Source organism: Oncorhynchus mykiss, chromosome 30, assembly GCF_013265735.2.
Source record: "Oncorhynchus mykiss isolate Arlee chromosome 30, USDA_OmykA_1.1, whole genome shotgun sequence".
Taxonomy (NCBI): Eukaryota; Metazoa; Chordata; class Actinopteri; order Salmoniformes; family Salmonidae; genus Oncorhynchus; species Oncorhynchus mykiss.
This window is the reverse complement of record NC_050570.1, coordinates 41,042,235-41,330,592: the sequence shown is the minus strand read 5'-3', so window position 1 is coordinate 41,330,592 and position 288,358 is coordinate 41,042,235. Positions and strand designations below refer to the sequence as shown.

The 288,358-nt window shown below is 42.4% G+C and overlaps 3 protein-coding genes across 3 annotated transcripts; 2 read left to right on the top strand and 1 right to left on the bottom strand.

The window, feature by feature from the left end:
- The first annotated feature begins 38,483 nt into the window (after nt 1–38,483).
- Nucleotides 38,484–69,296, top strand: LOC110521830 (influenza virus NS1A-binding protein homolog A). The gene is made up of 14 exons (XM_036968753.1): nt 38,484–38,931; nt 49,244–49,541; nt 49,789–49,926; nt 53,047–53,216; nt 54,524–54,599; nt 54,693–54,866; nt 59,250–59,375; nt 60,900–61,013; nt 61,539–61,683; nt 61,861–62,085; nt 62,210–62,331; nt 62,453–62,711; nt 67,755–67,928; nt 68,176–69,296. The coding sequence occupies exons 3-14, from the start codon at nt 49,816–49,818 to the stop codon at nt 68,433–68,435; spliced, it is 1,956 nt and encodes a 651-aa protein (XP_036824648.1). The 5' UTR covers nt 38,484–38,931; nt 49,244–49,541; nt 49,789–49,815; the 3' UTR covers nt 68,436–69,296.
- A 52,531-nt stretch (nt 69,297–121,827) lies between these two features.
- Nucleotides 121,828–172,115, top strand: LOC110521829 (protein Niban 1-like). Its single transcript, XM_021599735.2, has 15 exons — nt 121,828–122,379; nt 138,936–139,066; nt 139,162–139,290; nt 139,473–139,593; nt 144,616–144,780; nt 145,340–145,455; nt 145,938–146,042; nt 146,133–146,295; nt 148,656–148,843; nt 149,105–149,251; nt 156,906–157,016; nt 157,148–157,255; nt 167,146–167,257; nt 167,411–167,567; nt 170,284–172,115. The coding sequence occupies exons 1-14, from the start codon at nt 122,325–122,327 to the stop codon at nt 167,527–167,529; spliced, it is 1,770 nt and encodes a 589-aa protein (XP_021455410.2). The 5' UTR covers nt 121,828–122,324; the 3' UTR covers nt 167,530–167,567; nt 170,284–172,115.
- A 476-nt stretch (nt 172,116–172,591) lies between these two features.
- Nucleotides 172,592–229,576, bottom strand: LOC110521828 (kinesin-associated protein 3). The gene is made up of 20 exons (XM_036968942.1): nt 229,379–229,576; nt 228,679–228,810; nt 227,599–227,741; nt 217,723–217,775; nt 217,423–217,564; nt 216,541–216,640; nt 215,934–216,058; nt 215,563–215,661; nt 215,188–215,366; nt 209,485–209,584; nt 196,238–196,431; nt 192,362–192,470; nt 192,169–192,281; nt 186,958–187,123; nt 186,191–186,316; nt 185,812–185,910; nt 181,744–181,829; nt 177,929–178,118; nt 176,726–176,819; nt 172,592–173,390 (listed from the first exon to the last, which is right to left on the bottom strand). Exons 1-20 carry the CDS (start codon nt 229,417–229,419, stop codon nt 173,291–173,293), a joined length of 2,391 nt encoding a protein of 796 aa, XP_036824837.1. The 5' UTR covers nt 229,420–229,576; the 3' UTR covers nt 172,592–173,290.
- Nucleotides 229,577–288,358: the final 58,782 nt, after the last annotated feature.

The following is a 288,358-nucleotide window of genomic DNA, read 5'->3' as shown; positions in this document are numbered from 1 at the left end:
AGCCGGCTACTCGTACTCTACCTTACACCATAGAGACTGCTGCCACTATGTACATAGAGTCATTGAACACTGGTCACTTTAACAATTTCTCATCCTACTGCTGTATGCACTTTTTCTATTCATATACTGTCCATACACACCCCTCACGTTAATAACGGCTCATCCTACATAACTACTGTGCAAAGCTTTCATCAAGGCAAAGGGTGGTTACTTTGAAGAATCTAAAATCTAAAATATGTTATTTGTTTAACACTTTTTTGGTTACTGTCACATTGTATAAGTGATTGGAGGACAGGCGCAGGAAAACATAGGGGGTTAATACTCCACCCAAATTACACAACATGCCATGAAAGGCACGGGGACGAAGCCCAAAACAAACATATATAAAACACACAGGGATGTAACCCAAACAAAATAGCGAGGTTAAATTTCTAATAAATACACGGGACGAGACCCATAACAACAATGCATGGAAGGAGACCCGTAATAACAATGCATGGGACCCATAATAACAATTGCACAAAACACGCAGCGCGAAAGCCGAACCACAGGTACTCACAGGCCCAACGGACATGGTAACAAAAACCCACAAGACAATGGTGAACAGAGGGCACATATATACATTTACTAATCTGGGGGAAACAGGAACCAGGTGTGCATAATTAGACAAGACAGTCTGGGGTTGATGGTAATAAACCAGTTCAGTGACACCTAGAAGCCGGTGAACATAGAACACCGGAACTGGTGCACAGAATGAGCAGCAGTACTGGAGGGATCCGTGACAGATACTACATGATTCCATATGTGTTATTTCATAGTTTTGATGTCTTCACTACTATTCTACAATGTTGAAAATCGTACAAATAAAGAAAAACCTTTAAATGAGTAGCTGTGTCCAAACTTTTGACTGGTACTGTATATATGAGATTATATCTATTGGCTTTTTTGGGTACTTCAGATTACGTGGAATAAGTCAAGGGATATGAATACTTTCTGAAGGCACCACTGCTGTAACTTTATAATAAGAGATGCCATGAACTGCAATGTCATAAATAGTCAAACAAATCTGAAAGACATCACCAACCGGTGACAAAGTTACCCCTGTCTAGTGTTCTACAGATGGCGTATCTTAATTTGATCATCCTGAATTCTCCTGCACCACAGGAAATGCAAACTTGTAGTGTATTCGAGGTTAAAAAAGTATTCTAAACTTTGTAATGTCCACTTTAAAATGTCAGATATGATTTGCCCTAACGGAAAATGTAGTAACACCTAAAAATTAAAAATCCGCATAACAATTGACATTCATGTTGCTGCAGGATTATTGTCCTGCTGTGTGAAACTGGCTCATGGGTATTTTCTAGTTTAAGTGGGGTGGCGCTGCTCTCTTCCCCCTCACACTTCAACAGGCCTGTGACCTCATGATCATCATGACCTCATAACAACTGGTTGATCTCCCTAGAGGGCGATGACAGCCTGGTCAGGACCACAAAGACTCGACCGCAGTCCACTCACAACCACTCAGACCTCTCAGAGGGCTTACTGAGTTACACAAAGCACAGTTGCATTCCCCTAAAGGGACTTTTGATTATGTTCACATCCAATGTATCTCCATCTCTTCTATACTGTATTCCCGCATGCACACACACACACACACACACATACACACACACACACACACACACACACACACACACACACACACACACACACACACACACACACACACACACACACACACACACACACACACACACACACACCCACACCCACACCCACACACACACACACACACACACACACACACACACACACACACAATATTTAATACTTAGTAGGATCCCCTTACTCTTCCTCAAATCAAATGTTATTTTATTTGTCACATGCGCCAAGTACAACCTTTCTGTAAAATGGTTGTAAACAGCAATACAGAGTTTTTAAAAAGTACAAGAAATTTGCTAAATATATTAAGTAAAAATAACAAGGCTATATACAAGGGGTACTGGTACAGAGTCAATGTGCAGGGGTACGGGTTAGTCGAGGTAATTGAGGTAATATGTACAGTATATAGGGGTAAAGTGACTATGCATAGATAACAAACAGAGTAGCAGCAGCGTATATGAAGAGTGTCAAGGAATGTGAATGTGTGTTTTGTGTGTGTATGTCCGTGTGTGTGTTGGAGTGTCAGTGTACTATGTATGTGTGAGTGAATGGTTAGAGTCCAGTGAGTGTACTTCGAGTACTTCGAGCCTGTGCCAGAGAGGCATTGCAAAAAATATGAATAAAACAGGGAGGGGTCAATGCAAATACTCCAGGTAGCCATTTGATTAACTGTTCAGCAGTCTTATGGCTTGGGGGCAGAAGCTGTTTAGGAGCCTTTTGGTCCCAGACTTGGCGCTCCGGTACCGTTTGCTGCGTGATAGCAAAGAGAACAGTCTTTAACTTGGGTGGTTGAAGTCTTCGACCATTTTTGTGGCCTTCCTCTGACACCACCTGGTACAGATGTCCTGGATGGCAGGAAGCTTGGCCCATGTGATGTCCTGGGCCATTTGCACCACCCTCTGTAGCGTCTTGCAGTCAAGCAGTTGCCATACCAAGTGGTGATACAACCAGTATGCTGTCAATGTTGCAGCTGTAGACATTTTTGATGATCTGAGGACCCAAGCTAAATCTTTTCAGCCTCATCAGGGGGAATAGGCATTGTTGTGCCCTCTACACCACTGTCTGGTGTGTTTGGACCATGGTGGGTCCTTAGTGATGTGAACACTAACGAATTTGAAGCTCTTGACCCGCACCACTACAGGGGTATGCATGAGCTGTGTGTTACCTGTTTGAACAGACAGTTCGGTCAAGGATGCATGGGTATGAAGGTTCAGAGTTTGTTGTTGGCATGTCATGCCTAAGTTTGCTAATCTTGCCAATTAAAAAGTAATTCAAGTAGTTAGCAATATCAGAGGGTTTTGAGAAGAATGAGCCATCTGATTCAATGAAGGGTGGAGCTGAGTTCACTGTGATATTGGCTATTCTGTATACATTCAGAGAAAATAAAAGACAACACTAGACAGACACAGTCAGTGAAACAAAAGGCATGTGTTATTGTGACCACAGCAGATTCATCATTGTGTTACATGTTGGTTAGATAAAACACAGGGGGGGCTATATTGCTGCTCTCGCTGCCTCTGTATTCTGTAGCTGTGCTGCTGAGAGAGAACACATGTCATGTGATGCACCACTGAAAGACCAGACAATGACACAAAGGCCAGTCTACTGAATTCGATTTTGCTTTTGCTTAAAAATATTGTTCGAAACAATATATTTTTCAAACATGTCAAATGTCCAGAGTGGGCTCTCTGCTACACTGTCAGAAAAAAAAGTGTTCCCATAGGAAAACCATTTTCGGTTCCAGGTCGAACCCTTTTTGGTTCAAGATAGAACTATTTTGGGTTCAGTGTAGAACCCTGTGGGGAGAGGGTTCTACATAGAACCCAACAGGGTTCTACCTGGAACCAAAAAGGGTTCTTCAAAGGGCTCTCCTATGGGGACAACCGAATAACCCCTTTAGGTTCGAGACAGCACCTTTTTATCGAAGAGTGCACTTTTGAAGAAATTATACATTTTATACATAGACATTGACATTGTAGGTCATCATAAAATGGGTTGTTTGGATCCTGAATGCTGATTGGTTGATATACATATATATATATATATATATATATATATATATATATATATATATATATATATATATATCCCCACATAACTCCACTGTCCTGCAGCCCAGACAGGAAATTCATAAACTTCCTCGGGAAAAGGCATCTACACATTATGTTTCCATGCTATCATTTGGTTTGCAACAGTTGGGGGTTGTATAAACCTACCTGTTTACCTCTACAACCTGTGCAACAATGCATAATTTTACAAATGCGATCTCTCCCGTGACAGTAGGCTAGCTAGCCCAAGAATGAATGTGAAACTAACAATTCACTATGGAAACTGTAACATTCAGAGTTCCATTCATTCATTAACCAGCACATTCCGGCCTATTGGATATTTATTACATCATTATTTATTGAAGTTCTTTTCTCTCATCATCATTGAATTTCTGCTAGCTAGCTACATGCCAATGATCTGTTTAGCATAGCAACGCTGAATGATTCGAATTAATGACTGGGTCAAAACATGAGAAAATAACGAAGGACCACTTTTGTAGCAACTTCAGAATAGAAAGGTTATCCGATGCTGGCCTGGATGCAAGGGAAATCATGGCGGTGAGTGGCCATCGGTGTGACAGCTTATTCAATAATTATTGTCAGCACTTAACATGGAGAACAGAAAGCTCTGGAGTGCCATTTTAGCTGGCAATGATGTGAGTAGCACGTCCCATTCTCCGCCAAAGAAGAGGTTAACACTTGCTGTCACCAACCAGTACCAGGACCAGGGGCAGTTGTTCCACATGTGTGCCATCAACGGAACCATTCATATTATCACCAACTAGCTTGGTTAGTTCAGACTCACCAACCATAATAGCTGTTGCATATATAGGCCTATTAGATATTTAATAAGTAATTATTTATTGAAGTTCTTGTCTCTCATCATTATTGATTTCTGCTAGCTAGCTACATGCCAATGATTTGTTCAGCATAGCAACGTCGAATGAATAGAATTATGAAAATGAATGACTGGGTCAAAACATGAAAATAGAACTAATGACCAGACCGCTTGGTTAGCAACTTCAGAAAGCAAAACACATTTTTGCATTAAGGACAGGTATATCTATAATTCCATGTGTATAACTTGTATTATCATCTACATTTATGATGAGTATTTCTGTTGAATCGATGTGGCTACGCAAAATCACTGGATGTTTTTGGAACTAGTGAATGTAACACGAAAATGTTAATGTTTTGATATAAATATGAACTTTATCAAACAAAACATACATGTATTGTGTAACATGAAGTCCTATGAGTGTCATCTGATGAAGATCATCAAAGGTTAGTGATTCATTTTATCTCTATTTGTGCTTTTTGTGACTCCTCTCTTTGGCTGGGAAAATGGCTGTCTATCCCTCTTCCTTTCTCGCTCTCCCACTTCTCTATCTTTCTATCTGATGAAGCACGAGGACCAGGAATATCTGTTGTGGGTTTTGTGGCCTAACCATTCATGCAAGGAGTAATCCTTGTGTATTCAAACACACACACACACACACACACACACACACACACACACACACACACACACGTTGGTCAGCACAATAGCTGCAGGGCCTGAGGCTTACAGCCAATGTAGGACATGAGGGGAGGATGTGGGAAGGACAATGGAGCTGAACCCACCTGTAGACTAGAGAATACAATGGCATCGTACTTCATTATTGCAGCTTCATTATTACATTTTTTTATTGTCTATAAGTCTATGTGCATACTACACACTGAGTTTTCTTAGATCCCCCAGAGACAGTGTCATTTCCTCAACTTTATTGTGCTGACTTCTCTGTGTTTGAGATAGTAATAGTGTGGAATATTTTTCAAAAGGTCCAAAAATGACTAAGGTAAAGTGGTTATTTTAACCACAATAAACAATGGTGGTAAGACCATGAACTTCAGAGTGGGGATGTGAGAAAGAGGGGAATATACAGACAGACTCAACCATAACACCTCAGAAACCCTCAGACTTATTTTGTATATTTCCACTCTATTTAGAGCACCCGAGATGATGGTTCCATTAGCTGAATATTTTCATAAATATTATGGTCTGCCAATGCCTAATAAGACTGGTGTCCATCACTGCTGATGCCAAAACAAGAATACGACCAAAACCACAACACAACTAGACAGAGGGCCTAAATATGACAAACCAAAGACCGGCCATCTGGCATTTTGGGCAAATCAATCAATCAAATGTATTTATAAAGCCCTTCTTACATCAGCTGATGTCACAAAGTGCTGTACAGAAACCCAGCCTAAAACCCCAAACAGCAAGCAATGGAAGTGTAGAAGCAAGGTGGCTAGGAAAAACTCCCTAGAAAGGCCAGAACCTAGGAAGAAACCTAGAGAGAAACCAGGCTATGAGGGGTGGCCTGTCCTCTTCTGGCTGTGCCGGGTGGAGATTATAACAGATCATGGACAAGTTGTTCAAATATACATAGATGACCAGCAGGGTCAAATAATAATAATCACAGTGGTTGTCGAGGGTGCAACTGTCACGCCCTGGTCTTAGTATTTTGTGTTTTCTTTATTATTTTGGTCAGGCCAGGGTGTGACATGGGTTAATTATGTGGTGTGTTTTGTCTTGGGGCTTTTGTAGGTATTGGGATTGTGGTATAGTGGGGTTATCTGGAAAAGTCTATGGTTGCCTGAAGTGGTTCTCAATCAGAGGCAGGTGTTTATCGTTGTCTCCGATTGGGAACCATATTTATGCAGCCATATTCTTTGAGTGTTTCGTGGGTGATTGTTCCTGTCTCTGTGTTTGTTTGCACCAGATAGACTGTATAGGTTTTCGCGGCATATTACGTTTGTTGTTTTGTATTGTTCGTGGTTTCATCTTTATTAAAGATGTATACAAATAACCACGCTGCATTTTGGTCCTCCTCTCCTTCGACGGAAGAAAACCGTAACAGAATCACCCACCACAAAAGGACCATGCGGCGTGGTGACAAGCAGCGGCAGCAGGAGCAACGAAGTCTGGATTATACGGAAATAGACAGGTGGGTGGTCGACCCAGGGAGAGTGCCGGAGCCCGCCTGGGATTCGCTGGAGCAGTGCGAAGAGGGTTATAGGAGAATGGAGTTGGAGAGACGAGCACGGCGGCGTGGATGGAAGCCCGAGAGTCAGCCCCAAAAATGTCTTGGGGGGGGGCACAGGGAGAGAGTGGCAGAGTCAGGAGTCAGACCTGAGCCAACTCCCCCTGGTTATCGTAAGGAGCCAAGTAGGAAACCAGAGCCGGTGTTGGAGGTGAGCGAAGCAGAGACTGTGAAGGAGTTAATGGGGAAATTGGAGGAGAGAGTTATGAGGGAGTTGCTGTGTTGGTGCATGAGGCACGGAATTCGTCTGACGGAGCGTGTCGGGGATTTGATGGCACCAGGGTCAGCGCTCCATACTCGTCCTGAGGTGCGTGTTAGTCGGCTGGTGAAGATTGTGCCAGCCTCACGCACCAGGCCTCCTGTGCACCTCCCTAGCCTTGCACGTCCTGTGCCAGCCCTGCTCTCAAGATCTCCAGTACGCCTCCACACACCAGCCCTCCGGTGGCAGCTCCCCGCACCAGGCTTCCTGTGTGTGTCCTCGGCCCAGTACCACCAGTGCCAGCACCACGCATCAGGCCTACAGTGCGCCTCACCTGTCCAGCGCTGCCAGAGCCTTCCTCCTCTCTAGCGCTGTCAGAGCCTTCCTCCTCTACAGCGCTGTCGGAGTCTCCTGCCTGTCCAGCGCTGCCGGAACCTTCCTCCTCTACAGCGCTGCCGGAGTCTCACGCCTGTTCTGCGCTGCCGGAGTCTCCCGCTTGTTTAGCGCTGCCAGAGCCTTCCTCCTCTACTGCGCTGCCGGAGTCTCCCGCTGTTCAGCGATGCCAGAGCCGCCAGTCTGCATGGAGCAGCCAGAGCCGCCAGTCTGCATGGAGCAGCCAGAGCCGCCAGTCTGCATGGAGCAGCCAGAGCCGCCAGTCTGCATGGAGCAGCCAGAGCCGCCAGTCTGCATGGAGCAGCCAGAGCAGCCAGTCTGCATGGAGCAGCCAGAGTCACCAGTCTGCATGGAGCAGCCAGAGCAGCCAGATCCGCCATTCAGCCAGGATCCGCCAGTCAGCCAGGATCTGCCAGAACCGCCAGTCAGCCAGGATCTGCCAGAACCACCAGCCAGCCAGGATCTGCCAGAGCCAACTACCTGCCCGAGCTTCCCCTCAGTCCCGAGCTGCCTCTCAGTCCCGAGCTGCCCCTCAGTCCAGTGGGGCCCTTGGTGAGGGTTACTAGGCCAAGGTCGGCGGCGAGGGTCGCAATCAAAGGACGCGATGCAAGAGGACTAAGACTTTGTTGGAGTGGGGTCCATGTCCCGCGCTGGAGCCACCACCGTGGACAGACGCCCACCCGGACCCTCCCCTATGGGTTTAGGTGTGCGGCCAGGAGTCCGCACCTTGGGGGGGGGGGGGTTTCTGTCACACCCTGGTCTTAGTATTTTGTGTTTTCTTTATTATTTTGGTCAGGCCAGGGTGTGACATGGGTTAATTATGTGGTGTGTTTTGTCTTGGGGTTTTTGTAGGTATTGGGATTGTGGTATATTGGGGTTATCTAGAAAAGTCTATGGTTGCCTGAAGTGGTTCTCAATCAGAGGCAGGTGTTTATCGTTGTCTCTGATTGGGAACCATATTTAGGCAGCCATATTCTTTGAGTGTTTCGTGGGTGATTGTTCCTGTCTCTGTGTTTTGTTTGCACCAGATAGGCTGTTTAGGTTTTCACGGTACGTTTGTTGTTTTGTATTGTTCGTGTTTTCATCTTTATTAAAGATGTATACAAATAACCACGCTGCATTTTGGTCCTCCTCTCCTTCGACGGAACAGCAACAGGTCAGCACCTCAAGAGTAAATGTCAGTTGGCTTTTCATAGCCGATCATTCAGAGTATCTCTACTGCTCCTGCTGTCTCTAGAAAGTTGAAAACAGCAGGTCTGAGACAGGTAGCATGTCCGGTGAACAGGTAAGGGTTCAATAGCCGCAGGCAAAACAGTTGAAAGTAGGGCAGCAGCATGGCCAGGTTGACTGGGGACAGCAAGGAGTCATCAGGCCAGGTATTCCTGAGGCATGGTACAGATGAGTGCCAGAAGAGTTGGTCCAGTTTTAGCCCAGTGGACCTGTCTAACTAGTTTTTTTGGCACAAATATAATTAAGCCAATAATGGGGCCTCTGGGCCTATGTGGGTGCCTCAAGAAAAAATATGGGCCGGTGTGTTAGAAATGCCAGGGACAATTTGTGGTCCCAGTACGCCCCTGTATCCTTTAATTAATTCTGACACAGAAGACTCTTTGCTAATCCTCGCTTTATCATGTCAGGGAGAGTGGAAGAAGCTCAGAGACAAATACTGCCATAGGGTCTCTATTTTTGTTATTGTTGCTGTCAAAAAATGGTGACCATCTAGTCAATCTGTGCCTTCTGTTGTTTTCAGGTCAGCACACTTCACTTTGGTCCATTCTGTTCCCTTGCCTGTGTAATATTAAACTAAAAGGTAGAGAGCTCCAAGTCATTCGCTCATCAGTCTATAACCTTATAAACCTAACCTGGCCTGAACCCGCTGGCTTGTTAGACTTTGTTCCATGGCAGTTTTAAAAAAAGGATCAATGATTTATCATCTGCACATTCTGCTGTTATACCCCCTCCATTACCATGCACACACATACAGAAACACTAAACGCATGTACACACACACACACACACACATGAATATAGACACACAGACTCAAAAATACCACACAACAATATTTACTTCAAATGACCATAAACTTTACACCCTTCCAGGCTCACCACTATTCTAGAATCCGAACCAATAGTCCTACCACAGCAAGCACACATCAAGGAGAGGCCATGTACAAGGGCAGGTGTCTTGAACACTGACCAGCAATCGTATGTAAATTTCCCCAGGCACTGCATACGCGTGTCCTATCACCCCTCACACATACTGTATACTGTAGGCTTACATTATAAAGCAGTCTACTACCTGGATTGCTCTGTGAATCAGTCAGTTTAGGACTACAAATCCAATTGTATTGGTAGCGTACAAATATTTTTCAGATCTTATGTGCAGTGAAATGTGTATGTTTCTAGCTCCAACAGTGCAGTAATACAAAACAATACACACAAATCCAAAATAAATAAAGAAAGGAATTAAGAAATATCAGAATGAATACGATTACTCAACACTGGCAAACGCTGCTTTCAGGAGAACTGGGAACTCTACAAAAAACAAACTGGTCTAATAGCGACGTCACCGATCTTTATGTCGGAGAAATCAGAGCTCTAAGATGATGCCTGAGTTTCCGAGTTGGAATTCTGAGTTGGATGACCGTTCAAAACGATTTTTCACAGTCGGAGCTCGTTTTTTTCCAAGAGTTCGTAAAATGCCTCGAACACACTGAAGTCAGATGTTGGAGATTTTGGAGTTCGGAGTTTCAAGAGGTCTTGTACGCGGCAAAAGATACTAATCCATCTTTGAAAAGGGAAATGTCTAAACGGTATTGTTAAGTATGATACGACGTGTTGTTCGTCGTACTGTACGTTGTTGTTTACGACAGTTTGCTGCTTTATGGATGAATGGGTTGTCAGAATGAGTGACACATGTCATTAAATGAGAGAGTGATGTACAATGTGAAACTGTGTAGATGTGCATTCTTTGACAGCTAAGCTAGATATAACAGGTAGCCTTGGGACGTCCCAACACTGACGTCACCCCGTTGAATTTGACATTTAAAACTGTTAAGGTAAGGGTTAGGGTAGGGGTTAAGGTTGCCCACTGCCCACTCGCTGGGGATTGTGGGCAAAACCAGTGCTTCAACAGGTAGGGGTGAATATAACTAATTAACAGGTTCAAATAAAAAATGTAATGTTGGCCTACCCAGTTTACGGCATGTATAAAAAGTGCAAGCCTCATTTGCAAGCTGCAAGGCTATGCACACGACTAGTATATAACATCACATAATGTTCACTGTCTCAATCAAACCTGTATAAATGTTCAATATGAGAGATCTTATTCAACAACAAATTACAATGACAAAATGACAGAACCCGTAGGGAAAAAAAGATGCTTGCCTTTCGAGCAACCTTGAGAGTACACACACAAGTCCATGGGTACACCTTGTATAGAACGCGAACGTTCACAAAGCAGCAGCGATAAACAAGAAGAAAAACACAAAAAAGGCACTAAAAAAAATGCACAAACTGAAGGAAATTAAACTGATAACTGGGTCATTTGTAAGCCATATGGGTGGTATGTAACAGTCATAACACGTTTAAATTGGTATTAAAATCGGGGAACTTCATAATTTAGTGGAGAGTATAGCAGCACACAAGGTTGTGCGTGGGCCAATGTATAATTTGGGCCAATGTATGGCCTTGGGCCAATTGGCCTCGGGCCAATGTATAATTTGTGAACCAACTGTTTTAAACATAATCTCAGCCATAGCGTCAAAACCAGAGGAGTGCTGCTATTGCACCATCACCACTTAGCTACAGTTTCAGTTGGTTGTCCACTGACTGTACCGAGGGAATTAATTTAACCTTTTTTTCTGGAAAATTCTATAAGTAGAATCTGCTGAACATGAGCAGAATATAATCTTTAAGGGTCTATTGTAATACTACCATTCCCATCATTTGATATTCAAAACTTTTCATAGAAACACACTTTGAGACGTCAGACACATACTGTAGTCGTAAACCACTACATTTAAAATGGCAAATAACACTGGTTCTTCACTATGCAAGGCCTAAGTATGAATGTGTAATGTTGCCTATGTGTAATGAATGTTTTAGAAAGTCTAACAATACAGAGATCCCTCAGAGATCGCAGGATTCATTTCTACTTCTAAGTTCCTTTGATGTACAACTTAGCTGTAATTTCTTTCAGCTCGATGTGTCCCCTCAACCTGTTCCCTATTCAGCCAGTTAACACACAGCTCAAAAACCCATACATACCCCATAAGACACACAATTAGGGGTCTCTTCACAGTCCCCAACTCCAGAACAGAGGCTGGGAGATGCACAGTACTGTATTGAGCAATGACTACATAGATTTCTCTTCCACCTCAGGTAACTCAGGCAAGCAATAACATCTGTTTAAAAAAACTGATAAAACAACACCTCAAGGAACGTGGAATGAGAAGAGACACACACGCACTGTAACACACACACACACACACACACCCACACATTATTCTTCTAAATTTTCTCTGTCATATTTTGTATTATCAGTTAGTCGCAGTGTTCTTACTTGAAATGTGTGTTGCTGTTCCTGTCCATTAGGGTTCTGTATTTTGTCATGTTCTATGTTTTGTGTGGACCCCAGGAAGAATAGCTACTGCTTCTTCCACAGCTAATGGGGATCTGAATAGAATCATAAACCTAGTTTTACTGTTCATGTGGTGGCAAACTGGTCCCATTGGGCTGTGGTATCTTAAACTACATGTGGAACCACAGAGAGAGTTACAGAGTAGCCATACTGCTTTTGATGTAGTGTGAGGTATGAATTATTTAAATGGTTCATGCACTATTAGTAAAAATAGTTTCAAAAGGTTTTGTAGGCTTTCCGCATAGGGTTCTACATGTAACCCAAAAGAGTTTTACCTGGAACCAAAAAGGGTTTGACAAAGGGTTCTCCTATGGGGACAGCCGAAGAACAATTTTATCGGATAGCTTCTATCTCAAGGCCATTAGACTGATAAACAGCCATCACTAACATTGAGTGGCTGCTGCCAACATACTGACTCAATTCCAGCCACTTTTATAATGGAAAAATTGATGTAAGAAATGTATCACTAGCCACTTTATACAATGCCACTTAACATAATGTTTACATACCCTACATTACTCATCTCATATCTATATACTGTACTCTATACCATCTACTGCATCTTGCCTATGCCGTTCTATACCATCACTCATTCACATATTTTTTATGTACATATTCTTATTCATTCCTTTATACAGTGCCTTGCGAAAGTATTCGGCCCCGTTGAACTTTGCAACCTTTTGCCACATTTCAGGCTTCAAACATAAAGATATAAAACTGTATTTTTTTGTGAAGAATCAACAACCAGTGGGACACAATCATGAAGTGGAACGACATTTATTGGATATTTCAAACTTTTTTAACAAATCAAAAACTGAAACATTGGGCGCACCCTCATCCACGTGCGCCACAAGGCTACAGTCCAAAATGAGAGCCACCTTGAAAAACTACAATTACTAAGTAATTTAAAAAAAAACAAGCCTGAAAGCTTTTCTAATGACTGTTGACATCTAGTGGAACCTATAGGAACTGCAATCTGGGAGGTATTCCTTTGAATCTCCCATAAACAAGCATTTGAATGGGCTGTGACCTCAAAAGAAAATTCTGGATTAATTCTCCTCAGGTTTTCACCTGCCATATCAGTTCTGTTATGCTCACAGACATCATTTTAACAGTTGTAGAAACTTCATAGTGTTTTCTATCCAATACTAGCAATCATATGCATATCCTAGCCTCTGGGCCTGAGAAACAGGCAGTTTACTTTGGGCATGTCATTCATCCAAATTTCCAAATACTGCCCCCTAGCCCTAAAAACTTATTAATAAGTGCATCTACGACGTCGTCCCCACAGTAACTGGCCACGTGCACAGTGTATATCCCAACCAGAAGCCATGGATTACAGGCAACATCCGCACTGAGCTAGAGCTGCCGCTTTCAAGGAGCAGGACACTAATCCGAATGCTTATAAGAAATCCTGGTACTCCCTCAGATGAACCATCAAACAGGGAAATCGTCAATAGACGACCAAGATCTAATCCCACCACACCGGCTCTGGCGCTCATCAGTTGTGGCAGGGCTAGCAACCTATCATGGATTACAAAGGGAAACCCAGCCGCAAGCTGTCCACTGATATGAGCTTACCAGATGAGCTAAATACCTTCTATGCTGGCTTTGAGGCTAGCAACACTGAACCATGCATGAGAGCACCAGCTGTTCCAGACAACTGTGTGATCACGCTCTCTTTAGCTGATATGAGTAAACAGGTAAACATTCACAAGGCTGAACTCAGAGCATGGCGTCCCTGTGACCAAGAACGCCAAGGTAACCAGTCCAAATTACCTCTGCCCCATAGCACTGTTTTGAAAGGCTGGTCATGGTTCACATCAACACCATAATCCCAGACACACTGGACCCACTCCAATTCGCATACCGCCCCAACAGATCCACAGATGACACAATCTCTATTTTACTTGACACTACCCTTACCCACCTCGACAAAAGGAAGACCTATGTCAGAATGCTGTTCACTGACTACAGCTCAGCGTTCAACATTATAGTGCCCTCCTAACTCATCACTAAGCTAACACATGGGGCCCTCAGGGGTGCGTGCTTAGTCCCTTCTTAAACTCCCTGTTCACCCACGACTGCATGGCCAATCATGACTCCAACACCATCATTAAGTTTGTTGACGACACAAAAGTGGTAGGCCTGATCACCGACGACGATGAGACAGCTTACAGGGAGGAGGTCAGAGACCTGGCAGTGTGGTGCCAGAACAACAACCTCTACCTCAATGTCAGCAAGACACAGGAGCTGATAATGGACTACAGGAAATGTAGAGCCGAGCACACCCCCATCCACATCAACAGGGCTGTGGTGGAGCACATCAAGGGCTTCAAGTTCCTTGGTGTCCATATCACTAAGGAATTCTCATTGTCCACACACACCAGCACAGTCGTAAAGAGGGCACAACAACGTCTCTTCCCCCTCAGGAGGATGAAAAGATTTGGCCCTCATATCCTCAAAAGGTTCAAAAGCTGAACCAGCTGGCTGAGCTCCCTGCCATCTAGGGCCTCTATTCCAGGCAGTGTCGGAGGAAGGCCCTAAAAATTGTCAAAGACTCCAGCCACCCAAGTCATAGGCTGTTCTCTCTGCTACCGCACTGCAAGCGGTACTGATGCACCAAGTCTGGAACCAACAGGACCCTGAACAGCTTCTACCCCCAAGCCATAAGACTGCTTCTAACCCCAAGCCAATATACTGAACAAAAATATAGAATGCAACATGCAACAATTACAAAGATTTTAGTGAGTTACAGTTCATATAAGGAAATCATTCAATTGAAATAAAGTCACTATCAATTTCACTTGACTAGGAATACTGTTGGTCACATATACCTTAAAACAAAGTTGTGGTGTGGATCAGAAAACCAGTCAGTATCTGGTGTGACCACCATTTACTTCATGCAGCGCAACACATCTCCTTCGCATAGAGGGCGTTGATTATGGCCTGGGGAAGGTTATCCTACTCCTCTTCAATGACTGTGCGCAGTTGCTGAATATTGGCTAGTTCTGGAACACGCTGTCATACACGTGGATCCAGAGCATCCCAAACATGCTCAATGGGTTGCATGTCTGGTAAGTACACAGGTCATTGAAGAACTGGGCCATTTTCAGATTCCTGGAAATGTGTATAGATTCTTGCGACATATGGCTGTGCATTATCATGCTGAAACATGAGGTGATGTTTGGAGATGAATGGCATGACAATGGGCCTCAGGATCTCTTTACGGGATCTCTGTGCATTCAAATTGCCAACGATAAAATGCAATTGTGTTCGTTGTCCATAGCTTATGCCTGACCACCGCCACCATGGGGCACTCTGTTCACAACATTGACATCAGCAAACCGCTCACCCACAAACCAATCACCCACTCGCTATACATGTGGTCTGCGGTTGTGAGGCCGGTTGGAAATTCTCTAAAACGATGTTGGAGGCCTGCTTATGGTATAGAAATTAACATTCAATTCTCGTACAACAGCTCTGGCGCACATTCCTGCAGTCAGCAAGCCAATTGCAAGCTCCCTCCAAACTTGAGCCATCTGTGGCATTGTGTTGCGTGACAAAACTGCACATTTTAGAGTGGTCTTTTATTTACCCCAGCACAAGGTGCATCTTTGTCATGCTCATGCTGTTTAATCAGCTTATTGATAGGATACACCTGTCAGGTTGATGAATTATATTGGCAATGGAGAAACACTCACTAACAGGGATGTAAACAAATCTGTGCACAAAATCTGAAAGAAATAAGCTTTTTGTGAAATTGGAACATTTCTGTGATCGTTTATTTCAACTCATGAAACATGGGACCAACACATTACATGTTGTGTTTTTTCCCCTCTGTATTGTTGGGAAGGGATCATAAGTAAGCATTTCACTCTTAGTTTACAGATGTTGTTTACGAAGCATGTGACAAATACTATTTTATTGTATCAAATTATTTTATTTTAATTTGAGCGAAAGCGCCTAAGAAAGAGACATAGAAAAGGGGCAAAGTAGAGAGAGACAAGGGGAAGGGGCCAAGAGGCTGATGATGATTAGTATTATCGGAGACTAAAGAAGTGGTTGATACGGTCTCTTAATGATCAGTACGAACAAATATGAAAATGTACAGTATGCACTGACTACTGTAAGTCACTCTGAATAAGAGTGTCCGCTAAATGACCAAAATGTAAATGCTCTCTGAGACTCTGGGGTCGTTCTATGTCATCAGCTGGACTGGTCACATGTTGGTGAAGGAGTCAATCCGTCTGTCACTCACCATTTTACCACGTCATTGAGGAGAATGGCAGTGTCATCTAGGTCTAGTAGGGTGTATTAGAGTTGGAGTGATATTTAATGTTGACAATAGTGTGCAAATATATCCTGAATTACAGTGTGAGCTTTGGTGCTGTGGTACTCCCAGTGTATTGAAGTGTTACCAGAGACAGATGTAAGGGGGTGGGCTGGGCTGGGCTGGGCTGGGGGATGATCATTCATGATGTGTTATCTGCACATGGTTCTGACCTTAGGGATGACCAATTCCAAGTATCATAAAAGGGAAACATACCACTATTGTGTGTAAAAAAAGAGACTTGGGTAGACCGTAGGTCGGCTGTTGGGTAAACGTTTTAACAGTTTTCACATCTGAACTCAAGGGGACACGGCACGTCTAAAGCATGGGAAGCCCTTGAGAAGACAGATAGTTCAATGCATATGTTCATATACAGTGACGACGTATCGCACCTTCCACATGACAAAACACAGGGGCATATAGTGTAGATTTGCATGCCCCCCCGCAAGGTCCAAGCAAGCCCCCCCCCCCCCCCCCCCCCCAGAGAGAATCATGTGCAGTTTTAAAGCAAATTTGGGGTAATTCTAAACATTTATTTTATTGCTTATGTCCCCCCCCCCCCCCCCCCCTCCCCCCCAGAGGTCGTGGGTCCCCCGCCTATCGGCTACTTGAATTAAAAGTTGTCTACTTCTAATTCAACTAATGACAACACATCTGTTATTTTGTTAATGAGAGCATCTAGAGTTGAGGGAGGCATTACAATGTCTGGACACCATGGAAATTACTGAGAGAGACAAATTACTGGTGCAGAGTAGAATTAAGCATCGTTCCCAAAATTAATATATGTGCACCAAAATTAAAGAACATGGATTTGGCTTAACTTTGAGCCAAATAGAACATCAAAGTTCAGTGTGTGTATTATATATCTTTTCCTACAAATCACCAGAATTTCAAGGTAGGATAACAAGAAACCTTTTGAAAAGTCCTGAATTTGTTAAAATGCTATTTTAGGCATAAGGGTTACGTTTAGGTTTTGGAGTTGGGTTAGGGGTTTGGGGATTGGGTTTAAGATTAGGGTTAGGGTTATGTTGAGGGTAGGGTTAGAGTTAGGGTTAATGGTTAGGGAAAATAGGATTTTGAATGGGAATACATTTTCACAAAAACAAAGCTGTGTGTGTGCCCTTTTGGCTGACCCACATTACAGAAAGGGAGAGAGAAGACAAACAGAGAGGGAGGCCCAAACGTAAAGGGACCTGTGTACCTCAACAGAGGCCAAACACTCTCGTGACATGTCTTGCACCTGGCTGGGTGCATTGGGGGTAACTGGGGCCTTGCATCAGTCTTAGTACAGAGACAACAGAGTCCAGGCAGACTTTGTCACGGTAGTTATCAACACACAGCAAGCAGGGTTTGTTTAGCTTTAGCCATGGTCTCCATGCTACTCACATGACTACATTGCACTGGACTTCTTGTGCTGCTAACAACAACCCTTCCCCTGAGCCAAGGGGGTGTATCAAATCCTGCTGTAGGACTTATTGCAACCAGCAGGTGAAACAAAGGACTAACATGAACGAGTCACTCACAAAAACCAATCATGACTCGAGTCAGTAAAAAGAGTAGTTCAAAAAGAACAAATTGTTCGCAAACTGCATATCACTACCTTGAACATCATTGTTGCCAGTTTTAAAGGTTTTGAAAAGGGTAACATAAGTGCACGTGACAGATGGGAGCAATATGTTGCAATCATCAGTTGGCTCCTCTTTCATATATCAAATTAATTGGAAAGTTTGGTATTTTGATGTCACTTTGCTTACTGGGAGGTGACTGAGTTTTACAGTGGAACTAAAAGTGGAACTGTGATGCAATGCCAACTAGCCCAGTTTGGTTATGATGCTACAGTGTGACCTGAGATACTATGTAGACTGTTAGTTGTTATATAGATAGTCCATTATGACTTGTTGCAGGTGTATTAAATATTGCTGTCCGTCTCTCCGACATTTGCAACATTGTTTCAATATTCAAATTCAATCTCCAGCTGTCCCATAGCAATGGAGTCAGGAGTCAGGACAAGACAGGCAGGCAGGCAGCGTTTTTTTAGCCAGTCGAAATCATGAATTAGCTGGCGTAATTTTTATGGATATATACAAATAAATGTCATTTGAAAAAAGGTCAAACCAAATGAAGTGCAGCTAGTCTGCAGTCTTTCCAGCTTCAGTTTGAAGTGATTGTGTTAGCTGTGTTGTTGGCTAGCTCCTCTGAATAACAGTGTCCTGACGAGTGAGCACATTTTTTTTGCCAGGCGAAATCGTTCCTCATTAGCTCATTGTTATGGATGTATACAAAATGTCACTAGAAACAGCTTAAACGAATACAAATGCAGCTACTTTGCTGTTATTCTGGCTGCACTTTTTGACGTGAATGTAAGTTAGCCGTAGTTAGCTAGCTAGCAAGCAAGGGATAACAACGTTGCAAGCCAGTATGGCAATGGAACATTTAGAACGAACGACCATAGGTACAGAACAAAACGACTGGGTTGCGTCTCTGGCAATAGAACCAAAGACCAGCCGGGTGGGGTAGCAATCATAGATTTGTATCGGAACTATATCTTGTGGAAGGATGAAATATGAATAAATTCATCAAAAGAACATTTTTTTTATGAAAATATGTCTATCGTTATTTGAATATTTTGGTAACCCTTTGTATAAAAGTAATAATGCTTTCGACGCTGGTGTTTGGAGGATATATTGACAGGGTTCGGCAGCCCTCGACTTCATCTCAGGCCTAACAACACCCATGCCAATATATCCTCCAAACATTGGTTTCTTGGGCATTATCACTTAATCGTACTGTCATCAAGGCTCTCAGTCATACTGGCTTTTGACTCAACTTTTAGAACTATAGAAGATCAGGCTTTACTTATTTCAGAGTTAGCACTTTTAAAAAAGATATATAAAATATTTCACAAAATATAAAAGTGGATGGATGAAGAGTCAGAGACTTCTGTGACGGTCACAAAAGTTCAAAACATCCAATAGCTACACCATTAATATTGACACTGTTAAATTAATGAACACGTTGCTGGGGCAACAGACACCCTTTCGCCATGGTCACATCATAATGAGCCAGTTAACAGTCACACTTTGCGTTCCATGTGGCTGCTGATTTTAACACCAGTGTGGAGAATAGGATAGGATTAACTTTAAGTTGACATAAGGTACTATTCAATGGGGAAAACCCATACAACCTGGCAGCACCTCTTAAAAGGTCTAAATGTTGTCACTCTGACCCTCTGGACCATAACATTTCAGCACATCATTTGTACATCCAACTACTTTTACTTTGAAAGTAAGTCATTCCAACTTTGGAGCAATGACCAGAGAAAGATACACAAACCCACCGCCTCATATTTATTAAGGTTATATGGTGCTATAATAATGTGTGAGAGAGTTTGTCACAGCTTATCAGATGTGACATCGCTCTTGTGACACACTTCTCATATTCCATTCCATTTCTCCAGACACAAAAATAAAAAACTTGGCCAGTTCTAGAACAATTTTTTTCCTGATACTTAAAAATGAATCTTTACCACTTCTTCCTTCAGCAGACGTTCCCCCCAAAAATCCAACATTATAAAGTATGTAAGGGTTGGGATAAAGTACAGCATAATTTTTCCTTGCATATGTGCCCCATAATATCCATCATTTAGTTTATTTGATTTTACCTGTAAAAAAAAGGCAGAATGTATTGATTAAATGTCCAGACACATGTTACCCCCCGGGCGAGGCGCTCCAGCACTCTGCTCAGCGTTCGGATCTGAGTTTGTCTTCCGCTGCACTGTGTCTTAACTTCTTGATCAGCTCATACCAGTAGCACAGTCATCAGCACTTGCCACCTGTCAGAGACAGAACACGACATAGCTGAAATATTTATAGGGGAGAGTTGGGTAAATTGAGCCATTTTTTACATTCAGCATCACTCTGTCAGGGAATGTAGTATTATTATAGTATTATTTCTGACAAAAATATCTACATATTCAGTACCAGTCAAACATTTGGAATCATGTAGTAACCAAAAAAAGTGTTTTGTATTTGAGATTCTTCAAAGTAGCCACTCTTTTCCTTGATGACAGCTTTGCACACTCTTGGCATTCTCTCAACCAGCTTCACCTGGAATGCTTTTCCAAGAGTCTTTAAGGAGTTGCCACATATGCGTAGCAATTGTTGGCTGCTTTTCCATCACTCTGCGATCCAACACATCCCAAACTATCTCAATTGGGCTGAGGTCAGGTGAATGTGGAGGCCAGGTCATCTGATCTAGCACTCCATCACTCTCCTTCTTGGTCAAAAAGCTGGAGGTCTGTTGGGTCATTGTTCTGTTGAAAAACAGGCTGGCAAACTGTAATGAACCTATCCTCTGCAGCAGAGGTAACTTTGAGTCTTCCTTTCCTGTGGCGGTCCTCATGAGAGCCAGTTTCATCATAGTGCTTGATGGTTTTTACAGCTGCACTTGAAGAAACTTTCAAAGTTCTTGAAATGTTCCAGAATGACTGACCTTCATGTCTTAAAGTAATTATGGGCTGTTGTTTCTCTTTGCTTATTTGAGCTGTTCTTGCTATAATATGGACTTTGTCTTTTTCCAAATAGGGCTATATTATGTATACCACCCCTACCTTGTCACAACACAACTGATTGGCTCAAACACATTAAGAAGGAAAGAAATTCCACAAATTAACTTTTATCAAGGCACACCTGTTAATTGAAATGCATTCCAGGTGACTATTTCATGAAACTGGTTGAGAGAATGCCAAAAGCTGTCATCAAGGCAAAGGGTGGCTACTTTGAAAAATATCAAATATCAAACACTTTTTTGGTTACTACATGATTCCATATGTGTTATTTCATAGTTTTGATGTCTTCACTATTATTCTAGAAAATAGTCAAACAAAGAAAAACCCTTGAATGAGTAGGTGCATCAAACTTTTGACTGGTACCGTATTATCAGGATGTTGTGTATCAATGGAAATAATTAGTATTCATGTAAACATTACAGTTTTAAAAACATATCTTGTCCAAAAAATGTGGGCCCGTTGGCACACATAACCTGGGTATGAGTATGTTAAACCGCCTATACATTTCTGTACTGAATGAAATATTACCACTACATTTATTAAACTATGTCTATCTTTATTTCCCAAACACAATTCAACACATTCACAATCAATTTTCTTCTTTGAATCATTTTAAGCATCTTTTAACACAGGCTTAACACCTAACATGCCCTTTGTACTTCTTTAAACATTCATTTTCTTACCACTTTTTCCATATGACCTCTTCCTAAATATGTAATAAAATTATTGATTTGGTGTATGGTTTCCTTAAAACAAGGGTGGCTCAACTTAGACCACTCCCCCCTACTGCTCTTGTCAGGGCTAATCTTTGAAGCCCCCCTGGACATTTTGGGGGCTGCGGAGAGCTGAGACCTGGCTTGGCTGACAGAGGGAGGGAGAGGAGGGGAACTGTGGTGCTACAGGCAGTCTAAAACCACATTCCAATTCTCCACAAAAGTGCATGTTCACGTACCCTACATGATTTTAAAAGCATTGGGTTTATGGTAGACAAGACTTTATGCACATCAATGCAACCCTTTTTTAATCATCAAGGGGGTGAATGAGTGTACACTTCAAGGGCGGGGGGAGTTTTTAAAAATGTATGCCTGAAAGACAGGAGGAGCTATCTGTGTGTGTGGTTATGTGTGTGTGTGTGTTTATTCAGGAGATAGTGAATAGTGCTTGTTGTGGATCTGAGACTGATTCAGGCTGAGGATGCTGGCTGGGAACATCTCTCTGACTGAGCCCAAGTCACCACTGGCTCTTAGCTTCTCTCTGAGGAGACAGAGTACTGCCTAGGGAACTTCATTCACCTCTATGACAACCTGACATGTGTCCTCTGCTGTAGCAATGCTCTTGTTCTGTTATGAGGGGAATCTCACAGGAATGAAGAAGGAACAAGTTATTTGCAAATAATGACACACTCACCTCAAGAGTAGAGTTGATACATATCAATGGCTGTTAATTTCAAACCACATTCAAAGTCTTAAAAGAGGTTCAACTAACTGTGGACTATGTTCTCAATTATAGTTCTGTCTTTCCCTACCAAGGTTCAGGCCATTATGCATACACACAAAAGGGGGAGGAATCAGGTGAAATCTGATGCAGGCACCTGTTGTTTTTCAGTGATACACAGAGACCATTGACCAGACTGCCTAGCTAGCAACAGGTCCTCTGAGGGCTAGGCAGAATACTGCCCCCTTTGGAGGAATTGCGTGCCCATGAAAAAAAATCTGTCCAAAATTGCTAATATATGCATATAATAATTATTATTGGATAGAAAACACTCTAAAGCTTCTAAAACCGTTGGAATTATGTCTGTAAGTATAGCAGAACTCACAGGGCAGGCATTCTTCCAAACTAGTTTTGGGATCATGAAAGTTGGGGCAACTTTGACGTGATCGCGCCCACCCTTCCCAACCAGCTATGGATCTGGGGACACTTTATATGTCTTCCACTAGATGTCCTCATTTAGTAGAGTGTTTAATCGTTCAAATCCCGCGAGTTTTGGCCCTATGGGAGTGAATTGAGTGCGTGTCGCGAGAAAATACCTGTGCGTTAGGGCGCGAATTGGTCCCATTCATTCCTTTGTTCCAGCACTCCGGAACGTACAACATCCTAAAGCTTGATTCTGCACTTAGTTTGACCTGTTTAGTCGACATATAATATGTCATTTTGAAGTTTTGATGCGCAACTTTTCGGGACCAGAGGACATTTTGGGTGCATTTCAGCTGATATTGTTAGCAGATGCTAATACAAAGACACAAGACTTGAAACCAAACAATGTTTTGGGTAAGTATGAACCCTTCCAGTACATTCTGAACGAAGACCATCAAAGGTAAGGGAATATTTACGCTGAAATTGTGTGTTTCTGTTGACTCCAACATAGCGGAGAAATATTGCTTATGTCTGAGCGCCGTCTCAGAATATTGAATAGTGAACGATTTCGGTAACGTTAAAAATAAATGTAACAAAGCGATTGCATTAAGAAGCAGTGTATCTTTCTAACTATATGTAGAACATGTATATTTAGTCAAAGTTTATGATGTCTATTTACGTTATCTTGCGGCGCTATCTATATTTTCTGCGGACATTTTTCAGTATTTTCTGAACATGAATTCAATGTAAATGGACATTTATGGATATAAATGGCATATTATTGAAAAAAAAATGTACTGTGTAACATGTCCTATTACTGTCATCTGATGAAGATTTTCAAAAGGTTAGTGAATTATTTATTTTTTAATCGTGCTTTTATAATTTTATATTTTCTGGGACAAAATGGCTGCCTCTTGTCTTCGTTTTGGTGGTGGTCTAATATAAATATGTGGTGTGTTTTCGCCGTAAAACACTTTAAAAATCTGACATGCTGGGTAGATGAACAAGGTGTTTATCTTTCATTTGAGGTATTGGACTTGTTAATGTGTGGAGGTTAAATATTTCTAAGAATATTTTTGCGTTCCATGCGCCACGTTCCAGCTGAACATGGGAGGGGTCGTTCCCAAAAGGGAACCCTCACCTGTCAACAGGTTTTAAAGAGCATGTCCAACACAAACACATTGTCTGAGACCCAAATGGTACCCAGTTGAGTGCACTATGGGCCCTGGACAAAAGTAGTGCACTAATTGGGAACATGGTGCCTTTTAGGATATACACATTCACTCAACCAGGAATGTGAGGTCTCCCCCACGTTGGTAACAGATAGAATGACAATGACAATGTCTCCATGCATAAATACTAGCCAGCACAAGTAGTGTTCTGTTCTGCCGTGCTTCCTTGCTTCATCCCAGCCAGAAACTATACAATACTGTGTTGACAAATCTGATCCGTATGTTGATTGTCCCACTGGGCTTGATTGTTAGGTTAGCTACATACAAAGGACAGACAGAGCTCTCCTACAGTAGGGCTTTGACTCAACACTATTGTCCTGTCACTGTCACTGAATAAGTAGGCGGGAGGAGCCATATTACAGACACTGTTGGTATGACACTGACTAACACTGACTAACGCACATCAAATCAAATCAAATGTATTTTATTTTTCAAATCAAATTTATTTATATAGCCCTTTGTACATCAGCTGATATCTCAAAGTACTGTACAGAAACCCAGCATAAAACCCCAAACAGCAAGCAATGCAGGTGTTGAAGCACGTTGGCTAGGAAAAACTCCCTAGAAAGGCCAAAACCTAGGAAGAAACCTAGAGAGGAACCAGGCTATGAGAGGTGGCTAGTCCTCTTCTGGCAGTGCCGGGTGGAGATTATAACAGAACATGGCCAAGATGTTCAAATGTTCATAAATGACCAGCATGGTGAAATAATAGGTCTGGGACAGATAGCACGTCCGGTGAACAGGTCAGGATTCCATAGCCGCAGGCAGAACAGTTGAAATTGGAGCAGCAGCACGGCCAGGTGGACTGGGGACAGCAAGGAGTCATCGTGCCAGGTAGTCCTGAGGCATGGTCCTACGGCTCAGGTCCTCCGAGAGAGAGAAAGATAGAGAGAAAGAATTAGAGAGAGCATACTTAAATTCACACAGGACACCGGATAAGACAGGAGAAGTAATCCAGATATAACAAACTGACCCTAGCCCCCCCACACATAAACTACTGCACTATAAATACTGGAGGCTGAGACAGGAGTGGTCAGGAGACACTGTGGCCCCATCCGATGATACCCCCGGACAGGGCCAAACAGGAAGGATATAACACCCCACCCACTTTGCCAAAGCACAGCCCCCACACCACTAGAGGGACATCTTCAACCACCAACTTACCATCCTGAGACAAGGCCGAGTATAGCCCACAAAGATCTCTGCCACGGCACAACCCATTGGGGGGCACCAACTCAGACAGGAAGATCACATCAGTGACTCAACCCACTCATGTGACGCACCCCTCCTAGGGACGGCATGAAAGAGCACCTGTAAGCCATTGACTCAGCCCCTGTAATAGGGTTAGAGGCAGAGAATCCCAGTGGAAAGAGGGGAACCGGCAGAGACAGCAAGGGCGGTTCGTTGCTCCAGAGCCTTTCCGTTCACCTTCACACTCCTGGGCCAGACTACACTCAATCATATGACCCACTGAAGAGATGAGTCTTCAGTAAAGACTTAAAGGTTGAGACCGAGTTTGCGTCTCTCACCTGGGTAGGCAGACCATTCCATAAAAATGGAGCTCTATAGGAGAAAGCCCTGCCTCCAGCTGTTTGCTTAGACATTTTAGGGACAATTAGGAGGAGGCTCATGAGGCTCATGTGGGGGCCCTAAACAAGATTTGGTTGGGGAGCCCAACCATTTCATGTAATTGTACACATTGTGCCAAGGAGCAGATACATTTTTGCCATTTTAAAGCGAGTTTTCTGGAGTTCTACATATTTTGCCCTTGGGCGGAGACAAAATGTGAAATACATTTTTGCTGTTTTAAAGGCAGTTTTCTGCAGTTCTACTCATTTTGCCATGGGGCAGAGATACATTTTTGCAGTTTTAAAGCTACTTTCCTGCAATTCTACACGTTTGTTCCATGACTTATGCCACGTTTATAATAACTGAGTAAGAGTGGCTAACAAAAAAAATGGGGGCCCCCTGGGGATCAGGGCCCTAGAGTTGTTATTCGGCCAGGATTACTACTAAGTTTAGATAACTGGCTAAACTAATTTACATATCTACAAATTGTTAGCTTGCATGGCTAATTGAGTGACAGTCACTGATAAAACAAGAGAAAAACTGCAAAACAAAATTTCAAACTTGCACCTTATGTATTCTACTACTCTAACTCTCAACAGTAAATTTAGATCACGACTACGTTCCTAGTCTAAATGTTTCTTCTTTTTTTTTAAATCACTGAGTTAATAACACGCATACAAATATGGTCTCTTTTTTGCTATCTTGATTAAGGCAACTCCAAAGAAGTGTTTCAGACTAGTTCAATGCTTTTTGTGGGGCAACCAGCAGAAAATACAGAGCATAGCGGTTGGTAATGACTCAGTGTAACTCAGTGTTCTCAGTGTTCTAGTAACCGGAAGGTTGTGAGTTCAAACCCCCGAGCTGACAAGGTACAAATCTGTCGTTCTGCCCCTGAACAGGCAGTTAACCCACTGTTCCCAGGCCGTCATTGAAAATAAAAATTTGTTCTTAACTGACTTGCCTGGTTAAATAAAGATAAAAAAAAAAATAAAAAAAAATTGGCCACAGATAAAATTATGTCAAATCACATTATATCTACCGTAGCTGTGACTGGACTGATCATGTCAACATCATACTTTCAATATCTTAGCTAGCAAGCTAAGCAAGCAGTCATCAAGAATCAAGTCGACAATCTACTGGCAAATCCTTATCAATCCTTGTCATATGAGCAGAAACTATAGATAAAAACGTATTGGTGGTCATCGGCCATTGGACATAAACATTACACAACAATTTGGAAATCGAAAATTCAGCAATGAGTGGTTTAGAAGGAATCAGTGGCTAACTGCAAGTGGAGAGGGTGTGTGGTCTTAGTATGTGTTTAAGGGTCTCTTTTCCAAGCTTAAAAAGGATAAACATTCACATGCAACTCCATGGACCAGAAAAGGTTGAATACACTAGACATTCTGTCAATCCAGCATGACTTTTGCCACGTTCAAAACTGTCAGCTTCATTAAATTGTACCTGCAAAACACCAGACTCAGCGTCAACAGTGAAGAGGCAACTCCAGGATGCTGTCCATCTAGACTGAGTTGCAAAGAAAAAGCCATATCTCAGACTGGGGCTAATAGAATGAAAAGATTAAGATGGGCAAAATAACACAGACACTGAACAGATGAACTCTGCCTAGAAGGCCAGCATCCCGGAGTCGCCTCTTCACTGTTGACACAGACTGGTGTTTTGCAGGTACTATTTAATGAAGCTGCCAGTTGAGGACTTGTGAGGTGCCTGTTTCTCAAACCTGACACTCTAATGTATTTGTACTCTTGCTCAGTTGTGCTCTGGGGCCTCCCACTCCTCTTTCTATTCTGGTTAGAGCCAGTTTGCGCTGTTCCGTGAAGGAAGTAGTATACAGTGTTGTACGAGATCTTCAGTTTCTTGGCAAATTCTCGCATTGGAATAGCCTTCATTTCTAAGATCAAGAAAAGACTGACAAGATTCAGAGGAAAGTTATTTGTTTCTGGCCATTTTGAGCCTGTAATCAAACCTACAAATGCAGATGCTCCAGATACGCAACTCATCTTAAGAAGACCCATTTTCTTGCTTCTTTAATTAGCACAACAGCTTTCAGCTGTGCTAACATAATTGCAAAAGGGGTTTCTAATGCTTAATTAGCCTTTTAAAATTATAAACTTGGATTAGCCAACCTAACATACCATTGGAACACAGGAGTGATGGTTGCTGATAATGGGCCTCTGTATGCCTATATAGATATTCAATTAAAAAAATCTGCCATTTCCAGCTACAATAGTCATTTACAACATTAACAATGTCTACACTGTATTTCTGATCAGTTTTATCAGGCAAAAGCAAACCAATTGCTTTTCTTTCAAAAACAAGGACTACATAGGGGCAATACCAGAATAAATGATCTATTGATTCTGTCTCTTCGCAGCAAATCTACAGAACTGTGAATGTTGTATGCCCCATAGATATAGTATTCTGTTGGTGGCAAGGATTTTATATAATAATTAAAAAACTCTAAGTGTTGAATCAGGTGTAGTTTTTTTGTGCCAGTTCAAAAACCATATGCCATGGAATTGGTACATCGCAAATCTCTTCCCATTTATTTTGCAACCTGTTTGGCGCAGCTGTCAACGTTTTTGTCCTCAGAAGAAACGGGTATATTTTCTAATTATGCTTCAGAAGAAACTGGTATATTTTCTATTTATGCCAGTTCCTTTCAGCCAATTTGTAGCTTTAATATATGGCAGGCAAACAAGTTTCCTATCTTCTACCTTTTCCACTTGCCTCCTCCATTTGTGATAGTGCTGCAATCAGTTGGTTGTAAACTTGGATTGAGCAGATATTCCCATATATTTTCGATAACTGCATATGTGACATAACTCCTCCGTGTCTATTGATAATATCTATTTTATATCATATTAATGTTTTTTTTTATTAATCAGTATATTTGAATATAACCATAACATTTGTTCTATCTTATCTGGAGGATAAAACTGAAATTGTAATTAGCTTTGTATGGCTTGTTTCAGAAAGGGTGATACCTTACAAAAAAAAATGGAAATGAGAAGTTGTAATCTGTATAAAGGCAAAAATGCAATTTTTGAACAAAGGCTGGGCCTTTCTTAATAATCTACTGGAAAAGCCTTTTGGGTTTAAGTATAATTTATGTATGAGTGAAGATTTTAGTGAGAGGTTAAAAGCTTTAATATTTAATAATTTTAGCCCCCTAATCTCATATTCATTATATAAATAGGCACGTTTAATTTTGTCTCGCTTAGCATTCCAAAATTATATATTTTTTTAATTAAAAAGTATTTACCTCTCCATGATTGCAGAATCTTATCTATTTGTGCTAACTTTCTATTGAAATTAATTGTGGTAAGTTCGTTTATATTTTTTGAGATGTGAATTCCAAGTATGCCTGCCTGACCATTCAGCCTGCCCTGACCTCCAGCCTACCTGCCGCCATGTACCTTCTGGACTCTGACCTGGTTTATGAACTTCTGCCTGTCCTCGACCAGCCTCTTCCTGCACCTTGTTGTTCAATAAATATCAGAGACTTGGACCATCTGCCTCTGGTTTCTGCATCTGGGTCTTGCCCCGTGTCATTATTCCAACGGTTGTAGACCTTACAGTGAAATTTTTACTTACAAGCCCTTAACCAACAATGCAGTTTTAAGAAAATACGTGTTAAGTATAAAATTCAAATAACATCATTAAAGAGCAGTAGTAAAATAACAGTAGTGAGGCTATATACAGGGGTACCAGTACAAAGTAAATGTGCAGGGGCACAGGTTAGTCAAGATAATTGAAGTAATAGAGTTAAAGTGACTATGCATAGATAATAAACAGAGAGTAGCAGCAACGCTTTTATTTACCCATGTAAGTTGACTGAGAACACATTCTTATTTACAGCAACAACCTGGGGAATAGTTACAGGGGAGAGGAGGGGGATGAATGAGCCAATTGTAAACTGGGGATTATTAGGTGACCGTGATGGTTTGAGGGCCAGATTGGGAATTTAGCCAGGACACCAGGGTTAACACCCCTACTCTTACGATAAGTGCCATGGGATCTTTAATGACCTCAGAAAGTCAGGACACCCGTTAAACATCGCATCCAAAAGACTACACCCTACACAGGGCAGTGTCCCCAATCACTGCCCTGGGTATTGGGATATATTTTAGACCAGAGGAAAGAGTGCTTCCTACTGGCCCTCCAATACCACCTGGTCTCCCATCCAGGGACTGACCAGGACCAACCCTGCTTAGCTTCAGAAGCAAGCCAGCAGTGGTATGCAGGGGGTGGGGGAACAATACCATCAGTTTGGGTAGCCATTTGATTAGCTGTTCAGGAGTCGTATGGCTTGGGGCTAGAAGCTGTTAAGAAGCCTTTTGGAACTACACTTGGCGATGCAGTACCGCTTGCAGTGTGGTAGGAGAGAGAACAGTCTATGACTAGGGTGGCGGGAGTCATTGACAAGTTTTAGCGCCTTCCTCTGACACCGCCTGGTATAGAGGTCCTGAATGGTAGGAAGCTTGGCCCCAGTGATGTACTGGGCCGTACGCACTACCCTTTATAGTGCCTTGCGGTCGGAGGCCATGCAGTTTATTTTTTTATTTATTTTTTATTTCACCTTTATTTAACCAGGTAGGCTAGTTGAGAACAAGTTCTCATTTGCAACTGCGACCTGGCCAAGATAAGGCATAGCAGTGTGAACAGACAACACAGAGTTACACATGGAGTAAACAATTAACAAGTCAATAACACAGTAGAAAAAAAGGGGAGTCTATATATACATTGTGTGCAAAAGGCATGAGGTAGGCAAATAATTACAATTATGCAGATTAACACTGGAGTGATAAATGATCAGATGGTTATGTACAGGTAGAGATATTGGTGTGAAAAAGAGCAGAAAAATAAAAATAAATAAATAAAAACAGTATGGGGATGAGGTAGGTGAAAATGGGTGGGCTATTTACCAATAGACTATGTACAGCTGCAGCGATCGGTTAGCTGCTCAGATAGCAGATGTTTGAAGTTGGTGAGGGAGATAAAAGTCTCCAACTTCAGCGATTTTTGCAATTCGTTCCAGTCACAGGCAGCAGAGAACTGGAACGAAAGGCGGCCAAATGAGGTGTTGGCTTTAGGGATGATCAGTGAGATACACCTGCTGGAGCGCGTGCTACGGATGGGTGTTGCCATCGTAACCAGTGAACTGAGATAAGGCGGAGCTTTACCTAGCATGGACTTGTAGATGACCTGGAGCCAGTGGGTCTGGCGACGAATATGTAGCGAGGGCCAGCCGACTAGAGCATACAAGTCGCAGTGGTGGGTGGTATAAGGTGCTTTAGTGACAAAACGGATGGCACTGTGATAAACTGCATCCAGTTTGCTGAGTAGAGTGTTGGAAGCAATTTTGTAGATGACGTCGCCGAAGTCGAGGATCGGTAGGATAGTCAGTTTTACTAGGGTAAGTTTGGCGGCGTGAGTGAAGGAGGCTTTGTTGCGGAATAGAAAGCCGACTCTTGATTTGATTTTCGATTGGAGATGTTTGATATGGGTCTGGAAGGAGAGTTTAGAGTCTAGCCAGACACCTAGGTACTTATAGATGTCCACATATTCAAGGTCGGAACCATCCAGGGTGGTGATGCTGGTCAGGCGTGCGGGTGCAGGCAGCGAACGGTTGAAAAGCATGCATTTGGTTTTACTAGCGTTTAAGAGCAGTTGGAGGCCACGGAAGGAGTGCTGTATGGCATTGAAGCTCGTTTGGAGGTTAGATAGCACAGTGTCCAAGGACGGGCCGGAAGTATATAGAATGGTGTCGTCTGCGTAGAGGTCGATCAGGGAATCGCCCGCAGCATGAGAAACATCATTGATATATACAGAGAAAAGAGTCGGCCCGAGAATTGAACCCTGTGGCACCCCCATAGAGACTGCCAGAGGACCGGACAGCATGCCCTCCGATTTGACACACTGAACTCTGTCTGCAAAGTAATTGGTGAACCAGGCAAGTTGCCATACCAGGCAGTGATGCAACCAGTTGGTGCTCTCGATGGTGCAGCTGTAGAACTTTTTGAGGATCTGAGGATCCATGCCAAATCCTTTCTGTCTTGTGAGGGGGAATAGGCTTTGGTGTGCCCTATTCCAGGAACTGGAAGCTCTCAACCTGCTCCACTACAGCCCCGTCGATGAGAATGGGGGTGTGCTCGGTCTTCCTTTTCCTGTAGCCGGCAATCATCTCCTTTGTCTTGATCACATTGAGGGAGAGGTTGTTATTCTGGCACCACACGGCCAGGTCTCTGACCTCCTCCCTATACGCTGTCTCATCGTTGTCGGTGATCAGGCCTACCATTGTCGTGTCGTCAGCAAACTTAATGATGGTGTTGGAGTCGTGCCTTGCCATGTAGTCATGGGTGAACAGGGATTACAGGAATGGACTGAGCACGCCCCCCTAAGGGGCCCATGTGTTGAGGATCAGAGTGGAAGATGTGTTGTTTGCCTACCTGGCCTGTCAGGAATTCCAGGATCCAGTTGCAGAGGGAGGTGTTTGTCCCAGGGTCCCTAGTTTAGTGATGAGCTTTGAGGGCACTTTTCAATCTTAGTCCTATAATGACGCTTTACCTGTTTGATGTTTCGTCAGAGGCCATAGAGGGATTTCTTATGAGTGTCCGGGATAGAGTCACGCTCCTTGAAAGCGGCAGCTCTGCCCTTTAGCTCAGTGCGGATGTTGCCTGTAATCCATATGTTCTGGTTGGGGTATATACAGTGCCTTGCGAAAGTATTCGGCCCCCTTGAACTTTGCGACCTTTTGCCACATTTCAGGCTTCAAACATAAAGATATAAAACTGTATTTTTTTGTGAAGAATCAACAACAAGTGGGACACAATCATGAAGTGGAACGACATTTATTGGAGATTTCAAACTTTTTTAACAAATCAAAAACTGAAAAATTGGTCGTGCAAAATTATTCAGCCCCTTTACTTTCAGTGCAGCAAACTCTCTCCAGAAGTTCAGTGAGGATCTCTGAATGATCCAATGTTTACCTAAATGACTAATGATGATAAATACAATCCACCTGTGTTTAATCAAGTCTCCGTATAAATGCACCTGCACTGTGATAGTCTCAGAGGTCCGTTAAAAGCGCAGAGAGCATCATGAAGAACAAGGAACACACCAGGCAGGTCCGAGATACTGTTGTGAAGAAGTTTAAAGCCGGATTTGGATACAAAAAGATTTCCCAAGCTTTAAACATCCCAAGGAGCACTGTGCAAGCGATAATATTGAAATGGAAGGAGTATCAGACCACTGCAAATCTACCAAGACCTGGCCGTCCCTCTAAACTTTCAGCTCATACAAGGAGAAGACTGATCAGAGATGCAGCCAAGAGGCCCATGATCACTCTGGATGAACTGCAGAGATCTACAGCTGAGGTGGGAGACTCTGTTCACAGGACAACAATCAGTCGTATATTGCACAAATCTGGCCTTTATGGAAGAGTGGCAAGAAGAAAGCCATTTCTTAAAGATATCCATAAAAAGTGTCGTTTAAAGTTTGCCACAAGCCACCTGGGAGACACACCAAACATGTGGAAGAAGGTGCTCTGGTCAGATGAAACCAAAATTGAACTTTTTGGCAACAATGCAAAACGTTATGTTTGGTGTAAAAGCAACACAGCTCATCACAATGAACACACCATCCCCACTGTCAAACATGGTGGTGGCAGCATCATGGTTTGGGCCTGCTTTTCTTCCGCAGGGACAGGGAAGATGGTTAAAATTGATGGGAAGATGGATGGAGCCAAATACAGGACCATTCTGGAAGAAAACCATGATGGAGTCTGCAAAAGACCTGAGACTGGGACGGAGATTTGTCTTCCAACAAGACAATGATCCAAAACATAAAGCAAAATCTACAATGGAATGGTTCAAAAATAAACATATCCAGGTGTTAGAATGGCCAAGTCAAAGTCCAGACCTGAATCCAATCGAGAATCTGTGGAAAGAACTGAAAACTGCTGTTCACAAATGCTCTCCATCCAACCTCACTGAGCTCGAGCTGTTTTGCAAGGAGGAATGGCAAAAAATGTCAGTCTCTCGATGTGCAAAACTGATAGAGACATACCCCAAGCGACTTACAGCTGTAATCGCAGCAAAAGGTGGCGCTACAAAGTATTAACTTAAGGGGGCTGAATAATTTTGCACGCCCAATTTTTCAGTTTTTGATTTGTTAAAAAAGTTTTAAATATCCAATAAATGTCGTTCCACTTCATGATTGTGTCCCACTTGTTGTTGATTCTTCACAAAAAAATACAGTTTTATATCTTTATGTTTGAAGCCTGAAATGTGGCAAAAGGTCGCAGAGTTCAAGGGGGCCGAATACTTTCGCAAGGCACTGTACGTACCGTCAGTGTGGGGACTATGTCATCGATGCACTGATGAAATGATGATGCCAGTGACTGATGTGGTGTACTCCTCAATTTCATTGGAAGAATCCCGGAACATATTCCAGTCGGTGCTAGCAAAACAGTCCTGTAGCTTAGCATCTGCGTCATCTGACCACTTCTTTATTGAACGAGTCTCTGGTGCGTGCTACTTTAGTTTTTGCTTGTAACCTGGAATCAGGAGGATAGTATTATGGTCATATTTGCCAAATGGAGGGCGAGGGAGAACTTTGTATGCGTCTCTGTGTGTGGAGTAAAGGTGGTCTGGAGTGTTTTTTCCTCCGGTTGCACATTTAACATGCTGGTAGAAATGAGGTGAAACGGATTTAAGTTTCCCTGCATTATAGTTCCCGGCCACTAGGAGCCCCACCTCTGGATGAGCGGTTTCCTGTTTGCTTATGGCCTTATACAGTTCATTGAGAGCGGTCTTAGTGCCAGCATCGGTTTGTGGTGGTAAATAGACAGCTCTGAAAAATATAGATGAAAACTCTCGTGGTAAATAGTGTGGTCTACAGCTTATCATGAGATACTCTACCTCAGAGAAAAACCACGAGACTTCCTTAATATTAGATTTTGTGCAGCAGCTGTTGTTTACAAATATACACAGACTGCCACACCTTGTCTTACCGGAGGCAGCTGTTCTATCTTGCCGATGCAGCGTAAACCCCGCAAGGTGTATGTTATCCGTGTTGTGGTCCAGGCACGACTCACTGAAATATAAGCTATTACAGTTTTTATTTCCCGTTGGTAGGATTTTCATGATCGTAGCTTGTCTTTTTTTGTTATTCTATGATTGTACGTTGGCTAATAGGACTGATGGTAGAGGCAGATTATCCACTTGAAGTTGGATCCTTACAAGGCACCCCGACCTATGTCCTCGATATCTCCATCCCTGTCATTCGCATGAGAAAGAGATTTTGGCCTTGTCGAGTGTCTGAAGTAAATAATTTGCGTCCGACTCATTAAAGAAAAAATCTTTGTCCAGTACGAGGTGAGTAATCGCTGTCCTGACATCCAGAAGCTCTTTTCGGTCATAAGAGAAAGTGGCAGAAACATTATGAACAAAATAAGTTACAAATAACACAAAAAGACACACACAATAGCACAATTGGTTAGAAGACGGTAAAAAGGCAGGGATCTCCTCCGGCGCCATTCTCATGTTACCTTTTTAGTTACATGGCTTTTCTAGCACAGATAGAAACTGCAACCATGTTTCTACTAAGGCAGATATCCTACCTGATGATCTTCCCTGATGTTTTCGTGAACTTTCCAAATCCTTTTGAATGCATATAAAAAAATGGAATCAAATAATTTCATATATTTTCTTCTTAGCCTATGAATAAACGTGATTGCAATTTCTATCTTTGCTAGAAAAGTTGCTAAAAATGAAATAGGATATTGGTATTGGCCCTCAATATTCAAATTGGTGCATCCCTTATTGAATGTATAAAACTTGATAGAAAGTATGCAGACATTGGCCTCCCCGGTGGCGCAGTGGTCTAAGGGAGGGTTTGGCTGGCAGGGATATCCTTGTCTCATCGCGTACTAGCGACTCCTGTGGTATGCCGGGCGCAGTGCACGCTGACCAGGTCGTGTGGGAGTTGTAGCGTTGAGACAAGACAGTAACTACTAACAATTGGATACCATGAAAAAGGGGATAAAAAAGTATGCAGAAATTACAATGGCCTATACATTTTTAAATAACTGCCTTGACCTTGTGGTTAAAAGTACACCCTGAGATTCAATGCCTAGTTGAGAATTGGATATGATGCCATTCTGCTTGACACTCAGCATTAAAGAAAATTCAACCCAAAAACTATATATTTGGTATGTGTTTCATTATTGCATTGTTGATATAGTCCTAAAATGTTTTGCATGTCAGCAATCAAGTTTTGAAGATATATACAGTGCCTTGCGAAAGTATTCGGCCCCCTTGAACTTTGCAACCTTTTGCCACATTTCAGGCTTCAAACATAAAGATATAAAACTGTATTTTTTTGTGAAGAATCAACAACAAGTGGGACACAATCATGAAGTGGAACGACATTTATTGGATATTTCAAACTTTTTTAACAAATAAAAAACTGAAAAATTGGGCGTGCAAAATTATTCAGCCCCCTTAAGTTAATACTTTGTAGCGCCACCTTTTGCTGCGATTACAGCTGTAAGTCGCTTGGGGTATGTCTCTATCAGTTTTGCACATCGAGAGACTGAATTTTTTCCCCATTCCTCCTTGCAAAACAGCTCGAGCTCAGTGAGGTTGGATGGAGAGCATTTGTGAACAGCAGTTTTCAGTTCTTTCCACAGATTCTCGATTGGATTCAGGTCTGGACTTTGACTTGGCCATTCTAACACCTGGATATGTTTATTTTTGAACCATTCCATTGTAGATTTTGCTTTATGTTTTGGATCATTGTCTTGTTGGAAGACAAATCTCCGTCCCAGTCTCAGGTCTTTTGCAGACTCCATCAGGTTTTCTTCCAGAATGGTCCTGTATTTGGCTCCATCCATCTTCCCATCAATTTTAACCATATTCCCTGTCCCTGCTGAAGAAAAGCAGGCCCAAACCATGATGCTGCCACCACCATGTTTGACAGTGGGGATGGTGTGTTCAGTTGTGTTGCTTTTACGCCAAACATAACGTTTTGCATTGTTGCCAAAAAGTTCAATTTTGGTTTCATCTGACCAGAGCACCTCCTTCCACATGTTTGGTGTGTCTCCCAGGTGGCTTGTGGCAAACTTTAAACGACACATTTTATGGATATCTTTAAGAAATGGCTTTCTTCTTGCCACTCTTCCATAAAGGCCAGATTTGTGCAATATACGACTGACTGATTGTTGTCCTATGGACAGAGTCTCCCACCTCAGCTGTAGATCTTTGCAGTTCATCCAGAGTGATCATGGGCCTCTTGGCTGCATCTCTGATCAGTCTTCTCCTTGTATGAGCTGAAAGTTTATAGGGACGGCCAGGTCTTGGTAGATTTGCAGTGGTCTGATACTCCTTCCATTTCAATATTATCGCTTGCACAGTGCTCTTTGGGATGTTTAAAGCTTGGGAAATCTTTTTGTATCCAAATCCGGCTTTATCTTCTTCACAACAGTATCTCGGACCTGCCTGGTGTGTTCCTTGTTCTTCATGATGCTCTCTGCGCTTTTAACGGACCTCTGAGACTATCACAGTGCAGGTGCATTTATACGGAGACTTGATTAACACAGGTGGATTGTACTTATCATCATTAGTCATTTAGGTCAACATTGGATCATTCAGAGATCCTCACTGAACTTCTGGAGAGAGTTTGCTGCACTGAAAGTAAAGGGGGCTGAATAATTTTGCACGCCCAATTTTTCAGTTTTTGATTTGTTAAAAAAGTTTGAAATATTCAATAAATGTCGTTCCACTTCATGATTGTGTTCCACTTGTTGTTGATTCTTCACAAAAAAATACAGTTTTATATCTTTATGTTTGAAGCCTGAAATGTTGCAAAAGGTCGCAAAGTTCAAGGGGGCCGAATACTTTCGCAAGGCACTGTAAATACAGAAATACGGTCGGTATGATGCATAATAGATCAGTTCAAAACCTCTCTGCCAATAAAAGCTTGTTTTCAGGTTAGGCTACATTTCCCTCTCATTAGGCCCTTCTGCTCTGGTGGATTTTCCCACACTGTGGTTAATGTACCACTTTGGTGCCCTTCCCACTCAGATCATACATACAGTCCTAGAGACATTCTTACTTGAAATTATTATTTTTTTGCTTAACAAACATGATTATTTTATTTTTGACCACAACTACTATAGTAAGGTACTACTATCGTTGCTACCCAGAAATGATTTGATAGAGATTTATTTTATTTTATTACAGTTGCATTGGGCCTTTAAAATGCAGAAAGTCGTTTTCAATTTTCTAAATGGGAAACCTTTTGTTTGATGTATTTGATGTCATACCACACATTCCGCTCCAGCCATTACCATAAGTATTTCCTCCCCAAATGAAGGTGCCACCAACCTCCTGTGTCTGGAACGCAACCCATCTCTTACCCAACTGATTGCGCAATCTTGTAGTTGTAATTGTCTTTAGGCAGGCTAGGCTATATTAACCAAAGACTTTAATAACTAACCCAAGATAGACCACCACCTGTCATTTTCAATCGGAACAAAGTAATCATGGTGGGCAGAACAAGCAACGAGCACAAACTACTGAGATCTTACAAACTAGTTCAAACTGTTTGTAACAGATTTTTTGGGGGGAACAGAAAACTGTACTGATATCAAATGTTTCATCATTAAATAAAAGAGCACAGGGCGGCGCACAATTGGACCAGCGTCATCAGGGTTTGACCGGTGTGGGCCTTCATTGTAAATAAGAATTTGTTCTTAACTGACTTGCCTAGTTAAATAAAGGTGAAATAAAAAAGTTTAAAAAATACATCCCACTGCCGGCCGCTGGGCTTCCTCTCATCATCATATTTGGTAGTGTGGAAACGCCAACCGAATGCTTCACAATTAGACATCCGGTGGAATATCTGGCTCCTTACTCCATCTTGGGTATTTGCTACGTGTGGTAGATGTGGGGGAGAGAGACACCCTACTCGCAGTTCTGATTCAATTAACTAAGTTGACCAGACCTATCTGCTATTGCACTGGGTTTTATGGGAGACACACCCAGTTAGGCAGACCAGAACTAACCTTTTATTTTTTTCCCCAAATGGTAAACGGTCTGAGTGAACTATCGTCAGTTTTCCACCTCCTTTGTTGGCACTTCGCCCTTGCGAACGTGCTCGAGCCGCCCCTGTTGTCGCGCCTTGTTCGGACTTGTCTGCACTTCAGTCGCATTGGAGAGAGAAAAGGGACCTGTCCAAAAACTGAACCGTATCCACACAACTCTGAATTTACATTAAATATGTCTACCACCTCCAGCTGTCAAAAGCCCCAGGTAAGGTTTTATTTCTTTCTAATTTTGCGTATTGTCATTGTTGGTAGATGTACTGTAACGTTCCGTCGTAGGCCAATGCTAGCCCACCGGGAAATGTGTAACGTTACATTTAACACGAGGTTGCTTGCTTGGCTGTTTTTTAAAACCATTTTTATATGCTGACCTCTGTCGGGTAGTTTTTCTAAATGTAGACGGGTTTTACTGCACTGTAGCCTACATGTTTTACGTTGAAGTTTGTTAAATAGCATATTCCCGCATTGTAGTGAGTGGCCAACCGCAGAATGAATATCTACAATTTGTCGTTGGCTGCAGTGACAGATGTAGGAGCATCATTACATGTCCGAGTTCTTTCGCGAAACCACTGTTAAAGTTGCAATTGAAAACGTTTGAAATTTACCCACTGCCCCAGACCATATGAGGAACGGCTAAGTGCGCCGTTAGAATTTTTTTCCCCCTTTAAACCTTTCATATGCAGATCTCCGCTAAACGTGTAATAAAGATCTGTCTCTGACTGCTGATAACTTCACAAACACAAGGAATCTGACAAATACAAAGTTGCCAATGTATTTGCAACTGCTACAAATAAGCAAAGGATATCAATATGCTTCAAATGAAAACTGAGATGACTGCATTAAAATATGAATAGGTTACATAGGCCTATATAATTAAATAATATTGAAGTACATTTCATATCCATTTGAGTTCAGCTACTCGCTGTAAATTTTGCTTCACTATATTTTGATATGTAACAAAATGTCCACAATGTTTTGCAAATTTAGTGCATTGTTATAGGGTAAGCATTAGTTTTAGACCCCCCCCCCCCCCCCCCCCCCAATATTTGCATCCATATGTGATATCTCTCTAGGAGCTGATCCGTCATCAGTATTGTGAAATAATTCTAATGTTATGTTAAGATTTTAATGGGGGAAACTGATCCGAGAGAAGCTCTGCTTTTCTTTCGATCCTATCATTTGTCTCAAACTCCCAATGATGCACTTAGCGAACTTTCTCTCTGTGAAACGTATGACTTTTTCGGCTGTTGCGGGAAAGATGCATCGTTAAAACGCTAAGTTCCATCGCTATCGGGAAACCAGGCCCTGGCAAGTATAGCAGGCAGGCGACCAAACAAAAATAGCCCTTTGTGATGTTTTCCTGGTGCGGCCTCTTTCTTAATACACTGTAATTGCCATGTCCTTCGTGTTTTGTTTTTGTGTGTGCATAGTTGGTAGTGTGTAGTCATGCCATCTATTGAGGCGTTGGCTCCGCTGACCTACATGCTTGTGTTATGGGACTGGGGTAGACAGACCACAGCGCTGTGACTAGTTTGTCAGTCTCGTGCAAGCATGCTCCACTGTACGCTATGTGCACGCCCAGACACCAGTCTCAGCAACAGACAAGTTGAGCCAGCCAATAGAACTGCTTCAGATTGGGTGTTGGACCCATCATCTGCGAGGGGCGGTGGTTACACTTTGACACTGCCCACCAACTGGGTCGGCAGCATGGCAACACTGGTCTGAACCTTTGACAAATGTAACGCAATCCAGGGATGGAACATATCATTGCATTCCTAATCATCCCGAAATGATGAAAGGTGAATTGAGGAGATTAGTAGTATTTCAGTTTTTAATTAAACTTCTGTTTTTGTCAGCATGCTAGAGGGTGGCATGTAGCATAGCGATTAGTATTCTGCCAGTAACCAAAAGGTTCCTGGTTCGAATACCAGAGCCAACAAGGTGAAAACTCTGTCCTTTAGCAAGGCACCAAATTTACTCGAGGCACCATACTACAATGTCCGACCCTGTAAAACAGCACATTTCAATGCACCTATCTGGTGTATGTGACACCTTTTAAAATGCTAATGGTGAAGCAACCCGTTGGTTTCAACACTACTTCCGGTAGCTACTCACACCAATGCTAGGTGTCGCATCCAATGGGCTGTTATAACGTTAGTTAGCATTCTGGCGAATACTGAACCATTGCCATTTTTCTTCAAATCTGTAGAGATATACAACAAAGGATCATCAAACCCACCAGCTCAATCTTAGTATTTCCAACCATTGAGATTTTCTGTGGTAGCAGTGACATTAGTCTTGTCATCTGAGTGAGTGACATTTATGTTGTACGATGTGGCAGTAGCTAGTTGTCCTGTCCCTGGCATAGGTTAGGTTTTTAGGCCTAGGCTTCTTCTTGGCATCCCCTGGTCAGATGTTCCTCACTCCCCCAAAATTGCTCTTTGGAGGTCTGGGGTGTACATGTAGGTCTTTATTTTCTATGCCTAGATCCTTTGTCTCCTGGACTAAAATAAGATGAGAAAAATACATATTTGGTGAAATATTAAATTTAATCATGAGAAGTAAATAACTTCCTTACAAACACTATCTCTTTACGGTATGGTTTATTAGCTACTGTTTATGGAGTCCACATAAAATGTTCAAGTTCATGACGAAGTACAAAACGGTTATAGAAATGAACAATGTAAGATATTACATTTAAATTCTAAATACAATTTGAGATGCATTTTGCAATAAAGGTTTCACATCCCTTTACTTTTCCCACATTTTGTTACGAAGTTGGATTAAAATAGATTTGTCTTCTTTGTCAACGTTCTATACAAAATACTCTCAAAGTGGAAGAAAATGTAGAACCTTTTTTAATTCTTGAAAAATAAAGCAATAATATATTTGGATAAGTATTCAACCCCCTGGGTCAAAACATGTTAAAATACACTGCTCAAAAAATAAAGGGAACACTAAAATAACACATCCTAGATCTGAATGAATGAAATATTCTTATTAAATACTTTTTTCTTTACATAGTTGAATGTGCTGACAACAACCATACATTATCAATGGAAATCAAATTTATCAACCCATGGAGGTCTAGATTTGGAGTCACTCTCAAAATTAAAGTGGAAAACCACACTACAGGCTGATCCAACTTTGATGTAATGTCCTTAAAACAAGTCAAAATGGGGGTCAGTAGTGTGTGGCCTCCACGTGCCTGTATGACCTCCCTACAACGCCTGGGCATGCTCCTGATGAGGTGGCGGATGGTCTCCTGAGGGATCTCCTCCCAGACCTGGACTAAAGCATCCGCCAACTCCTGGACAGTCTGTGGTGGATGGAGCGAGACATGATGTCCCAGATGTGCTCAATTGGATTCAGGTCTGGGGAACGAACGGGCCAGTCCATAGCATTAATGCCTTCATCTTGCAGGAACTGCTGACACACTCCAGCCACATGAGGTTGTCTTGCATTAGGAGGAACCCAGGGCCAACCGTACCAGCATATGGTCTCACAAGGGGTCTGAGGATCTCATCTCGGTACCTAATGGCAGTCAGGCTACCTCTGGCGAGCACATCACACCATGACTGACACACTGCCAAACCGGTCATGCTGGAGGATGTTGCATACAGCAGAACGTTCTCCACGGCGTCTCCAGACTGTCACGTCTGTCACATGTGCTCAGTGTGAACCTCCCTTTCGTCTGTGAAGAGCACAGGGCGCCAGTGGCGAATTTGCCAATCTTGGTGTTCTCTGGCAAATGCCAATCGTCCTGCACGGTGTTGGGCTGTAAGCACAACCCCCACCTGTGGACGTCGGGCACTCATACCACCCTCATGGAGTCTGTTTCTGACCGTTTGAGCAGACAGGTGCACATTTGTGGCCTGCTGGAGGTCATTTTTCAGGGCTATGGCAGTGCTCCTCCTGCTCCTCCTTGCACAAAGACGGAGGTAGCGGTCCTGCTGCTGGGTTGTTGCCCTCCTACGGCCTCCTCCACGTCTCCTGATGTACTGGCCTGTCTCCTGGTAGCGCCTCCATGCTCTGGACACTACGCTGACACACAGCAAACCTTCTTGCCACATCTCGCATTGATGTGCCATCCTGGATGAGCTGCACTACCTGAGCCACTTGTGTGGGTTGTAGACTCCGTCTCATGCTACCACTAGAGTGAAAGCACCGCCATGCCAGCATTCAAAAGTGACAAAGAAACATCAGCCAGGAACCATAGGAACTGAGAAGTGGTCTGTGGTCCCCACCTGCAGAACCACTCCTTTATTGGGGGTGTCTTGCTAATTGCCTATAATTTCCACCTGTTGTCTATTCCATTTGCACAACAGCATGTGAAATTTGTCAATCAGTGTTGCTTCCTAAGTGGACAGTTTGATTTCACAGAAGTGTGATTGACTTGGAGTTACGTTGTGTTGTTTAAGTGTTCCCTTTATTTTTTTGAGCAGTGTATTTTGGCAGTGATTTAAATCTTCTCTAAGAGCTTTGGAAACCCGGGTTGTACAATATTTACCCATTATTATTTTAAAAACGAGCTCTGTTGGGGCTTCCAGAGTGGCACAGCGGTCGAAGGCCCTGCATCGCTGTGCTTGAGGCATCACTACAGACCCGGGTTCGATCCCAGGCTGTGCCGCGACCGGGAGACCCATGAGGCGGCGCACAATTGGCCCTGCGCCGTCCGGGTTAGGGGAGGGTTTGGCCGGCCGGGATTTACGTATCTCATCGCACTCTTGTGACTCCTTGTGGCAGGCCGGGCGCATGCACTCAGACTTTGGTCACCAGTGTTTTCTCCGACACATTTGTGCAACTGGCTTCTGGGCTAGACGAGCAGAGGCTTGGCACGGTCATTTTTCGTAGGACGCATGGCTCTCGACCTTTGGCTCTCCCGAGTCTGTACGGGAGTTGCAGCAATTGGACAATGAACTACTACCCAAGAGCATACTATCTATCTATCTATATATATATATATATATATCTCTCTCTCTCTCTCTAACCAGTCCTGTCGAGGTGGTTGTTGAAAGAAATGGGTTTTGATTGTTTTACTGGTATTGGGGACATATGTAAATGCCTACAAAAAACATTATTTTGGATGTGTAACCTTTTATTTAACTAGGCAAGTCAGCTAGGAACCAATTCTTATTTACAATGACGGCCAAACCTGGATGACGCTGGGCCAATTGTGTGCCGCCCTATGCGTCTCCCAACCACTGCCGGATGTGATACAGCCTGGATTCGAACCAGGGACTGTAGTGACATCACTTGCACTGAGAATTAAGCATGTGAAGACCAGCGGGAGGAGAACCATCTGGACATTTATTTTTCTGGTTAGGCTAGATCAATCTGACTCCCTCTTTAGTAATTTGTCTTTATTTTTTAATCGCAGTGCTGAAACCATCAGACAAGCTCTAGCCTACATATGGTTTTATTTTATTCAAACGTCTGGAAAATATGTGTGGGGGAAATACGCAAACCGACCTTGTCGACCTAATTTTTTTGTCGGAAATAGCCCTAAATCGATTACTGAAATATAGGCAGACTAACTGGTCTCTTCCTCACTGTGGTTTATGAAGACTTTAAATGTGCCTCTCCTCAATCACCTTTCCATTGGCCTTTGTAGAGCAGCCCTGATAGCATCAGTCAAAATGCTTATCAGAATCAGGAAGAGTGTCTCTGATTGGGAAAGAAAGATATGGAGAGGCATAGGAGAGGGGGATATAGAGGAGAGAGATATGTAGGAGAGAAGAGTGTGGGGGGACCTAAAGGAGCAGAGAGCCAGTGGAGCATTCAGAAGGATCTTCTGCCAGATGTTATGTTGTATAACCGCTAGTAAAGTGGGCCAACTGACCCACATATGTACAGTACATACAGGGGCTATGGCTGCTGCTCTAACACACACACTGGCCTACAAACATCCTTGATTCAACTCTTGCTTACATACTTATGCAAGGACACATACGCAGTTGGGCACACATTCAATTTTATAACCCGCCTGGCCAACTCTGTCACTTCATTCTGCCATGCAAGCTATAGCACATCCGCCACACACACACACACGGAGTAGGCTGGAGACACACCCAGATTCAAAAACACGTTCCAGATTTCAGTAGTGTAGCGTTAGTCATGTGACATTCTGTTCTGTTTCACAGCAATGCAATACATTTTTCATAGTTCCCTTTGTACTTCCCCTTTCTCTCCCCTCCTTGCCTGTACAGTTTGTCCTTACTCCCCCTCTCTCCAGTCACCATGCTGTTGTGTAAGACTTGTGTAAGGCATGTGATCAACAATAGTGAGGGAATCATTCATTTTATTAGGAAGGAAGGCAGGCAGAGAGGAATCTGATCTGTGTGTTCTTTCGTCTTATGTCTCTGTGGGGTCTGGCTGCTGAACAGAACTGCACTTGGATGCTTCTGGCTGGAGTGTCATTGATCCCTAAACACACCTCATAATAATTATTCAAGTCGTTTTCTGTTGTGATGCGTCTGTTTAAAAGACTTGGTGGAGAAATCTGCTTTGCATGTTTGTCCTCAGGTGCATCCTATTTCCATTAATCATCCTTGATTGCAGTCCACCTGTGGTAAATTCAATTGATTGGACATAATTTGTAAACTTATACACCTGTCTATATGAGGTCCCACAGTTGATAGTGTATGTCAGAGCAAAAACCAAGCCAGGAGGTTGAAGGAATTGTCCGTGGCGCTCCAATCCGAGACAGGATTGTGTCGCGGCTCAGATCTGGAGAAGGGTACCAACAATTTCTGCAGCATTGAAGGTCCCCAAGAACAGTGGCCTCCATCATTCTTAAATGGAAGAAGTTTGGAAATACCAATACTTTTTTCTTCCCCCAGAGTTGGCCGCCTGGCCAAACTGAGCAGTCAGGGATGGGCATTGGTCAGGCCAAGAACCCGATAGTCACTCTGACAGAGTTCCTCTGTGGAGAAAGGAGAACCTTCCAGAAGGACAACCATCTCTGCAGCACTCCACCGATCAGACCTTAATGGCTGTGGCCAGATGGAAGCCACTCCTCAGTAAAATGCACATGACAGCCGGCTTAAAGTTTACCTAAAGGAGTCTCGGACCATGAGAAACAAGATTCTATGGTCTGATGAAACCAAGATTGAAATCTTTGGCCTGAACGCTTAAAACCTCTTTGGGGTATGTGGGACGCTAGCGTCCCACCTGGCCAAAAGCCAGGGAAACTGCAGAGCGCCAAATTCAAATAAATGACTATAAAAATCAAACTTTCATTATCTTCTTGACGCTATCTATCCCATTAGCGGGATAATTGTCATCAACAACCGCAGAATTTCAGAGCGTCAGAGCGTGTTTTCTATCCTAATCTGTCAATTATATGCATATGGGCCTGAGAAATAGGCTGTTTACATTGGTTTACAAACTGTCCTTTTGTTAGATTAATTCCGTCGACTATATATCGAAAATGTCCATTTATTTGGAGTGGTTGATCCAGAAAATCACCGGTTCCAACTTGCTCAACGTGACTACAAAATATCTCAAAAGTTACCTGTACACGTTGCCAAAACATTTCAAACTACTTTTTGTAATACAACTTTAGGTATTTTTTTACGTAAATAATCGATAAAATATAAGATGGAATGATCTGTGTTCAATACAGGAAGAAAACAAACTGAAGCATGCTTTCTGGTCACGCGCCTCTTTCTAGCAGTACACTTCAAGTGACCCTCGTTCAAGATGGCCGTACTTCTTCATTACACAAAGGAATAACCTCAACCAATTTCTAAAGACTGTTGACATCCAGTGGAAGCGATAGGAACTGCAAGAAGGTCCCTTAGAAATATGGATTCCCAATGAAAACCCATTGAAAAGAATGACCTAAAAAAAAATCTGGTTTGTCGTCGGGGTTTTGCCTGCTACATAAGTTCTGTTATACTCCATGATTCAAACAGTTTTAGAAACGTCAGTGTTTTCTATCCAAATCTACTAATAATGTGTATATCTTCTCTTCTGGGGATGAGTAGCAGGCAGTTGAATTTGGGCATGCATTTCATCCGTACGTGAAAATACTGCCCCCTGTCACCAAGAAGTTAAGCGTCACGCCTGGAGGAAACCTGGAACCATCCCCTACGGTGAAGCATGGTGGTAGCAGCGTTACACAGTGGGAATGTTTTTCAGCTGTGGGGATTGGGAGACTAATCAGAGTTGATGGTAAGCTGAACGGAGCAAAGTACAGAGATCCTTGATGAAAACCTGCTCGACCTCAGACTGGGGCAACGGTTCACCTTCCAACAGGACAATGACTCTAAGCACACAACCAAGACAACGTAGGAATATGTTTGTGTGTTAGGTAGAAGATAGCGGTCTGTCCTGTGGGTAATATTAGTATTGAGATCCCAGACACACACATTTTTCTTCAATGAAAGTTGGGTGGTTTTGAAGTCCGCCAGGTATATTAACTAAAGTGCTTTCAAAGAACTACCGGGTGGTGGCTTGGCTGCAATTGTGCTATCATGATACGCCAAGGATAACAGTTTAATTTGGTAAATGGCACCTAATTTAATTAGTTGGTTATTTGATTAAATGGTGGAAAAGCAATGCCTAAAGTGTTGTTTGCTAAACTAAAATGCTACTTTGCCCTACACCAGGGGCAGGCAACTAGATTTCACCACTACCAAGCCCAAAAATAGTTACTTTCAAATGCAATATCACTTAATTTCTTGACTATAATGAGACAAGATCAGGTCTTTTTTGTTGGAATGCCGCGGCCCGATTTGTCAGGTGGATGGTTGTGTAGCCGGAACATAATTATAATTTATACACTACAAATTCACCGCTACCAAGCCCAAAAAGAGTTACTTGCAATATCACTTAATTCCTTAATTATGAGACAAGATCAGGTCTTTTTTTCTATTTGTTGGAATGCTTGGGATCAGATTTCCTAAATGCTAAAATGTTTTGGGGGCAATATTCCTGGCGATGTTAGTATTTTTGGACCAATAACTAAAATCTAAAATACTTTAGGGGGATATTTTTTGGCCTGTTGCTGACCCCCACCCCTACATACAAACTATACATTCACACTCCTACAGTTTCCAAACCAGCTGAGCACAAGATGCCCGAAACAGGAAAAAGTTTGACAAACGTCTCTTTCACACATGGCCTTCTTGGCGGTTTTAAGAATGTGAACGTGTGTATTGTTTCTTCTGTCTGAACCGTCTTGGACTGGAGGAAGACATGGTCGTCATTATTTCCAGCAGCACACAAAGAGCAGTTTGTCTGTCGGTTTGTCTGTGTACAATTTTGAAGAATGTGTCTCAATAGGAAAATAGTGCGTTTTCACACAATGTAGAAGCCTAATGTTCCACAAATGACTTGGTAATTTCAATGACTGTTATTCGGTCAACATCTTAGCTTTTATAATAAACTGAAGTGCTTTAGTTTCATATGTGCTTCAAAAGTAGCTTGAATTCATGTAGTCTGTATCTCAATCAAATAAAAAAGATATGTATTTTCTGGTGCGCCTAACTTTAAGTTGAGACTACAAGTGCTACCAATGAAAAATTATCCCTGTCTGTGTTTACAGGAGAATGTCAGGTCATCAAGTCTGTAAACTGAAGCACAGCTGGGTCATGCAGCAAGACAATAATCCAAAACACACACGCAAGTCTACACCAGAAGGAACAGATGGAAAGTTTTGAAATGGCCTAGTCAAACGTCCAGGCCTGTTATGTTAGGAGCTGAAATGAACAATTTCCCACACCCACATTTTATTAAATAAGTATCCAATTTGTATTAATTCACTCAGGTTCCCTTTATCTAATATTAGGTTTTGGTTGATGATCTGGTATTCAGTGACAAATATGCACAAATAGAGAATCAGATATGGGGCAAATACTTTTTCACGGCACTGTAGCTGTCAGCTCCAGTGACAGCAGTTAGGTTGGCTGTAACATTGTATGTACACTAGTAAAATAGCAAGGGTAGTTCCATGTTGCCTTGTGAGAATCTCACACATCCCCCACACAATGGCAGATTTCCTGGAATGGTGACAGTTTCTTCCTTCTCTTGTTATGTATTAAGACAGAGGGATAGTCCTAGTGGATGAGGGATAGTCCTAGTGGATGAGGGATAGTCCTAGTGGATGAGGGATAGTCCTAGTGGATGAGGGATAGTCCTAGTGGATGAGGGATAGCTTTGCCGAGGACGAGTTTGAGCCGGATTCAGCGGTAGTGTCTGGGCTGGGTAGCCGGTGTGGAGGGGGCAGGGATCAGAGGGCCTGTTCTTAAGACTTTAGAGAGGGACACTGAAGGAGTGGAAAATGGGAGGGTGGGGGTTAATGCTACTGAGAGACTATTTTAGTGACTGGACTGTCAGTGTGCTACTTGACTGCAGCAGTCACTCTGCTTGCCTGCTGGAGATGCCATGAAGTAGCTTAGTTTAAACACATGGGTTAAATTCAGACCTTGTTCTGAGCATGTGCTTCTATCAATTGATCTCACTGCAGTTTGGTGTAATTTAGTTGTGACAAACTTTCTCCTCTCTCCTCCCAGGTTATAATGCACGACCAACACAGAAAAAGTTTGACTCTATAGCCAACGGGATCCTGAGGACTTGATTACAGTCGCTTCAAGCCTGACAGTTTGCACCGGTGCGGCTGCCCCCCTACCCCCGGCTCACATCCCTTTGGTCAACTGGCATTACTTCTGACAGCCCCCTTCCTCCTCCACTGGTTAATAAGACTTGGGTTCCCTTGTGGTCTCTGTCTACTTTGCCTGCCTTCTCTTCCATTGGTCCCTGCCCTCTACGGACACCAGTAGCAGTCCCTGGAGTTACATAATCCTGTATTAGGTATGTTTTATTATTATTATTTAATAATGCAAGGGGCGGATTACACACGCACAATGCACATGTGCCTAATCCAAGTCATTGTGATCATGAATTAATCAAACAAGCTTTTATGAACGATGCCAGCATCATGCCACTCTACTCTGTGTGGGACTGATGGTTGACATGTAGTCATATGGGGATAGAAATTTAGATACTTTTTTCTCTTTTTCATGTTCCCCCTTTCTCCCCTCCATCCCTCGCTGGCCAGGCTCAGCCCCCAACATTAAACAGTGAGATGATTCCCAATGGTTATCTGCTCTTTGAAGATGAGAGTCTCTTGGATTCCACCGTAGCCAAGATGAATGCCCTGAGAAAGAGTGGACAGTTCTGTGACGTGAGACTGCAGGTACGTGTTTTTTATTTATTTTTCTCTTTCGCTCTCGACCCCCCCCGGGTCCATCTTTTGGGAAATGACACCATTACTGAGTCTTGAACTATGAGAATAGAAAGGTTCAGAACATTTGTGAAAGAGCACTGTTGAAAAATATATGGCAAATAGAAATCAACTGGATGGTGTTCAGAGATGGATGGGAGGGGTTGAATGGAGCTGAAGGATGGGACTAAAAATAACAAAAACACATGTTCTGATGTGTCCAAATTTGAGATTTTTGGTTCCAACTGCTGTCTTTGAGATGCAAAGTAGGTGAATGGATGATATCTGCATGTGTGGTTCCCACGGTGAAGCATGGGGGAGGAGGTGTGGTTCTGCTTTTTTGGTGACACTGCCAGTGATATTATTTAGAATTTAAGGCACACTTAACCAGCATGGCTACCCCTGCATTCTGCAGCGATACGCCATCCCATCTGGTTTGTGCTTAGTGGGACTATCATTTGTTTTTCAACAGGACGACCCAAAACACACCTCCAGGCTGTGTAAGTGCTATTTGACCAAGGAAAATTATTGAGTGCTGCATCAGATGACCTGGCCTCCACATTCACCTGACCTCAACCCAATTGAGATGGTTTGGGATGAGTTTGACTGCAGTGAAGGAAAAGCAGCCAACAAGAGCTCAGTATATGTGGGAACTCCTTCGAGACTGTTGGAAAGGCATCCCAGGTGAAGCTGGTTCAGAGAATGCCAAGAGTGTGCAAAGCTGTCATCAAGGCAAAGGGTGGTTACATTGAAGAATCTAAAATATATTTTGATTTAACACTTTTAGGCTAAGTTTTGATGACTTATTCTACAATGTAGGAAATAGTACCAAAAAAAACCTTAAATTAGTAGGTGTCAACTTTTGATTGGTACTGAAACTATTCAGTCCCTTTTCCATATTTTGTTACAGTACAGCCTTATTCTAAAATGGATAAAAACATTGAAGAAAATAATCTACACATAATGCAAAAACGGATTTTTAGAAATTTTTGCAAAATAGTTTTTTTTAAACAACCTTTATTTATATAAGTATTCAGACCCTTTGCTATGAGACTCAATTGAGTTTAGGTGCGTCCTGTTTCCATTGATCATCCTTGATGTTTCTACAACTTGATTTAGAGTCCACCTGTGGTAAATTCATTTGATTGGACATGAGTGGGAAAGGCACACCTTTTCTATATAAGGTCCCACAGTTGACACCATGTCAGAGCAAAAACCAAGCCATGAGGTGAATTGTCCGTAGCGCTCCGATGAAGGGTACCAAAAAATGTCTACAGCATTGAAGGTCCCCAAGAACACAATGGCCGCCATCATTCTTAAATGGAAGAAGTTTGGATCCACTAAGACTCTTTGTAGAACTGGCCGCCCGGCCAACCTGAGCAATTTGGGGAGAAGGGCCTTCATCAGGGAGTTGACCAAGAACCTGATGGTCACTCTGACAGAGCTCTAGAATTCCTCAGTGGAGATGGGAGGACCTTCTAGAAAGACAACCATCTCTGCAGCACTCAACCAATCAGGCCTTTATGGCAGTGGCCAGATGGAAAATCACATTTTATTGGTCACATACACATGGTTAGAATATGTTATTGCGAGCGTAGCGAAATGCTTGTGCTTCTTGTTCCGACAGTACAGCAATATCTAACGTAATCTAGTTGTAATATTTGATTTCACCTATTCACCCTCTAGTAACCTTTGTAATAAAAATGCATATCCTTCAGTACAACACAGAACATACTTTTAATGTTATTGTTTTATAAAAAGCTATATTAAATAAGAAAATTAAGTATTAGCTTTATAGGTCAAGGTCATTGCTTTTTATGTGGCCAAGAAACATTTAACAGGCAGTTCATGTATGAAATCTATCCTTTAGTATCACGCTTTTGTCCTACGGCACAGCAAAAGTTTCATGTCACCCATTATGCTGAATGACAGTAGCTTTGTTATCCCATGTAAGTATGCAATTCATATTTACTTGTTATATGAATACTGAATATTATCATTTTAAACTATATTATGGCCTTTTAAGTGTTATCCACCCAGCTTTATTTCCTATTCTGTTGCTGACAGTAGCATGAAACCATGAAAACAATACCTTGCTTTTCTTCTGGCTAATCTTTCATCCCTAGCAACTGAATCTGCGTTAATCTTTTGTCTGTGCCATGCAGCTCTCTCCAACGGCATATAAAGTTAATGTGCCTTGAAATACCTTAACCTTTTTTGGCGTTGCGCTCGCGACCCACCTCGACAACATCTGGTGAAATTGCAGTGCGCCAAATTCAAAATACAGAAATGTTCATAATAAACATTCATAAAAATACAAGTTTTATACATCGGCTTAAAGATGAACTTGTTAACTTCTTATGGTATAGGGGATGGTTGCGTCCCACTTGGGAAAAAAATCTGGGAAAATGCAGCGTGGCAAATTTAAAAGAATATAAAAATCAAACTTTCATTAAATCACACGTAAGATACTCAATTTAAAGCTACACTCGTTGTGAATTCAGCCAACATGTCAGATTTTAAAAAGCTTTTCGGCGAAAGCATAAGAAGCTATTATCTGATGATAGCACAACAGTAAACAAAGAGGGTAGCATATTTCAACCCTGCAGGCGGTGAAATAAAATGTAAAACATGCATTACCTTTGACGAGCTTCTTTTGTTGGCACTCCAATATGTCCCATAAACATCATTGGTCCTTTTGTTCGATTTAATTCCGTCCATATATATCCAAATGTCCATTTATTTATTTGATCCAGAAAAAAACAGCTGCCAAAAAATGCAACTACAAAACATTTCAGAAATTGCCTATAAACTTTGCCAAAATATTTCAAACTACTGTTGTAATACAACTTCAGGTATTTTTAAATGTTAATAATCGATCAAATTGTAGATGGGGCTATCTGTGTTTAATACAGGAAGTAAACAAACCATGCTCCTTTTTTTTTTTTTCTTGCGCAACTCTCAATAGTGTAACGTTGTTCCAGGATGTGCTGCTTCTTCGTTGCACAAATGAATAACCTCAACCAAATTGCACCTCTGAAGAATGGTCTCTCTGGTTTTAGCCCTGACCTCTGCTCTATCTCCTCTGTGTAGGTGTGTGGTCATGAGTTGATGGCTCACCGTGCCGTGCTGGCCTGCTGTAGCCCCTACCTGTTTGAGATCTTCAACAGCGACATCGAACCTCACGGCGTGTCCCACGTTACCTTCGATGACCTTGACCCAGAGGCTGTGGAGATCCTGCTTAACTACGCCTACACTGCCCAGTAAGTGCCATGACCTCTACCCTCTGACCCCTAAACTATGCCTACGCTGCCCAGTGAGTACATCTTTTAAGACATGCATTGTGCAATGAGTCCTAGGCTTTGTTAGATGTCCTTCAACTTTCACCACTACGTGGTGGGCAAGTAAGTGTTTTTTTTTTTTTTTTTTACCTCCTGCTTTGGCCTGGATGTCCTTATTTTGGTAAGGATCAGAATATAAATAATTTTGACTGAATGAGTTGTAACTTCCAGAGCTTTTAGTTGTAAAACAATAACTTGAAAAGATACTTACATGCCATAATTTTGACTTTCATTATAACCTTGTTTACAAGGTGTATGTGTGTAAATAAAATAACTTGTCCATATCACAATGGCGCACTTGACAATTGAGAACTGTTGACAATAAAGAACTGAATATCTGAATCTGTTTATTTGATGTAAATAACTGAGGAGAATGCATGAAGAATAACTTCATTGCAGTCTGGTTTCTTTATTTACCTTTAACAGCAGAATTCCAGTGTTTAACATTTGAAATGTTATAGACACTGATATTTTCTCAAAATGATGAAATTGACTTTGTGGTTATACTGTAGATTATACCATGGGCCATTGCCTCTGAAGCGTAACACAGCAAGTAAAAATAAGTATTACTTACTGTGTTTGGCCTCTGCGACTCAGCCTACAGTCGGCCCTGTATATAATTGTGGTATTCTGCAATAAATAGACGGCAAACAAGGTATAGGCCAAGATGGGCCACCATGCAAACAGGCTGTTCTGGTCCTGAATCTTCTGTTTCCCTATTGAAAACAGTACAACAACAATAAAGCAAATTTAGATGCATTATGTATGCCTTTTTGTTTTTAAGAAAGTAGCCTACAGATGTGTGAAAGTTTGCTACTTTCAGGGTGCAACTCTAGCTCCAACGGACAGGTCGAATGCCTTTGTTTTTTGTTTTTTAAAGCAGTAAGGGGGTGGGCTCTAGACCATCCTATTAGCCATTCCAGCTGTTTAATTTCATATTAAATTTTGTTTCCTAACACCCACACCATCAGACTGAGCGTTTCAGTGGCCCTAGGAGGCACAGGAAAATATATTATGAAAGCATGTATATATTAGAGTTATATAAATAATAATAAATAAGGGATTTAGAAATACAATTAAAAAAACATATTTAAAAAAAAATATTTCCTGGACCCTTCACCGCTCTCTCTGCTCGGCTTTCTTTTTGACTATGCTCATCACCTGTCAGGCATGCGTACAACTCCTGTCTGTGTTTGTCTGTCTGACGAATTAATGGTTCTGTCTTGCAGGTTGAAGGCAGACAAGGAGTTGGTTAAGGATGTCTACACTGCAGCCAAAAGGCTAAAGATGGAACGAGTAAAGCAGGTAGTTTTTTCAACTACTGATATGCAATACTGTATGTTTAAATGCAGTCCCAATGTTAAGATGTTTAAACTTCTCTCCTCTCTGATTGGTCAGATCTGTGGCAACTACCTGCTGTCGAAGATAGAATCCTATAGTGCCATCTCCTTTCGTAACTTTTCCAGCAGCATGGGAGACGGTCGCATGCTCTCCAAGATCGACATCTACATCCAAGAACACCTGCTGGAGGTCTCTGAGCAGGAGGACTTCTTCAAACTCCCCCGCCTCAAAGTAAGCCTTCCCTGAGCAATGTTCTACTGCAACCTTAATGGGGCAGTGCAGTTAAACACGATTTTTCAGGTTGTCATTATGACATTTTTGGCCGATATCCGATATTTTCCTTGTAAAAAATTATTTAAACGACACCGATATAAAAACATGTTATGGCCTCTCTGGGATAATCGGGACTGTAGCGTCCCAACAGCCAGTGAAAGTGCAGGGCGCCAAATTCAAAACAACAAATCTCATAATTAAAATTCCTCAAGCATACAAGTATTTTACACCATTTTAAAGATAATTCTCGTTAATCCAGCCACAGTGTGATTTCAAAAAGGCTTTACAGCGAAAGCACCACAAACGATTGTTAGGTCACCACCAAGTCACAGAAAAACACAGCCATTTTTCCAGCCTAAGAGTGGCGTCACAAAAAGCAGAAATATAGGTAAAATGTATCACTAACCTTTGATCTTCATCAGATGAGTCATAGGACTTCATGTTACACAATACATGTATGTTTTGTTCGCTGAAGTGCATATTTATATCCAAAAATCTCATTTTACATTGGCGTGTTATGTTCAGTAGTTCCAAAACATGCGGTGATTTTGCAGAGAGCCACATCAATTCACAGAAATTCTCATAAACATTGATAAAAGATACAACTATTATACATGGAACTTTAGATAAACTTCTCCATAACTTGGCACACCCATCCCGTTAGCGGTATCATTTTCTCAACATCCACTGAATTGCAGAGCACCAAATTCAAATTACTAAAAATATTACATTTTCATAAAATCACAAGTGCAATATAGCAAAACACAGCTTGTTGTTAATCCACATGGTGCTTCAGATTTCAAAAAAGCTTTTCGGCGAAAGCTATCCAAGCGTTTATGTTAAGACAGACAAAACATTACAAAGAGCTAGCAGCAAAGTAGATATGTCACGGAAGTCAGAAAAGCAATTTAATGAATCGCTTACCTTTGATCTTCGGATGTTTGAACTCACGAGACTCTCAGTTACACAATAAATGTTCCTTTTGTTCCATTAAGTTTATTTTTAAATCCAAAATAACGCGCCAACCAAATGGAGGTATATGTTCAGAAATCCACAGGCTCGAGCGGTCACGACGGGGCAGACAAATTCCAAATACTATCTGTAAAGTTCGTAGAAACATGTCAAAGTTTTTTTTATAATCAATCCCCAGGTTGTTTTTACAATAAATAATCGATAATATTTCAACCGGACCGTAGCTTTTTCAATAGGAGTGAGAATGTCTGCTCCAAGCTGCTCGTGCATGCAAAACTGCTGGCACCCAGCCATCCACTGACGCGATGTGATCTTTCTTGCTCAGTTTCAGGCTTTTATTCTGAAAAATGTCTAAAGACTGAAGCCATAGGAAAAGGAATCTGGTTGATATCTCTTTAAATGGAGGGAAGGCATGCAATGGAACAGAGGTTTCAGGAAAAACAGCACTTCCTGGTTGGATTTTCCTCAGGTTTTCGCCTGCAGTATCAGTTATGTTATACTCACAGACAATATTTTAACAGTTTTGGGAACTTTAGTGTTTTCTATCCTAATCTGATAATTATATGCATATTCTGGGTCTGAGAAATAGGCAGTTTAATTTGGGTACATTTTTCATCAAAATACTGCCCCCTACACCCTACAGGTTAATGCAACCGTGGTGTCAGATTTCAAAAACACTTTACGGAAAAAGCACACCATGCAATAATCTGTATGGCGCTCAGAGACCAAAACAGCCAAAGAGATATCCGCCATGTTGTGGAGTCAACATTATTCAGAGATAGCATTATAAATATTCACTTACCTTTGATCATCTTCATCAGAATGCACTCCCAGGAATCCCGGTTCCACGATAAATTATTAACTTTATGTCCAAATACCTTCCTTAGAGCGTTTGGTAAACAAATCGAAACACGCGTGCAAGGTCAGACAAAGTCCAAAAAGTTATATTACAGGTCGTAGAACCATGTCAAACTAAGTATAGAATCAATCTTTAGGATGTTTTTAACATAAATCTTCAATAATGTTCCAACCGGAGAATTCCGTCACGAGCTCATAGCAATCTGCCAGACACCTGGCTCAATCCCCTCTCATTCGGCCCCACTTCACAGCAGAAGTATCAAACAATGTTCTAAAGACTGTTGACATCTAGTGGAAGCCTTAGGAATAGCGTTAGGAATATCTTCAATAGGAAATTAGTTGAAAAACTACCAACCTTAGATTTCCCACTTCCTGGTTGGATTTTTTTCTAAGGTTTTCTCCTGCCATATGAGTTCTGTTATACTTAGACACAATTCAAACAGTTTTAGAAAACACTGAAGTTTCTATCAAAATATACTAATTATATGCTTATTCTAGCTTTTATGGCTGAGTATCTTATTCATCCAAGCTACTCAATACTGCACCCCAGTCACCAAGAAGTTAAAGCGTTCGAGTACAGTTAAATAGTTAACACGAACACAGACGTAGTGGTCAAAGGCACTGTATCGTAGTGCAAGAGGCGTCACTACAGTCCCTGGTTCAAATCAAGGCTGTATCACATCCGGCCGTGATTGGGAGTCCCATAGGGCGGTGCACAATTGGCACAACATCGCCCAGGCCGTCATTGTAAATAATTGTTCTTAAATTTAACTAGGCAAGTAAGTTAAGGTTACACACACAAAGGGTTATTTTGTTGCCATTTACTCCCCCTGAACAAGGCAGTTAACCCACTGTTCCTAGGCCGACATTGAAAATAAGAATTTGTTCTTGCGCCTAGTTAAATAAAGGTAAAATAAATTACCAGTAAAACATAATCAAAACCTATTTATTTCACTTACTTGCTGTTTCATTCTTCAGATGTTTCATTCTCAACCAGGATTTCTATGGAATGCCGTTTGGGTCTTTGCGTGTCAAAAAAAGATGCATTTGACCAATCAGGACCTGAATATGACTGCATGTCAAAAAATTTAACGCTTTCATTCATTTTTTACGTAGTTTTTACACTCACTCATATTTCATATGTCACAACGATTCATCGATACATATGCTATGATGCTGGTAAAGTTGACTTGTGCACCTACAGTGCAAACAATGTAATTCTTGTAGTTCTTCCCCTAAAAGCAAAATAACATCTGTTTCAGTAGCTATAGTTAGTTAGCTAGCTAACTATATAGCTAGGTGTCATCTAAAATAACCCTAATTTACAAGACCGTTCTTATTTTATTAATGGTGGTTGGACCCATCTATGTGAAGCTAACCACAATAAGGATTAACCACAATAGGGACTTTGTGGTTAGCCTTCAAAATAAATGAATGGAATGATTCTACAATTTGTATTCATTTGCATCACTGTCAATGACATTATTTTGATGGCAAACTGCAAATTCCACTATTGTGGCTAATCCTTAATGTGGCGATCTTCACAACCCGGTCCGGTTAAGCCTCATTAGCCAGATGAAGCTAGCTAGCTGCTTATAAAGTTAGCTTTGGGCAACAGAGTTAAGTTGCTGACTAGCTATTCATTTTCATGAACTGAAGTTCAATTTCAGTAGGCAAACATCAAGTGGCAACCTAGTTAATACTTACTAGGATTCCTAAATCATTGCTAAGAATAATGAAAATGATTGAAGTTTCTACTGGTCATTGTTTTCAGGCTGGTTATATTGGTGCTAACTAGGTACCAAGCTAAAGCTAGCTACCCCTGAAGTTGCGGTCGAACAAATTATGCTTTATTACTAATGCGGTATTGTAAACACATCGTTCGTGGCCAGTGTTTGCTTGTTTGCAGACTGTTTTGAAATACTTTGACAGTGCTACTGTATCTTTGACACGCAAAGACCCAAATTGCATTCCATAGCATGTATCTCGTGACTCTATTACTGTGTAACTCCGGTAGGGCAACATCTGGGAAATATGGCGCACTTGGTATTGTGTACCAGTGCTCGACCAGTCGGCGAAAGCCAACATCACCCACGACAGAGAACGGTGGAATGTCAAGGACAATGAATTCCATTATCTTGGCTTTAATGGATTTCGCCTTTTGAGTTGTCCCACTGAAATGTTCTTACTCTTTCAAATGACTGCTCGATCTACACAGCAGATATTGTGGGCTAGTTTAGAAATTCTGTGTTGCAAAATGTGACCCAACTGGTTATTTATGGCCTTCAAATACACTTAGTTGCATTATTACTTTTGTACTACAGAATTCACCAGTTACTGGTTTTGATTGAATAGTCTTCTTTGTCTCCAGTTAAGGTAGAACGCATCATAACCCTAGCTAGGCTATGATGGTTCAATAAGGAATCAGTGTCTTGTGATTTATGATTTGACCCTAGCCATGGTTGATCCGAGCACCTCTTCTGACTGGTCTCCTCTTATCTGTCTCTACAGTTAGAAGTAATGCTGGAAGACAGCTTGAGCCTGCCCAGCAATGGCAAGCTCTACTCCAAGGTGCTTAACTGGGTCCAGCGCAGACTGTGGGAGAATGGAGACCAACTGGATAAACTGATGGAGGAGGTCAGTACCGTAGCTGGAGACTAGCTTGCACTCATCCTCCCCATATGCATCCCTCCCCTCCTTTCTGCGCTTTCCTCTAACAAGTTAAGGCACTGTTCACAACTCAATGTGGCATGATGTCATTTCACACACTGTTAGGACTGTTTGTTTTTTCGTTCTTTTTTTAAGTGTTAAGTTATGCAGTACAGTGTACCTGGCCATACTGCAAACTAGAGGTGAGCAGAGACACAGCCGTGTGGCTGTTCGCTCTTTGATATTTATGTTTTAGTGATCAGTTGGTTCCACCCACAGTATTGACTTTTGGTCTCTTTCGCATTGAAACAAAGTGAGTGAGCAGGTCTTTGACTCTGTTCTGTCTCACCGATGCCCTTCTCTTTCTGAGCAGGAGTGTGTGTGCGCATTAATTGTGCGTGTGTCAGTGAGCGCTCCAGTTCTAATGACTGTTCCTCCCCGTTGATTTCTCTGTCCTCCAGGTTTATTAACAGCAGCAGGAGACGACTGAAGAGCCAAGACTGAGCCACCAGGGTAATGAGTCAGAGAGCGAGAAACAGGGAGAGAAAAAGAGGGAGGAGAGAAGCACCTCCCTCTCTCTACAGCCGGATATACAGCCGGATTGATCATCCGGATATACAAAATTACATGCAGTAGAGTACTCAAAGAAACCCATATCCACTGAACAGTACATCTGCTTAGCACATAACCATGATTACCCCAACCACCCCACCCCCCTGAGACTCGATACACCCCTCATAATTCACTGATCTAACCCCTTATTTTGGAACCGCATTTAATATGAACTATATTTATCCAAATCAGTGATTGCACAGTACATTTTAAGAGCTTTGTCCTTCAACGTGGGCAAGAGCAGAATGACGGCCATTTAAACCAACTTTTGAAATGCTTCTCTGCTCAAGCATATTCCACACACCATCTCAATGCCCACATCATAATCCAATCACTTATTTGAACAGATTTTTGTTATACTAACTTTGATTAAAAACAACTTTTTGTTTTTTATTTTATGACTACTTGTATGAAACGTCAATGTATGTTGAAGCTTTGCCTTCACCTGCTGTATGAAAGCATACCTCATGCTTTTACATCAGGAAACTGCAGTGCCTTTTTCGTTTTCCTATTATAATTATAATGACCGACTTCAGCCAGCCAGCCAGGAGCGTGGTTTCTGGTTTCCAAGCAGCCTGTGAGGTCATGCGGACTGAAGACGTTTCCAAATGTTGCGTATTTACCAAACCCAGACTCCTCCTTTTTTAGATCTTATGGAGAGAGGGCAGCACAGAAGCAGAAACTACTGATTTTGTGTGGACACCTACATGTCCTGTAACCACCTCTGTTCGTTCTGTGTGTCTATGTTGATAAAGAAGCAATGGCTCCTACCAGTGACAACAGATCAGCCTTCCTCCCTCACTGTCCTCCTTCCTCCCTCACTTTCTTGTTGCCCGGGATGCTGCTGTGTTGCCATGGAGACAGCCTGCCACATGGGTGATGTCGGTGTGTGTCTTGCAGGTGCAAACGTTGTACTACTCAGCCGACCACAAGCTGCTCGATGGCGCACTCATCATTGAGGAACCTGGGCTGTTTGGGGTTGGTGCGGAGGAGGACCACATGCAGTTGGTTCAGGTACACAACCCACCCCTACCTGGACCTTTCCTGGGCCTACCCGAGTGTCGCTTGGCCCAACTTGGCTTTTATCCCACCTTATGTAGCCTGGCAACAAGGCAAACAATTAGTTTGTAGAACCTGGTGATACTACAGACCTGCTTGCTTAGCTCATGTTGCATATTAGACTGGTTCTCAGATCAGTCTTTTGGCGATTGGGTCGTGATTACTACCTTTTTGTGTGTGTTGTCTCAGTATGTAGCTGCTTCTGCATTTGTAAAAGTCCTCCCATTGTCTGTGCTGTCTTTCAGCTTGTTCAGATTGTTTAAAATTTGTTGTAGGCTGGTTTGAAACATTTCAGGGGGACTGGCACTGCTAAAAGAATGTGCTTGGATGTATTTCTATGCAGGTTTAAACCCAGGTTTAGTCCATTTTCAGGCCAGATTGTGGAGTGCGCTCTGCAGCCAGCTGGTGTATTAGGCAGTGGTGGGATGATGTGGCTGTTGCCTCTGGCTGGGCTTCTGTAGCTGCTTTCTGCTCTTGCAGAAGAAGCCCCCCCGTGAGAACAGCAACACCCAGAGACAGCCGAGCTCCTCCACCTCCGGCAGCTCTTCACCCTCCGGCTTGGCCTCCAACACACCCAAACCCTGCAGGAGAGAGTGGAAGTACATTGCTTCCGAGAAGACCACCAGTAAGTGAATGTGTCGAAGAATGTTTGATGTCTTCGATGTCAAGGAGTGGGTGTATAGCATAATAATGTGTATGAATAGCCTAATGTTTAAGATAATAACATTTGTTTTTATTTAGTTATTAACATCACCTCCGCTCATACATCACCTCCCTCCCTCCTTCTCCATCTCTCTTCCAGACAACACCTACCTGTGTCTGGCCGTACTGGACGGGGTGTTGTGTGTGATCTTCCTGCATGGTCGCAACTCTCCCCAGAGTTCTCCCTCTGCCACACCATGTCTGATGAAGAGCCTGAGCTTTGAGGCTCAGTCTGAGGAGCTGGAGGAACACCCGCTGACCTCCATGCACTACGCCCGCTCTGGCCTGGGCACTGCCACCCTGCACGGCAGGCTCATCGCTGCAGGTATGCAGGGTTAACCAACCAATGGGCCTCTCTATCTGGAGACTGGCACTGACAGGTCTCAAATATTAGATTGTCCAAATCAACCTTTTCCTGACCTTGTATCTTCTGTGTATGTTCCCTCCAGGAGGGTATAACCGGGAGGAGTGCCTGAGGACTGTGGAGTGTTACGACCCCAAAGAGGACCTCTGGACCTTTACTGCTCCCATGCGGACTGCCAGGGCTCGCTTCCAGATGGCCGTGCTCATGGTACAACACACCCCTGTCCTTTGAACCCGCATTTCCTATGATTGACAGGTGCCTGTCTGACCCTGACTGATCAATAGTTTTCTGACTTAAACCTGCCTCTTTGTCTCCTCTGATCTCTTAGGGTCAGCTGTATGTGATGGGTGGCTCCAACGGTCACTCAGACGAGCTGAGCTGTGGGGAGACCTACGATCCCCACACTGACACGTGGGCTCAGGTGGCAGAGCTCCGGACCAATCGCTGCAACGCAGGTGTCTGCTCGTTGAACAATAAGCTGTTTGTGGTGGGAGGGTCAGACCCCTGTGGGCAGAAAGGACTGAAGAACTGTGATGCTTTTGACCCTTTGACCAAGACCTGGAACAACTGTGCCCCACTCAACATCAGTACGTACCAATACCACACATACACTTCCCTAACTATTTATTTGAATTTGGCTTTATACTCCAGCATTTGATTTGAGATCAAATGTTTTATGAGGCGACAGTACAGAATGTCACCATTATTTGAGGGGTTTTCCACATTAATGTAGAAGTGTTCAGAAACATTCTGTTCTTATTTACAATAAGTGACTCAAAAATGACATGATTTCCCATTCATTGGGCACAACATAATTCGAAACACAACCAAAACAAACTAAAAATTAACCCAACAAGTTTGAAGAGTCACAACCTTGCATGCTAGGTAAATGGGACCAAATACTAAACTTTTAACTAAATTGAATACATTTGTAGTACAAGTACATTTGTCAAAGTACTTGACACCTTAAAATGGGCGGACTAGATGCATAAAGTGCATTCATTTCTAAACGGTAAAACATAGGTATTAAAATACCCTCACGTAAAAGGCTAAATTCTTTACTGTCACATCAATATAAAACATTTTATATCAAATCCCAAATGCTGAAGTATAAAGCAAAATTAAACGTTTTAGCTTCAATGTTCAAATACGATTGTACTGTACACATGCTGTACCAATATCACACACACACTGAGCAAAAAGGGTTCCAGATTATACCAAAAAGGGTTTCTTTGATCTGTCACAGGACTGAATGCTTTAGTATGGTGCTTATGTACAGTGCATTCGGGAAGGTATTCAGACCACTTTAATTTTTCCACGTTTTGTTAGGTTACAGCCTTATTCTGAAATGGATGAAATTGGGGTTTTTCCCTCATCGATCTACACACAATACCCCATAATGACAAAATAAAAATGGGTTTAGACATTTTTGCAAATTTATAAAAAATGAAACTGAAATATCACAAGTGTTCAGACCCTTTACTCAGTACTTTGTTGAAGCATCTTTGGCAGCGATTACAGCCTCAAGTGTTCTTGGGTATGATGCTTGACGCACCTGTATTTGGGGAGGTTCACCTAATCTTCTCTGTAGATCCTCTCAAGCTCTAAGCTCTGTCAGGTTGGATGGGTAGCGTCGCTGCACAGCTATTTTCAGGTCTCTCCAGAGATGTTAGATCGGGTTCAAGTCTGGCTGGGCCACTCAAGGACATTGAGAATTGTCCAGAAGCCACTCCTACGCTGTCTTGGCTGTGTGCTTAGGGTCGTGGTCCTGTTGGAACATTAACCTCTCTGGGATATGTGGGACGCTAGCGTCCCACCTGGCCAAAAGCCAGGGAAAATGCAGAGCGCCAAATTAAAATAAATTACTATAAAAAATCAAACTTTCATTAAATCACACATGTAAGATAGCAAATTAAAGTTACACTTGTTGTGAATCCAGCCAACGTCAGATTTCAAAAAGGCTTTTCGGCGAAAGCAAACGGTGCTATTATCTGAGGATAGCACCATAGTAAACAAAGAGAAAGCGTATTTCAACCCCGCAGGCACGACACAAATACAAATTCATGCCTTACCTTTGACGAGCTTCTTTTGTTGGCACTCCAATATTTATTTCACCTTTATTTAACCAGGTAGGCAAGTTGAGAACAAGTTCTCATTTACAATTGCGACCTGGCCAAGATAAAGCAAAGCAGTTCGACACATACAACGACACAGAGTTACACATGGAGTAAAACAAACATACAGTCAATAATACAGTATAAACAAGTCTATATACGATGTGAGCAAATGAGGTGAGATAAGGGAGGTAAAGGCAAAAAGGCCATGGTGGCAAAGTAAATACAATATAGCAAGTAAAACACTGGAATGGTAGATTTGCAATGGGAGAATGTGCAAAGTAGAAATAAAAATATGTCCCATAAACATCACAAATGGTCCCTTTGTTCGATTTAATTCCGTCGATATATATCCAAAATGTCCATTTATTTGGCGCGTTTGATCCAGAAAACCACCGGTTCCAACTTGCTCAACGTGACTACAAAATATCTCAAAAGTTACATGTAAATTTTGCCAAAACATTTCAAGCTACTTTTGTAATACAACTTTAGGTATTTTTTAACATAAATAATTGATGAAATTGAAGACTGGATGATCTGTGTTCAATACAGGAAGAAAACAAACTGAAGCATGCTTTCTGGTCATGCGCCTCTATCTAACAGTACACTTCAAGTGACCCTCGTTCAAGATGGCCGTACTTCTTTAGTACACAAAGGAATAACCTCAACCAATTTCTAAAGACTGTTGACATCCAGTGGAAGCGATAGGAACTGCAAGAAGGTCCCTTTCTGGAGTCCCAATGAAACCCATTGAAAAGAGTGACCTCAAAGAAATCTGAATGGTTTGTCCTCGGGGTTTCGCCTGCTAAATAAGTTATGTTATACTCCGACATGATTCAAACAGTTTTAGAAACTTCAGTGTTTTCTATCCAAATCTACTAATAATATGCATATCTTCTGGGGATGAGTAGCTGGCAGTTGAATTTGGGCATGCATTTCATCCGGACGTGAAAATACTACCCCCTGTCACCACGAAGTTAACCTTGGCCCCAGTCTGAGGTCCTGAGCGGTCTGGAGCAGGTTTTTATCAAGGATCTTTGTCCTTTGCTCCGTTCATCTTTCGCTTGATCCTGACTAGTCTCCTTGCCGCTGAAAAACATCCCCACAGCATGATGTTGCCACCACCATGCTTAACTTCGAAATAGGGGGCGCTCTTTTAATTTTTGGATGAGAAACGTTCCCGTTTTAAACAAGATATTTTGTCACGAAAAGATGCTCGACTATGCATATAATTGACAGCTTTAGAAAGAAAACACTGACGTTTCCAAAACGGCAACGATATTGTCTGTGAGTGCCACAGAACTGATGTTACAGAAAAAAAACCCAGGTAAAAATACAATCAGGAAGTGCCGCATTTTTTTAAAACCGCTTCATGGCAATGACTCCTTATATGGCTGTGGAGGAGTTAGGAGTCAGCTTACCTTTTCCACGTTTTCCCCAAGGTGTCTGCAGCATTGTGACGTATTTGTAGGCATATCATTGGAAGATTGACCATAAGAGACTACATTTACCAGGTGGTCGCTTGGTGTCCTCGTCGCAATTATTGCGTAATCTCCAGCTGCAGTATTTTTCCGTTTGGCTCTGAGAAAATGACTGCCAGGAATGATTTTTCATCGAATAGAATTGTGAAAAACACCTTGAGGATTGATTCTAAACAACGTTTGCTGTTTCTGTCGATATTATGGAGCTAATTTGGAAAAAAGTTTGCCGTTGTAAGTGACTGCATTTTCGTTTCTTTTTCTTAGCCAAACGTGATGAACAAAACGGAGCTATTTCGTCTACACAAATAATATTTTTGGAAAAAAACAAACATTTTGCTATCTAACAGTCTCGTCATTGAAAACATCCAAAGTTCTTCAAAGGTAAATTTATTTTATTTGAATGCTTTTCTTGTTTTTGTGAAAATGTTGCCTGCTGAATGCTAGGCTTATTGCTATGCTAGGCTATCAATACTCTTACACAAATGCTTGTGTAGCTTTGGTTAAAGCATATTTTGAAAATCTTGAGATGACAGTGTTATCAAAAGGCTAACTTGTGTTTCAATATTTATTTCATTTCATTTGCGATTTTCATGAATAGGAAACGTTGTGTTATGGTAATGAGCTTGAGGCTATGATTAGGCTCCCGGATACAGGATTGCTCGACGCTAGAGGTTAACCTTGGGGATGGTGCCAGGTTTTCTTCAGACGTGACGCTTGGTTTCAGACCAGAGAATCTTGTTTCTCATGGTCTGAGAGTCCTATAGGTGCCTTTTGGCAAACTCCAAGTGGACCGCCATGTTCTACTGAGGAGTGGCTTCCGTCTGGCCACTCAACCATAAAAGCCTGATGGTGAAGTGCTGCAGAGATGGTTGTCCTTCTGGAATAGTCTCCCATCTCCACAGAGGAACTCTGTAGCTCTGTCAGAGTGACCATCAGGTTCTTGGTCACCTCCCTGACCAAAGCCCTTCTCCCCTGTTTGCTTGGTTTGGCCGGGCGGCCATCTCTAGGAAGAGTCTTCCATTTAAGAATGATGGAGGCCACTGTTCTTGGGGACCTTCAATGCTGCAGAAATGTTTTGATACCCTTCCCCAGATCTATGCCTCGACACAATCCTGTCTCGGAGCTCTACAGACAAATCATTAGACCTCATGGCTTGGTTTTTGCTCTGACATGCACTGTCAATTGTGGGACCTTTATATAGACAAGTGTGTGCATTTCCAAATCATGTCCAATCAACCACATGTGGAAACAGTGGAAACAATATGCACCTGAGCTAAATTTCGAGTCTCATAGCAAAGGGTTTGAATACTTTTTATTTCTAATACATTTGTAAAAACCTGTTTTTCCTTTGTCATTGTGGGGTATTGTGTGTAGATTGCTGAGGGAAATAATGTATTTCATCCATTTTAGAACAAGGATGTAATGTAACAAAATGTGGAAAAGGGGAAGGGGGCAGAATGCTTTCAGTACCAGTCAAAAGTTGAAACCTACTCATTCAAGGGTTTTTCTTCATTTGTACTATTTTCTGCATTATAGAATAATAGTGAAGACAGCAAAACTATGAAATAACACACATGGAATCATGTAGTACGTCTAAAAGTGTTAAATAAAAATATATTTTAGATTCTTCAAAGTAACCACCCTTTGCCTTGATGACAGCTTTGCACACTCTTGGCATTCTCTCAACCAGCTTCACCTGGAATGCTTTTCCAACCGTTTTGAAGGAGTTCCCATATATACTGAGCTCTTGTTGGCTGCTTTTCCTTCACTCTGTGGTCCAACTCATCCAAAACCATCTCAATTGGGTCGAGGTCGGGTGATTGTGGCGGCCAGGTCATCTCATACAGCACTCCATTATTTATTTAATCTATTTTAGAATATGGTTGAAATGTAATAAAATGTGGAAAAAGTGAAGGGGTTTGAATACTTTCAGATTTCGCTGTATCGCATATACTGTATTCGTGAAGAACTGGAACAGCTTTGAGTTCTGTGAAAAGTGACTAATGTGCAGTGTTAACTCTCTGTGTTCTCCTAGAGAGGCACCAGGCTGCGGTATGTGAGCTGGATGGCTTCATGTACGTGATTGGAGGTGCTGAGTCGTGGAACTGCCTGAACACAGTGGAGCGCTACAACCCTGAGAATAACACTTGGACCCTTATCGCCCCCATGAACGTAGCTCGCAGGGGGGCTGGGGTGGCAGTCTTCAATGGTAAGAGACTACTCCATAGAAATGAAATATTCCAATTCTATGGTCTGCTCTAAACGGGGGCGGGCTTGAGAGGATTACCATGTATAGGGTAATCAGTTCGGTGTAGGAATGCAGGTTTCTGTGGTTGCAACCTTGGAATTTGGCAGAAATGTCCAAATCATTACTCCTCAGATAAAATCTGATTTATGCTGACTCTTTGCTCTTTCTTTCTCTGCTCTCTCTCATCTCCTTCTCTTCCCCTCTCTAGGGAAGCTCTTAGTGGTTGGTGGGTTCGATGGCTCCCATGCACTGCGCTGCGTAGAGGTGTATGACCCAGTCCGTAACACGTGGAGGATGCTGGGTAGCATGACCGTGGCACGGAGCAATGCGGGTGTGGCTGCGCTGGGTGACGTCATCTGCGCCGTGGGCGGCTTCGACGGCAACAACTTCCTGAACACGCTCGAGGTGTACGACCCTGAGACTGACGAGTGGAGCGACTGCTCCGAGGCCCTCTCCTCTTCCGTCTGAGGGTCAGGGGTTAAGGGGCTGTTATTGGGGGGGGGGGGGTCTCAAACTAACATGCCTAGTGCTTTTAATTGTGTTTTGTGATTTTCTGTACGTGAGCGGGAGGGACAGGGGAATAATTTTTGGAGGGTTGCCTAAAGCAACATCAAGCCTTAGCATATTGCATATGATATTTTTCGTGCTGTATATATTTAGATTGCTTTTTTTATTTTTTGTATTAAGAATGCCAACATCTTTAATACATTTTTGTGCAATTGAGTTTCTTGGAAAGTTTTGTGTATTGTTTTCTGAGGGTTTACAGAGAAACACCTACTGTTTTGGTCACCAAGACTACCTAAGACTTACTGGTGTGTTCAGAATAGGTGACAGTACTGGAAAACTTTGAGTTGACTTGTTTTAGGAAAGTGATTCTGAATATTTTTTCCATTTTGAACTGTCATTTTAGCTCACACATTCAAATATCTTGCCATTTTGAAGCCTTATTCAAAGAAAGAGGGTAACTCCCATGGCATTTTTGTGTAGTTTAGACTGAAGCTAGATTGCTTGATAAATCTTTAATGCCTTTTTTATATTTTTATACACTGCTGATTTACCAATAGAGGAAGTAGTGGACGCACATGTCTGAGTCATCAAACGAAACCAGTGCCAGTTTAGTAACGCGTAACACACACGCTAACCAACTCTTTTGTTGCTGCATTTTGACTAATCTACTATTATGGAGATTTTGTTTTGAGCATTTTTGAATGGGGTTCAGACATTTGGCTTCGATTTTCTTTTGTGAGTTTAGAATGAATCAATTGGAAAGTGCTGCATCACATTTGTAACAAGCTGATATTTCTTAACTAATAAACCATTTCAACCTGACTGTTTGTCCTCTTTTAGTTTTCCAGTTCAATACAGTACTAGAACTAAGAGTCAGGTTTGACTGGTTTGTTAAAGTGGAGTGACTCGCTGTCTTTGAGGTAACATTGGGAAATTTCCACCCCGGGGTTCTAATGAAATAACCTGATTTATACACATTCTATAAACCTTCCACCAATTGGATTTTGCAAGTCACTATTTTTTCCACCAGGACACAATTACTGTCCCCGAATATAGCATTTCTCTCCCTTGCTTCTCTCCGAGAGCAGAAATGTATGGCAGCATGGTCAATGCAGCCGAATCTGATCCTTTGCCTAATTGGCAAAATATCTGATCTGATTGGTCAATAGACCAATTTGTGGAAGAATATCAGAATTGGGCTGCGCAGCCATAGCTCCTCTACCAGTTAGTTTCCACTGGGACCAGATTACCTACCTCCCTAATGGCTGGATTCAATCCGTATTGCGGAAGAGCAGCATAAAAAAATTAAGAATTTCCGATTGAGCCTACATGTTTAGTGTGAATGCAGTCTCCGCGACCGTGGGAACAATGTCTTAATTGTCAATTGCGCTATAACGCTACGGCTTGAATAGAGCCCTAAATCCTTTCTCTGGTCCTATTAGGGTGTAATTTGAAGGATTACACTAAATGTAGATTGCCTGCAGAGCAGGGAGGGAAGGATAGAGGGACCCAGTCAGTCTGGGTCACATGATCTCTAAAGGTGGGTGAATGGCGCAACACCTGAGCTGTACCTGCAATCCCTTGAACTACCCTGTCCTTGGACATTGGCTACCTTACCTAACACCTGGCTGTCAAAGACCACTAATTCCTCCCCCTCTACGTTCCGTCAATTCACAAAATAGCCTCCTGTAAGCTGTGACGAGTCTGACGGCATACCTGTCAATCACGTCGCAACCTGGCTGAGGGAAGTAGGTCACAGAAGGTTCGAGGGTAGCACTTCACTTTCTGCTGAGCAGTCATGGCTTTTGGCCAGGCCATGTCAAACAATTACCTACCCATAGAAATATAATTATACTTCTATGGAATTATAATTGTCCCATCTGCTCTAAAAATGAACAATCAGAATTTTGTTTCATTGTTTCACTGAATCAGACATACTGTCAGAGACAGAAAATATAAAACGCCTAGGGTCCCATAGGGACATGAGCTTCAGCCAGGATCAGGGTCACATGCATTGTAAAAGCCAAGGGAGGTTAGAAAATTAAACATGTTCTGTGACAAATGTTTCACCAACTGTAAGATTAGTCCAATCTTCGAATCCACGCATAGATTCTATCGGATCAAGCGTTAACCAGTGATAGCCGACATCTAGCCACTCTTGTGTAGGCTATATAGAAATATTGCCGCTCAAGTTGAAAATCATTCAACCATAAGAGTCTAAACTGGAAGGGGTAATACTAAGCTGTATGGAATTGTTTTAAGGTCATACCAAGGATAATTTTGCTATTTGAAAAAATATGAATAAATTATTTGATAAATGAATTTTTGGACTTACTGCTATTAGCTCATACAAACACATTGAATAACAGATTCACGACATGGAACAGATAGTCCCCGCAAAAATAAAGTTTGTTCTAAAGTGGAGGTTTTACAGTGGGGCAAAAAAGTATTTAGTCAGCCACCACTTGTGCAAGTTCTCCCACTTAAAAAGATGAGAGAAGCCTGTAATTTTCATCATAGGTTCACTTCAACTATGACAGACAAAATGAGAAAAAAAAATCTAGAAAATCACATTGTAGGATTTTTTATTTATTTATTTGCAAATTATGGTGGAAAATAAGTATTTGGTCACTTACAAACAAGCAAGATTTCTGGCTCTCACAGACCTGTAACTTCTTTAAGAGGCTCCTCTGTCCTCCACTCGTTACCTGTATTAATGGCACCTGTTTGAACTTGTTATCAGTATAAAATACACCTGTCCACAACCTCAAACAGTCACACTCTAAACTCCACTATGGCCAAGACCAAAGAGCTGTCAAAGGACACCAGAAACAAAATTGTAGACCTGCACCAGGCTGGGAAGACTGAATCTGCAATAGGTAAGCAGCTTGGTTTGAAGAAATCAACTGCGGGAGCAATTATTAGGAAATAGAAGACATACAAGACCGCTGATAATCTCCCTCGATCTGGGGCTCCACGCAAGATCTCACCCTGTGAGGTCAAAATGATCACAAGAACGGTGAGCAAAAATCCCAGAACCACACCTAGTGAATGACCTGCAGAGAGCTGGGACCAAAGTAACAAAGCCTACCATCAGTAACACACTATGCTGCCAGGGACTCAAATCCTGCAGTGCCGGACGTGTCCCCCTGCTTAAGCCAGTACATGTCCAGGCCCGTCTGAAGTTTGATAGAGAGCATTTGGATGATCAGGAAGAAGATTGGGAGAATGTCATATGGTCAGATAAAACCAAAAGTCTGTGTTGCCCAGCAACAGCCCCAAAACATCACTGCTCTAGAGGAGATATGTATGGAGGAATGGGCCAAAATACCAGCAACAGTGTGTGAAAACCTTGTGAAGACTTACAAAAAACTTTTGACCTCTGTCATTGCCAACAAAGGGTATATAACAAAGTATTGAGATAAACTTTTGTTATTGACCAAATACCTTTTTTCCACCATAATTTGCAAATAAATTCATTAAAAATCCTACAATGTGATTTTCTGGATTTTTTTCTCCTCATTTTGTCTGTCATAGTTGAAGTGTACCTATGATGAAAATTACAGGCCTCTCTCATCTTTTTAAATGGGAGAACTTGCACAATTGGTGGCTGACTAAATACTTTTTTTGCCCCACTGTATATCTGAGCGATTTAAGAATGTTTTAAACCTATATTTAACCCCTTATGTTTAGCACTAAACAGTCTTAAGCCCTGTCCAAGCTGGGGGAGGGTCTACTAAGCTATATGGAATTGTTTTAAGATGATCATACCATGGATAATTTTGCTATTTGATTAAGGAATGTAAAAAAAATCTATATTAAAAACATTATTTGACGAAGAGTTTTATTTGGCCTTACTGATATTACCCCATACAAACGCATTGAATGACAGATTCACTACATGGAACATCAGACATGTTTGCGAGCGTCTCACCTTTACACAGAGGGGTGTGAGAATGCCAATGGCGTTTTCTTTTTGCTCTACGACCCACACAAGCTCCTTGGGACTTGCATGAACTGTCACATTGGTACTGTACAAACTTAGACGAACAGTACACATGATCAAATATACATATGCATGGACATACAGTGCCTTGCGAAAGTATTCGGCCCCCTTGAACTTTGTGACCTTTTGCCACATTTCAGGCTTCAAACATAAAGATATAAAACTGTATTTTTTGTGAAGAATCAACAACAAGTGGGACACAATCATGAAGTGGAACGACATTTATTGGATATTTCAAACTTTTTTAACAAATCAAAAACTGAAAAATTGGGCGTGCAAAATGATTCAGCCCCTTTACTTTCAGTGCAGCAAACTCTCTCCAGAAGTTCAGTGAGGATCTCTGAATGATCCAATGTTGACCTAAATGACTAATGATGATAAATACAATCCACCTGTGCGTAATCAAGTCTCCGTATAAATGCACCTGCACTGTGATAGTCTCAGAGGTCCGTTAAAAGCGCAGAGAGCATCATGAAGAACAAGGAACACACCAGGCAGGTCCGAGATACTGTTGTGAAGAAGTTTAAAGCCGGATTTGGATACAAAAAGATTTCCCAAGCTTTAAACATCCCAAGGAGCACTGTGCAAGCAATAATATTGAAATGGAAGGAGTATCAGACCACTGCAAATCTACCAAGACTTGGCCGTCCCTCTAAACTTTCAGCTCATACAAGGACAAGACTGATCAGAGATGCAGCCAAGAGGCACATGATCACTCTGGATGAACTGCAGAGATCTACAGCTGAGGTGGGAGACTCTGTCCATAGGACAACAATCAGTCGTATATTGCACAAATCTGGCCTTTATGGAAGAGTGGCAAGAAGAAAGCCATTTCTTAAAGATATCCATGAAAAGTGTTGTTTAAAGTTTGCCACAAGCCACCTGAGAGACACACTAAACATGTGGAAGAAGGTGCTCTGGTCAGATGAAACCAAAATGTAACTTTTTGGCAACAATGCAAAACGTTATGTTTGGCGTAAAAGCAACACAGCTCATCACCCTGAACACACCATCCCCACTGTCAAACATGGTGGTGGCAGCATCATGGTTTGGGCCTGCTTTTCTTCAGCAGGGACAGGGAAGATGGTTAAAATTGATGGGAAGATGGATGGAGCCAAATACAGGACCATTCTGGAAGAAAACCTGATGGAGTCTGCAAAAGACCTGAGACTGGGACGGAGATTTGTCTTCCAACAAGACAATGATCCAAAACATAAAGCAAAATCTACAATGGAATGGTTCAAAAATAAACATATCCAGGTGTTAGAATGGCCAAGTCAAAGTCCAGACCTGAATCCAATCGAGAATCTGTGGAAAGAACTGAAAACTGCTGTTCACAAATGCTCTCCATCCAACCTCGCTGAGCTCGAGCTGTTTTGCAAGGAGGAATGGGAAAAAATGTCAGTCTCTCAATGTGCAAAACTGATAGAGACATACCCCAAGCGACTTACAGCTGTAATCGCAGCAAAAGGTGGCGCTACAAAGTATTAACTTAAGGGGGCTGAATAATTTTGCACGCCCAATTTTTCATTTTTTGATTTGTTAAAAAAGTTTGAAATATCCAATAAATGTTGTTCCACTTCATGATTGTGTCCCACTTGTTGTTGATTCTTCACAAAAAAATACAGTTTTATATCTTTATGTTTGAAGCCTGAAATGTGGCAAAAGGTCGCAAAGTTCAAGGGGGCCGAATACTTTCGCAAGGCACTGTAGTCACATAAACCACAGACACCACTGTGTATCCATACACTCACTACAGACCAGTGTCAACTTGAATGCTTCTATACTGTCCAGCAAAGGCTGTGAAGGCTATGGTTCTGTCCCAAATGGCACACTATTCCCCATCTGGAACCCTATGGGGTTCAGCTGCCTCAGCAACCATAGAACACATCACCTGCTCAATAACAAACAGATGTTGAGCTAAGCTTTCAAAAACTTTTGATAAGCTGTCACAACTGTTCACTGGAACAGACACAGCTATTTCTGTACTTATGAGTTCTGTACTTATGTTATTTCTGTATTCAGCAGAGCAGCTAATATGTCAACAAGACTTCTAATAAAACTCCACTCTGACACCATTGCCTGGTCTCCAGTGAGCATTATAACCCATCTACCGAGGAGCCCTAATGTTTATAGCTCTTTCTGTGGAAATGAATCAGCCAAGACCCCTGTGTTTTTAGTTTTAATCAACCTTTCTGTAAAATTCCAACTGTAATAATCAAATTGTGTCAATGTTATGAGACAGCATAATTATGATTTAGCTATTGTTCCGTGATCTTCTATCATTGGAGTGCTCTGTTTACTAGAGGCCGACCAATAGTTTTTTTTTAGTGGTCCGATTCCAATTTTGGAGGGGAGAGAAACTTGCCAATATTTATACATCTGCCGATATACAACATTTTTCAAAACTGAGTTCCCATAAATCAATATCCAAAAGAGCAATTGTCAATGCTCCAAATTTTTTGTTCTTACATTGTGACAATAATGACATGAGATCTGCCGCAAGTGTTCAGATAAGCATGAATAACAGTGCAATAAAACGGACGATATCGATATATCGGTAAAATGGCAATATCAGCCGAAAATATCGGTGAAACGATATATCGGTCGGGCTCTAATTCTAATATATTAATTGGTTGTTCACGTCTCGTCACGGTAATTAGGCTTCTCCAAGCTCTGATGCTGCTGATGGTCATTAGTAGCCTTCCAAACTTGCTAACTGCCTGGTACACTCAGCACTCTATTGTCCCTCTAATCACTCAGACATCAATGCATGTATTCAAAAATCGAATCAAACACTTCATGAGAGCCTGTGAGTTCATGTTGCATAACATTTCAAATCGATGTTATTGGTCACATACACGTGTTAAGCAGATGTTATTGCTGGTGTAGCGAAATGCTTGCGCGAGATGCTTGCGTAGTCTATTGAATTGCGCAAGAAAACAGAGGGAGGCCTCTTATACTCCTCTACTAAAAAGAGGAGAATCAGCTTTCTATAGGCTAGGCCTACTATATTTATTTCTCAACTTTCCTAATATTAAGCACATTGTTTATATTTACAACATGAGTATAGCCTACCTGGCTGGCATGAAAATAAACCACAGGGAAAAGCATCCTCCATTCGCTATTTGCAAAGATTACATATTTTTTCCACTGCCCCTGTTTTGATACAGGTTCATGATAAAGGTCCATTCTAAATCAAAACAAATGTCACACATACAGCATCAGTAAAAAGTTAACCACTCGCCAACAAGTGCTCAGCATATGTGGGAACTCCTTCAAGACTGTTGGAAAAGCATTACACGTGAAGCTGGTTGAGAGAATGCCAAGAGTGTACAAAGCTGTAATCAAGGCAAAGGGTGGTTACATTGAAGAATCTAAAATATAAAATATATTTAGATTTGTTTAATACTTTTTTGGTTACTACATGATTCCATATGTGTTATTTCATAGTTTTGATGTGTTCACTATTATTCTACAATGTATAAAATAGTACAAATAAAGAAAAACCCTTGAATGAGTAGGTGTGTGCAAACTTTTGACTGGTACTGTATATTATTTAGTATATGTAAAGACAATATTAAATCAAGAATATTCTGATGGGTGACAATATTAGCTTATCACTTGTGAATGATGCCCAGCATAAGAAACAATGCCTTTTTTTGCACACCTCATGTAGCCCATAGCCCTATAGGTTTCTATCACTAAAGTGGCCAAATAACTTCTTAAAATTAAGCACATTAATCCGCTTTACAAGGGGTGTAGAGCCTAAGTGGTATACATAAGCGGCGCGTGAGTTTCACGTTTGGGGAAGATAATTTCACCATAAAAATGCACCTTTATAATCAAAGCATTACATCCATAATTGCATTTGCGGTCACTTTTGATAATATTTTTTTCTGCTATTGGAACATTCAGGCTTATAGCCTACTACCATGTGTGCATTACTGCGCTTATAATGTGAAGAAATAACCTAATAGTTTATCAACATGTTAAGCTAAAGGTTCTGATCTGTTGTGTCAGCCACATTGCATAAAAAAGTTTTGATACTAGTGGTTGTATTAATATGGGATCTATCGCATCCCACAACTGTCCCAGACTATGTTTGGAATATTTATTTCTCGCACAGAATAGGTCAACCTTTGTACTGTGGGGAATAGTAGATTGAAATAGGTGAGTGCTTTTGCTGTTTGTTAGGCCTACTCATTTTGTTGGCTGATGATATCTTCAATATGCACCTCGGGAATTGGATAAGGATGCATGCAGTTGTGTCCCCGATGTGTCTGTCTTCACTTGTAGCCTGTGAAAAAGACCCAATCACATGATGGAGCACGCAGCACTCAGGGAGAAGGGCACACCGGCCACTGGCTGCAAAAGGCCTGGATTTCTTTAGGGTGCATTACGGCCACACAAAGGGGAAGCCGGCATGAAATTCTAGGCATTATCAAGTGCTTCTCAAATTGTGAATGAGTGACTGATGTAGTGTGTACAGTCTGCTCAAAAACAAAGCAGTGCTCATGCGCTCATCATGTGCTCTCTCATCATGCAGCCTTACAATGTATTAAAAATCTAAACATATAGCCCAACGTTTGTAGAACAACTAAAGTTACATTAATAACTCTAAATTAAGCGGCAGGGTAGCCTAGTGGTTAGAGCGTTGGACTAGTAACCGGAAGGTTGCAAGTTCAAACCCCCAAGCTGACAAAGTACAAATCTGTCGTTCTGCCCCTGAACAGGCAGTTAACCCACTGTTCCTAGGCTGTCATTGAAAATAAGAATTTGTTCTTAACTGACTTGCCTGGTTAAATAAAGGATAAATAAAAAAATAAGCGTATAGGAATAACTATTACATTGTTAACCACTCATCACAGAATAGCAGCTTGTGCACACTGCCTCAAATTGTTTGGAGAAAATGTCCTTTATATTTTATTCAGCTTTGTTCAATTGTATTCTTCTTCTTATTAAATAATGCCACGGAATTCTAAGCAAATCTTGTCTGCTAAATGAACTAGTGTAACCCACAGCCATATGGCATAGCCAGATCAGGACCTAACATATGGACAAATCAGAGTATGCTATTCTGTTCTTCTGAAATAGACTACATTTTCTTCATATCATGCTTCTTTAGACCTGTCTAAAATAAATAATGGGACAAGGGTATCCCTACCGGCCAAACCCTCCCTAACCCGGATGACGCTAGGCCAATTGTGCGTCGCCTCACGGACCTCCCGGTCGCGGCCGGCTGCGACAGAGCCTGGGCACGAACCCAGAGTCTCTGGTGGCACAGCTAGCGCTGCGATGCAGTGACCTGGACGACTGCACCACCCGGGAGCTGGCCCATTCTACTAGCATTTAACCTTTTCACACATACCAACACATGGGTGTGATCATTCTACAGTGGTCCCTGTAGCATATGATCAAACCGGTGTGATTAGAACACTTACTTAGAATGTCCAGTTTCGGTATGAAGCAACAATCAGCATTTGAGCTGGCCACACTGTTTTTTTCAGAAACATTTTGAACAAACACAGTCCTTATTTTTGGATGCAATGTAGCTACTGAAGTAGCTACAGCATAACACAATCATCCAAACCGAAAAAATGTAGGCTACATTTGTCCTAGCTCTAACTGAGGAAAGATTGGCATAACACAAGAGGTCATATTTTTATAACTCTCGGGTGACTGTCACGACTTCCGCCAAAGTCGGTTCCTCTCCTTATTCGGGCGGCGTTCGGTGGTCGACGTCACCGTTTTTCTAGCCATCGCCGATCCACCTTTCATTTTCAATTTGTTTTGTCTTGTTTTCCCACACTCCTGGTTTACATTCCCTGATTATTTGACGTGTATATAACCCTCTGTTCACCCCATGTCTGTGTGTGGAATTGTTTGTTGTAAGTGTTTTGTGCATTTCTGACTGGTTGGCAATGGGTTGTTACAACCCGTATTTTGCTGTTCTGGGTGCCGTTTGTTTTTGCATCATTAAAGTGCTCCGACTGTTTCCCATTTCTGCTCTCCTGCGCCTGACTTCTCTGCTGTCAGTTACGCACCGCTTACACTGACAGAAACTACAATATGAATGATTTACAATTAATCACATCACGGGTGAGCTCACCATTCATTGAAATAACTGAGTAAAACACTATCTAGTAATTGAAAGAAATCCGAGGATGGGTAGTGTCGTGACGATGTATTAGTTAATGTGACGACTGTTGCTCATCGAATGATTACAAGTTTCTAATTGTGTGATTATTATTAACTCATTAACCTGGGGCACCATGGGAAAACTAGTTTTTATTGAGTTTCTATTTCCCAAAGTAACTCAAAGAATACCAGAATATCGATTTTACAACAGACGCTAATTAACCAGTTACCTCTACCAGTTACCTCTGAACGTCGTATAGCCCGTGAATCTGCACGAACCCGGGTCTCACTAATGAATTCGTACCACAACAATTTTAGTTTAATATTTACACATTGACAAAACACATTATAGGCTATTGATGGGCTATTGAACATTATTAGGCCAACACACTATGGCGCATATTACCCACAATGAGGATTTCAAAAGAGAGAGAAAAAAGAAAGTACACAAGAGAAATATACATTTGGGTGAATTTGTCAGCTATGCTATTCCAACCCTAGCCTTGCCCCAAACTGCCGCTCTTATGGGTCAGAATATAATGATGTAATTGCGTGGGGATGATCTCTGAGGATTCTCTGCGTGCACTGTTCCGCTGTTCGATGACGCACTTCTCCTGCGCACCTCCCTGCTCGACCTCCCGATGTCATTGTCCTTTTTGGCTTAGGAATCTGTTCCCTCACCCTTTTCTCCGGAAGTGGTCTTCTGAGGACAGACAGCTCTGTAGCTCAGAGCTTACAGCATAGGAATGAAACCCTTTAGATACCACGATTCGATGGGAGATGGAGGCTAGGTGGTTCGACCTGAATTCACCCGCTTAGACACAGCTACTCATCCGTAGCTTGGGTAAAAAAGGATTTATTTGTCTTCAATCTTGAGTTGCGTTCTGGGTTCGTTGACTTTTTTAGACCTTGCTGCAGCTGGGGTCACATAGTCCTGTCGAATATTCTATACTCACAGGTTTTATACCCTTGGGTCAGAAGTGGACGTAGCCGCCTTTAGGGCAATTCTCTGGGCATACCAAGTTAATGAGGCAAGGTCCAGATTTTACTCAAATCCAATTTTAGACAACTAACTTAACATTTCATCTTCCCCAAAACATTCTCTTTGATTTGGATATTTTCCAGACAACGTACAATGTATAAATATCAAACATATACTAGGAAAACCCTTCATATTACAATGTTTTCATAATAACGTCATCTATTAACCTTTAATAACAGAACAAAAATGACATACATTTTCATATTCCATCTATCGTCATGACCACCATTGTGGCTGACGAAAACCATTGTTCCAAAGTCCCTTTAGTTCATGTTTAATGTTTTGAGGCTGGTTCTCCATAGTAACAGGACAAAGTAATTTGTCTGTGGCCTGAGATTTACCAGGGGCGTGAGAGGCCAATAAACCCCCCACATCTTCAGAGCCCTAGATCTCTCCTCCTCTGTTGGGGTTGAGAGACAATCTGTAGGGTTGTGTTCTCCTGTAACCTGACCTGATCATTACAGTCATGACAGTAGTTTCTGCGCGACGCCATGCATCAACCAAAGATAATAAGAGGAGACAAGATTAGATTGGTCTGTTTATAGTATGCATGTTGAAGGGGGTGTGGGGTCTACGATCATCCACTTCCCTTCATTCACTTCCGGAAGTTTATCTGAAAGATGAGTGAACCATTCCTTCACCTCAATATAACATATTTGGTCTGACAGACGTTTACGTGACACCCAGAATGCATTGTATAATGTCAACAAACATGGCGCCACACATAGCTGGCAAATGGCTAGCTCATTGCAATCAGTACGACCTTCAAAAAATTATTTTACACACATCATAGGTGTCCATTGCAATATATGCATTTAATCGGAATGCATTTTTTGTCACCGGTAATTGAAAACATGAACAAAACTGTAAATACATTATGCTCCACACATACTGTACATACAGTTGAAGTCGGAAGTTTACATACATCGTAGCCAAATACATTTAAACTCAGTTTTTCCAGCATTCCTAACATTTAATCCTAGTAAATAATCCCTGTTTTAGGTCAGTTAGAATCACCACTTTATTTTAAGAATGGGAAATGTCAGAATAATAGAAGAGCAAATTATTTATTTTGGCTTTTATTTATTTCATCACATTCCCAGTGGGTCAGAAGTTTACATACACTCAAATAGTATTTGGTAGCATTGCCTTTAAATAGTTTAACTTGGGTCAAACGTTTCGGGTAGCCTTCCACAAGCTTCCCACAATAAATTGGGTGAATTTTAGCCCATTCCTCTTGACAGAGCTGGTGTAACTAAGTCAGGTTTGTAGGCCTCCTTGTTCGCACACGCTTTTTCAGTTCTGCCTACACATTTTCTATAGGATTGAGGTCAGGGCTTTGTGATGGCCACTCCAATACCTTGACTTTGTTGTCCTTAAGCCATTTTGCCACAACTTTGGAAGTATGCTTGAGGTCACTGTCCATTTGGAAGACCCATTTTTTAATAAGCCTTGAAACACATCCACAGGTACACCTCCAATTGAATCAAATGAAGTCAGTTAGCCTATCAGAAGCTTCTAAAGTCATTACATCATTTTCTGGAATTTTCCAAGCTGTCTAAAGGCAGAGTCAACTTAGTGAATGTAAACTTCTGAACCACTGGAATTGTGATACACTGAATTATAAGTGTCTGTAAACAATTGTTGGAAAAGTTACTTGTGTTATGCACAAAGTAGATGTCCTAACCGACTTGCCAAAACTATAGTTTGTAAACAAGAAATTTGGCCGAGTGGTTGAAAAACTATGTTTAAGGACTCCGACCTAAGTGTATGTAAACATCTGAGTTCAGCTGTACATACAGTGCCTTGCGAAAGTATTCGGCCCCCTTGAACTTTGCGACCTTTTGCCACATTTCAGGCTTCAAACATAAAGATATAAAACTGTATTTTTTTGTGAAGAATCAACAACAAGTGGGACACAATCATGAAGTGGAACGACATTTATTGGATATTTCAAACTTTTTTAACAAATCAAAAACTGAAAAATTGGGCGTGCAAAATTATTCAGCCCCCTTAAGTTAATACTTTGTAGCGCCACCTTTTGCTGCGATTACAGCTGTAAGTCGCTTGGGGTATGTCTCTATCAGTTTTGCACATCGAGAGACTGAAATTTTTCCCCATTCCTCCTTGCAAAACAGCTCGAGCTCAGTGAGGTTGGATGGAGAGCATTTGTCAACAGCAGTTTTCAGTTCTTTCCACAGATTCTCGATTGGATTCAGGTCTGGACTTTGACTTGGCCATTCTAACACCTGGATATGTTTATTTTTGAACCATTCCATTGTAGATTTTGCTTTATGTTTTGGATCATTGTCTTGTTGGAAGACAAATCTCCGTCCCAGTCTCAGGTCTTTTGCAGACTCCATCAGGTTTTCTTCCAGAATGGTCCTGTATTTGGCTCCATCCATCTTCCCATCAATTTTAACCATCTTCCCTGTCCCTGCTGAAGAAAAGCAGGCCCAAACCATGATGCTGCCACCACCATGTTTGACAGTGGGGATGGTGTGTTCAGCTGTGTTGCTTTTACGCCAAACATAACGTTTTGCATTGTTGCCAAAAAGTTCAATTTTGGTTTCATCTGACCAGAGCACCTTCTTCCACATGTTTGGTGTGTCTCCCAGGTGGCTTGTGGCAAACTTTAAACGACACTTTTTATGGATATCTTTAAGAAATGGCTTTCTTCTTGCCACTCTTCCATAAAGGCCAGATTTGTGCAATATACGACTGATTGTTGTCCTATGGACAGAGTCTCCCACCTCAGCTGTAGAACTCTGCAGTTCATCCAGAGGGATCATGGGCCTCTTGGCTGCATCTCTGATCAGTCTTCTCCTTGTATGAGCTGAAAGTTTAGAGGGACGGCCAGGTCTTGGTAGATTTGTAGTGGTCTGATACTCCTTCCATTTCAATATTATCGCTTGCAGAGTGCTCCTTGGGATGTTTAAAGCTTGGGAAATCTTTTTGTATCCAAATCCGGCTTTAAACTTCTTCACAACAATATCTCGGACCTGCCTGGTGTGTTCCTTGTTCCTCATGATGCTCTCTGCGCTTTTAACGGACCTCTGAGACTATCACAGTGCAGGTGCATTTATACGGAGACTTGATTACACACAGGTGGATTGTATTTATCATCATTAGTCATTTAGGTCAACATTGGATCATTCAGAGATCCTCACTGAACTTCTGGAGAGAGTTTGCTGCACTGAAAGTAAAGGGGCTGAATAATTTTGCACGCCCAATTTTTCAGTTTTTGATTTGTTAAAAAAGTTTGAAATATCCAATAAATGTCATTCCACTTCATGATTGTGTCCCACTTGTTGTTGATTCTTCACAAAAAAATACAGTTTTATATCTTTATGTTTGAAGCCTGAAATGTGGCAAAAGGTCGCAAAGTTCAAGGGGGCCGAATACTTTCGCAAGGCACTGTATATACTGTATGGGCCTACAGTAGAAATGACAACACGATATACAGAAAACAAGGAACTTACTTTGATCGGAACGCACACATGTCCAAAGTTATTATGTATAAGGAAAACAACAAGGAAGGCAAAGTGAGCACCAGCAAGAAAATGTTCCAATTCTTGCAAATATATGCATACTTGATCTGTGCAAACATGAGTGAAGTGTGGTGGGTTTTTCTTGCTCAGTAAAGCCTCAAACATAAATTGTACGCAACGCAGAAATGGGCTACTTCTATGTGAATTAATGAGTAGGCGGAACATACCTCAATTCAAGCTGTTGTTAGAAAACTATTTGAAATTGACAAGTTGAAACATAGCCTATGGATAATTTGCAGGCAGCGTGTGTTAACTGTCCTGTTGTGTAATAATCACATTTTGGAACTGTGAGTGCATTCTGACATCACCTGCATAAAACAACTCAACCTGGGGTGACCATTAGAGATATTTGGAACTCACATGTGAAAAGGTTAAGAGCAGTTGGAGGCCAGGGAAGGAGTGTTGTATGGCATTGAAGCTCGTTTTGGAGGTTTGTTTACACAGTGTCCAAAGAAGGGCCAGATGTATACAGAATGGTGTCGTTTGCGTAGAGGTGGATCAGAGAATTGCCAGCAGCAAGAGCAACATCATTGATATATACAGAGAAAAGAGTTTGCCTGAGAATTGAACCCTGTGGCACCCCCGTAGAGGTCCGGACAACAGGCCCTCCGATTTGACATACTGAACTCTATCTGAGAAGTAGTTGGTGAACCAGGCGAGGCAGTCATTTGAGTCTGCGACTTCCAGCAGTAACCGTATTTTTGATCAAGTAAAGTTTTAAAAAAGGGAACATTTGCCTTTCTAATCCTATTCATTGAATATCGGTGGATTTATCATCCGATATATACAGTATATATATCAGTAAAATGCTGTAACGGAGATGCTTTGAGTCAAGAAGCAGGTGCAGGTGAAACGTTTAAGAACACAACAAACATGAAATGCGACAACATAACAGTGGCGTTTACGCATGAACACAGAAACATTACTGACTGGGGATGGAATCAAAGGGAGTGACAGTTATAGGGGAAGTAATCAGGAAGGTAATGAGTCCAGGTGAGTATCATGATCTGCAGGTGCGCGTAATGATGGATACCAGGTGTGCGTAATGATGGTTCCCAGGACCGGTGGTTAGTATACCGGACATAACCCTCCATCCTTCTTGGCCACAAAGAAGAAAACAGCCGATGCAGGAGAAATGGCTGTATGGATGAAACCTTGCTGGAGCGCCTCTTGGATGTAATCCTCCATGGCCTGAGTCTCAGCCACCGACAGAGGGTAGATGTGTCTGCACGGAGGTGCTGAACCTGCAAAAAGTTGCGTTTACACAGGAACAATACTGACTGAGGAAGGATCCCAAGGGAGTGACAGATATTGGGTAGGTAATCAGGAAGGGTGAGTATCATGATGATCTGCAGGTGCACGTCATGATGGATGCCAGGTGTGTGTAATGATGGATCCCAGGACCGGTGGTTAGTATACGCCAGGGGAGGAGACGTGACAAATGCCAATATTGGTATATTGTTTGGGCTCTGCTGTTCACAAACCCTACTGGTCATTATGTAAACGGTGTATTATTGCTAATAAAACAAGTTATCAGAAAGCAGTTATTTTCATTCAACAGGTTGGAAAATGACCTTTGGAGTACTACTGGTTGATTTGTTCATAAGAAACTGGAACTGGAATTCTCATTTGCAATCTACTCCAAGGCCTTCAAAAAGGTAACAACTAAACGGAATGGAATTGAACTCAATCACAAAGGAAACATAACTCTGAAATGCAGTTATTTCCCTTCTGAAATCGCTCCCCCACCTGAGGCGATGTCCACCTGGGCAGCACACATGACAGACCACACCACAGTCACACACCCTCTGGCGTTTCTGTCTCTGTGTGTGGCTGAGCTGTTGATCACTAATGTGTGTGTGTTGACATAACCTCTGTGTAGCCAGCGGTAACTGGTGACTAACTATTGTCTGGTGATTGGTAGCTGTGATAAGGTTGCAGTTTGTAAGGTTGTGTCTGGCTCTGAGGGAATGAATTATGTAAGATAATAGAAATAGATGCATGTTAACTTGTTTGGGATTGGGGGGCAGTATTGAGTAGCTTAGATAATAAGGTGCCCAGAGTAAACTGCCTGCCACCCAAAAGCCAGAATATGCATATAATTAGTAGATTTGGATGGAAAACACTGAAGTTTCTAAAACTGTTTGAATGATGTCTGTGAGTATAACAGAACTCATATGGCAGGCAAAAACCTGAGAAAAAAATCCAACCAGGAAGTTGGAAATCTGAGGTTTGTAGTTTTTCAAGTCATTGCCTATCGAATATACAGTGTCTATGGGGTCATATTGCACTTCCTACGACTTCCACTAGATGTCAACAGTCTTTAGAACCTTGTTTGAGGCTTCTACTGTAAAGGAGGAGAGAATGAGAGCTGTTTCAACCAGAGGTCTGACTGAAGGCCATGAGCTGATCACCCGTGCGCCTGTGAGAGGTAGCTGCATCCATTGCATTGCATTTCCATTGCATTTCTAAAGACAAAGGAATTATTATTATTGAAGATTCATGATAAAAACATCATAAAGATTGATTTATACATCGTTTGACATGTTTCTATGAACTGTAATATAACTTTTTTGACATTTCGTCTGAACAAGTGATCGCGCATTATGCATTTGGATTACTGGGCTAAACGCGCGAACAAAAAGGATGTAATTGGACATAAATTATGGACTTTATCGAACAAAACAAGCATTTCTTGTGGAACTGGGATTTCTGGGAGTGCATTCCGATCAATATCATTAAAGGTGTCATTAAAGTGAATATTTATAACGCAATTTTCTGACACCGCTCCTTCTTTGGAAAATGGCTGGATGTTCTTCTGTGACTAGCGCTGACCTAACATAATCGCAAGTTGTGCTTTCACCATAAAGCGTTTTTGAAATCTGACACAGCGGTTGCATTAAGGAGATGTTTATCTATATTTCCATGCATAACACTGGTGTCTTTTATCAATGTTTATTATGAGTATTTCTGTAATTTGATGTGGCTCTCTGCACTTTCACCGGATGTTAGTATGAGACAATGCATTTCTGATCATAACACACCAATTTCAAATTAGATTTTTGGACATAAAGATAAACTTTATCGAACAAAACACACATTTATTGTGTAACATGAAGTCCTGAGAGTGCCATCTGATGAAGATCATCAAAGGTTAGTGATTAATTTAATCGCTATTTCTGATTTTAGTGAGCCCTCTCCTTGGCTGGAAAATGGCTGTATGGTTTTCTGTGACTAGGTGCTGACCTAACATAATCGTTTGGTGTGCTTTCGCCGTAAAGCGTATTTTAAATCAGACACTGTGGCTGGATTCACAAGAAGTTTATTTTTTTAAATGGTGTAAAATACTTGTATGTTTGAGGAATTTTAATTATGGGATTTCTGTTGTTTTGAATTTGGCGCCATGCAATTTCACTTATGATCTTAGTGAAACATTCATCATTGCCTAAATAGTTCTCCCTTGACGTGGGCATTTTTTCAATATTCCTTTTGTCGTACTGCATCAATACCTTATGAAACTTGTACAGTATAACCTTAATATTGTAATAAATCAAATCTAGTGATACATAACTTGACATTCCTTCCATCTATTGTGGGAGGATAACCAACCTTCCAATTAATGGCAATACATTTCTTAGCCACTATAAATGCTAGGTTACACAGTTTCTTCTGATAACAGTCTCCAGTATCAACATTTCCAAGCAAACAAAAACAGGGAGAAGGGAAATCTGTAGACATGCTGACAGAAGAACATACACTGTGGCAGAATTCAGCCAGCCTTCACAAGACCATAGAATATGCAAATATGTCCCCTTTTGTGTTTTAGACCTCCGGCAGAATAATTACATTTCCGTGTGCTTGATATTCAGTTTCACTGGCATATAGTACGTTCTAGTCATTTTTGTCTGAGAATATATGAACATGACTGGGCATTCTACCGTACCTGTATCCATTCATTACCATCAATAGCGTCTCTTGCTTGTCTAGTATTTGCTGCACAGAAAATAGTGTGATCTTCCCTGGCTGCCTGACCCTGATGAGACCCCTGTCACCATCTGATTCTGCTCAGATGAGGCATGACAAAGATTTACATTGGTGTACACTTATACATTATATTATCCAAGAATAGAATCAATGGTTCAACAATTGAATTTACCATTATTCCCAGATCCCAGAATGTAGCCTACCCATAAATTCAAGATTGGAACTTTGTATCCAATCACTGATGGTTATAATATACTGCAAAATTCACCTGAGCTCCGTAGACTGGTCTTACCTGGCTGTCTGACCCTGCAGGGACACCTTTCACCATCTGATCCTGCTAAGACACGATGAGCATAGTGTTGTGTACTGACTGTGCACCATGACAGTGAAGCCTGTAGAGCTGTTTATACAGTGTCGGTGTGAAAAGTAGGGAATTAGCGAGGGAAACTGAAAGATCAATAAAGTTACATTGCTATACTGACTAATAAAAACATACAATGCGCTAAAAAAAAACGTCAGAATATCGGTCTTCAATCGTTTGGCCGCTGGTTTCGTAATTTGATTCAGGTCTAGTGTGATGGAGGTAAAAATAATAGCTAAAGTTAGTGAGCTAGCTAGCTAACGTTAGCCAACTTTTGGCAAGCTCTGCTAGCTAATGGTGCAATGGTACATCATCAAATGTACTTCTGTTGACAAAAAAAAGGCTACAAAACATTTTCATACACACAACAGCTGTTAGATACTGCTACCTGACAGATGCAATGCCTTCGGAAAGTATTCAGACTCCTTGACATTTTCCACATGTTGTTACGTTACAGCCATATTCTAAAATTGATTAACTTTGTTTTTTCCCTCATCAATCTACACACAATGTTAACTCAAAATGACACAACGACAAGGTTTCAGTTTAACAGTGTTTACTCAACCGTATTAGCACAATACATGGTTGCCATTCCACTTAGGCCAGGTTCATCAACAATGAGACTCCTGTGCAGGCGCACTAATAACAGAGTGATAGCACTGTAATAACAGAAATATAGGGATACTTAAAACATGAACTTAACAATCTCCCACTTTTCTTTAAAGACAAATAAAACATCAACAACATAATTAAATGCCACAAGTATTATTTAAGTTACCCATTACAAATGGGTTGTGTGACAAAGTTTGTATTTGTATTACTTAAGCTGCCACTTTCCATTACTGAGTGCCTTTAGGAGCACAAGACCGGACGTTCCCTTTTTAGTCAAACAGTCAGCGAGCTGCTCCTTTGTGGGCAACCTGGAAAAGAGCTTTGAGGTGTGAAATCACAGTTGTAGCAAAGTTCTGTGAACCAACCCAAATGAAGTCATCAGTCATCAACATGACAGGCATGTACTCCAGTCACATTGCAGTGACATTTTTCCACCTCTGCTCAACATTGTTACCTTGACTTTGTTGTACCAGTAGAGTGATGTATCTGCCAGGCCATACACACACTTTTTTTGTTTCCACAGTGTTCCTTCGCTCTTAGCTTCAGGTGGAGGTAGGTCTTGACTGCTCTGTTCCCTGCAAAAATGCAGATTTGATGTCTATGGAATTCATTTAAAAGAAATTCTGGCAGATCACTGTCAGCAGCAATCTGAGTGACTCTGAGGTGCATGTCGGTGAATGTTTTGGGAGTTCTTTAGCAGCCAGCTCCTCAAAACCTCTAGCCACTAGATGTGCTTTTGGCACTATTCCAGTTAAGGATTCTTTAAGGGTACACACCCACCTTGTCGAGACACATTTTTGACCAATGTCTTTGGCTTCCTCTTTAATTTTTCCTCCAATTACTGAGCTAATCTATCTTAGCTGAGTCAAATGATACATCCATTGTTTCAAGTACATCATCATTTTAAATGTCATTCTGTTTTTCTTGATTTTCCACTGGTTCAATTATGTGATTGTCTATAAGTGACAGGTCAGCTGACCCTGTTGTACCAAAAAGTGTAACTGGTTCAGAGTACTGAAAGTTGTACCAGTTCTGGTGTTTTCTTTTGGCTTTTCCTGCTCGTCCAATTACAGTTGCTGTATGTGGAATACCACTTTTTACCACAGTTTTCAGATTGGAGGAACCATGTTGTCTTAACACATGTGGCTGTTGTTGAATGTTTTCCTCATTTGAATGCTCAATAGTATTACCTGTGTCATGATTGGAGGTCTCTGCTCCATTTCCTGTGTCAGCTTCAGTGTCCATATCCTTGGATGTGACACCTGGTAAGTTTGTGTCTGTTGTGTCCTTTTTTTCATTTTCTTTATAAGGTTCATTCTCAGCAACAGCCCCTCCATCTTGTTGATAATTTACTTTCTGCAATCTTGAGTGATGCACCCTGACAATGGTGCAATGGTGCCTCACAATGTGCCTCACAAATATCACCACACCATCTTGGCCAATGACTACTCCCGGTCCTTTCCACTCTTGACAGTCAACTCGTTTGTAGTACACTTTGGTTCCAGTCTCGTACTTCTCATCGATGGGCCAAAGCTGTTTACGCAGAGCCCTGTGAATTCTCTCTGAACACTCTGCTTCAGTGAACACTTTTCTCGCTGCATGTAGTGCTGAAAGGTGCTGTCCCACCCCCATGCACTCACACTGGTCCCTTCTAGTGCTGGTGGCTTGTCAACCTGTACAGAGGGAAGATTAGGGTTCTGCCAGAACACTAGTTGGTATGGGCTGTAGCCATGAACATTGTGCATTGAGCATAATCTTTAAGTGTTTGATTATGTCTCTCCAGCAGTCCATTGCTCCATGGACTGTGTGCAACAGTTGTATTTACTTCCATGTTGAATTTCTCAGCCATTTCTCTTAATTAATTATTATTGGATTCTCCTCCATTGCCACGGTACAATTTCTGGGGCGGGCCATGCACAGTCATCCAGGAATGAATGAAGTGCTTGACGATTTCACAGGTTTTTTTTGTATTCACAATGTTTCCAGCACTGAAGCGTGTGAAGTGGTCAATTATGTGAAGGTACCACACACATGGTCCTAGCTCATGTAGATCTACAGCCACTGTTTCATTGTACTTGGAAGCCAGTGGCAAACCAACAGCTGGTCTGTGCTAACCATGTGTATGTGACAAATAAAATTTGATTTGATTTGCTTAGGTTTGCTGTATTTCTGACATGTCTCACAACTGTTAACTATCTGCCTTAGAGTCGAAATACTCTCGTCACCATTATACACCATTATTATGAGTAAATTCTGAAGTCTGTCAACTGTAGCATGTCCAAACTGTTTGTGAAGCTTTAACAATACTTTGTGTTTTTCCTTTGTGTTCATGTTCTCTGTGTCTGTCAGAATCTCATTTTAACATGGACTTTGTGTGATGTCTTTGTCTAAAATGTTTACACAATAGGGGCCTGAGGTAGTAAGTTCAAGGGTCACTGGTTGTTTAAACATCACTGCCTTGTCATTTTTTATGTCTAGTACAGCCCACGACTTCTTGTGAGGGAAGCTTTGCTTAATATTAAGGGGATATCTGTAGGGACCACCTCTGTTTCAATGTGACGTTTAGTCTGACCAATTTTTGCTGGTATCTTAACTCTCTTGATAGAGTGGACGATTCTCCCATCTCCAAATGTGAAAGCTCTGTTGCTCGGTGTGTCAATCATATTTTGTACTTCTTTCATATTTAGTTCACTGACATAGCTATCATGCCATTTTGCACCACACACTGTGTGGTAACATGCAGCATCAATCACAGCAGATCCTAAGGATTCAACTATTTAGACCTCAGAATCAGATGCAGATTGGTTTAAAAACAGTGTAACGTTACACTGCTCTTTCTCTGTGTTTACATTTTCTTCTGTTAGTTTAACTTGTTCATTTTTATGAGGACAGTCTTTAACCCAATGATAAGTGCTTTGATAAAAAGCACATTTTGATCTCCTTCCATATCTGTCCAATGGATGTGTGCCGGGCAATGGCACCTAATCAAAGTTCCCATACCGTCATCCTTGTTCAAATCCTCAACGGATATTTCTGGTGCTGTCTCTCTCGCTCTTCCTTCGAGCGATAATACCACAGCAAGTGCTTTTCTTGTCCAGATTAGTAACCCGTGTCCAGATTCAATGTTCCTTTTTTCCAACTATCATACGACCTCTTCTCGTCGGAGCGAGGTGGCACATTGTAGTTATTAGCCATCCTCTGCTACCAATGTTAACTTAAAATGACACAACGACAAGGTTCCAGTTTAACAGTGTTTACTCAACCGTATTAGCACACTACATGGATGCCATTCCACTCAGGCCAGGTTCATCATCAATGAGACTCCTGCTCAGGCGCACTAATAACAGAGTGATAGCACCGTAATAACATAAATATCGGGATACTTAAAACATGAACTTAACACACAATAGCCCATAATGACAAACTAAAAACATTGTATTTTTTTTGTAAATGCATTAAATGTAAAAAACTTAAATATCACATTTACATAAGAATTCAGACCCTTTACTCAGTTGTTGAAGCACCGTTGGCAGCGACTATAGCCTTGAGTCTTCTTGGGTATGATGCTACAAGCTTGGCACACCTGTAATTGGGGAGTTTCTCCCATTCTTCTGTAACGTAGAAAAATGTGGAAAAGGTCAAGGGGTCTGAATACTTTCCAAATGCACTTTAGCTAGGGGCTAGCTAGAGCTGAACTGGCTGTGGTAACTGCTATCTAACTGCTAGTAGTTCATTCATTTCAGTCAAGAGGGTTGAAAAATGTGCTAACTTAAATGTCAGTTACACTACTAGCGCAGCACTGGGAACAAATAGTAGTTTGCCAGCTAGATTAGTCAACTAAAGAGTAGCCAGTTTCTGCTCTCCTTGCTTTTACAACTCGTTAAAAAAAAGTGCAACACAGACAGCAGCTGCCTCTGTTGATCTGTCCTGTGCTGGTCCTATACGCCAGCCTTTCAGAAGCCTTGCCTTCACACAGCCTGTCCAGCACGCTCTGTGGTGTCTGTGTGGTCCTAAATCCAGCCAGCTCAAACCGGAAAACGGCCTACCCGACAGCTCTGAGGCATCTGCATGGTCCTAAAGCACACCGGAGCCAAGTTTTGTATCACAGCGCAATGATAAAACTGGGGGGGGGGGCAAAAATGTTTCAGAATGTGGGGGGGGTCATGTCCCCCAGTCCCCAATGAAAGTTGCTCTCCTGTATTAAACCCCCAAAATGTATTTTTTTTTAAATAAAAAATGATGAGACATGCCCTGCAATAAGTAAAATAAATATATTAGGCGAAATGTTGCAACCTTCTTACCGATGGCAAATGCTTCTCTTTTATCATTAGGCATACGTTTAAATGTTTTTATTAGCTAACCTTTATTATAATTCCTGTGCATCAAGCACTTCCATTTCCGCAACTTCCATTTCCATTAAAATAACAATATTCACGTTCCTGTCAAGTTCAACATTGTAAAATACCAACCTTTGCAGAAAACTGACACACGCAAGTCTTTTTTAGGGTGCAATTTGGGATGCAACCCACGCCTCAGTGGCCACCAACATAAGATATTCAACACAAGGAATAACAGCCTACTTATCTATTAACTATATAACTTCACTGTAGGCCAAATAAATGAAATATTTAACACAGGAAGCAGTCACACTTTATTTGGATACTATATGTTAATAAGCAACTGCTTGCTAAGGTTACGGTAAGGTTTTGAGTAAGGGCTAGGGTAAGGGTTAAGTTTAGGGTTACGGTTACAGCTAGGGTTAGGGTTAGTAAATAGTTTAAATGTTACCGATAGCCTGTAGAGCATGCACAGATGGACTATCCAAATAAAGTGCTGCTCAGAAAACTAAAGTATCAACTAGGCTAAGTTAGACTATTTCTTTCCTCAGTGAGCAGTTTAGTTTAAAAAAATAACAGAAATAAAACATTGACTATCGCTGTGGGGTTCGTTAATGCAATATCCCAACAAATGTTTCCCAGTCTTAAACAGCAGTTAGGATTCAAACCACAGTATGAAATTACATCCTATTTTAGTCCTATTTTCCATCAACAACATCATGATGAATGAATAAATAACTAGGCCTGCATTCAGTGTCATCTGTGGAACTCTCTTTCTTAAAGCCAACAGCTGTCACCTTTCTTCACCATCAGTGGGAATAAAGAATTAAGCATTTCCCATCCCCCCCCCATTTAGCTGTGCATGTGTACAGTACAAGACATTCTAACTAATAATAAAACCTTGATATGATGACCAGCCAATAGATAAAAGGATGGAAGAACACAGCGTCTTGAACTCATTTAACCACTCATCAAACTGTGTGTGTGTGTCTGTGTGTGTCTGTTTGTCATTATGCCATTTTACGGTCACAGCAATTGGGCATTTCCAGAAAGAGTTGGACACTGTGATGAATAATTCAGCTGTTAATCAGTATCACAATAGTTTAAAATGTCTAGCATGGCGATTGTGATGTGATGACACGATTGTGATGACACAATGAGGTGAAACTAGACTCCCAGGCAGGGTCATGCACCAGAGACCTGCCCAGGCATGCTATTATTACAAAGACCTTTCACTGCACATTGGGCAATTGCAGCAGACGAACACCGTGTTCCACTCCTATCAGCTAAAAGCAAGAAGAGCGGCACCAATAGGCACGTGATCACCAACACAGGATAATTGTGGAGTGCAGAAATGTTGCCTGGTCCAATGAATCCCAGTTCCTGTTGCGTCATGCTGATGGCAGTCAGGATTTGGCGTAAGCAGCATGAGTCCATGGCCCCATCCAGCCTGGTGTTGATGGTACAGAAAAAAATGTCCCGAAGCCACATCTCCTATTTTTGCTTTCTCATTATGGGGTATTGTGTGTAGATTGATGAGGGAAAACAACCATTTAATCCATTTTAGAATAACGTGAAAAAATGTGGAATAAGTCCAGGGGTCTGAATACTTTCCAAATGCACTGTCAATTATTAATGGCTAACAGCATTTCTTCAGCATACAAATGTAATGGTATCTATCAAAGAGTGCAAAGTGCATGCATAATATTTGATTGTTTTTTCAAGTTCAACAAATGTTACACCTGCCCTGTCTAATAATTTCCGATTGAGAATGTCTGGGGCAGAGGCTAAGGGTTGATTTGGAATTTACCAGGAGATTGTGGCATTTAGCTCTTACCACAGTTCTACATCTCAACCTCCAGCACCTGAAACAGCGCCTCCTTTAGAGTACGGACACACATCTTCTCAGCTCCCGGGCCTCTTCTGCAACATTCTTTCTCTCCTCATCCAGTCTTCTCTCTTTCCCTCCATCATCCCTCCTCTGTTCATTCTGCTGCTGTCCTGGGGAGGGTCTGTGTTTCTGGTGGTCACGGGTCTGGGACAGTGTTACTGCACTGATATTAAATATTATTGCACTGTTGGAGCTTGGAACACAAGCATTTCGCTACACCCGCAATAACATCTGCTAAATATGTGTATGCAGCCAATAACAATTGATTTGATCTGATTTGTGTGAGGATGGGGATCTGTGTCCCTACGTTTATAGAGGTCTGTGTGTGTATTTGTGCATGGAGGGGAGTCAGATTGTGGACACCAATAGTTTTGATCCTGTCCACCTCCTCCACAAGGTTTTTTCTTATTTTTTACATTTTTATTTCACCTTTATTTAACCAGGTAGGCAAGTTGAGAACAAGTTCTCATTTACAACTGCGACCTGGACAAGATAAAGCAAAGCAGTTCGACACATATAACAACAGAGTTGCACATGGAGTAAAACAAACAGAGTCAATAATACAGTAGAAAAATAAGTCTATACACAATGTGAGCAAATGATGTGAGATAAGGGAGGTAAAGGCAATAAATAGCTCATGATGGCAAAGTAAATACAATATAGCAATTAAAACACTGGAATGGTAGATTTGATAGTAGATGAGTGTGCAAAGTAGAAATACTGGGGTGCAAAGGAGCAAAATAAATAAATAAATAAATACAGTAGGAAGAGGTAGTTGTTTGGGCTATTTATAGATGGGCTATGTACAGGTGCAGTGATCTGTGAGCTGCTCTGACAGCTGGTGCTTAAAACTAGTGAGGGAGATAAGTGTTTCCAGTTTCAGAGATTTTTGTAGTTCATTCCAGTCATTGGCAGCAGAGAACTGGAAGGAGAGGCGGCCAAAGAGGAGTTGACTTTGGGGGTGACAAGTGAGATATACCCGCATGCTACCGGTGGGTGCAGCTATGGTGACCAGCGAGCAGAGATAAGGTGGGAATTTACCTAGCAGGGTCTTGTAGATGACCTGGAGCCAGTGGGTTTGGCGACGAGTATGAAGCAAGGGCCAGCCAACGAGAGCATACAGGTCGCAGTGGTGGGTAGTATATGGGGCTTTGGTGACAAAACAGATGGCACTGTGATAGACTGCATCCAATTTGTTGAGTAGGGTGTTGGAGGCTATTTTGTGAATGACATCGCCAAAGTCGAGGATCGGTAAGATGGTCAGTTTTACGAGGGTGTATTTGGCAGCATGAGTGAAGGATGCTTTGTTGCGAAATAGGAAGCCAATTCTAGATTTCACTTTGGATTGGAGATGTTTTATGTGAGTCTGGAAGGAGAGTTTACAGTCTAACCAGACATGTAGGTATTTGTAGTTGTCCACATATTCTAAGTCAGAACCGTCCAGAGTAGTGATGCTGGACGGGCGGGCAGGTGCAGGCAGCGATCGGTTGAAGAGCATGCATTTAGTTTTACTTGTATTTAAGAGCAGTTGGAGGCCACGGAAGGAGAGTTGTATGGCATTGAAGCTTGTCTGGAGGGTGAACCTCTTACAGCAACCCCCTTACTTTTTTCAATTTCCGCCTGAAGACATACCCAAATCTAACTGCCTGTAGCTCAGGCCCAGGACCAAGGATATGCATATTCTTTGAAAGAAAACACTCTGAAGTTTATGTAAATGTGAATTGAATGTAGGAGAATATAACACAATAGATCTGGTTTAGATAATACAATGAAAAAAACAAACGTTTTTTCATTTTTATTGTTGTATCATCATTTTTGAAATGAACAAGACAAAACAAACATTCAGATAGGACGATGGGGACAATTTCAGTGAAAAGCATAAGAGGGCAGCAGTACTTGTGCAAAGTTTCAGAATGACAACTTCCAAAATGAGTGTGCTACATTACATTTATCATGAAGTCACCCAGGTGTCCCACACAAGTAGCCCAAATGTACCCAAGTGGCCAAATTGGTGAGGTTATACATTTTGAATTGAATAACTATATACAAAATACCAAAATGGTATTCTAACACACCCCCCCCCCCCAAAAAAAATGGAGAAAAAGTGGGGGATGGACACCTTGGCACTGGGGGCTCCCATTTGGAGTCAGTGTCACTGTGAAAGAAAATGTTCAGTTAGTAGTTTCACATACAGTGCCTTGCGAAAGTATTCGGCCCCCTTGAACTTTGCAACCTTTTGCCACATTTCAGGCTTCAAACATAAAGATATAAAACTGTATTTTTTTGTGAAGAATCAACAACAAGTGGGACACAATCATGAAGTGGAACGACATTTATTGGATATTTCAAACTTTTTTAACAAATCAAAAACTGAAAAATTGGGCGTGCAAAATTATTCAGCCCCCTTAAGTTAATACTTTGTAGCGCCACCTTTTGCTGCGATTACAGCTGTAAGTCGCTTGGGGTATGTCTCTATCAGTTTTGCACATCGAGAGACTGACATTTTTTCCCATTCCTCCTTGCAAAACAGCTCGAGCTCAGTGAGGTTGGATGGAGAGCATTTGTGAACAGCAGTTTTCAGTTCTTTCCACAGATTCTCGATTGGATTCAGGTCTGGACTTTGACTTGGCCATTCTAACACCTGGATATGTTTATTTTTGAACCATTCCATTGTAGATTTTGCTTTATGTTTTGGATCATTGTCTTGTTGGAAGACAAATCTCCGTCCCAGTCTCAGGTCTTTTGCAGACTCCATCAGGTTTTCTTCCAGAATGGTCCTGTATTTGGCTCCATCCATCTTCCCATCAATTTTAACCATCTTCCCTGTCCCTGCTGAAGAAAAGCAGGCTCAAACCATGATGCTGCCACCACCATGTTTGACAGTGGGGATGGTGTGTCAGCTGTGTTGCTTTTACGCCAAACATAACGTTTTGCATTGTTGCCAAAAAGTTCAATTTTGGTTTCATCTGACCAGAGCACCTTCTTCCACATGTTTGGTGTGTCTCCCAGGTGGCTTGTGGCAAACTTTAAACAACACTTTTTATGGATATCTTTAAGAAATGGCTTTCTTGCCACTCTTCCATAAAGGCCAGATTTGTGCAATATACGACTGATTGTTGTCCCATGGACAGAGTCTCCCACCTCAGCTGTAGATCTCTGCAGTTCATCCAGAGTGATCATGGGCCTCTTGGCTGCATCTCTGATCAGTCTTCTCCTTGTATGAGCTGAAAGTTTAGAGGGACGGCCAGGTCTTGGTAGATTTGCAGTGTTCTGATACTCCTTCCATTTCAATATTATCGCTTGCACAGTGCTCCTTGGGATGTTTAAAGCTTGGTAAATCTTTTTGTATCCAAATCCGGCTTTAAACTTCTTCACAACAGTATCTCGGACCTGCCTGGTGTGTTCCTTGTTCTTCATGATGCTCTCTGCCCTTTTAACGGACCTCAGAGACTATCACAGTGCAGGTGCATTTATACGGAGACTTGATTACACACAGGTGGATTGTATTTATCATCATTAGTCATTTAGGTCAACATTGAATCATTCAGAGATCCTCACTGAACTTCTGGAGAGAGTTTGCTGCACTGAAAGTAAAGGGGCTGAATAATTTTGCATGCCAAATTTTTCAGTTTTTGATTTGTTAAAAAAGTTTGAAATATCCAATAAATGTCGTTCCACTTCATGATTGTGTCCCACTTGTTGTTGATTCTTCACAAAAAATACAGTTTTATATCTTTATGTTTGAAGCCTGAAATGTGGCAAAAGGTCGCAAAGTTCAAGGGGGCCGAATACTTTCGCAAGGCACTGTATGCGCCTGCCCTCCCCTCAACAGCCTCAAATAGACTATTTCATTTCACAAATAATATTTTATATTATTAATTTCAAACAACGGCATTAGCATGAGAAGAACTTACCAGTCCAAAACGATGTCCTCTCCATTCAAAAAATACTCCTCCATTTGGGAATCGCTAAATTAATCGTCCTCCAACAATCTCTGTCTCACTTTCCCATCAATTTCTTCTAAAATTGTACATCTGTATATCTAGACTTAGATTTAGCTTTCCCTGACTTAGTCGCCATACTGATTGATATATAAACAGCTGAAGATGCGCTTTACCAAAACAATGCTGTGCGTAACATGCGTGGCTCCTTCCAGTATGAATCTTCAATGGCGAATGAACCTCTTTACGCCGGAGTTTACTACATGGGTTGGTCTTCCAACACATAAACATTACATATTGCCGTTTACCTCAGCTCATTGGCTATCTACCCAGCTAGATTTCAAGATGATCAGTGGTCATTGTGTGAAAATACAGTCAATCAACGAAACAGCGGTCATATCATTGGTGCACAATGATGTCATTACTTGTTGTCTTCAAATCGGTTTCTTTCAGTCAATATGTCACACGAAATGACCAATCAAGTTTGGTTTCATTGCGAAAAGTCACATTTAGTGTGTGTATTTACATCGAATGTGTCGTCGAAAATGGAATGAGATGGAATTCACTACACAAGCGGTTCACAAAATGTTTCGTTTTATAAAAATGGATTTTATCAAACAAAAGACCATTCATTGTGTAACAATGAGCATTGGGATTGCAAACAGAGGAAGATCGTCAAAGGTAAACAATTTATTTTATTGCAGTTTGTGATTTTTGTTGCGCCTGTGCTGGTTGAAATAGTTGTTTTTTATGGGGCTCTATCCTCAGATAATTGCATCGTAATTCTTTCGCAGTAAATCCTTTTTTGAATCTGACAACGCAGTTGAATTAGCAAGATTCTAGGCTTTCGAAACATGTGAGACACTTGTATTTTCATGAATGTTTAATATGACTATTTATGTAGCGATCACCGTATGTTGTCGAATTTCATCCCGCTAACGGGTTCGGTGTGCAGAGAGGTTAACACAGTGTCCAAAGAAGGGCCAGCAGTATACAGAATGGTGTCATCTGCGTAGAGGTGGATCAGAGACTCACCAGCAGCAAGAGCAACATCATTGATATTTACAGATAAAAGAGTTGGCCCAAGAATTGAACCCTGTGGCACCCCCATAGAGACTGCCAGAGGCCCGGACAACAGGCCCTCAGATTTGACACACTGAACTCTGTCGGAGAAGTAGTTGGTGAACCAGGCGAGGCAATCATTTGAGAAACCAAGGCTGTTGAGTCTGCCGATGAGGATGTGGTGATTGACAGTCGAAAGCCTTGGCCAGGTCAATGAATACGGCTGCACAGTATTGTTTCTTATCGATGGCGGTTAAGATATCGCTTAGAACCTTGAGCGTGGCTGAGGTGCACCCATGACCAGCTCTGAAACCAGATTGCATAGCGAAGAAGGTATGGTGGGATTCGAAATGGTCGGTGATCTGTTTGTTAACTTGGCTTTCGAAGACCTTAGAAAGGCAGGGTAGGATAGATATAGGTCTATAGCAGTTTGGGTAAAGAGTGTCCCCCCCTTTGAAGAGGGGGATGACCGCAGCTGCTTTCCAATCTTTGGGAATCTCAGACGACACGAAAGAGAGGTTGAACAGGCTAGTAATAGGGGTTGCAACAATTTCGGCAGATAATTTTTGAAAGAAAGGGTCCAGATTGTCTAGCCCGGCTGATTTGTGGTTAACCCTACTGAGGGCCTTCACCCCACTCAGCCTGGCCTTAATGCACAGGTTCTTATCATTACTGTGAACAGACACACAATCACATTAAATCAACCTCTATAAGCAAAGTACTCTACAAATGCATTTGACACACAGTGAGACAGAGAGAGTGTGTGTGTGCGCCTGACCAGACAGTGTGAGAAGACAGCGTAAGACTCAGCTTGCATAGAGAGAGACAGCCCTTTGCTATTGTGAAATGAAGAAGTGAGTACTACTGATGAACAAGCAGTCTCTCTCTCAAACCCACAAACACCACCATATCATATGAAGAGCTATCTGCAGACACACATGCGCACACACACACTTGTCCAGCATACATGTATCTGCAGAGGAGAGTCAGACAGAGACTGCAGCAATGAGCAGCAGTGAAGGTTATACTGGAGGTGGAGGGAGGAGGGAGGGGGGGACTCATGTGCAGAGGATGAGCACTCCCTCTAGGTAGAGACTACGGTACTGCAGGCAGTACAGAAGCACTCTGTCATCATTATTCTCAGTATTTAGTCCATCTGTCAAAGAGCGAGAGAGGACAGGAAACGTGAGTCATGACCTGACCATCACCTCAGCACTGAAGACACAGAAAGGCTTTATTGTCGGCTAAAGTGAACCTGCTAAGTTACTGCTGACATGTAAAATGGAGTTTGTAAGAGCTGCAGAAAGGGTGAGCTTTTACTAGTGTGACTGCTTGTCCTTGAAACAAGTAATTTTGTGACACGGCATGCATTGGGTGGAATATCACTATGCTATTGCCACCTGGTGGCAGTACAGAGGAATTATCATTCAGTCGGTGCCAATGGAGGGAATACATGGGGGTGGGGAGGGGATGTGGGGGCATCAGCAGACAGAGCTGACATAGGGCTGTCATAAGGGACTCACGGCTGCTTTGTGAGGCCTGCTTCATGAACTGACCCCAGACGCAAGGTGATTGGGTCTTCAGACAGGTGTAGATGTATTGAACGACTGGTGTGGTCAGGTGGACTACAGAAGGGAGGAGGGGGAACAGGAGAAGGTCGTTATCCCTTTCAGTCTTGAATTTCAGTCTTGGACCGCTTCCTGACCGATTTCGCATTTGGTTAATTATGTTTGTCCCCCATTCACCTATTCATCCTATTTTACTTCCTCAAAATCCCCAGAATGAATCTAAGATAATTCATGGAATCTGTAATTAATTTTGACGTTTTTGCCAAGGATGTTTTAGCAGTGGTGTAAGTTACTTAAGTAAAAATACTTTAAAGTAATAATTAAGTAGTTTTGGGGGGTGTCATGTTTTAGCAGTGGTGTAACTTACTTAAGTAAAAATACTTTAAAGTAATAATTAAGTAGTTTTGGGGGGTGTCTGTACTTTACTTTAATATTTATATTTTTGACAACTTTTACCTCACTACATTCCTAAAGAAAATAATGTACATTTAACTCCATGCATTTTCCACTCACACCCAAAAGTACTTGTTACATTTTGAATGCTTAGCAGAACAGGAAAACTGTCAAATTCATGCACTTATCAAGAGAAAATATCTGGTCATCCCTACTGCCTCTGACCTGGAGGACTCACTAAACACAAATGCTTTGTTTGTAAATGATGTCTGAGTGTTGGATTGAGCCCCTGGCTATCCGTAAGAAAATAAATAAGAAAATGGTGCCATCTGGTTGCCTACTATAAGGAATTTAAAATGATTTATACTTTTACTTTTAATACTCAAGTTTATTTTAGCAAATACATTTACTTTTGATACTTAAGTATGTTTAAAACCAAATACTTTTAGACTTTTACCCAAGTACTATTTTACTGGGTGACTTTCACTTTTACTTGAATAATTTTCTATGAAGGTATCTTTACTTTTACTCAAGTTTGACAATTGGGTACTTTTTCCACCACTGTGTTGAAGTTGCTCAATTTTATATCTAACTAATGTGTTTGGTGCAGTATTTCTCAAGTTAAAAAATGCACAAGGTGTTTAATGTAAACAAAGTCAGAGCTGCTGGGCAGGTCTGTCTCATTGTCTATGCCAGAGTAACTACTTTTTGTAAGGGGGCCACTTTGGGTAGAGACAATCATTCAGATCTTTCCTTTTTCTTCCCTTTTCTTTTTCTTTCCTTTTTCATCCAAAATATAATTCCATTATCCTCAAAATGGCTTGACACTAACCATGTTTCCATCCAAATGTCACATCAAGGGAAAGGATGCAGTTTATTAGGCTACCGATTAAATACATTATGAAGAACTTCACAAGGTGGTGTAAGTGCACAGTGATAAGGTTGTTGCTCCTTTCAATAAATATGGAGGGTCTTATTCTTGTGACTTAATGATAAATTCTTTGTCAAATAAAAATAATTTCGCACTTTTGTCATGTACTAGGCTAAACCCGCACTGTATCTGCAAGCTGTTGGCTAGAGCGCACATACCAATACCAGTGTGCACATTCACTATTGGCTACCTAGCAACATTTGTTGTGACTAAACCATCAGTTTAGGCACAGAGTTGAAAATGCGATAGAAACTCATTTCACCTGTATTTTTTTTTATTCGGCACATGGGAATTTAACCTCAAACTTGATTTTTATATGCACTACATATTTACACACATAACAAGTCAATTGGATGGAAACACAACTCTGCTGCTTAGGAGAGAGCTAGTGACCCTTGGCATAGGCCACTGTTGATTGTGTGATGATGGATGCGTTTTCATTGAAGTAAAACAAAAGTTAGAGGAAAAAGAATATGCCTATAGTGAAAAGCCTACAAGGGGAAAATATGTTTTAATGTTGTATTGGAAGATGAGAAGAATGTTGGCACTGCCAAATGCAGGCTACTGTGCAACTCCATATTCAGGTGGGATGCAATTTTTTTACTTACATTTATTTATAATATATATATTTTTGTATTATTATTGCTGTATGTCATTGTTATTATTGTAAGCCTATTTATTAATCGAAACCAGATTTTTTAAATATGCAAAACCTGTTTTGTTTAATTCTGTTGAGACATTTTCATTGGTTAAGTTAAATTTTTATTTGTGTGCTCCATATTTAGTTAGGTTATAAGTAGGTATGTTGTAAAATAAATAACATTAGCCTATTTCGGTCATTTGTTGAGTAGGATAGGCACTTGCTTTTGTTGGTAATTGCGGCAATATGGCCTGTTCAGAGCTTTGTAAAGGTTTAAACCATATTTCATTTTGTTGAGTCATTTTCTTTTGCCTAATTAAGTTCAAACTGTAATGTTGTGTTTGCCGTAATATAATAGCCTACTCCTATATTCCCTATAAAAAATGGCTTGACTTACTTTTTGATATTACCCTAATAAAGTTTAGAAACATTAGTTAAGGTTTGCTGTGGTGTGGCTATTATTAAGCTTTAGCTACTTTAAGCCTATGATATGAAGGCAGTGCACACCAGCGCTCCAACTGACTCCGACAGTTGAAGTTGATGTGAGGAAGAATGTTTCAGGCCTATCAGATTTATACCTTTAATCTAACAATATAATGCTTATAGATAATGCTTATCTTCATACAAAATATTTGGATAAAAAAATGTGCAATTAACCTCTTTCTGTAAGTATATCTGTATAGCAGATGCAGTAGCCATCTGCCATAAAGAAGTGCATGTCGGTGGTATTGCAAGCTGCTGGCATATCTCTATCGCTCTCTCTCGCTCTAGGGATAGGCCTAAGCTTCACTTCCTTTATATAGGCTATATTAAAAAATATATACAGTACCAGTCAAAAGTTTGGACACACCTACTCATTCAAGGGTTTCTAATTTATTTTTTACTATTTTCTACATTGTAGAATAATAGTGAAGACATCAGAACTATGAAATCACTTATGGAAACATGTAGTAACTAAAAAAAAGTGTTGAACAAATCCAAATATATTTTAGATTTTAGATTCTTCAAAGTAGCCACCCTTTTCCTTGATGATAGCTTTGCACACTCTTGGCATTCTCTACCAGAGTCTTTTACAACAGAAGGAGTTCACAAATTCACTCTGTGGTCCAACTCATCCCAAAACATCTCAATTCGGTTGAGGTTTCGGGTGATTCTGGAGGCCAGGACATCTGATGCAGCACTCCATCACTCTCCTTGGTCAAATAGCCCTTACACAACCTGGAGGTGTGTTGGGTCATTGTCCTGTTGAAAAACAAATGATAGTGACACTAGGTGCAAACCAGATGGGATGGCGTATCGCTGCAGAATGCTGTGGTAGCCAAGCTGGTTAAAAGTGTGCCTTGAATTCTAAATAAATCACAGACAGTTTCACCAGCAAAGCACCATCACACCTCCTCCTCCATGCTTCATGGTGGGAACCACACATGCAGAGATAATCCGTTCACCTACACTATGTCTTACAAAGACAAGGCAGTTGGAACCAAAAATCTAAAGTTTGGACTCATCAGACCAAATGACAGATTTCCACCTGTCTAATGTCCATTGCTCGTGTTTCTTGGCCCAAGCAAGTCTCTTCTTCTCATTGCTGTCCTTTAGTAGTGGTTTCTTTGCAGCAATTTGACCATGAAGGCCTGATTCTTGGGTTATCCTCTGAACAGTTGATGTTGAGATGTGTCTGTCACTTGAACTCTGAAGAATTTACTTGGGCTGCAATTTCTGAGGTTGGTAACTCTAATTAATTTATCCTCTGCAGCAGAGGTAACTCTGGGTCTTCCTTTCCTGTGGCGGTCCTCATGAGAGAGTCAGTTTCATCATAGCACTTGATAGTTTTTGCGACTGCACTTGAAGCAACTTTCAAAGTTCTTGAAATTTTCCGGATTGACTGTCCTTCATGTCTTAAAATAATGGACTGTCATTTCTCTTTGCTTATTTGAGTTGTTTTGCCATAATATTGACTTGGTCTTTTACCAAATAGGGCTATCTTCTGTATACCACCACTATTTAACTAGGCAAGTCAGTTAAGAACAAATTATTTTACAATGGCAGCCTACCCTGGCCAAACCCTCCACTAAACCGGACTGCGCTGGGCCAATTGTGTGCCGCCCTATGGGACTCCCGATCACAGCCGGTTGTGATACCACCTGGGATCGAACCAGGGTCTGTAGTGATGCCTCTAGCACTGAGATGAGGTGCCTTAGACCACTGCATCAATCGGGAGCCCGACCCTACCTTGTCACAACACAACTGATTGGCTCAAACGTATTAAGGAAAGACATTTCACAAATTAACTTTTTACAGGGCACATCTGTTAATTGAAATGCATTCCAGGTGAGTACCTCATGAAGCTGGTTGAGAGAATGCCAAGTGTGTGCAAAGTTGTCATCGAGGCAAAGGGTGGCTACTTTAAATAATTTTTTTTTACTGGTACTGTATATTAATATCACAGGCTGACTACACCGCTTGCGTCGCGTGCCTGAGCGTTGCAAAATAAATTTAGATATCTATATTATTCAAATATTCTACCCACTGCTTGCGTGTGTCAACGAGCGTCTGCATTGCCAAGGGCTAAAATAGAAGTCAGTTCTATTTGTGATGCACTCGCGCTGCAAGTCCTGACTCTCCCATCTCCTCGTTGGTTTCTAGAAGCAGGTACCCACGTGCTATCTCCTCTTTGGTTATACCCGTGTGGGTGACTGAAAGACGAACAAGGTCAGTGGCGGTAATGCACCTAATTTATGAAAGTTGCCAATCGCAATATAAAGTCAAGAGAAGAAAAATCCTGGAAGGAGATGACTAGAAGCGATTCGGTTGAATGTTTACTAAACAGGTTCTTTCGCCCGACAAAATAACTCCAGTACAGGGTAAATAAACATAAACAAAGCCTTTGACCAAAAGGCTGTGGCCAAAAAGGGAGAGCAAAATAAATAAACAGCTACTCCTATCTTTAGACTATCATCTAAACATAATAGTAACATTAGGAACCTAAAGCCTGCCTTGGTTAACAGAGAACCAAGGTGCCCCAGTAAACAAAGCTTTCTCTGAGATAGGAAAATCCGACGTCCTCCCAGCTCCCTGTCTCTATTCCCCATTCTCCCCCAGCTGCTCTCCTGGCACACCTATATAGAGGAAGAAACAAAGCAATTAGTGGGCCCAGGTGTGTACTATTTGGCTTTGCACTGAGTACCTATCCCCTGAGGAGGGTGCTGTCGTGTCGTCTTCCTCCGGCTGGTCACTGAACTCACAATATCGATGGATATAGACACCCTAAATACTGTGGCAAGTGCGCTAGTACAGTGTCACTTTGATCATGCCTGCACATCATGGTTCACCAGAAGCCCCAAACATCTAAAGAATAAGATGCAGATTAGGGTTGAATATTTTGATTAGAGCTTGGATCGTGGTGAAAAAAATTCAAGTCTGATGCTACCGGAGTCTGATGAGCCATACATTAAAGACATGTTATGATCCCAAGCCCCAAAAAGCTCAAATGATTGTGCCATTATCCAATACATAGCCTATCATAGGCCTACCGCACATTATGCATGGAATAAAAACATGAAAGCCCATACTGGGGCTATGCTCTCTTGGGTAAGTAAATGAAACAAGATCCAGTAAGCTAATCATTTTGAGTATGGACTGTATTGCTGTATTGTATTATACTGAACAAAAATATAAATTTAACATACAAGAATTTCAAAGATGTTACTGAGTTAAAGTTCAAATAAGGAAATCAGTCAATTTATAAAAACTCATTAGGCCCTTGTCTATGTATTTCACATGACTGGGCAGGGGTGTAGCCATGGGTGGGCCTGGGAGGGCACTTGGCAGCTGGGCACTTGCCAGCCAGGCCCAACCAATCAGAATGATTTTTTCTCACAAAAGGGCATTATTACAGACAGAAATACTCCTCGGCAGCCCCCCCCCACCCCTCCAGAGACGATCCCGCAGGTGAAGAAGCCGGATGTGGAGGTCCTGGGCTGGCGTGGTTACACGTGGTCTGTGGTTGTGAGGCCAGTTGGACATACTGCCAAATTCGCTAAATCGGCATTGGTAGAGAAATTAACATTCAATTCTCTGGCAACAGCTTTGGTGAACATTCCTGCATTCAGCATGCCAATTGCACGCTCCCTCAAAAATTGAGACATCTGTGGCATTGTGTTGTGTGAAAAAACTGCACATTTTAGAGTGGCTTTTTATTGTTCCCAGCACAAGGTGCACCTATGTAATGAGCATGCTGTTTTATCAGCTTCTTGATATTCTCACTAACAGGGATACAAACAAATGTGTGCACAAAATTTGGGAGAAATGCGCTTTTTGTGCATATGGAACATTTCTGGGATTTTTCTTTCTTAAAACATGGAACTAACACTTTACATTTATATGTATGTTTTCAGTGTTTATGGACTGGAATTAAGCACCTGGGACCTGGGAGAGAACATGTGATGCTGGTGCAGTACGTGCGGCCTACAAAGTTACAATTATAGGCTAGCGAATTTGATTTACATTTTGAAATATAACAGGGCCTATTTTACATTTTTTATAATTATATATACACTGCTCAAAAAAATAAAGGGAACACTTAAACAACACAATGTAACTCCAAGTCAATCACACTTCTGTGAAATCAAACTGCCCACTTAGGAAGCAACACTGATTGACAATAAATTTCACATGCTGTTGTGCAAATGGAATAGACAACAGGTGGAAATTATAGGCAATTAGCAAGACACCCCCAATAAAGGAGTGGTTCTGCAGGTGGTAACCACAGACCACTTCTCAGTTCCTATGCTTCCTGGCTGATGTTTTGGTCACTTTTGAATGCTGACGGTGCTTTCACTCTAGTAGTAGCATGAGACGGAGTCTACAACCCACACAAGTGGCTCAGGTAGTGCAGCTCATCCAGGATGGCACATCAATGCGAGCTGTGGCAAGAAGGTTTGCTGTGTCTGTCAGCGTAGTGTCCAGAGCATGGAGGCGCTACCAGGAGACAGGCCAGTACATCAGGAGACGTGGAGGAGGCCGTAGGAGGGCAACAACCCAGCAGCAGGACCGCTACCTCCGCCTTTGTGCAAGGAGGAGCACTGCCAGAGCCCTGCAAAATGACCTCCAGCAGGCCACAAATGTGCATGTGTCTGCTCAAACGGTCAGAAACAGACTCCATGAGGGTGGTATGAGGGCCCGACGTCCACAGGTGGAGGTTGTGCTTACAGCCCAACACCGTGCAGGACGTTTGGCATTTGCCAGAGAACACCAAGATTGGCAAATTCGCCACTGGCGCCCTGTGCTCTTCACAGACGAAAGGGAGGTTCACACTGAGCACATGTGACAGACGTGACAGTCTGGAGACGCCGTGGAGAACGTTCTGCTGCCTGCAACATCCTCCAGCATGACCGGTTTGGCAGTGTGTCAGTCATGCTGTGGGGTCGCATTTCTTTGGGGGGCCGCACAGCCCTCCATGTGCTCACCAGAGGTAGCCTGACTGCCATTAGGTACCAAGATGAGATCCTCAGACCCCTTGTGAGACCATATGCTGGTGAGGTTGGCCCTGGGTTCCTCCTAATGCAAGACAATGCTAGACCTCATGTGGCTGGAGTGTGTCAGCAGTTCCTGCAAGAGGAAGGCATTGATGCTATGGACTGGCCCGCCCGTTCCCCAGACCTGAATCCAATTGAGCACATCTGGGACATCATGTCTCGCTCCATCCACCATAGACTGTCCAGGAGTTGGCGGATGCTTTAGTCCAGGTCTGGGAGGAGATCCCTCAGGAGACCATCCGCCACCTCATCAGGAGCATGCCCAGGCGTTGCAGGGAGGTCATACAGGCATGTGGAGGCCACACACACTACTGAGCCTCATTTTTACTTGTTTTAAGGACATTACATCAAAGTTGGATCAGCCTGTAGTGTGGTTTTCCACTTTCATTTTGAGAGTGACTCCAAATCCAGACTTCCATGGGTTGATGAATTTGATTTCCATTGATAATTTGTGTGATTTTGTTGTCAGCACATTCAACTATGTAAAGAAAAAAGTATTTAATAATAATATTTCATTCATTCAGATCTAGGATGTGTTATTTTAGTGTTCCCTTTATTTTTTTGAGCATTGTATTTATAATATTTACCCTAATGTTGTACAAAAGTGCGTATTAGCCTACCTACCTCCTCTTTCAATTGTTGCTTCATTCCTTCCTTGCTTTCAACAGTTAGATGAAATGTTTCGTTGTCCTGATTTTCATCATTGTAATGACCTGCTTGAATAATATAGGACTACAATAAAATGCAGATGGCTTTATTTTCTCTTCATGAAGATTTAATGGTTAGGAGTCTGAACAAATAACCACTGTAAACCCCAATACATTTTTAACTCAAATACTTCTAGTAAGTGGTACTCAAAGTCATTTTTACTTAAAATGTTTGTGGTACTGATTCAAAACTAAATGAGAAGTCACATGTACTCTATTTTTGAATGTTATGATAACAAATGTACTTTTTTTCCCCAGCATGCTCTTCTGCAGGTTGATTTTTTTGGTTATTTTTTTTAATATCTGTGTTTTTGCATGTACATTGAGGTGATTGATTGATTAAATGTTGTGCTACACAAAGATAAAGACATTATTTCTAAACTAATCCAATCATTGAATTTTTTCACCTTTACTGAAATGGTTGTTCCAGTTTAAATGGTTTAGGTAGTTTCCTCCCTTTTGTGCTTAACCCTGGTAGTCATTATGAGTGCAGGTGAATACACATTTCAACTGTTGGATAGCCTTACGCTGGCTAGATCCCAATAAGAATTACACATCACTTTGCAAGCCAGCATAATGTGATTTACAGTTAGAATTGCAAAATTCTGGTAAATTTTCCAGATTTCCCAGAAATCCTTGTTTGTGGAATTTTGCGACTTGCAGGCCTGATGTGGCCTGTAAACTATGAGTTTCAAGCCACTGTATAAGGCCTTATGATATATGTAATGGTTAAATTACAATGTGATGTTCACCTAGGAACTCACTTGTTGAAGGCCACAGGACTGAAAATGAATGAATTCAATTCACACTGGGAAATTAGGCGTGGCTTAGTGGGGGCATTACATTTAAGTATACCGTACCAAAAAAAAACTGCATTTGTATTACTCATATGAAGGGAGTACTGCTCACTTCAGCTATTTAAGTTTCTTAACTTCTTTTTTTTTTTAGGTAATCAGTTTCCTCAAAATGTTTGAGTAGGCAGAACTTATCCGGTTTTACAGTGTATAGTCTAATTACATTCGGTTTTCTCTCGTCTTTCAAACTCCCCAGACTCCCCAGTCCATGGCCATGGGTTCAGCAAACAAGAGCTTGTATCCCTCTTCCAATAGTCTATTAGTATAACAAATGCTAAAAATAAATTATTCCAGTAAGGTATTCTAGTCTAGCTTTTCCTGGGACTCCAAGAACAAAGGAAACATTTTTAAGGAGATGCCAGCAGAAGGCATGGTGCATATTGCACAAGCGACAGAGGCGATAAGTTATATGCTTATTTATAGCCCATCATTGATGAACTAAATATAAGGCTAATAACTTCATTGAATATGTATACAATTGATATACAGTGGGGAGAACAAGTATTTGATACACTGCCGATTTGGCAGGTTTTCCTACTTACAAAGCATGTAGAGGTCTGCCATTTTTATCATAGGTACACTTCAACTGTGAGAGAGGGAATCTAAAACAAAAATCCAGAAAATCACATTGTATGATTTTTAAGTAATTAATTTGCATTTTATTGCATGACATAAGTATTTGATCACCTACCAACCAGTAAGAATTCCGGCTCTCACAGACCTGTTAGTTTTTCTTTAAGAAGCCCTCCTGTTCTCCACTCATTACATGTATTAACTGCACCTGTTTGAACTCGTTACCTGTATAAAAGACACCTGTCAACACACTCAATCAAACAGACTCCAACCTCTCCACAATGGCCAAGACTAGAGAGCTGTGTAAGGACATCAGGGATAAAATGGTAGACCTGCACAAGGCTGGGATGGGCTACAGGACAATAGGCAAGCAGCTTGGTGAGAAGGCAACAACTGTTGGCGCAATTATTAGAAAATGGAAGAAGGTCAAGATGACGGTCAATCACCCTCGGTCTGGGGCTCCATGCAAGATCTCACCTCGTGGGGCATCAATGATCATGAGGAAGGTGAGGGATCAGCCCAGAACTACACGGCAGGACCTGGTCAATGACCTGAAGAGAGCTGGGACCACATTCTGAAAGAACACCATTAGTAACACACCACGCCATCCTGCAGTGCACGCAAGGTCCCCCTGCTCAAGCCAGCGCATGTCCAGGTCCGTCTGAAGTTTACCAATGACCATCTGGATGATCCAGAGGAGGAATGGGAGAAGGTCATGTGGTCTGATGAGACAAAAATAGCTTTTTGGTCTAAAATCCACTAGCATTGTTTGGAGGAAGAAGAAGGATGAGTAACAACCCCAAGAACACCATTTCAACCGTGAAGCATGGGGGTGGAAACATCATTCTTTGGGATGCTTTTCTGCAAAGGGGACAGGACGACTGCACCGTATTGAGGGGAGTATGGATGGGGCCATGTATCGCGAGATCTTGGCCAACAACCTCATTCCCTCAGTAAGAGCATTGAAGATGGGTCGTGGCTGGGTCTTCCAGCATGACAACGACCCGAAACACACAGCCAGGGCAACTAAAAAGTGGCTCCCTAAGAAGCATCTCAAGGTCCTGGAGTGGCCTAGCCAGTCTCCAGACCTGGACCCAATAGAACATCTTTGGAGGGAGCTGAAAGTCCATATTGCCCAGCGACAGCCCCGAAACCTGAAGGATCTGGCGAAGGTTTGTATGGAGGAGCGGGCCAAAATCCCTGCTGCAGTGTGTGCAAACCTGGTCAAGAACTACAGGAAACGTATGATCTCTGTAATTGCAAACAAAGGTTTCTGTACCAAATATTAAGTTCTGCTTTTCTGATGTGTCAAATACTTATGTCATGCAATAAAATGCAAATGAATTACTAAAATCATACAATGTGATTTTCTGGATTGTTGTTTTAGATTCCTTCTCTCACAGTTGAAGTGTACCTGTGATAAAAAATTACAGACCTCTACATGCTTTGTAGGTAGGAAAACCTGCAAAATCAGCAATGTATCAAATACTTGTTCTCCTCACTGTATATATACTTAGGTGTGTATATTTATACACATCAATTTTGAACAGGATTATCTATTTTGGATGCAATTTGAATGGAATTGAGAGAGAGAGAGAGAGAGAGAAACAATGAAAGTACTCGCATGCACTCTGACTTAAAGCAACAATATTCAAGTGATGTGCTGTTTTAAAACTCTACAACTGAAATAAATAAAAAATCTTAAATTAAAAAAATAAGTTCACCCATGAAAGCCAGAGCGAGATGTGTAAATTAGACACACATTTATTCCTTATATTACTGTACAGTGTTTCCCAACCCTGTTCATCAAGTACCACCAACAGTAAACATTTGTATTGTAACCCTGGACAAGCGCACCTGATTCAACTTGTCAACTAATCATCAAGCCCTCAATGAGCTGAATGAGGTGTGTTTTCCCAGGGCTACCAACACAATCTCACGCTCAATTTGTGTGTACATGTGTGCAAAACAGTTTTGTGCATTTTGTGTGGCTTAATTCGAGTGAAAACACAGTGTTGTGTGATTTAATTCGTAGAAAAAGAAACATGTTTGCATCTTCATTAATAGGTAAATACATTTTTGGGGGGCAAACTTCGGAACAATCTTTTGAAAGTTATTAGAGCAGTGCATGATGGGCAATGGTGTTCTACACTGCCTTTTTTTGTCCCACATTTTTATTCATATATATATATATATATATATATTGTTAATCACTAAGGTTGTCACTGAAATAATTATAATATAATAGTAGCCTTTAAAAAGTATATATATATATATATATATATATATATATTAATGCCAATACTGTTTCCTATGCTTGTTTTTGCTTAATACTTTGTGATACTGGTGCACTTGTAGTCAGAAAGATTCTTTTTTTGTGTAGGCAACAGTAGACCTAAACGATTTTCTTCATAACGCACTTCATATTTCGTGGAGCCTACATAACATTTTCTTCATATTGCATTTAATACAAGGCTCCACTTTTTCTGTGGACATTACATAATTTATTTCATAATAATTTTATACAAACTATGTTTGGGTTGCCAGATTGGAGAAAAAAAATAGCATTTTTGGGGGGGGGGGGGGGGGGGGGGGGATGGTATCAATGAAGGTATTTGATTGGGGAATGGGGATACATTTTTATGATGGGAAATTATAATACACACACCCGCACACAAACACTTACACACATATACACACACTCCCTTTGTTTGTACTTATGTGATAGCCAACTCCTGCCTTTGTATGAATTATTTGTAATAAAATATTTGTATCTAGTTGTCATGTATTCATTATATTTAAATGGTTAAAGTTTGCATGTTTCTGTAATGATTAACATGGTTCAATAGTTGTAAATCTCTGCTTGATTTAGCTTTTGGAATATTTAGCATTTTTAGAAATATTCTGTATTTCCACTGAATGAAGCAATAATTAATCAATACACTACTGTAAATGAATGGACACTACCTGTTATAAAATGGAAATTGCTCTCTGTTAATAAATGGAGAGAAATGCTTCACAGCCCTATAATAATGATACAAGTTATATCAAGTTAAAAATGGGTTATTTACAACCTCTGGGGTATAACATGTTGGGCAAAGTGGTGTAGGAGAGTCTGACATATAACCCCTAACTTGAGTTCAGTCTTTGCCAATGAGAACCAAGAGGGGCCTAGCTTCGTCCTTTATGACTGGGAAAGGCCCCGATTCTAGGCTGTTGAAAATCCTACTCCATCTCACTAGATTAGAACAGGATGGATCAACAGTGATTGATATTACTGTTTTTTATCCAATAAAAAATGATAGTTGTGTTTTGCTGCATAATTATCCTCTTGGTGCACCTATCCCTTTAGCGTGATAATTGTCATCAACTTTCGCTGAATTGCATAGCGCCAAATTTAAATTAAATTACAAAAAGTATTTAATTTTCATGAAATCACAAGTGCAATATAGCAAACACAGTTTAGCTTGTTGTTAATCCACCTGGCGTGTCAGATTTCAATAAAGCTTTTCGGCAAAAGCATAACAAGCGTTTATGTAAGAACATCTCTCTCAGTAGACAAAATATTACAAACAGCTAGCCGCCAAGTAGATTAGTCACGAAAGTCAGAAAAGCAATAAATTAAATTGCTTAACTTTGATGATCTTCGGATGTTTGCACTCACGAGACTCCCAGTTACACAATAAATGTTCCTTTCGTTCCATAAAGATTATTTTTATATCCAAAATACCTCCATTTGTTTGGCGCGTTATGTTCAGAAATCCACAGGCTCGAGTGGTCACAACATCGCAGACGAAAATTCCAAATAGTATCCGTAAAGTGCGTAGAAAGATGTCAAATGTTTTGTTATAATCAATCCTCAGGTTGTTTTTACAATATATAATCGATAATATGTTAACCTCTAGCGTCAAGCAATCCCGTATCCGGGAGCGTAATCATAGCCTCAAGCTCATTACCATAACGCAACGTATCCTATTCAAGACAATCGCAAATTAAATGAAATAAATATATTCAAACACAAGCTTAGCCTTTTGTTAACAACACTGTCATCTCAGATTTTCAAAATATGCTTTTCAACCAAAGCTACACAAGCATTTGTGTAAGAGTATTGATAGCCTAGCATAGCATTAAGCCTAACATTCAGCAGGCAACATTTTCACATAAACAAGAAAAGCATTCAAATAAAATAATTTACCTTTGAAGAACTTCGGATGTTTTCAATGACGAGACTCTTAGTTAGATAGCAAATGTTCATTTTTTCCAAAAATATTATTTGTGTAGACGAAATAGCTCCGTTTTGTTCATCACGTTTGGCTAAGAAAAACACCGGAAAATGCAGTCACTTACAACGCCGAACTTTTTTCCAAATTAGCTCCATAATATCGACAGAAACATGGCAAACGTTGTTTAGAATCAATCCTCAAGGTGTTTTTCACATATCTATTCGATAATCTATCAGTGGTGGCAGTTGCCTTCTCATCAGAAGAAAACGGAAAAATACTGCAGCTGGAGATTACGCAATAATTGCGACGGAGGACACCAAGCGACCACCTGGTAGATGTAGTCTCTTATGGTCAATCTTCCAATGATATGCCTACAAATACGTCACAATGCTGCAGACACCTTGGGGAAAACGGGGAAAACGTGGAAAACGTAAGCTGACTCCTAGCTCCTTCACAGCCATATAAGGAGTCATTGCCATGAGGCGGTTTAAAAAAATGCGGCACTTCCTGATTGGATTTTTTTCTGGGTTTTTTCTGTAACATCAGTTCTGTGGCACTCACAGACAATATCTTTGCAGTTTTGGAAACGTCAGAGTGTTTTCTTTCCAAAGCTGTCAATTATATGCATAGTGGAGCATCTTTTCGTGACAAAATATCTTGTTTAAAACGGGAACGTTTTTCATCCAAAAATTAAAATAGCGAAGAAGTTAACTGGAATGTAGCTTCTTCCATAGGCGAGAGAAAGAAAATGGCTGTTGCGCATGAAAAACTCTGCTGGCACCCAGCCATCCACTGACACGATGGGTTCTTTCTCGCTCATTTTTCAAAATAAAAGCCTGAAACTATGTCTAAGGACTGTTCACCGGTTGAGGAAGCCATAGGAAAAGGAATCTGGTTGATATCCCTTTAAATGGAGCGAAGGCAGGCTATGGAACATGGAGCTTTCAAAATAGAAGCCACTTTCTGGTTTGATTTTCCTCAGGCTTTCGCCTGCAATATCAGTTCTGTTATACTCACAGACAATATTTTGACCATTTTGGAAACTTTAGAGTGTTTTCTATCCTAATCTGACAATTATATGCATATTCTAGATTCTAGGTGTGAGAAAAAGGCAGTTTTGGGTACATTTTTCATCCAAAAATCTAAATACTGCCCCCTAGACTCAAGACGATAACACACTTAAATTATTTGTCTTCCAATATGATGTGGATCATTGTCAGGTTATTTGATATATAAGCTTCAGTAACAAAATAACACCATGGTCATAACAACACTTTAAACAGCTTGTAAATGTGTAGAATGTGTTTGTTTTGGGTCCACACTGGTTAGTTAACTTATGTAATTAGACAGTCACAGAGGATTTTCTTCTGAATAACTGGTCAGTGCATAGCACTTTCCATTCAGTTTCAGGCAACTTTGATGTAAGGCTTGATCACCTGTAGTGATTACTTCTATCCATCACGCCCATTGTTGCTTATCCATTGTTCACTAGATATATCAATGTAATTAAACCCAACACAATGTTGAAAAACAGAATGCTTCCCACCACTAGATCACATAACTAGATGTGAGCTGGACGTGATCCCAACGCTGCCACCAATGTAGTGGAAGAAAGTGAAAGCTGCAACAGAGACTCGAACCAGGGTTCATTGGTGGCAAAGTGAGCACTAATGGCAGTTGCATTGAAAGCCTGGTATGCCCTTGGTCAGTGGCAGTAGGCCTACAGTGGTAGCATATGCCTTGTTACAATAGCCTAAGTATATAACATGATTGAGACAACCATAATAATCCCCATGAAACGGCCTTGGAAGTACCATAAGTGTAAATCAAATCAAATGTTATTGGTCACATACATGTATTTAGCAGATGTTATTGCGGGGGTAGCAAAATACTTGTGCTTCTAGCTCTGACAGTGCAGTAATATCTAACAAGTAATATTTAACAGTGTCACAACACATACCCAAAATCTAAGCAAGGAATGGTTTAAGAATATATATACATATACACTACCATTCAAAAGTTTAGGGTCACTTAGAAATGCCCTTGTTTTTTAAAGAAATGCACGTTTATTTGTCCATTAAAAATGACATCAAATTGATCAGAAATACAGTGTAGACATTGTTAATGTTGTAAATGACTATTGTAAATGGCTGATTTTTTAAATAGAATATCTCCATAGGCGTACAGAGGCCCATTATCAGCAAACATCATGTTCCAATTGCACGTTGTGTTAGCTAATCCAAGTTTATCATTCTAAAAGGCTATTTGATCATTAGAAAAGCCGTTACATCTGGAGTATTTCTCCTGTCTTATCCGGTGTTCTGTGTGAATTTAAGTATAATCTCTCTAATTCTCTCTTTCTTTCTTTCTTTCTTTCTTTCTTTCTTTCTTTCTTTCTTTCTTTCTTTCTTTCTTTCTTTCTTTCTTTCTTTCTTTCTTTCTTTCAGAGGACCTGATGACTCCTTGCTGTCCCAACTCTACCTGGCCGTGCTGCTGCTCCAGTTTCAAATGTTCTGCCTGCGGCTATGGAATCCTGACCTGTTCACCGAATGTGCTACCTGTCCCAGACCTGCTGTTTTCAACTCTCTAGAGACAGCAGAAGCGGTAGAGATACTCAATGATCGGCTATGAAAAAACAACTGACATTTTCTCCTGAGGTGCTGACCTGTTGCACCCTCGACAACCACTGTGATTATTATCATTTGACCCTGCTGATCATTTATGAACATTTGAACATCTTGGCCATGTTCTATTATAATCTCCAGAAGAGGACTGGCCACCCCTCATAGCCTGGTTCCTCTCTAGGTTTCTTCCTAGGTTCTAGGGAGTTTTCCCTAGCCACCGTGCTTCTACATCTGCATTGCTTGCTGTTTGGGGTTTTAGGCTGATATTCTGTACAGCACTTTGAGATATCAGCTGATGTACGAAGGGCTTCATAAATAAATTTGATTTGATTTGAAAACCTGTTTGCAATTATGCTAGCACATCTGGAAACTGTTGTCCTGATTAAAGAATAAATACAACTGGCCTTCTTTAGACTAGTTGAGTATCTGGAGCAGCAGCATTTGTGGGATCATTTACAGGCTCAAAATGTCCAGAAACAAACAACGTTCTTCTGAAACTCGTCAGTCTATTCTTGTTCTGAGAAATGAAGGCTATTCAATGCGAGAAATTGCCAAGAAACTGAAGATCTCGTACCACGCTGTGTAGTACTCCCTTCACAGACTGGTGCAAACTGGCTCTAATCAGAATATAAAGAGGAGCAGGAGGCCCCGGTGCACAACTGAGCAAGAGGACAAGTACATTAGAGTGTTTTGTTTGAGAAACAGACGCCTCACAAGTCCTCAACTGGCAGCTTCATTAAATAGTACCCGCAAACACCAGTCTCAACGTCAACAGTGGAGAGGCAACTCCAGGATGCTGGCCATCTAAGCAGAGTTCCTCTGTCCAGTGTCTGTGTTATTTTTTCCCATCTTAATCTTCTATTTTTATTGGCCAGTCTGCGATATGGCTTTTTCTTTGCAACTCTGCCTAGAAGGCCAGCATTCCGGAGTCGCCTCTTCACTGTTGACTTTGAGACTGGTGTTTTGCAGGTACTATTTAATGAAGCTGCCAGTTGAGGACTTGTGAGGCCCCAGACCCAGGGCCTCGAGCTTGATGATGAGCTTGGAGGGTAATATGGTGTTGAATGCTTCGCTATAGTCAATGAACAGCATTCTTAAATAGGTATGCCTCTTGTTCAGATGGGACAGGGCAGTGTGCAGTGGGGTGGCGATTGCATCGTCTGTGGATCTATTGGAGTGGGAAGCAAACTGAAGAGGGTCTAGTGTGGCCGATAAGGTGGAGGTGATATGATCCTTGACTAGTCTCTCAAAGCACTTCATGATGACAGAGGTGAGTGCTACGGGGCGATAGTCAGTTGAATTATCTTTGCTTTCTTAGGTACAGGGACAATGGTGGCCATCTTGAAGCCTGTGTGGGACAACAGACTGCACAATCAAGTCAGGGACTTATTTCCATTGTGGTCCCTACATGTATATATTTTTTTACTGACAAATGAATTCAATCAATCCAAACTGTGCAGCGGCAATTTGATGAATGGAAAGAGACTGTTACAACACAACAAAAACTTAAGGCTAGGTGTCCCGCTAGTGGGACAACTTCCGGTGAAACTGGAGGGCGCGCTATTCAAATAAATAATCATACAAATATGGATATTAACATTTTAGGAACATACAAGAGTCTTGTATCGGTTAATCTAACTGCACTGTCCAATTTACAATAGGCTTTACAGCGAAAGCATGCCATGCGATTGTTTGAGGACGGCACCCCACATCAAAATATTTTTCCACCAGCACAGGTTTCAAAAATTCACAAATTGCGATTAAATATTCACTTACTTTTTGAAATTCTTCCTCTGATTTGTCATCCAAAGGGTCCCAGCTACAACATGTAGTGTCATTTTGTTAGATAAAATTCTTTATATCCCAAAAAGTCTGTTTAGTTGTTGCCATCGATTTGAGTAATCCACTCGTTCAATCTGCAGCGAAAGGAATCCAAAACCTACCGCTAAACCTTGTTAAAACAAGTCAAAATACGTTTCTACTTAATCCTCAGATACCATAAAATGTAATTAAACTATAATATTTCTTACAGAAAGAAGTATGTTCAATAGGAAAGCGATATTAGCAGGTGTGCGTCCTCTTCGTTGCTCGCGCATACACACATTTCCAAGTCGGAAATTGAGAAAAAAGGACCCTAGCCTGAAAAATATTTATTTTTAATGACATTCAGAAATTGTCAAGCCAAGCCTTCGATACTGGGTAAGCCTACAGGATAGGGTCGGGATGTGTTTTCTGTTTGTCTGTCATGTCCTGACCTTAGTTCCTTTGTTATGTTTCTTGTTTAGGTTGGTCAGGGCGTGAGTTGGGGTGGGCATTCTATGTGTTCTAGTTTTGGTCCGATCTTGACTACTCTTCCTCAGATGACGAGGAGAACCGTTACAGAACTACCCACCACAAAAGGACCAAGCAGCGTGGTAACCAGGAGCAGCAGAACTATCTGGAGAAATGGACATGGGAAGAGATACTGGATGGTAAGGGACCCTGGGCACAGGCTGGGGAATATCGCCGCCTCAAGGAAGAGCTGGAGGCAGCTAAAGCCGAGCGGCCGATATATGAGGAGTTAGCACGGCAGCACAACAGGTACGAGAGGCAGCCCCAAAAATGTCTTGGGGGCGGGCACACGGGGAGTGTGGCTAAGTCAGGTAGGATACCTGAGCCAACTCCCCATGCTTACCGTGGCGGGCGTCGTACTGGTCAGGCACCGTGTTATGCGGTGGAGCGCACAGTGTCCCCAGTACGCGTACTTAGCCCGGTGCGCTACATCCCAGCTCCCCGCATCTGCCGGGCTAGGGTGAGGATCCAGCCAGGGCGGATGGTGCCAGCCCTGCTCTCCAGACAGCCAGTGCGTCTCCTCGGGCCAGGATATCCTGCGCCGGCGCTGCGCACTGTGTCTCCTGTGTGTCTGCACAGCCCAGTGCGTCCTGTGCCTGCGCCCCGCACGTGTCGGGCAAGAGTCAGCATCCAGCCAGGACGGGTTGTGCAGGCCATTAGTTTGAGACTTACAGTGCGCCTCCACGGCCCTGTGTATCCTGTGCCTCCTTCATGCACCAGGCCCCCTGTGGCAGCCCCACGCACCATGCTGTCTCTCTGTCTCCTCCCTCCAGAGTCTCCCGCCTGTCCGGCGCTGCCAGAGCCTCCCGCCTGTCCGGCGCTGCCAGAGCCTCCCTTCACTCCGGCGCTGCCAGAGCCTCCCTTCACTCCGGCGCTGCCAGAGCCTCCCTTCACTCCGCGCTGCCAGAGCCTCCCTTCACTTCGGCGCTGCTAGAGTCGCCCGTCTATTCGGGGCCCGCTGCAAGAGTCCCCAGCCGCTCCAAAGGTGCCACTTAAGTGGGCCGAGACTAAGGTGGAGTGGGGTCCACGTCCCACGCCAGAGCCGCCACTGCGGACAGATGCCCACCCAGACCCTCCCCTATGGGGTTAGGTTTTGCGGCCAGAGTCCGCAACTTTGGGGGGGGGGGGGGGGGGTACCTTAGTTCCTTTGTTATGTTTCTTGTTTAGGTTGGTCAGGGCGTGAGTTGGGGTGGGCATTCTATGTGCTCTAGTTTTGGTTTTCTATGTGTTTGGCCTGGTATGGTTCTCAATCAGAGGCAGCTGTCAATCGTTGTCTCTGATTGAGAACCATATTTAGGTAGCCTGTTTTTCCCACTTGATTTGAGGGTAGTTGTTTTCTGTTTTTGCACCTTACAGGACTGTTTCGTTCACTCTCTTTGTTGTTTTGTTCTTCAGTGTTCAGTTGATTTATTAAATATTAACATGGACACATATTCACATTGGTCCGATCTTGACTACTCTTCCTCAGATGACGAGGAGAACCGTTATATTGTCGAGATTGACATAGTTTATTTATTGTAGTGTTGAAAACCCAGACCATGATAATGAAGTGCCCGAAGTAGGTGTTTTGTTTATTGGTTGTGTGATGCATTTGCACAGAAACCTGTTGGTGGAAAATTTGTTGCATATATTTTATACAATTACAAATGTGGCATCAACATTTTGAAAATCTGTTCCCCCTAGCTGATCATTGTCTGCAACCAGCTCTGGTCATGAAGTAATGAAACAGGCAGGGCGAGTGAGCCCATCTGTGGTGGTCGGCTAACTCTGAACCTTCAGGCCGTAGCCCTGCCTGGCATCAATTGTGCCACAATAGCATGTTGCAAAGCTGATATCAATGTTTAAAAACGTAGGGTCGTTACATTTGTTATTCGTGGTCGTAAACATTATATTGAGTTCATTATATGAGGGGGAGGGTGATCAATGAGGGGGAGGGTCATGTGATAATATTTTTCAAGTTGGGGAGGGGGGTGATATTTTTTCTATGACAGCTTGAGTTGGACAAGCACCAACTGGTCTTAAACATTATATTGAGTAAATGTTATGAGGGGGAACCTGTTCAATTCATTTTTACAGTACAAGGGGAAGGTCATGTGAAAACATTTTTCAATTGTGGGGAGGGGGGTGATATTGTTTTATGACAGCTTGAGTTGGACAAGCTCCCCCCTAAATGAAAGATTGATTGAGGCTGCCTGTTCCCATTTTGTGGGAATCGGCTGTTTGGTGTCTTGTATTTTCCATACCAGACTGAGGTTATTATTTTGCCTCCTGGCATGAAGCAATACGAATCTACATCTTTAGGGGCCGATGAATAAACGAGATGATGAACGAGAACGAGGAAGTCGCGCTTGTGGGATGGGGAGTTCACAATAACAGCTGAAATGTCCACTCAATCCACGCCGCCTGTCATTGAATGACAGTCACTGAGCGGAAGACAGAGAGGCGTCTCCACGGTGCGGCGCCACGATTGATGCGACACAGTACACCTGAGGAGTGAACGATACCTGCGGAGAGTAGACTCTTCTCCAAAACCAGCTCGCCAACATGGGGTTATCACCTTCTAGTCTCCTAGATGAACATGGATCCAACTACATACGAGGTAAAGGAACACTTTTCCAAAATGATTATATGTGCTCATACTTTGTCTGCTCCAGACGCGGTTGCGTGGCAGTCTGTACCTGCGAGAGTGACAAGATTATGCAACTCTGATTTCCGCTGACAAATTTTACAAACCAATTGATTTAACTTTTTATTTATTTCACACCGTCTTCAATATTTTGTTCCACTGTCGCATAGGCTGCTACCCACTGGGCAAAGACGTGAGTATAACGTCTAGTTTTGATTTAGTTTTGAGTTGTTTTTGGATTTAGGTGTAAAGGGTGTAAAAATAATAACCCGAAATTCCCTTATGTTAATGACTTTTGCAAATCCAATCAGTTTTCCACACGTTTTCTGGATTTGTTATGTTACAGCCTTATTCGACAATTGATTAACAAAAAAAGCATCACCCATCTACACACAATACCCCATAATGACAAAGCGAAAACAGGTTTAGATTTTTTTGCAAATGTATTAAAAATATAAAACAAATACCTTATTTACATAAGTATTCAGACCCTTTGCGTTGAGCTTCGAAATTGAGCTCAGGTGCATCCTGTTTCCATTGATCATCCTTGAGATGTTTCTACAACTTGGAGTCCACCTGTGGTAAATTCAATTGATTGGACATGATTTGGAAAGGCACACACCTGTCTATATAAGGTTGACAGTGCATGTCAGAGCATAAACCAAGCCATGAGGTTGAAGGAATTGTCCGTAGAGCTCCGAGGCAGGATTGTGTCGAGGCACAGATCTGGGGAAGGGTACAAAACATTTCTACTGCATTGAAGGTCACTCTGACAGAGCCCTAGACTTTCTCTGTGGAGATGGGAGAACCTTCCAGAAGGACAACCATCTCTGCAGCACTCCACCAAATAAGGCCTTTATGGTAGAGGGGCCCAGACAGAAGTGACTCCTCAGTAAAAGGCACATGACAGCCAGAGTTTGCAAAAAAAAGCATCTAAAGAAACAAGATTCTGCTTCAGAGCACTCAGGTCCTCAGACTGGGGCGAATGTTCACCTTCCAACAGGACAACGACCCTAAGCACACAGCCAAGACAACACAGGAGTGGCTTCGGGACAAGTCTCTGAATGTCCTTGAGTGGCCAAGCCAGAGCCCGGACTTGAACCCGATCGAACGATCTGGAGAGACCTAAAAAAATAAATAACTGTGCAGCAATGCGCCCCATCCAACCTGAGAGAGCTTGAGAGGGTCTGCAGAGAAGAATGGGAGAAACTCCCCAAATACAGGTGTGCCAAGCTTGTAGCGTCATACCCACAAAAAAAATAAGAAGGAAAGTTATTTTAACAAGGCACACTTGTTAATTGAAATGCATGAAGGTGGTTGAGAGAATGCCAAGAGTGTGCAAAGCTGTCAAAGGCAAAGGGTGGCTACTTTGAAGAATCTAAAATTAAAAATATTTAGATTTGTTCAACACTTTTTTGTTACTACATGATTCCATATGTGTTATTTAATAGTTTTGATGTCTTCACTATTATTCTACAGTGTAGAAAATAGCAAAAATAAAGAAACCATGGAATGAGTAGGTGTGTCAACTTTTGATTGGTACTGTATGTTTGACTAGCACTTGAGGATCCTACTTTGTAAAAAGATCAAATCACCAATTGCTTGGTCAATGTCATCTGAGAAAGATCAAAAGTTCCAAATCTGCAGGAGGTGTGGATGGTCACTGGTGTGATGTGATGTGGCTGTAGGATACATCATGCTACATCACTAGCCTGAGAGACTGGGGATGTGGAGAGAACAGCAAATAAATATACATCGGCACATAGGAGGATGTCATGGGAATTATACAGTAGCCTCATGGAACCTTCCTGAAATAACCTTTTGGAGTTTCACCATAGTCCTGGTTCTGCTGTTTGTCTGTATCTGGCAGGGCTTTATCAAGTCAGGTCACCCCTTCTAGCCGTGCAGGCAGCTGAAAAGTGAGAAGCAGTCAAAAAAGTTCCTGGACCTGTTTTACCTTTCTCTCTTCAGGTTACCATGGTGTCTATTGAGAAACTTATGGGTGGGGACTGTGGACAAAGGATTATCTCTCTCTTTCTCTCATTCATTGTTTGTGTGTGTGTGTGCTTCAAGATGGCAGGTGCTAATGGACAGCGCTTGCGGATGTTAAGCTTTGGCCATGTCATTCTCTACCATAAACAACTATCTGAAATGAATAATAATAAGTGATTTCCATAATTGTACATTAATAGTGATGTGCCGATATGACATTTTTGGTCGATACTGATATCCAATATTTTCCTTCCCCCCCCAAAAAAACGATACCGATAACCGATATTTAAAATTTTAGCTGCCTTTTTCTAGTACATTCTAGTACATTCTAGTACAATTAAATAGTTTGTATGTCCCCATTACCAGTAAAACATCATTCAAACCTCTTTCACTAACTTGCTGTGTTTTATTGTGCATTTGTTCAGTCGTTTCATTCTCAACCAGGATTTCATCATACATGTCAAGCAGTGAAGTTTCAGCTCTGTCTGTCCGTGGCCTCTCTTCCTCGGTGCGAACTGTCACTGTGTCCGATTCCATCTTGTCCAGCTGTGTATGTAACATTTCACGTAAACCATGTTTCTTGTCTGCATCAAAGTAGAGGTCCTTGTACATAGCATCGAGCATGGTGGCGACACAGTAAAAAGAGAATGCCACCGAATCGCTTGTGCACAGTCTGTCGGCAGTTTTGCTGAGCAGGCGTTTCAATGCCATGACGGAGGGTATCACATCGGCTGCAGGCGCAGTTGGTGAGTTTATTTCGAGTCAGTTGATTGAATGGAGCTAGCTAGTGTGTTCATGTTTCAAACATGTTCTCAAATGCCATTGAAATGGCAGCAGCAGTATGACAAGCAGCACATTCATGAGTATGCAATACGACTTGCCTCAGTACGAAATCCTCGACGAGCCACTGAGCTGTCAGACTCAGCATGCTCATGGGGCTGATATCGCTGGTACAAATTGTCAGTCGTGAAGCTAATAGCAGTTACTGTGTAACTCCGGTAGGACAACATCTGAAAAATAGCTCACTTGATAATGTGTACCGGTGCTCGACCAGGCGGCGAAAGCCAACATCACCCACGACAAAGAACAGTTGATTGTCAAGGGCAATGAATTCCATTATCTTGGCGTTAATGGATTTCGCCTTTGAGTCGTCTCGCTGAAATTTTTTTACCCTTTCAAATGACTGCTCAACTTGTTGACTGCTCAATCCACACAGCAGACATTGTGGGCTAGGTTAGGAATGCTGTGTTGCATGTGTAGCGCCAAATTTTACGTGGCGTCATTACGTCATGTACCTACGTTATATAGGTATACACGTCAGCTTTGACATCGGTTTTGCACATCGGCGTTAAACTAGATAGACATCGGGCCGATTCCGATATGTTAACCGATATATCGTGCATCCCTACAAATTGATGCTAAAGATTCCTTTACATATATGATATGACAAAGAAAAAGGGTCTGATGAAAATATGTGAGTTAAGTCTGTCACTAATCTTTGGATCAGGGTTTCCCAAACTCAGTCGTGGGTGAACAGGGAGTACAGGAGGAGGCTGAGCACGCACCCTTGTGGGGCCCCAGTGTTGAGGGTCAGTGAGGTGGAGATGTTGTTTCCTACCTTCACCACCTGGGTTGATGAGCTTGGAGGGTGCTATGGTGTTGAATGCTGAGCTGTAGTCCATGAACAGCATTCTTACATAGGTATCCCTCTTGTCCAGATGGAATAGGGCAGTGTGATGGCGATTGCATCGCCTGTGAACCTGTTAGGGCGATATGCAAACTGAAGTGGGTCTAGGGTGGCCGGTAAGGTGGAGGTGATATGATCCTTGACTAGTCTCTCAAAGCACTTCATGATGACAGAAGTGAGTGCTACGGGACAGTAGTCATTTAGTTCAGTTATCTTTGCCTTCTTGGGTACAGGAACAATGGTGGCCATCTTGAAGCATGTGGGAACAGCAGCCTGGGGTAGAGAGCGATTGAACATGTCTGTAAACACACCAGCCAGCTGGTCTGCGCATACTCCGAGTACACGGCTAGGGCTGCCGTCTGGGGCAGCAGCCTTGCAAGGGTTAACATATTTAAATATTTTACTCACGTCAGCCACGGAGAAGGAGAGGCGCAGTTCTTGGAGAAGGAGAGGCGCAGTTCTTGTCAGTCGGCCGCGACAGTGGCACTGTATTATTTTCAAAGTGGGCAAAGGTGTTTAGCTTGTCTGGAAGCATGACGTCGGTGTTCGTGACATGGCTGGTTTTGTTTTAGTAGTCCGTGATTTCCTGTAGACCCTTCCACTTACGTCTCGTGTCTGAGCCATTGAATTGCGACTCCACTTTGTCCCTGTACTGGCATTTCACTTGTTTAATTGCCTTGCTGAGAGAATAACTACACTGTTTATATTCAGCCATACTCCCAGACCTCTTTCCATGATTAAATGCGGTGGTTCGCGCTTTCAGTTTTGCGCGAATGCCGCAATCCATTCACAGTTTCTGGTTAGGGTAGATTTTAATAGTCACAGTGGGTACAACATCTCCAATGCAATTCCTTATACATTTTCTCAAATTTGCTTTGTTAAAATCCCCAGCTACAATAAATGCAGCCTCAGGATATATGGTTTCCAGGTTACATAGAGTCCAGTGGAGTTCCTTGAGGGCCATTTTGGTGTCTGCTTGAGGGGGAATGTACACAGCTGTGATGATAACTGACGAGAATTCTCTTGGAAGGTTATATGGTTGGCATTTGATTGTGAGGAATTCTGGGTCGGGTGAACAGGACTCGAGTTCCTGTATGTTGTTATGATTACACCATGAGTCGTTAATCATGAAGCATACACCCCTGTACTTCATCTTCCCAGAGAGGTGTTTATCTCTGTCGGCGCGATGCATGGAAAAGCCCGGTGGCTGTACCGATTCCAACAACATATCCCGAGAGAGCCATGTTTCCGTAAAACAGAGAATGTTACGATCTCTGATGTCTCTCTGGAAGGCAACCCTTGCTCAAATGTTGTCTACCTTGTTGTCAAGAGACTGGACATTGACAAGTAGTATATTCGGGAGCAGTTGGCAATGTGTACGTCTAGGAGTCCTTTCCGTCTGCCCCTTCTGCAGCGCCATTGTCTTGGGTCTGCTTCTGGGATTAGGTCCATTGTCCTCAGTGGTGGTCCAAACAGAGGATCTGCTTTGGGAAAGTCTTATTCCTGGTCGTACTGTTGGTAAGTTGATGTCGCTCTTATATCCAAAAGTTCTTCCCGGCTGTATGTAATAAGAATTCATATTTCCTGGGGTAACGATGGAAGAAATAATACATAAAAAACAGAATACTGCATAGTTTCCTATGGACTCGAAGCGAGGCAACCATCTCTGTCGGCACCATCTCACAAGTGATAGGCTAATATTGTCACTGACTATTTTTGATTTAATCTTGTCTTTACATACACTAAATAATATATGTGTGACATTTATTTTGATTTAGAATGGACCATTATCATGCACCTGTTTCGAAACAGGGGCAGGGAAAAAAAATGCATGTCATCTATTCACTTAAATAGCGAATGGAGGACGCTATCCCCGTGGTTCATTTTCATGCCAGCCAGGTAGGCTATACTAATGTTATAAAGATAAGCAATGTGCTTGATATTAGGAAACTTAATACATAAATATATTATGCCTAGCCTATAGAAAGCTGATGGGATTATTCTCATTTTAATAGAAGCAATCACTCTGTTTTCTCTCGCAATTGCATAGCCTATAGAAATGTTGCGCAACATGAGCTCATGGGCTCTCATTAAGTGTTTGATTAGATTTTTGATTACATTTGCAATAATGTCAGAGTGATGAGAGGGATGATAGAGTGCTGAGTACCAGGCAGTTAGCAAGATTGGTAGGATATCAATGACCATCAGCAGCATCAGAGCATGGAGGAGCCTTATTACCACAATTAAATGGTCACGTGGAATTTGACTGCCTTCGTGACCTCCTGTGTGGCGGTTATAAGGTCACCGCAACAGCCCTAGGCACACTACGTCATTTCAACATGGATAATTTGGTAATATATGTTGAAAGAGAAAAACCCTTGAATGAGAAGGTGTGTCCAAACTTTCCAGACTGGTACTGTACATTTAGGTGCAAGTGAACAAATCCATTTGAGATTCTGCACAGTAGTTAAGGGTACAAATTCAACATATTTTATGCAAAGTTTGTCTGTTGAAATTTGGTTACCCTGATGACATAATCCTGTGTTTGAAATTTCACCCTCAAAACAGGCAATTACTTTTTTTCAAATCCAATGTGTTTTCCAACAAGATTCCATGCCACAATACGTTGACAAATTACATTGAAACAATGCTGATTCAACCAGTTTGTGCCCAGTGGGTTGTGACCCCTTGAGCAAGAGAGAGAGTGAGAGTCAGAGCGAGCGAGAGCCAAAGAGACAGAGACTGGATGACCTTGGGCTCAATAAAGAGAAAATGTAAAGCCTCCAAAGCTCATAGTGAAACCGGGAGCAGTAGCACACCCCCAAAAAATGTGAGCTTAGCCGCTCAGGTATGGCTGTGGCTAGGACCAGGTGGTGTTTTTTTAAAACCTATTTGTTCTCCACTATCCTGAACTACTACTATACATTGTCTTGCAGGTTGTAATTCTAAAGTTGTGCTGCATACAGTAGTTGTAAAGAAAAGACACTTCATGTCCTCTTACTCAACATCCCAGGCGTTTCCTCATTGTGAGGACAAAGATGCCTATTATATTACACAGTGCAGAGATATATTTTTCATTGGGGAAATATTAGACTTGCTTCTTTCTGGCTGTCATTCAATATCAATGTTACATTCTTATTACACACATGAATCCCAGCATCCCATGACACCCTGCTATGTCATATCTACTACTGCTGAAGCCTGAAGTGAAAACGTCACAGTCAATACATCACTTGAGGTCGCCAGTACAGCAACACTATTGGTGACTGATACTGAGGAGCAGGTCATGACGATTAATAGAACACACCTCACAATCTCATCTGAGCACAGAACCCGTTTTACTGTGACAACACCTACTCCACAGAATTAGGCTGCAGAACCTCCTTTCCATAATGCAATAAATGGGGTTGTGGATGGATGATGTAATGGTATAGCCAGTTGAGCTTGCCCTCCTTCAACAGAACACTATTTACACACAATTGTAAACTTCCCCCCTGTGAGCCAGCTCTGGATTGGCCAGCCTGATCGCTGGAAGCTTAGTATGTAAAACCACGACTGTTTATCATTATTTTACCTTTCAAAGCTCGGTAGATATGCAAACGCTATGGGACAGGCTGGCAGCCAGCGGGGGAGTGTGTGACTAGTAGGGTTGCACATTGAGGAATATTCAGGTGGAAACTTTCCCTGGGAATAAACAGAAATATGCAAATGAATACCATTTAAATTATTTTTGCATTGGATATATTTCCATATCAAATGGAGACAAACCTTCTACCTTAAGTAGACAATTGCAAATGATTAAATCCTTCCAATAGAAATACATTTAATTACGAATTTGACATTAATGAAATTAGTTGACTCTTCACATGGGATGATTGAATGATCCCTAATGATCAATCGCATCTCCCAAAAACATTTCCAGCATACATCTGTTAAATGATAACCAGAGCTTTAGTTTCTAGACTGTCTTCCTCTCAGGCTTCCATGTCTTCTCCCTGGACCTCAATGTCCACCTCTTGAACATCAGACTGAGGCCTCATCTTCACTGTCCAACCTTGTTGAGGATAGATTGTTGTCAGGCTCAAAGCCTCAAATTTTCCCAGATGGCCACCAATTTTTAAACCCTTGTATTGGTCAGCCTGTTGCGTGCTTTGGTGTGTGTTCCCAAACAAGGACCAGTTGCGCTCTGAGGCGGCTGATGTTGGGATTTGGATGGAGGCAACAGGGGAAAGAGCTTCAGATCCACAAAGTCCCTTCCACCAGGTGGCTGATGAGATATGTTGGCACGACTGCCATATTGCATCTCCATCCCAAAGCCCTTGTTACGCACGCCTCTTAGAGAGGGAACGCAACAGCCTGCTACACTCACCTCCCTGTGGAGTGAAAGAGGTATGTGACTGTAGGTGCAGGAAAAGATAAGAGGCAGAATATATTACCGTTAACAGGGAATTTATTTCTTCACACGGTAATTTGGGGGAAAAGGGGCTACCTAACTAGCACACTAACCAAAATACAGGGGATGGGCCACCCAGGTCTTACCTAGTGTGCATAGACATAATACATACTAGAGGTATATCTATGCCTGCAGGCCTCTTGCCTAAGCACCCCCAAGGTGCCTTCCCCCCTGGGAACAAATGAAACAGAATAATACAAACATAAAGTGAACAATTTCACTTATCAAAAACACAGTCATATGGCATACACAAACGTCAGCAGGACCAGCTACAACATACTTTACAAAACGTCATACAGACCAACAACAAAACACAGGACATACCAAGAAGCTCTCTCTTCCTAATAAATGAACACTGGCTTTTAAAGCTGCAGATGGAGTCGGTAATTCAAAACAGCTGTATCTCCTGACGAGAGGGCGGGGTCAGAGCTCCAATCATCAATGGGGCCGACCAATCAGCTGCTTAGGACTTCAGGAAGCCATTTCCTGAAATACACACATAAGTACATACAAACCCACAACACAGAAACTGGGGAACGTAACACCTTGCTTGGAAGTGTACTTCGCCATCCTGCCAAGAACATTGCCCACATCCAGGTCGAGGTGAAGAGACACGGCAGTGATGACACAATAGGCTTTGTTGATCTCTACACCAGACAGGATGCTCTTGCCAGCATACTTGGGGTCGAACATGTACAGTACACTGCGGCGTATATGGGCTTCAGGCAGAAGTCTTCATGCTTTTTTATGTATTTCAGAACTGCAGTTTCCTCTGCTTGGAGCAACAGTGAAGTGGGCAGGGCAGTACAGATTTCTTCTCTTACATCTGCAAGCAGAGTCTGAACATCAGACAAGATAGTATTGTCTCCCTCAATCCGTGCAATGGTTACTGCTATAGGTTTCAGGCTGCTTACCACTCTCTCCCAAAATACATAATCTAGGATGATCCTCTTGATGGGGCTGTCCGTATCAGCAGACTGTGATATGGCCCTTTCTTGGAGACTCCTTCCACTCCAGGAGACTGTCAAACATTATGACAACACCACCCCAACGGGTGTTGCTGGGCAGCTTCAATGTGGTGCTCTTATTCTTCTCACTTTGCCTGGTGAGGTAGATTGCTGCTATAACTTGATGACCCTTCACATACCTAACCATTTCCTTGGTTCTCTTGTAGAGCGTATCCATTGTTTTCAGTGCCATGATGTCCTTGAGGAGCAGATTCAATGCATGAGCAGCACAGCCAATGGGTGTGATGTGAGGGTAGGACTCCTCTGTTTTAGACCAAGCAGCCTTCATGTTCGCAGCATTGTCTGTCACCAGTGCCAATACCTTCTGTGGGTCAAGGTCATTGACTGCCTTCAGCTCATCTGCAATGTAGAGACCGGTGTGTCTGTTGTCCCTTGTGTCTGTGCTCTTGTAGAATACTAGTTGAGGGGTGGAGATTATGTAGTTAATTATTCCTTGCCCACGAACATTCGATCACCCATCAGAGAAGATTGCAATTACCGTCTGCTTTCTCTATGATTTGCTTGACCTTCACTTGAACTCTGTTGAACTCTGCATCCAACAAATGAGTAGATTAAGCATGTCTGGTTGGAGGGGTCTATGCTGGGTGAAGAACATTCAGAAATCTCTTCCAATACACATTGCCTGTGAGCATCAGAGGTGAACCAGTTGCATACACAGCTCGAGTATGACATTCATCAGCAATTCTGACTACGTTTTTCAACGTCAAAAACTACGTTTTTCAGTCAAAAAAACTTCTGATTCCAGGAGGACCGTGAGCTGTTGCTATTGATAAGGTGTGTGATTCATCATAGAAGTAGAGGGACTTTTGTCAGAGGTTGCTTGTTGTGAGCGCTGAGGGAACTTTATGCACTTGGCCAGATGATTCTGCATTTGGCACAGTATTTGCAAATGTACACAGCTTTTCCTTCCACATTAACTGCAGTGAAATGTCTCCACACATCAGATAGTGCCGTGGCATTTTCAAATCAAAGTCAAATCAAAGTTTATTTGTTACATGTGCTGAATACAACAGTGAAATGCTTACTTACAAGTCCTAACCAAGTGCAAATTTGAAGTAAAAAATAGGTATTAGGTAAACAATAGATAAGTAAAGAAATACAAAAGAAAAAGAAAACAGTGAAAATAACAGTAGCGAGGCAATATATAGTTGGTACCGGTACAGAGTCAATGTGCGGGGGCACCGGTTAGTTGGGCTAATTGAGGTAATATGTACATATAGTTAAAGTGAGTATGCATAGATGATAAACAGAGAGTAGCAGCAGCGTAAAAGAGGAGGTTGAGGGGTGGCGGGACACAATGCAAATAGTCTGGGTAGCCAATGTGCGGGGGGCACCGATTAGTTGGGCTAAATGAGGTGATATTTGCCTGAATGTGTAGTTAAAGTAACCATGAATAGATGATAAACAGAGAGTAGCAGCAGCGTAAAAGAGGGGTTGGCGGAGGGGGAGTGGCGGGACACAATGCAAATAGTCCGGGTAGCCATTTGATTAGCTGTTCAGGAGTCTTATGGCTTGGGTGTAAAAGCTGTTGAGAAGCCTTATGATCCTAGACTTGGCGCTCTGGTACCGCTTGCCATTTTTTCTCTCACCCATCTACACACAATAACCCACAATTACAGCTGTGAGTCTTTCTGGGTAAGTCTAAGAGCTTTGCATACCTGGATTGTACAATATTTGCCCATTATTTGTTGAAAATTCTTCGAGCTCTTTCAAGTTGGTTGTTGATCATTGCTATAGTGCCTTGCAAAAGTATTCATCCCCCTTGGCGTTTTTCCTATTTTATTGCATTACAACCTGTAACTTATGTGTATTTTTATTTGGATTTCATGTAATGGACATACACAAAATAGTCCAAATTGGTGAAGTGAAATGAAAAAAATTAAATTAAAAAATTGAAAAGTGGTGAGTGCATATGTATTCACCCCCTTTGCTATGAAGCCCCTAAATAAGATCTGGTCACATAATTAGTTAGATTGCACACAGGTAGACTTTATTTAAGTGTCACATGATCACATGATCTCATGATTTCAGTATATATACAACTGTTCTGAAAGGCCCCAGAGTCTGCAATACCACTAAGCAAGGGGCACCACCAAGCAAGCGGCATCATGAAGATCAAGGAGCTCTCTAAACAGGTCAGGGACAAAGTTGTGGAGAAGTACAGATCAGGGTTGGATTGTAAAAAAATATCCAAAGCACCATTAAATCCATTATTAAAAAATGGAAATGATATGGCACCACAACAAACCTGCCAAGAGAAGGCAGCCCACCAAAACTCACGGACCAGGCAAGGAGGGCATTAATCAGAGAGGCAACAAAGAGACCAAAGATAACCCTGAAGGAGCTGCAAAGCTCCACAGCAGAGATTGGAGTATCTGTCCAAAGGACCACTTTAAGCCATACACTCCACAGAGCTGGGCTTTACGGAAGAGTGTCCAGAAAAAAAGCCATTGCTTAAAGAAAAAAATAAGCAAACACGTTTGGTGTTCGCCAAAAGGCAAGTGGGAGATTCCCCAAACATATGGAAGAAGGTACTCTGGTCAGATGAGACTAAAATTGAGCTTTTTGGCCATCAAGGAAAACGCTATGTCTGGCGCAAACCCAACACCTCTCATCACCCCGAGAATACCATCAGCATCATGCTGTGGGGATGTTTTTCATCAGCAGGGACTGGGAAACTGGTCAGAATTGAAGGAATGATGGATGGCGCTAAATACAGGTAAATTCTTGAGGGAAACTTGTTTCAGTCTTCCAGAGATTTGAGACTGGGACAGAGGTTCACTTCCAGCAGGACAATGACCCTAAGCATACTGCTAAAGCAACACTAGAGTGGGTTAAGGGGAACATTTAAATGTCTTGGAATGGCCTTGTCTAAGCCCAGACCTCAATCCAATTGAGAATCTGTGGTATGACTTAAAGATTGCTGTACACCAGCTGAACCCATCTAACTTGAAGGAGCTGGAGCAGTTTTGCTTTGAAGAATGGGCAAAAATCCCAGTGGCTAGATGTGCCAAGCTTATAGAGATGTACCCCAAGAGACTTGCAGCTGTAATTGCTGCAAAAGGTGGTTCTGCAAAGTATTGACTTTGGGGGAGTGAATAGTTTTGCATGCTAAAGTTTTCAGTTTTTTTGTCATATTTTGTTGTTTGTTTCACAATAAAAAATATGTTGCTTCAACATGGTAGGCATGTTGTGTAAATCAAACGATAATTCCATTTAAATTCCAAGTTATAAGGCAACAAATTAGGAAAATTGCTAAGGGGGTGAAACCATTCGCAAGGCACTGTAGCTATTTTCAAGTCTTGCCAAAGATTTTCAAGCAGATTTAAGTCAAAACTGTAACTCTGCCACTCAGGAACATTCACTGTATTCTTGGTAAGAAACTCGTGTTGATTTGGCCTTGTTTTTTAGGTTATTATCCTGTTGAAAGGTGATTTCATTTCCCAGTGTCTGGTGGAAAGCAGACTGAACCAGGTTTTCCTCCAGGATTTTGCCTGTGTATAGGTCCTTTCCATTTCCTTTTTATCCTGAAAAACTCCCCAGTTTGCAGCCACCACTATGCTTGAAAATATGTGGAGTGATTCTCTGTAATGTGTTTTTGGATTTGCCCCAAACATAACACTTTGAATTCAGGACATTGAATTGCTTTGTCATATTTTTTGCAGTATTACTTTAGTGCCTTGTTGCAAACAGGATGCATGTTTTGGAATATTTTTATTCTGTACAAGCTTCCTTCCTTTCACTATGTCAATTAGGTTAATATTGTGGAGTAACTATGATGTTGTTGATCCATCCTCAGTTTTCTCCTATCACATTCAACCTCACTATTTTAACCCACTTAAATGTAACTAAACATAATCAAACATGTAATCTACGTAATCCCCAAAAGTGATTATTTATCATGAGGGGGCCATAAACAATAGCTAGTAATGCTGCATACTCCAAGAAAGCTTAAATTCTCACCTTTCTGAAAAAATATTTATAAATTACTGAGATGTCGTCACTTTTGAGGACACAAGCTCAAGTACACAGTACAAATATGATAAAAATATTTGATATTTTGTATTTCCTATTCAACAACACTGTATGAACAAGGCTTGAAAGTTTTCACAGTGCGGAAAGTATTCAGACCCCTTGACTTTTTCCACATTTTGTTTTGTTACAGCCTTATTCTAAAATTGATAGAAAACAATTCTTACAAATGTATTCAAAATAAATAACTGAAATATCAAATTTACATAAGTTTTAAGACCCTTTACTCAGTACTTTGTTGAAGCACATTTGGCAGCGACTATAGCCTCGAGTCTTCTTGGATATGACGCTACAAGTTTGGCACACCTGTATTTGGGGAGTTTCTCCCATTCTTCTCTGCAGATCCTCTCAAGCTCTGTTAGGTTGGATGGGGAGCATTGCTGCACAGCTATTTTCAGGTCTCTCCAGAGATGTTCAATTGGGTTCAAGTCTGTGCTCTGGCTGGGCCACTCAAGGACAGTCAGAGACTTGTCCCAAAGCCACTCCTTTGTTGTCTTGGCTGTGTGCTCAGGGTCGTTGTCCTATTGGAAGATGAACCTTCACCCCAGGTCCTGAGCGATCTGGAGCAGGTTTTCATCAAGGATCTCTCTGTACTTTGTTCTATTAATCTTTCCCTCAATCCTGACTACTCTCTGTCCCTGCCGCTGAAAAACATCCCCATAGCATGATGCTGCCACCACCATGCTTCACCGTAGTGATGGTGCCAGGTTTCTTCCAGAAGTGACACTTGATATTCAGGCCATAGAGTTCAATTTTGGTTTCATCAGACCAGAGAATCTTGTTTCTCAGGGTCTGAGAGTCTTTAGGTGGCTTTTGGCAACTCCAAGCGGGCTGTCATGTGCCTTTTACTGGGGAGTGGCTTCCGTCTGACCACTCTACCATAAAGGCTTGATTGGTGGAGCGCTGCAGAGATGGGGAATGGGGACACTCTCTGCAGGCCCCGGACTGTGGCCCGTCGCTGGAGGTTCCGGACTGTGTCCCGTCGCTGGAGGTTCCGGACTGTGGCCCGTCGCTGGAGGTTCCGGACTCTGGCCCGTCGCTGGAGGTTCCGGACTGGGAAACGTCGCCGGAGGCTCCGGACTGGGATCTGTCATCCAGAAGCTCTGGACTGGGATCTGTCAGCCGGAAGCTCTGGACTGGGAACTGTCGCAGAAAGCTCTGGACTGTGGCGACGCACTGGAGGCTTGATGCGTGGGACCGGTACCGGTGGCACTGGGCTGATGACACACACCTCAGGGCCAGTGCAGAGAGGAGGCACAGGACGCACTGGACTGAGAAGGCGTACAGGAAGCCTGGTGCGTGGAGCTGCCACAGGGCTCACCAGGCTGGGGAGACCTACTGGAGGCCTGGTACGTGGAATCGGAACAGGTCTCACCGGACTTTGGAGATGCACTGGAAGCCTGGTGTGTGGAGCAGGAACCGGATACACTGGGCCATGGAGGCGCACTGGAGGTCTCAAGCGTAGAGCTGGCACAACCCGTACTGGCTGGATGGTTACTTTCGCCCGGCAAATGCAGGGCGCTAGCACAGGACGCACTGGGCTGTGCAGGCGCACCGGAGACACAGGATATCCTGGGCCGTAGAGACGCACTGGAGGCCAGATGCGCTGAGCCGGCACCATCCGTCCTGGCTGGATGCCCACTCTAGCCCGGCCGATGCGGGGAGCTGGAATATAGCTGCTCCTCCTGGCCACGCCGCTTGGTCCATTTGTGGTGGGTAGTTCTGTCATGAAGCGTACATTTTACTTTATTATAAATGTCGCCAACAAAACAAGAAACAACAAAAACGAATGTGAAGCTTAGTAGGGCTATACAGGCCACTAACAAAGACAACTACCCACAACTTAGGTGGCAAAACAGGCTGCCTAAGTATGATTCCCAATCAGATACAACGATAGACGGCTGCCTCCACACTCGGCCAAACACACAGAAATACAAAACATAGTATGCCCACCCCACATCACACCCTGACCTAACCAAATAGAGAAATAAAACAGCTCTCTAAGGTCAGGGCGTGACACTGCCAATAGGTGCCCTTCTTTGTGAGGCAATGGAAAACCTCTGAAAAGTTGAGTAAACTAGAAAAGGCTGTGAAACCAATTACTTAGTAATAATAATTAGTTGAAACAACTACATTTTTTTTTACAGTGCAGGCTGCCCCAACACCAACATTATACACACCTGGACAAGGGTGCCCCACACACACGTAGAGAGACACACCACACACACACACCTGAGAAAAACAGCCTCGCACACCTCAAACAGGTTGGCCGAGGTAGGTCCGGGACATCCAGGTATATCAGGTTGTAAGGTTATCAAATCTAGGTAGTAAGCTTATCATTTGTTTGATACAACCAATCTTTTCATTCACACACTAATGTATCCATACGCACGCACACACAAACAAGAATCTTGAATGCAATGGAAGCAATAGCATTACAGGTTGGGTCATGGCTCTCGCCCCAAGAGGAATGGTAGGATATCCACTTCCGTAGCCAGGGGAATTTGTATACCAGAAATTATTTATTTTACGTATGTGTGTGTAAAATGTTACTGTTCTCAGATGTTTTACGAATAGATTTTAGATTTCTTTGCTAATTGTTATATATATATATATATTTTTTTTTTTTGCTGGAATAGAATGTTCATATCCTGTATATTTGACTGATATGTGGTTGTCTCACCTAGCTATCTTAAGATGAATGCACTATACTGTCACTATACTGTATTACTATTACATCTGCTACTACATACTGTACACTGAGTGTACAAGACATTAGGAATACCTTCCAAATATTGAGTTGCACCCCCTTTTGCCCTCAGAACAGCCTCAATTCGTCGGGGCATGGACTCTACAGGGTGTCAAGCGTTCCACGGGGATGCTGGCCCATGTTGACTCCAATGCTTCCCACAATTGTGTCAAGTTGGCTGGATGTGCTTTGGGTGGTGGACCATTCTTGATTCACTTGGGAAACTGTTGAGCATGAAAACCCCAGTAGCGTTGCAGTTCTTGACACAAACCGGTCCACCTAGCACCTACTTCCTTACCCTGTTCAAAGGCACTTACATTTATCCCCCCCCAAATACCCTCTGAATGGCTCACATACACAATCCATGTCTCAATTTTCTCAAGGCTTAAAAATCCTCTATTAACCTGTCTCCTCCCCTTCATCTAAACTGATTGAAGTGTATTTAACAAGTGACATCAATAAGGGACCATAGCTTTCACGTGGATACGCTTGGTCAGTCTATGTCATAGAAAGAGCAGGTGTACTTAATGTTTTGTATGTTTAGTGTATAATGCTATTCACTGTATGTTTGGGTGATGTTGTTTGTAGGTTGTGCAGAGGCAGAGTTGAAAGAGTTCGGTCCCCACTACAGGACACAGTACTCTGTGGTCTTCTTCTCCCAAGTCCAAGATGAGCTGGAGCAGCCAAAAGAGAAAATAAAACAGCTCCTCAAACAGAGGGTAAGGTGTGTGTGTGTGTGTGTGTGTTCAATGGATCTCTCCATTGATTACCGCTGAGGACATGGTATCATGACATAATCTCTGTGTTGATCCAGGGTCCTCCGGAGGCGGGGGAGGTGCTGTATGAGGAACAAGTCCTTCATTTTGAAGCAACCAGGAAGTGGGAAGAGAGGTACGTGGTGGTGCGTGGCAACTACTGTCTGGAGTGCCACAACAGCTTTGAGGTGAGCAGGACACTCTTATGACACTCTTTTTAACAGCCATAAGGAGGACATAGTCAATGGGGAGACATGTTGTCTGAATAGGTGAATGAATAAGCAGCATAAGAAAAATGTATACAGTATTTGAGCTAAATAAATAACAGAACAATGGAAATAGACCTCGTGCAGTGACTCCTTTCTTCCAGACCTTTGTGAAGGGTGTGCCCCCGCGCCACAAGCTGCTGCCAACAGGGGGCACAGTGCTCACCACAGAGGAGAAATACATGGCCATGGTGGACAAATGCTTCCCTGTTTCTGAAACCAACAGTGAGTATATCATGTAATAGGATGTCCGTTTTGGGCATCCATACTTGTGTATGACATGCACAGATTCAGTTAGGTAAAGGAAGCAAACTAGCAATGTCGAAACTGACTACCTATGCTGTGCCTCCTTATTAATATATATGCAGTATCAATCAAAAGTTTGAAGTCTGTGCTCTGGCTGGGCCACTCAAGGACAGTCAGAGACTTGTCCCAAAGCCACTCCTTTGTTGTCTTGGCTGTGTGCTTAGGGTCGTTGTCCTATTGGAAGATGAACCTTCACCCCAGGTCCTGAGCGATCTGGAGCAGGTTTTCATCAAGGATCTCTCTGTACTTTGTTCTATTAATCTTTCCCTCAATCCTGACTACTCTCTGTCCCTGCCGCTGAAAAACATCCCCATAGCATGATGCTGCCACCACCAAGAAATTTGAGATTTTTGGTTCCAACCGCTGTCTTTGTGAGACGCAGAGTAAGTGAACGGATGATCTCCGCATGTGTGGTTCCCACCATGAAGCATGGAGGAGTAGGTGTTATGGTGTTGGGGTGCTTTGCTGGTGACACTGTAGGTGATTTATTTGGAATTCAAGGCACACTTGACGAGCACGGCTACCACAGAATTCTGCAGCGATACGCCATCCCATCTAGTTTGTGCTTATTGGGACTGTTATTTGTTTTTCAATAGGACAATAACTCAAAACACACCTCCAGGCTGTGTAAGGGCTATTTGACAAAGAAGGAGAGTGATGGAGTGTGCATCAGATGACCTGCATCGAATGATGGCGCAGACGGAGAAGGCAGCATTGTGACTAGCTCTTAAAGCAACTCTGCAGTATTTTGTTTGTTCACGTACTCTTTTTTTTAAACGTTATTAGCTCAGGAATTGTTTTGTGTTATTACATACAGCTGGGAAGAACTATTGGATATTAGAGCGGCTGTCACTCATCAGAACTTCCAGCATTACGGCCAGGATTACAACTTCCCTGGAGCGGATCCTTTGTTTGCTCTCCCCAGAGCAATTGAACTTATTCCAGAGGCTGACCCAAAACAACACAGGTGGAGACGAGGTACTTGAGGCAGTCTTCTGGTCTGACTTAGGAAGCATGCTCACCACCCACCACTCCCGAGTATTTTACTCGCTGATGTCCAATCTCTGAATAATAAAATTGATGAGCTCTAGGCGAGAGTTGCTTTTCATAGAGACACCAGGGATTGTAACATACTGTGCTCAACAGAAACATGGCTCTCTAGAGATATACTGTCTTACTCTGTAAACCCAGTTGGATTCTCAGTACATCATGCCGACAGGAACAAACATCTCTTTGGGAAGCAGAAGGTTGGAGGTACATGTTTTATGATTAATGACTTATGGTGTAACTGTGATAACACACAGGAACTCAAGTCCTTCTGTTTACCCGACCTAGAATATCTCACAATCATTTAAAAAATATATTTTACCTTTTTATTTAACTAGACAAGCAAGTTAAGAACAAATTAATATTTTCAATGACGGCCTAGGAACAGTAGGTTAAATGCCTTGTTCAGGGGCAGAACAGCAGATTTTTACCTTTCAGTTACTAGTTCAATGCTCTAACCACTAGGCTACCTGCCGACCTTACTATCTCACAAGATAATTTTCGTCAATAATAGCCACAGCGGTCTATATCCCCCCCCCCCCCCCCCACGACAGCCCTCAACGAACTTCACTAGACTTTATGCAAACTAGAAACCACATATCCTGAGGCTGCATTTATTGTACATGGGAATTTTAACAAAGCAAATTTGAGAACAAGGCTACCTAAATTCTATCAACATATTGATTGTTGTACTCGTGCTGCTAAAACCCTCGACCATTGCTATACTACCTTCCAGAATGCATATAAGGCCCGCCCAACATTCGGCAAATCGGACCACGATTCAATCTTGCTTCTCCCCCGCTTATAGGCAGAAACTCATACAGGAAGCACCCGTGGTATGGACTATTCAACCCTGGTCTGACCAATCGGAATCCGAGCTTCAAGATTGTTTTGTTCACGCGGACTGGGATATGTTCAGAGTAGCTTCAGAAAAGAATATTGACACATTTCCCAATATGATGAATGACTTTATCAGGAAGTGCATAGGACATGTATCCCCTGTGACAATTCAAACCTACCCAAAACTGAAAGCGTGAACCACCGCATTTAACCAGGGCAAGAAGACTAGAAATATGGAAGAATACAAACAGTGTAGTTATTCCCTCCGCAAAGCAATCAAGCAGGCTAAACGTCGGTATAAGGACAATGTTGAGTCTCAGTGAACACCTTCTTCGCTCGCTTTGAGGATAATACAGTGCCACCGACAGGGCCCGCTATCAAGGACTGTGAGCTATCCTTCTCCGTGGTTGACATGAGTAAGACATTTACGTGTGTTAACCCTCGCAGGGCTGCCGGCTCAGATGGTATCCCTAGCCGCGTCCTCAGAGCATGCGCAGACCAGCTGGCTGGTGTGTTCACAGATATATTCAATATCTCCCTATCCCAGTCTGTTGTCCCCACATGCTTCAAGATGCCACCATTGTCCCTGTACCTAAGAAAGCAAAGGCACACACCTCTGTCATCAAGAAGTGCTTTGAGAGACTAGTCAAGGATCATTTCACATCCACCTTACCTGCCACCCTAGACCCACTTCAATTCAAGACATTTGTGGAGTGGTTGAAAAACGAGTTTTAATGACTGCAACCTAAGTGTATGTAAACTTCTGAATTCAACTGTATATATTGTACTGTATTCTATACTACACCACTGACTGTTAAACAGCCATCTCCAGCACATCAGAGGCTACTGCCTAAAGACATAAATTAGGAATCACTGGCCACTTTACTGTACTCTATACTATGCCAATGTATCTTAGTCCAATGCTGCTCTGACATACACTACTGTTCAAAGCTTTGGATCACTTAGTAATGTCCTAGTAAGGACGAGTAAAATACTCGGGAGTGGTGCGTGGTGTGCACGCTTTCTAAGTCAGACCAGCTAGTCGCGATGCTGCCATCTCCGTCTGCACCATCCTCCGATGCATCACTCTCCTTCTTTGTCAAATAGCCCTTACACAGCCTGGAGGTGTGTTTTGAGTTATTGTCCTGTTGAAAAACAAATGATAGTCCCAATAAGCACAAACTAGATGGGATGGCGTATCGCTGCAGAATGCTGTGGTAGCCATGCTCGTCAAGTGTGCCTTGAATTCTAAATAAATCACTGACAGTGTCACCAGAAAAGCACCCCAACACCATAACACCTACTCCTCCATGCTTCACGGTGGGAACCACACATGCAGAGATCATCCGTTCACCTTCTCTGTGTCTCACAAAGACACAGCGGTTGGAACCAAAAATCTCAAATGTGTACTCATCAGACCAAAGGACCGATTTCCACCTGTCAAATGTCCATTGCTCTTGTTTCTTGGCCCAAACAAGTCTCTTCTTATTATTGGTGTCCTTTAGTAGTGGTTTCTTTGCATCAATTTCAACAATGAAGGCCTGATTCATACAGTCTCCTCTGAACAGTTGATGTTGAGATGTGTCTGTTACTTGAACTCTGTGAAGCATTTATTTGGGCTGCAATCTGAGGTGCAGTTTATTGACGATTTCTGAGGCTGGTAACTCTAATGAACTTATCCTCTGCAGCAGAAGTAACTCTGGTTCTTCCTTTCCTGTGGCGGTCCTCATGATAGCCAGTTTCATTATAGTGCTTGATGGTTTTTGCGACTTCACTTGAAGAAACTTTCAAAGTTCTTGACATTTTCCATATTGACTGACCGTCATGTCATAATCTAATGATGGACTGTCATTTCTCTTTGCTTTTTTGAGCTGCTCTTGCCATAATATGGACTTGGTATCTTACCAAATAGGGACATTTTCTGTATACCAACCCTACCTTGTCACCACACAACTGATTGGCTCAAACGCATTAAGAAGGAAAGAAATTCCACAAATTAACTATTAACAAGGCACACCTGTTAATTGAAATCCATTCCAGGTGACTACCTCATGAAGTTGGTTGAGAGAATGCCAAGAGTGTGCAAAGCTGTCATCAAAGCAAAGGGTGGCTACTTTGAAGAATCTCAAATGTAAAATATATTTGGATTTGTTTAACACTTTTTTGGTTACAACATTCCATATGTGTTATTTCATAGTTTTGATGTCTTCACTATTATTCTACAATGTAGAAAATAGTCAAAATAAAGAAAAACCCTTGAATGAGTAGGTGGGTGTGTGTGTGAGTATGAATGTGTATGGCTTAAGTTACACGCCCTATCTGTTGCTACACAACATTGCGCACTCACAATGATAATCCCTTCTCGCAGACAGTCTCTATGTAGGGTTTGCTTGGTTTCCTACTTGTCTAGTGAAATGTCAATGCAAATACCCTGGAAACAAACATTCTGGCCTAAAACCTGTTCAATCCTGCCTACAGGGACACAGAAGCGTAGGGAAACCAGTCTTTATATCCGGACTGATAATACCATTCCATCCACTGAGCACTGATACATGCTGTCTCTCTCTGTTGGCAGATTCTTTCATTTAGTTTCTGTTGCCATTCCGAACACTTATTTTGAAAGTTGCCAAATTTCAGTCGAATACTTTGTTGTTCCCAACTCCCACCTCAACTGCTTTTATATGTGTAGAGAGCACCGTGAGTGGGTGTTCGTTTTTTTTTTTAGTCCTTGCTACTCTGGGAGAAGCAGCATTACCTTTCCTATTACAGACGGTCATAAATGCAGATCATGGCTGTTGTTTTTATCACACTTGATCATATGTTTTCTCATGAGAGATGAATACTACCTCCAAATAGATACTTGATCATCAAATGTTTCGTCCTTTGCAATAGCCAGTGTGCTCCTCTAGAAAAACCAGGCAGGCTGGTGTGCGTGTGTGTGTGTGGCTGCGTGTGTCTGGGTGGGTGGGTGTATGTGTGGCCCAGCATGATGTGTGTAATAGTAATAGCCAATGTGGTATGACCAACATGATGATGTGTGTGTTTCCATTGCAGATGAGAATGAAAAGTTTGCCCCTCCTATAATCGGCATGCCTGGACAGTTCCCTGTGTACCTCAGGCTTCCGTACCGTAGGGATTACTACTTCTGCTTCCGACAGGATGCTCGCCAAGCTGAATTCCTCTCCATCCTCTCCGACTGCATCCGCCACCAGAACCAAGGTAACTAACCAGCCAGAACGAACGGTTACCATGGTAGCAGGTTCGCCACACCAGCACTGAAGCAAAGATGTATAGGCATAACTTTTAATAACATTTTCATGTAGGGTCTCCTGAGGGAGGAGAGCAAACACAAGGCCCAGTCAGAACTAAGGCCAGGGCTGTGCTCCAATTCTCCACCATTCACTCTGAAGTGTGTAGTCACTTACCCCCCTCTCTTGTGTGTATGGGACATAGTGGAAACTCCCTCTAGCCCATGTTTTCAACATGTTTTTCTTATTGCACACTTTGTGGAGACAAGTAGTCAATTGGAACACAGCCCAGTTCTGACATCCTTGTTAAGACAGAGAAGCATCACACATTTCTTCCCACTCCTGTCTTCTCTCTGCCTTTTTTCTCTCTCTCTCTCGCTACCTTTCTCTCTCTCTACCTTTCTCTCTCTACCTTTCTCTCTCTCTACCTTTCTCTCTCTCTCTCTACCTTTCTCTCTCTACCTTTCTCTCTCTCTCTCTCTCTCTCTCTCTCTCTCTCTTTATCTTTCCACTTTCTCTCCTTCTCTCAGACTTCCTAAAGAAGAAGACAGTTGAGGTGCAGGCCTTCCTCAAAGCAGTCCACCTCTACAGACAGGAGAAGGGCAGCTATGACTCCTGGAAAATGCTGATTGGCAGTGACGTCAGGGTGGGTTACTGGTTCTGCTTCTATGCTTAAAACACTCACATCAGCAGATACTGATTCCCTTGACACTCTTTCTCTCTCTACCCCCCATCCCCTGTTAGTTGATGGCAGTATAATTGGGCAATTGTTTGGTCACAGAACATTTGTGATACCAGGAAGTTAAGTTAGAGGTGCAGGAAACAACCCCTATTACTGCAAGGAGGCCGCCACTGTCCTACTGCACTCGCACACCTCCGCATTCACTTATTTGTGTGTGTGTGTCTGTTCTCACACCTATCTCGTCAATGTTTTCAACGCCAAGTGTAGAGATGTTGCTCCCAGAGAGTTTTGCTCTGTAGTTTCACCATGTGTTTGCAGTATTACTCACCTGCATGTTTTTCAGGGGTAAATCAATCTGCACGTTGTCATATGATTTGGATGTTTGATATGCATGGTTCGTAAGATTTGTACAAATACATTGTATGTTTGTGTTTGTGTGTGTACAGGTACTGGCCAACCTGGTTATGGAGGAGCTGTTGCCCTCTTTGGAGAAGGACATGCTGCCTCATCTAAAAGCCAGGAAGACAGAGAGGAAGAGAGTGTGGTTCGCTGTGAGTCACGCTACCAATACTAAAGTATGATGATAATGATGCGTGTGTTTGTTTCCTTAAACCCTAACCCCTCTCTATTCTGCACCACAGACCGTAGAAGCGGCCTATATCCTGGTGCAGGAGTGTTTATTTGAAGGTATGTCTGCTCTGAAGGAGGAGTGTAGGAAGGCAGCTCACCAGCAGGAGGTGCTGATACGCTCTGATATGGACCAGATCCTCAACTCCAGAACCTACCTGGAGGGAAAACTACGAGGTACCGACTAACCCTGGAGAGAGAATCAATCCAAAATCTGCCCCCATACTATACTTGTATACGGTTAGGGGTTAATTTAGAAATCAGCAAGAGAGTTAGGGCTATGCAGCTCTCAGTCACTACAAGACAAACAGGCTGTACAAATGCAATCCGTTACTTGTAATTTGTCACATGATACTGTTTTACATGAATAGATCCAAATGAGCGTGAACATGGCAGGTTAACTGCATGTATTTGTGTGTACGTGTGTGTGTGTGTGTGTGTGTGTGTGTGTGTGTGTGTGTGTGTGTGTGTGTGTGTGTGTGTGTGTGTGTGTGTAATTATTGTCGTGTCTTTGGCTATGCCGGATTAAGTGATATGACATGCTATTCTATAAAATAATTTCTCCGTAGTTAATATTACCTGATTGAGCTAATCATGTAAATGTAATTAACTAGAGAGTCGGGCACCACAAAATAATATTTATAGAGCTGTTATCTTCTGAAAAACTCTTACAGACCTAGTAATATTTTACCTCAATAGCAGTCAATATTAATCGTCATCTTAATTCAGTCTCATCTGAAAGTTGTACATTCTTGGTTATCTGCACAAACCCTGGCTCACAAGTTGAATCAGCAATACAAAATTGGATTTAATTATTTATTTACTAAATACCTAACTAATCACACAGAATTACACATAATGACATCATACCTTGATTACAAATTACGTCATAAAGGAAAATGTCCCTAGCGGGCGGAACAGATATGACAGCTTGTTACACAAAAGAAAAGGGGCTGAGTTTGAGTGAAAGAGCGGGAAGACTGAGGAACAAAGGGAAGAAGCTGTGCTATCGTAAATACAGTATCTTATGTATTCTAAATGACCGCCCATTTGGAAAAGGAAAATGCAATAAATATTTATTCTGAGCTGCGCTTTGGTAGGTTAGTGGTAGATGGAAGGCCGTGTTGCCCAACCGAGTCCTTTGAAGAATGTCTCTGGTTGTCAATTGGATACGTTGTAGTAACGTCGTTGGGTGATAGACGGGATACTCTGTCTGTTCCTTCCTAACCCTCGTTTGCATCTGCTGGTGCTCACTCAACGGCTAGGAGGTATCACTTCTGTAGTGAATAAGAGTTCAAAGTTCATACCATTCGCAACCAAAGCTCACGCTGATTTTGACTTTGTTCTGTAGTTATTATCTGAACCATTCTGACATCAGACCGCCGTCCTCACATCTTCGGAACAGGAGGTTATGTTATCGTCAAGGGCTTATATAGGAAGGGAGAGGAGGGCGTGTTTGAAAAGTTTTATAGCCCATGTCCCTTCACAGTGGCGGGCCACTGATTGAGCAGAGCCCTATCTTATGAAAACCCAAATCTCACATTTTAGAAGCTAAAATCACAAAAAAGCCCCCACAAGAATAGTGAACAAACCAAAAATTGGACTAACTGGGGACATTTTGTTAGTCCCCACAAGGTCAAATGCTATTTCTAGAGGGTATAAGGTCAAGGTTAGAATTAGTGTTAGGGTTAGCATTAGGTTTAGGGTTAGTGATAGGAGCTAGGGTTAGTTTTAGGATTAGGAGCTAAGGTTAGGTTTAGGGTTAACGTTAGGTTTTCGGATTAAGGTTAGGGGTTAGGGAAAATAGGATTTTGAATGGGACTGAATTGTGTGTCCCCGCAAAGGTTAGTTATACAAGACTGTGTGCGCACATGTTCGTGCATGTGTGCTTGCGTTTGCGTACGTGTGAGATTGTGTGTGTCTGATTTTAGGGGGCTGGGTAGACCTGTTGGAGATCCAGCAGGGCTTAGGTCAGGGTGTGGTATTGGGGCGTTGGTGTACATTATTCTTTTGTTCTGTTCAGTGTTGTTGACACTGATACCTAGCTAACTCCCTGGGAGAGTGAATGTCTCTGTGGGGGACAGTAAATGCCACCCAGCAGATTTGATGACTGTACACTAGACTTCATACAATATTCGTGCCCAGGCAGTTTACACACAAGCCCAATACCCTCCGTTCAACGAGTTACAATTATCCATTTTAGTCAGCAGCACTTAAGAAAGATAACTTGTTTTATATTCATTAAACACTGTTTTTATTGCATTAATGGAACAGGATCACTATAGATTAAATCAAGAGAGAGCTTAAACTATGATTCAATGTACAGTACTGTATCTTGTTCTATTGACCAAGCCCTAGCTTGTGGTCTGATGCATGAATCTACGAATGAATCTGTCCTCCTGTAGCAGGTTTATCAGAGCAGCTAATGAATGTATCTGTCTTCCTGTAGCCAGTTTATCAGAGTAGCTAATGAATGTATCTGTCCTCCTGTAGACAGTTTATCAGAGCAGCTAATGACTGTATCTGTCCTACTGTAGCTAGTGTATTGGAGTCAGCAGAGAAGTTCTGTTCGGAGAGCGTGCAGCCCTACCTGGCCTCCGTACTGGAGGAGCTGATGGGACCAATCAGCTCAGGGTTCCAGGAAGCACGGCTCCTGAGTGACAGCCAGATGGACCAACTGTGTCAGGACTTCCAGGAGGGCGGGGTTACCAATGAACTCAAGCAGGTGCAAACTTCCTCTCCTCGTCTTCTCACAAACAGTCCTGTCTGAGCTATCATTTACTCAAACTATTGACCCCCACTTTGTTGATCCCGCTTGGTCTTTCTTCTCACCTTTTCCCTCTCTCCCTCACCCCTTTTTCCTCTTTCTCATCTATTCCCTTTTTATCAAACTCCATCACCCGTCCTCCCTTTCTGTTGCTTCCTTTTTCATCACCCTCTCTCTCCTTCCTATCATCCCCCCCTCTTCCCCTCTGCCTCTCTCCAGGCCCTAGCTAAACTGAGTAGGCCCAATCTGTTGAGTTGTTACCAGAGGATCAGCTCTCTCCACGACCAGCTGCACGACCTGCAGGAACGCTTTGGCTTCTCCAACATCAGCAGCCTGGTCCACAGCACCCAGATAGACCTACAGCAGGTAAACATTACACATACACTAAGTGACTAACTAAGATTTCCCACACTTTAAAACTCATCAGACAGTCTCAGTTGTTGTGAATCCGACAGACAGTGTTGACCTGTTGATGGTGATGAAAAATAATAGCTACAGAACCAGTCAAAAGTTTGGACGCACCAACTCATTCAAGGGTTGTTATATATTTTTACTATTTTCTGCATTGTAAAATAATAGTGAAGACATCAACACTGTGAAATATGAAATAAACACATATGGAATCATGTAGTGACCAAAAAAAAGTGTTAAACAAATCAAAATATATTTATATTTGAGATTCTTCAAAGTAGCCACCCTTTGCCTTGATGACAGATTTGCACACTCTTAGAATTCTCTCAACCAGCTTCATGAGGTACGTACATACCCCAACTAGAAGCCATGGATTACAGGCAACATCCGCACTGAGCTAAAGGCTAGAGCTGCCACTTTCAAGGAGCAGGACTCTAACCCGCAAGCTTATAGGAAATCCCGCTATTCCCTCCGACGAACCATCAAGCAGGCAATGCGTCAATATAGGACTAAGATCGAATGGTACTGCACCGTCTCTGACGCTCATCGGATGTGGCAGGGTTTGCAAACCATTACAGACTACAAAGGGAAGCATAGCCGGGAGCTGCCCAGTGACATGAGTCTATCAGACGAGCTAAACTTATTCTATGTTCACTTCAAGGCAAATAACACTGAAACGTGCATGAGAGCACCAGCTGTTCCCGGAAGACTGCGATCACGCTCTCCGCAGCCGATGTGAGTAAGACCTTTAAACAGGTCAACCTTCACAAGGCCGCAGGACCAGGCTAATTACCAGGATGTGTACTGCGAGCATGCGCTGACCAACTGCGAGCATGCGCTGTGCCCAAGAACACTAAGGTAACCTGCCTAAATGACTACCGACCCTTAGCACTGAAGTGCTTTGAAAGGCTGGTCATGGCTCACATCAACAACATCATCCCAGAAACCCTAGACCCACTCCAACTTTGCATACCACCCCAACAGATGCACAGATAATGCAATCTCTATTGTACTGAACACTGACCTTTCCCACCTGGACAAAAGGAACACCTATGTGAGAATGCTATTCATTGACTACAGCTCAGCATTCAACACTATAGTGCCCTCAAAGCTCATCAATAAGCTAAGGACCTTGGGACTAAACACCTCCATCTGCAATTGGATCCTGGACTTCCTGACGGGCCGCCCCCAGGTAGTAAGGGTAGGTAACAACACATCCGTCACGCTGATCCTCAACACAGGGGCCCCTCAGGGGTGCGTGCTCAGTCCCCTCCTGTACTCCCTGTTCACTCATGACTGCATGGCCAGGCACGACTCCAACACCATCATTAAGTTTTCCAATGACACAACAATTGTAGGCCTGATCACCGACAACGACGAGACACCCTATAGGGAGGAGGTCAGAGACCTGGCCGTGTGGTGCCAGGACAACAACCTCTCCCTCAACATGATCAAGACAAAGGAGATGATTGTGGACTACAGGATAAAGAGGACCGAGCATGCCCCCATTCTCATCGACGCGGCTGCAGTGGAGCATGTTGAGAGCTTCGAGTTCCTTGGTGTCCACATCACCAACAAACTAACATGGTCCAAGCACACCAAGACAGTCGTGAAGAGGGCACGACAAAACATATTCCCCCTAAGGAGACTGAAATTTTGGTATGAGTTCTCAGATCCTGAAAAGGTTCTACAGCTGCACCATCGAGAGCATGCTTACTGGTTGCATCACTGCCTGGTATGGCAACTGTTCTGCCTCCGACCGCAAGGCACTACAGAGGGTAGTGCGAACAGCCCAGTACATCACTGGGGCTAAGCTTCCTGCTATCCAGGATCTCTATACCAGGTGGTCAGAGGAAGGCCCTAAAAATTGGCAAAGACTCCAGCCACCCTATTCATAGACTGTTCTCTCTGCTACTGCATGGCAAGCGGTACCGGTCGAGGTCCAAGAGGCTTCTAAACAGCTTCTAGCCCCAAGCCATAAGACTCCTGAACATCTAATCAAATGGCTACCCAGTCTATTTGCATTTCCCCACCCACTTTTAAACCACTGCTACTCTCTGTTGTTATCATCCAAGCATATTCACTTTAATAATTCTACCTACAGTTGAAGTCGGAAGTTTACCTACAGCTTAGCCAAATACATTTAAACTCAGTTTTTCACAATTCCTGACATTTAATCCCAGTAAAAATTCCCTGTCTTAGGTCAGTTAGGATCACCACTTTATTTTAAGAATGTGAAATGTCAGAGTAATAGTAGAGAGAATTATTTATTTCAGCTTTTATTTCTTTCATCACATTCTCAGTGGAACGTTTCAGGTTGCCTTCCATTAGCTTCCCACAATAAGTTGGATGAATTTTGGCTCATTCTTCCTGACAGAGCTGGTGTAACCGAGTCAGGTTTGTAGGCCTCCTTGCTCGCGCACACTTTTTCAGTTCTGCCCACAAATTTTCTATAGAATTGAGGTCAGGGCTTTGTGATGACCCCTCCAATACCTTGACTTTGTTGTCCTTAAGCCATTTTGCCACAACTTTGGAAGTATGCTTGGGGTCATTGTCCATTTGGAAGACCCATTTGTGACCAAGCTTTAATTTCCTGACTGATGTCTTGAGATGTTGCTTCAATATATCTACATCATTTTCCTTCGTCATGAAGCCATCTATTTTGTGAAGTGCACCAGTCCCTCCTGCAGCAAAGCACCCCAACAGCATGATACTGCCACCCCCGTGCTTCACGGTTGGGATGGTGTTCTTCGGCTTGCAAGTCTCCCCCTTTTTCTTCCAAACACAACGATGGTCATTATGGCCAAACAGTTCTATTTTTGTTTCATCAGACCAGAGGACATTTCTCCAAAAAGTACGATCTTTGTCCCCATGTGCAGTTGCAAACTGTAGTCTGGCTTTTTTATGGCGGTTTTGGAGCAGTGGCTTCTTCCTTGCTGAGCAGCCTTTCAGGTTATGTAGGACTCGTTTTACTGTGGATATAGATACTTTTGTACCTGTTTCCTCCAGCATCTTCACAAGGTCCCTTGCTGTTGTTCTGGGATTGATGTGCACTTTTCTCACCAAAGTACGTTCATCTCTAGGAGACAGAATGCATCCTTCCTGAGTGGTATGACGGCTGCGTGGTCCCAAGCTGCTTATACTTGCGTACTATTGTTTGTACAGATGAACGTGGTACCTCAAGCAAAGAGGCACTGAGTTTGAAGGTAGTCCTTGAAATACATCCACAGGTACACCTCCAATTGACTCACATTATGTAAGTTAGCCAATCAGAAGCTTCTAAAGCCATGACATCATTTCGGGAATTTTCCAAGCTGTTTAAAGGCACAGCCAACTTAGTGTATGTGAAATTTTGACCCACTGGAATTGAGATACATTGAATAATAAGTGAAATAATCTGTCTGTAAACAATTGTTGGAAAAAGTATTTGTGTCATGCACAAAGTAGATGTCCAATCCAACTTGCCAAAACTATAGTTTGTTAAGGATACGGCCCTTTTTTTCAATTTTCGCCTAAAATGACATACCCAACTCAAACTGCTCAGGGCCAGAAGCAAGGATATGCGTATTTCTGGTACCTGAAATGCGTATTTCTGGTATTTGAAAGGAAACACTTTGAACTTTGTGGAAATGTGAAAGGAATGTAGGAGAATATAAAATAATAGATCTGGTAAAAGATAATACAAAGAAAATACCAACTATTCTTTCAAAACATGTATTATTCCAGGCCATAATGTATTATTCCAGCCCAGGTGCAATTTAGATTTGTCCACTAGATGGCAGCAGTGTATGTGCAAAGTTTTAGACTGATCCAATGAACTATTGTATTTCTGTTAAAAATGCTTTATCAAGACTTCTCATGTGTTTATTAATAACTTTTCATGTTCAGAATTATGCACTCAAACAATAGCATCATATTATTTCACTGTAATAGCTACTGTACATTGGATAGTGTAGTTAGATTAACAAGAATGTGGAAGCGACACCGAACCAGGAAGAAGATAACAAGACATTTGTGGAGATGTTGAAAAACGAGTTTTAATGACTCCAACCTAAGTGTATATAAAAAAAACATTTAAGTGGCTGTCCCGGCCAAGTCTCTCATCGAAGGAATGGGGTTCCTCCAATGTAAGCATTGGCAGTGTAGGTTCTGTACGTACGTACATATTACCTCAACTAACCGGTGCCCCCGCACATTGACTCTGTACCGGTACCCCCTGTATATAGTCTCACTATTGTTATTTTACTGCTGCTCTTTATTTACTTGTTACTTTTATTTCTTATTCTTATCCATATTTTTTTTAAACTGCATTGTTGGTTAGGGGCTCGTAAGTAAGCGTTTCACTGTAAGGTCGACACCTGTTGTATTTGGCACATTTATTCAGCACATAGGGGCGGCAGATAGCCAAGTGGTTAGAGTGTTGGGCCAGTAACCGAAAGGTTGCTTGATCAAATCCCAGAGCTGACAAGGTAAAAATCTGTCCCTGAATCTACCCCTGAACAAGGCAGGTAACCCACTGTTCCTAGGCCGTCATTGTATGTAAGAATTTGTTCTTAACTGACTTGCCTAGTTAAATTTAAAAAAAAATATTTTTCTTTTTTAAATGTGACGAATAAAATTGGATAATTTCATAGTTTTGATGTTTTCACTACATTCTACAATGTACAAATAAAATAATAAAAAAACTGAGTAGATGGGTCCAAACTTTTGACTAGTACTGTATGCACAGTGTGTCATTGATTGACGAGCTCCGGTGTCACGCCCTGGTCTTAGTATTTTGTGTTTTCTTTATTATTTTGGTCAGGCCAGGGTGTGACATGGGTTTATTTATGTGGTGTATTTTGTCTTGGGGTTTTCGTAGGTATTGGGATTGTGGCTTAGTGGGGTTCTCTAGCATTGTCAATGGCTGTCTGAATTGGTTCTCAATCAGAGGCAGGTGTTTATCGTTGTCTCTGATTGGGAACCATATTTAGGCAGCCATATTCTTTGAGTGTTTCGTGGGTGATTGTTCCTGTCTCTGTGTTTGTTTGCACCAGATAGACTGTATAGGTTTTCACGTTGCGTTTGTTGTTTTTGTATTGTTCGTTTTTTCTTCATCATTAAACATGTTTCAAGAATACCACGCTGCATTTTGGTCCGACTTTCCTTCACTGCAAGAAAACCGTAACAGAATCACCCACCACAACAGGACCAAGTGGCGTGGTGACAGGCAGCGGCAGGAAGAGCAGCGATCACAGGATTTCTGGACTTGGGAGGAGATAATGGACGGAAAAGGTCCCTGGGCACAGCCTGGAGAATATCGCCGCCCCAAAGAAGAACTGGAGGCGGCGAAAGCGGAGAGGCGCTGGTATGAGGAGGCAGCACGGTGACGCGGATGGAAGCCCGAGAGTCAGCCCCAAAAATGTATTGGGGGGGGGGGGGGGGGGCTCACAGGGAGTATGGCTATGCCAGGTAGGAGACCTACGCTAACTTCCTGTGCTTACTGGGGGGCTAGAGAGACCGGGCAGGCACCGTGTTATGCTGTGGTGCGCACGGTGCGGTACATACCAGCTCCTCGTATCGGCCGGGCTAGAGTGGGCATCGAGCCAGGTAAGGTTGGGCAGGCTCGGTGCTCAAGAGCTCCAGTGCGCCTGCACGGTCCGGTCTATCCAGTACCACCTCCACGCACCAGCCCTCCGGTGGCAGCTCCCCGCACCAGGCTCTCCAGCGCTGCCGGAGTCTCCCGCCTGTTTAGCGCTGTCGGAGCCTTCCTCTTCTCCAGCGCTGCCGGAGTCTCCCACCTGTTTAGCGCTGCCAGAGCCTTCCTCCTCTCCAGCGCTGCCGGAGTCTCCTGCCTGTTTAGCGCTGTCGGAGCCTTCCTCCTCTCCAGTGCTGCTGGAGTCTCCTGCCTGTTCAGCGCTGCCAGAGCCGCCAGTCTGCATGGAGCAGCCAGAGCCGCCAGTCTGCATGGAGCAGCCAGAGCCGCCAGTCTGCATGGAGCAGCCAGAGCCGCCAGTCTGCATGGAGCAGCCAGAGCCGCCAGTCTGCATGGAGCAGCCAGAGCCGCCAGTCTGCAAGGAGCAGCCAGAGCCGCCAGTCTGCATGGAGCAGCCAGAGCCGCCAGTCTGCATGGAGCAGCCAGAGCCGCCAGTCTGCATGGAGCAGCCAGAGCCGCCAGTCTGCATGGAGCAGCCAGAGCCGCCAGTCTGCATGGAGCAGCCAGAGCCGCCAGTCTGCATGGAGCAGCCAGAGCCGCCAGTCTGCATGGAGCAGCCAGAGCCGCCAGTCTGCATGGAGCAGCCAGAGCCGCCAGTCTGCATGGAGCAGCCAGAGACGCCAGTCTGCATGGAGCAGCCAGAGCCGCCAGTCTGCATGGAGCAGCCAGAACCGCCAGTCTGCATGGAGCAGCCAGAGCCGCCAGTCTGCATGGAGCAGCCAGAGCCGCCAGTCTGCATGGAGCAGCCAGAGCCGCCAGTCTGCATGGAGCAGCCAGAGCCGCCAGTCTGCATGGAGCAGCCAGAGCCGCCAGTCTGCATGGAGCAGCCAGAGCCGCCAGTCTGCATGGAGCAGCCAGAGCCGCCAGTCTGCATGGAGCAGCCAGAGCCGCCAGTCTGCATGGAGCAGCCAGAGCCGCCAGTCTGCATGGAGCAGCCAGAGCCGCCAGTCTGCATGGTGCAGCCAGAGCCGCCAGTCTGCATGGAGCAGCCAGAGCCGCCAGTCAGCCAGAATCTTCCAGATCCGCCATTCAGCCAGGATCAGCCAGGATCTGCCGGAACCGCCAGTCAGCCAGGATCTGCCAGAACCGCCAGCCAGCCAGGATCTGCCAGATCCAACTACCTGCCCGAGCTTCCCCTCAGTCCCGAGCTTCCCCTCAATCCCGAGCTTCCCCTCAATCCCGAGCTTCCCCTCAGTCCCGAGCTTCCCCTCAGTCCCGAGCTTCCCCAGTCCCGAGCTTCCCCTTAGTCCAGTGGGGGCCTTGGTGAGGGTTATTAGGCCAAGGTCGGCGGCGAGGGTCGCCAATCAAAGGACTCGTTACAAGGGGACTAAGACTTGGTTGGAGTGGGGTCCACGTCCCGAGCCGGAGCCGCCACCGTGGACAGACGCCCACCCAGACCCTCCCCTATGGGTTTAGTTGTGCGGTCGGGAGTCCGCACCTTGGTGGGGGGGGGGGGGGGGGGGGATTCTGTCACGCCCTGGTCTTAGTATTTTGTGTTTTCTTTATTATTTTGGTCAGGCCAGGGTGTGACATGGGTTTATTTATGTGGTGTGTTTTGTCTTGGGGTTTTCGTAAGTATTAGGATTGTGGCTTAGTGGGGTTCTCTAGCATAGTCTATGGCTGTCTGAATTGGTTCTCAATCAGAGGCAGGTGTTTATCGTTGTCTCTGATTGGGAACCATATTTAGGTAGCCATATTCTTTGAGTGTTTCGTGGGTGATTGTTCCTGTCTCTGTGTTTGTTTGCACCAGATAGACTGTATAGGTTTTCACGTTGCGTTTGTTGTTTTTGTATTGTTCGTTTTTTCTTCATCATTAAACATGTATCAAGAATACCACGCTGCATTTTGGTCCGACTCTCCTTCACCGCAAGAAAACCGTAACACCCTGTTAATTCCTCCATGTCCTGTGTTCAGCTGGTGGAGAATGCAGCGTACACATTTCATCTGCTGCTCTACAAGGACATAGAGGACAACCCAGGCAACGCGTGCTCTGCCATGGAGAAGTCCAGGCACAGGGTGCTCAAGGTACGCTGCTTATTCATTATTACACATCTGTGTATAAAGTACAGTTACTTCACAGGCATACAGAGGAACTCACTGAGACAAGCACTGATCAAAATGAATGTTTTATATGCTGATTAAACTATGTGTTGCAGCAATATGACTATGACAGCAGTACGGTGAGGAAAAGGATCTTTCGTGAGGCCTTGGTGGGGATCACTCTCCCTCACATCAAGAAGACCCTGGCCCCCACTTACAAAACAGTGAGTCAATACACACACACACACTTTACCCTTTAACCTAACGCTAGAACAAATACACATAACCTGGCCCCCACCTTGTAGCAACTTACAATATAAAAACAATTATGTAATAACAGTTAATAATGTAGTATATTTTGCATTTATAATGTAATAAATGTTGATAATGTAATAGATTGCCAATAATGTAATAAATATGCTCAATGCGTAACATAATAGTTTTTCACATAATGTAATAATTAAATTATTATTATTACATTCTGCGTTGATTTATAAACTGGTTAAAAAAAAGGTGATCAATAGTGTAATAACTCACGTCAACCCCCTTAAGGCAGTGGTCACCAAACCTTTCTGAGCCACGATCACTCAGGCCGGGATCTACCGCTCAGAATTGGTTTAACCTTTCTGATCTCCCCATCCCGGATCCGGGATCGTGAATACAGACTCAAGCTCATTACCATAACGCAACGTTAACTATTCATGAAAATCGCAAATGAAATGAAATAAATATGCTAGCTCTCAAGCTTAGCCTTTTGTTAACAACACTGTCATCTCAGATTTTCAAAATATGCTTCTCAACCATTGCAAAACAAGCATTTGTGTAACAGTATTGATGGCTAACGTAGCATTTAGCATTAGCATTCAGCTGGCAACATTTACACAAAAAAACAGAAAAGCATTCAAATAAAATCATTTACCTTTGAAGAACTTCAGATGTTTTCAATGAGGAGACTCTCATTGATAGCAAATGTTCAGTTTTTCCTGAAAGATTATTTGTTTAGGACAAATCGCTCCGTTTTCTGCGTCACGTTTAGCTATGAAAAAAACCCTGTATCCAGGATTGTGTAAATCTATCAGCAAGCTCATTAGCATAACACAACGTTAACTATTTATGAAAATCGCAAATGAAATGAAATAAATATGCCATCTCTCAAGCTTAGCCTTTTGTAAACAACACTGTCATCTCAGATTTTCAAAATATGCTTCTCAACCATAGGAAAACAATCATTTGTGTAAAAGTAGCTAGCTAGCGTTAGCATTTTGCGTTAGCATTTAGCGTTAGCATTAGCGTTAGCATCCAGCACGCAACATTAACAAAAACATAAAAGCCTTCAAATAAAATAATTTACCTTTGAAGAACTTCTGATGTTTTCAATGAGGATACTCTCAGTTAGATAGCAGATGCTCAGTTTTTCCAAAAAGATTCCTTGTGTATTAGAAATAGCTCCGTTTTATACATCACATTTGGCTACCAAAAAAAATCCCCAAATTCAGTCCTCAAAACGCGAACTTTTTTCCAAATTAACTCCATAATATCGACTGAAAACATGGCAAACGTTGTTTAGAATCAATCATCAAGGTGTTTTTCACATATCTCTTAATTGATACATCGTTCTTGGACACATGCTTTCTCCCCTGAATCAAATGGTAATGTAGAAGCAGCTGGCAATTGCGCACCGAATTCGACGCAGGACACCAGGCGGACACTTGGAAAATGTAGTCTCTTATGGTCAATCTTCCAATGATATGCCTACAAATACGTCACAATGCTGCTAAGACCTTGGGCGAACGACAGAAAGTGTAGGCTCATTCGTTGCGCAATCACAGCCATATAAGGAGAGAATGGAAAACAGAGCTTCAGAAATTCTGCTAATTCCTGGGTGATGCATCATCTTGGTTTTGCCTGTAGAATGAGTTCTGGGGCACTTACAGACAAAATCTTTGCAGATTCTGAAACTTCAGAGTGTTTATGCATAGAATATGCATAGTCGAGCATCTTTTCGTGACAAAATATCTCGCTTAAAACGGGAACGTTTTTTATCCAAAAATGAAATAGCGCCCCTAGAGCTCTAACAGGTTAAAAACTATTAAAAACAGTTCTGTAGCAATGAGGTTTGTGCAGTAGGCTATAGTCCCAATACATTATGAATGCATATTGGCTAAGCTTGAATTGCCCTGGCAATGTTGTTCTTCTCAGACCATTTCAAAAATATATTTAAAAACTTCAGGTATATGATCACACTGGTAATAGATCATAGTTTGTTGTATCAGAGTTGTGAGACACAGTTGAGTGATCATAAATTGAAGTATATCATTTGCTTTCATTATTTTACTGGAGTGACGGTGCCTGCATCTGATGGTCAGTCTCCGCGGAGGTCAGTCTCCGCTTCGAACACACCGACTGTGTCATTGCGTTTTGGTACACCAGAAGTACATTCTCATTTCCAATGGAAACGCTGCGTTTGCCTTGCAGCGTTTCGTTGCAGAGCCAGTTGCAGTGCGTTCGATTTATCGAACATATGCATCAAATTGTATGCTTAGACTTGACAGAAAGTAGCAAAATGTGAATGTTACATTTTTGTTGCACACATATACAGTACAAAAAAGGGGGGATTACATAATAAAAACTTCTTTACCTATTTTATTCATTTATTTGCCAAGGAGCATACATATTATTTATTCGATGACATCAAAAAATGTATTGTGAGAGCCTATAAAATAATTTCCCTTCAAAATGCATAATTTTGGAGCGAAATGCAATAACAAATATCCAAGACAGCAGAGAGTAGTCTCTTTCAACAATGAGACAAACGTTGAGGAAGTGGTCTGGATTGCGCTGTTGGGCCGGGACCAGCCCCGTCGAAAGCGCAGGTCTATGTGGGTCCAGAGATGGTTGAAGTTCTGAAACCAAAGTTCCACCATCTCATCCAAGAGCTTCGAGGAATTTCAAAGTTACTTTCGTCTGGACCGAAGCCAGTTCGATCACCTACTCCAGATGGTTGGAGCCTGGATCGCCCAGATGGACCCCAACTACCGGGAGTCCATCAGCCCAGTTGAAAGCCTGGCGACTTGTCTCCGGTAAGCTCAATTCTAGTGAATTTTTTTAGTCTTTGATACCATAATTGATTGATATTAGATATATTTTATGTGCAACCTAGCTAGCGAAAGGGCTCTCTAGTTAATAGCCCCTGTGTGACATCAGATGTACTTCATTGATGTACTTCAGAATGTTCATTAGGACTATAACTTTTCCCAAATTTGGTTTAAAATATTTTTTTTAATGATGCAATGTTACCAAATGAAAAGAAAGTTGGGGTGCCTTCTGTCTTGATGAAGGTAGGCTAGTCTTCTCCAGGACCACTTGTTGTTCAAGACATTTACAGTCATTCATGACATTCTTATTGGAATCACATACACTCTTAGAAAAAAGGGGTTCCTATAAAGTGTCCTTCTGCTTTCCCCATAGGATAACCTTTTCTGGTTCTAGGTAGAACCCTCTGGGGAAAAGTTTATACGTGGAACTGACTAGGGTTCTACCTGGAACCAAAAAGGGTACTACTGTACCTGGAACCAAAAAGGGTTCCTCAAAGGGTTCTCCTATGGGGACAGCCAGAGAACCCTTTTAAGTTCTAGATAGCACCTTTTTTTCTAAGAGTAGAGTTGGCCTGGGCTACAGTTTATTGATACAGTCATAGACTGAATTATACAGTTTCAATGCATTGTTAATGAGGGTTGATGACATAATTGACAATAATTGACAATATAATTAGTAGAGCATAATAAACTGTACTGAGGTAGGTACACTACTAGTCAAAAGTTTTAAAACACTTGCACAGATTCAGTTAGGTAAAGGAAGCAAACTAGCAATGTCGAAACTGACTACCTATGCTGTGCCTCCTTATTAATACATAAACAGTACCAATCAAAAGTTTGAACACACCTACTCATTCAAGGATTATTTTTGATTTGTACTATGTTCTACATTGTAGAATAATAGTGAAGACATCAGAAGTATGAAATAAGACACATGGAATCATGTAGTAACCTAAAAGTGTAAAATCAAAATATATTTTATATTTGAGATTCTTTCAAAGTAGCCACCCTAATGCGTTTGAGCCAATCAGTTGTGTTGTGACAAGGTAGGGTTGGTATACAGAAGATAGCCCTATTTGGTAAAAAAAAAACAAGTCCATATTATGGCAAGAACAGCTCAAATAAGCGAAGAGAAACAGCAGTCCATCATTACTTTAAGACATGAACGTCAGTCAATATGGAACATTTCAAGAACATTGAAGGTTTCTTCAAGTGCAGTCACAAAAACCATCAAGCGCTGTGATGAAACTGGCTCTCATGAGGACTGCCACAGGAATGGAAGACCCAGAGTTACCTCTGCTGCAGAGGATAAGTTCATTAGAGTTACCAGCCTCAGAAATGGTCAATTAACTGCCCCTCAGATTGCAGCCCAAATAAATGCTTCAGAGGTCAAGTAACAGACACATCTCAACATCAACTGTTCAGAGGAGACTGTGTGAATCAGGCCTTCATGGTCAAAATTCTGCAAGTAACCACTACTATAGATATCAATAAGAGGAAGAGACTTGCTTGGGCCAAGAAACACGAGCAATGGACATTAGACCGGTGGAAATGTTGTCCTTTGGTCCGTAGTCCAAATTGGACATTTTTGGTCCCAACCTCCGTGTCTTTGTGAGAAACGGTATGGGTGAACGGATGATCTCCGCATGTGTTTTTCCCACCGTGAAGCATGGAGGAGGAGGTGTGATGGTGTGGGTGGGCTTTGCTGCTGACAATGTCTGTGATTTATTTACAATTCAAGGCAAACTTAACCAGCATGGCTACCACAGAATTCTGCAGCGATACGCCATCCCATCTGGTTTGTGCTTAGTGGGACTATCATTTGTTTTTCAACAGGACCAGGCTGTGTAATTTTACATAGAATTAGAGTAATGGAGTGCTGCATCAGATGACCTGGCCTCCACAATCCCCTGACCTCAACCAAATTGAGATGGTTTGGGATGAGTCGGACTACAGACGGAAAGAAAAGGAGCCAACAAGTGCTCAGCATATGTGGGAACACCTTCAAGACTGTTGGAAAAGCTTCCAGGTGAAGCTGATTGAGAGATTACCAAATATCAGTGTGCAAAGCTGTCATCAAGGCAAAGGGTGGCTATTTGAAGAATCTTTGATTTGTTTAACACTTTTTTGGTTACTACATGATTCCATATGTGTTATTTTACAGTTTTAATGTATTCACTATTATTCTACAATGTAGATTTTTTATTTTTTTTTAAACAAGGAATGAGTAGGTGTTCTAAAACTTTTTACCGGTATTGTATATGAGTAGATAGAATATGTGGGTGGAATTTCAAGTTCATCACAATATTGATATTTGTTTTGAATTTTATTTCACATTCTTGGAGACCAACTGTCTGGTTGGTGAATACATGCCTGTACCCAAGGAGGAAGACTGGAGGGCCATCGCTGCCGAGTTCCTGGAGAGGTGGAATTTTCCCAACTGTCTTGGCTCCATTGACGGGAAACATGTAGTAATCCAGGATCCACTGTGCTCGGGTTCGCAATTCTACAACTACAAAGTTACATATTCAGTTGTACTCTTGGCTGTTGTAGATGCCATCTACTGTTTCCGTGGCGTTGATGTTGGTACTTACAGCAAGGGAAGTGATAGCGGGACCCTCCGGGACTCTGCCTTCAGCCAGGCACTTCAGGATGGCACCCTGGAGACTCCACCACCTGCATCACTCCCTGGGGCTGAAGACCTGGGACCCGTTCCCCACTTCTTTGTCGGCGATGAGGCCTTCACTTGAGAACCAACCTCATGAGGCCCTATGCTGGATGCCAGCTGCCATTGCCAAAGCCTGTAAGGATCTTTAACAAACAACTATCCAGGGCAAGGTAATATGTTAAATGCGCCTTTGGGATTCTTGACAGCCTGGTGGAGAATGTATTGGAGAGTGCTTGGTCTCAGCCCCTCAAATGTCGACGCCTGCGTGAAGGCCAAGTGTTCTCCACAACTACCTGCGGAGGTCATTCCAGGAGATGGGCACGCCAAATGGTCACCTACCTGATGTCACCAACAACGCCCCCAGGTGCCAACAACGCCCCCAGACAGGCACTCCAGGTGAGGGAGAAGCTGACCACCTACTCCTCATCGCCAGCAGGTGAAGTCCCATGGCAGTATGCCGTGGCTTGAAACAGCTTTTTTTAAGAGCCCCCTAACACCAAGGTTATTTAAAGAACCATCCACCGTTGTCCATAAAATATATTTTTTTCCCAGATTATTTTATGTCTCATTGTCTCTCTTCATTTGAAAGTTATATTTAAGTGAAATGTGGGAGTAAAGACCACACATTAACCCCTTCCCTCTCCCATTAACATCAGTATTATACACACCTGGCATGGTACATCAGGTGAGCAGGAGCTCTAATTAAGGTTATACGACATACAGTTAGTATGATAACAATGGACCCTAGGTAACCTAGGGACAATAAAAATAGTAAAGTTTACCACCATCTTCACTGGTCTGACAAAATGCAGGTTAGGAAGAGAGTGTGTTTTTACTTCAATCTGGTCTTAGATCTGCAAAGGTGTAGGGAAGAAATAAACAGATTAAGTCTAAATGAGATATTAATAAACAAATGAAACAACTGACTATGAAAACATTAGACTTTAATGAGTATTCAAGTACAGGAAAGAACACGACAGGTATGTGTGTTGTAGAAATGTTACCAAAAATAAAAAACTAGTGAAAGAGGTGTGTGTCCATGTATGTGCGTGTAAAAATACAAAAATGTTTGTGTAATCTGTAAAAGAACAACAAGAGCATGCACAACTGCAGACAGATACAGGGACAATTCATAAAGCCTAGACATAGTAGGGGAACTTCAGACATGGCCATAAAGAGAGAGAGGGCAGGGCTGTCTGTGAATGTGTAGCCACAATACAGGTAAACACACATTTCACCTTCAGTCTTGTAAAAGAACAACAATAGCATCTGAATTCTCTGGTGTGTCAGTTTCAATTCAGTCAATTTTCATGCAATCTATGTACAACTAATAATGAATGCTGTCCTACAGTAAGTATTGAGAAACTATTTACTTTATGAATTCCATACATTTTATACTAAAAAGCCTACTAAGAAAGGACATTAGTAAGCGGAATAAGTTAGAAAATCTCAAGTGAGGACCCTTGGAAAATATCAGTTGCATTTCCTCGCGTCCTCTCCTCACCTCCTGCTCAAAACCCATTGGAGGAGAAGGTCAAAACAACAACCAGACAGCTCACCTCTTCCTGTCCTTCCTGTGAGCTGGTCGGCTAAATTGACTCCATCCCTGGAAGGGAAGAGAAAAACAACACTTACAAGCATTACATAAAATAACACCATAAAAGGTGAGATTTATGTTAACTAAATACTGCTTGTATAGTGTAGTTAGTGGCATAAATATTGGAACAGTATGGTAACATTGGTAATTCTTGCTGTTTACTCATGGAATTTGTATTTCAGATCAAAAGATGAATATGACAGGCAAATGTTTAGACAACAAACTTGTTTTAGGATATTTTCTAACCCAGAAACAACAGCTACAGTGGGGCAAAAAAGTATTTATTCAGCCACCAATTGTGCAAGTTCTCCCACTTAAAAAGATGAGAGGCCTGTAATTGTCATCATAGGTACACTTCAACTATGACAGACAAAATGAGAAAAAAAATCATTTTTAATGAATTTATTTGCAAATTATGGTGGAAAATAAGTATTTGGTCACCTACAAACAAGCAAGATTTCTGGCTCTCACAGACCTGTAACTTCTTCTTTAAGAGGCTCCTCTGTCCTCCACTCGTTACGTGTATTAATGGCACCTGTTTGAAGTTGTTATCAGTATAAAAGACACCTGTCCACAACCTCAAACAGTCACACTCTAAACTCCACTATGGCCAAGACCAAAGAGCTGTCAAAGGACACCAGAAACAAAATTGTAGACCTGCACCAGGCTGGGAAGACTGAATCTGCAATAGGTAAGCAGCTTGGTTTGAAGAAATCAACTGTGGGAGCAATTATTAGGAAATGGAAGACATACAAGACCACTGATAATCTCCCTCGATCTGGGAAGATCTCACCCCGTGGGGTCAAAATGATCACAAGAACGGTGAGCAAAAATCCCAGAACCACACGGGGGGACCTAGTGAATGACCTGTAGAGAGCTGGGACCAAAGTAACAAAGCCTACCATCAGTAACACACTATGCCGCCAGGGACTCAAATCCTGCAGTGCCAGACGTGTCCCCCTGCTTAAGCCAGTACATATCCAGTTCCGTCTGAAGTTTGCTAGAGAGCATTTGGATGATCCAGAAGAAGATTGGGAGAATGTCATATGGTCAGATGAAACCAAAATATAACTTTTTGGTAAAAACTCAACTCGTCGTGTTTGGAGGACAAAGAATGCTGAGTTGCTTCCAAAGAACACCATACCTACTGTGAAGCATGGGGGTGGAAACATCATGCTTTGGGGCTGTTTTTCTGCAAAGGGACCAGGACGACTGATCCGTGTAAAGGAAAGAATGAATGGGGACATGTATTGTGAGATTTTGAGTGAAAACCTCCTTCCATCAGCAAGGGCATTGAAGATGAAACGTGGCTGGGTCTTTCAGCATGACAATGATCCCAAACACACCGCCCGGGCAACAAAGGAGTGGCTTCGTAAGAAGCATTTCAAGGTCCTGGAGTGGCCTAGCCAGTCTCCAGATCTCAACTCCATATATTATCTTTGAAGGGAGTTGGAAGTCCGTGTTGCCCAGCAACAGCCCCAAAACATCACTGCTCTAGAGGAGATCTGCATGGAGGAAATACCAGCAACAGTGTGTGAGAACCTTGTGATGACTTACAGAAAACATTTGACCTCTGTCATTGCCAACAAAGGGTATATAACAAAGTATTGAGAAACTTTTGTTATTGACCAAATACTTATTTTCCACCATAATTTGCAAATAAATTCATAAAAAATCCTACAATGTGATTTTCAAGATTTGTTTTCTTCTCATTTTGCCTGTCATAGTTGAAGTGTACCTATGATGAAAATTACAGGCCTCTCATCGTTTTAAGTGGGAGAACTTGCACAATTGGTGTCTGACTACTTTTTTGCCCCACTGTATACATTTGCCTCATGAATCCTTTGATCTGTAATACCAATTAGCCTACATGAGTATACTGTAAAAATGACCTACTTTACTTCACTGTTGCAATACTTAAGACACTACCTGTGTTGTAGAGAAGAAAAAAACGTAACATTGAACTCGGCATCAAAAAGCAGCTAATTAATTTGAACCTTGACCGCTGCTTTTCTTTGCTGAGGCAGCCTCTTTAGGGTTGCCACCAGGCTGATGGCAAAGAGGGTCTCTTCCTCCTCCTTCCTGTGAGCATCAGGTTGGGCTGTATCCCTCTTGTCAGCTTGGAGGTGCCTCTGCTGAAATGAGTGGATCTGGGGGCTGGTTCCGCCGATGGCGCCTGGTGTGACTTTGTTCCTCTTCGTGTCTCTCCTGGTTTGTCTCCACGGCCACATCCTGTTCAACAAGGTCCTCAGTGGTCACTTCCATGAGGGTCATAATAATCTAAGGTGGTCCGAGATCCAGCGGTGCTTCCTCCATTTCATCATCTTCCATGGCTGCACTGGTGGTGGTCACATTTGTGGATGATGTAGACGTTGTAGAGGGTCTCACTGCACCAGTGATGGTCGCACTAGTAGATGACAGAGGGTCTCGCTTGTATGGGTAAAAGAGAGTGTATATTACATTATTGGTTAAAGTAATTACACTATTACACATGCAAAAGTTCTTACATTATTAGCTCCTCTTCCATTATTGGTATTTTATTACATTATCAGTTGCTACACACCTGCAAAACAGTGAGTCTCTCAGCTAGCCTTCAAAACACTCAAGAAAATAGGGGGAAAGCCAGCATAAAGTATACTGCCCCAAAATAAGTGTTTTGAGAGCACAGGCCTTTACATAATTTTTTTTTGTGTCCTAAAATCTCATTATTGTTTAGAAAATCGCAGGTTGAAATGGTTGTTTCTGTGTCTTTAGGAGCTGCAGGGTCTTAAACAGTTCATCTATGCAGACTATTCCAACTTTGTCCATGTTCACAATATCTATGAGGGCATTTTGCTGCAGAGTCTGGACAAGGAAGTCATCAAAGGTATTGTTTCTGCTAGATATTTGAGTTATTCATTTGTATCTTATTCAATTGTAATACATATTTTAGGTATTACTACAATGTTACTCTCTCTGCTCACCCACACCAATATTATTAGTGCGCTTGCTTTTAAACATGTCTCTGTTTGCTCTACAGTGGTGGAGGAGGCAGCCAGGCTGAAGAAACACAATCTGTTCACAGACACCAGAGACCTCCTGAGCCAGTCCAGCTGCTCCAGCATAATCTCCACCCCAGCAACCCAGCCAGGATGCTAGGCTTCCCCGGACAGCTCCAGACCCAGCCCGAAGCCGAGGTAACAGCCCAGCCCGCCTCTCCTCTTCAGGGCAATGGCCCGGTGGTCGGTGGGGGTGCACAAGGGTAGGGCTGTGGCAGTCATGAAATTTTGTGAGCCGGTGATTGTCACGCAAATAACTGCTGTTCTCAGTATTTGACCGTTACTTAACATAAACACATTTGGCATCTCCCGGCTTCCACACATAGCCTACAAGTCACTGATGCAGACCTTTGGAACATCTACATTTGAAAAAGTCGAATAAATCCATGTAATATAGCCTACACCATCACAATAAATCCATTAGTTATTTTAGACAGGTCTAAAGAAACATGATATCTAGAAAAGGTAGTCTATTTCAGAAGAGCAGAATAGCATACTCTGATCTGGCGATGCCATATGGCTGTGGGCTACATTAGTTCATTTAGCAGACAAGATTTGCTTAGAATTTAGTGCCATTATTTTAGATTATTTTATAGAATGAAGAATACAATTGAACATAGCTGAAGAAAATAGAAAGGATATTTTCTCCATAAGACCTGAGGGAGTGCGCACATGTGGCTATTCTGTGTTGAGCAGTAAACAAAGAAACAGGTACTTCTATATGCATAATTTGTGATTTGATTTTTAGCACATTCTAAGGCTGCATGATATAACTCTAATGATGATTTGAATTTTTTTTGCATGAAAGGTACATCAGTCCCTCATTCACAATTTGACAAGCACTTGATAATGCCTCGAATTTCCCGGCTACATCCCCTTTGTGTGGCCATAATGTCCCCTGAAAAAGTCCATTCCTTTTGCGGCCAGGGGCCGTTATGCCCTTGGGATGAATATTATAATTATAATTCCCTTCTCCCTGCTGCGTGCTGAAGCACCTCACATTCACACGGCTCTCTGTCACGTGATAGGGTCTTTATTACAGGCTACAAATGAAGACAGACACATCCAGCACGTAACTGCGCGTGTACTAATCCAATTCCGAGGCACATACTGAAGATATTGAAAGAACTGTCCACATTTAATTTTCTACAGCCAACAAGATGTGTAGGCCTACTAAATAGTAAAAGCACTAGCCTATGTCAATTTACTATCCCAATAATACAAAAGCTAACCTATTCTGTGCGAGAAATAAATATTCAAAATATAGTCTGGGACGGTTGTGGGATGCGATAGATCCCAAATGAGTACAACCACTAGCATAAAAAAAAAAGTTTTAAGCAATGAGCCTGACACAACAGATGAGAGCGTTTAACTTACGATGTTGATAAACTGTTAGGCTTTTTCTTACATTTTAAGCGCAACAATGTGCACACGGCAGTAGGCTGCAAATGCGATTATGCATTTTTATTATAGGTCTTATTATCAAGGTGCATTTTAAGGTGAAAATGATCTTTCCTAAACTTGACACAGGCGCTGTGTGTGTATGCCAGTTAGGCTCTACACCCGTTGTAACGTGGATTAATGTGCTTCATTTTAAGAAGTTATTTGGCCACTTTAGTTGCGATACAAGCATATGGGAGTATGGGCTAGGCTACACGAAGTGTGTGACCATGATTTCTAAAAAGTTGCAAAAAAAAAAAAGCATGTGCTGTTTCTTTTTTGCCTTAAGCTGGGCATCATTCACAAGTGATAATAAAACAGGGGCAGCAGGAAAAAATACATGTCACCTATGCAATTAAATAGCAAATGGAGGACGCTTTTCTCGTGGCTCATTTTCATGCCAGCCAGGTAGACGGTACTCTTGTTGTATAGAGAACCAACTGAGATAGTTCAATGGGACTCTCCAGTCCCAGCCGAGACAGATAAAGTAGCTAGTCCTGCTACCACGGAAACAGCTCAAGTGGACATCCCTGTCCTAACTGAGGCAGCTAAAGTGGACATTCCTGCTCTATCTTAGACCACTTATGCTGACACAGGCCCTCCAGTTGAGACAGAGAACGTAGACAATCCAATTGCCCCTGAAATAGTGACGGTAGAAGAGCCAGTCGCTGTTGAAAAGGAGAAAGTAGGGACACCGACTGAGGCAGAGACATCCATTGAAGTAGACACCCAACCACAGTAGCACAAAGCAAAGCTCCTTCCCCGGGTCCGGACCCTGTCCTTGACCCACATCTCCTGTCCCTGTTTGTGTTGTCAACCATGTAGCTGTCATTGACCTGGTAGTTGTTGAAGATTCAGTGGCATTGCTTCTCTCACGATCACCACTACTGAGCCAAAAGCTGATAGAGAGTCCTCCTCACAGTGACCCAGCAGTGCCCTCTAGTGGTGAGAAGCGTGTAACGGTGCCACATGCAGACTCCAGACTTGCTGCAGCAGTAGAGACCAAAGATGTGGAGGAGCCTGTGACAGCCCCATCCATCCCCGATGATGGGGATGAGGACTTGGTTACAGATAGCAAGTTGGCCCCCGTCACACATTGAGACCCCTAATGAAGATGTTACAGTGGAGTCAGGAGTAGCAGCCCCGGCCAAGGAGGTCAAAGTGTCACTAAGCAGTAGAGAGGAGATTAGTGTTTCTGTGACCTCTGACCTTGCATTAGAGGTCAGTGTGAGTGAATCACCTGTCAGCATCACCACCGAGCCCCTTATAGAAGTATCAGAGGGTGGACCCTGTTCACCTTAACCATGTCGCTGAAGCAACATTAGCTTCTCTGTTAACGCCTAGTGTTGAAGTCACTGCATGTTCTGATTCAACCATAGCATTAGCAGCCAATGTGAATGTCGTCCCTCCACAGCCCCGGCCACCCTCCCTGCTGAGCCAAAGAGGCCCTCCAGGCTGGGGAGCCTGCCCCCAAGGCCCGGGACTGTGGAAGGAGATCTGGGACCTGGTGGTGGAGGAGTTGGGAGTGGAGAAGATGGTGCAGCGTTACCCAGGTAGTCGTAACCTATAAGAGAGTGGTGACAAAGTGAGGGGCCTGATGTCAACACAGAGAATAAAGGATGACAAGGGCCCCATTTAAAATAAAAAATCACTGTAATTGTGAGGAGTATGGAAAGGTGATAGACTATACCCTTGCTGTTGTGGAAACCAACTGAGATTGACTTCACTGTAAAAAAAACAAAGTCATTTTTATACAAGCATAAAACTACGTTTCCATAAAACTGGTAAAATATGAATGTATACAATTGTGTTTGTGAGAAGATCAATGTGGTGAGATATGGCCATAACTGGATTATCACATTCAGAACCAAGGAAAACATCAAATTGACTATTGCAATTGTGTGGCTTGAACTTCATTTGTGTCATAGATTTTTATATGTATTTTAGATGATTTGAGAACAGTTTGATACATGCCAGTTTAAGTTGTTCAATATTAAATCAAGAACACTGCCGTATATTGAATCGGTCTAAGTAGCAATGGGAGGGTTCTACATATGGAGGGTTTAGGGATTTTCTGTTCTATGTATAGCTATCCCAATAAGAGGCATCATGATTTGAGGAGTATATTATTATACTGTCTACACGTAGGCCTACTGCATTGATTCCATGAAGAAGAATGAGCCATTTCCAATGGACGTGGTTGCTATGGAGACTGGTCTAGTGTCTTTATTTCTGAATAACCTTTAGCTGTGTTGAAATGTCAACACCATCCAGTGCCTGTACATAACATTTTTCACTGGCAATTTGGGAAGGGGCTGTGCATGTTTACTGTATATTTAACAGTTAATTGCAATTAATTGATTGTTTTCAGCTACTTTTGTGCTCCATAAACTCGGCTATTAACCCTTCAGTGCTAAAGGAAGGCAAACGTATTAAATGTTTTATTTGACTATAAAACAATACAAAGGTTATTTTATTTAAATAAATAACACACAAGCACTGGACGGCTGGCTGGCTTTTCTAGACTTCATACAGTATTTTATAGTTTCTCAGACTCTAAAATTGTTCATGGATAAACAAAATTATTGCCACCCTTCATAAAGACTGTATAAAATAAATCATACAAATACTGAGTGTACAGAACATTAGGAACACCAGCTCTTTCCATGACAGACAGAATCCAGGTGAAAGCTAAGATCCCTTACTGATGTCACTTGTTAAATCCACCTCAGTGTCGATGAAGGAGACAGGTTATAGAAGGATTTGTAAGCCTCTAGACAATTGAGACATGGATTGTGTGTGTGCGCCATTCAGAGGGCAAGACTAAATATTTAAGTGTGCTTGCTCTATTTCCTCTACGGCATAAGTACCTTATGGTTGAAGACTCTTCTTTGAGTCATAAAAGTGCATTGAAATCGCATACTTTGAAGAGGTGTGTGGCCACTTGGAAACACCAGTTAGTCCTCTTACTCAAACCCTTATGTTTTTGTCTTACGTTGCACCTAACCCACATTTTCCAGGAAGTCTTATGTTACTGAATGTATCCAGAGTATTTTCAGATTTCATTATCAACAAATGCAGTGAAAAGTATAGTAAATGTAAAATGCACATAAAATCAAGCAATGTTTGGATTCAGTCGTGTCAGGTGAACTGTTGTGTACTCACCTTTGGTCTAATAATTTCCCCATTATCTCCAAACTGTTCCCTTTCAATATTTATTCTGTAAGAAACATTGAAATGTATCCCTACATTGAAATGAGATGAACTTAAAGGCCCAGTGCAGTTCTGTTTAATATATACTTACACTATGAGGTTGGGATAATACTGTGAAATTATGATAATGCCCTTTTGGTGTCAGAGCTGCTTGAAAAGACTGCTTGAAATTTTAACCTGTTTTGGTGGGATGTAGTTTTGGCATTCCATGGTGACATCATATTCAATATGATTTGATATGGAGATAAAAACAGCTGTATTGGACCTTTAAAAAAAATATAATATTTACATTTTAAAGGGTGCCATTAATTTTGACATCTTTTTGAGAATTATTTTTATTATTTATTAAACAAAATCTATTTCTGAGCAATTGCACAAGTATAAAATAATTTTCAAAACAATGAGCATACAATATAGCTCAGTATTTTTATGATTTATTTTATACCCTTTTCTTTGCTCATCTTTGAGGGTGCCAAGGACGGTACAAGGAATGGTCACCTCAAACAATGTCCGTTTTCAACACTTTATTTTAAATATTGCTCCACAGAAAAATTTGTTCTGACGAGCACCAGGCACAATGAAGAGACAACACAACAAATTGTTAATTTATATAAAAGAAAACAGTTAAATAAACATATTTACTGAATGTTTGTACAAAGGCAAAGTAAAACTGTCAGTCTCATGAATGAGATCACCTATAAAAAGGACCGTCACTGGACTATTAGAATAAGACTCACACTGTGCAATACCAACCAACCACCTCTACTTCGGAAATGTAATGTGTGGAAAACATCCTATGGAAACAAAGCAGCGCTCATCCTGTATAAGTTAACTTTAGTCTTAAGTATGTGTTCTTGTATTATGGTACATACTTATAGTGAACACATTGAGATATATGCAAATATATATATTAAAGCTCAAAACAAATTGCAATTTTTTTATGACCTTAACTAGAAAAAGATTGTTTTCCAGAAAAGCGTTTGGGTAGCTCAAGATGTAATGTTAGCATTCAATAAAACAGCAACATCATCACTGCTAGCTTGGAATAGAGCACTTGAAGCGACTAGCTGTTAAACACACAGTAGTAGTGTTGATACGCTCATCACTACACAGCGTAGCGTAGCGAGCTACACGGGAGATAGCTGTTGTCAGTCTGTGCGGTGTATTGAACCCAATTTGACCTGGTTGATCTGGAGGCCGATTCCAGCCTAGCTGTAGAATAACTGCTCTTCTGGCCGGAAGCCGGAAGCCGTGGCGGGGCGCTGTCCAGAGGTCACCGTCGACTGTCTAAATGTATCGATATTCATACTGAAGGGTTAGAAACACACACACACACACACACAGAGAGGAGTCGACATCATGTGAGATGGTTCTAAATACCACCACTAGGTGGCATTCTGAGACAGTGAAACATACAAGGACACAAACAAAACATGGTAAAAGGCTTCGTAGTATAATTGAACGTTAAGTGAAAGATCTTTAAAAACTTTACGCAATATTATTCTGCTCTAATAGAGTTCTGACATAACAATGAAGCTCTGTGACAGGGCACCTGTAGCTGCAGGGGTAAACAGTGGAGGCAGCCAGTGAGCCAACTACATAAAAACAGCTAAATGTCAAAACACAGCTCCGTTAGAGACCAACAGCCAGACCCGTCTAACCTGCATGCCCTCACTCCACCCCTCCAGCAACCCCAGCCTATTTGGGGGATGATAAAGGGGCTGTAGCTACAACCATACAAATCAGTTACTATGGGGATGTGGATACAGAGGAAGCAAGGCTGGACGATTTCACGGTTGGTCGTCTCTCTGCTGTGACCAGCTGGTCTGACCATTCAGCTGTGCAGTGGGGTCAACACGACCGTCTTGGTACCTCGGACTGGGTGAATTAACCAAACAGCGTGATGGATAAACTGCCCCTCGACAAACGACAGCATGTCCCCTTCTCTTGCACTCCACCCTCAATCCTTCTCTCTCGGTCTATACACTGTCAGTTGTTGGCTGGCCGGGCCGACATCCTAAGGCTCATTAAAATACGAGCTGTTTGCTTTGCCCCTGTGAGCGCCCATAATCATGTGTTGTTTTTAGCCCAAATCACTTCCAGTGATCAGTTACACACGCTGTACCAGCCCCTCTTCCTCATGCCCCTTCCCAACCTCTACCTCACTGGGCAGGAATATGTATTTTTCATCTCCGCTCGGCTGTCAGGGGGGATTTGAGAGGCAGGCTAAAGGAGGCTAAGAGAAACACTGGAGAAACACCAGCGCTCTGAGTCAGACAACCTGCTTGGATAGCTTGCTGCCTCACAGGCTGCCTTGATAGCACTGTCTGACTGCCTGCCTCACAACCTGCCTGGATAGCTTGCCTGCCTCACAGCCTGTCTTGATAGCACTGTCTGACTGCCTGCCTCACAGCCTACCTGGAAATCCTGCCTGCCTCACTGACCATCTGTCTGACTACACCCTGGGCCTGGGAAAAAGAGAGAGACACAACCTGACCTCAGGTCAGGGCCTGCAGTCTGGTTCTGGTGGTGATGAGGAAAGGATTAACACAGTGGTATTCAAACGTTGGGGTCGCGATGGAACTGCAGCAGGGTTTATTGAGTAAATGTAATTATTTTTATTTTGATGAGATGAAATTGCAATGAATTGAAGGTTCTGTTGATGTAAAGATCCAAATGGACAGATTTTAAGGTTGTGTCATTAGATTTGGAGTGTAGTGGGGTTTTTCTTTGGGGGAAAAATGGGTTCCCCAAAAAGGTTTGAATACCACTGGTTTAAAATGTGCACGTTACGATAAAGAGGGTCAGTTGATCAACAACTCACTCACACACTTCCTCATACGAGACATGGAAATCAGCTCGTCTCTCACCTCCATTCCAGGCATGCGTGTGTGTTGTGACATTTTAAGAGAGGAAGGGTTATGTTAGCAGACAAAGGGCCCTCGTTTTTCCACCCTGGTACTACAGGCCCCAGCGAACCCGGGGTGAGGTATGGGGACACATTCTACAGAGATCATAGTGCACAGGAAGAGAAGCAGGCCCTTTTTCCTTTTTTTGCTCCCCTGACCCTCTGCTCCCTCATGTCTGTCCCCTCCCACCTCGCCCGGCCCTCTCACCCGAGATGCTTTGATCTCTCCCCTGGCTGTCACTCCTCAGGTTACAGCTACCCACTACACAAGTGCTAAATAACCAGCTCCCCCCTCCCCCTCTTTTTCCGTCTCACCTGATTGCAACGCCGTTCTGTTTTCCTTTAGTTTTACATTCCTTAACACTCTTGACTGTCAATCACTGACAGTCCTTTCAAAGCGCTCATTGATTTGCCTGTCCGCGTGTTGTGGGGGGGATCAGAAACCCTCCAATCTCACGCTGTTGTGCACCTCTAGTAAAACCCAGACACTTCTCTTTCCACATGGGGACACGAATGGCACCCTCGCTTAGCCTCTGTCGCCTGGCCCACTGAGGCTTCTGGGACTTATTTGAACTTTCTTTAAAATAAAGGACCCGCTCCTTCCCACCGACCCGGGACTAGAGACATTTTATATAGTTCATATAAAATAGCTCATTATGATATTTATACAAATAACAGTGATTGTATTAAACCCATTTAAAAGACCCCATTCACACCATGTTTCACACAGTTTTAAATAAGCTCTGGAGCTGGCTTTGATTATTGTGTTAACCTGGACCACTCCAGAGTACACTGGCCAAATTAAAACACTCTTACAGATGCCAATTCCCCCAGCTTGCTCAGTATATTTAAAAGGTATCAGTTACAAAGAAATTTGGGGAAAAAGCCTCCTACTCGCTTGCTCTCTCTCCGTTCCCTTCCCTCGCTCTCTCTTTGCTATCGGTTTCTCCTTACCTCCCTCCCCTCTCCTTCACCCATTTGAAAGCTGAGATAACTGTTGCATGGATTCTGCTCTACACAGCAAGCCTCTCAACAGCAGTCAACACAAACATACTCCGACAGGAAAAAACATTTATGGCACGCAAGATGTTTGATAATAAAAAAGACAAATTACTTTAAAAAAAACTCCCCATTTCCTCACCCATTCATCATTTTAACAGCATGTCAAATGACTTCAACTTTACATATTAGGCCTCTTTAAGACAGCAAAAATCAAAGGATAATATTTGTTTTATGATAAATATAAATATTTATTTCATTGCAGACTGTATCTGAGCCTCAACAGTGTAGAGCAGAGTGTGTGTTTATTCTCAAAGCTCCAGTATTGCTGTTGATGGCCTTCTGGGATAGTGGAGGACTGTTGACACAGCCCCTGCCCCTGGTTCAATAACAAAGATCAGCGAATACTGGAGAAGAATAACACCGTTCACCAAGCAGCTGAGGCTGAGGCTGAGACGGTTTGCTATGGGGTCATTGTCCTGCTTCAGGACAGCCTGTCAGTCCCATGTGGCTCAGTAGGTAGAGCATGGGTTGTGGGTTCGATTCCCATGGGGGACCAGCACGGAAAAGTATGAAAATGTATGCACTCACTACTGTAGGTTGCTCTGGATAAGAGTGTCTGCTAAATTACTCAAATGGTGGGGTGGAGGGGGAGAGGTGCAGCTCACCACCAAGAGGAGCCTCTAGGGGATGGGGATAGAGGTGCAGTCCAACCCCTGACCTACTCTGAGCTCACCTGCCTGGGAAGCCTCCAGCCTGGCCCATGTCTCCATTCTGGTAGCCTATGAAGAACTCTGTGCTGATGGTACTGTCTGCTGGGATGATCCCATCTGGGGAGAGACATACAACTCTTAAGTTAGAGACAAGTTTTCTATTGAGTGTCTCAACTCTCGCTCTCCGTACCTGCACTGTGGAAGAGGTTGAGTCTCTCCAGTATCCCTATCTCGCTCTTTACCCCTCTCCCACCCTCCTCCTCTTTCTCTCTGTACCTGCGCTGTAGAAGAGGTCAGGTCTTTGCCCCCCTTTCTCCTTCTCTACCTCCCTCCCTCTGTAGGGGAGCGTGGGGTAAGTTGAGCCAAAGGGGTAAGTACAGCCACCCTTGTTTCAAGGAAACCATACAGAAAATAAATAATTTGACCAAATATTTAGGAAGAGGTCATCATTTCATGGAGTCTATGAAGGAAAAAGTGGTAAGCAAGTTAGGTCCAAAAAACATATTTTTAACAAGTCAAATTAATTTGTGTTAGTGGTTTCATGATGCTTGTATCTAAAGCCAAGTTGATCATTATTTTTTGTTGTTGTATACATCAGTTGGGTTCTCTATAAGCTTCAATATAAGGTCATAAACCTGTGTGGGTTAATATAGTCAAAATGTTTGCCTTGCGTAAGTTAAGCCAATGGCCATGGAGTAAGTTGATCCAATGGTTGAGCCAATGGCAAGTTGAGCAAGTTGTGTGCCAAGTGTTTTCTTCCCAGGCGTAATGCAAGGCCTTATTGCTGGGATAGGAGGTAACAGGACCTAGCCTATGTATGATAAGTGTTTAAAAAAGTGTTTGTCAGGTGTTATAAGCCGGTGTTAAAAGATTGTGAATGTATTGAATTTTGTTTGGGAACTAAAGATAGACATGGTTAAAACAAGGTAGTGGTAAATATTTCATTCAGTACAGAAATTTGAAGGTGGCTTAACTTTCTGTTGAAGTTGTGCCAAGAGACCACTTTTTTTTGGGACAAGCTAGGTTTAAAAAAAATAATGTTTACATGACTTCTGATTATTTCCAGGGACACACAACATCCTGAAATGTATGTAGAGATCTTTGTTAGAACAAATACTATATTTCCCTTGACTGAATGTAAAAAAAAAAAGAAAAAAAAAGTGATGTTGAATGTAAAAAAAATGGTTCAACCTCACTCTCCCCTACCTGCCTCCCTCCTGCCGTACCTGCACTGTAGAAGAGGTCGGGTCTCTCCAGAATGTCTCCGTTGTGCATGAAAGGTTCCCCGTCGTCTCCGTACATGAATGGTTCCCCGTCGTCTCCCATGGCTCTGTTGTCCACCATCTCTAACCACTGGGAGTTGTGCCAGCGGAACTTCTCACTCTGGATCTTCCTCCCCCACTCTTCATCATACTCCTACAGCAGGAAGAGAGAGCGACAGAGCGCGAGAGAGAGCGACAGAGCGCGAGAGAGAGCGACAGAGCGCGAGAGAGAGCGACAGAGCGCGAGAGAGAGCGACAGAGCGCGAGAGAGAGCGACAGAGCGCGAGAGAGCGCGAGAGAGAGCGACAGAGCGCGAGAGAGCACGAGAGAGAGCGACAGAGCGCGAGAGAGAGCGACAGAGCGCGAGAGAGAGCGACAGAGCAGGAGAGACAGAGAGCGCGAGAGTATGGGTTACTGGAGGTTCACACACACAGATAAAAACAGACAGAGTCATACACATGAATGCAAGCATACAGGCAGGTATGCACACACACTGAAAGCACTATATGGAAATCCACCATCTTCAATTGATTGAACCCCAGCCTTAGGAGCAAACAGATGCACTCTGTGTAAACGGAGAGAGTCCACCGAACTGAACTGGAAGTGTAATTGGCGGTAGAAGAGTGGCTGGCGGGGAGTCAGCTAGGGCTGGGGGACCAGCCGGACCACTGACCACCATATTGGTCCATCTCAGCAGGGAGGGCCAGATCCTCCACAGACTACTACAGCATCCCACAATGCACTGCTCTGTGTGCCTGCACCCTACTGATGCTGTTACTAATAAAAACCTGGCGCGGTGAGATGGATGGGACTGCGATGGGGCTGTGCGTGTGTGTAGAGCTTGGCCGAGGAAGGCTGAGGAGGAACACAGATTCTGTTTTCCTTTCTCTGCGTGGGCCATTTGGGAGAAAGACCCTCTTTGAGCCGCTGTGCTCCACTCGGCCAGGCACTGCAAATTAATCATCCAGATGCAAAGCAGAGCCCCCTGGGCACTGACAGCCACCCAAGGCCCAGGCCTCAAACGGGCCCATTGTCACATCGCAGGGCCGCTCTCCGTCCCCAAAGTGGCAGTGACACTTTTTGTCAAGCTGCAGATTTATCACATCTAAAGCGGCTTAATGACTACACGGCTGACTTCCCCTGGACCATTAGTCTGTAGTAAGGGTTTTATATGAAGCTTAATCCATCATAACGAGAGAGCTGAGCTAATGACGTCTCAGAGGGAAGGAGCCAGCCGATATAAAACAGTACTCATGGCATTTCCAATGTTCCTCCTCAGAGAAAACCTGAATCTAAGAATTATCCTCATGAATTACCCTTCTGTCTGACCTAGTAGAACCATCTATACGTAGATTTTTCTCTCTCTGTGGGGTGTGTGTGTGGACACAATGATCAGAGAGGAAACATTCAAGAACGTACAATAAGGTAAGGTAGCCTGCAGCTCTGCTAAGGTAGCCTGCAGCTCTGAAAACTAATGATTTTGTGTGTGTGTGTGCGCGTAGGGTCTGCTTTTTCGCTCACTAACAGCGTCCTGTTACGACACTCTCCAGAGCCTGTCCTGGTCTTTCATGTGGTTCACATCTTAATAGTTCTCACTGATAATTTCAATGAAACACTTCCTCTCCCCCACGACCAGCTCCACAACCCAGCTGTAATCTATAGCTAATTACACTGATCTCAGGCCTGTGACAGATCACACCGTGACTGGGACATAACCACACAGGAATAGAATGTACCAGTCCATTCAATCTAAATGTTACAATTAGAGAGATAAGTAATGCATCTTCGCAAGTACATTGTTGATTATGCCGTTATCTGGAGTTTTTCCTGGCTAGAAAACAGTTTTTCCTGGCCTGCATTAAACAGGGACGGATCAGGACAACATAGAAAATCTGGAAAACCAGAATTCTGGCCAGTTTCAGTTAGAAATTAATGGGAGGAAAATGTCAGACTAACCATACTTATGTTCTAAATAGTAGGCTTCTTGAGTATGTGAAAATATGTTTTATATTATGTGAAATATCTCAAATGTAGCATGCTTTAAATGCCAGGATTACAGTTGGAAGTTTACATACACTTAGGTTGGAGTCATTAAAACTCATTTTTCAACCACTCCAAAAATATCTTGTTAACAAACTATAGTTTTGGCAAGTCGGTTAGGACATCTACTTTGTGCATGACAAGTCATTTTTCCAACAATTGTTTACAGACAGATTATTTCACTTATAATGAATTCACTGTAACACATTTCCAGTTGGTTTACATACACTAAGTTGACTGTGCCTTTAAACAGCTTGGGAAATTCCAGAACATTATGTAATGGATTTAGAAGCTTCTGATAGGATAATTGACATCATTTGAGTCAATTGGAGGTGTACCTGTGGATGTATTTCAAGGTGTACCGTCAAACTCAGTGCCTCTTTGCTTGACCTCATGGGAAAATCAAAAGAAATCAGCCAAGACCTCTGAAAAAAAATTGCAGACCTCCACAAATCTGGTTCATCCTTTGGGAGCAATTTCCAAACGCCTGAAGGTACCACGTTCATCTGTACAAACAATAGTACACAAGTATAAACACCATGGGACCACGCAGCCATCATACCGCTCAGGAAGGAGACGCGTTCGGTCTCCTAGAGATGAACATACTTTGGTGCGAAAAGTGCAAACCAGAACAGCAGCAAAAGACCCTGTGAAGATGCTGGAGGAAACGGGTACAAAAGTATCTATATCCACAGTAAAACGAGTCCCATATCGACATAACCTGAAAGGTCGCTCAGAAAGGAAGAAGCCACTGCTCCAAAACCGCCATAAAAAAGCCAGACTACGGTTTGCAACTGCACATGGGGACAAATATCGTACTTTTTAGAGAAATGTCCTCTGGTCTGATGAAACAAAAATAGAACTGTTTGGCCATAATGACCATTGCTATGTTTTGGAGGAAAAATGGGGAGGCTTGCAAGCCAAAGAACACCATCCCAACCGTGAAGCACGGGGGTGGCAGCATTATATTGTGGGGGTGATTTGCTGCAGGAGGGACTGGTGCACTTCACAAAATAGATGGCATCATGAGGAAAGGAAAATTATGTGGATATATTGAAGCAACATCTCAAGACATCAGTCAGGAAGTTAAAGCTTGGTCGCAAATGGGTCTTCCAAATGGACAATGACCCCAAGCATACTTCCAAAGTTGTGGCAAAATGGCTTTAGGACAACCAAGTCAAGGTATTAGAGCGGCCATCACAAAGCCCTAACCTCAATCCCATAGAACATTTGTGGGCAGAACTGAAAAAGTGTGTGCGAGAAAGGAGGGCCTACAAACCTGACTCAGTTACACCAGCTCTGTCAGGAGGAATGGGCCAAAATTCATCCAACTTATTGTGGGAAGCTTGTGGAAGGCAACCCAAAATGTTTGATCCAAGTTAAACAATTTAAATGCAATGCTACCAAATACTAATTCAGTGTATGTAAACTTCTGACCCATTGGGAATATTATGAAATAAATAATTAGTATTAGGATTAATTGTCAGGAATAATGAAAAAATGAGTTTAAATGTATTTGGCTAAGGTGTATGTAAACTTCCGACTTCAACTGTACATACTCATTTCGTCTTTTCATCTGGTAAAATTCACTGCACACTATTGAGGAAGAGAATTGTCTGTGTTTGACAACAGCTGATAATCAGAATAGGGGAAGTGTTCTACAAAAATTAACAAAATGGCAGGGAACAAGCACAATTGCTTACTGCATACGTTTGAACTAAACAGATATAGATACTTACAGCGATGATGTCCAGTGTGTTGTCACAGACTTTGCGTATCTCTGCGTTCTTGTCGTGCATCAGGTCAATGAGGTAGGCGGGAGCCTCTGGAGAGAGTGAGTCAAGGAGAGGACAACAGAGAAAGGGAGGGATGCATTCTACACTTTCTGGGGGATCATTTTGCTGTTCCTTCTACTCAAACAGATCATTCAATAGTGTCTCTTTAATCAAGATCACAGTTACGGTATGGTATTTGAGGGAGAAAGAAACAAGAGAGAGGAAATACTGCTTTTGCTCTTTAATTTATAGGAAGCAGACATGAGACAGTTGCCCTGTGGCCAAACTAGCAACTATTACATTTCCTGTGATGAGAGAGAGATATGGTAAAGCAGAATAACTCGCCCAAGGCAGACCACTTGGTAGAGATCCCTCTGTAATATTCTCCATAAAATGAAAACATCAAATACAGTATTTCTGCAAGCTATTTGTAATTTAATGCCTGTCACCTCAGATCACGACTGTGCAGTGTGGAGCACTGAGGTCATGGATGGGGTAACTGAGGTTGCCATGGAAACACACATTGAAGAAGCAGACAGGATATAGGGTGATAAATTGTGTTACCATGGTAACCAATAGTAACAACAGGGTAAATAAATAAGGACTACATTGAAAGCCATTAAGGAAGATATGATGGTTATTTGGGCTGTAATTCTGAGGTCTATATCGAGGTAAATGTAGGTATATTGTGGCATATTGAGGTAAACTGGAGTATACTGCAGTAAACGAGGCCATATTGAGGTAAATTGAGATATATTTATCCCAGTTTATCTCAATATACTGTATGTAAAATTACAGTAGATATATTGATGTATCCTGAGGTACAGTGCCTTGCGAAAGTATTCGGCCCCCTTGAACTTTGCGACCTTTTGCCACATTTCAGGCTTCAAACATAAAGATATAAAACTGTATTTTTTTGTGAAGAATCAACAACAAGTGGGACACAATCATGAAGTGGAACGACATTTATTGGATATTTCAAACTTTTTTAACAAATCAGAAACTGAAAGATTGGGCGTGCAAAATTATTCAGCCCCCTTAAGTTAATACTTTGTAGCGCCACCTTTTGCTGCGATTACAGCTGTAAGTCGCTTGGGGTATGTCTCTATCAGTTTTTCACATCGAGAGACTGAAATTTTTTCCCATTCCTCCTTGCAAAACAGCTCGAGCTCAGTGAGGTTGGATGGAGAGCATTTGTGAACAGCAGTTTTCAGTTCTTTCCACAGATTCTCGATTGGATTCAGGTCTGGACTTTGACTTGGCCATTCTAACACCTGGATATGTTTATTTTTGAACCATTCCATTGTAGATTTTGCTTTATGTTTTGGATCATTGTCTTGTTGGGAGACAAATCTCCGTCCCAGTCTCAGGTCTTTTGCAGACTCCATCAGGTTTTCTTCCAGAATGGTCCTGTATTTGGCTCCATCCATCTTCCCATCAATTTTAACCATCTTCCCTGTCCCTGCTGAAGAAAAGCAGGCCCAAACCATGATGCTGCCACCACCATGTTTGACAGTGGGGATGGTGTGTTCAGTGTGATGAGCTGTGTTGCTTTTACGCCAAACATAACGTTTTGCATTGTTGCCAAAAAGTTCAATTTTGGTTTCATCTGACCAGAGCACCTTCTTCCACATGTTTGGTGTGTCTCCCAGGTGGCTTGTGGCAAACTTTAAACAACACTTTTTATGGATATCTTTAAGAAATGGCTTTCTTCTTGCCACTCTTCCATAAAGGTCAGATTTGTGCAATATACGACTGATTGTTGTCCTATGGACAGAGTCTCCCACCTCAGCTGTAGATCTCTGCAGTTCATCCAGAGTGATCATGGGCCTCTTGGCTGCATCTCTGATCAGTTTTCTCCTTGTATGAGCTGAAAGTTTAGAGGGACGGCCAGGTCTTGGTAGATTTGCAGTGGTCTGATACTCCTTCCATTTCAATATTATCGCTTGCACAGTGCTCCTTGGGATGTTTAAAGCTTGGGAAATCTTTTTGTATCCAAATCCGTCTTTAAACTTCTTCACAACAGTATCTCGGACCTGCCTGGTGTGTTCCTTGTTCTTCATGATGCTCTCTGCGCTTTTAACGGACCTCTGAGACTATCACAGTGCAGGTGCATTTATACGGAGACTTGATTACACACAGGTGGATTGTATTTATCATCATTAGTCATTTAGGTCAACATTGGATCATTCAGAGATCCTCACTGAACTTTTGGAGAGAGTTTGCTGCACTGAAAGTAAAGGGGCTGAATAATTTTGTACGCCCAATCTTTCAGTTTTTGATTTGTTAAAAAAGTTTGAAATATCCAATAAATGTCGTTCCACTTCATGATTGTGTCCCACTTGTTGTTGATTCTTCACAAAAAAATACAGTTTTATATCTTTATGTTTGAAGCCTGAAATGTGGCAAAAGGTCGCAAAGTTCAAGGGGGCCGAATACTTTCGCAAGGCACTGTATATACAGTTGAAGTTGGAAGTTTACATTCACCTTAGCCAAATACATTTACACTCAGTTTTTCAAAGTTCCTGACATTTAATCCTAGTAAAAATTCTCTCTTAGGTCAGTTAAGATCCTCACTTTATTTTAAGAATGTGTAATGTCAGAATAATAGTAGAGAATTATTTATTTCAGCTTTTATTTCTTTCATTGGGTAGCCTTCCACAAGCTTTCCACAATAAGGGGTGAATTTTGGCCCATTCCTCCTGACAGAGCTGGTGTAACTGAGTCAGGTTTGTAGGCATCCTTGCTCGCACACGTTTTTTTCAGTTCTGCCCACAAATGTTCTATGGGATTGAGGTCAGGGCCTTGTGATGTCCACTCCAATACCTTGACTTTGTTGTCCTTAAGCCATTTTGCCACAACTTTGGAAGTATGCTTGGGGTCATTGTCCATTTGGAAGACCCATTTGCGACAAAGCTTCCTGACTGATGTCTTGAGATGTTGCTTCAATATATCCACAATAATTTCCCTACCTCATGATGACATCTATTTTGTGAAGTGCACCAGTCCCTCCTGCAGAAAACCACCCCCACAACATAATGCTGCCACCCCTGTGCTTCACGGTTGGGATGGTGTTCTTTGGCTTGCAAGCCTCCCCGTTTTTCCTCCAAACATAACGATGGTCATTATGGCCAAACAGTTCTATTTTTGTTTCATCAGACCAGAGGTCATTTCTCCAAAAAGTACGATCTTTGTCCCCATGTGCAGTTGCAAACTGTAGTCTGGCTTTTTTATGGCGGTTTTGGAGCAGTGGCTTCTTCCTTGCTGAGCGACATTTCAGGTTATGCCGATATAGGACTCGTTTTACTGTGGATATAGATACTTTTGTACCTGTTTCCTCCAGCATCTTCACAAGGTCCTTTGCTGTTGTTCTGGGATTGATTTGCACTTTTCGCACCAAAGTACGTTTATCTCTAGGAGACAGAACGTCTCCTTCCTGAGCGGTATGACGGCTGCATGGTCCCATGGTGTTAATACTTGTGTACTATTGTTTGTATAGATGAACGTGATAACTTCAGGCGTTTGAAAATTGCTCCCAATGATGAACCAGACTTGTGGAGGTCTGCAATCTTTTTTCTGAGGTCTTGGCTGATTTCTTTTGATTTTCCCATGATGTCAAACAAAGAGGCACTGAGTTTGAAGGTAGGCCTTGAAATACATCCACAGGTACACCTCCAATTGGCACGAATTATGTCAATTATCCTATCAGAAGTTTCTAAAGCCATGACATAATTTTCTGGAATTTTCCAAGCTGTTTAAAGACACAGTCAACTTGGTGTATGTCAACTTCTGACCCACTGAAATTGTGATACAATTAATTATAAGTGAAATAATCTGTCTATAAACAATTGTTGGAAAAATTACTAGTGTCATGCACAAAGTAAATGTCCTAACTGAAATGCCAAAACTATAGTTTGTTAACAAGAATCTTGTGGAGTGGTTGAAAAACGAGTTTTAATGACTACAACCTAAGTGTATGTAAACTTCTGACTAGAACTGTATTGAGGTTTACGGTTGTAAGAGGGAGGATACGTGTGTCCTTAATGATGACATCCCTGGTGGCTTGGTGGAACACCATCTGGTAGAACACATAGACGATCTGACACACAAACTCATCGTCCTCCTGTTGGGCTACAGGCAGAGAGAGGTGAAAAAACTGACACACAAACTCATCGTCCTCCTGTTGGGCTCACGTCCACAGAAAGACTGTATATCCATACAATCCCTCAACCAGCAAGCTAATACAAGTTGATGTACTGTATATATTGTATCATACATTTCACTCCATTTCTTCATTACTACTCATATTGTAGCTCATATAGCATGTCAGTTTGATCATAACTTGCAGGCATTTTAGTAGGATAACCCCTCCTTCTAGCATGTGCAAGCCTGGGCCCTATCTACTACCTACAGTTGAGCAGCTCGATGAGGGCAGAGATGATGCCAGACTTGGCCATCATGGCAGCACAGGAGTCGTCCATGGACACCGTCCCTATCATGATTACCACCTCTAGGATCAGGTCATCCTCTGCCGAGCCTGGTGGGGGTGGGGGGCAGAGGTCAGGGGTCACAGAGATCAAAGCTGAGAAGGGAAAAGTCACTGTGTGATATCACTGTGTGTGTGTGTGTGTGTGTGTGTGTGTGTAAGATCGCTGACATCATTCAATGATGTAGGATCAGTCAGTGATAGTGATAGAGTGATGAAGGTTTTGGGTTAGGGATTGGAGAAAGCCATGGGATAGAATTATTTCAAATTGAAAACTTGTGGAATGGCCGTACAGTATTTGCTCGTCTCAAGATCTTCAGGCTGAATGCACCTGTAAGTTTTAGCACCAGTCCTCCTTCCCCCCTTTCTCACTCTCCCTCCCTCACCACCTGGTTTGAGGCGGTCTTTGAGGCCTACCTGGTTTGAGGCAGTCTTTGAGACCTACCTGGTTTGAGGAGGTCTTTTTTTTAAACCTTTATTTAACTAGGCAAGTCAGTTAAGAACAAATTCTTATTTTCAATGACCGCCTAGGAAGTGGGTTAACTGCCTTGTACAGGGACAGAATAACATATTTTTACCTTGTCAGCTCGGGGATTCGATCTTGCAACCTTTCGGTTACTAGTCCAACGCTCTAACCACTAGGCTACCTGCCGCACCACAAACTCCCCCTTTGAGGCGGTTTCTGAGCCTACCTGGTTTGAGGTGGTCTTTGAGGAAGGGCACCAGGTTGTACTCCTTCAGCACCAGTTCCCAGTCCAGGTCAGGGATGGTGAGGTTAGCCAAGGTCCCCAGACACTCAATCACATACTCTTCCCTCTCCTGCACTCCTGTCTGAGCAGCCAAGTCACCTACGTAGTCCTGAGGGGGGATCAGAGAGAGGTCAGTTACCATAGAGACAGAGGTCAGGGGTTCCCAAACATTTTTGGCCCACGACCCCATTTTGATATACAATTCTCACGACCCCAACAAAATAAAAAATGATGGAATTAATAATTGGGGCTATGACAGTAAATTGCAAATTAGTCTGACTTCCTTTATCTTATCTCACCACCACACATTCACTGTGGGAAAGATTAAAGTGCAACGGTCAAGTATGGCCTTTTACCACGATTTAAGGGCGCTCTCTGGTTGAAACGTAACTTTTAGATTTGAATCATTTTCATTTAGATTTTTAACCTCTTGAAGATAGGGGGCACTATTTTTATGTTCAGAAAAATAACGTTCCCAAAGTAAACGGCCTATTTCTCAGGACCAGATGCTAGAATATGCATATACTTGACAGATTAGGATAGAAAACACTATAAAGTTTCCAAAACTGTCAAAATATTGTCTGTTAGTATAACAGAACTGATATTGCAGGCGAAACCTTCAGAAAAATCAAACCAGGAAGTGGTTTCTATTTTGAAAACGCCATGTTCCATAGCCTCCCATTGCTCCATTTAAAGCACATATGTCAGAGTCAAGGCCCGCGGGCCACATCCGGCCCGCAAGAAGGTTTTTTACGGCCCCTGGGATGATCTTGATTTATTATTAGAACCGGCCCGCAGCAAGCCGGCAGCCCGCAGATCTTTTACACGCACCAATACTACATTTCCCACAATGCAAAGGTGACGCACCGAGCAGTAGGCTGCTTCATTTCAATATTTATTGGCACAGCAGTCGTCAGCATCACAGTAAAATTAACTTTCAGATACCCATCAAAAATGGCAAAACGGAAGGTGGATACTGAGAACCGGGGGTTTCAAACAAGGTGGGAGTCGGAGTATATGTTCACGAAGGTAGCTGGAAAACCTGTGTGTCTTCTGTGTGGAGAAAGTGTGGCGGTACTGAAAGAGTATAATCTGAGACGACATTATGAAACGAAACACGCGGACAAAAACAAGAATATGGACATGGAACAAAGGCTACAAAAGGCAGAGGAATTAAAACGAGGCCTCAAATCTCGACAGGCTCTGTTCAAAAAAGCCAAATCACAAGGCCAGGCTGCTGTCAAGGCCAGTTTTATTTTGGCAGAAGAGATCGCTAAATCAGCCCGGCCATTTACGGAGGGGGATTTCATCAAAAACTGCATGATTAAAGTTTGTGACGAAGTTTGCCCAGAAAAAAGGCAACTCTTTTTAAATGTGAGTCTGAGCAGAAACACCATTGCCGAGAGAGTAGACCAGTTGTCCATCAATCTAAAAGAGCAGCTTGTGAAAAAGGGAAAAGATTTTATTGCATATTCCTTGGCTGTGGATGAGAGCACCAACATTTCTGACATTGCCCAGTTGTCAATTTTCATCCGCGGAGTGGACTCCAACCTAAGCGTGACAGAGGAGTTTTTGGCTTTACGTCCTATGCATGGCACAACTACGGGGCATGATTTGTATGAAGAGGTGTCAAGATGTGTAAATGAGATGGAGCTGCCTTGGGAAAAACTCGTGGGTTTGACAACCGACGGAGCACCTGCGATGTGGACACAGGAGCGGACTGGTGGCGAAGATACGGGAAAAGATGCAAGAGGAAAACGCGACAGGTGAGCTGACAGCTTATCATTGTATCATACACCAGGAAGCGTTGTGCGGTAAAGCCTTGAAAATGGAGCATGTAATGAGCATCATCACGCGCACAGTTAACTTTATCAGAGCCAAAGGTTTGAATCACCGCCAGTTCAAGGCATTTCTGACGGAGTTAGAAACGGAGCATGGTGATTTGCCTTATCACACAGAGGTGCGATGGCTAAGCCAGGGAAAGGTGCTTCAAAGATGTTTCGAGCTTCGTGAGGAGATTTGTCTGTTCTTGGACAGCAAAGGGAAAGACACAACACAACTCCGAGACGAAATGTTTCTGTGTGAAATGGCTTTTCTGTGTGACATTACGAGTCATCTGAATGCAATAAACTTGCAGCTGCAGGGTCGGGATCGTGTCATCTCTGATATGTACAGTACAGTGAAGGCATTTAAAACCAAACTGACTCTGTGGGAGACGCAGATGCGGAAAGAAAATTTGAGCCACTTTCCCAGCTGCCAGACCATGAAAGAGAAGCTCTCTACCAGTGCGTTCCCGAGCACACAGTTGGCTGATAAAATAGGTATGCTTGCCGCTGACTTTCGACGCCGATTTGCTGACTTTGAAGCACAAAAAAGCAGGTTGGAACTGCTCGGTAACCCATTTGCTGTTGACGTGGAAAGCTCACCACCAAACCTCCAAATGGAGTTGATTGACCTCCAATGCAATGATGCACTGAGGGCAAAATATGCGGCAGTGGGTGCTGCGGAGTTCGCCCGTTTCCTCCCCGGCACAATGCCCCAGCTGCGCATCCAGGCTGCTCAAACGTTGTCTATGTTTGGCAGCACATACCTGTGTGAACAACTGTTTTCTTTGATGAACCTGAACAAAACATCACACAGAAGTCGACTTACTGCTGAACACCACTCAATTCTGAGGATTTCTTCAGCTCAGAGCCTTACCCCGAACATTGATGAACTTGTGGAAAAGATGGGACACCACCAAGTATCACCCTCAACCTCAAACAAGTGAACATTACTGTGCAATCACATATTTAGAGTTTTTACTCAGTTCAAGTTTAAAAGTTAAAATTGAATATTTGTTTTCACTGCATGTTACTTCTCCTTAAACAAAGTGTTGTTTTTGATTAATAGATTTTTGCACTTTATTTTTTTGTATTTCAATCCAATTATATTTTAAAAATATTTCAGTTGAGTGGATGATAGAAAATTGCTATTATTGTTTTTTCTTTGAAGTAAATTTAGCCCACTTTTGCTAAAATAGAAAATATAGTCTACTGATGGTGCCTTGAATACCGGTTTCTTTCATTTAATGTTCATGTTATGGGGATATTTATATAAAGGAAATTTGTCTTTTGTGTCTGTTGAAAATTAAAGATTACTGACAGAGCCATAAGAAAATATTGCTTTATTTATCTGATCATATTGTAATATATTTGTTAGGTTTTCAGTAGGTTCAATTAGGTTCACTAGACTATATGCGTCATTTAAACATTTTTCAATGAACATTCGAACAGTCCGGCCCTCGTCTTGTAGCTGATTTTTTTATTTGGCCCTCCGTCCATTTGACTTTGACACCCCTGATTTAAAGGGATATCAACCAGATTCCTTTTCCCATCGCTTCCTCAAGGTGTCAACAGTCTTCAGACATAGTTTCAGGCCTTTATTTTGAAAAACGAGCCAGAACGATAACATCGCGTCAAGTGGTCACATGAGTTTTGCTCACGCAACAGAATTTGGACAGCTATTGTTATTCCCTCTCCTACTGTGAAAGACATTTGCGGTTGATATATTATCGATTATATATTTTAAAAACAACCTGAGGATTGATTACAAAAAACGTTTGACATGTTTCTGTGGACATTACGGATTTTATTTGGAATTTGTCTGCATTGTCGTGACCGCTCTTTCCTGTGAATTTCTGAACATAATGCGCCAAACAAACGGAGGTATTTTATATATATAAAAATTATCTTTATGGAACAAAATGAACATTTGTTGTGTAACTGGGAGTCTCGTGAGTGAAAACATCCGAAGATCATCAAAGGTGAACGATTCATTTGATTGCTTTTCTGATTTTCGTGACCAAGCTACCTGATGCTAAGTGTACTTAATGTTTTGTCATGTGATATTGTCATGTCATGTGATATTGCAATGCAATATTGCACTTGTGATTTCATGAATATGAATATTTTTAGTAATATTATTTGACTGTGCCGCTATGCTATTCAGCGGTTGCTGATGACAATGATCCTGCTTAAGGGATGGGTAGCGTCAAGAAGTTAAGGTCAACTGCACAATGATTGAGAGACCAAGATTTTTTTTTTTGCCAGGATTTTTGAAATTCTTCCACGACCCCATTTCCATATCAGGTGACCCTGTATGGGGTAGATGGAGCCTAGCTATGGATTCAGCTACTAGTATAAGAACAAGCATAGATATGGAGTCAGTAATCTACAAAACCCAGAACTAAAATCTTGCGTAATTGCTTCCGATGCTCAATTAAGTTCTGGGAGGAGACTAACGCAAAGTCTTCACCCTGAGGGAAACTCTGAAAGTTCCAAGCAGGGCCAAATGTCCCCTCCCCTTCCAAAATTTGAAAGATTGCGATTTGCGAAATCGTGATTTATCCAAATGATCAGTGACAAAAAAATCTGCGTACCGGAACAAAGTTATTTGTTAGTCTTGCATCCCACAGTCTGTTGACAGTCTCTATTACCATATTACATGCATCTGTCCATGGATTCAGTGATACTATTATAAGAACACAGATCATGTTAGCCTGTCTAGCCCTACCTACCTATATCAGTTATGGAAGCTACAAAAAAAACTGAACTCCTCACGGGCGGCAGCAGTGGCTCATGGGTCTGCATATCCATACCCACACACATGCAGTCAGAGCCGGCCCTAGCCTTTTGCCCCCCAGCCCCTTTCCACCCTACCTTGTGAGCAAGACATTTTAGTGGCCCTCCTCTTGACAGCGGAGAGAACAAATGTAGGTTTTGGAGTTAATTTCCTGCTATTTTACACATTTTGCCATGGGACGTAGAGAAAATGTTGCAATGTTATAACTCATTTTCATGCAATTCTACTCATTTTTAAATGGGGTGGGGAGAAATGTTTGCAGATTTTAGTGATAATTAAGTGTCTGTCAGTGACTTAAGAGAAACTGCTGAAGCAATAACCCATTTTGAAATTGGCACATTGTGTATTCTACTATTCTAACTCGCAACAGTAAGAACCACGACTGAGTTCCAAAAATATATATATTATGATCCGCAGGCCTACAAAAGGAGGGCCCCGAGCGACAGTTGACCATCCCTGGGCTATATCTATACTGAGCATGATTAAGCTCATCAGTGTTAAAGACTGAGTGTGAGTTAGTTTAGTACGCACTATGAAGAGGTTCTTGGTGGGTCCGTCGTGTTGAGACACGTTCCTGATCATCTTCATGGTCAGAACATCCTTTAGCTTCAGACCCCTCTTCATCAGCATCTTCAGACCATTACCTAGGGACGTAAAAACAGGATTAGAAGTGTGTGCGTGTGTGTGTGTGTGTATATATGTGTGGTGTGTGTGTTTGTTTTACCTTCACAGATGACCTGTGCATTCCTCTTGTTGGCAGCCAGGTTGATGCAGAAGGAGATGAGCTCAGGGTCCATGGGGCTCTCACCACAATCAAACAGCATCTTCATCAACTGTCAAGCAATCAAATAATACATAAATCAATCAACTCATCAATACCAATTCATCATCAATCATTATAGCTGGCCAGAAGTCAGTCAGTGTGTTATGGGTGTCTCTGTTCCCAAACCTTTCTCTCTATTTGAGGATGGATGCATGCTTGGTGATATCATTGGCTGAATGACATCACCATGTTGATGACACTGGTCTACATATCGTCCATACAGTCATTTAGTGGGTCGCCATGGTGACAAACACTGGGTTAACCACAGAGTACGGAAACAGAAAGGCCTTTTCTGAAGTGAGCAGATAAGTAGAGGGTATAGGTACAGTCATTTCTGTCTAATCAGGTCTGTGCCAAGACCCTGCAGGGGACTACTGAGAGGGCTTGCAAACAGATGGAGGAGAGAGGTGGACATAGGGAGATGGAAAGAGGACATTCCATGCCTGCTTGCAATTTGTCCATTCCTCCACAATCCAAAGGCCTCTGATTTATATAGAGCATCCTACAGTCTCCTTCAATTACGTCAAAAGACAGTAAGCTTCAGGTCCTTAGTGATGATGATGGTGGATGTGTGTGTATTTGTACATGTGTGGAGGGGGCGGTGAGGGGGAGATGTGATGAGTGGAGCAGAAGAGGGGGCTAGGCCACCAGTTAACACCCTGGAAGTCAACTACAGAGAGAGGTGCAGGTCCACAAAGGAGTTGCTCCTAGCCCTTGTCCTCTGCTCCCCCTCTTTCCCTGCCCAGTCTCCCAGCACTCCTGCTCTGATTTAACATTAAACAGGAAAGGCTTTAAGCAGGGGCACTACAGGTCCGCTCCCTGTGAGGAGTCAGTAGTGTGCAATCCTACTAACACACACACACACACACACACACACACACACACACACACACACACACACACACACACACACACACCTCGCATCAGGTATCACATACCAGGGGCCCTGGACCCCAAATCAGCCCGTCTAGACTGTCTGGCACCTGCCTCTGCTTATTTACCACAGCATAGCCAGAGGAGGCTTAGCGCCACACTACACAGCACAGCAGAACCTCCATCACTCCCCTCCAGCCTCCACTCCTTCCTTCCCTTCTCCCCTAACCCTGCACAGCCCTTCGCCCCTTCCTCTCCCTCATAACCCCATGTCCGGCCTCTCCCTCCCAGCCCGGAACTGACCCCACCAGAAGTGGAAAGGATTGGGTCAGGTCTTGCCCCAGGCCCAGGGGGAGAGGTAGAGAGGTGAAGGGCAGAAAGTAAAGGAGTAGGGGAGGCAAAGAGGAAAAGAGGAAAAGGTTGAGCTGGCCAAAGGGCAGGGGCAGAGAGGAAAAGGTTGAGCTGGCCAAAGGGCAGGGGCAGAGAGGAAAAGGTTGAGCTGGCCAAAGGGCAGGGACAGAGCAGAGGTAGCCTGATGAGGAAGCGTGTCCAGTGGGAAATAGGGAGGGAGGATAGAGAGGAGATTGGCTCCAGGTAGGATGGGCGATATGTCCAAATTAATCATCATATTTTCCACATTTGACGGTATGACAGTATTTGAAGGTATTTTATGTTTCTGAATTATAAAAGTTCTAAATGTGCTTTGAGTAGTGCATGACCCTAGGGTGGCAACACATACATCATAAGTGATTTTGAAGGGGCTTTCTCCATTCTAATTGTTGTAGTGTTCAATCCAACTTCAAACAAAAAATGATTATCAGTATTTTCATACATTTCTGCATTTCCTGCACTTTTGTTATCATTTCCACACAGTGACCTGCAGAGCTGCATGATATGGGCAAAATTCTATAGATGGAATATAGTGGGCAGCACCTTGAATATATTGATGTTTGACATGACAGCAAATGAATAAGCCAGGAAATAATTATTGGGTAGGAACCAAAAGTGCTGTTCAGTGCTTCTAGGTGACCCTTAATTAGAAGTGACATGTATTCTTACCTCATGTAGCTAGCAAACATTAAAGACAGTACAGTATGAAGATAGGCAGAAACGGCTTCTCCAATAGAAATCCCCGATCACACTAGTAGGCGATGTCATGGTGACGTTGGCTAGCTAAGCTCATGCACAAAAATACGTCATTGGGTCTAACATTCGCCTCGCGGCAAACTGCGCATGTGCAGACCGTCAAATCAAAGGCTTTTCTTAGATATTTGTTTTGAACAAAAATGAAAACGTGTCAGTTTGTCACATTCACGAGGCTAGAGTAATAACATGTTCAACTACATAAGACTTTGCTCGAATCTAGGTTCAGATGTTTTTTTTTAATGAACAACTAAGGAAGAATGTCACTTCTCTCATTGACTTTCCAAACCGCAAACCCCGGTCTGATCTACTTTGTCTATTTCGCACGCGTTCTCGCAATGATGCGCCTCTGCATTTAGAAACTCTGTGCTAACACATTCATGCTTCGCCTATTCCTCTGATTCAGAATATACCGTTGCATAAACATGCTTACCTAGGCCCACACCAGCACTGGTACCACGGTTACGTTTGCTCTGATTATTAGTACATTTAGCAAGCTAGCTAGCCATCTAACTAGCAGGTAGCATTAGCGGCTAACAATATTTATTTTAGTCACAACTTTGCTAAGAAAAGACAAACTAGCAGACAGTAAGATACGCAAACTAATAGTGTCATTATATAATGCTTGGGGAAAGCAGCATGTCACCAATATCTTGTTGCATCTATCTGACCATGCAGACTGCAGAGCGAACAGCAAGAAAGTGCTCATTGACTCTGGTCAAGCAACTGCTCTCTTGGATGACAGGGGGGCAGGGCTTGGTGTGGGAAGTGGCATGCAACAGGAGGGAGAAAAACAACAAGTAGAAAACGGAGTAAACAAAAAAATGTGTTTACATTACACGTGTCAAAGTTGGGTATCATATTTAACAAAACAAACACTGATATACCATTATAGAAGGTAAAAGTACAAATCCAAACCGTACATCAATACCCATATATAGTAAAATACTGTAAACTGCCCAGCGCTAGCAAAAGGACCATCCCTAGAGACAGAGAAGGGAGCAAGAGAACGAGAGAGAGGGCCTGGGGTCAAAGGCCACTTTCCAGTCATGCTGTTACCCAACATCCCTTCTGACCCCGCAGGGCAGATCTACTGGCGACATGACCCACTAAACAAACAACCCTGTTTATGAGCATCTGGCCCCCATTTACACCCAATCTCACAAGACAAACAAAATAAGCATTTAACTAATCTACCAATGATGAAAGACAGATGCAATCAGACTTAACTCAATCAATATGACATCTCAGTTTCATCCCGACATCACTAACATCATGTACACTTAAAATCTAGATATTCCCTATTAGTGCATTCTATGTACACCAAAAAGGCCTATACTATAGAAAAGATGGAGATAAAGTCCTTTTTCACTGAGGGCTGGTTAGATGAAGGATGCAAGGCTTTCTCCAGCGCTCCAATAAGTGGAAAGAAATGTAAAAAACCGTGGACCTGTCATCAATGAGAGTGAAGGCTGAGCAGCCGTCCTTTGGCGATTTGGGTGCAAATGTAGCATGCCCCCCCCCCATCTCAATTCCTCTCTCTCTCTCCATTCCTACCACTCCACCCATTCCTGCCGCTCTCTATTCCTTCCGCTCTCTCCATTTCTCCCACCCTCTCCATCCCTCCCTATTTCCATCCATCCTTCCCTCGCAACACCCCTTTTTCTCATGCATAATTCCAAGGCTGTTAGCCTCGATGCTAATGCTGTCTGGTCTATGGCCCCAGCCCCCGACCCTAGAGTATACACTACCCAGTCTTACCTGTGGTATGCAGTCCGTGTAGGCAAACATGGACTTGAATCTGTCGTCCACACTGATGTGGTACAGAATGCACATACACAGCTGTCTCTGGCTCTCGTCAGCTGAAACATAAACAGAGAGAAGAGAAGCACAGAGAGGGATAAATGGATGGATGAATGAATGAGGAGCTGTACTTACTTTCTGCTTCATGGAGATTCAAATGTCCAAAAGTCTTGGACGAGGCTAGTGCACAACATACAGTACGTCCATTACAATACAGCTTAAATAACATAGTTAACCACCTCTCTAGGAGGATATGGTTTAGGAGTAAATCTAGTCATTTAAAGACAATGCACACATTTTCTTATTGCAGGTTTATAAGAGGTTATTTTACAGCAGTCTAAAGAACATGGCTCTGACTATGATTCAGTGCTAATCTGTCAGGCAGCTCTCTGAGTGTTTATGAGTTTGACCCAAACCACTGCAGGGCGACTGCAGGACGCTCCAGATGCAGCTCACCAACATCATGGGGTTAGGTGTCTGAGGGCCTAGGACCTTGTTTCATGAACACTAGTTTCTAGAGGGAGAGTGACTGCAGTGACCGACCACACTGGGTAAGAACTAGGGTGATGAAGGACCACAGATCTGACAGACCAGACCGACCCAGTCCAGTTCGAACTAGTCCCAACCTAACCAGTGGTCAGTGACCATGCAGGGCAAGCAGCCTTATCACATACAGTAGCAGCCTACTGGTACCAGATGTGCTCACCGAACCCCTGGAAACAAGAGAAAAGAAACGTCTTGGAGGTTTAATTGGGAAAACAGGAGGAAGCATCAATTTTACTGACTTTAATAAGTTAAAAGGTACACTGCTCAGGCCCTTGCAGTGCTGTGATTGGCCCACACGTGCTTCTCATTAGTGGAGCCCTCAACCTATACCTTAACACATACGCTCACACACTTGTTGCCTCACATGAGCTCTCTCCCTCTCCCCCCCGCCTGACCTGGAAAAGTCCCTCACTACACCGGTAGGAACATGGAGGATCCTTTATGGGGAAGGAGAGAGACCCCATTAAATGTTCTAAACACCACTAGAACCCCACAGAAAAAAAAGAGCGGAGAGCCGTTAACAATTAACTTGAGTGTTCAGGGGCAGTTCGTGAAAGAGCTAAACTCCAATTACACCCTGCTCTGATTTAAAACCACCCAACCTTCATAAAATCATACCACCATGCATTAGTGGCGCCTGGGGCAGTTCTGTGGACAGTATACTATTCTGTTAGTGCAATTTACTGAGTAAATAAGAGTACTGGTTCAGTCTTCAAAGAGAAAACCCATAACGCACATCAAATGGCTTCTAAGAAAAGGTCCATTGTGAAATTGTCCAAATGGAATGATTCTGGAGTAAATTGTGAGTTAAACGTGGTACTCTCTGGAGATAAGAGGGAAATCTCTGGACAGTACTTCTACACAGAAAACAGGACAGAGCCAATAGGAAGATTAAGAGGACTTCAATTCTGCGCATCTTGAAAACCACACTGACACACATACTGAACACCCACACACATACTAGGGATGTGACAAATGGGAAAAGATTCTTAAGTTTAAACTGCCATTTTTTTTGGGGGGGGGGGGGGGGGGGGGGGGTGATCCGTGAGAGAAATATTTTTTTTTACAACCAGTGAACTCACTATGCAGCTGCACTGCTGCCAGCAATAGTTTGGGTCTCATGGTGCATCCCTTTCAGATGGTTAAGCATAACACCTTTACTGTACCTCAATTCCACCTTGCAAAGTTTGCATGTCCTTTACACCCCTAACACATACTGTGAAACAGTAGCCCAACGTTTAAGAGAAATTGGAGAGAGCGAATCATACAAGCGAACACACCGGAACACGCTCTAAATGATAACAAATTTTATTAGTCACATGCGCCGAATACAACAGGTATTACAATACAACAGGTAGACCTTACAGCCAAATGCTTACTTACGAGCCCCTAACCAACAGTGCATTTTCAGATAAGAACAAGAGATAAAAGTAACAAATAATTAAAGAGCAGCAGTAAAAAATAACAATATATAAAAGGGGGTGCCGGTACAGAGTCAATATTCGGGGTTGAAGTAGTATGTACATGTAGGTAGAGTTGTTAAAGTAACTATGCATAGATGACAACAGAGAGTGGCAGTGGTGTGGAGGGGGGAGCAATACAAATAGTCTCGATAGCCATTTGGCTAGATGTTCAGGAGTCTTATGGCTGGGGGCTAGAAGCCTCTTGGACCTAGACTTGGCGCTCCGGTACTGCTTGCCATGTGGTAGCAGAGAGAACAGAATATGACCAGGGTGGCTGGAGTCATTGACAATTTTTAGAGCCTTCCTCTGACACCGCCTGGTATATAGGTCCTGGATGGCAGGTAGCTTGGCCCCAGTGACGTACTGGGCCGTTTGCACTATTCTCTGTAGCGCCTTGTGGTCGGAGGCCGAGCAGTTGCCATACCAGGCAGTGATGCAACTAGTCAGGATGCTCTCGATGGTGCAGCTGTAGAACCTTTTGAGGATCTGAGGACCCATGCCAAATCTTTTCAATCTCCTGAGGGGGAATAGGTTTTATCGTGCCCTCTTCACGACTGTCTTGGTGTGCTTGGACCACGTTAGTTTGCTGGTGATGTGGACACCAAGGAACTAGAAGCTCTCAACCTGCTCCACTGCAGCCCTGTCGATGAGAATGGGGGCATGCTCGGTCCTCTTTTTCCTGTAGTCCACAATCATCTTCTTTGTCTTGATCGCGTTGTGGGAGAGGTTGTTGTCCAGGCACCACACAGCCAGGTCTCTGACCTCCTTCCTATAGGGTGTCTCGTCGTTGTCGGTGATCAGGCCTACAACTGTTGTCATTGGAAAATTTAATGATGGTGTTATAGTCGTGCCTGGCCATGCAGTCATGAGTGAACAGGGAGTACAGGAGGGGGCTGAGAACGCACCCCTGAGGGGCCCCTGTGTTGAGGATCAGCGTGGCGGATGTGTTGTTACCTACCCTTACCACCTGGGAGCGGCCCATCCAGGATCCAGTTGCAGAGGGAGGTGTTTAGTCCCAGGGACCTTAGCTTATTGATGAGCTTTGAGGACACTATTGTGTTGAACGCTGAGCTGTAGTCAATGATATGTACACTCCCCTAAGTACGTATACGGACAAGGGTTGCAAAACTACCAAAACTTTACAGGAACTTTCAGTAATTTTGGTAATCAACAGGTAATATGGTAATTTATACTTGATTAACTTAAAAAGTGTATTAATATACAGTGTCTTCGGGAAAGTATTCAGACACCTGGACTTTTTCCAGATTTCTTTACATTACAGCCTTACTCTACAATTGGTTTAAAAATATATATATTCTCAGCAATCTAATGACAAAGCGGAAAGTTTATTTTAGCAAATTTGTTAAAAATAGAAAACAGTAATAAATTATTTACCAATATTCAGACCATTTGCTATGAGACACGAAATCGAGCTCAGGTGCATCCTGTTTCCATTGATCATCCATTGATGTTTCTTCAACTTGATTGGAGTCCACCTGTGGTAAATTCAATTGATTGGACATGATTTGGAAAGGCACACACCTGTCTATATAAGGTCCCACAGTTGACAGTGCATGTCAGAGCAAAATCCGAGCCATGAGGTTGAAGGAATTGTCTGTAGAGCTCCAAGACAGGATTGTGTAAAGGCACAGATCTGGGGAAGGGTACCAAAAACGTTCTGCTGCATCGAAGGTCCCCAAGAACACAGTGGCCACCATCCTTCTTAAATGGAAGAAGTTAGGAACCACCAAGACTCTTCCTAGAGTTGGCCGCCCAGCCAAACTGCGCAATGGTAGGTGACCAAGAACCCAATGGTCACTCTGATAGAGCTCTAGAGTTCCTCTGTAGAGATGGGAGAACCTTCCAGAAGCACAACCATCTCTGCACCACTCCACCAATCAGGCCTTTATGGTAGCGAGACAGAAGCCCCTCAGTAAAAGGCACATGACATCCCACTTGGAGTTTGCCAAAAGGCACCTAAAGACTCTCAGATCATGAGAAATAAGATTTCTCTGGTCTGATGAAACCAAGATTGATTGCCAAGCATCACATCTGGAAGAAACCTGGCACCATCCCTAAGGTGAAGCATGGTGTGAGCAGCATCACGCTGTGGGGATATTTTTCAGCGGCAGGGACTGGGAGACTAGTCAGGATCGAGGCAAAGACAAACGGAGCAAAGTACAGCGATATCCTTGATGAAAACCTGCTCCAGAGCGCTCAGGACTGGGGCGAAAGTTCACTTTCCAACAGAACAATGACCCTAAGCACACAGCCAAGACAACGCAGGAGTTTCTTCGGGACAAGTCCCTGAATGTCCTTGAGTGGCCCAGCCAGAGCCCGGACTTAAACCCGATCGAATGTCTCTGGAGACCTTAAAAATAGCTATGCAGCAACGCACCCCACCCAACTTGACAGAGCTTGAGAGGATCTGCAGAGAGGAATGGGAGAAACTCCCCAAATACAGGTGTGCCAAGCTTGTAGCGTCATACCTAAGAAGGCTCGAGGCTGTAATCGCTGCCAAAGGTGCTTCAACAAAGTACTGAGTAAAGGGTCTGAATCAAATCAAATTTGTCACATGCGCCAAATATCGTGAAATGAATACTTACAGGTCCTTAACCAACAATCCAGTTCAAGAGATAGAGTTAAAAAAATATTCACTAAATAAACTAAAAAATGTAAAAATCAAAAAGTAGTGAGTGAACAGGGAGTACAAGAGGGGACTAAGCATGCACCCCTGAGGGGCCCCAGTGTTGAGGATCAGCGTGGCAGATGTGTTGTTGCCTACCCTTACCACCCGGGGGCGAACCGTCAGGATGTCCAGGATCCAGTTGTAGGGGGAGGTGTTTAGTACCAGGGTCCTTTGTGGGTACTATGGTGTTGAACGCTGAGCTGTAGTCAATGAACAGAATTCTCACATAGGTGTTCCTTTTGTCCAAGTGGGAAAGAGCAGTGTGGCGTGTGATTGAGATTGCGTCATCTGTGGCTCGGTTGGGGCGGTATGCGAATTCGAGTGGGTCTAGGGTTTTCGGCATGATGGTGTTGATGTGAGCCATGACCAGCCTTTCAAAGCACTTCATGGCTCACTTATGTAAATGTTACATTCAGTTTTTTTATTTGCAAACATTTCTAAAAACCTTTTTTGCTTTGTAATTATGGGGTATTGTGTGTAGATTGATGAGGGGAAAAAACTATTTAATCAATTTTAGAATAAGGTTAAGGTAACAAAATGTTGGACAAGTCAAGGGCTCTGAATACTTTCCGAATGCACTGTATAGTAAGGTGCACCTTTCCCTTTCAAGTCGATTCTATATGTATCTAGATACACAGGCTCCGATACGATACAGGAAGATACGGTTTAGTTTGAAACAATTCGGTGCGATTCGGTTTGATTAGAGAATGAATTGATGCGATTCGGCTTGATGCGATAAACTAACATTTGTTGCATAAACACATTCATTTTTCCAAACAAAATTACTACAACTACCTCTTTCGTCCATCTGGTCTGGACCCTTCGTCGACACGGCGCCCCGCCGTACCACAACGACTGGTCCACCAACTTAACGCCCTCCACCGGCCTTCGCCGGACGTCAGAGCAGACGCTTCTACTTACCCCGGCCTGCTAACTGTAAACGCCGTGTCTCCAGTGTGCTAGCATAGTAACGACTACCCGTGGCTTCCCTGTTCACTGGACCCTATGATCACTTGGCTACATAGCTGATGCCTGCTGGACTGTTCATTAATCACGGTACTCCATTTTGTTTATTTTTTGTATATCTGTCAGCCGCAACTCAGGCCCTGTATGTAGTTAACCCGACCCTCTGCCCATTCATCACCATTTTACCTGTTGTTGTCTTAGCTGATTAGCTGTTGTTGTCTTACCCATTGTTGCCTTAGCTAGCTCTCCCAATCAACACCTGTGATTGCTTTATGGCTCTCTCAAATGTAAATATGCCTTGCACACTGTTGTTTGGGATAGTTATTATTGTCTTAGTTTACTGCGGAGCCCCAAGTAACACTCAACATGCCTCAGATACCTCCTTTGTCCCACCTCCCACACGTGATGACCTCACCCAGCATGAAAATAAAGGAGAGCTGCACACTCTAGGAGCTCAGATGCAAAAATGTAATATCCAACGTTTCGACAGCCAAGCTGTCTTCATCAGGGTATAATACTCACCCAGCATAACTAGCCCGTCCAGAGATGCAACCTCTTATCATCACTCGGTGCCTGGGTTTACCGCCACTGTACCCGCACCATACCATACCCGTCTGTACATTATGCCCTGAATCTATTCTACCACGCCCAGAAATCTGCTCCTTTTATTCTATGTCCCCAACGCACTAGGCGACCAGTTTTGATAGCCTTTAGCCGTACCCTCATCCTACTCCTCCTCTGTTCCTCAGGTGATGTGGAGGTTAACCCAGGCCCTGCGTGACCCCAGGCACTCTCATTTGTTGACTTCTGTAACTGAAAAAGCCTTGGTTTCATGCATGTTAACATCAGAAGCCTCCTCCCTAAGTTTGTTTTACTCACTGCTTTAGCACACTCCGCCAACCCTGATGTCCTTGCCGTGTCTGAATCCTGGCTAAGGAAGGGCCACCAAAAATTCTGCGATTTCCATCCCCAACTACAACATTTTCCGTCAAGATAGAACTGCCAAAGGGGGAGGAGTTGCAATCTACTGCAGAGATAGCCTGCAAAGTTCTGTCATACTTTCCAGGTCTATGACCAAACAGTTTGAGCTTCTAATTTTAAAAACGAATCTCCCCAGAAATAAGTCTCTCTCTGTTGCCGCCTGTTATAGACCCCCCTCAGCTCCCAGGTGTGCTCTGGACACCATATGTGAAATGATTGCACCCCATCTATCTTCCGAGTTCGTTCTGCAAGGTGACCTAAACTGGGATATGCTTAACACCCTGGCAGTCCTACAATCTAAGCTATATGCCCTCAATCTCACACAAATTAAACATGAGCACCCTCATAGATATCACCCTGACCAACTTACCCTCCAAATACACCTCTGCTTTTTTCAATCAGGTTCTCAGCGATCACTGCCTGCATCCGCTATTGGTCCGCGGTCAAATGACCACCCCTCTTCACTGTCAAACGCTCCCTAAAACACTTCTGCGAGCAGGCCTTTCTAATCGACCTGGCCCGGGTATCCTGGAAGGATATTGACCTCATCCCGTCAGTCGAGAATGCCTGGTCGTTCTTGAAAAGTAATTTCCTCACCATCTTAAATAAGCTTGCGCCTTTCAAAAAAATGTAGAACTAAGAACAGATATAGCCCTTGGTTCACTCCAGACCTGACAGCCCTCGACCAGCAGAAAAACATCCTGTGGCGGACTGCACTAAAATCGGACAGTCCCCGCGATATGCAACTTTTCAGGGAAATCAGGAACCAATACACGCAGTCTGTCAGGAAAGCAAAGGCTAGCGTTTTCAAAAATAAATTTGCATCCTGTAGCTCCTAGCTCCAAAAAGTTTTGGGACAGTAAAGTCCATGGAGAACAAGAGCACCTCCTCCCAGCTGCCCACTGCACTGAGGCTAGGTAACACTGTCACCACTGATAAATCCACGATAATCGAGAATTTCAATAAGCATTTCTCTACAGCTGGCCATGCTTTCCTCCTGGCTACCCCAAATAGAGGTCGGCCGATTATGATTTTTCAACGCAGAAACCGATTTATTGGAGGACCAAAAACAAATTACAACAATACTGAATGAACACTTATTTTAACTTAATATAATACATCAATAAAATCAATTTAGCCTCAAGTAAATAATGAAACATGTTCAATTTGGTTTAAATAATGCAAAAAACAAAGTGTTGGAGAAGAAAGTAAAAGTGCAATATGTGCCATGTAAGAAAGCTAACGTTTAAGTTCCTTGCTCAGAACATATGAAAGCTGGTGGTTCCTTTTAACATAAGACTTCAATATTCCCAGGTAAGAAGTTTTAGATTGTAGTTATTATAGGAATTATAGGACTATTTCTCTCTATACCATTTGTATTTCATTAACCTTTGACTATTGGATGTTCTTATAGGCTCTTTAGTATTGCCAGTGTAACAGTATAGCTTCCATCCCTCTACTCGCTCCTACCTGGGCTCGAACCAGGAACACAACGACAACAGCCACCCTCGAAGCAGTGTTGCCCATGCAGAGCAAGGGGAATAACTACTCCAAGTCTCAGAGCGAGTGATGTTTGAAACGCTATTAGCACGCACCCTGCTAACTAGCTAGCCATTTCACATCGGTTACACCAGCCAAATCTCGGGAGTTGATAGGCTTGAAGCACAGCGAAGAGATTCTGGCAAAACGCAGGAAAGTGCTGTTTAAATGAATGCTTACGAGGCTGCTGCTGCCTACCATCGCTCAGTCAGACTGCTTTATCCAAGCATATACTTAATTATAACATAATAATCCACAGAAATACGAGCCTTAGGTCATTAATATGGTCGAATCAGGAAACTATCATCTCGAAAACAAGACGTTTATTCTTTCAGTGAAATACGGAACCGTTCCGTATTTTATCTAACAGGTGGCATCCATAAGTCTAAATATTCCTGTTACATTACACAACCTTCAATGTTATGTCATAATTACGTAAAATTCTGGCAAATTAGGCGGCCCAAACTGTTGCATATACACTGACTCTGCGTGCAATGAACGCAAGAGAAGTGACACAATTTCACCTGCTTAATATTGCCTGCTAACCTGGATTTCTTTTAGCTAAATATGCAGGTTTAAAAATATATACTTCCGTGTATTGATTTTAAGAAAGGCATTGGATGTTTATGGTTAGGTACACATTGGAGCAACGATACGCACCGCATCGATTATATGCAACGCAGGACAAGCTAGATAAACTAGTCATATCATCAACCATGTGTAGTTAACTAGTGATTATGATTGCTTGATTGATTGTTTTTTATAAGATAAGTTTAATGCTAGCTAGCAACTTGCCTTGGCTTCTATTGCATTCGCGTAACAGGCAGGCTCCTCGTGGAGTACAATATGTAATCAGGTGGTTAGAGCGTTGGACTAGTTAACTGTAAGGTTGCAAGATTGAATCCTCCGAGCTGACAAGGTAAAAAATCTGTCGTCTGCCCCTGAACGAGGCAGTTAACCCACCGTTCCTAGGCCATCATTGAAAATAAGAATGTGTTCTTAACTGACTTGCCTAGTTAAATAAAAGGTGTAAAAAATAATATATATATATTTTTTAAATCGGCCAAATCGGTGTCCAAAAATATTGATTTCCGATTGTTATGAAAACTTGAAATCGGACCTAATTAATCGGCCATTCCGATTAATCGGTCGACCTCTAACCCAACCCCGGCTAACAGCTCCGCACCCCCTGCAACCACTTGCCCAAGCCTCCCCAGCTTCTCCTTCACCCAAATCCAGATAGCAGATGTTCTGAAAGAGCTGCAAAACGTGGACCCGTACAAATTAGCTGGGCTAGACAATCCGGACCCACTCTTTCTAAAATGATCTGCCGCTATTGTTGCAACCCCTATTACAAAGTCTGTTCAACCTCTCGTATCGTCCAAGATCCCTAAAGATTGGAAAGCTGCCGCATTCATCCCCCTCTTCAAAGGGGGTGACACTCCAGACCCAAACTGTTATAGACCTATATCCATCCTGCCCTGCCTTTCTAAAGTCTTCGAAAGCCAAGTTAATAAACAGATCACTGACAATTTGGAATCCCACCGTACCTTCTCCGCTGTGTAATCCGGTTTACGAGCTGGTCACGGGTGCCTCAGCCACGCTCAAGGTACTAAACGATATCATAAACACCATCGATAAAAGACAGTACTTTGCAGCCGTCTTCATCGACCTGGCCAAGGCTTTCGACTCTGTCAATAGAGTCTGCCGTATCCTTATCGGCAGACTCAACAGCTTTGGTTTCTCAAATGACTGCCTCGCCTGGTTTACCAACTACTTCTCTGACAGAGTTCAGTGTGTCAAATTGGAGGGCCTGTTGTCCGGACCTCTGGCAGTCTCTATGGGGGTACCACAGGGTTCAATTCTCGGGCCGACTCTTTTCTCTGTATATGTCAACGTTGTCGCTCTTGCTGCGGGTGATTCCCTGATCCACCTCTAAGCAAACACCATTCTGTATACATCTGGCCCTTCTTTGGACACTGTTAACTAACCTCCAAACGGGCTTCAATGCCATACAACACTCCTTCCGTGGCCTCCAACTGCTCTTAAACGCTAGTAAAACCAAATGCATGCTTTTCAGTCTGGCTAGACTGTAAACTCTCCTTCCAGACTCATATTAAATATCTCCAATCCAAAATTAAATCTAGAATCTGCTTCCTATTTCGCAACAAAGCCTCCTTCACTCACACCGCCAAACATACCCTCGTAAAACTGACTATCCTACCGGTCCTCGACTTTGGCGATGTCATTTACAAAATAGCTTTTAATACACTACTCAGCAAACTGGATGCAGTCTATCACAGTGCCATCCGTTTTGTCACCAAAGCCCCTTATATGACCCACCACCGCAACCTGTATACTCTAGTCGGCTGGCCCTCGCTACATATTCGTCGCCAGACCAACTGGCTCCAGGTCATCTATAAAAGTCTATGCAAGGTAAAGCTCCGCCTTATCCCAATGCTTTCAATCACTGGTCACAATAACAACACCCACCGCACGCACTCCAGCAGGTATATCTCACTGGTCGTCCCCAAAGCCAACACCTCCTTTGGCCGCCTTTCCTTCCAGTTCTCTGTTGCCAATGACTGGAAAGAATTGCAAAAATCGCTGAAGCTGGAGACTTATATTTCCCTCACTAACTTTAAACATCAACTATCTGAGCAGCTAACCAATCGCTGCAGCTGTACATAGCCCATCTGTAAATAGCCCACCCAATCTACCGACCTCATCCCCATATTTTTTTTAAATGTACTTTTCTGCTCTTTTGCACACCAGTATTTCTACTTACACATCTATCACTCCAGTGTTAATTTGCTAAACTGTAATTCTTTGCTACTATGGCCTATTAATTGTCTTACCTCCTCCCGCCATTTGCACACACGGTATATATATCTTTTTTTTTTCTATTGTGTTGACTGTATGCTTGTTTATTCCATGTGTAACTCTGTTGTTGTTTGTGTCAAACTGCTTTGCTTTATCTTGGCCAGGTCGCAGTTGTAAATGAGAACTTCTTCTCAACTAGCTCATCTGGTTAAATAAAGGTGAAAAATAATAATAATTCTAAATTAAAATCTAGTCTTCCTTATTGCTCAGCTTAGGTGCCTAGATAGTAGCCTGTGTTCTGAAATCACCATCACCCACTAACTTGTCATTTTTGCAGATTAAGTGTTTGAGCTAGTAATAACAGTCAATGAATGAGCGTACAAAACATTAAGAACACCTTCCTAATATTGAGTTGCACCCCCCTTTGGCCCTCAGAACAACCTCAATTCGTCAGACATGGACTTTACAAGGTGTCTAAAGCTTTCCACAGGGATGCTGGTGTAACAGTATTGCTTCCGTCCCTCTCCTTGCCCCTACCTGGGCTCAAACCAGGAACCCTCTGCACACATCGACAACAGCCACCCTCGAAGCATCATTACCCATCGCGCCACAAAAGCAGAGGCCCTTGCAGAGCAAGGGGAACAACTACTTCAAGGTCTCAGAGCGAGCGTGCACCACCGCTAACCACTGGCCCATGTTGACCCCAAAGCGTCCAACAGTTGTGTCAAGATGCCTGGATGTCCTTTGGGTGGTGGACCATTCTTGATACACACAGGGAATTGTTGAGTGTGAAAAACCCAGAAGCGTTGCAGTTCTTAACACAAACTGGTACGGATGGCACCTACTACCATACCCCGTTCAAAGGCACTTCAATGTTTTGTCTTGCCCATTCACCTTCTGAATGGCACACTCACACAATCCATGTCTCAATTGTCTTAAGGCTTAAAAATCCTTCTTTAGCCTGTCTCCTCCCCTTCATATACAATGATTGAAGTAGATTGAACAAGTGACATCAATAAGGAATCATAGCATTCACCTGGTCAGTCTAAGCCAAGGTCATGGAAAGAGCAGATGTTCAGTGTATAGCACAAGAAAAGATTTCACCCACATCTAAAAATCAAATGGTTATTACGTTTTTACGGAGTGAGCTTATTTTGTGCGCCTTCGCAAAAGTGATTGCTTCTCCTCGTTATAAAATGATAAATCAACTTTACCCTGTATATCTAAAAATGACCACAGACCCTGTTTAAAGCAAAACTATTTCTGTAGGTGAAAATTAACAATCAAAATAAAATATATTGTAAGCCCCATTCAGCAGGTACAGCCAGATGAGAGTTGTCTTCGGTAAACCATTTTCAACAGCGCATAGATAACAATGACCTAGGAAATTACATAGGTTGTCACTCAACAAGGACTAGCTTCAGGGGGAAGCTTGTTCCAACATTTGTGGTGCCAGGACAGAGAAGAACATCGACTGGGCCAAGTGGGAGCTGCCCTCCCATATGGGTGGGAGGGCCAAGAGACCAGAGGTAGCAGAACGGAGTGCTCGGGTTGGGGAGTAACATACCCTCTCTTTGCAACCCTAATTTAGACAGTGACTCCAAAATGAAATTTTTTTGTGTCACTTTTATTGCAAGTAAGAATAGAAAATGTTTGAACATTCATTACATGAATGTGGATGCTACCTTAATTCTGGATAATCAGCAATGAATGGTGAATGAGAAAGTTAGAGGGACAAAGAACATACACCCCCCAAAAATGCTAATCTCCCTGCATTACTAGGATTGGTTTAGATGTGTACAGAGACATCTTATATACTCACTTAGAAAGAAAATTACTCCAGTCACCATTCACCACCAAAACAAACTGCAAATGAATCCAACATGTTTGTAGAGTCACGCTTGATTTAGTCATTGCGTGCTAGAATATGTGACCTACACTATTAAGTTAAATTTGTCCAAATACTTATGACATTTTCAAATGCGGGACTAGATGTAGGCTTTAAAGAGCTTTCATTTATAAACGGTAAATCAGATATGTATGGAAATACCTTCAAATAAGAAAACATTCTGTACCGTCACCTCATAGGAAACATCTGATCTCAAGTAAAAAATGCTGGAGTAGAGGCAAATCAATTTAAAAAAAATGCATCACTGTCCAAATGCATACGTTAGGGAATGTATTCGGCTATGTTTAGCTTAAGGGTGGACTGGCATGCAGGCGCAGCGTAGTATTCAGTAGGTCTTCATGCTTACAGGGCAGCAGCCTGGCCAGTTTCTCCACAGCATATGTCTCTGCCTGAACACCAGAGAACAGAGAGGAGACAGTGAGGGAGACATTGTCAACAAGTCATTTAGCACAACCCAATATAAATGTGCACCGATACACACACTACTTCAACAACCAATCTCACAATACCCGTTCCTGCAACAGAGAGACCACAATGATACTTTCTTTGACATCAGACAAATCAAATCACATTTTATTGGTCACATACACTCGCAATAACATCTGCTAACCATGTGTATCAAAATGCTTATGCACAGTTTCCTAAGGACTAGAAGCAAAGCTGTCATCTCTATCGGCACCAACTTCAACAACACAGACTTCACCTGTGTTGGGGGTCAATTTCATTTTAACTTCATTCAATTAATTACTTCAAACGAATTCAACTTATTTTATAATTTGGTAAGAATGTTGTCCTTAATGTACAGAGAAAACAGTGTTGACAGGTAGGTGCAAGTGTTGAGCAGACGCATCAAGGACCAGTCTATAAGGCACCACGAAGAGTAGCAAACCATATGGCCTGCACACTGGGACTGGAGGTGTGGGTGTGTGTGTCAATTACACTGCTACTGTGTTCAAAAGGAAATCCACTGACACCAACACAAATTTTGTCTGCACAGTAATCAATTACAGTTCTAAAGCCATCTTACAACTGTTATCTGGTGCTGAATACAAACGTGTGAATAAGTAGAATGGATGACAAATCGCTAACCAATTATCTTTTTGTAGCTAATCAGCCTGCAACTAAAACCTTCCCCTGAGATAAAGTGATACACTGTGAATAACATGATGAGAGCACTACTCTTCTGTTCTGCTGGACTCATGTAGACAATGGGCAAGAACCCCGAAGGGTTATTTTATCAGAGTCAAATATACACTAAAAGGAAACAAAGAAAAAAAACTGTTCCTATCTCAGTCTGGCTTTAATAAAAAGGCACACAAACTGGCTGAGATTGGATCCAGGTGGGACTGCAGTAAGACAGGGAAGTAAAAGCAACGATCACTGAAGTCCTACAACTGTACTAGAAGGCATCAAAAGTAACTAACTAAATGTACACTAGTACAAATCTTTAACAAGTACCACAAAATAATATAATTATTATACATTCTCAATCTACAGTAAATCAGAGGACCTGAGACTTTGTATGTACAGTGAGCTTCAAAAGTATTGGGACAGCGATACATTTGTTGTTTTTTCCTCTGTACTCCGGCACTGTAGATTTGAAATGATTCAATGACTGAGGTTAAAGTGCAGACTGTCAGCTTTACATTGAAGGTATTTTCATCCATATGAAAAAACAGCACTCTTTGTACAATTGGGACTAATACACTTACAGTGCATTCAGAAAGTATCAAGATCCCTTGACTTTTTCCACATTTTGTTATGTTACAGCCTTATTCTAAAATTGATTAAATCGTTTTTCCCCCTCAATCAATCTGCACACAATACCCCATAATGACGTAGCAAAAACAGGGTATGGGCAGGCATAAGTTACGGACAACAAACAGAATTGCATTTTATCGATTGCAGTTTGAATGCACAGAGATACCGTGACAAGATCCTGAGGCCCATTGTCGTGCCATTCATCCGCCGCCATCACCTCATGTTTCAGCATGATAATTCACAGGTTCTTATTTCTGTTTTTTAATTTTTTATACATTTGCAAAAATGTACATTATCGGGTATTGTGGATAAATTGATGAGGGAAAAATGTAATTGTATCCATTTTAGAATAAGGCTGTAACGTAACAAAATGTGGAAAAAGGGAAGGGGTCTGAATACTTTCCGAATGCACTATATGTGTATTAAAGCAGTCCAAACTTTATTTGGTCCTATATTCTTGGCACGCAATGATCACATCAAGTTTGTGACTACAAACTTTCTGGAAGCATTTCCTGTTTGTTTTGGTTGCGTTTGATTATTTGGTGCACAATAGAAATGAATGGTAAATAATGTAGTCACTTTTATTGTAAATAAGAATGTAATATGTTTCTAAACACTTCTACATTAATGTGGATGCTACCATGACTATGGATAGTCCTGAATTAATCGTTAATAATAATAATAATAATAATAATAATAATAATAATGTGAGATGCACAAATATCACGCCAAGACATGCTAACCTCTCACCATTACAACAGGGGAGGTTAGCATTTTGGGGAGGGGGTATGATATTTACAATAAAAATGACTCCAAAATGACACAATGCATTTTTACCATTCATTTCTATTGGGCACAAAATAATCTGAAACACAACCAAAACAAGCAACAAATGCATCCAACAAGCTTGATGTTATTTATTTTTTATTTATTTTACCTTTATTTAAGGTAAAAGTCAAGTCAGTTAAGAACAAATTCTTATTTTCAATGAGGGCCTAGGAACAGTGGGTTAACTGCCTGTCAGATTTGTACCTTGTCAGCTCAGGGATTAGAACTTGCAACCTTTCGGTTACTAGTCCAAAGCTCTAACCACTAGACTACCCTGCCGCCAATGTAATCATTGTGTGCAAGGAATATTGGATAAAATACCAAACATTTGACTACTTTAATGCACATAAGTAAACTTGTCCCAATACTGTTGGTCCCCTACAATGGGGGGACTAGGTACACTGAACAAAAATATAAAACGCAACATGCAACAATTTCAAAAAATTGGACTGAGTTATAGTTCATACACAGAAATCAGTCAATTGAAATAAATTCATTAGGCCCTAATAATCTATGGATTTCACATGACGGAATACAGATCTGCATCTGCGGGTCACAGATAAGAATAATAAAAAACATATACAGTGGGGGAAAAAAGTATTTAGTCAGCCACCAATTGTGCAAGTACTCCCACTTAAAAAGATGAGAGAGGCCTGTAATTTTCATCATAGGTACACTTCAACTATGACAGACAAAATAAGAAAATAAATCCCAAAAATCACATTTTAGGATTTTTAATGAATTTATTTGCAAATTATGGTGGAAAATAAGAATTGTCAATAACAAAAGTTTCTCAATACTTTGTTATATACCCTTTGTTGGCAATGACAGAGGTCAAACGTTTTCTGTAAGTCTTCACAAGGTTTTCACACACTGTTGCTGGTATTTTGGCCCATTCCTCCATGCAGATCTCCTCCAGAGCAGTGATGTTTTGGTGCTGTTGCTGGGCAACACGGACTTTCAACTCCCTCTAAAGATTTTCTATGGGGTTGAGATCTGGAGACTAGCTAGGCCACTCCAGAACCTTGAAATGCTTCTTACGAAGCCACTCCTTCGTTGCCCGGGCGGTGTGTTTGGGATCATTGTCATGCTGAAAGACCCAGCCATGTTTCATCTTCAATGCCCTTGCTGATGGTAGGCTGTGTTACTTTGGTCCCAGCTCTCTGCAGGTCATTCACTAGGTCCCCCCCGTGTGCTTCTGGGATTTTTGCTCACCGTTCTTGTGATCATTTTGACCCCACAGGGTGAGATCTTGTGTGGAGAGCCAGATTGAGGAAGATTATCAGTGGTCTTGTATGTCTTCCATTTCCTAATAATTGCTCCCACAGTTGATTTCTTCAAACCAAGCTGCTTACCTATTGCAGATTCAGTCTTCCCAGCCTGGTGCAGGTCTACAATTTTGTTTCTGGTGTCCTTTGACAGCTCTTTGGTCTTGGCCATAATGGAGTTTGGAGTGTGACTGTTTGAGGTTTTGGACAGGTGTCTTTTATACTGATAACAAGTTCAAACAGGTGCCATTAATACAGGTAACGAGTGGAGGACAGAGGAGCCTCTTAAAGAAGAAGTTACAGGTCTGTGAGAGCCAGAAATCTTGCTTGTTTGTAGGCTGACCAAATACCTATTTTCCACCATAATTTACAAATAAATTCATAAAAAATCCTACAGTGATTTTCTGGATTTTCTTTTCTCATTTTGTCCGTCATAGTTGAAGTGTACCTATGATGAAAATTACAGGCCTCTCTCATCTTTTTAAGTGGGAGAACTTGCACAATTGGTGGCTGACTAAATACTTTTTTTGCCCCACTGTGTGTGTGTGTGTGTGTGTGTGTGTTTATATATATGTGGATCAGAAAACCAGTCAGTTTCTGGTGTGACCACTATTTGCCTCATGCAGAGCGACACATCTCCTTCGCAAAGAGTTGATAAGGCTGTTGTTTGTGACATGTGGAATGTTGTCCCATTCCTCTTCAATGGCTGTGGGAAGTTGCTGGATATTGGCAGGAAGTGGGAAGTTGCAAGATATTGGCAGGAACTGGAACATACCGTCATACAAGTGGATCCAAAACATTCCAAACATGATCAATGGGTGACATGTTTGGTGAGTATGCAGGCCAAGGAAGAACTAGGACATTTTCAGCTTACAGGAATTGTGTACAGATCTTTGTGACACTGGGCCGTGAATTATCATGCTGAAACATGAGGTGATGGCGGCGGATGAATGGCACGACAATGGGCCTCAGGATCTTGTCACGGTATCTCTGTGCATTCAAACTGCAATCGATAAAATGCAATTCTGTTTGTTGTCCGTAACTTATGCCTGCCCATACCCTAACCCCACCATGGGGCCCTCTGTTCAAAACATTGACATCAGCAAACCGCTCACCCACTTCTGCCATCTTCCCTGTACAGTTGAAACCGGGATTCATCTGGGAAGAGCACACTACTCTAGCGTGCCAGTAGCCATCGAAGGTGAGCATTTGGCCACTGAAGTCAGTTACGATGTAGAACTCAGGTCAAGACACTGGTGAGGACAACGAGAATGCAGATGAGCTTCCCTGAGACGTTTTCTGACAGTTTGTGCAGAAATTCTCCAGTTGTGCAAACCCACAGTTTCATCAGCTGTCCGAGTGGCTAGTCTCAAACGATCCCGCAGGTGAAGAAGCCGGATGTGGTGGTCCTGGGCTGGCGTCATTACATGTGGTCTGCGGTTGTACGTACTGCCAAATTTTCGAAAATTACGTTAAAGGCGGTTATGGCAGAGAAATTATCATGAAATTCTCTGGCAACATTCTCTGGTGGACATTCCTGCAGTTAGCATGCCAATTCACGTTCCCTCAACTTGAGACATCTGTGGCATTGTGTTGTGTGACAAAACTGCACATTTCAGAGTAGCCTTTTATTGTTCCCAACACAAGGCATACCTGTATAATGATCATGCTGTTTAATCAGCTTAATGATATGCCACACCTTTCAGGAGGATGAAGTATCTTGGCAAAGGAGAAAAGCTCACTAACAGGGATGTAAAAAAAAAATTGCGCACAACATTTTAGAGAAATAAGCTTTTTGTGCCTATGGAACATTTCTGGGATTTGGATGAAAATACCCTGAAATTAAAGCTGACAGTCTGCACTTTAACTGAAGTGCTAGGGTAGAGCCAAAACAACAAAAAAGGGGTCACTGTCCCAATACTCTTGAGCTCACTGTATTTTCCTCACCTTGTTGCAATTCCTCTCCATCCATCCCTCCCTCCCTCTTCCCCTCTCACTCCATCACTCACCATGTCCTTCTTGTTCTCCAGGAAGATGCTGAGATTCTTGAGGAAGGAGACCACCAGCTCCTGTACCCCTCTCCCTACATCCCTCCCTCTTCTCTGGCCCTCTCCCTCCATCTTTCCCTCTCTCACCATATCATTCTTATTCTCCAGGAAGATACTGAGCTTCTTGAGGAAGGAGACCACCAGCACCAGCAGCTCCTCGTCTTCCCGGTCCAGGGTCTTCACCAGGGTGTGGACGATGTTCTTGTTCCTCATCTTCAGCTCCGTGCGCGTGTCCTCAGCAAGGTTCAACAACAGGTGCAGAGCCACTGCAAAGCAATAGGGAGACGAGGGGGGACTGTAGAATCAAATAGTGATCCAACTTGATATTACTATGTAATAACCAATGTAGTTGGTAATACTATGTAATTACATCACTGCATTATCAAGCACTAATAGTGCTGTCTGTAACAAACATCACTACCCCTCTGCTAGACATGGTAGTGTGCTACACAGTTACTGTACCTTGTAGAAGCTGCTCCTGCTTGATCAGTAGACCTTGGTACTTCTTGAAGGCTTTCTCATGCTCCTTCTTCACATTCTGGTTCTTATGGTCATTGTCACGTGATATCAGTCAAGGAAGGAGTGTTGCTGTATTGAACCAATGAACTCACTATATAGTCGTGTTTTATAGTCAGTCGGCACTGAGGGCAGAAGGAATCCTGAGGCATTGACCCTCTGTCTATGTTGTTTCCGTTATGTGTCGGACCCCAGTAAGACTAGCTGTCGCCATTGGCGTCGGCTAATGGGGATCCTAATAAAATAAAATAAAATAAAATCAAGCAGCAAGGTATGTAACATAATTTAGGTGACCTTTGACTTCAGCTGAAGGATATAGGCTGCCGCTTTCTTCTGCAGTTCGTCCTGCCAGAGGTCGTACCTCTTCAGCTCGTGTTCAATTATGTTCATACAGAGGGCTCCGATCTTATAGTGAGTCACCTGCCCATGGAACTGGGAGAAACTGGGGAAGGGTAGAGAAAAGGTTTACAAGGCTTCCACTTATTCAAAAGTGCATTTCGTTCATCGTTATGCAACACCTATTTTTGTAGCACAGTCGGGTGCTCAGATTGAAATGATCCTATCAGCTGAGAGCTTAGTCCAAAAGTCAACTGCAAAAAAAAGGACAAGAAAGATTGAGTAAAACAGTATCTCTCATCTCCTACTCATAATCAGCCAGACACAAACCAAATCATTTCAAAACCAAAACAGCTCTGCCACGGAGCGGGGCCAAGGACTATCAGTTTTCAGAACTACGTAGATTCTCTCACAACTCAAATTGCTCGATAAGTATTTTATTTCCAATTCTATCAAGGGTAATTAGTGTTTCCTCAAAAGTAAGGTTTTGTCATATGTTGTCATAGTTGTGTGATTGCTGTCAGAATGAGAGAGAGCAGAACATGAAAACAAAAGAGGTTCTGGCGAGTGAGAGAGGGAGTTGTATACCTGGAGAAGCAAAAGAAGACGTAGATGATGGTGGTTGCCAGGTCAACGCTCTGTTTCCAGTCCTCCCTCAGAACTCTGGCCAGGGCTCCCAGGGCCGTCTCTGATGAGCAGCAGACACCACACAGGTCAGAGAGAAAGCAAGAGAGAGGTGGGGAGGTGAGAAGAGAGAGAGAGTGAGGAAAGTGATAGATTATATATTTATATATGATGTGTGTGTGTGTGTGTGGGGGGGGGGCAAGGGGAGTGATTGAGGAAAAGGAAGGGGATTATTTGAAGTATGTTTGGGGTGGAGGTGGGCAGGTAGTGGAAAGAGTCTAGCATGGAGATGACAGTCAGCTTGGGGTGGGAGTTTAAGGTAAAGAATCTGGGGGAATGTAAAGGGTTCCAGGCTCCCATGGCTTGAGCTATGGGTGATCTTCATTGTAAAGATACATATCACATGGTTCCATTTCCCCTGGCCATCTCCACTTTCCTCACTGACCTGAGGTCTCATGGTTCACATGCACGTTCTACCGTTATCACCGTCTGACCATGTGATCCTTTACGACAGACAAAGTGAGCCTGTGATGCATAGTGACAGTTACAAAATGAAGCCATGGCATCATTTGACAGCTGTAATGGATGAGGACCCTGTGCTGTTGTGAGAGAAAACAGCTCTGTCGTCAGGGAGGGGAATAGGAAGGACTAGTGCTAGGCTGTGTTTTCTTATGAACGGGATGGGCTGGTGAGAGAGTCTGTGGATTATATCAACCAATGATAATAGAGTTTGTCTAGCCTGGCCTGTACAGCTTTTAAACACCCAGCAGAACAGAGAAGATGAACATAGCATGAACGTAGCATTCTCTGGAACGTAGCATTGTGACAGATGGGGAAGGAACATACCATTCTGCAGGAGCTCTTCCAGGTTGTCTGGGTTGCGGGCGAGGTGGAGGATGAGGGTGGCACCCCTGACCTTCTCTGGGATGTCCTCATACAGCAGCTCCACATAGTGATCTATCCTGTTGATGTTGGCCTCCTCATCCAGCTGAGAACAGAGATATACTATAGGTGAGGAATGGCGAGGGTTAAAATCATACAGACATAACACAGTGATAATCATGCTACAAAACACACAGAAACAGACTTGGACACGAACAGACACACAGTCAGACATGTACACAATTTTGAAGATGCTCTGCTTACCTCCATCCCCTCAAATGGTGCGAGGTCTCTCGGCGGGTGTTTCTCTCGTTTGTCTGTGAGGAGGACAGGACAGCTTGTGCACTAGTAAGCATGATAAAGGTGTATTTACACAATGAATCAACTTTTATTGGTCAAGTCCACATACTGTATTTTGCCGATATCGCAGGTGCAGCGAAATGCTTATGTTTCTATACTGCACGGATTCCAACAGTCTCCCACACCTACTCATTCAAGGGTTTTTCTTTATTTTTTACTATTTTCCACATTGTAGAATAATAGGGAAGACATCAAAACTATGAAATAACACATGGAATCATGTAGAAACAAACAAACAAAAAATGTTAAATATATTTTACATTTGAGATTATTCAAAGTGGCCACCCTCTGCCTTGACAGCTGTGCAAACTCATGGCATTCTCTCAACCAGCTTCATGAGGTAGTCACATGGAATGCAGTAAAATACTTGAGTAAAAGTCTAAAAGTATTTGGTTTTAAATATACTTAAGTATCAAAAGTAAAAAACCAGATAGCACAATTTTCTTCTTTTTTTATTTTATTTTATTTATGGCTAGCCAGGGGCACACTCCAACACTCAGACATAATTTACAAACAAGGCATGTGTTTAGTGAGTCCTCCAGATCAGAGGCAGTAGATTACCAGTGATGTTCTCTTGACAAGTGCGTGAAACGGACCATTTTCCTGTCCTGCAAAAAATGTATTATGTAACAAGTATTTTTAGGTGTCAGGAAAAATGTATGTTGTAAAAAGTACAGTATTTTCTTTTGGAATGTAGTGAAGTAAAAGTAGTCAAAAATAAAAAAAATAGTAAAGTACAGATACCAAAAAAAATTGACATAAGTAGCACTTGAAAGTATTTTTACTTAAGTACTTTACACCACTGTTCAATTGAGATCATTTCCACACTGCCACGTAGGGCTGCACGATATGGGCAAATAATCTAGGACAAATGTTGCAATTTCAATTTGACTTGCGAATAAGAGCAAAACTGTTGGAATCATGGAAATAGATTGACTATTCTAATTCTACAGTTAGAATATAACAGTGGGCACTTTGAATACAGTGTAGTTTGAGATGACAACGAATTAAAATGCCAGGGAGGAGTTATTGTGACAGGGTAGGAACTAAAGTGTTGATAAGTGTTTCCTAGGGGACCCTATAAGCTTTGGTTACTTTGTTCTCTTTTAGCAAGTTCATGTAGCTAACATTCTTGCTTTGCATATTCCTCTTTGATTTAGAAGATCCTGTTGCTCAAACAACATGCTGATTTAGGTCTACACCATCACTGGTATTATCAGGCTGTATTAGCTGGCTATGTTTGCTCTTACTCAGTACATAATGCTCTTAGCATTAGCGGCTAACAACTAGCATCTCAAGATTTAGGGTAACTTGCAAGCTAGCTGTTTGCTGATGTAAGAAACAAAAACTAATAGTGTCATTATAGAACGCTAGTGGATTTATATTAAAACAGCATTATTGTCATCAACATTGTTGCATGTGCTGCATTGATCATGCAGACTGAAGGCAAGTGTATCCTGGTTGAGGAACATCAAATGCGCTCCTTGAGTGACAGGGGGCGTGGCTAGATCTGTGTGGAAAGTGGCACAGAGAGAAAGAGCGGAAAGATATGACTCAAGTAGCGAAGTAAACTATAAAAACAGACTTTACACATGTCGTATCACATTTAACAAACCAAACATTCAAATCCCTGTATAGAAATAAAACCCAAACCAGTCCCTGCATCAATACCGGTATACCGCACAGCCCTAGGTGGTATACTAACCGGTCCTCGACTAACCAGTGCCCCCGCACACCGACTCTACCAGTGCCTCCTGTACAGTTGAAGTCGGAAGTTTACATACACTTAGGTTGGAGTCATTAAAAATGTTTTTTCAACCACTCCACAAATGTCTTGTTAACAAACTATAGTTTTGGCAAGTCGGTTGGGACATCTACTTTGTGCATGACAAGTAATTTTTCCAACAATTGTTTACAGACAGGTTATTTCACTGTATCACAATTCCAGTGGATCAGAAGTTTACATACACTAAGTTGACTGTGCCTTTAAACAGCTTGGAAAATTCCAGAAAAGTATGTCACAGCTTTAGAAGCTTCTGATAGCCTAATTGACATAATTTGAGTAAATTGGAGGTGTACCTGTGGATGTATTTCAAGGCCTACCTTCAAACGCAGTGCCTCTTTGCTTGACATCATGGGAAAATCAAAAGAAATCAGCCAAGACCTCAAAACAAATTGCAGATCTCCACAAGTCTGGTTCATCCAAGGGAGCAATTTCCAAACGACACGTTCATCTGTACCAACAATAGTATGCAAGTATAAACACCATGGGACCATGCAGCTGTCATACCGCTCAGGAAAAAGACACGTTTGGTCTCCTAAAGTTAAATGTACTTTGGTACAAAAAGTGCAAATCAATCCCAGAACAATAGCAAAAGACCTTGTGAAGATGCTGGAGGAATCAGGTGTTTGGCTGCAGGAGGGACTGGTGCACTTCACAAAATAGATGGCATCACGAGGAAAGGAAAATTATGTGGATGTATTGAAGCAACATCTCAAGACATCAGTCAGGAAGTCAAAGCTTGGTCGCAAATGGGTCTTCCAAATGGACAATGATCCAAAGCACACTTCCAAAGTTGTGGCAAAAAGGCTTAAGGACAACAAAGTCAAGGTATTGGAGTGGCCATCACAAAACCCTGACCTCAATCCTGTAGAAAATGTGTGTGCAGAACTGAAAAAACATGTGCAAGCAAGGAGGCCTACAAATCTGACTCAGTTACACCATCTCTGTCAGGAGGAATGGACCAAAATTCACCCAACTTATTGTGGGAAGCTTGTGGAAGGCTACTCGAACATTTGACCCAAGTTGAACAATTTAAAGGCAAAACACTACATTTGTATTTGGTAGCATGTAAACTTCTGACCCACTGTGAATTTGATGAAAGAAATTAAAGTTAAAATGAATCACTCTACTATTATTTTGACATTTCACATTCTTAAAATAAAGTGGTGATCCTAACTCACCCAAGACAGGGAATTGTTACTAGGATTTAATGGTCGGGAATTGTGAAAAACTGAGTTTAAATGTATTTGGCTAAGGTGTATGTAAACTTCCGACTTCAACTGTATGTAGCCTCGCTATTGTTATTTTACTGCTGATGTTTAATTATGTAACTTTTATTTCAAATTTTTTACAAAACTTTTTTTTGTTCTTAAAACTTCTTACAGAATTGTTGGTTAAGGGCTTGTGAGTAAGCATTTCACTGTAATTCTACACCTGTTGTATTCGGCACGTGACAAATAAAATATTTGATATATACAAGATAGCTCTATTTGGTAAAAGACCAAGTCCATATTATGGCAAAAACAGCTCAAATAAGCAAAGAGAAAAGAGAGTCCACCATTACTTTAAGACATGAAGGTCAGTCAATCCGGAAAATGTCAATAACTTTGGTTTTTGGGACTGCACTTCAACATCAAGCGCAATGATGAAACTGGCTCTCATGAGGACCACCACAGGAAAGGAAGACCCAGAGTTACCTCTGCTGCAGAGGATACGTTCATTAGAGTTAACAGCCTCAGAAATTGCAGCCCAAATAAATGCTTCAGAGTTCAAGTAAGAGACACATGTAAACATCAACTGTTCAGATGACACGGCGTGAATCAGGCCTTAATGGTCGAATTGCTGCAAAGAATGAGATTTTTGGTCCCAACCGCCATGTCTGTGTGAGACGCAGAATAGGTGAACGGATGATCTCCACATGTATGGTCCCCACCGTGAAGCATGGAGGAGGAGGTGTGATGGTATGGGGGTGCTTTGCTGGTGACACTGTCAGTGACTTGTTTAGAATTCAATGCACACTTAACCAGCATGGCTACCACAACATTCTGGGGCGATAGTCCCTCTAAGCGCAAATGAGATGGGATGGCATATCATTTGTTTTTCAACAGGAAAATGACACAACACACCTACAGGCTGTGTAAGGGCTATTTGACCAAGAAGGAGAGTGAAGGAGTGCTGCATCAGATGACCTGACCTCCACAATCATCCGGCCTCAAGCCCACTGAGATGGTTTGGGATGAGTTGGACCGCAGAGTGAAGGAAAAGAAGCCAACAAGTGCTAAGCATATGTAGGAACTCCTTCAAGACTTCAAGTGTTACAGGTGAACCTGGTTGAGAGAATGCTAAGAGTGTGCAAAGCTCTCAAGGCAAAGGGCGGCTACTTTGAAGAATCTCTTATATAAAACATATTTTGATTTATTTAACACTTTTTAGTTACTTTATGATTCCATACGTGTTATTTCATAGGTTTTGATGTCTTCACTATTATTCTACAATGTAGAAAATAGTTTTAAAAAAATAAAAAAAATAAAATGAGTAGGTGTGTCCAAACCTTTGACTGGTACTGTATGTCAGATGTCAATACGGGCCGGGAGGTTGTCTTCTCTCAAATGAGCCATTGATCATATTTTTTGCAATATTCCTACCTGAGGTCGACCAGCATGGCTGATTAATTAGGGCCGATTTCAAGTTTCATAACAATCGGCGATTACATTGCACTCCACGGGGAGACTGCGTGGCAGGCTGACCACCTGTTACGCGAGTGCAGCAATGAGCCGAGGTAAGTTGCTAGCTAACATTAAATGTATCTGATAAAAACAACTCTTAACATAATCACTAGTTAACTACACATGGTTGATAATATTATTAGTTTAACTAGCTTGTCCTGCGGGGCAAATAATCATTGCGGTGCCTGTTAATTTATCATCGAATCACAGCCTACTTCGCCAAAACGGGTGATGATTTAACAAGCACATTCACGAAAAAGCACTGTTGTTGCACCAATGTACCTAACCATAAACATCAATGCCTTTCTTAAAATAAATACACAAGTATATTTTTTTAAACCTCCATATTTAGTTAAAAGAAATTCATGTTAGCAGGCAATATAAATAGGGAAATTGTGTCACTACTCTTGCGTTCTGTGCAAGCAGTCAGGGTATATGCAGCAGTTTGGGCCGCCTAGCTCGTTGCAAACTGTTTGAAGACCATTTCTTCCTAAACAAGACCGTAATTAATTTGCCAGAATTTTACATAATTATGACATAACATTGAAGGTTGTGCAAGGTAACAGCAATATTTAGACTGAGGGATGACACCCAGTTAGGGATGACACCCGGTTCCCTATTTCACTGAGAGAATAAACGTTTTGTTTTCGAAATTATAGTTTCCGGATTTGACCATATTAATAACCTAAGGCCTGTATTTCTGTGTGTTTATTATATTATAATTAAGCTGGTGTGTGGGATTACTGACGACAGGATACAAATATGCTTGTTATCAGAGCCTAATCTCATGTTTGAGAATACACTCAAACTGGCTCAGGCCATGGAGTCCGTGAATAGAAATGCATTGGATTTGCAGGCAAGGGGTGCAACTGCATGCCATACAGTAAAAGAGAGCAGCTCTGAGCTCGCAGAGTTTCAAAGAAGGGAAAGCCGCGGGGCAGCCCCTCCGGGTTAATAGAGAATGTTATAGTTGCAAAGGCAAACACAAAGCGTTTGAATGTAAATTCAAACATTAAAAGTTTTATGCATGTTGGCTAATATGACACATTGCGAGGGCGTGCCACAATTAGAAAACGCTACGGGCTACAGAAAATAAAATGAACAGAAGAAAACAGAATAGCGAAGCTCTAACTACCGCTCAAATTAAGTAATAGAAAGTGATTGCGCAGACGCAGAGAGCAAGCGCTCTCAAAGTACAGTGTACAGGGGGCGAATATGAAAAAGGTGAAGCCTTTTATTGTGGAAATGGGAACAAATGGATTTAAGGTGCCGTTTGAAATAGACACAGGATGTAGCGTCACACTGATGAACGGTTCCCAATTCAATGAGAAGTGGAAAAAAGGTGAAGTTGACAAACAGAAAGAACATCCCCATTAAACTCAAAACGTACACAGGGGAGGGGGAAAAAAACTGGGATTGGAGTTGCTGATGTTCAGGTGGAATATCAAGGACAAAATAAAAGTCTGCCTCTCTTAATAGCGGAAGGTACTGGCCCCAGCTTAATAGGGAGATGGTGGTTGGAGGAAATAAAATTGAACTGGGATGAAATCAAACATGTCACCACAGAGACATTGACACTGCAGCAGGTGCTTTCAAAGCATGACTGTTTTTTCAAAGCGCTAGGGACATTGAAAGGGGTCCAAGCTACCATTCATGTTGCTCCAGATGCTGCTCCCAAATAAAATTGAACTGGGATGAAATCAAACATGTCACCACAGAGACATTGACACTGCAGCAGGTGCTTTCAAAGCATGACTGTTTTTTCAAAGCGCTAGGGACATTGAAAGGGGTCCAAGCTACCATTCATGTTGCTCCAGATGCTGCTCCCAGATTCTATTGGCCAAGATCAGTTCCATATGCCATGTTGTTGCCAGCGGACAAAAAGTACTCTCAGCTGGCTATCATATTCGGAATACAGAGATTCCACAAGTACTTATACGGGGTAACATTCACTATTGTGACCGACCAGAAGCCTCTGATCTCTCTGTTCCATGAACAAAAGCCAGTACCACAAATGGTCTCTCCAAGAGTTCAACGTTGGGCTGTGTGGCCCAGGGCCATCGAGTACAGAAGCCAGGTAGATACCACGAGAATGCTGATGCTCTGAGTATGCTACCGTTCCAGAAATCATCGACTCAGGAAGGAGAAAAGGACCAAGTCTTGATGATCAATGTGTCGGATGATGCACCGGTGAACACAGCACAAAATCAGGCAATGGACTTCAAAAGATGTGACGCTATCACAAGTGCATGAATTTATCCTGAAAGGATGCGCTACAGTGACAGAGCCTCAGATCATGCCTTACTACGCTCGCCGCTTGGCTTTGAGTGTTTGAGATGAGTGTGTTCTGTGGGATTCAAGAGTAGTTATCTCAGTAGCGGGGAATGCTACTGAAGTTGTTGCACCAGTCACATCCAGATACGTCTGGTGGCCAAAGATGGACCAGGATGTGGAAAATGAGGTTAGCCTGTGTACAGATTGTCAGAGTAACAGGAAGTCACCCCCCTCACCGTGCCATTACATACATGGGAATGGACAGGAAAACCATGGACACGACTACATGTGGACTACACTGGACCCTTCCTAGGGAAAATGTTCCTCGTGCCGATTGATTCTCATCCGAGCTCAAATTCCAGTTCCATCTGTTGACTTGGATCAATGCTTAAACGAGCAGGACAGGACATTGGAACGTTCACCAGAGCTGCAGTTGGACAAACAACCTGAGACCAATGAGGCTCAACTTCCTGAGAGCACCAGTCCGGGACAACCACCTCCTCAGTCTCCACAAAAGTACTTTGTTTCACCATGAAGTGGTGAAGTGCTAGTAGCACCGGCTACACTACCTCTGAGACACTATTAGAGAGAGACGTCCGCCAGAATATTATAGATCCTATTTATTTTATTCAAATAGGCAAGTCAGTAAAGAACAAATTGTTATTTACAGTTTGATGGCTTGGAGATAAAAGCTGTTTTTCAGTCTCTCGGTCCCAGCTTTGATGCATCTGTGCGGTCTCCGCCTTCTATATGGTAGCGGGGTGAACAGGCAGTGGCTCGGGTGGCTGAGGTCCTTGATCTACTTGGCCTTTCTGTGACACCAGATGCTGTAGATGTCCTGGGGGCCAGGCAGTGTGCCCCTGGTGATGCCTTGGGCTGAATGCGCCACCCTCTGGAGTGGTATTCATTGATGTACACGTCAAGAAACTTGAAGCTTTGTTTTGTTGACAATTAAGAGAGAGGTTGTTTTCCTGGCACCACTCTGCCAGGGCCCCTCACCTCCTCCCTGTAGGCTGTCTTGTTTTTGTTGGTAATCAGGCCTACCACTGTCGTGTCGTCAGCAAACTTGATGATTGAGTTGGAGACGTGTTTGGCCACGCAGTCATGGGTGAACAGGGAGTACAAGAGGGGGTTGAGCACATACCCTTATGTGGCCCCTGTGTTGAGGATCAGCATGGTGGAGGTGTTGTTGACTACCTTCACCACCTGGTGTCAGCCCGTCAGGAAGTCCAGGACCCAGTTGCACAGGGCGGCGTTCAGACCCAGGGCCCCGAGCTTAGCGATGAGCTTGGAGGGCAATATGTTGTTGAGCTTTCATCGATGAACAGCATTCTTACATACTTATTCCTCTTGTCCAGATGGGATAGGGCAGTGTGCAGTGCAATGGCAATTGAGTCTTCCGTGGGTCTGTTGGGGAGGTATGCAAATTGTAGTGGGTCTATGTTGTTGTTGCCTATCAAAGCACTTCATGATGACAGAAGTGAGTGCTACAGGGAGATAGTCATTTCATTCAGTTACCTTCGCTTTCTTGGATACAGGAACAATGGTGGACATCTTAAAGCAAGTGGGGACAACAGACTGGGATAGTGAGAGATCGGATATGTCCGTAAACACTCCAGCCAACTGGTCTGCACATGCTCTGAGGGCGCAGCTTGGAATTTGGTCTGCTATAGCCCATAGAAACTAATTGAATAACACAATCAGAAATGGCAAAACAGACAGTCCAAAAATGCATAATAAATATTAAGGTTGTGAAGTGTATGTCCTATATCTAGGAGATATTAACACATATTTCACCCCTTTTTTGGGGGCACAAAACTACTTCCATCCTTCCATAAATTTTTTAAAACTGGTACGGGGTTAACTTCAGATGAGTCCCATGACACTTGTGGGGGTCGTAGAACAAAACAGAGAACACCATCATGTTCGTGAGAGTCTCCCCTTTCCATAGCGAGGTCAGACTGATTTTCAGGATGTCTCCTGGTCTGACAAACAGCGCTGTAGCTCTGCCGCTTTACACCGCAGATGCAGAAGGCCGACATAGGTGGAGGCAGTGGATTGAGACGCAGGCCATGCAATTTTGATGGGGAAAAGGTGTTTAGCTGGTCCTAATTTGCCGAAGAGGGCAGGGGAAGGCCTTGTAACTGTCCCGGAAGGGGGAGAAGCAATGGTCCAGAGTTCTCTATGTGCACAGGAGATGTGTTGATAGAAAGTTGGTAGCGTTTTCCTCAGATTTCCTTTATTAAAGTCACCAGCAGGAGTTCAAACAAAGGATCCAATTCAGGAAAGTAAAATTGAGTGACAGCCATCTAATATCCCAAAGTTATTTTCAGCTGTAGGTAATAATGCAAGAAATATTCTGAGCAAATAATGTAAGAAATAACTAAATTCGCAAAATACGAAGTTATACACGCTGTGGACACTTTTAGGGACCATAATGAAATTCTTCAGGAAATGGGCGTGGCTTCACAATGTTTTCAGATTTGAAGAAAATTGCGGAAAATACGCAGTTGAAGTCCGACGAGACCGGATACAAAATGAATTGCTTTAAAACCTCTACGGGATTGGTGTCCCCCCCACGGGACGGTTGAGCTAACGTAGGCTAATGTGATTAGCATGAGGTTATAAGTAACAAGAAAAAATCCCAGGACATAAGCTTTCTGCCCATATCAGATATGTCTAAATTAGGCACATTTGGGCAGTCTTGATACAACATTTTGAACAGATATGCAATGGTTCATTGGATCAGTCTAAATCTTTGCACATACACTGCTGCCATCTAGAGGCCAAAATCTACAGAATCAACTTCCGGTAGACAGGCATAGCGCCAATATGCTCAACTGAAAGGATACTGTTTGTTTACAGTATACTAAAATTAACTAAAAGTATGTAGTATGTACTCATTAAGTATGTAGTATTAGTATGGGTATTCGAACACAGCTTATGTCTGTCGGCACCATCTTGCAGGGCCAGGCATTACCATGATGGAACCATTACCTGACTTCTTGCGGTTCAGCAGGTAGAAGAGCAATTGCTCCACCTCGGGTAGTTTAGATGGATGAATGAGCCTGCATTCTTCCACCACCTTCCGAGCTAGGGTGGCAATGTCCGTGTTGGCGTTCAAGCTTTTTAGGCGGATGCTGTAAATAGAAAATACACATGCAACATAATTTTGAGACATTTTCTAAGAAACATTGCTAGTTCCAATAACTCTTCAATGTGACGGGGAAGGAACGATAGTTTTGGTCTGTTTTTCCCCTGGGACCCTACTTAGTGGTGAACATGTAAAATGGTATAAAAGCACCCCTTTTCAGGTGAGTGACTGAAAAACAACAATAATCTCATTCCTAGTAGCTTAGTAACATTAAATTACATTAGGTTAGCCTCTTTTAGAATCCAAGAGTGAAATACTTACTCTCGTCTCGAACATGTAGGCTCAGCATTCCTGAACAGTCCTGTTACAAGTCAGAATGTTGAACAAACTTCATTTCAACTTACTCTACCTGTTGTCTGACGATTTTGGCCCTATGTCAGAGCTAATCTGAGACAAAATATCCACAGGGAAGTGTTATCAACCCGACCTTCAGTACACTGGTCTGTATATTGGTTTTTCGCACGTGACAAACACTTGCCCAATATGGCCAAGCCTAACCAAACCACAGCCCGAACATTGTCCGAGGCAATCAGCTGACCAACACTTCCAGCTGATTGTGAAGAAACGTGATTTGGCCGACTATGTTCGGTTACATTCGGCTATTGTTTACATATATTGCATCATGAGCAATCCGTTGAGTAATTGAAAATACAAGTGACAGAACCTACCAGCACCGCAAAAAGCAACACAAAAAAAATGGGTAAACAACAATTTCTTGTGGATACCCTATCTCCATCTCCGACCGTCAAAACGGCCAACAACACAGAAAACCAGTAAAGTGTAAATTCAACATTCTGGCTTGTAGTGACTCTTGCTTCTTTTTTGGGCAGACTCTTTCATACTGAATAGCCATGGGGTACCCATGGTTACAGTCTGATGTTTAAGCAAACATCAGGCATGTGTGTAGCTAGACCCATGCTTACATTTTCTGACACTCCTTGCGTTCCCCAACCATCGGGTCTCCCATCTCACCGAGGATAGTTGCCTCCAACTCATACTGAACGATGAGGGCTTTCTCTGTCGGGTGGACATCCAAACTCCCCCCTTTCACTTTCCTATGGAATTAGATAAATGGCCAAGTGTCACATGAAGGAAAACCGGATGATAAACCGGTTTTGATTTACAACATTTAGTTTCAACCACTAAATTGTTAGCTAGACAGTAAGCTTGAAGCCTATACTTAAATAGATGTATTTTTTTATATAATTTTAAGACAATTGTCACGTTGTTAAATTTCAATAACAGCTGATTGCTAGCCATAGTTTGGGTGTACTTATTATTCCAAACAGTTGCATTTTCAACAAAAACAAGAGTTTCTATTGGAAAAATGTAGGTAGGTGCAGCAATGGCTAGAAGGGATTCAGCTTCTGTCAGATTTGACTTACACATCAGGTTTACGATAATAACGTAGCCGGTTAGGAAAAGGGTTAGAATTAGCTAATATGTCCCCCAAAAAATTTAATTGAGTTAATTTAACAAAAGCTGCATCCCTACTTGCCATGACCGGTAGGCCCCTCCCCTTTTTCCGTTCCGTTTAAGAAACGTTTCGCTACAGAATAGGCGTAATGAATACGCCCTTGGCTAGCTAACGTTAGCTTCTAGTTAGTTGCTTGCAACCGTTACCTTTTCAAATACCGTGCATCTTCCGCTTGCAATTTTTCCATTTCGGAAATAACGGAACACTCATATAAAATGTTCTTTCACAGTAATTTCAACAGAACGAATAGATTTGTTAGCTAAATGTAGAGTTCTCATCGTTTATGTTATTGCTTTGTGTTGCTAGGGTGAGACTGTCATCCCAGCATGCAAAGCAGAACATTTGAGAAAAAGCATAGAACGTTGAAATGCGGACAAGAGAGCAACTTATCGCCATCTGTAGGTCTGGAGGAGAACATGTACAGCTGGAAAGGGATACAGTTACAGGTGGGTGACTTCAGGTTTGTTTATCCGTTGATTGGGTTTATCAGATACTGTATGTTATCCATTGTCCAATGTCCACATATGTTGTTCCAGCCAGGGACCTCATGCAGGAAATGGATAGTCAGGTAATGGATTCTTCAATTTCACACTTTTGTTGGATCTGATTTGTTCAGTTTTTATAATCAGTGAAATGTAGTGTTTTTCCTTTATTCTAAGGAAACATCTTCCATTTGTAGACCATTTCCTTTGTAACCAGCTGGTGATCTATTTGAATCCTTTTTTATTAAGTTCAAGGCTGTGTTTGATTGGTCGGACATCTTTTTTAAGTAGCGTAGCTAACATGATGGACGTCCCAACAGAAGGTTCAGGTCACTGAGGTCACAGGGTTAGGTGACATTGACAATGGACCGTACAGTTCAGGATGTAAATATGTGAACTTAGTGGCTAAATGTTATGTAACAGCTCAGAGCTAGGGAAAATGAATTATTCAAATCCATTTTCATATCTGACTATTACACTGGAATGGACTCTGATTAAGATGCATTGTGTAGAACAATTCAACAGTCTGAATGAAGTCCATAAATAATGATTGCACATATGAAGGGTACAGAAAATGAGATATAGTTCAGTTATAGTCAACAAGCCATTAATATTGACAGCACGTGTGTTAAAGGGACAGAACATGTGATTGCACAACTTATGCTAGCTGATTTTAGCCTTTCGAAGTGACAGGTGATGTCATCACTCTGAAATTTGAATCCGTCGGCAATCCGTCGGCGAGAAGGCTACACTGGTATTTACTTTCTGGTTGAAACAGAATTTTCTGGGCGTTGGACAACATGTGAATTCTATGGGCAACACATTGCCTTTTACTATAAAGTCAACTGAAGTGAGTGAAAGGATGGGCGATGTTTACAGTTTGCCAATGTACATACGGTTGGTTTTGTGCTGGCCAAGACTAGCTTACTGTAAAATATATGTAGGAGTGTTTAATGAGGAGTGTTTGATACTATTTACCATAAAGGAATTTGCATAGGATTGGCCATGCAGACTTTTCTGATATCCACCGCAGAGCATGGTGCATCAACATCCAAATCATTATTAAAGGTTATGTACAGTATGTTGACACCCACGAGGGACGATGGTGCTTCTTTTTGGGATCTGAAATGTTGACATGAAGTCAGTCTAACTGACACATATCTGGACCAGAAGTTCAGAGACAACAAAAACTGAGAGGCTAGGGCGATGCTTCAGCATCTGACTATAGGCAGAAAATATATGTCAAACAGTTTGAGTTTTGGACCGGGTGTGCCTTATCATGTGTTAAGTCCAAATGTCTCTATTCAAAGCTTTAAATATAAATAAATATTGACATGTTGTTGAGTGAATGCATGCATGGTCTAACATACATTTAAATGACTTATCACTCAATGTGTAAATTAGGCTTCTTGAGACAAGAACACTGCATATGTATAGATACAAACATGAGAAGACATTGCTAAAAATAACTGCTACATTATACGGCTGTAAGTGCCGGGTGAATGTAGATATAAATAAATATTGACATGTTGTTGAGTCTTGTGCGCTTCTGGTATTTGTGGGTTGAAAGCTCAAATACCACTCGGCATGCCTGCTCTTCTTGAGGGAGGAGGCATCTTCTGAAACAGATAGCAGCACCCCTCCTTCCGTCCCTGGCTCCTCTCTCACCCCTCCCAAGCCAAATGCTCAAGCAGGTGACCCGTTAAGCCGGGGTCAGTTTTCAGCACCACCTCAAAGCATGATCCTAGCCTATCCCTTTTGTCCACCCTGCCTGAAGCTACCACCTGACACCAGGATCCACAGACATAGCAGCACCACAGAAGCAACAACACTCTCACACTCGGTTCATACACACTACTCGCTCGCTAGACTGGACACACACAGAGTAGGGACATAGGCACACTAGATCACACACACACAGACTGTTGGTTCACACATAGCTTGCTCGCTGTGCTGGACACAGACACTGGGCAGGGATGTCTCCGAGCCTGGAAGACACACAAAGAGCAGGGATGTCTTCCAGCCCTCGGCCTAACATGGAGTTTCAAGCTCTCCACCAGGCCCATCGGAACCGCTGTAAGAACACAGATGCGTCCATGTGTCACCACAGCCTGTCCTTCCATCTGCACCACGCACTGAGGACTGAACTATTTGCCTGCTTCCTGTACCTGCTGGAGTAGATCCCTCTGGTTAAGGACAGAGGCGCCACCAACCCCCCTCATAGGGCTCTGGGCAAAGTGGGGGGGGGGTTGGATGTGTTTGAGCATGATGTGTGCACTTGAAAGGGTAAACGAACAGTAGTCTTACCACACAGGCAGAGATATAGTGTGTACTGTAGGATGTAAATGATATATGTGGGTATATAATATATGAGACAATCTGTCTTAATGGGACTTCTCTGCATTAATAAAGGTAAGAAAATATATATCCAAGTACAGTGTGTGCTTGCTGGCTGTCTGATATTGCACCATACTGTCCAGTTCCTATAGAGGAGATAATGTGCACCTGATCTAATTTATAGCCCTCTAATTTATAACCCTGATTCAGGTCCTATAATCAGTTGAAAATGTCTCCACCATCTAACCATACTGACCATCCCACCATTATTATGATCAAACAAGAGATGGAACATATGCCTCTAAATTACTGATAATATGCAAAAAAGATAGTAGCACTCTGTAATGGGATACTACTACTGTACTTACAGTGGCCTTGCTTAATGAAAACTTGATTTCTCCAATGAGTGTTCAGTTGGTAAAACCAACCTGTCCAAAACAAGCCCTATCAATGACATGGTATGTGTCGTGTGTAAGCATTATCTCTGCCCTGTCATGAAGTGTGTAATTCACAACAGTCAGTTTCATAGTCATATTATTTACACATGGCAGCCAGGAATGTTTATGGGTTGAATAAAGGCCTGTTTTAATGTCTTCATAAATGTTACATTTACAGAGGCGGCCAAATTCAGATCTTTTTTTTTTTTTTCTTCTTTTTTTTTTACAAATTGGTCTTTTGACCAATCAGATCCCCTCTGAAAAATAGCTTATGTGGAAAGACCTGATGAGATTGGTCAAAATACCAATAAGTGGAAAAAATATCATAATTTGCCTGCCTGTGTTTGAGACAATTCCATATTTTCTTGAAGGAGAACAGGTAACCAATAGTTGTCATATCCATCTTGTTATCAGATAGAGGTACAGAGAGCAAGAAGATGTATTCCGTACAGCTCTGTAGTCTCATAGTAGATTGATCGTTGTGATTGTTTCAACAAGATGAAGAGGGCAAATTCAGAACAACAGTGAAATGACAAATCTGCATGTAGAAACAGTAGGTGACCTTTTGTACAGTACAGTATGTGGTGAAATTCAGGCCTTTGGAAAGAGAAGATGTGTTTGTCCAAACAGATGGAGGTACACAAAGGCTAGTAAACAGAAACAATATCCTTCCACTAATGAGATGAACTAATTATGGGTGATGATATGGGAAGGTGGCTGTAAAATGGCAGCTGACTGGCAGAACAACACCTTTAACACACACATCTCTTTCACACTCTCTCTTTCTTCCCTCCCCTGAGACGTCTTGTCCTTGTAACTATACTTAACCCTCTTTCCTCAAGGTGTCCCTATAAGGTGAGATGACTGAGTGTGCACACCAGCATTGTATCAGAATAGAGTCTCTGTGCCAAACCTGATGCGTTGTGATCCTGAAACATTTCTCGGATAAAATGGTCTGCCAAGTGAACACCTAATTCCAGAGGTCTTGAATGTGCTTGGCATCCCTCTGGGCACACATTGGTTGTCTCAACGTACTGTGAAGTGGAATCGATGTGGAAAATAAATCATCAATCAGTACTGTTTTCATCCAATTTCAACCAGCGTTGTAAAAATTGAAATAAGGGTCAAACTTAACCTTAAATACATTGACTTACCCTGACCAAGAGGTAGTTACATTTATCTAATTTCAACATAATCATCAGAACTACTCTATGTACAAGTTGAAATTGTTAAATTTGAGATTTGATTAGATATATTTTATAAGACCTTGTTTCAATATTGATAGTAAAATGGTATGTTTGAATCAACATCATAGTTTCAACGTCATATCAACCTAAACAAAAAGGGGTACAAATGGAAGTTGGAAGTTTACATACACAAATACATTTAAACTCAGTTTTTCACAATTCCTGACAAATAATCCTAGTAAAAATTACCTGTTTTAGGCCAGTTAGGATCACAACTTTATTTTAATAATGTGAAATGTCAGAAAAATAGTAGAGAGAATGATTTATTTCAGCTTTTATTTCTTTCATCACATTCCCAGTGGGTCAGAAGTTTACATACACTCAATTAGTAATTGGTAGCATTTCCTTTAAATTGTTTAACTTGGGTCAAACATTTTGGGTAGCCTTCTACAAGCTTCCCACAATAAGTTGGGTGAATTTTGGCCCATTCCTCCTGACAGAGCTGGTTGTAACTGAGTCAGGTTTGTAGGCATCCTTGCTCGCACATGCTTTTTCAGTTCTGCCGATAAATTTTCTATTGGATTGAGGTCAGGGCTTTGTGATGGCCACTCCAATACCTTGACTTTGTTGTCCTTAAGCTATTTTGCCACAACTTTGGAAGTATGCTTGGGGTCATTGTCCGTTTGGAAGACCCATTTGCGACCAAGCTTTAACTTCCTGACTGTTGTCTTGAGATGTTGCTTCAATATATCCACATAATTCTCCTACCTCATGATGCCATCTATTTTGTGAAGTGCACCAGTCCCTCCTGCAGCAAATCACCCCCACAACATAATGCTTCCACCCCCGTGCTTCACGGTTGGGATGGTGTTCTTTGGCTTGTAAGCCTCCCCATTTTTCCTCCAAAACATAACGATGGTCATTATTGCCAAACAGTTCTATTTTTGTTTCATCAAACCAGAGTACATTTCTCCAAAAAGTACAATATTTCTCCCCATGTGCAGTTGCAAACCATAGTCTGGCTTTTTTATGGTGGTTTTGGAGCAGTGGCTTCTTCCTTGCTGAGCAGCCTTTCAGGTTATGTCGATATAGGACTTGTTTTACTGTGGATATAGATACCTGTTTTCTCCAGCACCTTCATAAGGTCCTTTGCTGTTGTTCTGGGATTGATTTGCACTTTTCACACCAAACTACATTCATCTCTAGGAGACGGAACACGTCTCCTTCCTGAGCGGTATGACGGCTGCGTGGTCCCATGCTGTTTATACTTGCGTACTATTGTTTGTACAGATGAACGTGGTACCTTCAGGCATTTGGAAATTGCTCCCAAGGATAAACCAGACGTGTGGAGGTCTACAATTCTTTTTCTGAGGTCTTGGCTGATTTCTTTGGATTTTTCCATGAGGTCAAGCAAAGAGGCGCTGAGTTTGAAGGTAGGCCTTGAAATACATCCACACCTCCAATTGACACAAATTATGTCAATTAGAAGCTTCTAAAGCCATGACATATTTCTCTAGAATTTTCCAATCTGTTTAAAGACACAGTCAACTTATTGTACGTAAACTTCTGACCCACTGGAATTGTGATACAGTGAAATAACCTTGTCTGTAAACAATTGTTGGAAAAATGACTTGTGTCATGCACAAAGTAGTTTGTTAACAAGACATTTGTGGAGTGGTTGAAAAACGAGTTTTAGTGACTCCAACCTAAGTGTATGTAAACTTCCGACTTCAACTGTATATTGAAATATAATGTGAAGCCACAGTCCAACGATTTCTGCCTGAAAAGTGACTCCTACTGGTATATGAGCTTTGGAAACAAGCTGTGGTCGTTTGAGCTGAGATATCATGTCAACACATTTAGACATAATGATCAGGTTCCATAGTCGTTTGCGAAGAATAGATTGTCCGTTATATATGTTATTCATAATGTACAGTGTATATACTATGCAAGCAGGAGATACATCTCCTTCAAATGTTGATATTTGGTTGCATTTACAATTCAATATCCAGTTTGTCTACAAATTAATGATCGATATGTTGGATTCAAGACTCCATCTCAACCAAATATCGCATTTAAAGAATAGCGCTTAATCAAACCAAACACGAAATGCACTTCAAATAAAGTTTGATTTGATTTAGTCCTGTTCTTCCACTTCAATGTCTGTTTGAGATGGAGACACGAATCCAACATGTATTAATAAATGACAGATAAAAATTGAAATCAACCAACCATCCTTCATACAGAAGACCATATATCTAGCTACAAGTTGAAATTATGCTGTCCTTTGTTGTAGTCCACATAAATCCATAAATCCAACCTCACTCTGGATTTACTTTACAATCAGCTTGTGTAAGAAAAGTTAGAGGAATTACTTTCAACTATTCAATGTTATTTTGGTAGTCATTTTGGTAGTCTACACAAATTACTATGTAAGATCAATGTTTAAATGTGTTGACATGATAGCTCAGCTGAATCGAACACAGCTTGTTGGCGAAGCGTGGTACATAGAGGTAGGCATCTGGATGGGAGACTTCTCACTGAAGTGCATTACCCCTCATATACCAGTAGGAGTCAATGTTCAGACAGGAATTGTTGGACTGTGACTTCACATTTGATTTCAATATACCTCTTTATTTAGGTTGATGGCACGACATTGAAACAATGACGTTAATTCAAACATACCATTTTACTATCAACTTTGAAACAAGGTCAAATAAAATATGACTAATCAAATATGAAATTCAACATCATTTCAACCATTGAATATAGGGTGACAAAAAAAATGTCAGTTTCCTATTTGGAATTTTCAACACAATTCTGTTCTGATGATTATGTTGAAATTAGATTGTTACATCAATCTGTTTGTCATGTTAAGTCAATGCAGTTAAGTTGAAGTTTTACCCTAATTTCAACGTTTACAACCCTGGTTGAAATGAGATGAAAACAGTACTGAACTAAAATATAAACTCAACATGCAGCAATTTAAAATATTTTACTGAGTTAAGGAAATCAGTCAATTTCTATAAATTAATTAGGCTGTAATCTATGGATTTCACATGACTGGGAATGTAGATATGCATATGTTAGTCACAGGTACTTAAAAAAAACAGCAAAGCACAGGTACCCACAGGCACAACGGATATTGGAACAATAATCGACAAGACAATGGTGAACAAAGGGCACCCTTATACAATTACTAATCAGGGGAGAATATGGGGACCAGGTGTGCGTAATGACACAGTTCAGTTCCTAGAGGCCGGTGACGTAGACCTCCGAAACTGGTGCACGGAATGAGCAACAGTACCAGAGGGATCCGTAACAGTACCCCCCCCCCCCCCCCCCCCCCCGACGGAATTGCGTCGTCGTACGGACCAGTTGCCGCTGCGACAATGCAGTAATAACCAACGAGTAGTCTAACCTAACAATTCCACAACTACTACCTTATACACACAAGTGTAAAGGGATAAATAATATGTACATAAAGATATATGAATTAGTGATTGTACAGAACGGCATAGACAAGATGCAGTAGATGATATAGAGTACAGTATATACATATGAGCTGAGTAATGTAGGGTATGTAAACGTTATATTAAGTGGCATTGTTTAAAGTGGCTAGTGATACATTTTTTTAACATCAATTTCCATTATTAAAGTGGTTGGAGTTGAGTCAGTATGTTGGCAGCAGGCACTCAATGTTAGTGGTGGCTGTTTAACAGTCTGATGGCCTTGAGATAGAAGTTGTTTTTCAGTCTCTCGGTCCCTGCTTTGATGCACCTGTACTGACCTCGCCTTCTGGATGATAGCGGGGTGAACAGGCAGTGGCTCGGGTGGTTGTTGTCCTTGATGATCTTTATGGCCTTCCTGTGACATTGGGTGGTGTAGTTGTCCTGGAGGGCAGGTATTTTGCCCCCGGTGATGCGTTGTGCAGACCTCACTACCCTCTGGAGAGCCTTATGGTTGTGGGCGGAGCAGTTGCCGTACCAGGTGGTGATGCACAATCGAGAGCATCCTGTCGGGATGCATCTGTAGAAGTTTGTGAGTGCTTTTGGTGACAAGCCGAATTTCTTCAGCCTCCTGAGGTTGAAGATGCGCTGCTGCGCCTTCTTCACAACGCTGTCTGTGTGGGTGGACCAATTCAGTTTGTCCTTGATGTATACGCCGAGAATCTTAAAACTTACTACCCTCTCCACTACTGTCCCATCGATGTGGATAGGGGGTGCTCCCTCTGCTGTTTCCTGAAGTCCACAATCATCTCCTTTGTTTTGTTGACGTTGAGTGTGAGGTTATTTTCCTGACACCACACTCCAAGGGCCCTCACCTCCTCCCTGTAGGCCGTCTCGTCGCTGTTGGTAATCAAGCCTACCACTGTAGTGTCGTCCGCAAACTTGATGCCACGCAGTCGTGGGTGAACAGGGAGTACAGGAGAGGGCTCAGAACACACCCTTGTGGGGCCCCAGTGTTGAGGATCAGCAGGGTGGAGATGTTGTTACCTGCCCTCACCACCTGGGGGCGGCCCGTCAGGAAGTCCAGTACCCAGTTGTACAGGGCGGGGTCGAGACCCAGGGTCTCAAGCTTGATGACGAGTTTCGAGGGTACTATGGTGTTAAATGTTGAGCTGTAGTCGATGAACAGCGTTCTCACATACAGTGGGGCAAAAAAGTATTTAGTCAGCCACCAATTGTGCAAGTTCTCCCACATAAAAAGATGAGAGGCCTGTAATTTTCATCATAGGTACACTTCAACTATGACAGACAAAATTAGAAAAAGAAATCCAGAAAATCACATTGTAGGATTTTTAATGAATTTATTTGTAAATTATGGTGGAAAATAAGTATTTGGTCACCTACAAACATGCAAGATTTCTGGCTCTCACAGACCTGTAACTTCTTCTTTAAGAGGCTCCTCTGTCCTCCACTCGTTACCTGTATTAATGGCACCTGTTTGAACTTGTTATCAGTATAAAAGACACCTGTCCACAACCTCAAACAGTCACACTCGCAGGTTTTGCGGCTGCAGTGAAGGAGAGCCCGCAGGTTTTGGTAGCGGGCCGTGTCAGTGGCACTGTATTGTCCTCAAAGTGAGCAAAAAAGTTATTTAGTCTGTCTGGGAGCAAGACATCCTGGTCCGCGACGGGGCTGGTTTTCTTTTTGTAATCCGTGATTGACTGTAGGCCCTGACACATACTTGTGTCTGAGCCGTTGAATTGCAACTCTATACTGATGCTTAGCTTGTTTGATTGCCTTGCGGAGGGAATAGCTACACTGTTAGTATTTGGTCATGTTTCCGGTCACCTTGCCCTAACCTGTTAGAGCTCTAGGGGCGCTATTTCATTTTTGGATAAAAAACGTTCCCGTTTTAAGCGCGATATTTTGTCACGAAAAGATGCTCGACTATGCATATTTTGACAGTTTTGGAAAGAAAACACTCTGAAGTTTCAGAATCTGCAAAGATTTTGTCTGTAAGTGCCCCAGAACTCATTCTACAGGCAAAACCAAGATGATGCATCACCCAGGAATTAGCAGAATTTCTGAAGCTCTGTTTTCCATTCTCTCCTTATATGGCTGTGATTGCGCAACGAATGAGCCTACACTTTCTGTCGTTCGCCCAAGGTCTTAGCAGCATTGTGACGTATTTGTAGGCATATCATTGGAAGATTGACCATAAGAGACTACATTTTCCAAGTGTCCGCCTGGTGTCCTGCGTCGAATTCGGTGCGCAATTGCCAGCTGCTTCTACTTTACCATTTGATTCAGGGGAGAAAGCATGTGTCCAAGAACGATGTATCAATGAAGAGATATGTGAAAAACACCTTGATGATTGATTCTAAACAACGTTTGCCATGTTTTCAGTCGATATTATGGAGTTAATTTGGATAAAAGTTTGCGTTTTGAGGACTGAATTTATGGATTTTTTTTGGTAGCCAAATGTGATGTATAAAACGGAGCTATTTCTAATACACAAGGAATCTTTTTGGAAAAACTGAGCATCTGCTATCTAACTGAGAGTATCCTCATTGAAAACATCAGAAGTTCTTCAAAGGTAAATGATTTTATTTGAAGGCTTTTATGTTTTTGTTAATGTTGCGTGCTGGATGCTAACGCTAATGCTAACGCTAAATGCTAACGCGAAATGCTAACTCTAGCTAGCTACTTTTACACAAATTATTGTTTTCCTATGGTTGAGAAGCATATTTTGAAAATCTGAGATGACAGTGTTGTTTACAAAAGGCTAAGCTTGAGAGATGGCATATTTATTTCATTTCATTTGCGATTTTCATAAATAGTTAACGTTGTGTTATGCTAATGAGCTTGCTGATAGATTTACACAATCCTGGATACAGGGGTTTTTTCATAGCTAAACGTGACGCAGAAAACGGAGCGATTTGTCCTAAACAAATAATCTTTCAGGAAAAACTGAACATTTGCTATCTGAGAGTCTCCTCATTGAAAACATCTGAAGTTCTTCAAAGGTAAATGATTTTTTTGAATGCTTTTCTGTTTTTTTGTGTAAATGTTGCCAGCTGAATGCTAATGCTAAATGCTACGTTAGCCATCAATACTGTTACACAAATGCTTGTTTTGCAATGGTTGAGAAGCATATTTTGAAAATCTGAGATGACAGTGTTGTTAACAAAAGGCTAAGCTTGAGAGCTAGCATATTTATTTCATTTCATTTGAGATTTTCATGAATAGTTAACGTTGCGTTATGGTAATGAGCTTGAGTCTGTATTCACGAACCCGGATCCGGGATGGGGAGATCAGAAAGGTTAAAAGCAGTGGTTCACGCTTTCAGTTTCGCTCGAATGCTGCCATCAATCCACGTCGGGGAAGTAGGGTTGCTGAGGGTGCTGCAGCATCCCTTGAAAGATATTGAAAAGTAGTGCACTGGGCATTTACTAGTATTAGCAGACTGATATAGACTTTTTTTCAGCTTCTCACTTTGGCAAAAAAGTGAGTTGTATCATTAAGAACAGTATTTTACAGGATTCAGTAGTTGGAATTGTAAGATATGTTGCCCTGCCCCTTTCTCTGTGATTGACATTCTAATGGTATCCAGAAAGAACAAAACCCTGTCCTCAAACATTCACATCAAATCACATGGAAAACAACCACTTGATGTGCAGTATTAATTTAGCATCCTTACAAACCGCTTCATGTAAATTTACCTTACTATATTGTAGGCTGCTCGTCTGGGTTTGTACCAAGGTCTCATGTAAGCTCAGTTGGTAGAGCATGGTGCTTACAACGGCAGGGTTGTGGGTTTGATTCCCAAGGGGGACAAGTAAGAAAATGTGTGCCCTCACTACTGTCAGTCACTCTCCATAAGAGAGTCTACTGAAAATGAATGAATAGACTGTTTCAGTTTAATTTCAAGAAACTGGAAAACATATCAAGCAAGTACAGTATTTTTATATTCCACAAGTATTATCATATTAACTTTGTACAGATAATTATCAGACTCAAGTTACAAATGCTGGTAAACAAACAAATACATTTAGTTTGTATTTTTTCCACAAAAGTAGTTCACTGGATTTTCACCAGTAAAAAGTAGACAAATAGATGTCTTCAGCGCAAGCCCCCCCAAAAGATCTGCATCCCACCAAAAAAATTGCAGCCCCTTCCGGGATGTACAGCATGTCCCTGAATGCATGTGACTCTACTTTGTCTCTATACTGACACTTAGCTTGTTTGCATGGTATGCTTTTGCTTTTGTATGGTATGCTTTTTCCGTAAAGTTCTTTTGAAATCTGACAGTGGTTGCATAAGGAGAAGTTTATCTAAAGTTTATCTAAAGTGCCATGAATAATAGTTGTATCTTTTTTTACCAATGTTTATTATGAGTATTTCTGTAAATTGATGTGGCTCTCTGCAAAATCCCAGAATGTTTTGGAACTACTGAACATACTGAACATAACATGCCAATGTAAAATAAGATTTTTGCATATAAATATGCACTTTAGCGAACAAAACATACATGTATTGTGTAACATGAAGATCTGATGACATGAGTGTCATCTGATGAAGATCATCAAAGGTTAGTGATTCATTTTATCTATATTTCTGCTTTTTGTGACTCCACTCTTTGGCTGGAAAAATGGCTGTGTTTTTCTGTGACTTGGTGGTGACCTAACATAATCATTTGTGGTGCTTTTGCTGTAAAGCCTTTTTGAAATCAGACACTGTGGCTGGATTAACGATGGTGTAAAATACTTGAATATCCAACAACAGCATGGGCTTGAATAACAAAATGTATAGTAAAAGTGAGTACTTATTTACAGTGCTTTTCTTGCCATTGGGCGCATACAGTACATACCAGTGGCGGTCACTGCCATTTAGGATGAGGGAGGATGATTATTTTGTTATGTTTATGAACATAGCCTTATTTCTATTACAGTACTTGAATATGGCCATGTGAAAAGGTCAAATATGTGTAACAGACTCTTCAACTAGTGTGTGTGTGTGTGTGTGTGTGTGTGCCACAGTCAAGTAGAGAAGCAGTTCTAGTACAAAGCGCAGAAGTTCTACGAGGACGTGGAGCTGTCAGAGGAGGGAATGATGGGAGATTTCATTGAGATCTCCCACGTCGACCTAGAAGGCTCCAGGAACTTTCTGAGCAGGTGTCACGACTTCTGCCGAAGTCGAAGCCTCTCCTTGTTCGGGCGGTGCTGAGCGGTCGACGTCACCGGTCTTCTAGCCACCATTGATCCATTTTTCATTTTACATTGGTTTTGTCTTGTCTTCCTACACACCTGGTTTCAATCCCATGCATTACCTGTTGTGTATTTAACCCTCTGTTTCCCCTCATGTATTCATCAGAGATTGTTTGTTATTCAGTGTTGGTGGTGTTTGTATTGGTGCGCCATGGGTCCTCGTACCCACTTTGTTTTATTGTTACATTTAGTGTTGGAGTAATATTTTGTTTTTTGTTATTAAATAACTTCATTACATTCTGTTTGATTCACCTGCGCGTGACTTCCCTGCCACCTATACACATGACTCTGACAGCAGGTTTACTGTAAGTCTACTAAAGAACACGTGTCACTGAAATGACACCTCTAGCTTTAATTTTTGTAAAAAAAAATGTATAAATACGGTAGTGAATGCTGTATTCATGCACACAACAGAGCCTATATGTGTCACAGAAACCAAGATTATATTTCTACTCTTATCTATTTATTGCATGAAATGCATCATACTATATGTCTGGTATAAAAATACCTTCTGCCATGAGCCAAACCTTTTGTCATCTAGGTGGACGCACCTTCGCCCAAAACACATGATGTACTGTAGCTAATGGTCATCTTGACCTCCTGCCAGACCAGCTCTATAATAGTACGTGCCCAGATCCCAGACATTAATCCCCATGTACCCTGTGTACATTTTACACTTGGTCCACGAGACTGTTCGGTGAACATTCAGTATGCATGGTCTTAGTGTGTGTGTGTGTGTGTGTATGTACGAGTGAGTGTACTTACATGAATGTTAATGTGTGTGACATGGAAACAGGTCTATCTATAGTGTCATCTGGTGTATTTCTCATTATGATCTGCTGGGAGTTGGGGGTTAAAGGAAATAGAGAATACATGGGGCGGACTTTAGCAGTGAGCCTAATGTTAACACACTCATGCCAATTTTACACAGCACCTAAGATATCACTGCTACTGTCCAGTATACTGCTACCGTACATGACAGATGAAGGAGGATACTGTCCGTTGTGATGATCTGGCCTATACCTATCTACTGTACCTTTTGTTGCCAGCAGAGTTCTATACTGACTCTAGGAGAAGACTATAATAATCAGCCAACAATGTTTACATTTCATTTGTTACATTTAAAGGAGCAGTCATTTTTGGATGTATAAATTAATGATATTTACCCATTGATTCTTGAAAAAATATATCTTAGAAATGCCTCATGAGCTTCGTTCAACCATCAGAACCCAAAATATAATCTTGTTTAACTCCAATGTTTGTAAACAGAGTAATTGTAAACAAACACTGAAAACCCTCAAAACATGATTTCAACTATAATTTTGATATCATGGATGGCCTGTCTTTGAATTTGATTGTGGTTACATTTCTCCAGCCCCATCCTCCCAACTTTTTACCGAAACAGTGGTGGGAGGAATCTTTATTTTTTTTAAACTGCCGATTGCCACTTTAATCAGTCACTAGAAAAATCTCCTGGAATAGCTTTACTGCTTGGCGGGATGCAAAGCAGGGTGACTTTGACAATGGTGCTTTTAGGTAACAGACACTTTAGAGCAAAATAATATAAGCCCCAAGGCTGTTTCAATTCAGTAATCAGACTAGTGATGTCAGATGTCCTCACACAAATGCCACACTGCTTTGTTCAAATGTCAAAGGCCCTGCAGATGACGGATATAGCGTTACTTACACAACACACGGTCTCAATTTATACACCCTTCATAGGGCTGTGGCGGTCATAAAACTTTGTCAGCCAGTGATTGTCAAGCAAATAACTGCCGGTCTCAGGGTAATTTACCATTAATTAACAAACACATGTAGCATCTCCCGGCTTCCACACATACAGTGCCTTGCGAAAGTATTCGGCCCCCTTGAACTTTGCGACCTTTTGCCACATTTCAGGCTTCAAACATATAGATATAAAACTGTATTTTTTTGTGAAGAATCAACAACAAGTGGGACACAATCATGAAGTGGAACGACATTTATTGGAAATTTCAAACTTTTTTAACAAATCAAAAACTTAAAAATTGGGCGTGCAAAATTATTCAGCCCCCTTAAGTTAATACTTTGTAGCGCCACCTTTTGCTGCGATTACAGCTGTAGGTGGCTTGGGGTATGCCTCTATCAGTTTTGCACATCGAGAGACTGACATTTTTTCCCATTCCTCCTTGCAAAACAGCTCGAGCTCAGTGAGGTTGGATGGAGAGCATTTGTGAACAGCAGTTTTCAGTTCTTTCCACAGATTCTTGAATGGATTCAGGTCTGGACTTTGACTTGGCCATTCTAACACCTGGATATGTTTATTTTTGAACCATTCCATTGTAGATTTTGCTTTATGTTTTGGATCATTGTCTTGTTGGAAGAATTCTTCCAGAATGGTCCTGTATTTGGCTCCATCTATCTTCCCATCAATTTTAACCATCTTCCCTGTCCCTGCTGAAGAAAAGCAGTCCCAAACCATGATGCTTTGGGACTACAAGCCACTGATGCAGACCTTTGGAACATCTACATTTTAAAAAGTCTAATAAATCCATGTAATATAGCCTACACCATCACAATAAATCCATTATTTATTTTAGACAGGTCTAAAGAAACATGATATTAAGAAAATGTAGTCTATTTCAGAAGAACAAAATAGCATACTCTGAGTTGTCCTTTTGTTAGGCCCTGATCTGGCTATGCCATGTGGCGATTTTAGCATGTAAATCTTGGTAGGGCAAACTCTTTATACAACCAAAGCCCCTACACAACACAACACTAAACAATACATACACCACTATAATGGTGACAAACGGTTCCCACAAATTGTTAGGGCCTACATAAAGCTGTCCCAACAGCAGAGTCCCATCAGCAGTCCCAACACCTTACCACTGTTACACCTGGCTATCAGCAGAGCCTTGTCTGACAGCGAAACAGTTCATTCAGCCTCATTTACAAAAAGCCCCTTTTCAAAAAACATAGCTGATATGGCTGACTTGCTTAAACAAATGTGGTTTCTACTGACAATTGAGACGTACAAACTATGGCACAAGGGGACGACGAGCGGATAAGAAGCAATCCGTAATTTCGATTTAAGACATTAATGAGTAAGCTAGGAAGGACGTACTCAATATAACTAACTATTTGTTCAGCACTTTGGAAATGTATTGTGACAGAATTCAGAACATGGGCCATTCTTACACCATTCTCCCTGTATACCAAGTCAGAACCGTAGGATAAATAAAGGTTGCATAGAAGAAGATAATGAAAGCTCTTACAATATTTGATGATGACATTTATCTGAAACAGGTTATAGACTACATGTGTAGGCTAACAGTAGGCTAAGTTATAAGGGGGAAAGTGGACAAATGTATTAGGGTGAGGCGCATGGGCTACTAACAGCTTACTACACAACATACACTTAGTATTACTTTCTTAGCTACTGTATACGTATTTCCCTGTGTCATGTCTACTCCCGCTCCTCCCCTCCGGTGTTCGACGTCGCTGGTATACTGACCACTGGTCCTGGGATCCATCATTACGCACACCTGCAGATCGTCATGACACTCACCTCCATTACCTTCCTGATTATCTCCCCTATATCCGTCACTCCCTTGAGTTCCTTCCTAAGTTAGTACTGTTTCTTTGTCCATGCTTAAAAGCCACTGTTATAGTGTCTCGTTTCATGTTTGTTGTTTTATTAAACGTTTCACCTGCACCTGCTTCTCGACTCATAGTGTGTCCGTTACACCCTGGCATATTACATCATTTATGCAGCAGCATTCAAGACATTTTTGGACTCACCTTGTTGTGCTGTGCTCTCTTGAACAGGAAGAAACAAGGCTGAATCATGGCTGAAACATGATGTTAGTGATCTTCAGGTTGGAGCTCTAGAAAGAGGCCTGAGTTCCCGACTTGGAATTCCGAGTTGGATGACCGTTCAAAATGTATTTTCCCAGTTTCTAGTTGTCTTGAACTCACTGAAGTCTGAGATTTCCCAGTTCCAAGTTTCCAGTTGCTTTGAAAGCGACAAAAGTCCTGCTAGATTGACAGCATGGCCAATGTTGAATGTTAAACCCAGAATTGAACCACACATCCACTTCACTGAATAGCAGGCTAGCGATTGTTTTGCAATGCTTGCAGTTAGCCACTGAGTCCTTCCAAACCACTCATTGTTGAATTGGCGATTTCCAACTTGTTGTGTAATGTCCATGGCCGATGAGCACTGATATGTTTTATGTATAATTTATCTTCATATGAAAAGGTTAATGCTAATGTTTTGAAATTATGTTGACATGATGAGTCCAATCTACTGTAGATATAACTTGATTTGACGTAATTTAATCTGTAGCCAATGACTTTGAGCCTTCTTAGATGGGCACTTCAAATGTAACTACACTGTATGAAAGCGTCCAAGGGGCTTGAATTTTCGAGCTCTCCCTGTAGATTTTGCGATGATGTAGTTTCCCCATGAGTGACAGAACACTGAGCCAATCACAGTGCAACTAGAGAACATTACCAACCCTTACGCTCCCTATTTTCTGCTGGCTGCCCAACCACCACAGAAAGCACAGAGCTAGGCTGAAACACCTCCATTTTGGAGCTTCCTTCCTCAATAAATAAAAAAAAAGAACATGTTTGTATGCGGCTTTATTAACTCAATGATACATTTTTCTTTTACATTGTTTTCAAACTGATATGTGACGTGTTAATGCCAAAATAACATGCAAAACAGGCACACAAAAATGTTTTATTTACAATACCAGTCAAAAGCAAGATGGCGCCAACAGAGATGGTTGCCTAGCTTCACGTCCTTAGGAAACTATGCAGTAATTCGTTTTTTTACGTATTATTTCTTACATTGTTAGCCCAGAAAATCTTAAGTGTTATTACATACAGCCAAGAATAACTATTGGATATAAGAGCAACGTCAACTTACCAACATTACAACCAAGAATACGACTTTCCCGAATTGGATCCTTTGTTCGGACCTCCAACCTGGACATTGGTTATAATCCCAGAGGCCGTCCCAAAACAAAGTCGTCGCCGCAGGAGAGGCCTCCTGGTGAGACTTAGAAGGCGAGAACACCATCCACCGCTTCCGAGCATACTACTCGCCAATGTCCTGTCTCGAGACAACAAGGTGGCTGAAATTATGGCACGAGTTAACTACCAGAGAGACATCAGAGATCGTAACATTCTCTGTTTCACGGAAACATGGCTCACTCGGGATATGTTGTCAGAGTCGGTATAGCCAACGGGTTTCTTCATGCGTCGCGACGACAGAAACAAACATCTCTCTGGGAAGAAGAAATGCTGGGGTGTATGCCTCATGATTAACGACTCATGGTGTAATTATAACAACATACAGGAACTTAACTCCTTTTTTTCACCTGACCTAGAATTCCTTACATTCAAATGCCGACCGCATTGTCTTCCAAGAGAATTCTCTCTGATTATAGTCACAGCCGTGTATATCCCCCTCCCCCCAAACAGATACCTCGATGGCCCTGAAATAACTTAAATTCCATTGATGTAAACTAGAAACCATATACCCTGAGGCTGCATTTATTGTAGCTGGGGATTTTACAAAGCTAATTTGAGAACAAGGTTACCCAAATTCTACCAGCACATTGATTGTTGCACCCACCCGAGCAAAACATTGGAACACTGCTACTCTAATTTCGCTGATGCGTACAAGGCCCTCCCCCGCCCTCCCTTCGGCAAATCTGATCATGACTTCATCTTGTTGCTCCCCTCCTATAGGCAGAAACTAAAACAGGTCGCGTCCGTGCTTAGGTCTATCCAACACTGGTCTGACCAATCGGGTTCCATGCTTCGCTTCAATCAAGTGGACTGGGATATGTTCCGGGTAGCCTCCGACAATAACATTGACATATACGCTGACTTGGTGCGTGAGTTTATTAGGAAGTGCATTGGAGATGTTGTACCCTCTGTGACTATTAAAATCTTCCCTAACCAGAAACCGTAGATTGATGGCAGCATTCGCGCAAAACTGAAAGCGCAAACCACTGCATTTAATCATGGCAAGGCGACTGGTAACATGACCGAATACAACCAGCGTAGCTATTCCCTCCACAAGGCAATCAAACAAGCAAAGCGTCAGTATAGAGACAAAGTAGAGTCGCAGATCAATGGCTCAAAGACAATATGTATGTGGCAGGGTCTACAGACAGTCACAGATTACAAAAAAAAAACCAGCCCCGTTGCAGACATCAACGTCTTGCTCCCAGACAAATTAAACAACTTCATTGCGCACTTTGAGGACAATACAGTGCCAATGGCACAGCCCGCTACAAAAGCCTGTGGGCTCTCCTTCAATATGGCCAATGTGAGTATAACATTTTAACGTGTTAACCCTCGCAAGGCTGCTGGCCCAGACGGCATCCCTAGCCGTGTCCTCAGAGCATGCTCAGACCAGCTGGTCCGTGTGCTTATGGACATATTCAATCAATCACTATCCCAGTATGCTGTCCCCACATGCTTCAAGATGGCCACCATTGTTCCTGTTCCCAAGAAAGCTAAGGTAACTGAACTAAATAACTATTGCCCTGTAGCACTCACTTCTGTCATTATGAAGTGCTTTGAGAGACTAGTAAAGGATCATATCACCTCCACCCTACCTGATAGCCTAGACACACTCCAATTTGCTTACCGCCACAATATGTGCACATACGATGCAATCGCCATCACACTACACACTGCCATATCCCATCTGGACAAGAGTAATACCTTTGTAAGAATGCTGTTCATTGACTACAGCTCAGCATTCAACACCATAGTATCCTCTTAACTCATCATTGAGCTTGAGACCCTGGGTCTCGACCCCGCCCTGGAATTTCACATGGGTCACCCCCAGGTGGTGAAGGTAGGAAACAACATCACCACCCCGCTGATCCTCAACACTGGGGCCCCACAAGGGTGCGTTCTCAGCCCTCTCCTGTACTCCCTGTTCACCCATGATTGCGTGGCCATGCACGCCTCCAACTCAATCATCAAGTTTGCAGACGACACTACAGTGATAGGCTTGATTACGAACAACGACGAGACAGCCTACAGGGAGGAGGTGAGGGCCCTCGGAGTGTGGTACCAGGAAAATAACCTCTCAATCAACATCAACAAAACAAAGGAGATGATCGTGGTCTTCAGGAAACAGCAGAGGGATTACCGCCCTATCCACATCAATGGGACAGTAGTGGAGAAGGTGGAAAGCTTCAAGTTCCTCGCCGTAAACATCACTGACAAACTGAAATGGTCCACCCACACAGACAGCATGGCTAAAACCCTCACAAACTTCTACAGATGCACAAACGAGAGCATTCTGTCGGGCTGTATCACAGCCTGGTACAGCAGCTGCACTGCCCTCAACCGCAAGGCTCTTCAGATGGTAGTGGGCAAACTACCTGCCCTCCAGGACACCTACAGCACCTGATGTCACAGGTAGGCCAAAAAGATCATCAAGGACAACAACCACCCAAGCCACTGCCTGTTCACCCCGCTACCATCCATAAGGCGAGGTCAGTACAGGTGAATCAAAGCTGGGACCGAGAGACTGAAGAACAGCTTCTATCTCAAGGCCATCAGACTGTTAAAAAGCCATCACTAACATAGAGAGGCTGCTGCCAACATACAGACTCAAATCACTGGCCACTTTAATAAATTGATTTAATAATGGTATCACTAGTCACTTTAAATAATACCACTTTAATAATGTTTACATATCCGACATTACTCATCTCATATGTATCTACTTTATGTCATCTATTGCATCTTGTCTTTGCCGAACGGCCATCGCGCATCCATATATTTATATGTACACTACCATTCAAAATTTTGGGGTCACTTTGTCCTTGTTTTTGAAAGAAAAGCACATTTTTTACCATTAAAATACCATCAAATTGATCAGAAAAACAGTATAGACACTGTTAATGTTGTAAATGACTATTGTAGCAGGAAACAGAAGATTTTTTAATGGAATATCTATATAGGCGTACAGAGGCCCATTATCAGCAACCATCACTCCTGTGTTCCAATGGCACGTTGTGTTAGCTAATCCAAGTTTATAATTTTAAAACTAAATTCACCGTATCCGCCTATGTCGGGATTGTGCATCTGCGTTGGAAAGTGGCAGAGCTACAGAGCTGTTTGTCAGACCAGTAGACATCCCAAAAATCAGTCTTCTCACGAAAAGGTCTGAACGTACGAAACGGTTTGGCCTACAAACTAATATGACCACTCTATGGAAAGAGGAAACTCTCACAAACACGATGCTGTTCTTCGTTTTACTCTAGTTCCCCACAGGACTCATCTGAATGTAACCCAGTACCGGTTTAAAAAAAGAAGAGAAGTATAGAAGTAGTTTTGTGTTAAAACAAAGAAAAACTTAAAGATTTCCTGAGCTTTCTCATATCTCCTAAATATAGGACACTTCAACATTTTTTTTTCAACATTATTTTTTTTTTTACTGTCTGTTTTGAAATGATGACTAGGTGTTGTAAAGTTATGAAACTAGGCGTATGTCACTACTTCACAGGAGAGGCTTTTGAACCTAAACATTATTTTGGGGGGGCAGAAATGTAACATGTGAACTTTCATGTGCCCAAATAACAAACTTGTATTCCATCTGTAAATACATGTTACAATTTTCAATTACGAGCCCAGTTGGTTTAGCCACGGACAAAGACAGAAATCTTCCCGCTAGCCATGATTGGCTGAGATAATGGATGGGCTGGATATGCCGGGAGATGAGTTTGGATTGGTCTGCCATGTAGCATGCTTCTGTTTATAACATTAGCTGCTCAGTATGTGTTGATACAGTAGTGCTTTATACCACACTGAATTCCAACTGATCTATTGTAATGAGTCCTGTGTGTAGCTGGTGAGCGAGTTAGGCACAAGACAGCAGATACAAGTAAAAAATGTGCTTTACTCAAAAAAGGCAAATATACAAAGAAACATCTTTAGCACACACAGACTGACCGAAATATACAATAAACAATCACTCACAAAAACCATGTGTGGAACAGAGGGTTAAATAATGAACAAGTAATTGTGGGATTGACAACAGATGTGTGAAACAAAGACAAAACAAATGGAAAATGAAAAGTGGATCGCAGTAGCTAGAAAGCCAGTGACAGCGACCGCCGAATGCAGCACGAACAAGGAGAGGGACTGACTTCGGCGGAAGTTGTGACATCTATCAAAAGATCCATTGGATAAAGTGATATGCTACTTTCTGCACACGGTCAGTGTGCACGGTCAGTGTGAACTGGAGTAATTTGACACCACTGGCCAAACAAGGTAGCTACAAACAAAACAAAAAGTAAAATGGTTCCAGTCTGCCGTGAGGCGTTCATCCGTGTATACGGGTAGGAGTCTAGCTACATTTTCAGATATTATACGTTTCTAATTTAGTCAGAAAGTCATTTTAATTGCATGTTAAATCGTACTGTTAGCTAGCTAGCTAACGAACGTTTGCTTGCTGGCTCGCTAGCTAATGTTACACATATGATCTGTCTAGTAATATTATTCAAATCAGATATCTATTTGCATTCTTAGATATAGCCTAATATTAGCTTGCTAACATTGTACCTGGTTTGTTAGCTTTAGCTACCTGCAGATTCATACTACAGCTATGATAATGTTTGTATTGGTTGGTAGTAGTATGAGCTGGGATTATGCTGGTTCATTGTTTAGCTAGCTACATGTTTAAACAAAATACTACGTGTCCAAACAAAACACTTTTCCAGATGATTACATGACCCATGAATTTAGACAAGTGTGTCAGGAAATAATAATTATGAAATATTTCTATCTGGACACTTTGTTTTTTATATTGTTATTATGCAAGTAACCATTCACTGTACTGTTTACACTGTCTGTATCCTGTGCATGTGACAAATCAACTTTTTATTTCATATATTGTGTGTTTACCAAAGACAGTAATGTGAAGAACAACATGACCTGCACCAAAGTCAGATTAGGATATAGGCCAAGGACTAGATAAAGTGTATTTTTACCTGGTGTTTTTCCTTATTGTACTACTTTTTCCACTTTTAGTCACTTTTAGCCTCTGTCTGTAATATTGAAGACTTCAAATATTTTTTTATTATTACCTTTTTATACAACAGTGCATGTTTTATTGATTGACATTCTATAGTTTAGTTGAAATGCAGTATGTTGTGCTGACTTTTTAAACTAAAGAGTTTCATGGCAGAAAAAAGTAATATAATATGGCACACTGATGTATGTTGCATTCAAGCTTATTAAATTAAACTGTACAATGTAAACTCTGGTCTCGCTGTATTTCTTTGAGATCATACAAAACAATACAGTATAATTGCATAGTTTGGACTCTAAGAAGTTCCTAAGAGCAAGTTTTCCTATAATTGCATACCTTAGTAGGCTAGCAACTATAGGGAAATTGTTGTATGAATTTAGTTTTTGTAAATGCTTTCACTCAGAGTATGTTTCTGATTATATTACTGAAACAAAAGCTAATAGGATTAGAGATGGGTAATCATAGTTGGCTAATGGAATCATGTCTAGGATGTAAACACTGGACCATTTACCTCAAAGTAGTACAGTTACACAACATCCTTCCAGCCAAGCCATCAGACCGACCAAGCTGCAATCTTGCTGAGCACAGCAGAGAGAACAGGAGATAATTGAGATCCCCTCAAATGGTTATGATAATGCTCCTAAGTATTATTTTTTCTAGCTAGCTATCAGTAGAAGAACGGCATTGTTTAAGTTAATGACTTTCAGCTGGGGCCCTAAGGAGGAAGGGGAGTTGATTACTTCCAGATTGGGGTTTGACAGATAGACAGTGCTCACTTTCATATCTGTCTTGGCGTCGGTTCAAGTCTGTCAGGTTCTGTCTACATAAAACACATCCAGGAGTCGCTTTGAATATTTAGCGTGTACGGCTAGTTGACTACACAGGATTGAGTTTGGGTTGTACAAAAGTTGCGAGGAGCTGTTCCTCCTTAAAGCTGTATGAAAGGACGGGTTGTCAATAACGAGTGACTGAGACCCTTGAAAAATAAAAAAAATAAATGTATTAAAGTGTTGAAGGCAAGAACTCCCATCTGAAAGGTGATGGCGTGGATTATCTTTACGGCATTTTGGGGGGGTCAGAAAGAGTCTTTTGAGATATGAATAGCCCATACACATTCCCCACATCCCGTATGAATTAAAGATTCAAATGCCTCATCGTGAAATTTTGATGCATTTTTTTCCTCTTTGGCAAATAGCAGCCAAATGTGCTGTCACCTTGTCAGAAGTGGTTAGCGTCTGTGACAGTCAGGGCTATCATTCCTAATACTTCTCAATGTCCTCTGTGGTGGCCCAGCAGCAGTTTTAATATATTAGCTGAACTAACACTAATTTGTCCAGTCACGTCAGCAGTGGAGAACATTGGGCCCTGACTATATCTAACCCAGCAAAACTCAGACAGGATAAAAGGCATGGGGGTTTACTCACTAAAATACTATGTTTGGGAAAAGCCTAATGACCGAGAGACACATGCCACAGCAGAGAACAATCCATGTCCAAGCCAAAAGTTGCTGTAGCGGAGAAATGTCAAAATATGAGTAATAACAAGAATGATGTTTATGCTGTTATGAAAGAGTGGTTTCATTTGAATTATGCAACAGAGACTGTTAAATAGATGGTGTGGTGGTTAGAGAAGCTACAGTGTCTTTCGTCAAGTAAAGAATCCGACAACAACGATAGGGTCATTTTTCTAGTTTCCAGAACTGGGCCCATGAAGTGCCCAGACGGTCTATGCTTTGATCCTGAATAGAGTGAGCCTTTGTGCGTTCTACACTGAAGGGAAAGTTCAACCCTCTGAGCCCAGCCAGGATGCTTTCAACCAGGGATAGAGAGAGACGGGAGAGGGAAGGTTCGCCTTGCTTTCCCTCTGAGAATTCAGACCAGAGGAATGTGCTTTTATATGCATCACTCGTTCTCATGGTAAATCAAGTTACAGAAAGAAAGTGGACCAATGATTTTGGGGGCCACGAGTGCCCATCATCTCACACCTATGTCAAAATTCTATTAAAAAATGTATATATAATTTTGACAGTAACCATCCTTTTTAATTTCAACATGTAGCAAGCAAAGTGTTTGTGTTGGCCAATCTACATAGGTAGTAGGTGAGTCAGACAGATAATGTAATTATCTATTTTTCAGCGGCGCTGCCCACAGTCCGCCTTGGCCTCCTCCCCTAATTGGCAATCAAGTGAAAAAAATGTAGGCGAATCAAGTTGAACTTGGATGAAGAGTGAGTGCGTTATTCAAAATGGAAAAACAAAAGGCAAGAAAAATTATCACAGTTATTTTTTAAGGGCTCCTAACCAACTGTGATATTTTGTTCGTTTTTACACATTGTTTGTAACTCATTTTGTACTGTATTTTGTCATGTTTCTGCTACCGTCTCTTATGACCGGAAATAGCTTCTGGACATCAGAACAGCAATTACTCACCTCAAACTGGACAAAGATTGTTTCTTTAATGAGTCCGACTCGAAGGATATACTGCTTCCCGGAGACAGGGGTCCAAATCCCTGTCATTAGCGCGAAGAATAGGCGGAAATACAGGGGGCGGAGGTCTGGGTGCCTTGTGAAAAGTTGTTGGTGAGTGAGTAAACCACCACTACCAGACAGACAGACCTCTGAAACTAGATCCTAGACTTCCTGACGGCCTGGCCCCAAGTGGTGATGTTCGGCAACAACACCTCCGACATGCTGACCCTCAACACGGGGCCCCTCAGGGCTGTGCGCTTATTCCCCTCCTGTACTCCCTGTTCACCCACAACTGCGTGGCCACGCACAACTCCAACACCATCATCAAGTTGACGGCACAACAGTGGTAGGCCAGATCACCAATGGCGATGAGTCAGCCTACAGGGAGGAGGTCAAATACTTACCAGTGTGGTGCCAGGAAATAATCTCACCCTCAACGTCAATAAGACCAAAGAACTGATCTTGGACTATAGGAAAAACTTCCAAAGACTCCAGCCACCAAAGGCATTGACTGTCCATTCTAATACCATCCGGCAAACGGAAACTTTGTAGCGCCACCTTTTGCTGCAATTACAGCTGTAAGTCGCTTGGGGTATGTCTCTATCAGTTTTGCACATCGAGAGACTGAAATTTTTTCCCATTCCTCCTTGCAAAACAGCACGAGCTCAGTGAGGTTGGATGGAGAGCATTTGTGAACAGCAGTTTTCAGTTCTTTCCACAGATTCTCGATTGGATTCAGGTCTGGACTTTGACTTGGCCATTCTAACACCTGGATATGTTTATTTTTGAACCATTCCATTGTAGATTTTGCTTTATGTTTTGGATCATTGTCTTGTTGGAAGACAAATCTCCGTCCCAGTCTCAGGTCTTTTGCAGACTCCATCAGGTTTTCTTCCAGAATGGTCCTGTATTTGGCTCCATCCATCTTCCCATCAATTTTAACCATCTTCCCTGTCCCTGCTGAAGAAAAGCAGGCCCAAACCATGATGCTGCCACCACCATGTTTGACAGTGGGGATGGTGTGTTCAGGGTGATGAGCTGTGTTGCTTTTACGCCAAACATAACGTTTTGCATTGTTGCCAAAAAGTTCAATTTTGGTTTCATCTGACCAGAGCACCTTCTTCCACATATTTGGTGTGTCTCCCAGGTGGCTTGTGGCAAACTTTAAACAACACTTTTTATGGATATCTTTAAGAAATGGCTTTCTTCTTGCCACTCTTCCATAAAGGCCAGATTTGTGCAATATACAACTGATTGTTGTCCTATGGACAGAGTCTCCCACCTCAGCTGTAGATCTCTGCAGTTCATCCAGAGTGATAATGGGCCTCTTGGCTGCATCTCTGATCAGTCTTCTCCTTGTATGAGCTGAAAGTTTAGAGGGACGGCCAGGTCTTGGTAGATTTGCAGTGGTCTGATACTCCTTCCATTTCAATATTATCGCTTGCACAGTGCTCCTTGCGATGTTTATAGCTTGGGAAATCTTTTTGTATCCAAATCCGGCTTTAAACTTCTTCACAACAGTATCTCGGATCTGCCTGGTGTGTTCCTTGTTCTTCATGATGCTCTCTGCCCTTTTAACGGACCTCTGAGACTATCACAGTGCAGGTGCATTTATACGGAGACTTGATTACACACAGGTGGATTGTATTTATCATCATTAGTCATTTAGGTCAACATTGGATCGTTCAGAGATCCTCACTGAACTTCTGGAGAGAGTTTGCTGTACAAAAATTAAAGTGACTGAATAATTTTGCACGCCCAATTTTTCAGTTTTTGATTCGTTAAAAAACGTTGAAATATCCATTAAATGTCGTTCCACTTCATGATTGTGTCCCACTTGTTGTTGATTCTTCACAAAAAAATACAGTTTTATATCTTTATGTTTGAAGCCTGAAATGTGGCAAAAGGTCGCAAAGTTCAAGGGGGCCCGAATACTTTCGCAAGGCACTGTATTTTCCAGCTCCACCTGTGCCCAGTCTAAGACACCCAGACACCTCCCTTAAGGAAAACGCCTTCCCCTGCTGGTTCCACAACCACCCTGGTCTCACCTTTCTGTGGACTTTGTCACTGACCTTCCCCCCTCCCAGGGGAACACCACCGTTCTCGTCTTTTTGGACTGTTTTTTCAAAGCTTGTCACCTCCTTCCTCTACCTGGGCTCCCGTCGGTCATGCAAACCGTGCAGGCTCTTTTTACACAAGTCTTCCGGCACTACGGATCCCAGAGGACATTGTGTCAGATCGTGGCCCTCAGTTCACCTCACACGTATGGAAGGCTTCATGGAATGCCTGGGGGTCATGGTCAGTCTCACCTCCGGGTACCGTCCTCATGCAATGGGCAAGTGGACAAGTGGAGAGAGTCAAATGGGCAAGTGGAGAGAGTCAATCAGTAAGTGGGCAGGTTCCTGATGTGTTACAATCAGGACCAGCTGGGGGAGTGGGCGGATTGTATACCTTGGGCTGAGTACACATAGAATTCCCTTTGCTACTCCTCCACTAACCTCACTCCTTTCCAGTGCATTTTGGGGTATCAGCCGGCCCTGGCACCTAGGTATGAGAGCCAGACCGAGGCCCCTGCGGTGGTCAAGTGGTTTCGTGCACTGAGGAGATCTGGAAAGCTCGTCTCCAGCGGGCCATGCGTCGGCACAAGGAACAGGCCGACCTGTTCTCTCTCTCGTGGAGACCGTGTCTGGCTCTCCACCCTGCACCTGCCCCTCCGCCTGACCTGCAGGAAGCTGAGCCAGTGGTTTGTGGGGCCGTTTAAAGTCCTGAGAAGGGTTAATGAGGTAACGTACTGTTTACAACTCCCTGCTGATTACTGCATTATTCCGAGTTTTCATGTGTCTCTTGTTCAGATGAATTTAGTTATTATGTGTTCATTAACCAATTCAATTAAAACACTCTATATACCTCACATTTCATCATAAATGTCCCTCATCCTCCTCTCAGATACAATGGCAATATAGTTCACAAGCCTTCTCACATTGTCTGCCACCTGTTAAACAATCTACTACAAGCCCAAGGTCTCTCCCCTCCCCGGGTGGGGACAGAATGTCCTGTAAGGAACACAGTATTCCAGCCGGTCTGACGATAGCATTTCTAACAAGGAACAGAAAGTCCTTGTTCTAATTTAGAACTAAAACTACACACATTATATTTAGTGTTATGATTGTAATAAGATTCATACAATCACACAGTGACAGGGTAGTATTCGGTTATTTATATTTCTACGTTAAATGTATACATAATTTAGTCATTATTCATATAAAACCCATAACACTCTCCTCAGGTCAGTGGTGCCTGGTCCCCTCGCTGAGGCTGGACCCAGTGACGCCCTTCCTCACTTGGTAAGTGAAGTCCTGGATTCGAGGCATTAGGCGGGGCGTCTCTGTCACGGCCGTCCTCCTCTTCATCTGAAGAGGAGAGGCGAGATGGATCTGAGGACCAATACGCGGCGTGGTAAGTGTCCATGGTCAATCTTTAATAAAGAAAGTAGTGAACACTGAACACTATACAAAACCAGTAAACAAAATAACAACCGTGAAGCTAATCATATGGACTGTGCTGAAACAAGCCATCAACATAGACAATCACCCACCAACAAACAGTGCAACCCAGGCTACCTAAGTATGATTCTCAATCAGAGACAACTAATGACACCTGCCTCTGATTGAGAACCATACTAGGCCGAAAACATAGAAATGCCCCAAAACATAGAAAAACAAACATAGACTGCCCACCCAACTCACGCCCTGACCATACTAAATAAATACAAAACAACGGAAATAGAGGTCAGAACGTGACAGTCTCCATTACCTCATTGACTGGAAGGGGCATGGCCCAGAGGAGCGGTGCTGGGTACCTGCGGTAGACAGTCTAGACCAGGGGTGTCAAACTCAAAAACCCAGTGGGCCAAAATGTAAAACCTGAACAAAGTCACGGGCCAACATTGAACAAATTAACCTTTTAATATGGACCCAAACAAGTTTTGCTTTAACATTGAATATGGAACAAGCATCGCTTATTACCATACAATATATAATTTAATAGTGGAGACATGCAAAATCGAATTTCAAATGAAAAAACACATCAATGGCATTAATTTATTAAATAAATAAAATGTAAATAAAAATTGTATGCCTCTTTTTTATTTGCAGCCTTCTGATTTAAATACCAAAATAAACTTTTTCCACTGGCTAATAATTTTACAAATAAAATGATAATAAATCAATCAACCATTCAAGCCCATGCCTTGTAGCAAGAAAAAGTGCATAAAGAAAACGTTAATTATTGCACACTGGTCTAATCTGATGTGCCCAAGCCAGATACCTGGCATCTCTTCTTGGATGCTAGTTCATCAATGTCTGGGCTCAAGCTCTGAGCTGAAGAAATCCTCAGTATCGAGCGAAGATGTTCATCAGTCAGACGTCTCCTGTGAGTTGTTTTGGTCATCTTCATCGAGGAGAAAAGTTGCTCGCATAGATAAGTGCTGCCGAACATGGAGAGCATCTCAGCAGCTTGGGAGGCATTGTGTCAGGGATGAACCGTGGAAACTGTGTGGCGCCCACAGCATCATACTTTGACTTCAGCGTGTCGTTGCACTGGAGTTCAATCAGCTCCATTTGGATGTTGGTTGGTGCATTTTCCACATCAACTGCGAAGGGATTACTAAGCAGTTCAAACTTGCATTTCTGGGCATCGAAGTCGGCAAATCGCCGGCTAAACTCAGCGGCGAGAACACTGAGTTTTTCAGCAAACTGTGCGCATGGGAACACGGCGGTAGAGATCTGCGCTTTTATGGATTGGCAGCAGGGAAAATGGCAAGGGTTTCCTTGCAGCATCTGCAGCCCTCACTGCAGCGTACATGTCTGTGATGATGCGCCCCCGCACCTGAAGCTGCAGGTTCAGCGCATCGAGATGGCTCGAGATGTCACAGAGAAAGGCCAGCTCACACAGGAACTTTTGCTCCCGGAGCTCTGCTGTATCCTTCCCTTTGGTTTCCAGGAATTGACATATTTCCTCACGCAGCTCGAAACATCTGTTCAGTACTTTTCCTCTGCTTAGCCATCTCACCTCTGTGTGATACGGCACGTCTGCGTATTCCGAACCACACTCCTCCAGAAAAGATTTAAACTGGCGGTGATTTAGACCTTTGGCTCTTATAAAGTTAACTACCTGTGTTACTGTGGTCATAACATGTTCCATCTTTAGGGCTTTGGCACACAGTGCTTCCTGATGTATGATGCAGTGGTAAACAGTTAGCTCACCTGCACAGTTCTCTTCCCGCATCTTCTCCCGAACCATGCCCACCAGTCCACTCTTTTTACCGCACATCGCTGGTGCACCATCTGTCGTTAATCCAACGAGTTTATCCCACGGCAGCTTTATTTCAGTTACACATTTGTACATTTGTAAACCTCCTCAAAGATTTCCTTTCCTGTGGTTGTGCCATGCATTGATTTGAATCCTAATAGCTCCTCCGTAACACACAGATTTGAGTCCACTCCACGGATGAAGACTGACAGCTGAGCAGTATCAGATGCGTCGCAGCTCTCATCCACAGCAAAATCTTTTCCCTTTTCCATCAGCTGGTCATACAGATTGGTGGCAAGATCACATGTGCGATCAGCTACTGTGTTCCTGCTCAGGCTCACGTTTGAAAATGCTTGTTTTTTCTCTGGGCATACGAGGTCACAAACCTTCATCATGCACTTTTTCATGAACTCTCCCTCATTAAAGGGCCGGGCTGATTTTGCGATCTCTGCTGCCACTATATAACTAGCCTTTACAGCAGCCTCGCTTTGTGATGTGGCTTTTTTAAACATATTCTGTTGTGAAACCAAACTTCTTTTCATCTCCTCTACTTTCTGGCTCCTTTGAGTCATGTCCAGGTCCTTGTATTTGTCATGGTGTTTCGTTTCATAGTGTCGTCTAATGTCACGTTGACTCCACAAACAAGACAAACAGGTTTGTCTTTTACATATGTAAACAGATATTCTGCCTCCCACTTGTCCAGAAAGCTCCTGTTTTCTGCCTTTCTTTTCGCCATTTTTGGGAAGGGTTAGCTCGCTGACAGTTGTAGCGTCTATGTTGCTATGACTACTGTCACAGAGAAGAGAGCGTTTCTGGGTCCTGTCCTGATTGGCGCGCGAAAACAGCAGAGCATTATGGGATTCGTAGTATTAGTGGTGAATGCGCTGTATAATACCGGCGGGCCAGCTCTAGTAGTAATTTGGTATTGTCTCGCGGGCCAAATATAATTACCCCGCGGGCCAAATTTGGCCCACGGGCCAGAGTTTGACACCCATGGTCTAGACGCTTCGCTGACCAGGGATTTTTACCGTCGGTGCCCTGAGCGACCTGCACCGCATCACTGTGGGTTTGTGCCCACAGGCATTGTTTTTGCCGGTGATGTCTGGTGAGGACCTGCCTTACAATAGGCCTACAGGCCCTCAATCCAGCCTCTCTCAGCCTATTGCGGACAGTCTTAGCACTGATGGAGGGATTATGCATTCCCGGTGTAACTCGGATAGTTGTTGTTCCTATCCTTTACCTGTCCTGCAGGTGTGATGTTCGGATGTACCGATCCTGTGCAGGCATTGTTACATGTGGTCTGCCACTGTGAGGACGATCAGCTGTCCGTCCTGTCTCCCTGTAGCCCTGTCTTAGGCGTTTCACAATACGGACATTGCCCTGACCACATCTGCAGTCTACATGCCTCCATGCCTAAAGCACGTTTACACAGATGAGCAGGGAACCTGGGGCATATTTCTGTGTTTTTCAGAGTCAGTAGAAAGGCTTCTTTAGTGTCCTAAGCCTCAATTCCTGGGACTTCAGTTTCAGTTGGTCTACGTCCCCACCACGCTATGTGGTTAGAAACGTGCTTTCCCCATCCTGATGAGCACTTCCACAGTTTCCCTCCTGCTGAACTTTTCCTCCTGTGGACTGAATCCCTGTATGTCTGATGTTTAATTGTGCATGCATCTAAACGTAAGTGCCTTGAGATCTCTGTCATGTTATGTGGAGCTAAGTTTTGTGGTTTATTGTGTACAGTTACCATGTGTTGAACTTGTTAGCTAGCTTGCACTCCCACTAGCACTACTGTTAGCATTTTGCATTGGAATGCATGAGCATTTCTGCATGACTGTTAGCGATTAGCAGTTTGTTAGCATTGCTTATTTATGGTGGTAGGATATTTTCTATTATACATACTTTATATAACTCATGCTCATTGCAATTATATTATGTCAACATTTCAACATTACTGTAATGTTTATTTGGGCACATTTACCTGAGTTTCATGTGTACAAGTCCAATGTGCTGTTTAGTCTATTGCCATGTGACTTTACCTTATGCCTGCTGTAGTGTATTGCCCTTGCTGTTATATACTTACCTGTGCTAGCTTATACAGCCATGTCATTCAAATTATAGCAGTGCTATAGCCTAAGTTTTCTTTCTCCTCTTTCCTTTCAGGAGCACATAGTTAACGTCAGTTCTCACTGGACATGATTCTCAGTTATCTGAACCATGAGTGGTCAGAAGTGTGTATGTGTGATGTTAGTTTAAATGTGGACATCTTCTTTTATGCATATTCTTGATACCATTTGAAAGGAAACACTGAAGTTTGTGGAAATGTGAAATTAATGTAGGAGAATGTAACACATTAGATCTGGTAAAAGATAATACAAACAAAAAAAAGTGTGTTTTCTATTTTAATTGCCTGAGAAAGTCTAGGTGTAATTTAGATTTTGGCAGTGTGTGCGCACAATTTCAGACTGATCCAGTGAAGAATTACATTATTGCACAATATTTTGTATCAAGTCTGCCAGGAGTTTGCCGAAATGTGCCGAATTGGTCAATTTATACATTTTCAAGTACATAGCTATAGAGCATACACCAATACTATGGTAATAAAACATGTAAGTTTACACACTGCCAGGAATGTCATACATGATAGATCATTAGCTTATACACTAACTTTCACACATCTAGATGTCTGGGCCGGGTGGGTGTAGAGCCAGAGATAGCAGTAGGGTCAAACTGTAGACCTCAGTTCTTACATTTGAACATACAAATGTATTTTATCAAACAAAACTATGCTACATTTTATCTCTGGGACCCTCATGATTACAAATCATGAGGGTCCTTCTGTTCTCTACAACCCTAACCCTACTTCTATTTTTCAACGCCTTTGCTGGTAAAGGTATCAACCGAATAGGACCGGCTAGCGTATTGTTTAGGGACAATGAGGGGTCATTGGGAGCTGCTTTTGAGAGGAACGTTCAGTCAAACCCACCGTCACAGCATCATCGGACTGAACTTGTTGTCATTGCAGGTAAACTCAACGCTGTGAGTTACATGGAAGACATATGGTACCCTTCCTGCAGGCTCATCCTGACATGACCCTCCATCATGACAATGCCACCAGCCATACTGCTCGTTCTGTGTGTGATTTCCTCCACGGCAGGAATGTCAGTGTTCTGCCACGGCCAGTGAAGAGCCCGGATCTTAATCCCATTGAGCACGTCTGGGACCTGTTGGATCGGAGGGTGAGGGCTAGGGCCATTCCCCACAGAAATGTCCGGAACTTGCAGGTGCCTTGGTGGAAGAGTGGGGTAACATCTCAAAGCAAGAACTGGCAAATCTGGTGCAGTCCATGAGGAGGAGATGCACTACAGTACTTAATGCAGCTGGTGGTCACACCAGATTCTGACTGTTACTTTAGATTTTGACCCCCCCCCCCCCCCCCTATCTGTTAGTCATGTCTGTGGAACTTGTTAAGTTTATGTCTGTTGTAATGTTATGTTTGTTATGTTCCTACAAATATTTACACACTTTTTTGGTTACTACATGATTCCATATGTGTTATTTCGTAGTTTTGATGTCTTCACTATTATTCTACAAAGTTGAAAATAGGAAAAATAAAGAAAAACCCTTAAATGAGTAGGTGTGTCCAAACTTTTGACTTGTACTGAAGCTAATAGATGCTCCATCATTGAATTTGTGTTGATGAGAAGAATCACTTGAAGCCATTCCATTCGCTCCGTTCAGCCACTATTATGAGTCGTCCTCCCATCAGCAGCCTCCCACTGGTCTGCTTGTATATTTAGCAATGAATCTGGCGATAGGAACATCGCTGAAAGACGTCCAATGGCACTGTCGAACAAGGACAACCATATATCTACACCGACAGAAAGGTATAGTGCGATCAGTATAGCATAGAGTCTTCGCAAAATTCCATAAAGCGGGACTACATGTATTTTTAGATCTCCACCCATCAATACACCGGAAGCCATCACAGGGTGTATCATGCAAAGACCTGACCTGCCTTGCTCCTGGGCAATTATGTGTGAAACACATCTCAATGTCCTAGAAATTCCTGGAAAACAAGCCCAGATTCCCCCATGGTGAAATTCCCCTTTAATCCAAGCCAAACAAACAGTGACAAATGACAGCATCCTGGCTGGTAGGAAAAGAGTGGTCAGGTAGTTAAAAGCTACTTTTCTCTTCCCTAACTGCTTTTTGTTGCATTGGAGAGAATTTACTGTAAGGGTAACTGATTTTACTGAAATGTTTGACTTTTTCAGAAAGCACAGGCTTAGGGAGTTATTGGAAAATTTTGCTCACAACAAAAAGAGGGAATTATTTCCCATCTGCGTCTGGCATGGCTCTATTGGAGCTGAGCACTGTGTGCTGTACTGTGTGACTGGGGCATGAACCTCAGGCTGATTCACCGTGACTATGATTGGGTCACGGAGGGCTAGCGTGTTCTTGGCTGCAGCAGAAGGAAGGAATAACCAAGACCGACAGGGCAGCAGGGTTGGGCTCAATTCCATTTTAATTCAGTCAATTCAGGATATAAACTGAAAATCAATAACCTCGACCTTACAGGGCAGCCTTACCCCCAGAGCTTTCCTCTGATCCACAGAGGGGCAAAGAACAGGGAACCACAGGGCAAAGGTTACACAGGGTGTTCATGTATGTTCATATTGTGAATTTGCGAGTCCAGGAAGGAAGCGGCCATGGCCACAGTAGAGCATGAATGAATTCATACTGTACATACGTCTGGCACATAATTTATTTCTAGCTGCTAGTCTCAAGGCTGTGTTTTAGCGACAAAGCCGCTCTAGCCTTTTGGGGGCCCTAAGCGAGATTTGGTTGGGGGGCCCCCCACCTCACAGCAAAACAAAATGTTGTGGTCCCCCTCTTGACAGTAGACAAAAAAAGTACATTTCCTGGAATTCACATTTTCTTGCCATGGGGAGTAGAGAAAATGTTGCAGTTTTAAAGGCACAGGACAGGCAAAAATAAGATATTCGGTATACCACCCCGTTCATGAAAATGGTTTAATACTACAGACAGTGAGTCACTTGGCTTGCTATATAAAGCAGGCAGACAGGCATCAAGGCATTTAGTTACTGTTCGAATGAATGTTAGAAGGGGCAAAACGAGTGACCAAAGCGACTAAGCATGGTATGATCGACCGTGCCTGGCGCACAAGTTCCAGTATCTCAGAAACAGCTAGCCTCCTGGGCTTTTCACTTATGCCACTGTCTAGGGTTTATCGAGAATGATGTGACAATCTAAAAACATCCAGTCAGCAGCAGTCTTGTGGGCAAAAACAGCTCGTACATGAGAGGTTGAAGGAGAATGTAAATGTGTTTAGTCCAATAGTAAAAGCTAAATGCACATTTCCATTCATCCCTCTTATCACAGCTGGAGGCCAACAGCAGTGGCGACGGTGGAGGGGAAAATTATACATGTACGAGTGCATACATTAATTAACTCTAATTTGGCATAACAAACACCTCATGGAATTACACAGAGGGAAGTTTAACAGTGGTGCCACCCAATTAGATTATGATGAGAGAGAGAGAGAGAGAGAGAGAGAGAGAGAGAGAGAGAGAGAGAGAGAGAGAGAGAGAGAGAGGGAGAGAGAGAGAGAGAGAGAGAGAGAGAGAGAGAGAGAGAGAGCGAGAGAGAGAGAGAGAGAGAGAGAGAGAGAAGCCAATCCCTATTTTTATTCTGCTAGTGTGTTAGTGAAACATGTGGAGCCAGCTTGTAGGCCATAGTTATTTGATTCTCTGTGCCCCTGAAAGCCCCATCCCTCATGCTGGTTTCAATTCCATAACCTTTCAGATCACAGCATAATGAGTCAAAATGGCTCGCACATGCACATTATTCCCCGACGAATCATTTTTCCACCCAACCAATTTACTCCCATGATTCTATATTTTTTTCCAATGTGAGTCAGAGCCAGGGGTGCCAGGCAAGGCAGTGTTTTGGAGTGTGAGTACATGCGCATTGGGTGTTTAGACCATGGTTCTGGGGAGCTATCCAGTGTGTGTGTGTGTGTGTGCGTGTGTGTGTGTGTGTGTGTGTGTGTGTGTGTGTGTGTGTGTGTGTGTGTGTGTGTGTGTCTGTGTGTCTGTGTGTGTGATGCTATATTCATGCAAGTGAGGGGGCACAGAAACACGACCCTGCGCTGGAGCCATTAGCTGTTCTATTAAATCCCAGGGGAGTTAAAAAGACAGGCTTTAACGGCAGGTATTTCCTGTCTCTTGATCTTGGGAGGCAGAACTCATTTCTGCCAGTGCGGGTTCAGCCTTCATAACAAGTTGCGGTTTGATGCCAGCAGTTTATTATTCAATTTTATTTAGGGTGTGTGTGCATTGGGGGTGGGAGGGAGAAAGGGGAATGGAGAGGGTCCAAAGACCAAAAGGAAAGAAAGAAACACAAGGAACATTAGTTTGAGTTGAGAGTGGGTGTCTGGTTGGAAGAGGACTCAGAGGAGGGCCACAGCCAAAAGCTTTCTCAGCCGTTCATTATATACCCTCTCCCCTCTCCTGCCTCAACTCCACTCCCACACATGGTGAAAGTGTCTGTGAGCATCTTGTGTTTTTCTCTTGTTTTCTTTTTGAAGCCTCTCAGAGCTTCTTAAGCTTGAGGAGGTATTTTGGAGGTGGTTTTGACTGTGAGGAAAACAGGATGTGAGCGTTAAAGACCACACTAAAGGGGTTTATGGTAGAGGGGGGACATTGTTCAGGCGTGTTCCTAGCCTTGTATACAAGGGGAACATTGAAACACCCCAGTGGTTAAGATGTGAGGGCAAATTTATTGGACTCACATGGGTGAATTTTTTTTGTCAAACCTAATAGCAATTTGCTCCTCATTCAGGCTGACTGCTCCAGGGAAAAGGCATATTGAGTACTTGAGTAATTGTTGTCCTTTGTAAAATGTGGTAGAGTATTGTGACATTTCAGTGAGTGTAACTTGTTGAGCAATATTTAACATGTTGAGCAATATTTCATTGTTACCATTTCTGTGTAGATTGCCTAGTTGTAATCATCACACAATTTGTGGTGTGGTACATGACTTCTCCACCCTATAACAAAAAAAATATCTATATTTTTTAAAACATACGAAAAATTACTGAACTTGCTTGGAACTACATAAGTGGTGACCTTGGATACCACAGGCAAAATATTTAGCATGTTCTGCAATAATCTCCATCCGGCACAGCCAGAAGAGACTGGCCACCCCTCAGAGCCTGGTTCCTCTCTAGGTTTCTTCCTAGGTTCTGGCCTTTCTAGGGAGTTTTTCCTAGCCACCATGTTTCTACATCTGCATTGCTTTCTGTTTTTTGGGGAGGGGGCTGGGTTTCTGTACAGCACTTTGTGACATTGGCGGATGTACAAAAAGGGATTTATAAATACATTTGATTGATTGATTGACTAAGCTGTGAAATATGACATTAATAATGGTTATAAATGGCAGCTAACTCAGCAGTATGGGCCAAGGCACTGGGGGACATGGCGGGACTCAGAGGAGGAATAGTATGGTGTGTGGAAAATAAAGTAGTCAAATTCATTCCCCACTCAGCCCCACCACCACCGCACCGTCAACTTGGCACGGCCTGTTAATGAAATGTGAAAATAGTTGTGGCGTGTCAACTATGAGCATGGCGAAACCCTGCTCCATAAACTCATGATTAAACTGCTATCCCCACGGTGTGGGCCTAATTCTATAAAGACACTCCGGCGCTTTGGTGGTAGGCGGCTTTACATCGTTAGAGCCCAGAGACGAGTAGACAGACTGCGACACAGGGCTCTATTTTCGGCTGGCGCATAAGAATAATTTGGTGGGTGCTTATATTTGTCCTATTTCAAGTGTGTATTGTACACGTGTCTGAATTGGGAATGTGTTTTTTTGCATATACCAACTCCCCCTGAGAGGGGGGTCACAGCCAGCCATTATCAATGGCATCCCTGGAGCAATTAGGGTTAAGTGCCTGCATCAAAGGCACATTGACAGATTTTTTACCTTGTCAGCTCTGGGATTCAAACTAGTAACTGTTCAGTTACTGGCCCAACACTCTAACTGCTAGGCTATCTGCCCCCATGCCAAGTGCACATTAGTTTGCAATTTCCGCATGTAAAAACTGGTGCTCTGGTGTCTTAAGCCTGTCGCATGATTCCAAGTCAAAACGGTTTAGTTTAACATTTTGTGACGGTTTGTTCGTTTTGGTGTTCGCCATTTTTTTTCCCCGGCTGTCCCGCACACATTTTCTTTCATTGAGGCAAGTCAAAGTTCGATAGCCCTTTTGTTGGTGATGGGTCAACAGTACTACTCCTAGGAGTGGGAACTATGGACAAGATTCTTCAATTAAGTATTTGTTGTCATTCAATGAGAGATGCCTAGTTTTCATGCACGTTTTTTTCACTTGAGCAATACTGTACCAAACATCTTAGTTAGATGTAAAATTATGCGACAAAGACCTCCTCAGGAAAAATGTCAAAACAAATTACAGATTTCTTGATTTATCTTCAGACTGTTCTGACTCTTTTGAGAAAATCTATACTGGATACGCTAGGGCGAGGGACATACAGTAAATGAGGTATTTTAAGGGAGTACGCGAGGTACAGACGTTCGCTTTGCATTGCCGAGTTCTGCTAGGAACTAACCAAACCTAGTACGCAGGCGCATTTAGTGGTAATCCGCTTGATAATGGTATGGATTTTGTCAGCGGAAGCACAACCTATCTTAATCACCAAAGCTTTATTAAAAGATTGTGAGCAGCAAAACAATGAGCGGACATCCCCAAATTATCTACGTATTGTGTAGGCCTACATTATTTTAGCCAGCTCCTGTTTTGGATGTGGTGAAAAACCCTCCATGTAGGCTACATGTGTCCAAATGCCCATCAATAAACGACAGATGAAAAGATGCTGGTGACCCTTGTATTTAGAACTTATTTTCCGGTAACAATTGCTTGTTTTCTGTTTCAAGCCCTCCGTAGGCTACCGTTAACCGTTAACCTAAGCCAGCAATCCGTTTGGTCTTTTTTTATCCTGTCGATTTTATGATATCATGCTTCTGACCCCAAACTATTTAGAAATATTGTTTTTCCTTTTTTAAAGGGGGGGGGGGGGGTTTAATTTGATGAACAACCAAACTTATTTGAATGATTCACCGTCCTGGCATTATGATGAGAATGTCCAGCTCGCATGCAATGGAATTTAGGAGCCATCTCCTATTTCTGGATAAGTGTGAATGAGATCTGTAAGATGGTTCCATTATGTTTATAAAACATGATATTTGGGAGCAGTGTAACGGTGAGTGGACATTCTCTTTATATTGGATTTTTGTCCAGCTTCTGTGAAAAGTCCGGATTTTCGTAAAACGCTCAATTGTTGCCTTAATATTAGGCTAAATGAACATGGGGAGCAATTATTGTGCATGTAGGCCTAACTGTATTTAGACTATTTTTAAAAAGTTGTCGTTTTCTTTTGATTCTAATTTTATTTGAATTATTCACTCTTTTTTAGGGCTTATCAATAGTGAATTTAATATTGGCTTATTGACGACGTTTGGCATGTCCATGGCTCTGTCATGATCGTTTAGAGAGGGATTGGACCAAGGTGCAGTGTGGTAGGCGTACATTTTACTTTTATTTAAATGACACCGAAAAAACAACAAAATACAAAAACGAACGTAACTCTACATGCAGTGCAGAAAGCAACTACACACAAACAAGATCCCACAATCTAAGGTGGGAAAAAGGGCTGCCTAAGTATGATCCCCAATCAGAGACGACGATAACCAGCTGCCTCTGATTGGGAACCATACTAGGCCAACAAAGAAATAGAAACATAGATTTGCCCACCCAAGTCACACCCTGACCTAACCAGACAGAGAATAAAAAAGGATCTCTAACGTCAGGGCGTGACAGGCTCAGCCATAATACAATTTACAGTAGGCCTAGCCCCTACACTAGTGTGAATGCTGTGTTTAACAATATGTTTCCATATTGAAACCATGGAATTACTTCAAACAATGTGGACTGCAAATATGTTCAGTGTATTTAGCAAATATGGGATAGGTCTACATTTTGTAACTAAACTAAGCTAAACCTGTCAAACATTTGAATTGGAACTGATGACAAAGCAACACATTAAATACTGTAAATACACAACACATATTTAGCCATGGAGCACGCTCTGATTAGCCAGTGAGGAGTAAAGTTTCCAACGTATTTATTCATCAAATAAATAAGCCATTTTGTGCCACCGCCACCTACTGCATCCATAATTCCTGCAGTGAAAATAGCTAGAATATTTCTGTCACACCCCTGGACCGATAGCACTAACGGCAGTGCTAAGATTTACCATTGCGTTAGGTTTGACCGTGTCTGTAGTAGAGGTTTAACTGCAACTGCAACAGTATCTGTCTGTGTCTAGTTAAAATAATAATAATTGTACTTCATCTCCTTCCTATAGGCCAAATGTATAATCTTATAGTCAACAAGAACACTCTCCATACCATATTTTACATATCATTAGTGAGTTAGACCAACAGCCTAGGCTGATGTCCCTTGTGACAAGCTATCCCATGAATTGATATTTTGTACCCTAATGCAATTGATTCATGAATGGTTTATGCCTGATATTACCCCCTAATTGTCCTTCGTGCCTGCTCAGATCTTCTATAATTCTATACATCCTTGTCCTTGTGATTGTAGCACATATACAGGTAGACAAGAGAGGCCATCCCTGATTGCCAGAGGACCAATTACCCTTGTGAGAAGCACCTGCACTGTGCTCAGCGGTGTTTCCTACAAAGGCTGTTTCTTAATGTAAGATTTGAACCTGCACACTGAAAAAGGCGAAAGCCGAAACGTCTGTGTATGTTACCTCCATGATGCAGTAAAAATGATACAAATCCAAAAACGAAGAAGAAAGCTTTGAGGCAACATTGCTAATTTTTTACTTAGGCTATGTGCATGAGATGTAACATTTCAACCACACACATTTTCAATAAGAAATGTGCATTTAATGACTCCACCACTGGCAGTCAGTGCCTGGGAAATAGTTAAGGGATGTTGTTCATTGTCACATGGCATTATGACTACCAACAGAACCTGATACCGCCCCCTGCTTTTCTTTCCAAAACGTCCCCCAACCCCCCTAGCCGCCCAGCTCCCAGCTCAGAACCCCCAACCCCACACATCTTGCCTGCAGATGTGACGAAACCACAAACACTTCAAAGTGCCTCCCCTCAGACCAGCACCATACCCTGACGCCATCTGTAAATGTCCTGGACACGGCGCACGGAAAATATTAAACCCCCTCTGCTCTGCTTTCAATGGCCAGGCAAAAACACAAACCTCCACAAACACCCACTAAAACATTTCAATGAGTCATCATCCTGCACTGCGCCACTGGTAACCACAGCAACAAAGGAAGGAGCCATCTCTTTTGTTGTCCGCAGGATAGTTACTTTTCCAGTCATCACGTTATGAGACGCTTACCTGGCCTATAGGAGCGGAACCAAGTTGGTCTACACAAACCTGACGACTGGTCGATTTTAGGCCAATTGGTCATGAGAGAGAATGAAAGAGAGATTTAGGGAGAGAGATTGGATGAGTGAAAATTTTAAGTGAAATATAATGGAGGAATGAGAATCAGGGCGATGGAGGAGGGAGGGAGAGAGAGAAAAAGCATGACTCTCCAGATGGATGTGTTTGTGAATTGTTTTAGTGAAGAGGGTCTCAAGGCCTTTTCCTTCAGAGCCTCCCATAACTCTGCCAGATAATTGTATAATTGCTCTGGGCCCCTAAAGAGCTCAATAACACAGAGCTATAATGTAGTGAGTGGTGGGCTGGAGCTGCTTGCCTTACTACACTCTGAGGCCGCATCCTCTCTTGTCTCTGTGCTCGAGCCGTTTATCATAGAAGATGAAATACACTCGGTTTCTCCCAGGGGGTATTGGGAAAGGGGAAATATGGCAACGTCTCCTTCTGATTCTCCATCCTGGAGAACTCTGACCTCCAGCTAAAGAAGGAAAATAAAATGCCCTCCATAGTGATCCTATTAAATTACTAGAGGGGCTATGTCATAAGCCCATAAAGTTCCGGAATGGGGTGAAAATGGCAGCCATATTGGTCAGGGAGAAATCCAACCAGTCTAATTGGAATGACTGGCAGTAGAGACAGAATTCTGAATTTACTTATGCAGGAAAATAAAAGTAAGTATTGTGATATATCACAACCTAAAATATTGTCATATAATTATAAATGCAGTTTTTAAGAGTTGCAGTATATACACATTTTCTTTATGAATAGACTCTAAAATATGTCTCAATTGTATTCATCTCAATACAATATCAGTACTTGTTGCATTTACAACTTGTCTAGGTCCTATCATCAACTGATTTCAGCCACTTGTATGGCTGTGGATTGACTGCAAAGTTTCAATGGAATGCTGGCCTATTGGCAGTTAATTAGAAACATTTATGGAATCATTCCAGTTAAACTGGCTAGCTAGCTAACAAACATACACTGCAGTTAAATTCTTAAAATGCATTATTTTACACTATATCTTATCACATGACTGGCAAACCATGGTTGACCAATTCCCTGACCAAAATGGCTGACCTTTATCCCATCATAAGAACATTCATGTCCATTGTAGTATTCTAATGTCTCATTTTATGATCCCCTCTCTCTCTCTATCACCGCGGGCCAAACCATTGCAACTAGAGGATGAGGTCGGGAGGAGGAGAGATGGAGAGAGAACAATGAGGCTCTCTCATTTAAAGACTGGTGTTATTTGTTCTACATTCTTTTAAAAAGGGGTCCAAAAGGGATCTTTGTCTGTCTCCATAAGAGAACCCTTTTTGATCCAGGTAAAACCCTTTTTGGGTTCCATGTAGAACCCTCTGTGGAGAGGGTTCTACATGTAACCAAAAAGGGTTCTACCTGTAACCAAAATGGTTCTTATCAAATCAAATAATATGTTATTGGTCACATACACATGTTTAGCAGATGTTATTGCGGGTGTAGCAAAATGCTTGTGTTCCCATCTCCAACAGTGCAGTAGTATCTAACAATTCACAACAATGCACAGAAATCTAAAAGTAAAAAAATTGAACAAAGAAATACACATGTTAGAAATATTAGATTGAGCAATGTCGGAGTGGCATTGACTAAAATAGAGTAGAATAGAATACAGTATATAAAATCAGCAAAAAAAATAAACGTCCACTCACTGTCAACTGTATTTATTTTCAGCAAACTTAGCATGTGTAAGTTAAATGTGTAAAAATTTGTAGGAACCTAACAGGATTCAACAACTGAGACATAAACTGAAGAAGTTCCACAGACGTGATTAACAGAAATTGAATAATGTGTCCCTGAACAAAGGGGGGGGGGGGCAAGCTTCCTGCCATCCAGGACCTCTATACCAGGCGGTGTTAGAGGAAGTCCCGAAAAATTGTTAAAGACTCCAGCCACCCAAGTCATAGACTGTTCTCTCGGGTACCGCATGGCAAGCAGTACCCGAGCGCCAAGTTTAGGTCCAAAAGGTTTCTTAGCAGTTTCTACCTCCAAACCATAAGGCTCCAGAACAGCTAATCAAATGGCTACCCAGACTATTTGCATTTCCCACCCACTGTCTTTTACGCTGCTGCTACTCTCTGTTTATTATCTATGCATAGTCACTTTAACTCTACCTACAATCTGCCCCCGCACATTGACTTTTACTGCTGCTTTTTAATTATTTGTTACTTACATTTATTTTTTATTTACTTATCTTTTTTTTACTTAATAATTATTTTTCTTAAAACTGCATTGTTGTTAAGGGCTTGTAAGTAAGCATTTCACTGTTGTATTAGTGCATGTGACAAATTAACTTTCATTTGATTTGATATTCCAGTCTGTGCAAGAGAAACAGTCTTGTAGCTTAGCATCCGCTTCATCGGACCACTTCTGTATTGAGCACATTGGTACTGTATTGGTACTTCCTGTTTGAGTTGCTACTTGTAAGCAGGAATGAAGAGGATAGAGTTATGGTCAGATTTGCCAAAATGGAGGGCGAGGGAGAGCTTTGTATGTGTCCCTGTATGTGGAGTAAAGGTGATCTAAAGTTGTTTCGCATCTAGTTGCACAGGTGACATGCTGGTAGAAATGAGGTAAGATGGATTTCAGTTTTCCTGCATTAAAATCACTGGCCACTAGGAGCGATGTCTCTGGTTGAGCATTTACTGTGCAGCCGTCTTCATCGACCTGGCCAAGGCTTTCAACTCCGTTCATCACCGTATTCTTATTGGCAGACTCAACAGCATTGATTTCTCAAATGACTACTGTGTCAAATCGGAGGGCCTGTTGTCCGGACCTATGGCAGTCTCTATGGGGGTACCACAGGGTTCAATTCTCGGGCCTACTCTTTTCTCTGTAAAGATCAACGATGTCGCTCTTGCTGCGAGTGATTCCCTGATCCACCTCTACGCAGACGTTACCATTCTGTATACATCTGGTCCTTTTTTGGACACTGTGTTAACAAGCCTCCAATCGAACTTCAATGCCATACAACACTCCTTCCGTGGCCTCCAACTGCTCTTAAACGCTAGTAAAACTAAATGCATGCTTTTCAACCATTCGCTACCCACACCCGCCCGCCCGACTAGCATCACTAGCATCACTACTCTGTTTCTGACTTAGAATATGTGGACAACTACAAATACCTAGGTGTCTGGCTAGATTGTAAACTCTCCCTCTAGACTCATATTAAACATCTCCAATCCAAAATTATATCTAGAATCGGCTTCCTATTTCGCAACAAAGCCTACTTCACTCACGCCGCCAAACATACCCTTGTAAAACAGACTATCCTACCGATCCTTGACTTCAGCGATGTCATCTACAAAATAGCCTCCAACACTCTACTCTGCAAACTGGATGCAGTCTATCACAGTGCCATCCATTTTGTCCCCAAAGCCCGATACTCCACCCACCACTGCAACCTGTATGCTCTCGTCGGCTGGCCCTCGCTATATATTCGTCGCCAGACCCACTGGCTCCAGGTCATCTATAAGTCTTAGCTAGGTAAAGCTCTGCCTATCTCGCTCCAGCAGGTATATCTCACTGGTCATCCGCAAAACCAACACCTACTTTGGCCGCCTTTCCTTCCAGTTCTCTGCTGCCAATGACTGGAACGAATTGCAAAAATTGCTGAAGCTGGAGACTTATATTCCAATATGTGTGCGTTTCTATCAAAGTAAGTGCTGTATAACGTTGTAATAGCTTCTGCATGTCGTGTCTACTGTAGCATAATATTTTTGTGTATATTCCTTATAACCACGGACACGCAAGGTAACATTACTCATTTCATAGCCTTTATGGTGTATTACTCAATGCTTAGGTAGCTATCTACATTATTCTATTAGCTCTGTAAACAATGCTAATTGCATCAGAGAAGTATTAGCATGTGTTGTATTTTGAAGCTACCCTGGCCTTATGACTCCCAAGTGGCGCAGCTGTCTAATGCACAGCTTTTCAGTGCTAGATGAGTCTCTACAGACACCCAGGTTGTCACGTCTGCTCCCCTAGAGGGGGGGTTACTTTCACGTCTGCTCCCGCTCTTCCCTCCCCTGGCGCTTGAGGGCGCCAGGCTGCCCTGCATCACGCACTCCTGCCATCAATTACGAACAACTGCCTTCCCTCGTCACGTGCTTCAGCGATATTGGACTCACCTGGACTCACTTATCATCTGTTTATTACCTCCCCTATATTTGTCAGTTTCTCTGCTCTGTTCCCCACTTCTGCATTAATTGCCTTTTGTTTATATTACTAGTTTGCTGAAGCTGTTCCTGTCTCATTCCATGTCTGTTCTGTATTAAATGTTTGACTCACCGTACCTGCTTCGTCTCTCCAGCGTCATCCACGTGACAGAATGCAGAAGCCAACACACGAAGCATCGGGGAGTACTGGAGTTCCGGTTGGTATGGTGGCGTCGGCTCTGGGTCGCCACCAATGGAACGGGGGTGCCTAGCCAGCTCGTCGGGTTTCTACGCCCTAGCTGGCTCGAGAGGTTTCCTTGCCCCGGTAGGCTCGGATGGCGCCCATCTCACGTTGGGCCTCAGCTGGATCGTCAGTTCTTGTTCGCCCAGTTGGTCCAGGAGGTTTTTTTGTTTGTTTTTTGTTTTGTTGGTGACGTCGGGGTGTATTCCGCCTAAGCCAGCCCGTCGGGCTTTCTCACCTGGCTGGCTCGAGAGGTTTCCTTGCCTCGGTTGGATCGGCGGCTTCCCATCCCACATCACACTCCACCGAATCTTTGAGCTCCTTCTCTGCAGCGGGATCGACAGGCGTCTTGCCTCAGCCGTATCGTCAGGCTCTCACACTCCTGCCGGTTCGTTGGGCTTCCACGCCCCAACCGGCTTGCCCAGCACCCATGTCTCGGCCGGTTCGCCCATGTGGGACGTCGGGTGGCGCCCCTAGAGGGGGAGTACTGTCACGTCTGTTCCCGCTCTTTCAGCCCTGCATCACGCACTCCTTTCATCAACACCTGCCTTCCCTCGTCATGCACATCAGCGATATTGGACTCACCTGGACTCACTCATCACCTGTTATTGCCTCCCCTATATTTGTCAGTTCTCCAGCTCTGTTCCCCGCTTCTGCATTGATTGTCTTTTGTTTGTGTTGCCTGTTTGCTGACGCTGTTCCTGTCTTGTTCCATGTCCGTTATTTATTTAATGTTTTACTCCCCGTACCTACTTCGTCTCTCCAGCGTCATTCCATGTGACACAGGTTCAAATCCAGACTGCGTTGCTATCAAAGTAAGTGCCTTATTATGTTACAATAGTTTCTGTAAGTCGTGTTATACCGTTTCTACTGCAGCTCACTCTCTGTATGGAGCATAATATCTTTGTGTATATTCCTCATAACCGTGGGCATGCGAGGTAACGTTACTCCTTTCATGACCTTTATGGTGTTATATTCAATCGTGCTTATGTAGCTAGCTACATTCTTCTATTAGCTCTGTAAAACAATGCTAATTGCATCAGAGAAGTATTGGCTTGTTGTATTTTGAAGCTACCCTGGCCTTACGACTCCCAAGTGGCTCAGCAGTCTAAGGCACAGCATCTCAGTACTTGAGGCGTCACTAGACAAACTGGTTCAAATCCAGGCTGGGATTCTATCAAAGTAAGTGTCTTATTACATCAATAGTTTCTGCATGTGAACTATATGTCCAATTCCAAAAAATCCCTTGTTCAGTAATCATCTCAGCTGTTAGTTGGCAGTGGCCATTGAGGGCTGCGTCAATCAGATGGAAAAAATATCTTCTTATACCACTTGGTCATTTTCTGAGTGCATTCCATAAAGCTGTTTATCATGTCCGCCTTTTCCACTGCCCCCATTTTGAGGTAATCTGGTTTGATTTTTCTCTCTCCCGTCAGGTGGCCCACCTTCCCTGTGGCCGACATGATTGCTGTATGGACAGTGGAGAGAACATGGATGTCTCGTTTGTCATGCCACTTTACTGCCAGATGTTGACCGTTCTCCTTGAACTCCGCCTCCCCTCTCTGCATCTTCCTACATCCGAATGCCGGCATCCCCTTCCTGTTTGATCTGACTGTGCCACAGGCCCCTGTGCTGTTGGAGAGCAGATTCTGGAATAGTGTGGGACTGCTGTAACAATTGTCCACATACAAAGTGTGTCCCTTGCTGAAATGAGGAGCCAGCATGGTCATCACCACGGACCCGGACAACCCAAACCCCTCATACTCATCAATGCATACGTCCTTGTATGACACAAAGACTCAACCAAATGCTATTGTTAGGCTGGTAAGAACATTTCTCATTTTGTATAACGGGTCATTTAGGATGGCAGTAGCATTGTTGATGAAATGCAGTCATCGCAGCAGAACTAGGAAGCGGTCTTGGGAAAAGAAGGGAGTTGCAAACATAGGATCTGTGCTCCAGTATTCTCTTAAGGAGTTCTTCTTTACCATCCCCATGAGAAGGACTGTCACCAGGAAGGTATAAATTTCACTAATTGTGGTTGTTGTCCCCCCCCCCCCCCCCACACTCCTGACTCTCTCTTCTCCTGTAGCTCCAAGGCATAGCGATTGGTCTCTACTATGTCTCCAACCAGCTCCTCTGTCAGAAACAACTTGAAGCACTCTGCCTCAGATGGAAATGGCAAGGGGCGTTGCACTCCAGACTGGGACTCATCAAAGCAAAGAGCAGGGCCAGGAGGGGTGAAATGGCTGGCAGCCTTCCAGCTACCACAGAACTCCTGTACTTCATCCACTGTTGGTCTGCCTCCATCACCACCAGCATCTTTAAAGGGAACTGGGACTTTGTCAGTGGATAAGGGGTCCTCAGATTCAGGGTTCTCAATGACTGGGGGGAAGCTCCTCACTGTCAGAATTTGATTCCTGATTCCATACTAAGACTCATTGTCAGAACTTTAACCAGTTCATATGGTATAGGGGACGGTTGCGTCCCACTTAGAAAAAAAACAGGGAAAATGCAGCATGGCAAATTCAATTTTTTTTATAAAAATCTAACTTTCATTAAATCACACATGTAAGATACTCAATTAAAGCTTCACTCGTTGTGAATCCAGCCAACATGTCAGATTTTTAAAAGGCTTTTCGGAGAAAGCATAAGAAGCTATTATCTGATGATGGCACAATGTCAACAAAGAGAGTAGCATATTTCAACCCTGCAGGCGCTACAAAACGCTGAAATAAAATATAAAACATGCATTACCTTTGACGAGCTTCTTTTGTTGGCACTCCAATATGTCCCATCACAATTTGATTAATTCCGTCCATATATATCCAAATGTCCATTTATTTGACGCGATTGATCCAGAAAAAAAACAGCTTCCAAAAAACGCAACGTCACTACAAAATATTTCAAAAGTTGCCTATAAACTTTGCCAAAATATTTCAAACTACTTTTGTAATACAACTTTAGGTATTTTTAAACGTTAATAATCGATCAAATTGTACACGGCCAATCTGTTTTCAATACAGGAAGCAAACAAACCATGCTCCTTTTTACATCTTGCGCAACTCTCAATAGTGTAACGTTGTTCCTGGATGTGCTTCTTCTTCGTTGCACAAATGAATAACCTCAACCAAATTCCAAAGACTGGTGACATCCAGTGGAAGCGGTAAGAACTGAAAACAGGTTCCTACGAAATATTTCTTGGCAATGACAACTCAGGGAACAGTCAGAGGCAAAAAAATAATAATTCTGAACAGTTAGTCCTCGGGGTTTTGCCTGCTACATAAGTTCTGTTATAATCACAGACATGATACAAACAGTTTTAGAAACGTCAGTGTTTTCTTTCCACATCTACTAATAATATGCATATCTTATATTCCTGGCATGAGTAGCAGGAAGTTGAAATTGGGCACGCTATTTATCCACAAGTGAAAATGCTGCCCCCTATACCTTAAGAGGTTAAAAAATATCCTGAATTTCCGCGTTTGTGAGTTGTCTCCTTTTGAAAGACGTTGCTAATGCCACAGCTTAGCTCACTAGCTACATACATTAACAACACTGAATGGCTCAAAGTGGGAGTGAGAGGTTACGTGATTGACTGCCAGCACGCACCATTTGTATCAATAAATCACAATCAGAAAATTATTTTTGTGGTAATTATTGATATATTTAGTGTTTTATTCACATGTTTTCAATTAACGGTGATAAATCATGCATTGTAAATAAATTGTAATGGTCACATATTATGTGTGTGAAATACTTTTTTGAAGGTTGTACTGATTACGATGAGCTATGCTAATTCCAGCTATGTGTGTGGAGCCATGTTTGTTGACATACAATGCATTCTGGGTTTCACATATTCGTCTGTTGGACCAAAGATGCTAAAAAAAATGAGGTGAGTAAGGGTTCACTCATTTTTTGAGAACTTCAGGAAGTGACTGGTGAGATGTGAATGATGGTAGATGACACACCGCTTCAACATGCATACTATTAACTGACCAAATTAATATTTTCTTCTCTTATTATCTTTAGTTTCTGTGAGGAAAAAAAGCATGGTGGCACGCTGAAACTAATCATCGTTGGGTTACTTTCAATTTCTAGAAAGTGTTTTACTCAATTATTTCGATCTATGGTGAGCTCACCCATGATGTGATTAATTATAAATAGAAAATTCTATTAGCTAATTGATATTGTAGTTTATGTCAGCCGAGAGTTAGACAAATATGACCTCTTGTGTTGCGTCAATCTTTCCTCAGTTAGCGCTACATTTTTCCGGTTTGGATGTTTGTGTTATGCTATAGATACACTTCTGTGAATATCTGAACATTGCATCTAAAAAACAAACTGCTCACATTCTGGACATAACTTTGTAAGGACTGTGTTTGTGTAAGTAGTTTCAGAAAAAAGTGTGGCCAGCTCAAATGCTGATTGTTGCGTCATTCGAAACTGGCCGTTCTAAATAAGCATTCTAAATAAGCGTTCTAATCGCACCGGTGTGATCGTGCACTTCAGGGACCCCTGTAGAATGATCACACCCGTGTGATGGTATGTGTGGAAGGGTTAGTATTAGAGATCAAGCACAGCTGTTGTTGACAGACAGACACACACCATCCCAATTGAGTTTACACAACGCTGCCGTTCTGTCTTGCCAATGTACACGCTCGCACACACAGAACTTCAGGGACTGCGTGAGAGAGTGACTCTGGGTTAACCTGTGTGTGTGTGTGTGTGTGTGTGTGTGTGTGTGTGTGTGTGTGTGTGTGTGTGTGTGTGTGTGTGTGTGTGCGCGCGTGCGGCAGTCCTCCAAGAGTTGGATGGCTGAGGTATGAGCCTGGCTTTATTGTCCTGGCTGTGACAGAGGAACAGTCAAGGTTCAGGGCATAGTCCCACACGTTTCCCTCTATCGCTCTTTCATGCTGAATGACTGAGTGGAGGAGGCAAACAGTGACTTGACTTTATTAGCTACGAAAACAACTTGTTTTCAATAACAGTCTAATTTAAGCCACATCCAAACCTACACATCCCAATTATAATCCTATGTCATATGTCATGTTGTCGTGGTAGAGAGCTGCGTTGCGGTATTTCAACTCTTTCCCATGGTCATATAAACTCATAGAACGGTTTGGGGTTTTGTTGAAACCTACTGCTCCCACCAGGTAGACTTTCCATCTTATTCCCTTTTGACAGGATCGAATGCTTGAATCTTGACCTAAGTGTATGCATGGGCAGTACAGTAGCTTGTAAACAAAGACGATGTCTAAACATTTCTATGGCTGTTCTGATTGAATTCCAGTCCACTACAGTGTGATGTGTGTGCCCGGGCATGCATGTCTGCATGTCTGCATGTCTGTATGTCTGTGTAGAGTTGTCTGGATAATATGGCCTTGGACATTTCAAAGCTAACAGATTCTCCAGTTATGAGTGAAAGTGGGAGCAGATGTTTCTTTTTTAAATGTATTTTCTCACAAATTTGCTTCAATAAAGATATGGCAAGCTTCCAGTCATTTGCATGATAATGGCATAATGTTTATCTGTCCGTTCTCACTAAACCAATCTCTTAGAATCATCAGCATTGTTACAGTGCAGTGTTAAAGGGTAGTATAATTTATGTCCACAAGTCGTGCATGCCAAGCACTCACACACAGTAACTGACATGAATGTTAACAGGTGCCGTAGTTTAGCTTGATCATTATGTCAATCATGAGAGCTGCTGTACGTGCTTGGAGAGTATGTGCCTGTGTACGTGCACGTGTGTGACATAGAGAGCTTGTGTGTGTTTACGGTCGCAGATGGTACTGTATGTCACTACGCATTGACTGAACCTGTTCCTGAGCCTGGCAAAGAGAAAACACTCACACTTGCACGCACGCACACACACAAAGTATCAATCATGTCCATTAATTATAAATGCCATGACTTTGATTTAATCAGTGCATGAAAGTGACAGCATTCAAGCTTGTTCTACTTGTGTAATTCCATACAAATTAAGACAGATGCTTTGAGTTCTCTGCCCTCACACATCAACAGAAATAAGCAAAAACACATTACTGGTGGCTGTGTTGGCTGTCTGTGCCTGTGTGTTGGTTTTCTATGACCATGTGTGTGTTTGTGCGTGCGTGCATGTGGGTGTGCGGGCGTACACGTCTGTGTGTGGGTGTGCACGTATGTGTGTGTGTGCCCTTGTGCATGCCTGTGCACCTATGTGGCTGTGTGTGTGCGCTCTATACCCTGCAGTCAAATGTCCTAAACTAGGAGGAGAGTGGGTGTCTGTGTCAAACCCAGAGGCTCCTTCCCATCGTCAGGCAGAAACATGAGTAATGAGCTCTGTCAGACATTGGTGGCTGACTGACATTTTCCACCGCACTAGAACCTCCCTTAGTGCTGACGGCTACATGCTAACGACAGCTCCATGCTAATGATGGCGTGTCTGACACAGCCTTAAAGAGGCAGCTGATGAAATGATTGGCCTCTGGTTCCCCTACAGGAAGCGCTGGGCTGACCACTGAGGTGGGTAACTGTAACTGTACTGCTGTAAAGACGGATAGAAATGTAGACATGTACAGTATCTATATAGGGCTCTAGAAACACAGATATAGAATGACAAACAGCCATGTTTTCTATTACCATTTAGAATCCTTTGATGGCTAGAATAATAGAGCACTATTAAGACTTTCATTCACTCATATACGATTTCTATCCCAAACATGAAACCGAAACAAGAGTCGCGTGTGTATGTTTAAGAAATGTGGTTACCCTTAGGCCTATTTTTCATTTAGAGTGATTGCATCCCTTGTGAGGATTGTAGGCCCATTGAGGAGACATACAGTAGAGAGCAGCAAAAACAACAACTTAGAATACACTGTTTTAAAGGACACACCCTTCATGTTACTGACACGTTAAGGAAACCTTGCGGGCTCTCATAAAATAAAACAACGTCCTTCTCTCCCTTACTCATAGAATAAAACAACATTTTATCCTTCCACAAAAACACACAGGCAGCACTTTTCCCTGTGTTTTTTTCTGGGACTAAAATATTTGTAGAGTGTAATTAGATTCATAAATAGTACTGGGTAGTAAATCACAGCCACTATCTGTGTGTGTGTGTGTGTGTGTGTGTGTGTTTGCCTGTGTGTGTGTGTGTGTCTGTGTGTGCCTGTGTGTGTGCCTGTGTGTGTGTGTGTGCCTGTGTGTATATGTCTGTGTATAATGGATGTTGTTCGTGTATGCGTTTGTGTGTGTTTACGGTAATTGCCTGCGTGTATGTATGTGGCTAAGGGGTGTGATGCTAAACAATGGTAACAAAATCATTAAATAAATGTTCCCCTAACCCGCCAGGCATGGCTCCCACTGCATTACCTCTAGCGGTTGGCTAGCTGGGCTAGGGTGGAGCAGCGGGGGGGTGGTGGTGATGTGGTGTGCTGGATTGTGCCAGTTTCTGTTGTAATAAAGACGTTAAAAAGCTCCCTGTTAAACTATTTTAGACACAGGGGTTGGCAAGGTGGGGTGCTGGGGCTTTAAAGGGGCATAAACATAAAGAGAGTTAGAGAGAGGCCTGCGCTAAGCTCCCAGGCAGCCAGTGTTTCTGTGCCAGGACACCTCTGTGTCGCTGATGGCTAGAATGAAGTAATTACTAACACATGGTTATTAATGGGCTTACTGGAGACCTGTGGTATGGATGGATGGATGGATGGATGAGAGAGAGAGAGAGAGAGAGAGAGACAAAAAGAAGAAAAGGAGAAAAAGAAAACAAAGGAGTCAGTTGAGGTATCCTCCCTGGTTGGCGTGTACCCACAACTCTTTAACACCCCGAGAGATGGAACAATGGGTACCATCTGACTGATGAGGGTTGATGGGAAAGAGGGGTTTGTAGATCCATGAAAGCTTCTCCATGGAGACGGATCTAATGTGAGACATATAACGCAGAGCTTTTTCTTGATGTGGTGTAATGGTAATTATGTCACACAGAGTCTGACTGTGCCGGTTGTGGAGACGCTGCTTGAGAAATTATCAACACCTACAAACCAATGCTGATGAAAGGGCTTGGCCACTGTTTCAAAACGCCTCATTGCGTTAAGAAAAACTCTTGCGGTGGTGACAGCAACATTTACAAGGTTGTAACTCAAATTAGATAAACAAATAGCTGAAATCATATTACTAAGTGACTCCTCATCTTCTCACCCTGAAATGGGTATTGCAGGACGAGAAGGTTCAGGACCATTATTTAACCTCCAAAGTTCAAATTCAGGCAACACCTAGAGGGCAACATTATCTTAAGTAGCCTACATCATTTTCTGGTTAACAAGAGTACAACAAGGACTTGTAAAATCCAGGCAATACAACCAAATAATACAACTTGAACATGAGGTCAAAGTCAGTCTGACTTTATTGCAACTAGTTTGGCCTGCTTGGATTGTGTTGACACTTTAAGGTGCCGATCACTGGTCTATTTCCCACAGTCAGCATTACATCTGTCCAGTCATTCCTTGTGTTTAGTAATTCTGTCACATAAACCAATCACAGTACGACTATCTAGACTACTGGGATCTGCAACGTTAATGTGAAACTAATCTGAGCAATAAGGTGCACATGTAAAGCTAATGATCAAAGGGTGCCTGTGTGTGTTACTGGGTTCCCATGATATCAGACCACCATGTTGTCTGGGTCTCGGTATCAGCTGTGGTTATGTGACTTCATGAACGGTTTGGGGCATCTGTCACCAAGAGCTTAATGTATCCTGATGTTCATAATCGGAATACCTCAGTGCTAGAGGCCTGGATCTAATTAAGAGTGTATTTATCTCTGTGTGTGTGTGTGTGTGTGTGTGTGTGTGTGTGTGTGTGTGTGTGTGTGTGTGTGTGTGTGTGTTTGTGTGTGTGTGTGTGTGTGTGTGTGTGTGTGTGTGTGTGTGTATGTGTGTGTGTGTGTGTGTGTGTGTGTGTGTGTGTCTGTGTGTGTGTGTGTGTGTGTGTGTGTTGCATGAGGCTGTATTTTTAGACTGCTGGCTGTTGGCCATAATGTAATTACTTGTTCAGAATTTAAAGTTCAAATTCAAACATTGCAGATTGTAAAATACATTTTTTGATACAACAGCTTACTAATCAGCTACCAATAGATTTTTGGAAAGTACTACTGTCCTGTATAGGCTACCTGAGCCGTCCTAGCGCTCTCTCCCAGCTTGGGTAGAACGGTGCTGTGCATAAAACCAGTCTACGAATGCCAAACAATACGGTCATAATACATAATTAAAAAATGCCACACACTGCTGCTCATGCTCCCAGGTGATATTTATTTATAACAACATTTCAACCCTTAGGTCTTCATCAGGCATCCATTTGGAGTATTGTGGAGTAACTACAATGTTGTTGATCCATCCTCAGTTTTCCACTATCAGAGCCATTCAACTCTGTAACTGTTGTAAAGACACCATTGGCCTCATGATGAAATCCCTGAGCTCCGCTCTGGCAACTGAGTTAGGAAGGTTGTCTGTATCTCTGTCGTGACTGGGTGTATCGATACACCATCCAAAGTGTAATTAATAACTTCGCCATGCTAAAAGGGATTTTCAATGTCTGCTTTTTTTTTTGTACCCATCTACCAATAGGTGCACTTCTTTGCGAGCTATTGGAAACCCTCCCTGGTTTTTGTGATTGAATCTGTGTTTGAAATTAACTGCTCAACTGAGGGACCTTGCAAATAATTGTATTTGTGGGGTACAGATGAGGTAGTCATTCAAAAATCATTAACTTCTTTGGGATCGGTGTCCCTTCCACAGAACGGTTGAGCTAACGTAGGCTAATGGGATTAGCATGAGGTTGTAAGATACAGAAGGATGTCTGACAACCTCTTCTGACAACTTCTTAAGTAGCAAGAACATTTCCAAGGACAAAGACATATCTGATATTGGCAGACAGCTTAAATTCTTGTTCATCTAACTGCACTGTCCAATTTACAGTATCTATTACAGTGAAATAATGCCATGCTATTGTTTGAGGAGAGTGCACAATTTTGAACATGAAAAGTTATTAATAAACAAATTAGGCACATTTGGGCAGTCCTGATACATAATTTTGGTTCATTGGATCAGTCTAACACTTTGCACATACACTACTGTCATCTAGTAGCCAAAATCTAAATTGCACCTGAGCTGGAATAATATATTATGGCTTTTCTCTTGCATTTCACAGATGATGGTATAAAACATTTTCTTTTTTAAATGATTTGTTTTTTCTTTTAATTATCTTTTACAATATCCATTGTGTTATATTCTCCTACATCCCTTTCATATATCCACAAATTTCAAAAGTGTTTCCTTCAAAATGGTACCAAGAATATGCATATCCTTGCTTCAGAAGAGCCTGAGATACAGGCAGTTAGATTTGGGTATGACATTTTAGGTGAAAATTGAAAACAAGGGGCGGATCCTTAAGAGGACACAGACTGAGTCCATGCAAGTTAATGTGACTTGCTAAGCAAATTCGTACTCCTGAACTTATTTAGGCTTGCCATAACGAAGGGGTTGAATTCTTATTGACTCAAGACATTTCAGCGTTTAATGTTTAATCAATTGGTTAAAAGAATTACAACATTATTCCACTTTGACATTATGGGGTATTGTGTGTAGGCCAGTGACAAAACATCTAAATGTAATCCATTTTAAATTTAGGCTGTAACTCAACTAAATGTGGAAAAAGTCAAGGGATGTGAATACTTTCTGAAGGCAACAGGTGTCAGCAACAGGTGTGGCTGAAATAGCTGAATCCACTAATATGAAGGGGTGTGCACATACTTTTGGCCAATAAAAGTGACAAAAATAACATTGTCCAACCCACGAGTTCTCACCACACCCAATATGCATGTCTTGAAATATGCTGATAGACAGATTGAAAGTTTATTCACATTGTAAAACTTCTGACAGCCAACTTTCCAACTATACCCATTACTGTTTGACTTCATAGCGCTCCCAGAAGCACAGACACAGAAAACAATCACCCACAACCAAAATCTCAATCAGAGACAACGATCGACAGCTGCCTCTGATTGAGAACCATACCAGGCCAAACACAGAAATACAACATAGAAAAAAGAACATAGACTACCCACCCCAACTCACGCCCTGACCAAACTAACGCAAAGACATAAAAAAAGGAACTAAGGTCAGAACGTGACACCCGAATGTTTTCTATAATGAGTATTCCCAACACAGACAGTCTTTCCTGAGACATTGTGCATTATATGTCCATTGCGGTGCACACAATTTGAACGTAGTCTTGAATGATGCATGCCGAGACATACCAGCGAGAAGGGACATGATATTGCCACCACACAACTCAAACATCAGTTCACCAGTATGAACGAAACCGCAAACTGCTTTTTTTGTTCAAGCCCATACTGTTGTCTGCTAAAGATGATAATCTGTTTGCATCAACTTATTGGCTGTCCAGTATCCAGACAACCTGTCCCCAGAGATTCCTATACAGTTCATCTCTTTCTGTATTGTGTTGAGGTGGCAATTGAGGAGAATGAGAAGCTCAATTAAAGATGTTGCAGAACTGCTGTATTTGAAGCACCACCCCCTTCTGCCCAGTTTCCCTGGTGTTGCTGCTACGGCAATAACCTTGTTTTTACTATCCCTGTAAGTGTTGCTTCTGCGGAGAGATAGTTTTCTAAATTAAAACGTAGAAAGAACGACCTACGAAGCATTAGGCTCTCGGTCTGATATGTGTTTTTGAAAACCTGAGTAAGCTCCAGCCATTGCACTGGCGCCATCATAGCCTTGACCACGACATTTGTTCACCGATATTCCCTGATTTAGCTTCCTAGTACATATGGAAATTAGAAAGGTTTATGGAGGGTTACTGACTTGGAGGGTTACTGTCAAAATTGTTTATTAAATACATTTACAAAAAATAGACATCAATGACAGGCACGTGGGCCCCTAGAGTTCATGGGAAACCTCCCCCTGTGGGGGTGTCCGATACGCCAGTGTGAGTGTGTGTGTGTGTGTGTATGTTTGCAGTATATGCTTGTGCAATTTACTGGATATACCCTCCCTCAAAGTAAGTTTTGCCTGATCTACTCTACATTGAAACATCTTTCTATTCATTCATTCAAGAGATTCCATCATGCAACTTGTCCTGATTAGTTT

Excerpts from the sequence above, each read along its gene's own strand:
- LOC110521830 (XM_036968753.1), top strand. The coding sequence starts at position 49,816 with ATGATTCCCAATGGTTATCTGCTCTTTGAAGATGAGAGTCTCTTGGAT. Across the intron at positions 54,867-59,249 it reads TCAAACTCCCCCGCCTCAAA|TTAGAAGTAATGCTGGAAGA; the intron begins GTAAGCCTTCCC and ends CTGTCTCTACAG. Across the intron at positions 59,376-60,899 it reads TGGATAAACTGATGGAGGAG|GTGCAAACGTTGTACTACTC; the intron begins GTCAGTACCGTA and ends TGTGTCTTGCAG.
- LOC110521829 (XM_021599735.2), top strand. The coding sequence starts at position 122,325 with ATGGGGTTATCACCTTCTAGTCTCCTAGATGAACATGGATCCAACTAC. Across the intron at positions 122,380-138,935 it reads TGGATCCAACTACATACGAG|GTTGTGCAGAGGCAGAGTTG; the intron begins GTAAAGGAACAC and ends TGTTGTTTGTAG. Across the intron at positions 145,456-145,937 it reads TGATTGGCAGTGACGTCAGG|GTACTGGCCAACCTGGTTAT; the intron begins GTGGGTTACTGG and ends GTGTGTGTACAG.
- LOC110521828 (XM_036968942.1), bottom strand. The coding sequence starts at position 229,419 with ATGGAAAAATTGCAAGCGGAAGATGCACGGTATTTGAAAAG. Across the intron at positions 227,742-228,678 it reads CGCAAGGAGTGTCAGAAAAT|CATCCGCCTAAAAAGCTTGA; the intron begins GTAAGCATGGGT and ends TTCTATTTACAG. Across the intron at positions 216,641-217,422 it reads GGAAGAGCTCCTGCAGAATG|AGACGGCCCTGGGAGCCCTG; the intron begins GTATGTTCCTTC and ends GCTGCTCATCAG.